The sequence below is a fragment of the Zootoca vivipara genome, chromosome 13 (genome assembly GCF_963506605.1).
Source record: "Zootoca vivipara chromosome 13, rZooViv1.1, whole genome shotgun sequence".
In the NCBI taxonomy this organism is placed as follows: domain Eukaryota; kingdom Metazoa; phylum Chordata; class Lepidosauria; order Squamata; family Lacertidae; genus Zootoca; species Zootoca vivipara.
This window is the reverse complement of record NC_083288.1, coordinates 29,289,251-29,574,523: the sequence shown is the minus strand read 5'-3', so window position 1 is coordinate 29,574,523 and position 285,273 is coordinate 29,289,251. Positions and strand designations below refer to the sequence as shown.

General features: G+C 42.0%; 26 protein-coding genes and 3 pseudogenes across 26 annotated transcripts; 7 read left to right on the top strand and 22 right to left on the bottom strand.

The window, feature by feature from the left end:
- Positions 1-5,005: 5,005 nt before the first annotated feature.
- LOC118078898 (olfactory receptor 14A16-like) lies at positions 5,006-12,506 on the bottom strand. Its single transcript, XM_035102904.1, has 2 exons — positions 12,491-12,506; positions 5,006-5,961 (listed from the first exon to the last, which is right to left on the bottom strand). Exon 2 carries the CDS (start codon positions 5,795-5,797, stop codon positions 5,006-5,008), a length of 792 nt encoding a protein of 263 aa, XP_034958795.1. The 5' UTR covers positions 5,798-5,961; positions 12,491-12,506.
- A 633-nt stretch (positions 12,507-13,139) lies between these two features.
- LOC118078905 (olfactory receptor 14I1-like) lies at positions 13,140-14,057 on the top strand. The gene has a single exon (XM_035102912.2). It carries the CDS (start codon positions 13,140-13,142, stop codon positions 14,055-14,057), a length of 918 nt encoding a protein of 305 aa, XP_034958803.2.
- Positions 14,058-48,885: 34,828 nt separating this feature from the next.
- On the top strand, positions 48,886-49,875 carry LOC118078902 (olfactory receptor 14A16-like). The gene has a single exon (XM_035102909.2). The coding sequence runs from the start codon at positions 48,886-48,888 to the stop codon at positions 49,873-49,875; it is 990 nt and encodes a 329-aa protein (XP_034958800.2).
- A 1,928-nt stretch (positions 49,876-51,803) lies between these two features.
- Positions 51,804-65,504, bottom strand: LOC118078903 (vomeronasal type-2 receptor 26-like). Its single transcript, XM_060281162.1, has 8 exons — positions 65,350-65,504; positions 63,245-63,536; positions 61,672-62,514; positions 59,487-59,714; positions 57,772-57,898; positions 55,927-56,348; positions 55,391-55,427; positions 51,804-52,282 (listed from the first exon to the last, which is right to left on the bottom strand). Exons 1-8 carry the CDS (start codon positions 65,502-65,504, stop codon positions 51,804-51,806), a joined length of 2,583 nt encoding a protein of 860 aa, XP_060137145.1.
- A 4,613-nt stretch (positions 65,505-70,117) lies between these two features.
- LOC118078743 (olfactory receptor 14A16-like) lies at positions 70,118-71,053 on the bottom strand. The gene has a single exon (XM_035102739.2). It carries the CDS (start codon positions 71,051-71,053, stop codon positions 70,118-70,120), a length of 936 nt encoding a protein of 311 aa, XP_034958630.2.
- Positions 71,054-80,090: 9,037 nt separating this feature from the next.
- Positions 80,091-81,026, bottom strand: LOC118078904 (olfactory receptor 14C36-like). Its single transcript, XM_035102911.2, has one exon. It carries the CDS (start codon positions 81,024-81,026, stop codon positions 80,091-80,093), a length of 936 nt encoding a protein of 311 aa, XP_034958802.2.
- Positions 81,027-90,169: 9,143 nt separating this feature from the next.
- On the bottom strand, positions 90,170-91,123 carry LOC132592924 (olfactory receptor 14A16-like). Its single transcript, XM_060281160.1, has one exon. It carries the CDS (start codon positions 91,121-91,123, stop codon positions 90,170-90,172), a length of 954 nt encoding a protein of 317 aa, XP_060137143.1.
- Positions 91,124-101,445: 10,322 nt separating this feature from the next.
- Positions 101,446-102,393, bottom strand: LOC118078907 (olfactory receptor 14A16-like). The gene has a single exon (XM_060281159.1). It carries the CDS (start codon positions 102,379-102,381, stop codon positions 101,446-101,448), a length of 936 nt encoding a protein of 311 aa, XP_060137142.1. The 5' UTR covers positions 102,382-102,393.
- A 3,226-nt stretch (positions 102,394-105,619) lies between these two features.
- LOC118078908 (olfactory receptor 14A16-like) lies at positions 105,620-106,573 on the bottom strand. The gene has a single exon (XM_035102913.2). The coding sequence runs from the start codon at positions 106,571-106,573 to the stop codon at positions 105,620-105,622; it is 954 nt and encodes a 317-aa protein (XP_034958804.2).
- A 12,356-nt stretch (positions 106,574-118,929) lies between these two features.
- LOC118078909 (olfactory receptor 14A16-like) lies at positions 118,930-125,368 on the top strand. The gene is made up of 2 exons (XM_035102914.2): positions 118,930-118,939; positions 124,293-125,368. Exons 1-2 carry the CDS (start codon positions 118,930-118,932, stop codon positions 125,366-125,368), a joined length of 1,086 nt encoding a protein of 361 aa, XP_034958805.2.
- Positions 125,369-138,271: 12,903 nt separating this feature from the next.
- LOC132592923 (olfactory receptor 14A16-like) lies at positions 138,272-139,219 on the bottom strand. Its single transcript, XM_060281158.1, has one exon. It carries the CDS (start codon positions 139,205-139,207, stop codon positions 138,272-138,274), a length of 936 nt encoding a protein of 311 aa, XP_060137141.1. The 5' UTR covers positions 139,208-139,219.
- Positions 139,220-144,809: 5,590 nt separating this feature from the next.
- On the bottom strand, positions 144,810-145,745 carry LOC132592922 (olfactory receptor 14A16-like). The gene has a single exon (XM_060281157.1). The coding sequence runs from the start codon at positions 145,743-145,745 to the stop codon at positions 144,810-144,812; it is 936 nt and encodes a 311-aa protein (XP_060137140.1).
- Positions 145,746-155,100: 9,355 nt separating this feature from the next.
- On the bottom strand, positions 155,101-156,420 carry LOC132592921 (olfactory receptor 6E1-like; annotated as a pseudogene).
- Positions 156,421-157,244: 824 nt separating this feature from the next.
- LOC132592920 (olfactory receptor 14A16-like) lies at positions 157,245-158,195 on the bottom strand. Its single transcript, XM_060281156.1, has one exon. The coding sequence runs from the start codon at positions 158,193-158,195 to the stop codon at positions 157,245-157,247; it is 951 nt and encodes a 316-aa protein (XP_060137139.1).
- A 14,028-nt stretch (positions 158,196-172,223) lies between these two features.
- On the bottom strand, positions 172,224-173,159 carry LOC118078850 (olfactory receptor 14A16-like). The gene has a single exon (XM_060281155.1). The coding sequence runs from the start codon at positions 173,157-173,159 to the stop codon at positions 172,224-172,226; it is 936 nt and encodes a 311-aa protein (XP_060137138.1).
- A 6,708-nt stretch (positions 173,160-179,867) lies between these two features.
- Positions 179,868-180,803, bottom strand: LOC132592919 (olfactory receptor 14A16-like). Its single transcript, XM_060281154.1, has one exon. The coding sequence runs from the start codon at positions 180,801-180,803 to the stop codon at positions 179,868-179,870; it is 936 nt and encodes a 311-aa protein (XP_060137137.1).
- A 48-nt stretch (positions 180,804-180,851) lies between these two features.
- LOC132592918 (olfactory receptor 6E1-like) lies at positions 180,852-186,206 on the bottom strand (annotated as a pseudogene).
- Positions 186,207-187,026: 820 nt separating this feature from the next.
- On the bottom strand, positions 187,027-187,977 carry LOC118077889 (olfactory receptor 14A16-like). The gene has a single exon (XM_060281153.1). The coding sequence runs from the start codon at positions 187,975-187,977 to the stop codon at positions 187,027-187,029; it is 951 nt and encodes a 316-aa protein (XP_060137136.1).
- Positions 187,978-199,500: 11,523 nt separating this feature from the next.
- Positions 199,501-200,436, bottom strand: LOC118077888 (olfactory receptor 14A16-like). Its single transcript, XM_035101612.2, has one exon. The coding sequence runs from the start codon at positions 200,434-200,436 to the stop codon at positions 199,501-199,503; it is 936 nt and encodes a 311-aa protein (XP_034957503.2).
- A 9,014-nt stretch (positions 200,437-209,450) lies between these two features.
- LOC118078910 (olfactory receptor 14A16-like) lies at positions 209,451-210,383 on the bottom strand. The gene has a single exon (XM_035102916.2). The coding sequence runs from the start codon at positions 210,381-210,383 to the stop codon at positions 209,451-209,453; it is 933 nt and encodes a 310-aa protein (XP_034958807.2).
- A 3,360-nt stretch (positions 210,384-213,743) lies between these two features.
- On the bottom strand, positions 213,744-214,736 carry LOC132592917 (olfactory receptor 14I1-like). The gene has a single exon (XM_060281152.1). It carries the CDS (start codon positions 214,734-214,736, stop codon positions 213,744-213,746), a length of 993 nt encoding a protein of 330 aa, XP_060137135.1.
- A 4,033-nt stretch (positions 214,737-218,769) lies between these two features.
- LOC118077886 (olfactory receptor 6M1-like) lies at positions 218,770-219,762 on the bottom strand. Its single transcript, XM_035101610.2, has one exon. It carries the CDS (start codon positions 219,760-219,762, stop codon positions 218,770-218,772), a length of 993 nt encoding a protein of 330 aa, XP_034957501.1.
- Positions 219,763-224,458: 4,696 nt separating this feature from the next.
- LOC118077885 (olfactory receptor 4D9-like) lies at positions 224,459-225,409 on the bottom strand. Its single transcript, XM_035101609.1, has one exon. The coding sequence runs from the start codon at positions 225,407-225,409 to the stop codon at positions 224,459-224,461; it is 951 nt and encodes a 316-aa protein (XP_034957500.1).
- A 3,117-nt stretch (positions 225,410-228,526) lies between these two features.
- LOC118077884 (olfactory receptor 6X1-like) lies at positions 228,527-229,528 on the top strand. The gene has a single exon (XM_060281151.1). The coding sequence runs from the start codon at positions 228,527-228,529 to the stop codon at positions 229,526-229,528; it is 1,002 nt and encodes a 333-aa protein (XP_060137134.1).
- A 4,233-nt stretch (positions 229,529-233,761) lies between these two features.
- Positions 233,762-234,754, top strand: LOC118077883 (olfactory receptor 14I1-like). The gene has a single exon (XM_060281150.1). The coding sequence runs from the start codon at positions 233,762-233,764 to the stop codon at positions 234,752-234,754; it is 993 nt and encodes a 330-aa protein (XP_060137133.1).
- Positions 234,755-239,507: 4,753 nt separating this feature from the next.
- On the top strand, positions 239,508-240,443 carry LOC118077882 (olfactory receptor 14A16-like). Its single transcript, XM_035101607.2, has one exon. The coding sequence runs from the start codon at positions 239,508-239,510 to the stop codon at positions 240,441-240,443; it is 936 nt and encodes a 311-aa protein (XP_034957498.2).
- Positions 240,444-252,745: 12,302 nt separating this feature from the next.
- Positions 252,746-253,693, top strand: LOC118077879 (olfactory receptor 14A16-like). Its single transcript, XM_035101606.2, has one exon. The coding sequence runs from the start codon at positions 252,758-252,760 to the stop codon at positions 253,691-253,693; it is 936 nt and encodes a 311-aa protein (XP_034957497.2). The 5' UTR covers positions 252,746-252,757.
- A 7,949-nt stretch (positions 253,694-261,642) lies between these two features.
- On the bottom strand, positions 261,643-262,566 carry LOC118077880 (olfactory receptor 6E1-like; annotated as a pseudogene).
- Positions 262,567-273,375: 10,809 nt separating this feature from the next.
- LOC118077875 (olfactory receptor 4D1-like) lies at positions 273,376-276,420 on the bottom strand. Its single transcript, XM_060281149.1, has 2 exons — positions 275,997-276,420; positions 273,376-273,917 (listed from the first exon to the last, which is right to left on the bottom strand). The coding sequence occupies exons 1-2, from the start codon at positions 276,418-276,420 to the stop codon at positions 273,376-273,378; spliced, it is 966 nt and encodes a 321-aa protein (XP_060137132.1).
- Between the last annotated feature and the right edge of the window lie 8,853 nt (positions 276,421-285,273).

Sequence of the window (285,273 nt, the reverse complement as noted above, 5' to 3'; positions counted from 1 at the left end):
TGAGCGATTTTGCCCCCGGGACGCTCGACCCGAGGTTCTATGGGGTGCAGCATTGCTCTCGCTGCCCTCCCCCCTCAGAGCGAGACAAAAACCCCGCCGATCGGCGCTGGCGCTGGACCGGAAGCCCTCTCTTTGCCATCTTTTGAGACCATAGTCATTAATTATTGTACAATACCAGGAACAGAGAGAAGTGTAGGTTTTGTTGGATGTTGAAGGTAAAAGAAATAAGTGAACAAAAATAAAGGAGAAACAATAAATCTTTATGCAAATGAGAACTTAGCTTTCAACTCCGTATAGACTATATACTGTATCACTATTTTAAAATAAACTACCACTGTTTCAGAACTAGTAGGTTGTGCTGTTCACAAGCTCTTGAAGTCGAATGCTGCCACTGCTAGAGGAGGAACACGGGAGTCCCACTGCCATCATTGCTGTACAGTACTTGCTTAGTATGTGGAAATATGCAGGGGGCAGATGCACCTTGAGAGAATCCCCATATTGACAAAACATATTTTGATATCGTAATTCAGTATCAAAACTGAAGGAACTCTTAAATGGGGGGGGGGGGGTAACTTGCTGCCTTTATGATGCAAATTCAGAATCAAGTTTCTTCTATTAAATTCCAATGTCCATAACAATTTGGGTCATGGACATGTTAAAAGCTTGATTCCTAATATCCCCGTTCACTCGGTCAACCTTTGGCAGGAGTCACTGATAATAGTTCCATATGACTCTCGCACTTGGCTCATACTCACCTGTAATGGTTTTTAACTCCTTCCTAGTTAAGATCACACAGGTTTCAACTGTTCCTGTCTTTGTTATATGTTAATGTTTTAGCATCTCATCCAAGCCAATGTTAATGTTTTAGCATATCATCTCCACCCCCATCGTTCTGCCCAGACACTGAGGTCCAGCACCGAGGGCCTTCTGGTGGTTCCCTCACTGCGAGAAGCAAAGGTACAGGTAACCGGGCAGAGGGCCTTCTCGGTAGTGGCGCCCACCCTGTGGAACACCCTACCATCAGAGGTCAAAGAGATAAACAACTACCTGACATTTAGGAAACATCTGAAGGCAGCCCTGTTTAGGGAAGTTTTTAATCTGTGACATTTTAATTGTATTTTAATTTTTGTTGGAAGCTGCCCAGAGTGGCTGGGGAGACTCAGCCGGATGGGCAGGGTAAAAATCAAATAATAATAATAATAATAATAATAATAATAATAATAATAATGCATACTGTGTACACACCACATTCTTATGCATGTAAAATGTATAGGCTCACAGCTGCTTTGCTCCTCAGCAGATCTTTTTGCTGCTACATTATGCTAAGCCAAGACAAGGTTCTTCAGCTCCCTCCTCAGGGCCGGCTCTAGGTAGAGTCCTGGTGGCACAGGGTGCCAGGGCGCCGGGCCGGTAGGCAGGGCGTTGTGCGGTGAAGCCGCACGGAAGCCATGCTGCGCCCTGCGAGGGCAGGGCACCGGAGCGATCCCCGCCCCTCGGCGCCAGGGCGTCCGACCTGCTCGAGACTGCCCTGTCCCTCCTCACTCACTTGGAGCTGCAATGAAGGTTTGTTCTTGGTTGAAGTTCATGTTGGTGAGCAGAGAGGCTAACCACTAGTCTTAGCTTGGATGATATGCTAAAACAAAACCTTACTTTTTTTCCTTAATAGAAAGTAGATTTCCAGATGCAATTTCTTCATCACTTTATTTTCATCTGTATTTTTTTTTTTAAATCACCCCATCCTTTTCTTCTGGAACAGTGAACATATCTGCACACTCATGCAGAATGAAGCTTTTACCATGGGGTGGAAAATTATAACACACACACACACTCCTCAGAGTTTGGTCTCAAGAGCCCAATACAAATGATCAGTTGTGTCCCTGGAAGCTTGGACTCAGGAGTCCTACACAAATAAAAGCAGTGTTTCTAAAGACTTGGCCACAGCATTCTAACACAAATAATTAGGGTTTTTATAAATAAATAAATAAATAAATAAATAAATAACTTCCTGTTTCTAAATAGCATACTATATAACATTTAAAATAATAATAATGCCATATAAGTCTCTTTGGAACCTTCTAGAATCAGGTAGGTAACCGTGTTGGTCTGCCGTAGTTGAAATAAATAAATAAAAATCTTGAAAAGATTATTTAAACAACTCTTCCCCCAAAAAAATCATTTAAAAGAATCAAGTCCTTTTAAAAAATCATCCTAAAAAAGTCTTTAAAAGAATCCTCCCAAAAAATTAAAATATTGTCCAGTAGCAGCTTTGAGACCAACTAAGTTGTTCTGGGTATAATCTTTCATGTGCATGCACACTTCTTCAGATACTCTGAAACAGAAGTCACCAGACCCTTATGGATAGTCAGAGGGTGGGGAGGGGTATTTCTCAGAAGGATAGTGGGGATGGGTGATTGGCTAATTGCAGGCATCCCCAAACTTCAGCCCTCCAGATGTTTTGGACTACAATTCCCAGCATCCCTGACCACTGGTCCTGTTAGCTAGGGATCATGGGAGTTGTAGGCCAAAACATCTGGAGGGCCGAAGTTTGGGGATGCCTGGGCTAATGGAACCTTCTGGTTTCAAACTGGACTTTCTCACACTCATTTCTTTCTTTCTATTTTTAATAATGTTTTTATTTAGTTTCATGGTACAGATAGTTGTGTGAAGTATGAATGGCTTGGTGTTCCCTGCTCCATTCCCCCCACTCTGCTGTGTTCCTCCCACTTCTGCCATTCTTTCTTCCCCTTTTTGATCTCCAGAGGAGTTGCTGTCTGTTGCATTGGAATACTTGCCTATCTGAAGTCACCTTTGGTTGTCAAGAGATCAATGGTATTATTTTTGTCTCAATCTCTTATGTAACTGAGACTGAACACCTTATGTTAAGTCAGAGTTAAGGTGTTTTGCACATTGTAGTCTGGTCCTGAGTTTTTTCATGAAACAGAAGCTCATCAGTGGATCTTCCCTTTTCTAGTGATGTGACCCTGTAATTTAGTAATGCCAAATAAGAACCTTTAGTAATGCCAAATAAGAACCTTTTTTCAGCAAATGCTTTGCAATTTTCACTTTGATTTCTGCCAGCCCACTAGACTAAAGCCTCTGTATGTGGGACTAAGTTCTCAAGTGCTATTCTCAAGTGTGACTATTTTTGTTTAATTTTGTTGCAGAAAGAGGTTTGGAAGGGAAATTCTTCAACCTCTCATAGTAGAGTTGATACAATTGTGATTTATCCAAGCACATTAAAACTTGATTGGATTTACATCTGCTGCCATCCATTTTTAAACAAACATTCCCCCTGAAAATACTTCAGCTATAATAAATGATAATAAATGATAGAAACTTAGCTTAGCAAGTAGGTGAAGATCTCTACTCACATAGTTTCAAAAGTTGCAGCAGGCAAGTCTCCATTCATTGGTAAACAAAACAAAACAAAACAAACAAAGAAGTAAAATGTTCTAAATGACTTAAAAGGAAAAGAGCTTGGTTTCCTTACAGAAAGGAAAATGCAATCTTTGAGTTACGGTAGCAAAGATGTGTGCTGTAAAATCATATTTTGGGAAGATTCAGTTCACTTGGGCTCTTTTGTAGCTGGGAGCCATGCAGCAGAGAGGAGGGATAGAGTCTGCTTGGAGTCTGCTAACTCCACCTGCCTAGCAACTTGATCTAGGAAATTGACCCCCCCCCCCAAATTCTCTGTGTGGAATTACTTCCCCAATGTGAACTTCCTGTCTTCTATTTTGTTTTCTAAAAAGACGAGGCTTTTTATTTTTAAGATTTTGAAAGATTGTGCCAGTGATCTCTGTGTCAGAGTCCCTCACCAAAGATCAAAGCTGGACAACATGATTCATTTTCTAGATGTTTAAACAATTCAACTGTCCCTAGTAACAGTTTTAAATATTTGTGGTAGTGTGTGTTTATTTAAACTGCAGCCAGGTGTTCTACTTATGTGAAGGACACCTTGTGTCCACTTATCGCCAACCCAGAGGTTCAAAGTAGCGAGAAGGAAGAAAAATGAAATTTTAATGTACTGTATTTAAACTCAATGTGGGTTTCAGTTTAATGATAACTCTTTTAAGGCACAACACTTCATTTTAGACATGCTTATTTATGTGAGGCACAATATCTAGTTTCAGACAGACACTATTTACAGAGAACTTTAAAACCCCAGTCAGCATTCTTATTGAAACCTTGTCTCAGGTTAGACAGTTTTCAATTATAATTGGCATTTGCCCTAGCAACAATCTCACAGCCCCTTCTAGGATTTTTATTCCCCCCTCAGGGAATCAAATTTGTATCCTCTGCCTAACTAATTCCTAATTCCAATCAGAGCAGGCCCATGTCTCCCTAGGTTCCTATCTAAATGACATACATTCCCTATCCAGCTGAAATGCAATATCTCTATCTGTTTAATGGTCAAATTCTGCATTTTTTACTCACCAGTTACTCCAGATTGGCTTTTGTTCTAAACAACTCTGACTAGTTGCTGACTCAAGGTCTGTCCATCACAACATTGTCCTGTGTTTTCTTCTAATCCTGCCTTAGATGAGAACATACTTTTGCAAAGAGGTTGTATTTTTGCAAGCACTGTGACACTTCCTTATCAGAAGACAGTGTTTGTTTCCATGACTACCTCCAAATTGCATGTACTTCTCTTGTTGAGATGTTAATTCACATTCCAGTAAATCTGTGAATTCCTTCCCCCCACTCCAATATTTTCATCTAGGTGTCATCACTTTTGTGCAGCCTGCTGTAGGACACTTTGAGAATCATGCAACAGATCAATGGGGCATAAACTTAAAAAAAGTAAGTACATAAATGGGTACATCAACAAGGTATGTGATCTGAAAAGCAAAAGTATGAATGTTACAACTGAGCTGCAAAAATGCAAGATGACCATGTGAAACAGGGCAGATGTTGAGTCTGCATACCTAAAGTTATCTGGAAGCTATAACTGGCAATGAGGATGTGTTTCAGGAACTCCCTTTAATTATACTTACACACAGAGAGTTCACCTTTTCAGAACAAGCCTGGAAGATATATCCAGAGAAGATTGCCTCAAACCCAACAGCTTTGATAAAGCATTTTTGATCTCCTTATTTCTCATGCTATAGATTATTGGATTGAACATGGGTGGAACAAGACTATACATCACAGTTAGTGCAAAGTCCAGGTCAGATGGAGTTTTAGAGGGAGGCCTAAGGTAAGCAAAACATCCTGTGAAACAAAATACAGAGAAGACAACAAGGTGGGGTATACAAGTGGAGAAAGCCTTTTTCCTTCCCTGAACAGAAGGGATTTTCAGAACTGCAGTAAAGATGTGCACATAAGTGACAACAATGTAGACAAAACATCCAAACACAAATGTTATACTCACTACTAAAGTTCCAATTTCTGCTAGGTAGAGATTAGAGCAGGCAAGTGTAAGTAACTGTGGGATCTCACAGAAAAACTGATTGACAATGTTTGAACAGAATGGAGTTGCAAAAGTTCCACAAGTGTGCAGAACTGCATAGAGCAGACCAGCAACCCACACACCAGCAACCAATTTTAGACAGGCTGCCCTGTTCATCACCATTTCATATTGTAATGGATTGCAAATGGCAACATATCGGTCATATGCCATGACTGTAAGAAGAGCAAACTCAGATGAGATAAAGAAAACAAAAAAGAGGATTTGACCAACACATCCAGCATAAGATATGTGTCTGGTATTCATGAGAGAATTGGCTATGGATTTGGGGATAATGACTGAAATAGCTCCTTGGTCCTGGATGGCCAAGTTCATCAGAAAGAAGTACATAGGAGTGTGAAGGCGGCGATCAAAGGCTACTGCAGAGACAATGAGAAGATTCCCGAATATAATTGCCAGGTACAATACTAGGAACAGAAGGAAGTATAGAATCTGTATGTATCGTATTGTTGAGAACTCCAGGAGTAGAAACTCAGACACAGCAGATTTGTTATCTATTTTTGCATTCATAACTAAAATGCTTTCTTCCTCTGGAATAAAATAGAGAGATAAATGTTGATTAAATCCTGTTCTGATATCAAATATTTACTGAACTCTATCCTAAAAATCACAGTGGTTTACAAAACTGTAAAAACATAAATGTTCTTCCTTTTTCCTTGCTATACTTTATACATATGTTAAAATGCAGCAGAAACAATATGCAGAGGTAAGATGTCTCTCCCCATAATCTCCATACTCACAAAACACATTTTATACTGTAATTCAATATTAGAATTGAAATAACTAGCTCTTAAGTCTCACACGATAACTCGCTACCCATATGATAACAAATCAAGTTCAAGGTTCTTGTATTAAGTGACTTTGTCAATAACAACTTGAGTCCAGGAGAGCTTAGGTCTCTGATTCCTTATATGCCTGTCTTATCACCAAGGTATTTGACAGAGTCTCATGGTTCACCCAAATGACTTGTATCATTATTCTGGGCCCAATTTTCAGGAACTCCTTCTCAGCTAAGACCAGACAGGATTTAACTGGGTTGTTTTTTTTAAAAAAATGTCCATTTTTAAGCTTAATGCACACTGCACACAGAATATGTTTTTAAGAATATACAAATGAATGGGCTCCCGGAGAGAAGCTCACAACTGTTCTACTCCTCCTCAGATATTTTTGCGGCTACACTGTGTTAAGCTAAGCCAAGGTGATCAAGCTCTCTCCTCACAAATTAGGAGCTGTAATCAAGATTTGCTCTTGGTTACTGCTGGTGGTTCCTGAAGACAGAGCTTAATCACTAGTCCTGGTTTGGATGACATGCTAAGGGAAAGCTTGGTATAAATAAGGGCCAGGGAGGAGCACAGCTACTGTAGGTGTCTTTCCAGAAGGCTGCACATTTGTGAAACCTCACAAATCTAAGTTTTGTCTTTTTCTCTTTTTTTAATTCTATTTATTAAATTTTCCAATACAAATCACATCCAATCACATCCAAATTAATTATACAATCCCCAATTTAAAAAACCATTCCTATATATATATATATATATATATATATATATATATATATATATATGGGCTTCCCGTGCCTCGGACGTCGGAGCTTCCCTGATCACCTCTATCAAAATGCTTTTATAATTCTTTTCAATATTTCCACAGCCTCTGATGTATGCCTGCAAGCAGACTTATAATAAACAATGTCTCTGTGTGGATTGGATAAGATCAATCTTCTTAATTCCAAATGCCACATTCTGACCTTCGCCATCTTCTCTTCCTGTTGTTTCCCAAAATTCTTTGTGCTGCTCTTCTCCCCCGCTAGCTTTGCACATACCCCTTTCCAGGAGGGCCAGCCAACTAATATAAATCAAAACTCAATACACAACCAGAACTGGCTTCTCCCTATGGAGTAGTGCTCCGCATCGCGGGCTCTCCGCATCAATTTAGTTCTTGCAGCGCCATTACTTGCGAAGTCGGGTGTCCTCCCTTACTAATAAATCTTTCAACATCTCGTTTTTAATTCCATACAGTCTCAATCTTAACAGTTCGCTTGCTATTTGCAAGTGAAGGTGGTTTTTTTCTGGGGGGTGGGGGTTCTCCCGTGTTGAGTATAGTATTGAATCAAAATGAACATAAAAGTCCAGGGCTTCCCCTCCTTCGCATACCATCATAAATTCCACTCTTAACATTGCATGCCTGCAAGCAGACTACTTTATAATAAACAATGCCTTTGTGTGTATAAAGTCAATCTTCTTCATTCCAAATGTCACATTCAGACCGTCACCATCTTTTCATCCTGTTGTTTCATTTTTCATTACACACAATTTAAATATAAAAAGTCCACTTGCTATTTCCAAGTGAAAGTGGATTTTTTTGGGGGGGGGGTCACCCGTTGTTAAGTGTTAAGTTTTGTCTTAGCATGTCATGCAAAGCAAGCAATTGCGTATGCTGAGCACAGTATATATAGATTTTAGGAGAGAACAATAAACCAGCACAATAGTACTATTGTCTGCATTCAGATCTCAGGAAAATACCGAGGCAATAACTAAAGTTGTAAAAATGCAAATACCTTACTCTTTTTCTTAATAGATAATATATTTCCAGATGCAGTTGCATCACTGCTTTAGGGTGTTCTGTATTCTTTGAGCCACTCATCAAGCTTTGTTAAGAAATCACACTCTCCATTTCTTTCTGAGGCAGTGAAATTGTTTGTCTACCCTCCCATTTGAAAATGTTTGTATACCCTTGCAAAATGACGCCTTTACCATGGGGAACAGAATTATTACTATTATTACTACAGTATTTATGTTCCTGGGACTTGGTCTCAGGAGCCCAACCCAAATTAGCAACTGTGTCCCAGGAAGCTTGTACTGAGCAGTCCAGAAAAAAATCAGCAATAGTGTTCCTTGTGACTTGGTCCCAGGAGTACAACACAAATAACCAATCAAGGTATGTAAATAAATGTTAACAGTCTCATCTATATTTCTGATAATGGGTCTTTTTAGGTACATGAGACTACATTAATAAACATGAGCACTAAGTTCTTCTCAACCACTGATTTTAATCTAAACCAGTTATCTAAACCAAAAAAAAAGGTTTAAGATTAGAGCATGTCAAGTGTGGCATCATTCAAAGTAATGAATATCATGCTCTTGAGGGTACCATGTTTCCCCTTTTTTAAGACACCGTCTTATAACATTTTTTACTCAAAAAAACACACGGTGTCTTATTTTCAGGGGATGTCTTGTACCTTAAGGCCTCCTCGGAGGGGCCAGGCCACTGGCTCGGGGTGCTGCTGGGCGCTCTGCGCGGCACCGAGGCGGCAGGCTGCTGGCTCGGCGCTCCGCCCAGTGCTGCTCGGCGCTCCGGGCGCTCGGCACTGCAGATCGCCGGTTCCGGCGGCGGGGGGCAGGCCTCGATCAGCTCTCCCCCCAAAAGAAGAGGCCAGGCGCTGCAGGGCGCTCCGAGCGCTCAGCGCTTCGGAGCGCTCCGCTCTGCAGCCGCCAGCCTCGGGCAGCCAAACAAAAAGAGAAGAGGCCAGGTGCTTCCGGCGGCGGGGGGCAGGCCTCGGGCAGCTCTCCCCCCAAAAGAAGAGGTCAGGCACTGCAGGGCGCTCCGAGCGCTCAGCGCTTCGGAGCGCTCCGCTCTGCAGCCGCCGGTTCCGGTGGCGGGGCGGCAGGCCTCGGGCAGCCCAAAAAAAAGAAAAGAAAAGAAGAGGCCAGGCGCTGCAGGGCGCTCCATGTGTTCGCTGCAGCAACAGCAGCCGGTTCCAGGCCCCTCTGGCTGGCTGGGGCGCTCGGCGGTCTCGCATGGAGGTATGTCTTATTTTCGGGGGGGGGGGTGTCTTAGATTTCACTAATGCTAAAAAATGCTGCCATGGCTTACTTTCTGACTACGTCTTAAAAAAGGGGAAACACGGTAGTGATCTGTTCCCAGCTAGTGCACTAAATCTAACTGTATACATAAAATGTAGCACACGAAAGACACACCCATGTCTTTAAAACTATGTATATGTGAGGGATTGGCTAGATGAGGAGGAGTGGCGGAGACCTCCTGGGCAGGAGCCCCCCCCCCCCCGGGACAGCAGGGTAGAGGAACACTTTGACCTCAGGTCCTGGTGGTGGGACAACTGGGGAAAAGGCTGGGGAACAAGCTAGGAGGTGATGGAAGCAGGAGGTTAGAGTGATCAAGGCGGGTCAGAAGAAGGCCCTTCCAGGACAGGGCTGGAGGCTGAGCATCTCAGTGTGAACCCAGACACAAACAGGGAGGAATCAGAGGATACACAGGACAAGCTCAGTGCTGCTGGCTCTCCTCCTCTCAAACCCAGATCTAGGGAGTCCTACTTGTTGCCGAGCAGCGGACCAGACAAGCCCAGAGGAGGGGCTCATCCCCACGTCTCTGTCTGTTGGGGAAGGCTCCAGAGTGAGAGGCTAGAGGGGAAAGGTGGGGTCGGAGCTCAGCGTCCAGCAACATCTCAAGCTGAAGAAGTCAAGCCAGGGGAACTTTACTGTGTTACTTTCTTTGAGTAAAAGCCCATTGCATTTCGAGCGTCTAGTCTTTTCCTGACCTGCAGGGGCCCAGCACTTTCCTGTCAGCCCCCATGACAATATATCCTCATGTACAGCCAGGATTGGGTGAAAACCCTAATGAGTACACGCTTCATTTGCCTGCATATACAGAAGGATATGCAAGTGGCGCTGTGGGTTAAACCACAGAGCCTAGGGCTCGCTAATCAGAAGGTTGGTGGTTCAAATCCCTGCGATGGGGTGAGCTCCCATTGCTTGGCCCCAGCTCCTGCCAACCTTGCAGTTTGAAAGCACCTCAAAGTGCAAGAAGATAAATAGGTACCACTCCAAGTGGGAAGGTAAACGGTGTTTCTGTGTGCTGCTCTGGTTCGCCAGAAGTAGCTTTGTCATGCTGGCCACATGACCTGGAAGCTGTACACCAATAACGCGAGATGAGCGCCGCAACCCCAGAGCCGGTCACGACTGGGACCTAATGGTCAGGGGTCCCTTTACCTTTACAGAAGGAAGACTCAGGAAGCAGTAATTAATGAGCTACAGCCTGGTCAGCATAAGCCTTTGGTGTCAATGAGACAGCCCAAATTGGGTAGCCACATACTGAGGCCAACTCCCTCTTTTTACCTTGCTGCCTCTTACTGGAAAAAGATTTATTTTAGGGTTATGCACTGGATTCAGCCAAGGCCCAAGTCCTGAGCAAAACTGGGCCTATTTGGAGGTAGATTGACATTGGACAAGCTGGATTCACGTACCCTCCAACATGCCTCTGATAAAAATAGGGACATTTCTCACTCCCCCTCAACCGACCCTCCTCAACCCCATTTTCCCCATTTTCATCTCCCACCCAGCAGAAGAAGGGCAAGCGCCACCACCACTATAACAATGGGGCACAGCACACATCATTCTGGGGGGGGGGACACCTCTTAATCCCATTTTTATTTATTTCCTTCTTTGGTAGATTTACAAAAAGAAAAACACACACCAATAAATTAATTTTAGAAGGGAGCAAATTCAGATGCAGACACACAAAGCATTTTTAAATCAATCAATCAATCAAGACTCCTTTGCTCTGCTGCACTCTCAGTCCACCTTTTCTTTTCTTTTTCTTAAGAAGTTATTTGTTCTAAGTTTCCTCCACATCCTTCAGCTTGATTTCAGACTCCTAAAACCAAAAAAATAAATCAAAGTAACCTTCCATTCGAATCTTCTCCTTGGTTGTACACAGAGACAGACAAGCACATTTTATCATTTTTCACTGTTTTAACAAAATGTGATTAGTGGCCATTTGGAGTATGTGAATCAAACAGAAAGGAAAAAAGAAGTTAATGAAAGAGATGGGTTTAGCTCACATGAGTAATCATACTTTCTCCTGCATCATAACTCAGCTCATTTGTTACCAATTAAGTTCTTTTGGAAACACAAAGCAAACTTTTAGACCTCAAGAACACATTTGCCTCTTCTACTTAGTTATGCTGGACTCTTGAGAGCAAGACACCCCAAGCCCCAAAGCAACATAAATCTCCTTCATTTGCCAGTATTTTTAGATGCTCCTTGCAAACCTTGTGGCTGGCTCACAGTTACAGCATTTGCCAACACAATATTCTTGAGTGTAAAGAGAAGAATTTCATGCTAAGGGGAAATAACTCTCTGAATGAAAAAGTAAGTCATTCTTTTAAGCTACTCCATTAGAAGTTTTCATGTTTTGCCTCCTGCTCTGTCATTCATGAATCTATTCTTTCTCCATTTGTCTATGGTGTGTTGTGTTGAGGTTAGGACTTGAAGAGTAAAGCAGATCATCTTCTCAGCCTAAAGCTAACTTGAAGTATGATGTTGCTACGGTATATATAAATCCACATACCATTTCTTAAATAAGAATCTTGTTTTCAATAAGATTCAAAACAAAATTATTGGCTCTAGGTCATATCTGAATCTCTCCCCCCCCCACACACACACATCACACATCACATTACATTACATTAAACATTACTGAAACCACAAGGCAGGTTCTTTCTTAAAACCACAAATACTGACTAAAAAATGCTCAGCCCGAGAGGATGGGGTAAAAAAAAGAGCAAAGACTGAGACTATATTAAATCAAGGTGGTGTTTTTTCTGTTGGTTTGTGGGTTGGTTTTTTGTTTTGTTTGTTTGCAAATTTAATGAGGAAAAGGAGGGAAGCATGCAGTGAATGTTTTTGGAGTTTGTAGAACTCCATACCTGGGTTTAAGAAGAAACCTGTGTCTCTCCAGAAATTGAAGTCTCATCATCCCTGACCATTGCCAATGCTGCCTGGGGCTACTGGGAGTTGGTAAACAACAATATCAGGAGAGTCACTGGTGCCTCATCCTTGGAGTAAATATTAGAGTTTATTCAGATAAAATTTCAGGAGGTTTTGACACCAAACATCACATCATCCTGGCTTCTCTTCTTTGCAGTCACCCAGAAAGACATCCTGGATAGGTGTTTGTAAATAACAACTCCTTAAGGATTGTTAGAAAGTTTTTGCTTATTACAACTACTACCATTCTGGTTTTTGTATCTGTTCCAGGAATGACTAACTTGGAAAGGTGGAACAGTTTCCCAAGAGCTGTTGCTTACTAGGCAGGCAGGACAGTGGGGAAGTCTGTTTTTTTTTGGGGGGGGGCTCACTGGCAGAGTCACTTTTTTGCTGGCAAGTGGCAGCAGGGCACAACTTTGTTATACCAGCCACGCCTCCTCTGTTCTGTGTTCTCATATATATCATTATTGTATAAATATTACATATAAATAAATAAAGTGTTATGTTACAATGATTACATCTTTATGAAAACTTTTTCTCTCAAGTATTTCATATTTAATGTAAGCTTAATGAAAGTACAATATATGTCAAGATGTATAGGAGACACAGTTGTATGTTCTTTATCTCACACATTCTAGTTAACATGAGCAACTTATGGTTTCCTTAGCTATTGTTATGTGAGAGGAGAACTTCATAGTAATAAGAAACCTACTGGAACACATTCTGCTCTCTGTCTTTTTTGAATCTTACCTCACAGACATCACTAAATTCAATTTAAATTAATAGCACTTGAGGTTAACTCTTCTTTAGATAATGCAATAATGTTAACAGCTTTCTTCCTTTTTTCCCCTTCCGTAGAGCATTTTGCAATTTAAATCAGAGCTGAAAATATGTCTAACCAAACAACTGTGAACACGTTTCTGCTCTTGGAGTTTTCTAATGTTCGAGAACTGCAGATAACACAATTCTTTGTGTTCTTGCTTTTTTACTTGGCCACTGTCGCAGGAAATCTCCTCATCATTTCCGCAGTAGCTTTTGATCATCACCTTCACACTCCTATGTATTTCTTCCTGATGAACTTAGCTGTGAGTGATCTTGGCTCAGTCTCAGTCACAATACCCAAATCGATGTCAAATTCCCTTTCAAATACTAGGGTGATTTCTTATGCTGGATGTGTCACTCAGGTTTATTTCTTTCTGCTTTTTGCAGCATCAGATTACACCCTCCTCACTGTCATGGCACATGATCGGTATGTTGCCATCTGCAATCCACTACGGTATGAGGCAATTATGAATCAAGGGGCCTGCGTTCAGATGGCGGGCAGTGCATGGCTCAGTGGTCTTCTCTATGCTGTGTTGCACACTGGCAGCACTTTTGCCATGACATTCTGCTCCAATATTGTTGATCAGTTTTTCTGTGAGGTCCCTCAGCTAGTAAAGATCTCCTGCTCAAAGCTATACATTCTTGAAAATGCACTTCTTTTCTTAAGTGTTGCTATAGCATTTGGCTGCTTTATTTTTATAATTGTGACCTATGTCCAGATCTTCAGTACAGTTCTGAGAATGCCCTCATCACAGGGAAGGCAAAAAGCTTTCTCAACTTGCATTCCCCACCTCATTGTTTTCTCCATGTTCCTTTTTGGTGGAGCACTTGTTTACCTAAGACCCATACAGCATGCCTCCTCACATACAAATATGGTCTTTGCCGTCATATATTCTGTGATTCCACCCATGATGAATCCAGTGATCTATAGCATGAGGAATAAGGAGATTAAGGTTGCTATGTACAAGATTTTAGGACTGAATTAGCTTTCTAAGAATACAATTTGTGGTGTTTTTCTTTATGCAGGGTTTTGTATGTAATGATGTTAAAGTGTATGCATGTTTTGGTATGCAATCAGAGTAGGGGAAATTAATGTGGTTCCCATGTTGTTGGAATTCAACTCCCATCAGTCTCAGCCAGCAAGGCCAATGTGTGCTTTGTCCAGTGGTACCTCTACTTACGAATGTTTCTACTTACGAATGGAGCTCCGTCCGCCATCTTGGATGCTGTTTAGATAGGATTTTTTCTACTTATGAATTCTTAGGTAGGGTTGCTTCTACTTACAATTTTTTTTCGACTTACAAATGTGTGTTCAGAACGCATTAAATTCGTAAGTAAGGGTACCACTGTATCTTCTCTTGTTTGTTACAGAAGAAAAATGTCATCAGTTTTAGAACTATTTCAAAGCATTAATCCTATTGTAGATTTATTTAACTATGCTTAGGGTTTTAAAGAAACAGAGCCATTTTTAATCGACCTATCAACCCATTTTAAATTTGTTAAGCAATCTAGTGCATTTTCATAAATGTGTGTGTGTGTGTGTGTGTGTGTGTGTGTGTGTGTGCCATGTTTTCCCGAAAATAAGACACTGTCTTATATTTATTTTTCCTCAAGAAGACACATTATGGCTTATTTTCAGGAGATGTCTTATTTTTTATTATGCGTCCAGCCTCGCCTCTTCCTTGGCGCCCTCCGGAACTGTGCCTACCACTATGTCTTATTTTCGGGGTGTGGCTTATATTGCACAAATGCTTAGAAATCCTGCTATGGCTTATTTTATGGGTATGTCTTATTTTCGGGGAAACAGGGTATCTCACACTGAAACAATAATACCGGTTCTTTCCTAGATATTGAAAGAAATATGAGATAACTTACAACTGAATATAAAAACCAGTCACTCATTGTTCAAATAAAAATATCATCTTCAAACATTTTATTTTACATTCCATCAACCTGGTTTGAGTAGTTAATGGCACATGTGTTGGGATTCACCTGAAATTGGTGTGATACACCATTCATCTGAATAAGAATGGAACATTCTAACATCTTGATGTAGGTCTGATCTGCACAGATCCCCATTCCCCGCCCCCGCTTCTAATTCCCTTGATGTTGATATGATGTGAGGTTTCTTTCTGTTAAAATGCAAACAGATATAACTCTGTTCTTCTTTTTACAGGTAGGTAGCCATGTTGGTCTGACATAGTCGAAACAAAATAAAAAATTAAATTAAATTTAAAAATTCCTTCCAGTAGCACCTTAGAGACCAACTAAGTTTGTCATTGGTATGAAAAAGTGTGCATGCACACGAAAGCTCATACCAACGACAAACTTAGTTGGTCTCTAAGGTGCTACTGGAAGGAATTTTTTTTCCCTGTTCTTCTGTGTTATACAGGTATAATATGAGCATCTTGTGCTATAGGATTGGAGGCTTTGTTTGGATGATGCTTGTGGTTCTCAAACAAAACAAGGCTGTAATTTTGATATACAGTATGTAATGTTGAAATCTAACAGAGGTATAACATCAGTCTCTTTGTTAAGATAAGAGACCTGGCTAAGACTGTTAAACACCCTGTTTGCATGACTGAAGAGCTGCACATGTTTCCATAGGAACAACTAGCTAATGGTGCTTCCAGAAGTAGGGGGTGAGTCTTCGCCTCTCACCTGAATGGTGACCAGGTCATCTTCTAAGAAGGAGAATAGGCAGCGAACTGAAAACTAGAAAGACAGAGACTGGAAATGCTAACTGTGCTGAAACCAAAGCTATGATTTTGCAGACCCATAGAGACATAATGAGGAAACAAGGTATTGTTATAAGAATTCTAAGGTCTCAAATATATAATAAATATTCCTAAATGCGTACATATCTAAATATATAAACCATGTGTCTGACATAGTATGGGAGAGCAATCCTGAAATCATTTTGACTCTCCCAGTGACCTCAAATATTCCTCTGTAGTAAGGGAGGCAAACAGGGAAAGCCCTCTAATTGTCTTTTTGCTTACACATCCTGTCTTAAGGGCATATTTGTGTATGAATAGGGTGAACCAGTGACCTGGATACAGGAACTAAAATATTAACCATCACAAAAGAATGGCAAGGCTGCCCAGGTAATGCAATCAGCGACAAATCATCAGGTATCCTGGCAGACAGGATTTCTGCTGTAGACCACCTCCTATGATGTATATATGATGATATTGGGCTAAGGGGGTTGGGCAATGTCAAAAGTCTTTAAATGTTGCACACTTTTGTTCAGGGAGGGGAGGGAATTCTGTTGCAACAGAAAAATAAATATCTGCCTTGCTTTCCACTGGATCCAGCCTCTATTCATTTTTCTCTGACTGATCATGGACTTAGGGGACTTAGGGGATTCAGAGTCCCTTGGAGAGTTGGGCAGCAAAAGCCAAACTCCACTTTTTACATCAGTATGCCAGAGTGTTAATGCTGTGAGTCCTCTCATCTTATGCTCAGATTGTATATATTTATAAAAATAAAACCATATTTCCTTAAAAACACACACCACAATTTCCAGGGACTTCATTCTGAGGAAACCAAATATGGGAAAGTTTTGGCACCCCTTGAGTCTCTAACCACTTAGAGACTGGAGTACATGCAGCATTAGCATAGTCATTCCTCTGATTTCATTGATCAGGAATGTTCAGTACACCAGCCCTAGCCATCACTCCTTAAGGCAGTGGGGTCAGAGGTGGAATTTGGGGAGTGAAACTGGTTTGTCCGCACTGGGTGCGAAGCCAAGAAGGCACCACAGCCATGATGAAGAACAGAAGTTGAGGGATTGGGGATGCTGAATTTTGGCATTGCACATGGTGCCACTGAAATTTTAAATCCTAAAGTCTGGCACTGGTGGGATGTAGCTACCCTCTGCCAATGGTCAGAAACTTATTTCCCTGTCTTGGTGTTGGCATTCTTACACAAACATATGCTGCCATCATAGCCTAGTTGCACGAAAAGTTAGGTACTGCATTCTTCCTCTCAGATTTTTAAATGCTATGTGGCTGATGTAAATCTGAATAGCCAAGCAGCAGGAAGTGGTGGGGGTTTAGGGTTTCTAAGGAATTGGAGTCAAAAATTTAAAAAATCAAAACAGATCCAAGAACATTGTCAGATCATAATTCTATAATTATGGAAATACAAGAAAATACTCAGTCCACCTTTCGGTGAAGACTGAATGAAGAAATATTGGATGACAAAGTTTTTCTGAAAAAGACAAAATAGACAAGAGAATATTTTGAACAAAATTTGTCTCCAGCAAGGATGTGAGGCCTATTCATCCAACAAAATTCAATTAAAAAGAAGAGAAGAGAGAAGAAAAAGAAAGAGATCTTAAATAAAATAGTAGAAAAGGAAAATGAATTAATAAGAGCATCAAATAAAGAAACAGCAAAACAGGCGATAAAATTATTACAATCACAATATTTATGGTAATTAATGAGGAAATAGCATGGAAAATTAAGAAAACAAAACAGATTTATTTATTTTTAATGCCAGGGAAACTTTTGGCATGGCAATTGAGAAAAAGTGAACAAAACAACTATATGAATCTGATAAAGCTTAACGGCAGAACAACTGAGAAAGCAAAAGCAGTAAGGAAAGCCTTTGTAAAATATTTTACTGATCTTTATAAAAGAAAAGACCAGAAAATTTGACGATGATAGAAGATTATGTTAAAAATAGTAAGCTACCAAAAATAACAGAGTAGCAAATGAGGATATTAAAATTAGAAATTTCATCCCAAGAAGCAATTGAAGCAATAAATCAAACAAAGGTAGAGAAGTCTCCAGGGCCAGATGGAATAACAGCCAAATATTACAAAAAACTGAGTGAGCAGCTTGTGAACCCTTTGAAAGATACTATGAATGAGGCCTTGAAAACGGGGAAAGTCCCGGAAACATGGAAAGAGGCCTATATAACTTTGATACTAAAACAGGATTCAGATGTGACATTGGTAAAAAATTACAGGCCGATTTCATTATTAAACAATGATTACAAATTGTTTGCATTTGTTTTGGCAAACAGATTGAAAAAAAATCTAAAAGATTTTATTCATCATGATCAATCTGAATTTATTCCAGGCAGACAAATTAAAGATAACATTAGAAATGTACTGAATATTATAGAATTCCTGGAAGTGAGAAATGAGGGGGGAAAGCAGCATTAATGTTTATAGAAGTAGAAAAAGCACTTGATAATGTTTCTTGGAGCTCCATGAGGAAGGTGATGGAGGAGGTAGGGTTTGGAGTAAATGTTAATAGGCGAATGCAAGCTGTTTATTCAGAACAAAATGCAAAAAATAATTGTAAATCAGGTGATAACAGATAAATGCAATATCCAAAAAGGAACAAGACAAGGATGTCCATTGTCACCGATGTTGTTCGTTCTGGTACTGGAAGTTCTGACGAGAAGGATAAGAGGAGATAGAGACCTAGTAGGAATAAAAGTAAAGAAAAATGAGCATAAATTGAAAGCATACGCGGATGATTTGGTAATACCTGTGGAAGATCCAAAAAATTCTCTCCCAAAAGTAATGAATATAATGCAAAAGTTTGGTCAAGTGGCAGAATTTAAATTAAATAAAAGCAAAATAAATTGCTATTAAAAAACCTTAAAGAATTGGAAAGGAAAGAAATAATAGAGATGGTAGGGATAGAAGCATACAAAAAGTAAAGTATCTAGGAGTATGGATAACACTCTCACCTTTTCTAACAAAAAATATGTAGAAGATAAAGAAAGAATTTGGTGTAACTTTTAAGAAACAGCAGTGGCTAATAAGGGAAAAACAAATCAGAAGTGGAAGTTGGGGGAAGCTCAGGAGGGGAGGGGAAATAATAATAATAATAATAATAATAATAATAATAATAATAATAATAATAATATATTTATACCCCGCCCTCCCCAGTCAAAAACCGGGCTCAGGGCGGCTGACACCAACAGAATTACAATAAAACATAAAAACAATTAATTAAAATACAGATTAAAATACAGTATTAAAATTTAAAGTGCAGCCTCATTTCAAGTAGGCCATAAATCCAAGCCATGAGGGAGGAAAACACAGGGGTCAGGCTAAGTCTAACCCAAAGGCCAGGCGGAACAGCTCTGTCTTGCAGGCCCTGCGGAAAGATGACAGATCCCGCAGGGCCCTGGTCTCCTGGGAAAGAGCGTTCCACCAGGTTTGGGCCAGTACTGAAAAGGCCCTGGCTCTAGTAGAGGCCAATCTAGCCATCTTATGACTCGGGATCTCCAGAATATTATTATTTGTGGACCTTAAGGTCCTCCGTGGGGCATACCAGGAGAGGCGGTCCCGTAGGTACGAGGGTTCCAAGTCGCATAGGGCTTTAAAGGTCAAAACCAGCACCTTAAACCTGATCCTGTACTCCACCGGGAGCCAGTGCAGCTGGTAAAGCACTGGATGAATGTGATCCCGCGGCCAGGACCCTGTAAGGAGCCTCGCCGCGGCATTCTGCACCCGCTGGAGTTTCTGGGTCAGCTTTAAGGGCAACCCTGCGTAGAGCGAGTTACAATAGTCAAGCCTGGAGGTGATCGTCGCATGGATCACTGTGGCCAGATCAGGGCGAGAGAGGTAAGGGACCAACTGCTTGATGCGGCGGAGATGGAAAAATGCCACCTTTGCTGTGGATGCAACCTGCGCCTCCATGGAAAGGGAGGCGTCAAAGGTTACACCCAAACTCTTGACAGAAGGCGCTGGTACCAATTGAGCCCCTGCAAAAGATGGGAGTTGGCCCCCCAACCCCATGTCGCCCCGACCTAGCCAGAGGACCTCTGTCTTCGAAGGATTTAGCTTCAGTCGGCTCCCACGTAGCCATCCAGCCACAGCTTACAAGCACCTGGTGAGTGTGTCCGGGGCCGAGGCAGGGCAGCCGTCCATCAACAGATAGATCTGGGTGTCATCAGCATATTGATGACAACCCAGCCCAAAACTCCGGACAATCTGGGCAAGGGGGCGCATAAAGATATTAAAAAGCATTGGGGAAAGGATTGCGCCTTGCGGGACTCCACACACCAAGGGGTGCCGCGGCGACAACTCCCTCCCTAGCACCACCCTCTGTCCCCGACTTGAGATGAAGGAACGCAGCCATTGTTGGACTGTGCCCTGAATCCCCACGTCGGCAAGGCGGTGGTCTAAAAGTTCATGATCAACCATATCGAAGGCTGCTGACAGATCTAAAAGAATCAGCAGTCCCGACCCACCTCGATCCAGCTGTCTACGGAGATCATCTGTTAAGGCGACCAGAGCTGTCTCGGTCCCATGACCAGGGCGAAAGCCGGACTGAAATGGATCTAGAGCCGATGTTTCATCCAGAAACCTATCAAGCTGTTCGGCAACCACTCTCTCAATTATCTTACCCAGGTACGGAAGATTCAAAACCGGGCGATAATTGTATAGATCTAAAGGATCTAGAGATGTTTTCTTTAAGAGTGGACGCACCACTGCCTCCTTCAACTCCTCTGGGAAAGTCCCTGTGCCCAGGGACAAGTTGATGATCTCACCCAGGGGGGCCCGTACCTCATCTGGACACGCTCTAATCAGCCAAGACGGGCACGGGTCCAGGGAGCAAGTGGTGGGCCTTCCAGCTCGGAGGAATCTGTCTACATCGGCAGGGAGTATCTGATCGAATTGGTCCGATACTGAACTCGAAGACAGTCGAGGGGCCTCCAGTTCCGTTATTGTATCCAAATTGGCAGGGAGGTCACGGCGGAGTGTCAAGACTTTCTCCGCAAAAAAGCTCGCAAATGCCTCACAACTATGGGTCAAATTCGTATTTAAATTTGGCTGTTCCTCTAGGGTTGTTAGAGACCTAATTATTCTAAAAAGTTGTGCTGGGCGAGAGCTAGCGGATGCGATGGAAGCTGAGAAGTAGGACTTTTTTGCAACTTTCACCGCCATCTCATAGGCTTTCATAAGTTTCCTGTAAGATGTTCTTGAGGCTCCGTCGTGAGCACGCCGCCATACTTGCTCTAGTCGTCTAAGGTCCCGCTTCATTTTCCGAAGCTCCTCGGTAAACCAAGGGTCCCGGTTTCGGCGGGGTCGCAGAGGGCGCTTAGGTGCGATCTCATCGATGGCTGCCAAGAGCCGGTTATTCCAGTTCTGGACCAGCTCTTCTAATGAGCCGCCAGGGGGAGCAGGGTCCCGCAAGGCCTGACGGAATCCATCAGGATCCATCAGCCTTTGCGGGCGAGCCCAAATAGGCTCGCCACCCAAGCAGGGGAGGGGCGGGAAGTCAATCCTGGCTTTCAGAGCGTAGTGATCAGACCATGGCACTTCCACAGTTGGGGACATGATCACGTCTATACCCGCACCAAAGATCAAATCCAGTGTGTGGCCTGCTTGATGTGTGGGACCCAAAACAAACTGGGAGAGCCCTAGTGTCGCCATGGAAGACACCAGATCCGGAACCCGTGAGGAGGGGGTGGCATCTGCATGGACGTTGAAGTCCCCCAAAACCAGTAGGTTAGGGAACTCCAAGGCCCAGCCCGCCACCACCTCCAGCAGGTCCGACAGGGTGGCTGCTGGTGCGCTAGGTGGTCGGTACACCAGCCAGACAGCCAAGCCCCCCTTGGTGCCCCACACTAGGCCAACACATTCAATGCCGGTGATTGATGGTGATGGCAGAGCCCTGAAAGAGCAATCCTCCCGGATTAACAGCACTACCCCTCCCCCTCCGACCCACAGTCCGCGACTGGTGGAGGACGGAGAAGCCCGGGGGTGTTATCTCATCCAGGGCAACTACTTCGCCTTCACGCACCCAGGTCTCAGTCACGCAAGCCAAGTCGACCTCCAGTGAGATGAAAAAGTCTCTCATAGTGGCGGTTTTATTGCCTATAGACCTGGCATTGCACAGCACCAGTGACGGAGGTGGGTAATCCCTGCTCGCCCTACCCTCGTCCCTCGGGATGGGGCGAAGATTGGAAGGGATTCGAGCATCACCACATCTCAAAACCCTTCGCCTGTAAAATCTACCCCCACCGCCATACCTCCCTCGCCGTTCCACGGTGGTGATCCCAAACCCCATGTTGGCCTCATCTATAAAGGACTGGTATCCCCTCACTAACCAGTCATCCCTGGGCCAGGTCTCTTGGGTCGGAGGGGTATAATGATGGAGTATGGAATCAGCTGGACAAACATCCCCAATAGGTATGGCCCATCCCACAGCACCCCATGTAAGGAGGGCGGCCCCACAATAGCCCACTAGCTGTCAATCCCTTTCTTGCTCATGGGATGACCGAGGGGCTGCTAACTTTTTTGGGGCCTTTGGGAATATTAAAGAAGCGTGTGCTGTAAAATGGGGATCATTCGCCAACAGAGAGCCAGCTTCCTGCTGAGGAACTCCATCTGTCCTATCTTGCCAAAGATGGAATGGGGAGGAACGGTTGTCTTCATGGGTTTTGGGAGTATTAAGCAAAGGACCAGCCTGGGTATTTTGTATCAAGAGTCTATCAGCAACCTGAAGTTCTTTGGGAGTTGTTAACGTGGGGTTATCATGGTCGCCAGGCTCTTCCTCTTCATTGCTATCACTTAGGAAGAGATCCGAGTGTTGGACCGATGTCCTTCCTTGGGATGGAAAGTTGTTGGGCATATTTAAATATTGTGTTCCAGGCTGTAGTGTCCTTATACTTTGAATTGAAATTCTCCGAAAGGGAATGTAATACGCTATAAATGTGACGGATATGAGATGTATGTAATGATAAAAAAGAAAATTGAATAAAAATTGAATACAAAAACAAAGGAACTAAGATAGGGCAGACAAATCTCTGGCCCAGGTTACAGAATTCATCCTGTAGGTGAATCCTAAAGGTAATGTGACGATACTTTGATGGAACATATGAGGGTTGGGAGACCCAAGCAAATGCAAGAGGGTAACTGATGCTGTCCACAAGCACCAGCCTAATGTTATCTGTCTCCAGGAGTCACACCATGTTGAGTCTGTTGTATGTCTACTAAAGCACAAGTATTTTTAAGACCGTTGTAAGAGAAATCCATTGATTCCCATTACCCAGATTGCATTAAAAATCTTGTTAGAATCAGCTTACTCAGACTGTACTAAGAATGTGTCAAGAATATTTGTCAGGATTAACTCAGCCTTGAGCTAGCCTTCTAACAAGTTTCATCCTGTTCTTGCTGAACCAGGTATCCAGCCCCGATAATGCCTGCTTTTCCTCTCTGAATGTCACTTAATTTCTACATACATATGTATAAAGCTAAGGAAATGGCTCTATATAAGCCTGTGGAATTTATACATCTATGCAATTGACCCTGGTGAACTCCGCAATGACTGTTGTTTAGGTCAAAATAAAACTGCATTAAGCTTTCCTTCCAGTGTTCATAAAATAATTCCAACACACTATAATATTGTACCCAGGACCAGAGGTTCAAGAGGGGTTGCCATAATCTTCATTTTCAAGCCCATTTTCATTTCATTTTCAAGCCCATAAGGTGAATGCTGACCCAGTTAACTGTTATGTTTGGATCAGGGACAATCTAAGTTCATCACCTGCACAACTCTAAAAATATACATCTGATTCAGTGCTGCTGAGCTCTATAAAACTCATGAGAATTAAACCTACAGGGTGTGATTAGAAATAAGACATGAATAAACTCAATGCTGTAGCTTACCACTGTTAGAACAGATAGAGAGATGTCGAGAGGTCACTCCAACTCTAACATAGCTACAGCTGAATAAGAAAGAAGTAAAGTTTGATTGAGGATGTAAGTGATAAATATGTAGGGGGAAGGGGATGGGGGTGACATGTTGAAGATTTTGTTTTATTTGCAATGGGATGTAATATTTCTGTTCACAGGTACCAAATAAACATCAGAGAAGCACAATGTTTAACCAGTCAAGAGTGAATGAATTCCTTCTGCTTGGATTCTCTGAAAATCAGGAGATGCAGATATTCCACATCATCATTTTTGTCATAATGTATTTGGTGGCCTTTTTAGAAAACCTTCTCATCATCACAGTCATCATCTATAGCCACCAGCTTCATACACCCATGTACTTCTTTCTGGCCAACCTGTCATTCCAAGACTTTGGCTCCATTTCTGTTACAGTTCCCAAGTCCATTGCAAATTCCTTGATGAAGACCCAAACCATCTCTTACTCTGGATGTGTCTGTCAAGTCTCCTTCCTCGTTTTCTTTACAGTCTCCCATTTCATAATTCTTGGTGTCATGGCATATGATCGTTATGTTGCCATCTGCAATCCGCTGCATTATGAGACTGTAATGAACAAGAACACCTGCATTCAGATGGCAGCCAGTGCTTGGATTGGTGGATTTTTCTATTCAACAATGTACACTGGGACTACATTCAGAGTTGAGTTCTGTTCTAATGTCATCAATCAGTTCTTCTGTGAGATTCCACAGCTTCTTAGGATTTCCTGCTCTGATTCATATTTCACTGAAATATGGGTTTTAACTTTTGGAGGTTCTTTACTTTACATTTACTTCATTCTAATTGTATTTTCTTATGTTCAGATCTTCAGAGCTGTTCTTAGAATCCCATCCAGCCAAGGAAAACAAAAATTCTTCTCAACTTGCTTGCCTCATTTTATTGTTATATCTCTGTTTGTGGTAAGTGGCTCAATTGTCTACTTAAGACCAACTTCCACCTCCCCATCAGCATTTGACCTCTTGGTTTCTATGTTCTACTGCATGGTGCCACCAGTAATGAACCCGGTCATCTATAGCATAAGAAACAAGGAGCTCAAAATGGCATTCTGGAAACTTGTTGGCAACATTTCCCCCCCAATCCTTAGGCAAAAACCGTTATCCAGTGCATATTAGAAAAAAGTTTCTGTTGTCTATATACCTTGCACAAACATTTCCATTCATATGTTTGCTTACTCAGAAGTATGCAATACTGGATTCAATGGGAATTACTCTCAGTGGGCTGGTGAGGAATGACAGTTTGGGGCAATCAGGCTATGTAGATCTTGGCTGTGCAGAAAATAACTGCCTGGTAGGTTCCCTCATTGTGAGAAGCCAAGTTGCAGGGAACCAGGCAGAGGGACTTCTTGGTGGTGGCGCCTGCCCTGTGGAACAGCCTCCCATCAGATGTCAAAGAGAAAAACAGCTACCAGATTTTTAGAAGACATCTGAAGGCAGCCTTGTTTAGGGAGGCTTTTAATGTTTAATAGATTATTTTATTTCATTTTTCTGTTGTAAGCCGCCCAGGGTGGCTGGGGAAACCCAGCCAGATGGGCGGGGTATAAATAAATAAATTATTATTATTATTATTATTATTATTATTATTATAGTTTGGCAAGGGGGATTTTTTTTAGATACCCATCTCTAATGTCTCCCACACCCAAAGCACACACACATGTATCAATAAGGTAAGGAGGCCTTGGATTTGTGACTTTCTGCTTTTTCCTTTCACCCCCAACAGAATGGACAGGGAGAGAGATAGTCAGAACTGCAACTGCATGAGAGGGAGGGATTGTGGTGGCAATTGTTTTGTGGTTGCTTTGGGCAGATGCGTAGCAAGGCCAGGTGGTACCCGGTGCAGAATTTTTTTGTAACCCCCCCCCCACGCGGCTCTGGCGAAAAGTGAAAAACATGAATTGCAAAAAGCAAAACAAAAAACAACTAGAGCTCACAGAACAAAACCGACTTTCAATGAAATCAGCATTGAAAGAACATTTAAGAACAGTTGAAAAATCTCATGCAACAGAAAATTAAAAAAAGTTCCCCAGTGGAGGAGCACCGAGTGTCACCCCCCCCTCCAGAGTGGCACCCAGGGCGACCCGCCCCCAACGCCCCCCTCGCTACGCCACTGGCTTTGAGCCCTGTTCCATGCGCTCAGATCTTCCCAGGGGAGGGTTTCAGGGATTGGATTCTCTCTCACACACACTGATCCCGGGTTCTCCCTCATTTCTGTGCTTTGCATCTATCTATCTATCTATCTATCTATCTATCTATCTATCTATCAGGGAGTCACCCTGAGTTTGCATATTAAATTTGTTGAATAAATAAAGAAATATATTAAATCTATTAATTGTGTATTTAGTCATATATATGCTAGGATTTATGGTCTCCGAACCATAAACATACTAGTTCTGGCACACCCACGTTGCGAGCATGTTCCAGCAGTCACAGAATGGCGAGTGCAGCTTCAGGAGCTCTGACCCAGACAATGGAGTAATGAATCACAGAATCAATTAGGTTCAGACAGGAAAACAGTTTTACTCTCAGGCTTTAAAATCGTAACGGTTACACGTATGTAAAGTGCACCGGTGAAGTTGTTCTTATATTTCCCAGGTCTTGCTCTCTTGCAAGCTGCAAAAGCCTCCTCTCCCCATCTCCCACATATTGTCAGCTCAGGAGGTAAAACACAAATTAAACACAGTTCACACAGTGGCTCGCGTGGCAGCCCGTACAGACTGAGCATGTGTGCCGACCGTACGGGATGCCACACATGTGCAATCCGTACGAGCTGCCACTCTCACGCGGCATCCATACAGACTGTGCATGTGCGGCAGCCCGTACAGTCGCCATGCAAGAGGCAGCCCGTGTGGACGGCGCGCAAGAGCAGCAGCCTGTACAGACGCCGTGCGAGCAGCTCCCATATGCACTGTGCACGCCCTCAGCCGCTCTACAGCTGGGGGGGGGGGAGGCAGGGGACATCTTGTCACCCCTCCCAGAGTGGAACCCGGGGCAGCCCACCGCCCACCCCCTTCCTACGCCCCTGACTTCACAGTCACTGTTAGAACTGTAAATGGTTAAAGAGCAGTTCCCACAGACGTGTCCTTGACTTCACTCAAAAACATCCAGCACTGAGACACCTTCCAGCTGCTTCTGGAATCTTCATGAACTTCTGTTGTTTCTGGAAATGAATGAACACACACTCACTAACCCCAAAAGTATTTTTAATTAAATATACTAATTGAGTATAGTAAATAGTAAGAACTGAATTGTGAACACTTTAATTAATGATAGGGAAATTTAACTCGGTGTGTGGTCTGCGGGTTCTGTATCAAAGTACTTCTGCAGCCTACTTGGTCTGAGAAGCTGGACTGCATTAAATACTCAGTTGTGGGGGCCAAATACAGCCCCTCAGATCCCTCTACGTGGCTCTTGGGACACTCCACAGGCCACAAATCTTCACCAGCCACACACCCTCCCCAAGCCTGCTTCACACCTTCCTGTAGTGTTTTGCCTGACTGTAATGTGTTCTTAATTAATGCCTCATACTTGTCAGCATGGAGGATACAGAGGATAGTGTGAGTGTATAGAATGTAACCTACTATACAAATGTAGAATCCACATTTATTGCTGTATCCAGTTTTATCTCTGGCCCTGTCCAGCAGTGGTACCTAGTCCAGATAAGTTGCCTAGGATGTAATGGTGGTCCTTGGCTGAATAAGGTTTCCAGTCTCCTGGACATCCTCAAGTAGAGTGCAGGGTTTCAATTTATTGCCCCCTAAAAAAGCACGGGTGGCATTGTGATCTAAACCACTGAGCCTCTTGGGCTTGCCGATCAGAAGGTTGGTGGTTCGGATCCCCACAACGGGGTGAGCTCCCGTTGCTCGGTCCCAGCTTCTGCCAACCTAGCAGTTCGAAAGAATGCCCAAAAAAGTGTAAGTAGATAAATAGGTATTGCTCCAACTGGAAGGTAAACAGCGTTTCTGTGCACTGCTCTGGTTTCGGTGTCCTGTTGCGCCAGGCCACATGACCCGGGAAAACTGTCTGCGGACAAATGCCAGCTCCCTCGGCCTGTAAAGCGAGATGAGCGCCGCAACCCCCGAGTCGTCTGCGACTAGACTTAACTTTCAGTGGTCCCTTTACCATTACCTTTAAAAATGCACCATTGTTTTGACGTAGCAGAGTGTCTGCATCTTGTGCTTGTTCAGCTTGTTATTAATCCAATATTTCATCACTTTGTTCCTTATTAAACTATGTACATTCACTTTTGCATCAGACACCACTGCCTTCAAAACAGGGGGGGAAACAGAAAAAGTAAATCAGTGAGAAAATGGATGTGAGCAATTCATAAAAACAATGTAAACTTTAAAAAGCTTAATTTTAGCTGCATATCCCAAGGCAGGCAGTGAGGTAGCCATGCAAGTCTTCCTTGAGAAGGCATTTACAGTCTAGAACAGGCATTCCCAAACTTTGGCCCTCCAGATGTTTTGGACTACAATTCCCATCATCCCTGAACACTGGTCCTCTAAGCTAGGGATCATGGGAGTTGTAGGCCAAAACATCTGGAGGGCCACAGTTTGGGAAGCCTGGTCTAGAACCACATGCAGAAAAAGTACAAATGGTCTCTATCGACACATAGTTGGGAAGGAGAGTGGTACTTAGTAGCCCCAGCATTGGCATCATGTTTGTTACATAGCCCCTCCCTCTGGCATTCATATGTACAGTGTGGAAATTGTAGGGAGGACATCTTCACATCTGCAGCTTTATCCTTACTTATGTTAACCCATGGATACAAAGGGGGAGAAGCCAGTCACTACGTGCACTAATATGTGCATTGGGTGGCACCCCACACCTATTTTGATTGAATGCTTGTGTGTTCTTTATCTCAGGTGTCCAAAATGAAGAGACCTCATCTCATGCAGGTTGTCCCTACCTGATGAACTTCAGAGAGCAAGGGGAGGATAAAAATAAATATCTCAGGTGTGGATTGGAGCAACACACATGCTCATGAAGAAGCAAACACTGGACCCGGAAGGCTTAGGGTTGTAAGGCATTTTATGATGGGATTGCTTATAGTTTCAACTCCTAATGTGGGCAGGGCAGGCGTGCCAGGTTCCACCCAACATTGTGGGGGCCTAGCATGTCCATGTGACATCACATCGTGGTAGGAAGCCGGATGGGGCCTGTCATCCCCTCTGAAAGGCCCTCTTTTGAGATCTGTAATGAAAAGAGTGCTAACACAAGACACACCTAGTCCACCTTTTCCATGTTAGTGGGACACAAATTGTGGATGTCTGAAACATATGGACCGTGACTAAACAAGAAAAAAATAGTTCCCTAACCTTAGAATCACCACCACCACCACCTTATGGAGTGCCTAAAGATTCTAAAACATTGTGCAAATATTAAAAGATAAGACAGTTCCTGTTTGCAGGCTCACAATCCAATAGACATGATACAAAAAGGATTGTGGAAGGAACAGGAAAGGAAAATTCCATAGTGGAAGGAGATGCTTCCATCAGGGGTGGCATGTCCCATTTTGCTGCCTAAGGAGAAATGGGAAGGGGTTGGTCCCTTCCCTGATGGGGTTGTGTGGCAATGGCTTCTGGTAAGATCTCAAGAGTTCTGCAACATTTCATGAGATCTTTCTGGAAGCTACTGCCATTTCTCCAGCAGGCACAGGCGAAGCACCAAAAGTGGCACTATAGGTAGTTGCCTTAATCTGCCTAATAGGCAGGACATTCCTGCCTTCAATTTAGTTCCACAGTCCTGGCACTCAATGTGATGATACAAAACTCATCTCACTCTTTGATATTGACTGTCTGAGGATGTTTCTTCAGGCAAGAAGGAGAGAAACGGAGCTTAGGAAAGCTCACTGGAAATACCTACCTATGATTGCTGGCTGCATCTTTCAGGAAAAGGTAAGCCCAACATCCTTCCAGCCTGTGGCCTCCTCCTCCTCTGTGATCAACCTCTTCACCAAAATTGTGATGAGTGGAAAGGTCAAACCTTGGCAGGGGGCACCACAACTTCTTGGGCGAAAGGAGGGAAGGAGATACAAGTTTGCTTTCCTTCACAATTCTCCTGGGTATATATTTAACCATGGTTTTAAACTCCTAATTAAACATTGGCCCCACCCGGATCTTATTCTGGACCAAATCTGAGGAAGCACAGGGTGATGGATCCCAGGCTGACACAGAATAGGTCATCCTGATGGCTCCAATATTGAAGCTTTGGTTCAGATGGTGTTGGGGGGGACTGTGGAGACCCCAAATACATTTTGACAGTTCCTAGCACAACCGGCTCTGTTGTGGGCCACCTCTTTACAAAGGCAATCCGGAACTTGCAGGGATGACAACTGCAACTGCTGGTGCTGCTTTGTAAATTCCAGGGGGGGGGGTATGGGAATTGAACCCATTGGAACCCCTGGTTCACAGGAGTCAAGCCCTGGAGCGAGAGACCCTGATGCTCTGCCCACCCAAATGTAAGGAAGCAACTAAGATGGCTCTTTTGATTAAAACCAGAGCTTTTTTCAGATGGAACTCAGTGGCACTCAGCTGCCTTAAACTTGGTGTGCTCATTGAAGAATTCCACCACACTATTTTAGTTCTCCCAGGACCAAAAGTTGAAGATGGGTTACCATAATCTTAAAGGATAGATTTCATTTTGAAGTTAGTAAGGTGAAAAGTGAACCAGTTACAAAAGCTCTAGAAGCACTTTTGGATCACAGTCAAACTAAGTTCATCACCTGCACAACTCTAAAAATATACATCTGATTCAGTGCTGCTGAGCTCTATAAAACTCATGAGAATTAAACCTACAGGGTGTGATTAGAAATGAGACATGAATAAACTCATTGCTGGAGCTTACCACTGTTAGAACAGAGAGAGAGATGTCCAGAGAACATCACTCCAACTCTAAGATAGCTACAACTGAATAAGAAAGAAGTAAAGTTTGATTGAGGATGTAAGTGATAAATATGTAGGAAGAAGGGGATGGGGATGGGGGTGACATGTTGAAGATTTTGTTTTATTTGCAATGTGATGTAATATTTCTGTTCACAGGTACCAAACAAACACCAGAGAAGCACAATGTCTAACCAGTCAAGAGTGAATGGATTCCTTCTTCATGGATTCTCTGAAACTCAGCAGCTGCAGATATTCCACATTATCATTTTTGTCATGATGTATTTGGTGGCCTTCATAGAAAACCTTCTCATCATCACAGTCATCATGTATAGCCACCAGCTTCATACACCCATGTACTTCTTTCTGGCTAACCTGTCATTCCAAGACTTTGGATCCATATCTGTTATAGTTCCCAAGTCCATTGCAAACTCCTTGATGAAGACGGAAACCATCTCCTACTCTGGATGTGTCTGTCAAGTTTTCTTCCATGTTTTCTTTTTGATGTCTCATTACCTCCTCCTTGGTGTCATGGCATATGATCGTTATGTTGCCATCTGCAATCCACTGCATTATGAGACTGTTATGAACAAAAAAGCCTGCATTCAGATAGCAGCAAGTGCTTGGATTGGGGGACTTTGCTATTCAACAACGTACACCGGAACTACATTCAGAGTTGAGTTCTGTTCTAATGTAATCAATCAGTTCTTCTGTGAGATTCCACAACTACTGAAAATCTCTTGCTTTGCCTCATATCTCAGCGAATTTTGGGTTCTGATTCTGGGGTCTTGTTTTGGCTTCAGTTACTTTTTTCTCATTGTTTTTTCTTATGTTCAGATCTTCAGAGCTGTTCTTAGAATCCCATCCAGCCAAGGGAAGCAAAAATTCTTTTCAACTTGCTTGCCTCATTTTATTGTTATTTCCCTGTTTGCGGTAAGTGGCACCCTTGTCTATTTCGGACCAAGTTCCAGTTCCCCATCAGCATTTAACCTCTTGGTTTCTATGTTCTACTGCATGGTGCCACCAGTAATGAACCCAATCATATATAGTATGAGAAACAAGGAGCTGAAAGTGGCATTCAGGAAATTGATTACCAATATTTTCCCACCAAACCTTAGACAAATACCATTCTCCAGTGCAGTGCATTTTAGAAAACAGTTTCTAGACGCATGAACATTTCCATTACTGTGTTTGTTTACTCTGAAGTAGGCAACATTGAACTCAATTAGAATTAATCCCAGTTAAAGATTGTAGCCATATACTTTGTATGTACAGTACTTCATCTATATAGGGCTTTATACCCAGGAGGCTAATTTGTGACCTCCAGCTGATGTTGTATTAAAGCATTGATCCTCCCTACCCACTGCCCATGCTAGCTGGTGCTGATAGAAATTGGAGGACCATATATAAGCCAACCCTGCTTTACACTGAATATACTCCCGAACTGGACCAATTTAGCTAGCTCACTGCTCAGTAATTTTAGCATATCTACTCAGAAATAAATCTCATTGAATACAACGAGAGGTTTGGGCAGTTTTGTATGTTGTTGTTTAGTCGTTTAGTCGTGTCCAACTCTTCGTGACGCCATAGACCAGAGCAGGCCAGGCGCTCCTGTCTTCCGCTACCTCCCGCGGTCTGGTCAAACTCATGTTAGTAGCTTCGAGAACACTGTCCAACCAAATCTTTCCCATTCTATTTTTTTTTTAAATAATAATTTTTATTTAAGGTTTTCATAAAGCAGTTAATGTAGATGACAGTGCTGACTGATAAATGCTAACATGTTAAAATTTGTTACATTGTTCTCCTTAGAGGTGCATATTTGTTAAAATTTGTATGAATTACAAATTCTTGCTGTCAAAATGTAAGCCAATAGATAAAATGTAATTTATTTCAAATGAGCTTTCCTATGTGCCCGTTCTTGTGGTAGTGTGAATTTTCACTATTTCTGTTCTTTTTAACTCATTGTTGTGTATTCTATTATAGGTAAGTTTAAATGTGTTTGCTTTGCTTTTATGTCACGACTTGCATATATGGCAAGCACGATGCAGAATGACTCTTGGGTGGCTACAACTCCCCTTTCGTTATGATCTCACATCCCAACAAATAATAAGTTTGCCACAGTCAAAGTATTTCAAGAGACAGAACACTGCAGCCTTCATTAAAAATCCAAATTATGAAAGGAAAAAATTATACTGGGACCAATTACATCAGGGTGCCCTGCATTCTTGGCAGCAAGAGGCAGGACAGGGAACAGAATGTAGCTTCTGGAATGGCGGAGCTATTGGGAAGGAGGAGTGAGGGCTCTAACATCATCCTAGTCTCCTCCCACCTCCTTCCTGAAGGCAGGCCTTGAGGTGGTGCCCCCTTTGCGCAATGCACAGTGTGGGGGAACCAGTGGCACTGCTTTAAATCTGGTGCTCCCCCTGCCCACCAGGGCCAGGAAGGAGGATGTAATGAAGAGCTAGGCAAGAGCTGCCCCAAAGTTCCTGGAGTGCCAGAGACTCTGTGGTGCTACTGCTGCTAGTGGCGAATTGAGGGTGCTCCTCATTGTCTCTGGTTCACATAGGTCAGTGACCATGCTGGGGACTAGAAAAGGGGGGGATTAGTGGGGTGGGGAGGAATGGCTGAGGTTTGGGGTGACTTTGGTAGGTAGATCTTGGCTGTGCAGAAAAGCCTGCCTGGTGGGGAAGAGCAAACTTGGGCTTCTGTTTTTGGATTGGGGTGTGTGTGTGTGTGTGTGTGTGTGTGTGTGTGTTAGATAACCATCTCTAATGTCCCTCACATCCGAAGTGTGCACAAACAAATGTATCAGTTAGGAAAGTGTACCTTGGATCTGTGACTTTCTACCTCTTTCATCCACATCCACCAGGATGAACAGGGAGAGGGATAGCCAGACTGCAACTGCATGGGAGGGATAGAATGTGGTGGCAATTGTTTTAGGGTTGCTTTGAGTCCTGTTCCATGGGCTCAGATTTTCCCAGGACAGGGTTTCAGGGGTTGAATTCTCTCTCACATACACACCAATCCTGGATTCTCCCACATTTTTGTGTTTTGCATCTATCTTATGGTAAGGGAGTCACCCTGAGTTTGTAGATTAAATTTATTTAATAAATGAATCAATAAATACATTAAACCATTAAATTGTGTGTGGCATATATTAAACAGTATCAACTCTATTGCGAACACTTTCATTAATGATATGAAAATTTAATTCAGTGTGTAGTCTGTGGTTTCGGTATCGACTCTTGTGTCCCACTTCGTTTGAAAGGCTGGACTAGCCTGCTTTAGATCCTCAGTTGTGAGAGTCCAATGAAGCCCCTTAGACCCCTCTTTGTGGCTCTTGGGACACTCCACTGGCTACAAATCTTCACCAGTCACACAATCTCCCCATGCCTGCTTTCACACCTTCCTGAAGTGTTTTACCAGGCTGAAATGTGTCCTTGAGCTCTGCTAATGACTCACACTTTTCAGGATGGAGGATACAGAGGGTAGTGTGAGTGTATAGAATATAGCCTACTATGCAAATGTAAAATCCACATTTATCGCTGCATCTAGTTTTATCTCTGGCCCTGTCCAGCAGTGGTACTTGGTCCGGGTCCAGGATGTAATGTGGTCCTTGGCTGGAGAAGGCCCAATCCCCTAGACACATAGCTGCCAAGTTATCCCTTTTTTAAAGGGATTTTCCCTTATGCTGAATAGGCTTCCTCGCGAGAAAAGGGAAAACTTGGCAGCTATGCTTAGACATCCTCATCCTTTCAACACCTTGTTGGGGAGTGGAGTTGCACTCCAGGACTGGCATCACATTTGCTGCATAGCCCCTCCTTCTGGCATCCATATGTAATGTGTGAAAATCAACATCGTCACCAAAATTGTGACTAGTAGAGGGGTTAATCCTGATTGGGATTAGCAACATCATCTTGGGTGAGAGGAGGGAAGGAGATTCAAGTTCACTTTCCTTCACCCATCTCCTGGATATATATTTAACTAGGGTTTTAAACCCCTAATTAAACATTGGCCCCACCCTGAGCTTATTCTGGACTGGCTCCAAGGCAGCACAGGGCAGTGGTTCCCAGGCTGACACAGAGTAGGTCATCTTGATGGCTCCCATATTGAAGCCATTGGGCAGACGGTTTTTGGGGTTGGGGTCTGGAGAGAACCCCAAATACATTTTGACATTTCCTGTCACAACCTGCACTGTGGTGAACCATCTCTTTACAAAGGCATGCCAGAACCTGCAGGGGTCACAACTTCACCTGCTGCTGCTGCACTGTAAATTCCAGAGAAATGTATGGGATTGAACCCACAGGGATCCCTCATTAGCAGCAGTCATGCATTGGAGGAAGAGGCCCTGATGCTCCCCACATCCCAATGTCAGGAAGCATCTTAAATGTCCCTTTTGATTAAAGCCAGAGCTTTTCTTCAGCTGGAACTCAGCTGCCTTAAACTTTCCCTGGTGTATTTATTAAAGAATTCCACCACACTATTATACCACTCCCAGGAGCAAAGGTTCAAGGGGGTTCTCATAATCTTTATGATTTCATTTTCAAGTCTGTAAGGTGAATGGTGACCCAAATAACGATTATGGTCCAACCCCCTTATTTAAATTCTAGCAGCACTTTTGGATCATCCAAGTCCATCACCTACACAGCTCTCAAAATATACATCCAATTCAGCGTTGCTGAGCTGTACAAAACTCATGAGAATTAAACCTTCAGGGTGTAATTAGAAATGAGACACGAATATATTCCTGAGGATAGGAAATATATATTTTTTGTATGCTTGCACAGCAGCCAAGTTACTTATAGCTCAAAACTGGAAAGGGGAGAAAACACCAACAATTCAAGAATGGCAGATCAAGTTAGTAGAGTTTATGAATTTGGCAAAAATGATGGCAGAAATTGAAAATATTCCATAACAAAGAATTAAAGCTGAGTGGAAATATGTTGAAGATTATTTGAAAGAAGAAGGTATAAAAACAAATGTGGTGATATGCTTAGATTGAGATAACACACGGGATTATATATATTAAAGAGTAAATTATCTAGTATTTTTATTTTTTATTTTTTAAATTGGTATGAGATATAGCAAGCTTTGTGTAATTATTGAGGGAAGTGATATATAAACGACTGGAAGTCAATGTTATGTTGTCTTTATTTTTGCAGTTTGCAAGTGCATTCTATGATTTGTTTATATTTTTTATGTTTATTGAGTTTTGTTCATTGTGTTTTTGATTTGTGTATATGTATTTTATTTTATGAATTTAAATAAAGGACTATTTTAATCTTAAAAAAGAAAAAAGAAATGAGACATGAATGAACTCATTGCTGTAGCTTTCCACTGTTAAAACAGATAGAGAGATGACATGAGAGCATCACTCCATCTCTCAGTTGGCTACAGCTGAATAAGAAAGAAGTAATGTGATATATTTCTGTTCACAGGTACCAAACAAACATCAGAGAAGCACAATGTTTAACCAGTCAAGAGTGAATGAATTCCTTCTGCTCGGATTCTCTGAAAGTCAGGAGATGCAGATATTCCACATCATCATTTTTGTCATAATGTATTTGGTGGCCTTTTTAGAAAACCTTCTCATCATCACAGTCATCATCTATAGCCACCAGCTTCATACACCCATGTACTTCTTTCTGGCCAACCTGTCATTCCAAGACTTTGGCTCCATATCTGTTACAGTTCCCAAGTCCATTGCAAATTCCTTGATGAAGACCCAAACCATCTCTTACTCTGAATGTGTCTGTCAAGTCTCCTTCCTCTTTTTCTTTACAGTATCCCATTTCATCATTCTGGGTGTCATGGCATATGATCGTTATGTTGCCATCTGCAATCCGCTGCATTATGAGACTGTAATGAACAAGAACGCCTGCCTTTTGATGGCAGCCAGTGCTTGGATTGTTGGACTTTTCTATTCAACAATGTACACTGGGACTACATTCAGAGTTGAGTTCTGTTCTAATGTCATCTATCAGTTCTTCTGTGAGATTCCACAGCTTCTTAGGATTTCCTGCTCTGATTCATATTTCACTGAAATTACTGTATGGGTTATGACATTTGGAGGTTCTTTACTTTACATTTACTTCATCCTAATTGCATTTTCTTATGTTCAAATCTTCAGAGCTGTTCTTAGAATCCCATCCAGCCAAGGAAAACAAAAATTCTTCTCAACTTGCTTGCCTCATTTTATTGTTATCTCCCTGTTTGTGGTAAGTGGCTCATTTGTCTACTTAAGACCAACTTCCAGCTCCCCATCAGCATTTGACCTCTTGGTTTCTATGTTCTACTGCATTGTGCCACCAGTAATGAACCCACTCATATATAGTATGAGAAACAAGGAGCTGAAAGTAGCATTCTGGAAACTGATTACCAACATTTCCCCCACCAAACCTTAGACAAATACCATTCTCCAGTGCCATTTAGAAAACAGTTTCTAGATGCATGAACATTTCCATTACTGTGTTTGTTTACTCTGAAGGCTACACTGTACTTTTCGTGTGTACTTCATCTATATAGGGCTTTATAACCGGGAGGCTGATCTGTGATCTCCTGCTGATGTTGTATTAAAGCATTGATCCTCCCTACCCACTGCCCATGCTAGCTGGTGCTGACAGGAATTGGAGGACCATATATAAGCCAACCCTGCTTTACACTGAATATACTCCCGAACTGGACCAATTTAGCTAGCTCACTGCTCAGTAATATTACCATATCTACTCAGAAATAAATCTCATTGAATACAACGAGAGGTTTGGGCAGTTTTGTATGTTGTTGTTTAGTTGTTTAGTCGTGTCCAACTCTTCGTGACACCATGGACCAGAGCACGCCAGGTACTCCTGTCTTCCGCTACCTCCCGCAGTCTGGTGAAACTCATGTTAGTAGCTTCGAGAACACTGTCCAACCAAATCTTTCCCATTTTATTTTTATTTTTAAATAGTAATTTTTATTTAAGATTTTCATGAATTAGTTAATGTAGATGACAGGGCTGACAGATAAATGCTAACATGTTAAAAGTTGTTACATTGTTCTCCTTAAAGGTGCATATTTGTTAAAATTTGTATTAATCACAAATTATTGCTGTCAAAATGTAAGCCAATAGATAAAATGTAATTTATTTCAAATGAATGTATCAATTAGGAAAGTGGACCTTGGATGTGTGGCTTTCTACCTCTTTCCTCCACCCCCACCAGGATGGACAGAGAGAGGGATAATCAGACTGCAACTGCATGGGAGGGATGAAATGTGGTGGCAATTATTTTGGGGTTGCTTTGAGTCCTGTTCCATGGGCTCAGATTTTCCCAGGACAGGGTTTCAGGGGTTGAAATCTCTCTCACATACACACCAATCCTGGATTCTCCCACATTTTTGTGTTTTACATCTATCTTATGGTAAAGGAGTCACCCTGAGTTTTCAGATTAATTATTTAATAAATGAATAAATACATTGAACCATTAAATTGTGTGTGGCATATATGAAATACAGTGGTGCCTCGCTAGACAAAATTAATTCGTTCCACGGGTCTTTTCTTTTAGCGAAAAATTCGTCTAGCGAATCCCATAGGAATGCATAGAATTTTTTTGATTTTTTTTGCCCATAGGAATGCATTAATTGAATTTCAATGCATTCCTATGGGAAACCGCGATTCGCTAGACGAATTTTTCGTAAAACGCATTCATCTAGCGAGGCAAGCTCCGCGCAAAAAATCATTTCGTTAAGCGGAAATTTCGTTAAGCAGGGCATTCGTTAAGCGAGGCACCACTGTAGTATTAACTCTAATGTGAACACTTTAATTAATGATATGACAATTTTCTTTAGTGTGTGGTCGGTGGTTTCGGTATCAACTCTTGTGTCCCACTTTGTTTGAAAGTCTGGGCTGCCCTGCTTTAGATCCTCAGTTGTGGGAGTCCAATGAAGCCCCTTAGACCCCTCTTTGTGGCTCTTGGGACACTCCACTGGCTACAAATCTTCACCAGTCACACAATCTCCCCATGCCTGCTTCACACCTTCCTGAATTGTTTTGCCAGACTGAAATGTGTCCTTGAGCTCTGTTAATGACTCACACTTGTCAGGATGGAGGATACAGAGGGTAGTGTGAGTGTATAGAATCTAGCCTACTATGCAAATGTAAAATCCACATTTATCGCTGCATCTAGTTTTATCTCTGGCCCTGTCCAGCAGTGGTACCTGGTCCAGGTCCAGGATGTAATGTGGTCCTTGGCTGAAGAAGGTTCCCAATCCCCTAGACATCCTCATCCTTTCAACACCTTGTTGGGGAGTGGAGTTGCACTCCAGGACTGGCATCACATTTGCTGCATAGCCCCTCCTTCTGGCATCCATATGTACTGTGTGAAAATCAACATTGTCACCAAAATTGTGACTAGTAGAGGGGTTAATCCTGATTGGGGTTAGCAAAATCATCTTGGGTGAGATATCCTGGATATATATTTAACTAGGGTTTTAAACCCCTAATTAAACATTGGCCCCACCCTGAGCTTATTCTGGACTGGCTCCAAGGCAGCACAGGGCAGTGGTTCCCAGGCTGACACAGAGTAGGTCATCTTGATGGCTCCCATATTGAAGCCATTGGGCAGATGGTTTTTGGGGTTGGGGTCTGGAGAGAACCCCAAATACATTTTGACATTTCCTGTCACAAACTGCACCATGGTGAGCCATCTCTTTACAAAGGCATGCCAGAACCTGCAGGGTTCACAACTTCACCTGCTGCTGCTGCACTGTAAATTCCAGAGAAATGTATGGGATTGAACCCACAGGGATCCCTCATTAGCAGCAGTCATGCATTGGAGGAAGAGGCCCTGATGCTCCCCCACATCCCAATGTCAGGAAGCATCTTAAATGTCCCTTTTGATTAAATGTCCCTTTTCTTCAGCTGGAACTCAGCTGCCTTAAACTTTCCCTGGTGTATTTATTAAAGAATTCCACCACACTATTATACCACTTCCAGGAGCAAAGGTTCGAGTGGGTTCTCATAATCTTAAATGCTATTTTCAAGTCTGTAAGCTGAATGGTGACCCAGATAATGATTATGGACCAATCCCCTATTATAAATTCTAGCAGCACATTTGGAACATCTAAGTTAATCACCCGCACTGCTCTAAAAATATACATCCAATTCAGTGTTTCTGAGCTGTACAAAACTCATGAGAATTAAACCTTCCGGGTATGATTAGAAATGAGACATGAATAAACACACTGCTGTAGCTTGCCACCACTAGAACAGATAGAGACATGTCATGAGAGCATCACTCCATCTCTCAGTTGGCTACAGCTGAATAAGAAAAGAAGCAATGTGATATATTTCTGTTCACATGCAGCAAACAAGCACCAGAGAAGCACAATGTTTAACCAGTCAAGAGTGAATGAATTCCTTCTGCTCGGATTCTCTGAAAGTCAGGAGATGCAGATATTCCACATCATCATTTTTGTCATAATGTATTTGGTGGCCTTTTTAGAAAACCTTCTCATCATCACAGTCATCATCTATAGCCACCAGCTTCATACACCCATGTACTTCTTTCTGGCCAACCTGTCATTCCAAGACTTTGGCTCCATTTCTGTTACAGTCCCCAAGTCAATTGCAAATTCCTTGATGAAGACCCAAACCATCTCTTACTCTGAATGTGTCTGTCAAGTCTCCTTCCTCATTTTCTTTGCAGCTTCCCACTTCATCATTCTGGGTGTCATGGCATATGATCGTTATGTTGCCATCTGCAATCCGCTGCATTATGAGACTGTAATGAACAAGAACGCCTGCCTTTGGATGGCAGCCAGTGCTTGGATTGTTGGACTTTTTTATTCCACAATGTACACTGGGACTACATTCAGAGTTGAGTTCTGTTCTAATGTCATCTATCAGTTCTTCTGTGAGATTCCACAGCTTCTTAGGATTTCCTGCTCTGATTCATATTTCACTGAAATATGGGTTTTAACTTTTGGAGGTTCTTTACTTTACATTTACTTCATCCTAATTGCATTTTCTTATGTTCAGATCTTCAGAGCTGTTCTTAGAATCCCATCCAGCCAAGGAAAACAAAAATTCTTCTCAACTTGCTTGCCTCATTTTATTGTTATCTCCCTGTTTGTGGTAAGTGGCTCAATTGTCTACTTAAGACCAACTTCCAGGTCCCCATCAGCATTTGACCTCTTGGTTTCTATGTTCTACTGCATGGTGCCACCAGTAATGAACCCAGTAATCTATAGCATAAGAAACAAGGAGCTCAAAATGGCATTCTGGAAACTTATTGGCAACATTTCCCCCCCAATCCTTTGGCAAAAACCATATTCTAGTGCATTTTAGAATACAGTTTCCATTGTGTTTGTCCCTTTCCAGTCCCGTGTTTGTTTACTCAGATGTATGCAGCACTGAACTCAATGGGAATTACTCCCAGGTAAAGACTGTAGCCATATAGTACATGTGTACTTCATCTATATAGGGTGTGGGGAATCTGTGTTCTCCTGCTGATGTTGTACTAAAACTTTGATCCTCCCTATCCACTTCCTATGCTAGCTGGGGCTGAAAGCCATTAGAGGACCATGTATTAGTCAACCCTGCTTTAGAGTGAATATACTTCCAAACTGGACCAATTTAGCTAGCTCACTGCTCAGTAATATAAGCATATCTACTCCAAAATACATCTCATTGAATACAGTGAGAGTTTCTGTTTATTGTGTATGGGACTGCAATTTTAATCATTTACAATGAAACCAGGAGGACCTAACGCTAATTTTATGTAGATCAGGCATGTCAAACCTGCGGCCCTCCAGATGTTTTGGCCTACAACTCCCATGATCCTTAGCTAGCAGGACCAGTGGTTGGGGAAGATGGGAATTGTAGTCCAAAACATCTGGAGGGCCACAGGTTTGACATGCCTGATGTAGATGATAGTCTTGCCTATAACATTAAAATTCCTAACCTTGTTTTCTTTAAAAGTTTGTATTCCTTAATAATTGTATTAATTATAACTTTTGCTGTGGAAATGTAAGTCAATAGATAAAATATAGTTTCACTCAAGTGAACTTACCTATGTACCCATTTTTGTAGGTGGTATGAATTTTCAGTAATTTACTAGTTTTTAACTAAACATTGTGTATGGCATTATAGGGATGTTACAATGTTTTTAATTTGCTTGGGGGGGGGGGGTTGCCACAGCTTGCATATATGGCAACTTGGATGCAGAATGGCTCTTGGGTGGCCTCTACGTCCCTTTAATTGTGCATTTAATCATATATATTTAATATAATATAAATATCTATTTAATATATTTAATCATATATATGATTGTGGATATTATTCATAATGGTATTCATAAAAAATAATGTAAACCTTAAAAAGCTTAAAAAAACATCTGGAGGGCCACAGTTTGGGATGCCTGGTCTAGAACCACATGCAGAAAAAGTACAAATGGTCTCTATCGACACATAGTTTGGAAGGAGAGTGGTACTTAGTAGCCCCAGCATTGGCATCATGTTTGTTACATAGCCCCTCCCTCTGGCATTCATATGTACAGTGTGGAAATTGTGGGGAGGACATCTTCACATCTGCAGCTTTATCCTTGCTTATGTTAACACATGGATACAAAGGGGGAGAAACCAGTCACTACGTGCACTAATATGTGCATTGGGTGGCACCCCACACCTATTTTGATTGAATGCTTGTGTGTTCTTTAACTCAGGTGTCCAAAATGAAGAGACCTCATCTCATGCAGGTTGTCCCTACCTGATGAACTTCAGAGAGCAATGACTCAGAGAATGACTCTTGGGTGGCCTCTACTTCCCTTTAATTGTGCATTTAATCATATATATTTAATTAAATGCAATGATTGTGGATATTATTCATAATGGTATTCATAAAAATAATGTAAACCTTAAAAAGCTGCTTATGAAAAGGCAGGCAATGAGATAGTCATGCGAGTCTTCCTTGCGAAGGCATTGACAGTCTAGAGCAGGCATCCCCAAACTGCAGCCCTCCAGATATTTTGGCCTACAACTCCCATGATCCCTAGCTAACAGGACCAGTGGTCGGGGAAGATGGGAATTGTAGTCCAAAACATCTGGAGGGCTGCAGTTTGGGGGTGCCTGGTCTAGCGCTCCATACAGAAACAGTGCAAATGGTCTCTTTCAACACACAGTTGGGGCGTGGAGTTGCGCTTAGTAGCCCCAGCACTGGCATCACATTTGCTGCATAGCCCCTCCTTCTGGCATTTTAACAGTGTGAAAGTTGTAGGGAGGACATCTTCACACCTGCAGCTTTATCCTTGCTTATGTTAACACATGAATACAAGGGGGGAAAGCCAGCATGTGCACTAATATGTCCAATGGGTGGGACCCCACATGCATGTTGATAGAAATCTTGTGTGTTCTTTAACTCAGGTGTACAAACTGATGAGACGTCATCTCATGCAGGTTGTCCCTACCTGATGAACTTCAGAGAGCAAGGGGAGGATAAGAATAAATATCTCAGCTGTGGCATGGAGCAACACACATGCTCATGAAGAAGCAAACACTGGACCCGGAAGGCTTAGGGTTGTAAGGCATTTTATGATGGGATTGCCTATAGTTTCAACTCCTAATGAGGGCAGGGCAGGTGTGCCAGGTTCCACCCAACATTGTGGGGGCCTAGCATGTCCATGTGGCATCACATAATAGGAGGAAGCTGGGTGGTGTAGTATTATATCCTGGACAATGTATTCCTATGATTCAGTCTGATCAGTTGTGTCGCTGATCGGTGAAGCTTGACCAAGGTGCACTTGGTGGGAGTTGTAGCTTAGAGAGTTGGCTGGGTCAGACTCAATGATCTTGGGATACCTTTGTCTGTAGAGGAGATGTTTCTCCATTCTGTGAGAGTGAAGGGTCATGTAAAGTGATGCAGAAACTATTTGGTTTCCTTTTTTGTCAACCCCACTGCCAGACTCCTGGCAGTGCCTTTGATGTAGAATTCCAGCCTTAACACAGGAGTGTTAAGAGTTTTATCTCTCACCTTTTGTTCTCTGCAGATCCCAGGGATTACATATCTGCATACCCCTGCCATTTCCCTCTCTTCCTGTTTTCCTGTTTAGAAGATGCTTTGAAATGTAGATAGAGGATGCCAGGACTGGGAAATCTGGTTTTCCTACCTGTAGAGAAGTAGATAAATGAGTTGTTTATTGCTACAAAGTGTCCTATGTGATTGGCTGATTTGAATTGTGGTGGGAAATCTCTGTAAAAGTGAATAAAATACCCTGGGGGAGAGTGAGAGATTCATTTCATTCTATTCTATGCTTCTCTCTGTCTCTGTCTCTGTCTCTGTCTCTGTCTCTGTCTCTGTCTCTGTCTCTCACTCTCTCTCTCTCTCTCTTGGCTTTGCTGGCAAGGCTCCTGTGTCTGTTTTTTTGGTTGTTTTTTTGCACTACAGGATGGGGCCTGTCATGCCCTCTGAAAGGCCCTCTTTTGAGATCTGTAATGAAAAGAGTGTTAACACAAGACACACCTGGTCCAACTTTTCCATGTTAGTGGGACACAAATTGTGGATGTCTGAAACATATGGAGGGTGACTAAACAAGATCAAATAGTTCCTTAACCTTAGAATCATCATCATCACACTATGGAGTGCTTAAAGATTCTATAGCACTGTGCATATATTAAAAGATAAGACAGTTCCTGTTTGCAGGCTCACAATCCAATAGATGTGTTTTGCCAAGGGCAGGATTATTTTGGATCTGGAGCCAATAAGCATGCCAGTGGATGAAGAATAAGTAATGCTTTATTTGCGTAAGGTTAACAGATAGCAGCGGGCATACAGAATACAAATTATAGCATACCAGACAGAAGTCACACACAATCTCCCCTTCAGCTGCCCAGAGCTCCAGGTAGAGTAGCAAGAGACCCCGGCCAACAGTCTCACAGCTGGTACCTCAACTTGTGAAGAAGCTCTCTGAGCCCCTTCAACCTACAGCTTTTATAGCCAACTTTGATTGAATTGATTGACTGCACCTGGTTAGCAGGCATCACTCATGATCAGCCCGGGACACCGGGTGTGACTCAACAGGAATGTGGAGCAGCTGAGAGTCTCCAACCCAGTTCACTGCAACTGGATATCCTCCCCACTAGCCAATCAGCAGTTAGAACACAGGAGAACCAGGAAACTGTTGACACACGTGTGTGGAAAACAAGTTATACCAGCATGAATCGGCAAACTTTAAACCGGGGATTTAAAGGGAAAGTAACATGTCATCTAACTCCTCGAAATTACAATGGTCTTCTGCGTTTCCCCTACAACGTGTCTTGGGTAAGAGGAGGGAAGGAGACACAAGTTCTGTTCCGTTCACCCTTCTCTTGGATATATAGTTGACTAGGGTTTTAAACCCTTAATTAAACAATAGCCACACCCTGAATTTATTCTGGACCAGATCCGAGGCAGCACAGGGCAATGGTTCCCAGGCTGACACGGAGCAGGTCATTCTGATGTCTCCCATATTGAAGTCATGGGGCAGATGGTTTTTTTGGGGGGGGGGGCGCTGTGGGGAGGCCCAATATATTTTGACAGCTTTATGAGGACTTATGAAATGAACTTATTTTTATGATACTGGTCGATTTTCCAGGACGCTCTGAAGAATTCTATATAAAATGGCTTCTCTCAGATTCCAATCCAATTGTCACAGCTGTGGTAGCAAAATTTTGTTCCAACGCTATTAAGATTCGGTCGGCAGAAATTGGTGGCACTCAAATCAATTTTTGATCTGAGCCAGAAATGAACCCGATTTGCCGATGCCTTAATTTATGTAGTGCAATAATTAACCAACCATAAAAGGTAAAGGGACCCCTGACCATTAGGTCCAGTCGTGACCGACTCTGGGGTTGCGCGCTCATCTCGCATTATTGGCCAAGGGAGCCAGCGTACAGCTTCCAGGTCATGTGGCCAGCATGACAAAGCCACTTCTGGCAAACCAGAGCAGCACATGGAAACGCTGTTTACCTTCCCGCTGTAGCGGTTCCTATTTATCTACTTGCATTTTGACGTGCTTTCGAACTGCTAGGTTGGCAGGAGCTGGGACCAAGCAACGGGAGCTCACCCCGTCACAGGGATTCGAACCGCCGACCATCTGATCAGCAAGCCCTAGGCTCAGTGGTTTAACCACAGCACCCCTGCGTTCCCTAACCATACTGTACCTAATGGAATAATGATGGCAAATCTTGTCTAGTTTAAATTTTTAGAATATATTTTAAACTGTATTCTTGATTGATTTTATGTTTTTGATATGCTGTGCTGGTCAATGACTGTAATAAATAAATAATAATAATTTTGACAGTTCCTGCCACAACCTGCACTGTGCTGGGTCACCTCTTTACGAACATATGCTGCTGGGACTGGGTGAGCAGGCATTTCTGATCCCACCCTTTGTTGAAAGATTGCTCAGCAGCAGTCAATGGGGCAGCATGGTAGGATGGGGAAATTAGAGGTCTGCTTAGGAATGCCTGCAAATGCATACAAACCCAGGCAGAAATATTAGCAAACTAAAATTAGCTAATAGGTATGTTTATTTTGGCCTCCATTTTTTCAGAAAAATGTTGAACCAAGTAACAAGTTGAATGCATTTCCTGCATATTGCTAGTCTCTGGTGAACTCCAGGGATCAAATCTCTAGGAACACAAAACAGATATTAGTACAATCTCCTCCCCATCTTGAAGAGGTGATTACTGGCAACACACCCTAATTGATTCTCATATATGTTCATGAATGACTATCCAAATACAGTTAGCTGAAGTCAATATAGGAGAAAGTGCTTTTGAAGGTAAGAGGAATTTTTTTTATATATAGTTAAAATATTACTTAACACCATAGGAGTTACTTAAGTGATCTCACATGTATATTCTCTAAAGTTTCTATTTAGAAAAAAAATATTGCATGGAATCTGTCCACACACACCCTTCTTTCTGGACATTGGAATATTTTTGGTATTTTATTCTTCACAAAAAATATGACATCTTTGACTAAAAAAACCCAATGTATTGTACAATGCAGGACCACAGTGAGTAAAACAAAAGCTGCCTTTGAAATTCCAAACTAGATTTATATTCTCAGTGAATTTGGGGATTCCTCTAGAGAGAGAGAAAATTCTGAGAAACTTGGGGAACAGTGGGGAAGATGAAATTAGTTTCCTTAAGATTTCTAAAATTTCTTAGTAGCATTCCATAGACCACTTGCTTGTTTGTGGATTTTGCAAGCATAGAATTCAAAATAAATGCAAGAATTCTCCTCAGGCAAAATTTATAAGGAATGTAATGGAAAATCAAAATGTTTTACACAGTTAGTGCAATTTTTGTAAATACAGTATGACTGTGTACATTAATTGCTTCTCTAGTGCTTTGATGCTAGGATGCTTATCATATTAAAGCCTGAAAAATCATTAATTTTCAACGTATCTGGTTTCCATGGAACAGACCTTTCCCATTTTGGTTCTGTTGTAGTCTCATGCACAATTAGCTGGAACTTAGAACTTATCCACACTTACCTTTTGCCCCACTCTTTCCAGGCACAAGCCAATACTTTAAAGCTCCATGTCCGAGCACTCTCTCCTTTGCCCCTGGGCTTTGCCCATGAAAATCTCCTCTTTAAAGCTGAAGTGCAACAAATGGCAATTTTGCTTTTCCATGGATTGCTGTTTGCTCCTACTCAGCTTTAAAGGGCAAGCTTCCAAGGGGAATACTCTTGAGCAAAAAAAAAAAAAAAGAGTGCTCAGTGCTTTAAAGTGCAGACTGTGCCTGGAAAGACTAGAGGAAAGTTAAATGTGGATTACCCCTTACATACAAAATGAGCATACGTAGCTTATCACTGTATGTCAGTCAGTTGCAAGAAACAGTTTCATCATGTTCAGAACTTTTAAGCCTTGTTTTCTCACTTTCCTTCGATTGTTTATCTGTCTCCATTCTTTGACTATGAATATAAAGTATTTTTGCCAGTGTAGTTTTGTTTTTCCCAGCTATTTCCCCACCCCCTCAGAAATGACTTGCTGTGGGAGATGGGAACTGCTGATTTTCAACTGGGGGGGGGGGTACAAATCATCCTTTGGTGGGCAAATTTAGGCTGTGTTGGGGTAACAGCATAAATCTAAGGGGTCTTAAAGGTTTTGCCTCTTTGGGTCTTTTGGGGGAGACAAGTTGACTTTGACTGTGTTCAGCTCTTGTTTTAGGCATGTTATGGAGATGATGATGATGTTGTTGTTGGCAATGATAATTATATCCTGCCCGTCTGGCTAGGTGGAGAGAACCAGTGGCAGTCAACCAGCAATTTCTCTACCTGAGCTAATGGAAGTGGTCTCAGATTTGGAGTTGGAGACCTCCAGGATGATTGCACTGGGGTAATTCAATACCCATCAAAAGACTAGCTTTTTGTGCTGGTTCAGGACTTCATGGCTACTATGGCAGCTGTGGGGCTGTTCCAATATGTCATTACTACATCACATGCATCAGGACATATTCTGCATTTGGTCCTGACAGCCATGCAGGAGGGCAATGATCTGAAACATGATCTGGTCTTTTCAGTAGCTCTTTCCCTTGGAAAGCGGGGGAGGCAATTAAAATGTGCAAACCCCCAAAATAAGAGTAGTGGTTTCTGGTGAATTTCTGAAGGCTTATGGGAACGATATTTTCTCCTTCCAAAGCCATAGTTGATCTATGCAACTGAGAAATAACAATGGGCAGAATTCTTGTGGCTCCTTGGTTTACATTTGAGCAGATGTATAGGTAGGTAGTTGCAAGGTAGATCAAATGTAAGTGAAGAAAATCTCATTGTGACCTTATTGGACACAAATGACACTGCTGGGAGCCATAATTAGGAAATTTGGTGCCATTCGTATGTGGATGACACTTGGGTTTATCACTTTGTTCCATCTAAAACAGGAGATTTGGTTCAGGTGCTATACTGGTGCTTGGAGATGGTGATGGGCTGGATGTGGGCCAATAAATTGAAGCTGAATATTGAAAAGACAGATGTGATATGCGCTCTGAGTTCTCAAATCTAGGAGATTGGGGAAATTATGGAAGGAGGAGGTCTATAGCTTGGGTGTGCTCCATTGTCACTGGAGGTTCACTTAGCCTCAGTGATTAGGCACACCTATTTCTAGCTCTGTTTTATTTGTCTCTTATAGCACTTCTTAGACAGCATTACATTATTACAATATTCTGTTGAAATTAAGAGATAGCACTTCTGATTCTTTTTACAGATAGCATGGATGTTAGCAAGGATCAAGCCATAGCTAACCAAACTACTGTTTCAGAGTTTCTGCTTCTGGAATTCTCAAAAGTTCGGAAATTACAAATTCTACATTCCATTATATTCCTGGTATTGTATTTGGCAACTGTAACAGGGAATCTTCTCATCATCTCTGCAGTAGCCTTTGACCATCACCTGCACACCCCTATGTATATCTTCCTGATGAACTTGGCCATGCAGGACCTGGGCCAGGTTTCGGTCATTATCCCCCAATCCATGGCCAATTCCCTCATGAATACTAGACACATTTCTTATTCCGGATGTGTTGCTCAAGCCCTATTTTTCACCTTCTTCTTATCTACTGATTTTTTCCTCCTCATAGTCATGGCCTATGATCGGTATGTTGCTATCTGTAATCCACTGCAATACCAGACGGCCATGAACAGGAGAGCCTGCACTGAAATGATTCTTACTGTTTGGATCACTGGGTTTCTTTATGCAGGTTTGCACACTGTCAGCACTTTTGCAACTCCTTTCTGCTCCAATGTTGTCAATCAGTTTTTCTGTGAAATACCACAGTTAGTAAAGCTTTCCTGTTCTAAGGGAAATCAAATTGAAACTGGAGTTCTGCTCTTGTTTTCTCTCATTGGGTTAGGCTGCTTTATATTTGTTATTGTGACATATGTACATATTTTTAGTGCGGTGTTAAGGATGCCATCTGCACAGGGAAGACAAAAGGCCTTCTCTACCTGCCTTCCACATCTCATGGTATTCTCCACATTTATGGTCACAGGCTTGTTTTCCTATTTGAGTCCCATGACTAATACAGCAACACATTTAGATTTAATTTTTACAGTGATATATTCCATGGTCCCACCTTTGCTAAACCCGCTGATTTACAGCATGAGAAACAAGGAGATCAAGGCTGCTTTGTCTAATTTGTTAAGACTAAGGGCCACTTCCAATAATATATTATTTAATTTTCTTCTCTATACATGGATTTAAGTGGCACCCTGATTTTCCACATTGGTATCAATGGGACCAAAGTAAAACTAACATAATTAATCCAATCAAATTTCTCTAAATAATAATAATCATAATGCATGTCAACACTCTTCACTTCATCATAATTACAGATGGAGATTTTTTTTAAAAATTTTTTTTACTGAGAAACCCAGGCCACACTTTTCAAACCAACATCTGGAATCAAATACAGCTGTTGTTCAAAATGTGCACTTATTTGATTTTTTTCATGCAGTTCTCAAACTCCATTTCTCCCACTAAAAACATTAGCCATGGGGCAAAAGTTGGAGCATCACCACTGACACATATTTTGAAGAACAGAACATGACTCTTAGGGCCAAACTAGTGTGCGTTTTGGGGGCAGGACATGCGTTCTGGGGGCGGGGCATGCATTTTGGGGCGGGGCACCCAGCGTGGGTAGGGGTGGGCAGCCACAATGGCACCCCTGGGATCATGATGCCTGGGGCGGCGCCCCCCCCCACCGCCCCTATCTTCCTACGCTACTGAAGTTAACTCTCTCTTCCCTGTGTGTTGCAGGCCTAATGAAAACCATTCCCTTCCACAATTAACAGCTGCTTGGTTCAGTGCTTAGATAGAAATTTGAAATCATTAACTTTATTCAGCCATGTGTTATTATGATTATTTTAGTATTATGCTGCCTGTCATTATGCTTTTTATTATGTTTTTGTTATTGATACTCCATAAAATGTGTTCTTAATGCTATATGTGGCTGTGGGATCTTTTGATAAAGGGTGGTATAAACAATAATATAATAAAAATGTGTTCAATTCTCCAGCTAGAGTGCACACATTATCTCTGTAGAGACATTAGAGCATGTCTGTAGAAAAATTATATGACCAACCACTTCCAATCAGTTTAAGGGGAAAGTTTTGCTGTCGGTTAAATGTGTTGACAAATGTGATGGACATCTGCAGTCTGGTGAATGTTAACCTTCATTGACAATTCCAGACATTTTAGGGGACAACATAAAATTTCAGAAATTTGTGCAACCTGGAAGGAAGTCACACTTCAAGTAATTAAATAATTTTAGAATATTTTGCTGATTTGTTTCTGGAAAAAGTAATGCATCTTTATAACATCTTGGTAAACAATGTAAACATACTTTGTGACAGGCTCATTTCTTACCTTAAGACTGCACTCTTATGGACTAATAACCATTGAACTGAATGGGACTGACTTCAGAGTAGATGCATATTGGATTGTGACATAATGCATTCCAAGAATCACCACTCCAGCAAAACAACAAAAAATGCATCCTCACTGCAATCATTTATGAGTCAGTGTCAATATATATCATACAAAAAGCAAGATTCAAAGAAAAATTTCATTATATAAACAGCAGATTGAGAAACAATAGGACTACAGAGCTGAATGGTTGCCTATGTTACAAATAAAACAGGAACCAAGAATATATATTAATTAAGAACAGTTACTGATAAAATAATGACAAGTTTCTATCTTCATCCCCCTGGTTTTATCATGTATTATTTGTATTAGCTGTGTGGAACACTTTCGTAAAAATAAAATGGACTGGATTGAAATACAGTGGTACCTCGGGTTACAAATGCTTCAGGTTACAAATGCTTCAGGTTACAAACTCCGCTAACCCAGAAATAGTACCTCAGGTTAAGAACTTTGTTTCAGGATGAGAACAGAAATCGTGCTCTGGTGGTGCGGCGGCAGCAAGAGGCCCCATTAGCTAAAGTGGTGCTTCAGGTTAAGAACAGTTTCAGGTTAAGAACAGACCTCCAGAACAAATTAAGTTCTTAAGCAGAGGTACCACTGTATATGGTAGCACTGCAGTAAACCCACTTTCCCCATTTCAAACCTTAGTGTAGGACCACTGTCCCAACTCAATACATACCATAGCAGGTACATTTTTTTACCCCCTAAGGTTCTTGGTTTATTCCATTATTTCGCTTTCTTAGCTGCTCCCTGTGATTCAGCTCAGGCTTCAGCAAAATAATATAGCATTTGGGAGAAAAGATGCAGCCTAGTAACCCAGCACTGGAAGCTAAAATAGAGAAGATCTCCACAGCTACCATATATTTGCCTTTGGTGCTCAGGTATGCTGGTACAAATGACACCCAAACACTGCAGAACACTAGCATACTAAAAGTGATGAACTTGGCTTCATTAAAACTATCTGGCAACTTCCTGGCTAGGAAGGCCACAGTGAAGCTTATAACAGACAGAAGTCCCATATAGCCCAGGACAATGTAAAACATGTTGACATATCCTTCATTACATTTTATGATGATCTTTCCTGTTAGTGACTGCATGTCAACATCTGGAAAGGGGGGAGAGATTCCTAGCCACACTGCACAAATGACTCCTTGAACAAGGGAGCAGAAAAGAACAATTGAGCCTGTCATTGTTTTCCCCACCCATTTCCTCATGCTGGATCCTGTTAGAATATTGGGGTGTAAATCACCAATATTCTTACTATTGCCACTGGCTTCGGTAAAGAAGACAGCAAACAATCGTAGGTGCTAATCTACGTTTATTCAGAGAGTGTGTGTTCAGCCATCACTCTCCAGTTCAGAAGAAAGTGAAAGTGGTAAGAGAACAAAGAACATCACATGACAGGAGATCAGGTTACAGCTTGAGCTCCTGTGTGGGAAAGTTACAGCAATCATATAAAGTAAACATTCATCCACATGCAGCATCTGTGCCATGCAGAGGATTTATGCTAACATCTCCCCTGAATCCTGAAATGGAAAAAGATGCAAATGTGAGAGCATCATTAAGAGAAGTGAACAGACAGTTGTCATAAACAAAGTAGGACTTTCCTGCTGTGGAACTCTCTGAGACTGGATTGACCAGCTTTGGCTTCCAGGGGACCAGAGCATTTGCTCTGTTGACAGAAACAGTGTTGCGTTTGACAACCTGTTGTTGTGGCTTAGCCTGTGTGACTGCTGCCTGTTTTGGAGTTCTAAGCACAGCTAAATTTGCAATTGCTGTGTTGGCAAACTCCTGAGAATACCTCTTGGGTCCTCTTCTAATCCTCTCAGACCTGCGTGAGAGGTGCAAATCCTGTTTACTGAGATTCTCCCCCTCAGGACTTTTGGGAGAACTCATACCAATGGTAAACAGTGGGTCAAGTGCTTCTAGCACTTTTTCATCATCCGATGAAGGTCTGTTAAAAACAGCATGAGTTCCTTTGTGTATGACTGTCTCCCCTGTGTCAGAGCTACTCGGGGTAGAGCCTTCAGCAAAGGATTCATCTTCACTACCACTTGTGTCAGTGTAGGAAGCATCAAAATCATTGGCACCTATGGGAAATTCATCAAGAACATTTGTTTCTTGTGGCGTAGGAGTGTGTTCTACCTCTTGAGTAAGAATCACCTCATTGGAAGAATGCAACATAACTCTATATTGACCTTCCTCAAAACCCAATAGAATGCCTTGGACTGGCTTGCCCTCAAGCGAAGCCACCCACATTTTGGTTCCAAAAACCTTAGTGTTGCTCACATCAGGCTTTTGTTGGAACAGAATCTCATAAGGAGAACGCTTCTGTCCTTTAGGAACCTGTCTGAGCCACTGGTAAAGGAAAAATGAGATGCTTTCAGCCCACAGTTGTTCAGACAATCCTGAACTCAGCAGTTGCGCTTGCATGCCTGCTTCTAACTCAGTGTTAACCTTAACACATAAGTTTTTGTCCCAAGCTGCCTGGGTCTTGGCAAACTTGTGGTGAATGCCTTTGTCATCAAAAAAGGCTTGAAACTCCTGTGAAGTAAAAAGAGGAATGTCATTGGTCAATAAACATTCAATTTTACAACCATGTTTCAGTTCAACCTTAGCATGAAATTCAGAAAATTTCACAATAGCCTGCTGAGGCTTTTGCAGAGGATAAAACCACGTATACTTAGAGAAGTGGTCAGTTATCAGAAGATAATATTTGGCCTTGCCAAGGGACTTCGGCATAGGACCAAAAACATGAGCAGAAACGATCTGGAAACAACGTGTTAGACCTTTCTTGCTTGGTTGCTTCTTTGCCACCTTAGGCTCCTCTGGACCTGTCAAACAATCATCAACAACATTAAAACATGCATCACTTTTATCATAAGATAATCTGAAAAGGTTATCTTTGTCTCTGTGTCCCGTCAAAAGAACTTCTCCATCTTTAGAAATCACACAGGTGCCCCTGTGAAAACACAGCTCAAACCCCTTCTCATCAATTTGAGAAACACTGAAAAGGTTTTGCTTCAGCTCTGGAACAAGATACACATTACTGATACTCAAATTTAGAGATTTCAGAAAAATAGTTCCTTTTCCAATGGATTTCAAAGAATTGCCATCTGCCTGTGACACGATGGAGTCCAGCTTCTCGAAAGTCTGGAACAGTCTCTTGTCGTTCACCAGATGGTGCGAAGATCCAGAATCTATGATCAGATAAGACCCGTCGTCGTCTTGGTCATCAAGCTGAGTGAGCATTACAAGCATCTTGCGTGCTGTAGGGCCCTTGCTGCTGCCACTGCTGCTGCTGCTGCCGCTACCGCTGCTGCCTCGCCCCTTAGGCCCAGAAGCCTGTTGTTGACTTCCTGAGTCCTTCTGGGGTCGTCTGCATGTCTTGGCTGTGTGCCCAGGAATATTGCATAACTGGCATCTGACCACAGTTTTAAGGGCTTGTGCAGTCTCTGCAGATGCACCAGGTGAGGGTGAGTAGCGCTCCCCGTTGGCCTCCGCCTGTGCGCGGGTCCTGTCCTCCTCATTAAGTAATGAAGCATAAATTCCTGCTGCAGTCATTTGCTGAGGGTCTTGAGCCCCCAGCTGGGCTGCAATAGCATTATAGGACTTGGGAAGGCTATTTAGCACTGTAAAGCAATAAATGTCGTCATCCAAATTGACGTTTCTGTCAACTAGCTCCTGGCGTAGTTGACGCATCTGATGCAAATGGGCTCTCAGGTCTCCTCCCTCCTTCAGACGCAAATTAATTAATCTCTGAAAGTATAACATTGTTGATCCGGCGCGCAACCTCAGGTGCTCGTCCCGAAGATGAGCCCAAACATCATAAGCATAGTCTAAGTTCCGAATATGAACCAGCTGTGATGGGTCCAAATGCAGAACTATTGTTGCCCTTGCCTGTGCGTTGCGATTCAACCACCTTTGGCCTGGCAAAACGGGCGGTGCATTCTGAATCAACTCAATAAGTCCTTGCCGGATAAGAACACATTCCATTTTAACACTCCACGTTGCGTAATTTGAGTCATTTAACAAAGGACACAAACTCTTGGGTGTTTGATCTGAATCCCCGGCTTTAGCCATCTTGCTACTGTAAGCGTGCTGCTAGCTTCTGACTTCAAAGTACAAAGAAGCTGCAAATTAGGCTTTCGGCAGGCATCTGCAATTAAGCTGCAACTTTAGAGGTTTTATTGCCGCTATAAATCAGTCCCGGTCAGTCCCGGTTACTCACTGCTCCCGTTGATAAGGAACGCAGACTATCCGTGCTTTTCCTCCCCTGGAACGCAGGAACCGGTGACTCCCAAGCAGGCGAAATTCCTCAGGATCAGCTGCTGCAGATTGAGGCCTGTTTACGTGCCTGTTTTCACGCTTTTCAGAGGTCCGCGGATCGAAACCCCTGCTCTGCTACCACTGTTAGAATATTGGGGTGTAAATCACCAATATTCTTACTATTGCCACTGGCTTCGGTAAAGAAGACAGCAAACAATCGTAGGTGCTAATCTACGTTTATTCAGAGAGTGTGTGTTCAGCCATCACTCTCCAGTTCAGAAGAAAGTGAAAGTGGTAAGAGAACAAAGAACATCACATGACAGGAGATCAGGTTACAGCTTGAGCTCCTGTGTGGGAAAGTTACAGCAATCATATAAAGTAAACATTCATCCACATGCAGCATCTGTGCCATGCAGAGGATTTATGCTAACACTTTCCTGTTAGTGACTGCATGTCAACATCTGGAAAGGGGGGAGAGATTCCTAGCCACACTGCACAAATGACTCCTTGAACAAGGGAGCAGAAAAGAACAATTGAGCCTGTCATTGTTTTCCCCACCCATTTCCTCATGCTGGATCCTGGCTTGGTGGCCTTGAAAGCCAAAACCACAATGATGGTTTTGGCCAACACAGAAGAAATAGCCACTGTGAAGATGATGCCAAAAGCTGATTGTTGTAGAAGACAGGTCACCATCTTCGGTTTTCCGAGAAATAAGAAAGAACCGAGAAAGCAAAGCAGGAGAGAGATCAGAAGGGTATAGGTGACATCCCGGTTGTTGGCTTTGACTATGGGGGTCTCTTTGTGCTTAATAAAAATTCCTAGCACCAAAACTGTGATCAGAGAAAGCATAGCTGAGAGTGAAGCTAAACTAATCCCTAATGGTTCTTCATATGACAGAAAGCTCACAGCTCTGGGAATGCATCGATCTTGGCCTTTGCTTGGGTACTGATTTTCTGGGCATCTGAAACAATTTTCCATGTCTGGGGGGTAGAAAAATATTTTAGTGCAAACTCATGTAAGACCTTGGAGGAAAATACCACAATTACTTATGAAGTGGATTTGCTGCTCACAGAGAGTTCTAGCTTTTCATTCCATGTGCAGAATTGGTTGTGTGAGAAGAAATTTTAATATTAAACATAGAATCATAGAAATTTAGAGTTGAAAGGTACCCCAAGGGTCATCTAATTCAACCCCCTGTAATGCAAGAATATTTTGCCCAATGTGGGGCGCAAACCCACATTTTGAAGATTGGGGACTCATCTATACAGTTGCAGATAAAACGTTTTAAATATGTTGTAAAGTACAATATACACATGGGACACTAAGTGGTGACAGTGAGCAATGCTAAATTTATTTTTCAAAACGATTTTAAAAAAAAAACATTTTCACAGCATTTTTAATTGTGTGTACATTCTACCTAAGAGTCTTATGCGCTACCAACCTATATTCCAGAAAGCTTATGAATAACAGTATGTAGTGATTATTATTATCATTGTTAGAAGTAATTGAATAATATGATTTTTATGCTAGTTCTTTATACTGATTAATGCACATTTAACCCTTTACTTTGTGTTTTAGCAAATCCTCAAGTATGTTTTTGTCTGTTTCATTTATTGAATGTTGCCTTGAGCAGGAACAGCAACTCTAAAATAAATAAATAAATAAATAAGCCAGCCTGCTGCTAGGTTTTTTTGCTATATTTTTAAAATTTTCTTTACACACTCTTATTTAATTAATTTGGGTTATTTTATTACTGTTATTTTAATTGCTGTAATCCATTCTGAGATGGATTTAGAGCAGGCTAAAAATATTCTGCAATCAATCAATCAATACATAGGGTGACAAAACACACATAATTCTGCATGTATTGATTGTTGCATGACATTCTAAGCAGGGTTTCTAAGGTATTTCTAGAATGCAGATAGAAGCAGGTGCAATGTTTGCCATTTATGGATTCTAAGCTGGAGATACTCATGACAATTTGCCTTGTTTTCATTATGTTGGATTGATTTCTCTTTCTACACACATTGACAGTATAGTCTGTGAAGGCAATACATGATTCATGACTAATTGTCTGTGTCGGTCAATTACAGTTAATAATGGAATTCTAGATTTCCCAGTAGTATTGTCAGATAAAGTCTGATTCACACATCAATGTACCACATGAATTCTCTTATCATTTGATGACCTACATATAAATGTGTGAAATGCTTTCATTGACAAAGACTGCATTTGAAGCAAGGTAAGTACTCAGATTGCTGAACCAGTTTTGAGGTGGAGTAAACGTATTGTAACACCATGGAAAGATGGGACAAACTGAACACTCTCACCAAGTACTTACAACCATTCAATGGTCTGTTAGATAAATTGGTGGTATGTGCAGAAAATGTTGGTACCACTAACCCTTTTGGTTTGAAATCTCTCCATCTGGGCATGGAACACAATCATAGCAACAAAACTTAACCCCTTCTCTTTTCTTCTTCTGATAACCAGGGTGGCAGGAGTCACAACACAAAGAAATAGGCAGCACCTATTAGCAAACAAAGCAAGGAATATGATGGAATCAATGAAAAGAAAACAATCAACTTCTTGTTTTTTACAACAAAATGAATAAGCTGTTGACTCAGAAAAATCAAAATATATTGAACATTATTACATAGTACACTACTGAGCCCAATAGTTATGTTCCCAAGGACAATAAATTACTTGTCTTAGTGCATTATTGTATAGGACAGGCATGACTATAGATGCTAGAAAGACAAGATTTGGCCCTTAAATAGGTTTTATTATACATATCCACGGTCCTGCCAAAGACAAGGCAGTTATTGTGACTAGACTCAGGGATAAAGAATTGAGACAAATGAAACGGGTTAAAATGGGGCTACATTTTATTACAGCCATACCTCGGTTTAAGTACGCTTCGGTTTGTGTACTTTCAGTTTAAGTACTCCACAGACCGTCTAGAACGGATTAATTCACTTTCCATTACTTTCAATGGGAAAGTTCGCTTCAGGTTAAGTACAGACTTCCAGAACCAATTGTGTACTTAAACCAAGGTACCACTGTACTATTATGAGAAGTGCATAACCTAAAACCTCAACCTTTGGTCAAATATCTTGACAATGGCAAAGGGTATGGTATAGAACTGGAGTTTGGTCACTCTCTTCTGGTGACGAGAGAGGCCTTCTTGTTCCAGGGGCCCCATGACTCTGGGCACGTGCATCTTAAGAATGTTACATATCCAGCATATGGGCCCACAACCCAGAGTAGGTGTCTTCTGGAAACATTCTTCACCTTCAAAGGTGCCAAATGGTGTCCATCTGTTCCCTTTTCTCTCATTAACTTCTCCAGCACCTTCCAAACAAATCAACATATTTATCTGCATCTACTGCTAAACTAGGGTTACCAGATGTCCCTCATTCCCAGGGACAGTCCCCGGATTTGCAAATCTGTCCCCCGGACAAATTCCATCCCCAGAATGTCCCCATACTTGCAAATCTGTCCCCGGGAAATGTGGCAGCGGCAGCCTCAGCAGCCCAGAGCCAGCCTGGTAGTGCAGTTGGCTCTGGCTGGCTTCAGGAGCTGCTTGCTGTTCGCTGCCGTGGCGCCCATCATTTTTCCTTGCTGGAAGTCCCCATATGATGTGTCTTTTGCGCAACACATCATATAAGGACCTCCGGCAAGGGAAAATGGCAGGTGCCACGGCAGCGAGCAGCTCCTGAAGCCAGCCAGAGCCAGCCAGCGCCCCCTCCATTTCGGTGCCCTAGGCGACGGCCTAGTTTGCCTACATGGACACTCCGGCCCTGTATAGACCCATGACCATACTCCCAGATGCCACTGTGTGTGCATCTCCCTCATCTGTCTCATCTCTGTATTTGGGCTGGTCACAGCAGAAATGCTTCCAGATGCACCATTTTCTGACTGGAGGGAACAACTATTTCCATGCAGAGATTGATATATTCAGCTTTCTCTATTTACACCTCTCTTTAGTTTATGAATGCAAGACAAGTTATCATCCATTACATGGATCTTGTTATTGAACAAAGGATAGTCTTGAACATTGGCACACCCATATGGAGAATGGAAAGTAGCTCTCAAAAGCACCCCCAAACTCATACCTGGTTAAAGCTTCCATGCCACACAATTATATCTTCATTGATGACAAACTTATATTCCATTGGAGCTTTGTGTTCAAACTTTCCAATTTTCACTCTAAGGAATGAGTTATTTGGGGAAATCACTAGGTTCACTATGTCAAGGTCAGCTTCCATTTCCCTTTTATCATTAAAGGACACAATTTCTTCTGCAGAATTATTAAACGCAATGCTTTGAAGAAATGGGTGAAGCTAGTTGAAATGGGCAAAAATGAAACAAAGGGGTAATAACCTATATGTTTGGTGTGTTTATATTAAAGAAACTTTATACAGAGCCTCTAAGAGGCTGAAAGCAAGAATATTCTAAACAACAAGAAATTCGAATCCTATTCCCAACTATTACCCTAAACTTTATTAAAAGCAGCAGCAACACAAGACCAAAATAAAAAGACACATGTATCTCAACTAGTCTAAAACAGTGGTGGACAACACTCAACTTTTACTGCCATGCTTCAGTTGGGTGTTAGAGTTCAACAGCACTCAGAGGGGCACAGGTTTCCCATCCTTGTTCTACAAAGTGGCTCTAAAATATACATAGCTGCCAAGTACCCCATTTCCCGCAGGTGTCCCGAATGGCAAAATACTCCATATTCCCCCAGATTACGGAGCTCCTGCTGGCAGCCATGTTCTTCTGGTGCCGCACCGGCACCAGAAGTTGCTTCTATGCACTTCCGGACATGCATAGAAGCAACATCTGGTGCCACTGTGCCCACTTCCAAAATGTCCGCGGCACCGGAAGTCGCTTCTACGCATGTCCGGAAGTGCGTAGAAGCGACTTCTGGTGCCATGGCGCTGCTGATCCCAGATTTTTCAATCTGGAACTTGGCACCTATCAAAATATATGAGCAAATTAAAAGGTATTGTAGTACAAGAAGAAAAATAAAGTGGATGGCAGGTGAAGCTTCCCGAATGAGCAATCTTCAGCTACAGAACAACAATGGAAAAGGCCATTTGGAATATTTTTGGAACCTCGATGCTGGGTTTTACAATGTTTTCATTCATTACAGTTGTTTGAAGTTTTATGTAAGTGCAGCCTAAACAACAGTAACAGCTGTTCTGCAATAGTGGAAGATGGGAAATGTATGCACTTATTACTTGAACTTATATATTGCTCTTTCTCCCCAAGTGGTGCCAAGTTTCTAGTAAAGGTCAGTGGGGTGGTGGAGGTTGGGTGGCATGGTTTGCAAGTGCTGCTGCTGCTTACCCAGGTGGAAAAGGGGAGAAGCAAGGTGTGAGGAGCTCAACATGATGCAAGCATGGTGACAGGAGTGTTGGGTGCACACAAAACATTAAGCTCACCATGCTTTGAGCCTCCTCATCTTAGTAAGTAACAGTGGAACTTGCTGTATGGAAGCCAGGTGAGCAACACCTCTCCATCTCCACTGACCACTACAGGTACTTTCCTATGTTTATACTATATAAGCATAGTATTGGAGTATATACTTTATAATGGAATTACAGGAAGAGAAAATTGGAAACTATAACAGTTTATCAATAAATAATGTGCACACCACCATTTCACCAGTTGTTCACAGATCAACAGGATCTTGGATGTTTGATATTATCTCACTTTGTATTGAGCTTTTCATGACAACAAAAGACTGTCCCCAACTAAGCTTTACACAGAGTAGATCCATTGAAATGAATGTACCTAAACTAGTCATAAGCATAGTCATAGGGACACGGGTAGCACTGTGGTCTAAACCACTGAGCCTCTTCGGCTTGCCAATCAGAAGGTCGGCGGTTCAAATCCCCATGACAGGATGAGCTCCTGTTGTTTGGTCCCAGCTCCTGCCAAGCTCACAGTTCGAAAGCATGCAGTGCAAGTAGATTAATAGGTACCACTCTGGTGGGAAGGTAAATGGCATTTCTGTGCACTGCTCTGGTTTCAGTGTTCCGTTCTGAGAAGCAGCTTAGTCATGCTGGCCACATGACCTGGAAAAACTGTCTGTGGACAAATGCCAGCTCCCTCGGCCTGTAAAGCGAGATGAACGCCACAACCCCAGAGTCGTCTGTGACTGGACTTAACTGTCAGGGGTCCCTTTACCTTTACCTTAAAACTAGCCATGTCTATAAATTTTAATGGGTCTACTCTGCATAGGATTATCACTGAATGCAACCACCAGTAAATTCATTGTAGAAATGCTACCTCCCAAGCCCCAAAATCTTGAAGACTTCTCTTATTTCCTTTTATTCTGTTATTGGATCTAGATGAATACATTGCATGGAAAGAATGCACCACAGCATAAACAGCATTATAGATGCTGTAGCTGTGGCCAGTCACAGCTATTTCAAACAGAGATCCAGGAAGACTTTCTAGCCTCTCCTCCCCAGTACATTCACTACCATCCTCCATCAGATCCTGGGAATTTGGAAATGAGCAGCCAAATATTTGCTCACAGAAGTCCTTGAAAAAGCTGTTTTCTTGTGTCCTGCAAAGTTTTATATTTTGAAGATATTCCTTAAAGCTTAGAAGCTCATGTGAGTGCGCTGTGAACAAAATAGCACCTTGGAACACTTGCAAATTTGATTTGGCTTGAATGCTTGTTAATGCAACATCGATCTGGGCTGTCATGATCCACAGCTTTTTCCAAGACATCATATTTTCTTTATATACAAGATCTGTTATAAGAATTAACCATGAAATGATCATAGTTTCTCCATAGACAATCAATGTATTAGCTGTGCTATTTGTCAAATGTTGATTAATATTGAAGGCCATAGTGTTCATTTGGTTTCCTGTATGCCAAGATGCTTGCTTTGGAATTCTTTCTGCAAAGGCTGAACAGATGCCATTCTGAGAAAGCATTGGTTCCAACATCTGCAAGAACTGTTCTCCACTATCATCATCCACAGCAAAGAGCCCAACCCACATCCATCCAAAATGCTGAAGTAATCGGACAATCCCCAGGTACTGATGAGATTCATTTGGAACCATGCGGTAAAAGGAAGTTGTATCACTTTTCCCTGGGGCGAAGGAGCCGTATGTCAGCTATTTTTTAAAAAATGTTATTTCAGTGGTGCCTTTGTGATGGAAAATCTGTCAGTTTCAGTTTCTAATTTTTCCACTTCTAATATCTAATACACATTTTTGTATGCAAGGATGCCTAATATATCCAATTTTTCAAAAGCAAATTCCCTTTATCTAAATCATTTTGTAAGCAACTTTCAGTACTATATGCATTTGTATGTGCACTTTGCTTTAGTTTAGGCATATTTAAACACATTACTTTGCTGAAGAACTGCATTGCAAAACTTTCAGACGTGCAAATTTCAAAAGATGGCTGTGTTTCAGTTTGCATATGGTTTCAGAAAGTGCAGATAAGGGAGGTTTGCTGTTAAATACAAATCAACAAATTTTCTCCCCAATTACTAGCGATGCATTAGTAGAGATCTGCATGGGACTGCTATGAATATAAAAGAATTTCCATGGGGAAAAAAGCACTATCATTGTAAAATAAAGCAACTTGAAATAACAGCAGCTATTCCAATAGCATAAAAGGAGACTGTGGGGTACAATTTATGGGGGGCGGGGGATAAGAAGGAAGCCTTCCAAGTTGCCAGATTATATTCCATGCCACCTGTTTCCCTAGTCTGTCTGAAGACATTCCTCATCAGGATATGTTCTTTAATCATCACACAATATTTTGTTTTTCTGTGAACCATGCCTCTCTTTCTGTATGGTCTTTTAAAGTCCCACAATCTCCATGCACAAATCCTACCTGTGGAATCTTGTAGGGGCCCAGTATGTCTGATATGTGAAAGGAGGTGTCTGAGCCAAGACCACCAATGACAGCCATCAGGTTTTTTGGCAAGTCACACCTGTAGTTGGGGAAAAATCTACGCAAATTGCAAAGCAGATCTAGAGTGGTACAATAGGTCATCATCAGACTGTAGTAGCTGTCATAGATGTGGAAACCAAGCGTGATATTATGCAAGATCTTTGGATTCTCATTGATCTCATTCACAGCAAACGCCAAGGCCAGGATGTGCTGGTATAACTTTGCCACCACTCTGCAAATGGAGATACATTCTCTTTCACAAGAGGATTCTACAATTCATATAAATCATTTTAGCACTGTGATGGCCCACTCTACATTTAATTAAAACAAGTCTATTCACACAAATGTCATAAATTTGTTAGAATTAAATGGGAGGGGAGTAAACTTCAGAGAAAAACTAAAATGGTGATCAGAGGAAGAAAGATAAATGAAGACAAGATGGATGATAGAGCAGTGCAACACTGAGAGAATTGGTGAAGTACAACTTAAAAGCTGCATTAGTTGCAATGAATGCAACTAATATATGGAATCAGAGCTTTAGTTTGCCTTCTCTAACTAGAGGTGATCCTCCAAGGTGTTAGACAATGATTTCTGTGAGCAAATATTTCTGAGGATTGTACCAGAGACCTTTTATATGTAAACAATGTGCATAATCAGTGAGCTATTTCCAATCTACCCACCATGGAAATGCCCTGAGAGAGCTCTCCTCTACTCAGCCAGATATATATGGTGATTATTTGGCTTTCTATTGACTTGCTGCTTTTAACGACTACAATGAATACTGTGCCCTCTATTAGTTTGTGCTCTGTTTAAAAGGAAATGCATTAATATATACTACTCTGCAAAGCTTTTCTGAAGTAAATGATACCATACTGTCATTCCTAGTGAGGGCCATTTAAGGGAGAAGGAAAAACAAACAAAATCTTTCCATCTTTTCCTACTTAAGCTAGTCTCCTGATCCGACACTCATCAGTGTTTTCAAACATCTTTTTCAGGCTTGTCCAAAGTGGAGAAAAATCTGGATTTGCACCAGCCTGTCTACCTAAGGGAATCCACTTGATGACCTCCACTTCTGAGTGCTGTCCCAGACCTTTCCCTCTTTTACTGTGGGCCTTTAAAATTCTTGCAAACTGCAAAAAGTTCGAGATAAACACCATAGCTGCCAAGTTCTCCCTTTTTTTTAAGGGAAATTCCCTTATGCTGAATAGGCTTCCTCGCGAGAAAAGGGAAAACTTGGCAGCTATGATAAACACACAGACATGGGCATTTAATGGGAAGAAATATCCACAATTTTGTACTGGTGTGGACAAGCGCTTAGTTTCTTTCCTTTTGAAATCCAAGTTCACTACTTTCTATATAAGTTACTCCATCATCTTTGCTATCTTCATGTCTGATTTTCCTCATGTCCGCATATCCTTGCAGGCAACATTTTCAAACATGAGGCTTTTTGCTTATTTATTTATTTAGGCTTTAATTTCTGAGATTCTTTTTAGAGTTATTGTACCTTATAAATATTATACCTGACTATATGCAAATGTGGTGTATGTAAAGAAAACATGACCCTCTGATTCCAAGATAGGCAGAATTTTTCATTATGGAAGGAGGAAATGTGGATATACTGTGAAGAAGTGAGGGCAACAAAAGAATTAAAAAGTCAGTGATTGAGAAAGATAGGAGCCCTCTTTGGGCGTTCAGGCTAGACACATAAGCACAACATTATGCTGGTGTGTGAATGAGGTATCCCTTCTCCAAAGGAGTCTGGGTGTGCAACCACTTCAGTACTGACATTTATGTATTTAGCATGATGATCTGAAGGGGGCTTGCAAGTGTGTTTTCCTGAAAAGTAAAAGTGAGGGATCTTGATCCCAAAGAGGCTTTCAAATATATCAGACAAACATGCTACAAGGGCCCACATTGGACCTTTTCACAATATACATGGTGGTCATGAAAGGAGGTTGTGTGCATTCCCTGTCCCTCTAAACTCATTTGCCACAACGCACCCCATACATGCATTGTTTTAGAAGTCTGTTTCTTGCATTACTCACAATTGAACATCAAACTCATCCTGGGAAGGGTGTTTGCTGAAGGAAACATCTGAAGAAATGTATATTATCTGAGAAGCAATTCCACCAATGAGAAGGCTACCTTGTAGATACCACTCATGTGGAATATGGATAGGATCGTTCATATGGCACTGCATGGTATCAACATTGGATATCATGTGAGATAGCAGAAGCAGCAACATCACTGTTCTCACCATTTTGACAGCAAGGCTTGTCTCTAGACACAAACTCCTGTGTCCTTCTATAGCAGCAGCTTGTTACATGGAACAGGATACAGTTTGTGATAGTTTATTCTGTCAACAAGCTTCCTGAAGATAATTTCTCCCCCACATTGGTAACAGAATACTAGTACTTGAATTGTCATGTCTCAACTATAACATAAAAAAGACAGACACTTTGTTCTCAAACAAAAAAACCCAGAGAGAGCCCAGAGCACAACTCCTAGATCTCAATGATATAGGAGTTTTTATAGCCTTACTTATCAATTTTTCTTCTGGAAAGCCACAGGAGATGAGAATAAATGATAGTGATTAGTGACTGCTAATTATAGGGGAAATAACAGACCATCAGGAGTCCAGGTTCCCAGCTTGATAACACAGTCAGCATAGCTAATTAAAAAGGAGGATTTATTGCAAAAAACAACAGATAGCTCCGGATGGCTCTAACAAAGCCTCCGGCATAATTACTCAAGCTGACCCTTCTAAAGTGTCCTTCTGGGATCTACAGACAATATTGAACTTACAACTCTCACATCTCTTGTTTTGCTTCCTGTCTAACAACCCTCCCATTCACCAGCTTTTTGGACTAATTGTCTTAGCTCTTCCTGTTCCGACAAACTATCCCCTTGCCTGTTTGCGCCTAATTGATCTTCCAGAGAGCTCTGGCTGTGTTCTGGCTCACTCTCTGTCATTTTCTTGGCAACTGGCATTCCAATGCCTGTGGGAGTTGCACTGGAAACTGGCTACTGTTCAGCCTGCTGCAGATCTAACTCTCTCTGTTCTGCAGCAGGCTGTGGAGTTTCACTAGAAGCTGGCTCATTCCTGACACAAACTCTGCAAAGGATGGGGTCTGAGTGATGCCACTGCTAGCAAACTCTCCCACCGCTTCCCGCTGCTACCCTTTCAATTACAGTGGTACCTCGGGTTACAGACGCTTCAGGTTACAGATGCTTCAGGTTACAGACTCCACTAACCCAGAAATAGTACCTCAGGTTAAGAACTTTGCTTCAGGATGAGAACAGAAATTGTGTGGTGGCGGCGTGGTGGCAGCGGGAGTTCCCATTAGCTAAAGTGGTACCTCAGGTTAAGAACAGTTTCAGCTTAAGAACGGACCTCCAGAACGAATTAAGTTCTTAATCCGAGGTACCACTGTATATGAGAATTATTAATGTATGTCTCTACTCCCCCCAGACTTTCACTTGTCCTGCTGCTTTTCCCTGGGAAAACCCAAGCTTTACTGCTGAATCAGAGCAAACATCATTTGGGTTTTCCATGGATTGACATTTTATCTGATTTAGTGTCAAGGAGCAGGTTTTCACATGGAAAGTGGCAAGGCAAACAGAAAACTGCACAGATCCATGCTTAGAAAGCATATGACAAGTGGAAGACCACTTGAACTCATGCTTCCTAGGCACAGGACAATATTTGTTGTTTAGTCGTTTAGTCGTGTCCGACTCTTCGTGACCCCATGGACCATAGCACGCCAGGCACTCCTGTCTTCCACTGCCTCCCGCAGACAATATTTACAAAAAACAATTCCAGTAAGTCAGGTTAGCTTTCTTTGTTGGAGTGATTGCCTGGGTGATGGCAAATTAAGATAATTTGGGTAGGGCCCCAATTCATGGTTAGTTAGACAAAGCAGAGTTCAGAGTTGAGAATGAAGTGATGTGACCTAGAGTAAAGCAGCAAGCTGGAGAAAGAGTCAGAGCAATGTTTGAGAGCAATGCTTAATTTCTTTTTAAATCTCAGGTTGTGACTAGGGAGAAACAAGAACCTTTTGGGTGTTAATGCTGGGAACCCCTCCATTGCAGGCTCAGGCTGTATATGTGTGTGAACAAGCCATATATCGTAAAGACACTACAGTATCTACTTTGCCTCTTTCCAAAAGGAAACACAAACCCTGCATTGAGCACCAGGAACCCTTGGAATCTCACATTGCCCAAAGGTTGGGATGTGCCGCGCAACAGTTTGCTACTTATCTAAAGTTAAAAGTTTGATATAGCCATCATGATTAGGATTACTTGATAGATTAGGATCACCCATTAATGTGTTTAACTCTATTTTGAAGCCATCTAAGATAGTGGTCACCATGATACCTTATGTTGGATCATACTTCTGTGTAATAGATGGTAGACTTTTCAGAGAGCTGAGATTGCCTCAAGCTCCCTGTCAAGTGTTCACTGAGTGACAAACCCAGGTTTCTAAAGCAAATCAAAACAAGGGGGAAAAGACCCTGGCTATTCAAACAAAAAAATAAACAAAATAGAAGGGACTTGATAAATAAACTACAAATAATAAATATGTTATCATTCAGCCTATTTATTGATGAAACCTGGTGGTTACATTGTCAATGAATATTTAATATTTGCAATATTTAATACAAACAATTCATAAGAAAAAATGCTGTGCCTTGTCATAAGAGAAAGGAAAAAAACAAGGGTAAAAAAAATCAAGGAACCAGAAAAGTACAAATTTGACACAGTGGTATGAATAAGAAGGGTGAAGTCAACACAGTGCAGGAAATATTCTCAATGTTATTCAGGGGATTTCTATGAACACCTGCAATGTCAGCTGCATTATGCTTCATTGAACGATTAATATCATTTGCGATAATTTGGAAAATCACCTATATTCAAATATGGGACCAATGCTTATAAACGGCTCCTGTTTCCTTCTGTCATGTTGTTTGAGTTGAAGAAAGGTCAACATATACCAAGGATGCATATCATAGTATCCCTGCAGACTTGGGGGGCGGGGGAACAGAGGGGGAAAGCCCACAAATGTATCCAAAATGAATTTCTGCTACTTGAACTAGGATTATAGAAATACCTACTGCCTCCTCCAATTCAGTGGCATACTGCCTTTAAGACTTTTAAAAGAAATGTAAGTTGTTTCCTTCACCATATTTAGTGCACATTCATTCCATAGGTTAATTATATACTGTGTGGTCCAGAAGGAGTTCTGGTATGTATCCTTTTAGGGAGCAATCTTATAGCAACATCCACCTGCGTGAGTCAGGTTAGGATCCCACAGATCTCCAGATGAGCCAGGAGGCTCCTTGTGCATGTATGTTATTGAATCATAATTCCCTATCCTCTGCTGATCCACAGATATGCTGGCTGTGTCCTCCATCCTGGCTAATCCCGGCTAAACCTAATGGCCTGAGCCAAGCCCTGTGTACTTTAAGCTGGTGTAAGTACCCAAAAAGAGTGGCTGGGGAAAGCTAGTCAGATGGGCGGTGTATAAATATATTATTATTATTATTATTATTATTATTATTATTGGCTGCCAGAATTCCAGTAGAGCACCATCTGTGCCCTTGCCCCATGAGAACTAAAGAGGACCTTATACATTACATTCTTCACTGTCCTCTTTACTTGAGCTTTAGAGGTGGGATTCTGCAAACCATACCCAATTCGATAAATAACCCTGAAGATTGCATAAAATTCTTATTAGTAGATGTCAATCCACAGATTTCCCAAGTGCTGGTGGTCTATGTGATGAAGGCCATGAAAACTAGGGAAAGTTTTTTGGCTGACAAGGAAAAGACCCCTTTAATGTTGTCATAATTCACTCTTCTTTTTGTTTTGTGGGATGAGGTCATTGCTGGGGTATGCAATGAATTTTAATATTGTTTTAATATTGTTGTGTAGATATCTGTAGATAATTGTGTAAAGGCTTGGTCCTCACAATAAACTTTATTATATATTATTCTAGGGATGGGGGTTGGAGACTAGAGATGAAGGACTTTGGTTGGAATGTACCGTAAGTACGGTCAGCTCAGTCATGTGACCTGGTAGCCCAACATAAGCTAAAAGGATGCTTTGACTCAAAAACCATTTTAATGGCCTATTTTCCCTCTGCCAGGCTTAAGTCATCTAAACCAGCATTAGCTGTGCCCTGAACAGCATTTGGATCTGATGTTCTCTGTAATTCTATTACTGCTTGGTATGGTACAGCCTCCAAGACAGACAAGAAAAGGCTCCGAGTTGTAAGAATTGTAGAAAGGGTAATTTGTGCTAGCTTGCCTACAATAGAGACAATCTATGCTACCAGAGTTAAGAAGAGAGCAGAGAGAATTGCAGCAGATCCTTTACACCCCTGCCATCATCTGCTAGATTTACTCCCATCTGGACGTCGCTACAGGTCTTTATATACAAAACTGGCCAGGCACAGGAACAGTTTTTTCCCTTGTGTCATTAAATTGTTAAATTTGTAGATGTGTAGCTGAAGGGGAGGTCAATTATGGGTGGGTTTCTTTGCTTTTTTGTATTGTGAGTGGAACAGTGTGTGTATGTTTACATTGCAATGTAGCCGAAACAAATTCCAAGTATGTTGGAAAATGTACTTGGCCTATTATTATTATTATTATTATTATTATTATTATTATGTACTTTATGCTGACTTAGGGTATGTTGGGTTGTTTTATTTCAGATTCTTATGCTTAGGATGTTTCCTTTAAAGTACAAAGTCAGTTTTTCATTTGGCCTTTCCAGATGTAATGTTTACAAAAAAAGCCTTCCTGTGTTCAGTTACGCAATGAGACTTTTAATTCTTTTAGGTATTAGCCACACTGCGTTCTGTATGTCCTTGTTTCTGAAGCTGTAAATGATGGGATTCAGAACCGGTGGCAACACGGTATACAATACAGCAGAAACCAAGTCCACAGCAGGGGAGGAAAGTGATTTAGGTCTCAGGTAGGAAAACACAGCTGTGATCATAAATAAAGAAAAGACTGTCAGGTGGGGAGTGCAGGTAGAGAAAGCTTTATACCTGCCTTGAGCTGATGGAATCCTCAGTACAACTGAGAAGATGAAGCCATAAGAAACAAAGATGAACACAATACAAAAGGAGGACACACTGAGCCCAAAGACAAAGGGCAAAACTTCACTAACTTTAGTATCGCTGCAGGAAATCTTTTGTAACTGAGGCAAATCACAGAAAACCTGCCCAATAATATTGGAGCGGCAGAAGCTTAATCTAAACGTGACTGTGGTTTCCAATATTGCATGAACCGCGTTGCTTATCCAGGAAGCAGCTGCCATTTGAATGCAGGCCTCCCAGTTCATGATTTGGCTATATTGAAGTGGGTAGCTGATTGCTACATAACGGTCATAAGCCATGATAGTGAGCAAGGCAATCTCAGTTCCAGCAAATGTGATCACTAGGAAGACCTGTGTGACACACCCAGCAAAAGAAATCAATTTGTTGTTTGTCAGTGAAATGGCTATGGATTTGGGTACAGTAGTAGAGATATAGCAAACATCTAAAAATGACAAGCTTGTCAAAAAGAAATACATGGGGCTGTGTAGGTGGTGGTCTAGGGCCACAGTAGTCAAGATGAGAAAATTCCCCACCAAGGCTGTTAAGTAAATGAAGACAAACACCACGGAATGCAAAACCTGCGCATCACGATCATCCGAAAATGCCATCAGAAGGAACTCTGTTGCAGTAGTTTGGTTGGTCATTTAATTTCTTTCCAATATTCTGTGGAGTGAACAGTAAGCTTGTTTAAGGTGGTGATTCTGCAAAGGGGAAGCATTTTTTCATGATTATAGAATTATAGCATGCATATTGAAGTTCAAGTAAGTCATTTTTATTGCCCTTAGAAATATCAAGCATAATTTAAGAATTTTGAGTAAAATAGGTGACATAATATTATGGAATGTAAATTATTATTTGAGCTACCAAAAAGAAAAAAGAAAAAGAAAAGAAAAAAGAAAAAAAATCCAACAAACTTTAAGAGGGAGCATAAGTTGTACGATATCATTGCATTTATGTACATTTTGTAGATTTCATTACGTTGAAGAAAGGATGTACCTCACCAGATTGTGAAGGGGTTTACAACCTTAGAAATAAGCATTCAAGATAGATTAAAAAATAGGATTTCAATCAGAAAAATCGAAACTAGAAACAGAGTTAATAGAGACAGACAGCAAGAATTTGTCCAGAATGTATAATTTATTGTTAGAATGGCATCTGAAAGATGAGCAAACAAAATCGGTTATGATTGATTGGGCCAAGGATTTGGGTCATAATGTAATGATGTCGGATTGGGAAAAATTGTGGAAGAAGGGTATGAAATTTACGGCATGCACGGCGCTGAAAGAGAATTTAATGAAAATGATGTATAGATGGTATTTGACTCCGGTAAAATTAGCGAAAATGTATCACAAAGGTGATAATAAATGCTGGAAATGTAAAGAAGAAGTTGGTTCATTCTATCATATGTGGTGGACATGCCCCAAGATAAAAGGCTTCTGGGAAATGATTTATAATGAAATGAAAAAGATATATAAAAATACGTTTTTGAAAAAACCAGAGGCCTTTTTACTTGGAATAGTAGGGGAAGAAATCCCCAAAAAAGATGTCAATCTGTTTATGTATGCCACCACAGCTGCGAGGATTTTAATTGCAAAATATTGGAAAAAAGAGGAATTGCCCTCTTTACAGGAATGGCAAATGAAAATGCTGGACTTTATGGAACTGGCAGAGCTGACAGGAAGACTCCGAGATCAAGCAGGGGAAAGAGTGGAGGGAGACTGGAGAAAGTTTAAAATATATATAGGGAATTACTTTTGAAAGTTGAAAATCTGAACATCTAGGGAAATACAGAAGTTAAGGCAATAGGGAGATAAGAGGAGTTTATAAGGTTGAAAAATTGATATGCAAATATAAAGACGAGATTAAGAGGAACTAAGGAGATTATAGTATGAAGGAAGTAAAAGAGATGAAATAGAAACTGCTACAGTGATATTCAAAATAAAAATCAGATAGTGGGGAGTTGGGGAAGCCAAAAAGACAATGATTTAAAAAGTTGATTAAAGATGATATGTTTATGTTTTTGTTTGTATTGATGTTTTTTTTTGTTGTAATGATGTTCTTTGTATTTTTGGTATTTTATGTATTTTTTGTTTGTTTGTTATAAAATGTTTAATAAAAAAATATTTTTTAAAAAAAGAAATACTTGTGGTATTCCTGGTTATAATCTTATGTTGGTATGTATTTATAATACAATATTGAATAGATCATTTTGTTATATGAATGTATAAGAAGAGATTTTCATCCGCATCTTTTTACATCACTTAGGCCTCAAGCGGCTGTAGAAGCCAAAAGGCGAAACAGGTTGTTTTTATTCCGGAAAACCTTGTTCTGCTTGCATCTACTTATGGACTTCACACTTCATGAGATCACATATATTGGGTCCTTTTTGAACATTTGTTGTAATACATTTGTTGTAATATTTGGATTTACATGACAGAGCGGTCGAGTGCCACTGCTATTTACTACATTGTTTACCCCTATGTGGAGATAAATTAGACACTCTGGATATTGTTGACAGCAGCTCTCATCCACTCCTGTGCTCATCCCCATTATATGAGATTACTGGTATGTGGAAGGCCACAAATTTTGCACTCTGCAGTAAAATATCAGCTACTATGCTAACAATGAAGCCACTAAGTGTTAACAAGTCTGTAATAGTTTATCAGTACTCGCATGTTGTGGCTGAGAAGAAGGAAGGGGAAGACTCAGTAGCTTTGAATGTTACAATTGAATTAAAATTGATACAAATGAAAACATTTTAACCCATGAAAGCATTGGGTTAAAAAATAAAAACCTTATAACAGTTCAGAACATGGTCCTGCAATGATTAGCACCAATGCTCCAGGGATTTAGACAAGAATCTTTCTCATGCTTTGCTGAAAATACCATTTTGCGCTCCATCACTAAATAGCAATCTCATCCCATTGCTGTTGAATGGGCCCAGTTCTTTTCATAAAGAAATCAAGGCACACATATTGAAAACTTCAAAGTTATTGTCGTTTAAAGCTATATTTTGGTTCATCCACACTTTCCTTTCGCCACACACTTTCTTGGCACAGTTCTATGTGTCCGAGTCTGTGTCCAAGCCCCCCCCCCCTTTTGCCCCACTGCTTTCCCCAGGAAAACTTGCTCTCTCATACTGTATCTGAACAAACAGTAATTTGGGTTTTCCATGGATTTTCATTTGCTCTGATTCAGCTTCCAAGAGTGGGTTTTCGTGGGGAAAGTGTTGGAGCTGGAAAGCCCAGGCTTGTGCCTACAAAGGTGGAGCAAAGGTAAGTGTGGATGAGCCCTTTTTTGTGGGAAGGTGTTTTAACTGCAACAACTTTGAAGTTAAAAATTAAGAGGCTTACTGCCATGAACAAACAACTGGAATTCTCTTCCTCTCGAAGTGAAACATGTTTTCATTGTTTATGGGGAATTCTTATTTTGTCCCATAATGGACAAATTAATAAATAAATAATCTGGTGCTTATGGATATACCAGATTTATTTATTTTATTTTACTTTATAATGCATAACCTGCTGTACAATTTTTAAAAAAGTCAGAGTGATGTAAAAATAGACTAGGAAACATAATATGTATCATAAATAACGTTGAAAACATGAAACCAAGAGGAATTAAAAGCTTCAGAAATAAAATGGAGTAATTTCAGAAAGCTTGGGAATTTTAGTTGTCTACCGTATTGATTGCAGTAAACATCTTAACTGCTAACTGTAGCTACATTTTAACTGTAAATGTTATATTCTAGGCTTCTTTTGTTAGGGAAAGAGGTATGATTGTTTAGGGTGCAAGCCACAAACTTTTGTAAAACTCATTTTCCATGGCTTATTCATAGCTGACTTACATGAGGCAAGTAAATACAATTTATTATACCAGGCTTGTTGTAAAAGACATTGATAGTTGAAAGCTGGGAGGATTCATAAATAAACATAGGGTTGATTCTGAGGGTGGTCAGGGTCTTTCCATCTTTAGCAAAGGATAAGAATTTGGGAGTCGTCCAATATTGTATTGCTGTTTCACTTTGAAATAATCAGACCCCTCAGGAAACCTGGTTCAATATCAAATCCTTCAAGGCAGCGCTTTATGCTCAGTGAGTTGCCTTAAGGGACTTGATCATGTACTGAGCATGCTGAGTGATAGCTGGACTATTCTCTTCCTGGCCGCCAATGGGCAGCAACTAGGACAATTGATACTGCTGGCCAAGAAGAAGAAAAGGTTTGCATTTCATTTAAGAGAACATCCATTTACCAGTAAGCAGCATCCATTAAAATGAAAGGGGTTCAGATTAAAAAGATTTCTGGCCACATCAGAATGTTCCTGGCATAGCTGGGCTTTGACAGTTTAGCTCCCACATCCTATGTCAGGGAAGCCATCATCATTCCACCCCAGACATTTTTTGTTATGCAACTCCCATCATTCCTGACCACAGGCCATGTTGACTCGGGCTAATGGTAGTTGTAGTCCAAAATGTCCGGAAGACGCAACATTGTCTACCTCTGTTCAGTCTTTCCCTGTATTTATGGAAGGTAATTATTTGCAGTCTTTTGATTCCTTTTTTAAAGGATGCAACTCTATACTGCCCAAACACCACATAAATAAATATCAATCCCTGTTTCTATTCTCAGTACATTCAGTTATTCTCTTTCCTTCTCATTTCATCCAAATAGAGCTCATTCTAAATTTACTGACAATGTAAACATCAATGTGCTTAGATATAACCCAATCCTTTTGACTTCAGTGGGAGTTATTCCCAAGTAAACATGCATACGTTTGTAGCCCAAGGTGTAATCTTATGCAGATTTACCTGGCAGTAAGCAGAATTAAAGACAGAGAGGCTTGTGAGGAGTTAACCAGCAACGGATTGTGCTCTGTATCAGGAGTAAGTAAACTATGACCCTCCATCATTTTTTGAACTGCAAGTGTGCCATCACCCCTGATCATCAGCCATCCTGGCTGGGGTGATGAGAGGGCCAGAGGTTCTCACTCATAGCATATATCTTTTTAACGTTACAATGGAAATCTCAATTTATGCCTAATGTCAATACATGCTTATACGGAAATTTCTTTAATGCTTCTTCTGCAAAAAATAAATCCTAAATCAGACTTGTGTATGTTAAATGTAAAGCTTGTATATATATTTATGATTTTCCTTTCCTGAAAGTTACAAATACCATTCAGTGCTGTTGTCATTCCTCAATAGGAGTGTGCAAACAAATTTTACATTTTGATAACATTTTGAAATGCATTATCGTGATGAAATATTATCAGATTAATACTAAAGTTTCAGACACGTTATACCATTGTTAGAAGTGAAATATTGAACCAGACTTAGACATGCTTAGTGCAGATCAATTGCAATCAATGTGACAGCCATTAGTCATGGCTAACAAAAAGCATTTCTTTTTAAATGGCTCTTCTCTTAGCATCATTAAATTTTGATCAGACCTTTATTTCATTCTGGACATAATTTATTAAAATGCTCACCTCAATCTGAAGTTGATCCTCTTTGAAGATGGCAATGCATCTGTACCTGAGACTAAATTTGATTTGCAGAAGTGTGTACTGTGAAGAGGAGAGTGTTTCATCTCTGCTCCTAATAATAGTCATAAAGTTGTGAATCACCAAGGTGATGCATAACTTGCATCATGGAGTTGTACCTTGGAGATTTACAATGTCTTAACTTAGAATCCTTTCTCTAATTCATCAAGAGTGGCATAAGTTGTCGTCTTTTCTTTACAATAAATGAACTGTTGTTGGGTTTTGTTTTGTTTTTGTTTTGTTCAATTAGCTTCAGTATTCTTCCAGCAGTATTCTGCTATCTACTATCAACCAACTATTCTTAGTATTATAATATACTCTGGCATTCTCCACTATTTTGTCAGTGGTCTTGTATTAGAATTTAACAGTTGCACAGTCCTACTAAATACATCTGGTGAATTCAAAAGCAAGTCATCAATACATAGCCCTATCCTATTTAGGCTCCCCAACAATGAAAAAGGATATTGCCCCTCTATATCTCTCCTGATTGTGATCCCATGAATTGGCCTCTATTTATCAATGTGTCAAGATCACTTTTGAAGCTTTCTAAAATAGTGTGCATCATAGCTTATATTGTATAGTATTGTGCATTCTGGATGGTAGGGTTTTCAGAGAAGCACGATTGCCTGGAGCTCTCTGTCAACTGACTTGTTTGCTTGTGTTTATATTTACATATTTTATTGCATTTAATAAAATATAATATTTCATTGGGTTTCCTTGATTTCAATACAAAAATAATATTCCTGACTGTTAAAGCAACATAAGACACAAGAATCAAGGTAAACATACTATTAATAATAAATTTGCCATAATTCAACCTCTTTATTGATGAAACCTGATGGCTCTATTGCCAATGAATACATTTGAAACATTTAACACAAACAATTCATAAGAATAAAGAATCATTAGAATAAAGTTGCACCTTTTTTATTTAAGGTACAAAAAACAAGAAACTGGAGTACATATTTTAAACAGTGAATGAGAAACTGGAGAAGTACATATTTTAAACAGTGAATGAGGAAGGAAAAATCAGCACTGTACAGGAAATCTTCTCAGCGTACTTTAGTTCAGTTCTGTGAACACCTGGGATGTCAGAAGCATTTTTCCTTTCTCAGCAGCATATGTTCTTGTTAAGCAGTTCCTTATGGATGAATTCAGTTCTCTAAAAAATATCACTCTTGCTACTACCAAGCTGAATGGTCTACATCTTAAAAATGCACTAATTTGCAGAATCACCAGTATTTAGTTGTGGGATCCAATGATCCTATATGGCTCCTGTTTGTTCTTGCTGTGTTAGGAAAGTGCAAGAACTTAAGGGCCAGTTCATATACTCATTGCACTGTATACCTGAAGTCTGCTAAAATAACAAGGAGGAAAAGCCCATAAATACATCCCAAAGAGACTTCTGCTACTTGGCCTATAATTATAGAAATGCCAACTGTTGCTTCTCCTACTACTGTTGCTTCTCCAAGCAACAAATTCTATTCAGCAGAATAGTGTCTTTAAACATGAATGTAGCATAATGATAACCATTGATGAGTACTGAGCATGACAGTCATTGATAATCTCATTCTCCAGGATTAATTCTTATAATTTCCATTTTAAGGCTTTCTAAATTGGTGGCCATCACCACGTCCAGTGAATTCTACAGGCTACCTAAGTACTGTGTGACTGATCTCCCCACCAGAAATTCCAGATTGTAGCCAGTTTAATTAGCAATCTTACAGCAAGATCCACTGGGATGACTAGGGTTAGAACCTGCAGTTGAGACAAGAGGTTCCTTATGCAGCTAAACCATGCCAGCATGGCTCCCCATCTCCTGCTGTGCCAGAAGAATATTGGCGTATCCCTACCATTCTGGCTGAGCTGGGATCAGGTCATCTGAGCTGAGCATGGTGAATCATAAACCAACATAAATCCTAAAAAGGGGGTGTTTCGGACCATAGCTGGACCGGAGATGTAGGACTTAGGATGGATCCTAACCATGGCCAGCTGGATCATGTTACCTGGAAATTTGACATATGATAAGTAGCAAAAAAAGATCATGTGAGGCAAAAACATTTTTTGCTCTGCTTGTCTTAAGCCAGTGGTTCCCAACAAGTGGTCCGCGGACCCCCAGGGGTCCGCGAGCTATGCCAGAGGGGTCCGCAAGATCACCTCCCCAAGATGCGCGTACTGAGCGGCGCGCGCGCAGCGGGAACACCACGCACTGCTGCCGCGGCGTGGCGCCCCTAGCAATCCGCTCCGCCGACTCGGGAGTCTCCTTGGGTCTCCTCAGAGGAGGAGGCGCCACGCCGAAAGCCCCAGAGCTCGCTTGCCTCCTTCCCGCCCTCTCCCTGCCTGTGGCCAGCAGCTCCAGACACTGTTCTGTGGAGTTTTTGGCGTGGCTCCGCCTCCTCCGAGGAGACCCAATGAGACTCCCGAGTCGGCGGAGGGCGGCGGACTCGCTGCTGGGTGCCCCTGCTCCCTCAATTCAGGACCCGGTGGGAGGCTTTGAAGCGGGTGCGAGGTCACCTCTTCACCTCGGCAGCTGCGCCTTCCCCTCCCCCACCCCATACCACCGCCCTCCCCCACCCCCAGAGAGAGAGGGGGCCACTGTTTTTTGGGGTGGTGGTCTTACCCCCTCTGTCAGTGAGGGAGCAGTGCGGGCGCCTTACAAATCAGCCCCCTTTGCACAGAGGGGTGACTGGGTGGGAGAAGCCCATGGAATGCAGGCGCTCTAGCCCCGAAGAGGCTGTCACCTTGCTTGCAAAAGCAACAGCCTCTCCCGGGCTGAGCCGCCTGCCTGCCTTCTGTTGGCTCTCCTTAAAGCAAGCGAAGTAATTGCTTTAGAGGAGCCCACGGAGCGCAGGCGCTCTAGCCCCGAAGAGGCTGTAGCTCTGCTTGCAAAAGCAACAGCCTCTCCCGGGCTGAGCCGCCTGCCTTCCCTGCCTGCCTTCCGTTGGAACGCAGGCACGGAAGGCAGGAGGAGCACTTTTGGGATGCCCCATCCCCCCCCCCCCCCCGCTGCCAGTTACCAAGCCTGCTCCGCTTGCTTTGCTGCGAGCTGGGAGGGGTGGTGGTGGACGGGAGCTCCTGTCAGTCCGTCCCTTCTCCCAGCTCGCTGTACCAGCAAGAAAAGCAAGAGCCGCTTGGGCGCTGTGCACGGCTCTCCCTCCCTCCCTCTCTTTCTTTCTCTGACTCCTTCCTTCCTTCCTTCCTTCCTCCCTCCCTCCCTCCCTCCCTCCCTCCCTCCCTCTTTCACCCCTTCTTTCCTTAGCATTTGCTAATTTCCACCCGCTGCTTCTTGTCAGCTTCTTTTCTGGGGAACCTTTCCTAAAAATGGTCAACAACTTTGGGGGTCCCCTGCCTAAAAAAGGTTGTCAATTCTTGGGAATTTTTTTTGGGGGGGGAGCTCGCCGGAGGGATCTTCACACCACGGCGCTGGATATGTTTCACTCAGCCAAAATTGTTTAATAAAAAGGTGCTAATGGAGCCAAAAGTTATTTTCTGCTGACTAGTAGGCAGGTAGAGATTTGCAGTCAGATTTCAGAGTGAAAGTTTCAAGTTTGGAACCTAATATTTCAGAAATAATGAACTCAAAGGACAGATTTAACTCATCTCATTAAGAACTGAAAATTAAAACTAACTGTATACTGATGGAGTACTCTGTTGTAACTGTAAAAAACGTATAAAAAGACTATAAATTTGGCTCTCACTTTTTAATTTTAGGATTAGGAATTAATGGGGGTCCTTGTCACAATAGCGGCTCGATGAGGGGTCCTCGAGAAAATTTTGTTGGGAACCCCTGTCTTAAGCCATTAATGCAACAGTAGCACAGATTCTGAATGGAGCATCTAATATGGTTTACACCAGAATAGCTTACACTGGGCTTGCTCAGTATAAGGTTTCCCCCCAAAATATCAAACTCAGTCACTTAGTCAGTCCTTCTAGACATAATGTTTACAAGAATGCTGGTTACAGGTAGGTAGCTGTATCCTTCCAGTAGTACCTTAGAGACCAACTAAGTTTGTCATTGGTATGAGCTTTCGTGTGCATGCACATGAAAGCTCATACCAATGACAAACTTAGTTGGTCTCTAAGGTGCTACTAGAAGGGATTTTTATTATTATTTTGTTTCAAGAATGTTGGTGTATTAAATTATGCAATGAAGCTTTTTAATTTTGAAGGTATTAGCCACACTGCTTTCTGTATGTCCTTGTTCCTGAGGATGTAAATGATGGGATTCAGAACCGGTGGCAACACCGTATACAATATAGCAGAAACCAGGTCCACAGTGGGAGAGGAAAGTGATTTAGGTCTCAGGTAGGAAAACACAGCTGTGATGAGAAATAAAGAAAAAACAGCCAGGTGTGGAGTGCAGGTAGATAAAGCTTTACATCTGCTTTGGGCAGATGGAGTCCTCAGTACAACTGAGAAGATGAAGCCATAAGAAGCAAAGATGAACACAATACAAAAGGAGGACACACTGAGCCCAAGGACAAAGGACAAAACTTCACAAACTTTAGTATCGCTGCAAGAAATCTTTTGTAACTGAGGCATGTCACAGAAAAACTGCCCAATAATATTGGAGCGGCAGAAGCTTAATTTGAAGGTGACAGTTGTTTCCAGAAATGCATGAACCATGCTGCTTATCCAGGAAGCAGCTGCCATTTGAATACAGGCCTCCCAGTTCATGATTAGCCTATACTGGAGTGGGTAGCAGATTGCTACATAACGGTCATAAGTCATGACAGTGAGCAAGGTAATCTCAGCACCAACAAATGTGATCACTAAGAAGACCTGTGTGACACATCCAGCAAAAGAAATCAGTTTGTTGTTTGTCAGTGAAATGGCTATGGATTTGGGCACAGTAGTGGAGATGTAGCAAACATCTAAAAATGACAAGTTAGTCAAAAAGAAATACATGGGCCTGTGTAGGTGGTGGTCTAGGGCCACAGTAGTCATGATGAGAATATTCCCCACTAAGGTTGTTAAGTAAATGAAGAGAAACATCACGGAATGCAAAATCTGTGCATCACGATCATCCGAAAATGCCATCAGAAGGAACTCTGTTGCAGTAGTTTGGTTGGTCATTTAATTTCTTTCCAATATTCTGTGGAGTGAACAGTAAGCTTGTTTAAGGTGGTGATTCTGCAAAGGGGAAGCATTTTTTCATGATTATGTATGTTGAATTCCATTAAGTGATATGTCTTGCTCTTAGAAATATCTATTACAATTTAAGAATTTTAGGGGAAATAGCTGACATTGAAAACTCCAAAAGCAAGTTATCATCAGGGGGGAAATAGCTACTTGAAGAGAAGCCATTCATGAATGCTATCATTCAATAATATATCATAACAGCTGCAGGGAACCTCATACCCTCTATCTGCTTTATAATGTCAGTTCTCAGCAACCCCAGCATTCATGGGCAATGGTCAGAGATTATGGGATTTGGTGTACAGCGTCATGTAGAGGTTCACAGGCTTCCCTCCCTGCAGTAAAATATAAATGCCCCTACAAATAATTAAGTAACTAAATAGTAATTTCATCTGGAATAGTTTTATTCCAACTACAGTGGTACCTCGGTTTATGAACTTTATCCGTTCCGGAAGTCCGTTCTTAAACCAAAGCCATTCTTAAACCGAGGCGCGCTTTCCCTAATGAGGCTTCCCGCTGCCAGTGCCCTTCCACTGTTCGACTTCCGTTCTTAGACCAAGGTAAAGTTCGCAAACCGGGACACTACCTCTGGTTTTGCGGAGTTCTTAAACCAAATAGTTCGTAAACAGGGCTGTTCTTAAACCAAGGAACCATTGTATATGTATTCACGAAAATGAAAAGCAATTAAGCCTGCTGGACAAGGAGAGACAGAATTTTCCCTTTTCTCAAAGGGAGTAATCCTATAGCAAGATCCACTGGGATGAGTCTGGTTCGGTGGCTGAGCCATGCGATTCATGATACAGCCAAAATGCACATGATACAGCCAAAATGCCTCACCCTCAGCTCCTAGAGAATAAATCTGAGAAGGCGGCTCAGTATGGATCATAAACCTGTTCACTTCTTTACATGGCTTGCCAACCCAGTGTGAGTTAAATCAGGAAAAACATCTATTTCAAACACTATTTTAAATACAGTACTGTTTTGAAAGCTTGTTTTCACTCTGCCAGACAGGACATCTCTGACAGCCCTAGCCCTACACCTGAATGGAGTATGGATCTGGTATATTTTATGCAAGCCTAATTTACGTGAGACTTTCATCATGCCACCTTCTTGTGTGTAGGATTGCTCCCTAAGGCTGTGGTCCACATACTATGCTGGCTGTGCAAATAGGGAAGCCCCTGCTACACCAAGAAATTGGAAACATGGTATTTTTTGCAGAGGGAAGGCACATTCCTTCTCTGGCAGTGTACAGCTTTCAATACAGTGGTACCTCGGGTTACAAATGCTTCAGGTTACAAACGCTTCAGGTTACAAACTCCGCTAACCCAGAAATAGTACCTCAGGTTAAGAACTTTGCTTCAGGATGAGAACAGAAATCGTGCTCCTGCGGCGCGGCAGCAGCAGGAGGCCCCATTAGCTAAAGTGGTGTTTCTGGTTAAGAACAGTTTCAGGTTAAGAACGGACCTCCGGAATGAATTAAGTTCTTAACCAGAGGTACCACTGTAGTAGCTAAAGAAGAGACGAATTCCCCTTCTGTACAGTCCTAATTGAACTGTATTGAGGGATGCTGAGAACGGAGTTAAGGCACTTCTCTCACAACCACAGAGAGTCAGAGCTTCCTCAGCCGAGCCTTTGGTACATCATACCTTATTCCATCCTTTCCAAAATCATGTCCTTTCATGTTACATTATTAGATATGTTGTTGTTGTTTAGTCGTTTAGTCGTGTCCAACTCTTCGTGACCCTTCGTGACATTATTAGATAGGTAAATGTAAAGGTACCCCTGACCATTAGGTCCAGTCGCAGATGACTCTGAGGTTGCGGCGCTCATCTCGCTTTACAGGGAGCCGGTGTTTGTCCGCAGGCAGTTTTTCCAGGTCATGTGGCCAGCATGACTAAGCCGCTTCTGGTGAAACCAAAGCAGTGCACGAAAACACCGTTTACCTTCCTGCCGGAGCAGTACCTGTTTATCTACTTGCACTTTTTGGCATACTTTCGAACTGCTAGGTTGGCAGGAGCTGGGACTGAACAACGGGAGCTCACCGCATCGTGGGGATTCAAACCACCGACCTTCTGATCGGCAAGCCCTAGGCTCTGTGGTTTAGACCACAGCACCACATGCGTCCCTCAGTACTTTGCAGCAAAATCAAGTAAATCCAACTTCACTTAGAAAGCAACAAGGATACTTCTATTTAATAGGCAGTCAACATCTTTGGTTTGAGACACTTTGCATCATTTTTAATGAATCCAGCACTATACCACTAAATACCATTCTAACCAATTTTATCTTATGAATAAATTAATTTTCCTTCTTATTTCATCCATAGTGAGTTCATTCAAAATTTACTAACAGTTCAAATATCAAAATGTTTACATATAAACAAGTCCCTCCCAAGTAAGCATTTATAGGGTTGTAGATTTATCTGGTAGTAAGCAGAATTGAAGACACAGGCTTATGAAGGAGTCAACCTGCAAAGGATTGTGCTCTACATCATGGGTGGAAACCTTATCCCACTTATAAGTGTTTAATCATGTATGCAACCACATCTGCTAGACTTCTCATAGCAAAGAGATGGAAAAGTGTACACAAATTCCAACGATAGAGGATTGGCAAATCAAATTAATAAGATATCAAAATATGGCAAGGAAAATAGGAGAAATCAAAAGGATATCTAAACAGAAAGTCGATAAAGATTGGGGGAAATTCAATGATTATAAGAAGAAATTTGTGGAAAACACCAGCCTCTTAACAGACAGGTGAACAGTTCAAGTAATATAAATAATCACGATATAAAATATCCAAAAATGTATACAAAAATTCTTTTGGGAAACCAATGTTGAAATAGAGAATAGGCTGGAAGTCACACGGGGGGGGGGGGGTGTAGGGTGAAGGGTGAGAGGGAACTATTTATCTTGATTTGTTTGGTAGTTTTTTTCTTTGTATTTTGTTGTATTATTATTTGTATATTTATCATCAAATGTTGTTTTGGTAGTATATTTACTTTTATTTCTTTATTTCTTTTTTCTGTTGTATTATGAAAATTCTAAATAAATAAAAAATCTTAAAAAGGGGGGTGGAGACCTGTGCCCCTCTAGAAATTTCTGAACTGCAACTGCCATCGTTTTACTGTTTTACCGTAAATGTCACAGTGGAAATCTCTATTTATGCCTAACGCGGATGCATGATTCAGCAAATTTCTTGGATGTTTATTCTTTTACAAGGAACATAATAAATCTTTATTACAGTCCAAATATCCGTAACATAGATTCAGAATAAAATACAGATTCATACAGACAACCCCCCCTGGAGAGGAAGACCGAGACGATATTTCTTTAGTCTTGAGTATGATTATCTTTAGTAAGTAATAAGTATGACTACCGAAAGAAACTTTGCCACAGCCACTGTGATATCATTAGACTTGTCGTCCAGAAGATATTTAGTATAGCAGGCTTCGGATTCACCCAGCCAATTTGCCAGTAGGGGTTTAATCAATAGATCCCTAGCTTGCTCATATTGTCCGCAATGCAGTAGGATATGCCTCATACAACCAACGTCCTGAGAGCGTAGACAGAGCCTATTCTGATAAGTGATCCCTCTCAGTCTTTCATTAGCACTTCTGATAGAAATACATTTAATTTGGCTTTGGTAAAAAGACACCAATAAGTTGGTACAGACAGATTTCTAAGATATGCAAGTATCTGAAAATAGTACCGTAATGAATTCCTACAGCTTTCGGGCCACAGAAAACATGAGATTGAGATCGGAGATCACTATGTGATATGTCCCAGAGCCTTTGCCTCAGAGATTCAAGGGTGGTATCATATCCCAGATGGTACAAGAGAGAAGGTGGCAGTCCAATTGAAGTGGCTTTTCTGACCATAGTTTTCATTCATGAGCTCGTAAACTCCTCATTGTTTAAGTACAGTAACCCCTTCCCTAGGCCAAAGTATCTCAGGGCAGCCAACCATGCTTTTGTTGAGAGAGGGCATTCACCTGTTTCTAAAAATAAAATTGCATTTGGAACACAATTTGGAACCTGTAAAAGGGATCGGAGGAACTTTGCCTGGAACCCATCAAACATGGGGAATGAGCCATTGAACCAGACGTTTGAGGCATAGAGGAGTTGAGAGACAGATTTTGCGATTTTTTTGGGGGGGAACATAATGGTCTCCCCTTGTATAGAAGAATCAAAGTATAGCCAGTTTGCTTACCTCCACCTTTTGATAGGCAGTCTGCCAATGGTGTTTCCAGGACTCAGAATGATGGAATAGAAGCCCTAGGTACTGGAAGTATTTGGTCTGCTCTAGTTTGTGACCATCCAGTACCCATTTACTCTTACAAGTAACATACATCTTGTATATCATACATTCTCTTTGTAATGTTACTTTGATTAATGGTACAGATACAATTAAGAGCTCCTGCCATTTTTTAAAAAAGGCAGATGCAAACAATTTGTACATTATTACTTTTTATTGAAAAAAGCAAAGTGGCAAAAACTTAAAAATGCATTATCATAATAGTGTTGGATACTATCCTGTCTGGCAAGTCACACCATTGTTAGAAGTAGAATCTTGAGCTCATGTTTTTGTATCCAGACTTAGTCATGCTTGTAATTGATGGGACACCCATTAGTTATGGTGAATAACTTAAGTCCCATTCTTTTAAAGGGCGCTACTCTCAGCATTTTGATTAGATCCATATTTTGTACTGAATATAATTCATGAAAATACTCACCTCAACTTGAAGTTATTCCTCTTAGAATATGAAGGTGGTTGTATGCCTGGACTTCCGGTTGATCACCATGTCAGCTGGACAGGGAGATTTCTCGCGCCGAGAAACTCCAGCGCTTTGATATTACAATTTATGTACAGAAGCAGGTACTGTACTGTGAAAAGGAGAGTGATTAATCTCTGCTCCCCATAGTGTTCATGAAGTTGTGAATCACTAATGTGATCCATAAGTTGCAATGTGGAATTGTACCTTGGAGATTTACAGTTCATTAACTTTCAAACTTTTTTCTGATTCATCAAAAGTGGCAAAAGAGCCCATATTTCCTTTTTTAAAAACCAACTTATTTCTTACTTGTTTGGAAGCTTTGACCCTTACACTTTGCTTTGTAAGATATATTTAGGTTACTCTAATTTGCAGGAAATATCTAGCTAGTGAGAAAATGGGGGAAATGCCTTACAATGACTTTACAGTGACTTTCTGGTAAGTGGAGAGTAGAGCATACAGGTAAGACATAATTCAACCAGGAAGCTGTGTCAAATCACGTTTTGTACAAATTAGTGGTAGCCAGCCAGAAGGGTAGGGAACTTTCAACTAACGTTTGAGGCTGACCACCTAATTTGAACAAAAGAGCAGAACAGTAGCAATTGGTGTGATTGGAACAGTACAATCTAAGTAAGAGGGTTGCCATGGGAGGCTCTCTCTACTCTATCTAAGTAGCTGTGCATAAAAAAAAAAAAATACTGCCTAAGAGGAGGGGGTCCTTTCCACTCAGACCAAGGTTCCTCTGCATGGTGGGGTTGTATGCTCCACTCCTTACTTACCAGAAAGACACCATGGAGTAGTATACAGGCAAGGGATGTACCCATTCAGTGACACCACTCCATTCGTGGGTGACACGCAAACCTAGGACATCATACTTTGAAGGGTCCTCCTGCCAAACATGAAGTTCTGGGGATGTGTATATATCCACCTTGATGTGTTTTATGAAGGTGGATGGCTGTTCTCAGTTCAATCAGTCTTTTTGAAGTCCTCTTGTGAAACCCAAGGAGACATGATCACTTCCTCCCCAGGCCCCCAGTATCTCTGCTTTTTGAATGTTTGATAATTTGCTGTAGAAATCACCATCCAAGTCCTCTGTCTCTCTTGGAGGTCTATAGAAGACACCCACAATAAGGTCACTGCTGTTTCTCTCTCCTACAATTTGTTCTGATATAATCTCAAGCTGCCTTCCCTGCTCCAAATCATGGATCTCTTCACGAGTGTACACATCCTTTACATATAATGTTATTCTTCCTCCCTCTCTGTTTGGTATATTTCTTTTTGAATAGGTTATATCCCTCAATTCGTACATTCCAGTCATGAGTCTCATCCTACCAGATTTCAGTAATGCTTAAACCACAGAGCCTAGGGCTTGCCCATCAGAAGGTTGGTGGTTCGAATCCCCGTGATGGGATGAGCTCCCATTGTTTGGTCCCAGCTCCTGCCAATCTAGCAGTTTGAAAGCACACAGTGCAAGTAGATAAATAGGTACCGCTCTGGCGGGAAGGTAAATAGCATTTCCGTGCACTACTCTGGTTCACCAGAAGCAGCTTAGTCATGCTGGCCACATGACCTGAAAGCTGTACGCTGGCTCCCTTGGCCTGTAACACTTTACAGTGACACAGAGTTGTCTGCGACTGGACCTAATGGTCAGGGGGCCTTTTAACTTATTTATAACTCAAATTTGTCTTGCTTGTTTTCCATACTCTGTGTATTAGCGTAGAGACAAGTGAAACCATGAGTCATTTCCCCAGCTGCTTTCTTTTTGCAGTCTACTGCCTTTTAGCAGGTTTCTGTAGCACTGCCTCAGTTCCCTGTTCATCATTGAAACTATTATCCCTGGTACCAGTTGTTCCCCTGTCATCTGTAATGCTGTCCCCCTACTGTTCAGATTTATTTTAAAGATCTCGTATTCAGGTCCATACAACTCTTAGCAAACACATTCTTGCCAACTGCTGTGAAGTGCAACCCACCTCTTGCCAGATGCCTTTCCTTAAGGAAGGAGAATCCAACCTTTTCCTGATAACACCACCTGCACAGCCAGTTGTTTACTTCCAGTATTTTCCTCTCTCTTTCTGGGCCATGACCTTCATCAAGAAGGAGTGGTGAAAAAACCACCTGTACCCCCAGCCCTTCAATTTCCTACCCAGAGTCTCATAATCCCTTGCTATATATTTAAGGCTGTGTCTGGAATTATAATTTGTACCCACATGATTAAGAAAGAAGGGGCAGTGGTCACTGGCAACTTCTCAATCACATCATGAACCTTTGTACCTAGATGACAGCATACCTGGCACATCCACACAACACTGCCGCTGTCCCCACCCAGTAGGGAATCAATTAAATGCAAAAAATTAATTTTTGAAGCAATTGAATGCACAAATTGTCATCTCATCTGTCCTCCCAGTTGAATGATGTCGTCCAGGGAGAGAGGGGGGAATAGGGGAAGTGAACAACTGGCTTCACAAATGGTGCAAGCAGGAATGGTTTGGATTCCCTGATCACGGTCTGCAGTTTCTTGAAGACGGACTTCTGGCAAGTGATGGGCTGCACCTCACAAGGGTTGGGAGGAATGTTTTTGCCATTAATCTCAAAAACCTCATCAGGAGGGCTTTAAACTGACTTATGTGGGGGAGGCAGACAGTGGTCCTGAAGCTAGGAGTCTATCAAGTGCTGTAGATGATCATCCAAATGTCAAGGACCAAATGGAGCAAACAGCACACAGACCTAGTGGTGGGAGGAAAACATCCTCAAATAAGAGACATGGGGGGATGATCAATGGTCTTCAATGTCTGCATACTAATGCACGGAGCATGGGAAATAAACAAGATGAACTTGAGCTCTTGGTACAGCAAACTAAATACGACATACCAGTAACAGGCATCACTGAAACCTGGTGGGATGAGTCTCATGATTGGAATGTAGTAATAGAGGGATACAATCTATTTCAGATAAATAGACCAAACAGGAAAGGAGGGGGAGTGGCGTTATATGTCAGGGATGTGTATACCTGTGAAGAGATCCAGGGTTTAAAACATCAAAGCCAAAATGAGAGTATCTGGGTCAAAATTAAGGGAGAGAAAAATAACAGTGATCTCATTGTGGGAGTTTACTATAGATCCCCAAGCAAAACTGAGGACACAGATGATGCCTTCCTGGAACAGATGACTAAGCATTCAAAAGGAAGTGAGATAGTAGTAATAGGGGATTTCAACTATCCTGATATTTGTTGGATGTCAAACTCAGCCAAGAGCATAAGGTCGAAAAGATTCCTCACTAGCCTTGCAGACAATTGCATTGTCCAGAAAGTGGGAGAAGCAACAACACAGCCCAGAACAAGTAAGGAGGTAGTACAAGAATACTTGGCTAGCTTAGATGTATTCAAGTCTCCAGGGCCATATGAACTACATCCAAGAGTATTAAAAGAACTGGCAGAGGTGATTTCAGAACCAGTGGCAGTAATCTTTGAGGATTCCTGGAGAACAGGTGAAGTCCCAGCAGACTGGAGGGGGGCAAATGTTGTCCCTATTTTCAAAAAGGGGAAAAGAGAAGACCCAAACAATTACCGCCCAGTCAGCTTGACATCAATACCAGGAAAGATTCTATAGCAGATCATTAAGCAAACGGATTGAAGAACAGTTTATTGGAATAGTTTATTGGAACTCATCTAGTTTAGTACAGCATCCAGACACCGATCCAATACTTCTGAGTCAGATGTTATAGAGAAGTAGAGCTGTGTATAATCAGTGAATGGGTGGCAGCTTTCTTCAAAATTCCTAACAACCGCACTGAACAGCTTGAGTTAAATAGCACTGAGGAAAGACTAGTTCCCTGTGGAATCCCATAGTACAAATGCCAGGGGATAAAAGATTCATATTTCTACGAAACATATGAAATAATCATTAATGTTGTTAAATAAACTCATATTTAGTGGGAATGTGACATCCATATGATTGTTTGGTAATATAAATCACAAATGTCCAGAAGGAGAAGCCACATTAGAGCATCCTTAAGATTTTCAGAAATGTTTTTAACCACAGATGCATGGAATAACAAGATGTTTCCATTTCATCCAAAATACATCCAAAACATTTCTCCAGAAACCTTTCAGAAAAGGGATTCTGAACCACAACGAAATAAATTACAACATTCATGTATTCATTATCACTTAATCCATTAATATGACAAAGAGCCTAGGAGTATGATAAATAAATAAAAATGAGACGGGTCCTATATTAAGCAAAAGGGAATATACCTAATATGAACATTTAGTTTCTCCATTAATTTTCCAAAAATCTGGAAATGATGAATCATGCAAAGAGATGTTTCAGTTTTCTGGGTATTTTCCACACTGCCAGTTGGATGTCCTTGTTCCTGAGACTATAAATAATGGGATTAAGAACCGGTGGTAAAACTGTATATAATACAGCTGCAACCAAGTCCACAGTGGGGGAAGAAAGTGCTTTTGGCCTCATGTATGAAAACACACCTGTGGTGATGAATAAAGAAAAGACAGTCAGGTGAGGAGTGCAGGTAGAAAAAGCTTTATATCTGCCTTGGACAGATGGGATCCTCAGCACAGCAGAAAATATGTAGCCATAGGAAGTAAAGATGAAGGTAAAAAAGAAAGCGTCTGGAATAAACCCAAAGACAAGAATCAGAATTTGATTCACTTTTGTATCACTGCAAGAAATCTTTTGCAATTGAGGAATGTCACAAAAATATTGCCCAATCATATTTGTTCCACAGAAATTTAGTATGAAAGTGAAACTTGTTTCCAGTACTGCATGGATCAGGCTGCCTATCCAGCAAGTAGCTGCCAATTGGATACAAGCATGCCGATTCATGACTAAGGTATATTGTAATGGACGACAGATTGCTACATAACGGTCATAAGCCATAACAGTGAGCAAGGCAAGCTCACCACCAACAAATGTGACGACTAAGAAGACCTGTGTGACACATCCGGCAAAAGAAATCATGTTGTTGTTTGTCAATGAAATGACAATGGATTTGGGTACAGTAGTGGAGATGGAGCAGACATCAAACAATGACAGGTTGCTCAAAAAGAAGTACATTGGGCTGTGAAGGTGGTGGTCTAGGGCCACAGCTGTGATGATGAGAGAATTTCCTACTAAGGCTGTTAAGTAAATGAAGAGAAATATTACAGAATGCAAAATCTGCATATCACGGGTTTCAGCAAAACCCATGAGAAGGAACTCTGTTGGCGTAGATTGGTTAGCCATTTCTCTCATTTCTGTCATTCTGCAGATAGAAGTTAAAGAGTTGTCAGTTAGAGGAGCTTACAATTCTATGTAAAAAACATTCTATGTTTTTTTTTAAAAAAATATCATCTTAGATATTGGTTCTAGTTCACAACTACACATCTATCCACATAAAGAACCATGTATGCACAGTATCAGTTGCTAATGTGTTCTTTCATCTTGATATGACATGAAACCTAATGGGGAGAGTATGTGCACTCACATATTTTGAGCTAATATGATTTATCCACCCTCAAAAACTGAGGGAAAGGCAACAAAGACTGGGTGCCTAAACATACTTTCTAAGCCATATGTCACATGAGGCAAACAGTGCAGTTTTTACAATCTCCCAGTGTGCTATCACATGTACATAGAATCATAGAATCATAGAATCATAGAATCATAGAGTTGGAAGAGACCACAAGGGCCATCCAGTCCAACCCCCTGCCAAGCAGGAAACACCATCAAAGCATTCCTGACAGATGGCTGTCAAGCCTCTGCTTAAAGACCTCCAAAGAAGGAGACTCCACCACACTCCTTGGCAGCAAATTCCACTGCCGAACAGCTCTTACTGTCAGGAAGTTCTTCCTAATGTTTAGGTGGAATTTTCTTTCTTGTAGTTTGAATCCGTTGCTCCGTGTCCGCTTCTCTGGAGCAGCAGAAAACAACCTTTCTCCCTCCTCTATATGACATCCTTTTATATATTTGAACATGGTTATCATATCACCCCTTAACCTTCTCTTCTCCAGGCTAAACATACCCAGCTCTCTAAGCCGTTCCTCATAAGGCATCGTTTCCAGGCCTTTGACCATTTTGGTTGCCCTCTTCTGGACACGTTCCAGCTTATCAGTATCCTTCTTGAACTGTGGTGCCCAGAACTGGACACAGTACTCCAGGTGAGGTCTGACCAGAGCAGAATACAGTGGTACTATTACTTCCCTTGATCTAGATGCTATACTCCTATTGATGCAGCCCAGAATTGCATTGGCTTTTTTAGCTGCTGCATCACACTGCTGACTCATGTCAAGTTTGTGGTCTACCAAGACTCCTAGATCCTTTTCACATGTACTGCTCTCAAGCCAGGTGTCTCCCATCCTGTATTTGTGCCTTTCATTTTTTTTGCCCAAGTGTAGTACTTTACATTTCTCCTTGTTAAAATTCATCTTGTTTGCTTTGGCCCAGTTGTCTAATCTGTTAAGGTCATTCTGAAGTGTGATCCTGTCCTCTGGGGTGTTAGCCACCCCTCCCAATTTGGTGTCATCTGCAAACTTGCTCAGGATGCCCTCAAGCCCATCATCCAAGTCATTGATAAAGATGTTGAACAAGACTGGGCCCAAGACAGAACCCTGTGGCACCCCACTAGTCACTACTCTCCAGGATGAGGAGGAGCCATTGATGAGCACCCTTTGGGTTCGGTCAGTAAGCCAGTTACAAATCCACTGAATGGTAGCATTGTCTAGCCCACATTTTACCAGCTTCTTTACAAGAATATCATGGGGCACCTTGTCAAAGGCCTTGCTGAAATCAAGATAGGCTACATCCACAGCGTTCCCTTCATCTACCAGGCTTGTAATTCTGTCAAAAAATGAGATCAGATTAGTCTGACATGACTTATTTTTCAGGAACCCATGCTGACTTTTAGTGATCACAGAGTTTCTTTCTAGGTGCTCACAGACTGTTTGCTTAATGATCTGCTCTAGAATCTTTCCTGGTATTGATGTCAGGCTGACTGGGCGATAATTGTTTGGGTCCTCTCTTTTCCCCTTTTTGAAAATAGGGACAACATTTGCCCTCCTCCAGTCTGCTGGAACTTCGCCTGTTCTCCAGGAATTTTCAAAGATTATTGCCAGTGGTTCTGAAATCACCTCTGCCAGTTCTTTTAATACTCTTGGATGTAGTTCATCTGGCCCTGGAGACTTGAATACATCTAAACTAGCCAAGTATTCTTGTACTACCTCCTTACTTATTCTGGGCTGTGTTTCCCCTGCTGAATCATCTGCTCCATATTCTTCAGGTCGGGCGTTGTTTTCTTTCTTGGAGAAGACTGAGGCAAAGAAGGCATTGAGGAGTTCTGCCCTTTCTCTGTCCCCTGTTTGCATTTCACCATCTTCTCCTCTGAGTGACCCCACTGTTTCCTTGTTTTTCCTTTTGCTACGGACATACCCATAAAAGCCCTTTTTGTTGCTTTTAACCTCTCTGGCGAGCCTGAGTTCATTCTGTGCTTTAGCTTTTCTGACTTTGTCTCTACACGTGCTGGCTATATGTTTGAATTCCTCTCTGGAGATTTCCCCCCTTTTCCATTTTTTGTACATATCCCTTTTAAATCTTAACTCAGTCAAAAGTTCTTTAGATAGCCAGCCTGGCTTCTTTAGGCACCTTCCATGTTTCCGTCTCATTGGTATTGCCTGAAGTTGTGCTTTTAATATCTCCCTTTTAACAAACTCCCAACCATCATGAACTCCCTTCCCTTTTAGTATTACTGTCCATGGGATTTCACCCAGCGTTTCCCTAAGTTTTCTGAAGTCGGCTTTCTTAAAGTCTAGAATTTGGACCTTAGAATGCTTGGTTGCTCCTTTCCGCTGGATAATAAACTCCAGAAGAGCATGGTCACTCCCACCTAATGATCCTGCCACTTCTACCCCACTAACCAAGTCATCACTATTGGTTAGGACCAGATCTAAAATGGCTGATCCTCTTGTTGCTTCTCCCACTTTCTGGACAATGAAGTTGTCTGCAAGGCCAGTGAGGAATCTGTTCGACCTTATGCTCTTGGCTGAGTTTGACATCCAACAAATATCAGGATAGTTGAAATCCCCCATTACTACTATCTCACTTCCTTTGGAATGCTTGGCCATCTGTTCCAGGAAGGCATCATCTGTGTCCTCAGTTTGGCTTGGGGATCTATAGTAAACTCCCACAATGAGATCACTGTTGTTTTTCTCTCCCTTAATTTTGACCCAGATACTCTCAATTTGGCTTTGAAGTTTTAAATCCTGGATCTCTTCACAGGTATACATATCCCTAACATATAAAGCTACTCCTCCTCCTTTCCTGTTTGGTCTATTTCTCTTAAATAGATTGTATATCTTCGGGTTGTGAATGCAGCAAACCTGGGAGTAGGTTTGCCACTCACGCATGTGCAGAAGCGCTCTGCGGCGACGTGTGTGTGTGTGCAGAAGCAGTCTTCTGGTTGCGAAATCTTTGGGATATGGATGGGCCTCCAGAGCGCATCCCGTTTGTAACCAGAGGTACCACTTTATTTCTAGAAACATGGCCCATGGAAACACGAAAAAAATGGCTATGCTTCTTAATGTACAGGAATCATATTAAGTTCTACCCTATTTTTTAAAAAAATGACAAGAGAAGGGATGGACTTACTTTAATTTAATTTAGATAAGTAAGTTCTATTCTAGGGATTGTATTACTAAATTTTATAATTTTTCTCATTTTTTTTTAAAAAAGGAAAAGATAACCCTGATGAATACAGCTCCCAATTAATTTGTGTAAAATGCAATAGGTAATTTGGTTAACCAGCGAATCTAATGAGCTGACAAGATAAAGACTGCACACTGAATCTATAAATGCTTCCCATTGTCGGAAATGCAAGTTAATGAAGAATTCCAGAGTATCTGCCTACCATCATTGTTGCTAAGAACAAGAGAGAGTCATGGGAACACTTGACCTCATTCCACTATCACATTTCTTAGGAAGGAAATATGAGCTGTCCATATTTCAGCGTGAAATATTTCTTTGTGCAGTTTTCCCTAGGTTTCTATTGCCTTCTCCTATACCTAAAAAAAGATATATTTTTTAAAAAACAAGAAGCCCACTTTATGATATTATGCTAATTTCAGCATTAGACCAACTTCTGGATGAGTCATTTCGCAATCTTTTCAGAATTGAAATCTTGAGCATCCTTGAATCCCTTCTCTTTCTTTAAGATAATCAAGAATGATTATACTCACCACTGTTTCTCTCAGAAGATTAGAGTTCCAATGTGCTTGACGGTGATATTTATTTGAAGGTACATGGGTTGCCAGGAGGAGGTGGAGGAGGTGATGTCATCCTCCTTTCCTCTGCTATCTCAGGGTTTCTCTTGGGAGAACATACCAGTCCCATGATGCTGTGCAAAACAAATGCTGTCCATTTCCCTACCAGAGCCTGCTGGGTCAATCCAGAAAGTGAAGGACACAAAGGGAGCTGAGGAGCAGATAGATTCAACCTAGCCAGCCCAGTTCTGCCCCAGTTGCTCCTCAATATATGTGAAAAGCAAGGCGACCAGGAGAAATTGCATCAGAGTATTTCCACCCATTTCTTGTATGCTAAGATTGTCTCATTCATCCATTTCTACCAGTGAAATGTACACAATGTGTAAAGGAAAAGAAGCGGCAATGTTTCATGGACAACAGAAATCCAAAACATGCACAGTGATATAATATCAGCATGTTACATTCCCCAATTCAGGGATTTAATTGTCTTCAGATATGCAAACAAAGATCTCGTTGCAAAATCTCTTGAGAATCCTTGCTCTAGAGAAGTTTGTGCTTTTCCCATGTTGGTGCAATTTGAATTAATTCATGTCTGCTGAAGGATGCCCGGTGAGGCACAATATTTTACACCAATAATTTATTTAGCCCTTTTGTTTTTCTATGGATTCTGAACTATAGCAAAGAAAACAGCAGGAGATAAAAGAAAGATGAAAAAAGGCTCAAAAAATGACTTCTATTATCCAGAGATTATAGTGCATACCTAAATTCGGTATAACATCACAACTATTTCAATTGCACTCCCACCCTATTTGTTTGCATCACAGGCAAATTCTTTCTGATAATGAACTTCTACTTCTACTTTCTGATCACGAACTTCTATTTTGAGCTTCCATAAGTGTTCAGCTGAAGAAGCTTAGGTCCCCCTTCATATGAAGTGTGCTCTTCCATCATGTGCATTAGGGTTTACGTGTGTGTGTGTGTGTGTGTGTTTCTCCAAAAATATTCAAAAACATTTACAGTCATACCTCGACAACCAAACGCTTCGACTTCCGAAGGTTTCAACTTCTGAAGTCGACAACCTCTGGAAGTCGGAAATGCAAGTTAATGAAGAATTCCAGAGTATCTGCCTACCATCATTGTTGCTAAGAACAAGAGAGAGTCATGGGAACACTTGACCTCATTCCACTATCACATTTCTTAGGAAGGAAATATGAGCTGTCCATATTTCAGCGTGAAATATTTCTTTGTGCAGTTTTCCCTAGGTTTCTATTGCCTTCTCCTATACCTAAAAAAAGATATATTTTTTAAAAAACAAGAAGCCCACTTTATGATATTATGCTAATTTCAGCATTAGACCAACTTCTGGATGAGTCATTTCGCAATCTTTTCAGAATTGAAATCTTGAGCATCCTTGAATCCCTTCTCTTTCTTTAAGATAATCAAGAATGATTATACTCACCACTGTTTCTCTCAGAAGATTAGAGTTCCAATGTGCTTGACGGTGATATTTATTTGAAGGTACATGGGTTGCCAGGAGGAGGTGGAGGAGGTGATGTCATCCTCCTTTCCTCTGCTATCTCAGGGTTTCTCTTGGGAGAACATACCAGTCCCATGATGCTGTGCAAAACAAATGCTGTCCATTTCCCTACCAGAGCCTGCTGGGTCAATCCAGAAAGTGAAGGACACAAAGGGAGCTGAGGAGCAGATAGATTCAACCTAGCCAGCCCAGTTCTGCCCCAGTTGCTCCTCAATATATGTGAAAAGCAAGGCGACCAGGAGAAATTGCATCAGAGTATTTCCACCCATTTCTTGTATGCTAAGATTGTCTCATTCATCCATTTCTACCAGTGAAATGTACACAATGTGTAAAGGAAAAGAAGCGGCAATGTTTCATGGACAACAGAAATCCAAAACATGCACAGTGATATAATATCAGCATGTTACATTCCCCAATTCAGGGATTTAATTGTCTTCAGATATGCAAACAAAGATCTCGTTGCAAAATCTCTTGAGAATCCTTGCTCTAGAGAAGTTTGTGCTTTTCCCATGTTGGTGCAATTTGAATTAATTCATGTCTGCTGAAGGATGCCCGGTGAGGCACAATATTTTACACCAATAATTTATTTAGCCCTTTTGTTTTTCTATGGATTCTGAACTATAGCAAAGAAAACAGCAGGAGATAAAAGAAAGATGAAAAAAGGCTCAAAAAATGACTTCTATTATCCAGAGATTATAGTGCATACCTAAATTCGGTATAACATCACAACTATTTCAATTGCACTCCCACCCTATTTGTTTGCATCACAGGCAAATTCTTTCTGATAATGAACTTCTACTTCTACTTTCTGATCACGAACTTCTATTTTGAGCTTCCATAAGTGTTCAGCTGAAGAAGCTTAGGTCCCCCTTCATATGAAGTGTGCTCTTCCATCATGTGCATTAGGGTTTACGTGTGTGTGTGTGTGTGTGTGTTTCTCCAAAAATATTCAAAAACATTTACAGTCATACCTCGACAACCAAACGCTTCGACTTCCGAAGGTTTCAACTTCTGAAGTCGACAACCTCTGGAAGTCTATTCTTCGCGCGCGCCCAGCGCACGTGGTCGGCGCATGCGCAGAAGCATGAAATCATGCTTTGTGCATGCACCGAAGCAGCGCTTCGACATCCAAAAACCTCGACTTACAAAGACGGCCGTGGAACCTGAAGCGTCTGTAACCCGAGGTATGACTGTAAGTGACTATTGATAAATTTGTGTGTTCTGACATCTTAGGAAATCACTGACATTGGCTAACATTTAAAGCTCTTTACATCATTTACAATACATATCACAAAACATACAGCAGCTCAATGTTGTCCATACTTGCCCGCAGTGGATCTCCACGGATTTAGACAGAAGTATTTGTTCAACTTACTTGTACATTACAGAGACTGAACTTGGGACATTTTCCATGCAATGTATGTGCTTTACCAGAGCTGAACAAAGCTATTATTAGCCATTGAGTCCCCCTAAGCCCAGTGACAGTGCTGAATGAGGAAACAACCCAAATTACATTCCCCCATTTTCTCCCGATAAATACCATCAACTAGGGTGACCAAGACTGTTTCAGTACCATGACCAAACCTGAACCACACTCAAATGGATACAATTCAAGTAGATTAAAGCAGCGTTTCTCAACCGCTGTTCCGCGGCGACGAGAAGGACGATTTGCATTGTCACGTGCCTGGCAGCCGCCAATACTCAGCGCTGGCCCGCCGGAAAGCAATATTTCTCCTCCTCTTTCCCAAAGCTCAGTGCAAACGAGCCTGGCGGCCGCCAATACACAGCACTAACCCGCCGGAAAGCAATATTTGGCAAGTGTTTCTTACAGTCATAATTATAATATAGGGCGGCACAGAGTTAAATTTTTTAACTTTAACTTTTTTAATGGTGGTGTGCCTCGTGATTTTTTTCACGGAACAAGTGTGCCGTGGCCCAAAAAAGGTTGAGAAACACTGGATTAAAGCACTTTGTTGCCCAGGTGCCCAACTGTGTATGTACATATAAATAAATACAGTGGTACCTTGGTTTAAGAACAGTTTAGTTTATGAACAACTTGGATTAAGAACGCTGCAAACCCGGAAGTAGGTGTTTGGGTTTGTGAACTTTGCCTTGGAAGCAGAACATGTTCTGCTTCCTTTTGAGTGTGTTCCATTTGTAAATTGAGTCCTCCGCAACTATTGGAAAGCACGCCTTGGTTTAAGAACACTTTGGTTCAAGAACGGACTTCCGGAGCGGATTAAGTTTTTAAACCAAGGTACCACTGTACAACTTATATACTACACCTTCAAACACCCCCATTCCTGTCTCCAAGGTTAATCCAGTAACAGTCAGTTCTGCTAGGAACTCAAAATGAACCAATCTTCAGGCTTCAATTTCATCCCAATTATCTAGCAATAAACGAAAACCGTTCAGCCCAGACTCAGATCCAGTGCCAAGGGCCTTCTGGCAGTTCCCTCATTGCGAGAAGTGAGGTTGCAGGGAACCAGACAGAGGGCCTTCTCGGTAGCAGCACCCACTCTGTGGAATGCCCTTCCATCAGATGTCAAGGAAAAAAGCAGTTATCCTAATTTTAAAAGACATCTGAAGGCAGCCCTGTTTAGGGAAGCTTTTAATATTTAATGCTGTATTGTTTTAATATTCAGTTGGAAGCCGCCCAGAGTGGCTGGGGAGACTCAGCCAGATGGGTGAGGTATAAATAAATTATTATTATTATTATTATTATTATTATTATTATTATTATTATTATATTAATTCAGTAGTTTACTTTAGAGCCAACAGGTTTTAATTGCAGAAAACAGTGTTCAGATAAATTTTATTTCTTTCAATTTATGAGACCATCATAAAGAAGGCAACATATCCATTTTTGTGTATGTACATATAAATAAATACAACTTGCATAGATACAAAAAAATACATAAAGAAACTTTAAATAGAAGTCTTTTTAGGATGGACACAGCATTTTATTTTATTTTTAAAGAACTAAGATTGCACCACTCACAGTTATATACATAATTCATTTAATGTGATGGTAAAATAGCATGTTTGCAAAACAATGATGGAGGAAGGGGCACATTTTATGTGAGAAATTGAGGAAAGCGGACTGAATCTAATTGTTGTTCAGAAAGAAGTGCACTTGTGGAAATATTTACTTTACCAGTATTGCCCTCTAACACTACCCACCCAAAAGAAACCCAACTGAGTAGTTTGGGAGTTGGAATGGGTGAAACTGTCAATTTCATTTTCTCTCAGTTTCACATTTTTGCAATTGTAAATTCAGTTCTCCATATTTCCATGTTGGTTTGCGCGCGCGCGCACGCACACACACACACACACACACACACACATTTGTGAAGTCAGATTCCCAGTGCAAATTTCTAATACATATGTTGCATGGGATTTTGTGTAATATACATACAGTATTCTGCTAAATCCCAATTCCCCAATGTAATTGATTTCTGCATCCTAGTTTAACTAATATATGCAGTGCTCTTTTTTTTCTGGGGGTATGCAGTGGTATGCATACCCCTATACATTTTGTGAATCTAAGTTTGGCCTCATCGAGGAGCAGTATTTCAATATGAGTAGGAAAGTGAGAGGACCCCTAAACATTTGGGGGGTGGGAAGCATTTATTATATACATTTTATGCACATTTTAACAAAATGTAAGCTTTGAAATAGGACATAGGTCAGGATTAAGGGACATCACACAAAAGTGGGCAAGCAAACAAGACTGGAGACCTTAAACCTTTTTCAATATTTACAACACTGCCTCTTGGGTGTCCTTGTTTCTGAAGCTATAGATAATGGGATTCAGTAATGGTGGCAAAACATTATGCAATACAGCAGAGAGCAAATCCATTGTTGTAGAAGAATGTGCTTTAGGTCGCATGTATGAAAACATAGCTCTGCTCATAAAGAAAGAAAAGACAGTCAGGTGGGGGGTGCAGGTAGATAAAGCTTTATATCTGCCTTGAAAAGAATTGTTTCCCAGGACAGCAGATAAGATGTAGTCACAGGAAGCAAAGGTGAACACTCCACAAATGAACCTAAACAGGAATCCTGCACCAAGAATTTTAGGTGAACCCATCACAATTTGCACCTAAAACTCAAGCCAACATTAAACAACAAAAGAGAACGTGTGTGTGTGTGTGTGTGTGTGTGTGTGTGTGTGTGTGTTTGGTTGTTATACAGACCAAAAACAACAATTAATACTACTAATAATCAACACATTGAGTATTCTGAGTCTCATTGAACTGAACTGAAATATCTCTTTTAAAAAAGGAATACCAAAAAAATGCAACATGCACCCCTACATGCATGAGCTAGTCAGTATGGTGCTAGAATAACACGCCTGTAAAACAGTGAGGGGGGAGGGGCCACAGTTATGCGAGAAACTGAGAACAGAGAATCAGATGCTAATGTGGTTCAGAGACCTCATTACTTGTGCAAAGACTTATTCTACCCTTCCTCCAACCTAACACCTCCACTCAAAAAGAAACCCAATTTAGCAGGTTGGAAGCAGCAAGGTTGTGTCAATTTCATTTTCTTTCACTTTCTGAGCATTAGATCGAGTTTCTCACATTTACATATTGGCATACTTTTTATCTTTTTAAAGTCCTAATGAAAAACCATCAGTTGTTTTGTGTGAAACTTTCCTAATATGCAAATTTGTTGAATACCTATCTTTTTGCAATGCACTGTTATGCAATATAATGCATTTTTTTTGCAATTTTCACTGGCATTTGCATTGTTATGCAATGCACAGTAATTGTGATGAGACACAATGTAAGCAGTCATGCTAGGAGACTTCTAATTCTTTTTGGTATTTTCAACACAGCCTCTTGGATATCTCTGTTCCTAAAGCTATAAATAACGGGATTCAGTAATGGTGGGAAAACAGTATACAATACAGCAGAGAGCAAATCCATTGTTGTAGAAGAAAATGCTTTAGGACTCATATATGAAAACAAATCTGTGCTAATAAATAAAGAAAAGACAGTCAGGTGGGGGATGCAGGTAGAGAAAGCTTTATATCTGCCTTGAACAGAAGGGATTCTCAGCACAGCAGAGAAGATGTAGCCATAGGAAACAAAGATGAACCCTCCACAAAATGAAGCTACTGTAATCCCTATGGCAAAAATCAAAATTTGATTAACCTTTGTGTCAGTACAAGAAATCTTTAGCAGCTGAGGGATATCACAGAAATACTGCCCAATAATATTGGACCCACAGAAATGAAGCCTGAAAGTGATAATGGTATGTAATGACGAATGAATTAGGTTGCTTATCCAGGAAGCAGCTGCCATTTGGATGCAGGCATCCCAGGTCATGATTAGCTCATACTGCAGAGGATGGCAGATTGCAACATAGCGATCATAAGCCATGATTGTGAGCAAGGCAAGCTCAGAACCTCCAAAAGTGAAAACTAAGAAAACCTGTGCGACACAGCCAGCAAAAGAAATCCTTTTGTCATCTGACAAAGAAGCAGCTATGGATTTGGGGATTGTGGTTGAGATGTAGCAGATGTCTGATAATGATAGGTTGACCAGAAAGAAGTACATAGGAGTGTGCAGTTTGTGGTTCAGGGCAACAGCAACGGTGATGAGGAAATTCCCCACTAAGGCTATGAAATAAATGGAGAGAAATATCACAAAGTACAAAAATTGTTCTTCTGGGTCACTGGAAAACCCCATCAGAATAAATTCTGTCACAGTAGACTGGTTGGTCATCTTAATTCTTTGAAATATTTCTTTAAAAAAAGTTCTAGAAGAGTAGCTCTCTTATTGTGTTTTAGCAACGGCAGCAGAGCAGTTGTGGCACCTAAAATTAGAAAGGAGTTAATGAAAGTCTGTTGGTTGAGGGTAATATGCAGGCAATTGTATGTTGGGTTTGCCCCCTATCTCAATATGATGTAATGGGTGATGCCAGACATTCAGCTGACACCATTGATTCTCCCCAGTAGTCATAGAATTTTAGAGTTGGCAGAAAGCATGTGGAGCATCTCAGCAAAGACCCATCTTGGTTTCATGTTGAATCAAGAATGAGAAAGTAGAATCAACTCCTAACTGTAGCTTATAAGAGCAACCAATGAAAGATCATGTTGCTTTGATGAGAGCTCAGGGTTTAAACCCAATCTCCAGAATTTTGAAACACCACATTATTATCTATTTTCATCATAGAATATTCATGTCTGCATTAATGTTACTGCTGTATTAAACATTTTGAGGTCTTGGCAGAACTGAAATATGAGCATATTTCAAGCTCTAGTCTGCACCGAGGATGAACAAATGGGATTCCACTCACCTCTATTTTTGTCTGGAAGAAGAAGAGCCAAAATTCTGGAGTGCGGTCTTTAGTAGAAGATACAGATTTTATGACAAGGAGGAATCAATTGAGCCTCCCTGCTGTCTGTGGTGTTTCAGAGAGTCACTCCTTGGAGAATTTCACCATAATGATTTGCAGGCCCTGATTTACACAACAAGGAGTGCAATTGTCTTTATAATAATAAAATATTATATATATTGTGGTGGTTAGAATGTTGAACTTGATTAACTTATGTATCACTGCAAAAAATATTTTGTAACTGGGGAAGGTCACAAAAATATTGTCCTATGACTTTGATCCCGCAAAAAATTAGCATGAAACTAAAACTGGATTGCATATCCAGGACACAGTTACCATTAGAATCCAGACACTCCGTTTAATTAATTTTCCGTCGGGGGGGGGGCATCCATAGCTTCTTCACTACTGCCTAAAATATGTCATACTTTTGTATATTTACACTGTGGAATGTTAGCAGCACTGTTTGATACTGAGGGATAGTTATCCTATTACTAGAGCAATGCTACAAAACGTGGCAATCATGCTCTAGATTGATTCAGTGATGTGCCATCATTAGGAAAGTCCAGGAAGAAAAGGATGATAAGTGTGTTAGTATTGTAAAGTCTCATTCTCACATTGCATAATGTTGCGGGTTGCCTTTAATTACTTAATTAAAGTATGAGTATGAGAAAGCCACTTCCTCCCTGAAGAGGAGGTGGGGTTGTGGGCATGGCACGACCCAGCAGGAAATGATATTTGGCTGTTAGATATAATAAAGGGTATTAGGGATTGGTTGCAGGTGTGAGGGTATTGGTGGCGAGCCCTTTAGGCTCGAGTGGCGGTTAGGCATTGGAATATTAATGTTGAAGTCAGGAGGAGGGGAGGTAGAGCCATTACCTGCCCTGAAAATGGAGGGGTATTCTGTTAAAGGATTCCGGGGGCGTGGCCCTGCTTGAAGCCTAGGGAGGCTAGGGCCTAAGGCACACCCCTATCAGTGACCCCAGAGGGAGTTCCATGTCGATGTGCATCCCTGGGCTCCTTGGCTGTTGGTTAACCCTTCCCGACTACCAACACACGATGTGGGGTTGGATATAGCCAATTAGGGCCCAATGCCCAGGCCAACGCCGCTCAACATCCGTAACCAAGAAAGTTGTGGCCTTTTCTGCCCATTAACCTTAATTGATGTCTCATGTGTCCTTTATTTCCACCGGGGGGGGGCATTGCCACGCAATTATTTAAATGTCTCCTCCCTCCCTCTTCTCTGCTTCTCTGCTGAGGAAGATGGATGTGAGAGTCGTCTTGTTGTTTGTTATTTGCTTTATAAATAAAGCCTTTGATGTTATTTGCTTTATAAATAAAGCCTTGGACGTTACTATTGCAACCACAGTTGCTTCTGCTGCATTCTGCTGTAAAGGACTGAGTTCTCTATCTGTGAACGGGCGTTTAATGCTCACAAAGTGAGCCTCAACATAGCCTGCCCAGTTCTGTCCCAATTGCTATGACAGAAAAGCATGATTTCTCATAATAAATTTTATATTTAATCCTCATGGGGGAGTGGGGGATGAGGCCAGCTATGAGCTTGTGGGTGGTGAAAATACAACTGATACTATTTTTTCTGGACTCTTAATAAGTCAAGGTCCTTTCACTTATTCATTTCTACAACCAAAATTTACACAATGTTTCAAGTGAAAAGTCGAATTTGGATATAAAATTACAAACAAAATGTAGCCATTTGAATTTAATTTATTTTAGGTAGCGGATGCCCAGTGAGATACAATGAAATGCGGCGTATTTATTTGGTCCTTTTGTATTTATTTTGCTTGTACTTTGTTGCAAAGAAAGCAGCTGAATGTGAAAGAACTGATAAGGGATGCAAAATTGTATTCCATTGTCTGGTATGTGGGGGTGTTGCTTTTTTATAAGAATTTTTTATGCAAATTCTTTTTTGTCACATCTTTTTTAAATTCATTCTACCACCATGCTGAGGGATTTTTATTTTTATTCATCCTAAACCGTGTTCAAGGATTCATTCCACACACATACACATATATAGCAGATGGAGAATCAGAGATTCTTCTGTTCCTTCCACTCCCACCTCTGCATTCCCAATGTGCTTTAACATTCAACCTTCTCCTCAGGAAATCTGAGTATTGTAGCTTTGTAAGGGGAACAGGTTACACCTAACAACTATTCATTATCTGCATTGTTAAAATACAGCACCCTCCATTATACATCCACTACATTTAACAAGAAAGTAGAAATGCCTTCAATTTTAAGAGAGTCAGATTCATAAGTAGCAGCACAAAAACATCTTTCAAAAATGTCTACATGTTATCTAAGATACAATTAAGATATTTTCTGCAACACTGTAGCAGCAGCAATCTAAGCCCGTAACTGAAGAAACAACAAGATCAACATATGCTCAGCCACTAAATCTGTGAAAATGGCAAGGAGCCTTGTAATATGATGAATAGTTATTATTATGAAATCTTCTATTTCAAAGGTGCAAAAAAGAAATACAGCTAATTTCGTATGTTTAACCTCAGGTATACATTTAGTGTTTCTATGTTATGTACCTAATCATTATGTACCTAATATGAACATTTAGTTTCTCCATGAATTTTCCAAAAATCTGGAAATGATGAATCATGCAAAGAGATGTTTCAGTTTTCTGGGTATTTTCCACACTGCCAGTTGGATGTCCTTGTTCCTGAGACTATAAATAATGGGATTAAGAACCGGTGGTAAAACTGTATATAATACAGCAGAAACCAAGTCCACAGTGGGGGAAGAAAGTGTTTTTGGTCTCATGTATGAAAACACAGCTGTGATGATGAATAAAGAAAAGACAGTCAGGTGAGGAGTGCAGGTAGAGAAAGCTTTATATCTGCCTTGGACAGATGGGATCCTCAGCACAGCAGAAAATATGTAGCCATAGGAAGTAAAGATGAAGGTAAAAAAGAAAGAGTCCAGAAAAAAACCAAGTACAAGAATTAGAATTTGATTCACTTTTGTATCACTGCAAGAAATCTTTTGCAATTGAGGAATGTCACAAAAATATTGCCCAATGATATTGGTCCCACAGAAATTTAGTATGAAAGTAAAACTGGTTTCCAGTACCGCATGGATCAGGGTGCCTATCCAGCAAGTAGCTGCCAATTGGATACAAGCATCCCAATTCATGATTAAGGTATATTGTAGTGGACGACAGATGGCTACAAAACGGTCATAAGCCATAACAGTGAGCAAGGCAAGCTCACCACCAACAAATGTGATCACTAAGAAGACCTGTGTCACACATCCAGCAAAAGAAATCATGTTGTTGTTTGTCAATGAAATGGCGATGGATTTGGGTACAGTAGTGGAGATGGAACAGACATCAAACAATGACAGGTTGATTAAAAAGAAGTACATTGGGCTGTGAAGGTGGTGATCTAGGGCCACAGCTGTGATGATGAGAGAATTTCCCACTAAAGCTGTTAAGTAAATAAAGAGAAACATTGCAGAATGCAAAATCTGCAAATCACGGGTTTCAGCAAAACCCATGAGAAGGAACTCTGTTGGCGTAGATTGGTTAGCCATTTCTCTCATTTCTGTCATTCTGGAAATAGAAGTTAAATAGTTTTGAGTTAGTGGAGCTTACAAATTTTTGAACAAATTTGAGCAAAATTTTTAATAAATGGGAAATTATCAAACAAAATAAACATCACGATAGGCACCAGACAAGGGTGCCCCTTGTCCCCAATCCTTTTTATAATTATCTTGGAAATCCTATTTAAAAATATCAGAGAAGAAGAAAAAATTAAAGGAATAATTATTGGTAAGAAAAAATTCAAAACAAAAGCTTTTGCAGATAATATTATCACCACGGAAGACCCTATCGAGGGCAATCCCAAAGCACTGGAAAAGATAAAAGAATATGGAAACTTAGCTGGTCTGAAAATTAATTATGAGAAATCGCATATGCTGGTAAAGAACCTGGATGAAGCAGAAAAACAATATTGCAGGAAAAAACGGGATTGAAAATAGTGAAAAAAATAAAGTATTTGGGCATTCAAACCACCATTAAGGGGGTTGACTTAATTCAAGAGAATTACAAGGCAATTTGGAAAAAAAATAAGGCAAACCTTGTAGTTTGGGACAAATTGAAACTATCCTTATTGGGAAGGATATCATTAGTGAAGATGTGTGTAGTCCCAAGGATGATCCACCTATTCCAAAATTTGCCAATACTGGGTAAAAAAAACATATTTAAAGAGTGGAAGAGAGACTTAACCAAATTCATTTGGAATGGAAAAAGACCAAGAGTCAAATACAATATTATGATAGACAGTATACACAGAGGAGGATATGGAATGCGTGACCTCGAAGCATACCATGATGCGGCGGTATTATGGTGGCTCAAAGACTGGATAGCATCAAAAGACACTGATCTTTTTTTTAAATAAATCTTTATTGTACAAAAAAATAAAATACAAAAATGGTACATTTACATACAAACCTATTAAACCATATATCACTCATAGAATGGACAAAGATTTATACACACACGAACATACCTTACCCACATACAATACATGCACATACATACCATACCCACATCCCACGTATCTAAAAAGCTTATATTTTATAATGTATTCAGTTTTTTCCTTCTTAGTTCAAAATCCATAGAAACATATCTAATCTTCGAGATGGGAAAATAAAAGTTTAGAGAGGAAAGAATAAAGAAAGAAAATAGGTTATAGAACAGATTAAAAAGAAAAAAAAGTAGGAGAAGAGAAGAAAAATAAAAAGGAAAGAAAAAAAGAAAGAAAAGGAAGACAAGGAAGAAAACAGAAGACAAGGTTTTGTTGACTGACTCAACAGTCATCTATTAGATCTAGAAGGACTAGGATTGGCCTCTGGGTGGCATCAATATTTGCTGAGGGAGAAAATTGGAAAAAGGAGTAGTTTCCAGCTTAACGTTATTAGGAAATCATTATATCTCATATGGCAAAAATACAAAAGATACTTTGAGCCAAAAATACCCTGGTGGCTCTCTCCCCTCGAGATAGTGGCGGTAAGGAGGAAAAACATGGAAACAAAATTGGCCCACATATAGACAATTAATAGAAAATAAAGAGGGAAATTGGCAGCTAAAGGATTACGCAGAAGTAAAAGGACATTTTACCACCTGGCTACAATATTTTCAAGTGAACCAAAGATTACAAATTGATAAACAAATTGGCTTTGATAAAGAAACATCCAAATTAGAAGAGATCTTATTGATAAACAAAGACAAATTTATAAAAAAAATTATATCAAATTATATTGAAGTGGAAAACGGAGGAGGAGTTAACAAAAGACTATATGATTAAATGGTCTCAAGACTTGGGGAAACCCATAACAATGAAAGAATGGGAAAGGCTATGGAAGAGAGACCTAAAATTCACACCATGTTATGATATAAAGGAAAACTTAATGAAGATGCAAAATAGGTGGTATCTAACACCAAGGAAAATGGCTAAGATCTACCCAGGACTAAGTAACATCTGTTGGAGATGCAATCAGGAAGTAGGAACCCACATACATATGTGGTGGCACTGTAAACAAATTAAAAGGTTCTGGGAAACAATTTATAATGAAATAAAGAAAATGTTGAGATATCCAATTAAGAAATGTCCCAAACTACTTCTTTTAGGAATGATGCTGGAAGAGGTCAATCCTAGAGATAGATGCTGTCTAAGCTACGCGGTAACTGCCGCAAGAACATTAATAGCAAAAAATTGGAAGGCTATTCACGTCCCGACAAAAGAAGAATGGCAAGATAAATTATTTAATTATTACAATTTGGCCAAAAAAACATGAGGAAATTAAAGGTATTAAGAAGGAAGAAATAGAAAACAATTGGAAAGTATTTACAGATTATATAAAAACTAAAGTAGTGAACTCCAACCTTATCTCCAATAATTAAGGTTCAGTTTTATATATGGTGAAGTATTAAGTGCGGAGTGAAAGGATTGGAAGGAATAGATGACAGCAGAAAACACAATGTATGTTACAAATAATATGAAATAATGATATATGTTAGAGTAAGGTATGTAGAATATAACCACCATAGAACAACAAAAGGAAAAGTTCAGATTAGGTTGAGAAGTCAAGGGGAAAGGGGAAGCAGAGGGGGAGGGGGAGGAAGGGTAATATTTGGTGAAATGAAATAAGACAACTGTAATATTAGCTTTTATTGTGATGAAAGAACCATGTAAGCACAATATCAATTGCTAAAATGGGTTCTCCAATCATGGAGAGCACGAGTTGCGGAAGGGTTAACAAGACATCCCCTGTGGTTGTTGGGCAGATTAATCTAGAAGGTCTGGTGATTGGGGCATTTTTGTTGCTGGGGTAAAAAGTATGTTGCAAGTTTTGATTGATAGCCTTAGCCAATAAAACCCCTGTGTGCAGCTTACGGTTTCACTTTTGCCAAGTGCAATGGATCTCCCGCCCACCCACCTCTTTTTTAAGGGTCTTTTGCTATTCACATTGCTATGCCTGTCATGGGGTCATCTGCTTTGGGGTAGGGGCCCGGTAGGAATTTTGTCCATTTGGCTGATTGGCTGTGGCCATTTGGTTTTTACCTACTGTGTAGCAAATCGTCACAAATTGTAAGGTTGGCGGTTAGGCATTGGTTTAAAAATTGGTTGGTGGAGGGGTATGGAAAGGCTGGGCCTACCCCTCAAAAAATTGCTGCTGCTTATAGAGGTATTCCGTTAAAGGAATCCTGTGGCTCAACGGGCTCTCGTCTGTACCCCGCAAGGGGCTAGGGCCTTACAAGAGCAAGAGCCTCAGGGAGCATTTCGGGGAGGGGAGAGTGCCTGACTCCCAGCTACATAATCTCGCTTGGGGTGTTTACCTACTGACTTACCTAGATGGCTAGCGGAAGTCTGTGTGAATCTGTCCCTAGGGCGGGGGACAGATGGATTAACCAATGCCTAAGCAACCACTCACTTTTGGTTGGATTTAAATAAAGTTGTGGTCGAAAACCTTAAACTTAAATTGCTGTGTGTTGTGTGAGTTATTGGGGAGGGGGGATGTCTTGTGACCTCAACACGCAATGTGTTTTTTCATCCTGATACGACATTAAGCCTAATGGGGATAGTATGTGCATTCACATGTTTTCAGCTAATATGATTTCTCCACCCTCAAAGACTGAGGGAAAGGCAACAGAGACTGGGTGCATAAACATACTTTCTAAGCCATATGTCACATGAGGCAAATGGTGCAGTTTTTACAGCAATCTCCCAGTGTGCTATCACATGTACATAAATCATTTTATGAAACATGTAACATTTGGAAGAGAGAGAGAGGGAGAGAGAGAGGGAGAGAGAGAGAGAGGGAGGGAGAGGGGGAGAGAGGGGGAGAGAGAGAGGGGGGGTGGAGAGAGGGAGAGAGAGAGAGATCACACTGATTTAACTAGGTGGGGTAAAGGAAGCACCATTCTAGAAAGTTGCTCTGAAATTTCATATAAAACAAAGAAACCAAAAGTGTTGAAATTTGGAAAGATTGCATTATGTGTATTCTCAGTGAGGCTTTTCTATTTCTTGCTAAATACTTTAGTAATGTAAAACATGGAAATGGAAGCTTTCTTTAGTATATTGGAATAAAAAAAGTGCCAGATCTCAAATATTTGGAGGTTTTCCATCAGAAATAAATAACAAAAAGCTATCATGCAAGTGTATGTGCTTTGAAAGGTGCTCTCCATTTTTTTAAAATTGAACAACAGCATAGCAATTCACATATTACCTAACAATGAAGAATCAGCCTGAATGATTTAAGTTCCAGGGATGAAGACTGATTGCCAGAATACTGAAACAGCAAAGATTTCAACAACCTACAAGGAGAATTGAAAAAAACACCCCAAAACATTATTTTATTTATTTCTAGAAACATGGCCCATGGAAACACCAAAAGATGGCTATACTTCTCAATGTGCAGGCAGAATCATATTAAGTTCTACCCTATTAAAAAAAGATAAGAAGAGAAGGGGTGGACTTCCTTTAATTCCATTTGGATAAGTAATTTCTATTCTAGTGACTGTATTACCATATATTATAAATCATTTCATTTTTTTTTAAAAAAATGGAAAAGATAACCCAGGTGAAAGCATCTCCCAATTAATTTGTGTCATATGCAAATCTAATGAGCTGAGAAGATGAAGACTGCACACTGAATCATTAAAAACTTCCTATTGTCAAAAAAGCCAAAGAATCCCAGAGTATCTGCCTACCATCATGGTTGCTGTGAACAAGAGAGAATCATGGGAGCACTTAACTCAATCCACTATCACATTTTTTGGGAAGCAAATGTTGTCCATATTCCAGTTGAAACATTTCTCTGTGTTTTCCAAGATTAGTGTTGCCTTCTCCTATAGATAAAAGAAATGATTTTTTTTTTATTAAAGAAAAAACAAAAACAAAAAGTCCACTTTCTGATATTATGCTAATCTCAGCATTAAACCAAGTACTGGATGAGTCATTTTGCAATCTTTTCAAAATTGAAATCTTGAGCATCCTCTTTAAGATGATCAATAAGGATTATACTCACCGCTGTTTCTCTCAGATGATTAGACTGCCAAAGTGCTTGATGGTGATATTTATTTGAAGGTACATGGGTTGCCAGGAGGAGGTGAAGGAGGTGATGTCATCCTCTGCTATTTCAGGGTCTCTCTTGGGAGAACATACCAGTCCCATGATGCTGTGCAAAACAAATGTTGTCCATTTCCCTACTAGAGCCTGCTGGATCAATCCAGAAAGTGTTGAACATAAAGGGAGCTGAGGAGGAGATAGATTCAACCTAGCCAGCCCAGTTCTGCCCCAATTGCTCCTCAATATCTGTGAAAGGGAAGATGACCAGGAGAAGAGTGATATCGCATCAGAGTATTTCCACCCAATCCTGGTATGCAAAGGTTGTCTCATTCATTCATTTCTGCCACTGAAATGTACACAATGTGTAAATGAAAAGAAGCGGCAATGTTTCATGGACAACAGAAATCCAAAACACGCACACCAATATCATATCAGCATGTTACATTCCCCATTTTAGGAATTTCATTGTTCTCAAATATACAAACGAAGATGTCGTTGCAAAATCTCTTGAGAATCTTTGCTCCAGGGAAATTTATGCTTCCCCATGTTGGTACCCTTTGAATTAATTACTGTTTGCTGAAGGATGCACGATGAGGCACAGTATTTTACACCAATAATTTATTTGGCCCTAAGGATCTGGTAACTTCTTTTTCAGTGTATCTGAAGAAGTGTGCATGCACATGAAAGCTCATACCAATGACAAACTTAGTTGGTCTCTAAGGTGCCGCTGCAAGGAATATTATTATTATTATTATTATTATTATTATCATCATCATCATCATCATTTGTGATAGACTCCTGTGACAAAGTATTTTAAAAAGGCTATTGTTGTTTTGTGCAGGGGACGCCTGAGTCCAAGCATCCAGGAACAAAATTGCTAATTAGTTTGGGGCTCTTGAGACCAAAACCCCAAGAACATAAATAGAATAACAGTAATATTTTTTCACCCCATAGTAAAATCATCATTCTGCAAGTGTATACAAAGAGTTTGTTTTTTTAAAAAAAAATTAAAGTGATGAAGAAATTGCATCTGGAAATCTATTTTTTTATTAAGGAAAAGAGTAAGATATTTATATTTTTATAACATTAGTGATACTGAGATAGCTTTTGGAAAGCAAAATGCAGACAATACTACCGGTACTTTAGTCTATTGTGTAGAATGGGAAATTATGCTTGTTTTAGGTTTCTCCTGAAACCTAATATAGACTGCACATAAAAAAACCACTGACCTGGTTTCCATCACAAGCTAAGCCAAATTTTAGCCCAGTGGGACTGCATAAATGTGCAACGTCCTGGAGAAAGGATTACAATTGCTTTGCCACTCCATGTTCCGTTGTACAGCCATCAGAAGCTACACCAGGTTTTGACTTAGCACATAATCCAAACCAGGACTAGTGGTTAGCCCCTCTCCTAACCAACCATGAGCTGCAAACAAGAACAAACCTTCAGTACAGCTCCTAGTGAGTGAGGAAAAGGCTTTAGCACTTCGCTTGTCTTGTCTTGTCTTGTCTTGTCTTACCATAGTGTGACAGCAAATAGATCTGGGGAGCAGCAAAGCAGCTGTAAGCTTCTCTCCAACACCCTATACATTTATACATTCATAAGACAGTGTACATTAAGGTTAAAAAAATACAACAAAGATTAAATCAGTTGAAACCTCTGTGATCTCAAGTAGGAAGTACCGCGTTTCTCATATTATAAGACATGTCTTATATTTATTTTTTCCTCAAAAAAACACACTATGGCTTATTTTCAAGGGATGTCTTATTTTTTTCCTTCTCCTCCTGCCGCGGCTGGCATTGCTGCTGCGCCTATCACTATGTCTTATTTTCGGGGTATGTCTTATATTCCTTGAATGCTTAGAAATCCTGCTATGGCTTATTTTATGGGTATGTCTTAAAATATGAGAAACAGGGTAGTTGTAAAGCATTGGTCCCAGATTATTGTATACATGCTTCCTGGGAAGTATGAGCTATGTGTCTGAGCCATGTGGAGCCACTACCAGTGACTAAGTCAAAGACCTCACTGATGAAACAGGGATATCAGGAATCAAGCTGTTAAGGTATCCTGGACCCAAGGTGTGATGGGCATTGCACTGGAAATTAACACACACACACACAAAAATGAATTTGAGTCTGCATTATATGGGCATTGTATAAGCCTGCAGTGCTTTAAAGGAAAATATAATGAAAATGATGTACAGATGGTATATAACACCAGTGAAATTAGCTAAAATGTACAAAACAAATAACAAATACTGGAAATGTAAGGAAATTTAAGGAAAAAGAAGGTACTTTTTACCATATGTGGTGGGAATGTAAGAAAGTAATGACTGCTCCCCACATCAAATGGGGGGCGACTTTTGAGTGGTCGTACACAGGAGTCCCAGTGCGGCTCCTGGTAGTTCAGGACTGGCTTCACCCTCCCCAGGCAGGATACCTGGGGTCTCCGCCTACCTCAGTCAATCGCCCAATCCTTCCTGGGGAGACGTTGCCAGGGGACTGGCCAGGTAAGGGGAGGGACTGCCCTGACCACACAACAGAAGGTGTAGCTTACCTGGGAAGCGTCAGTCAGCTCCAGAGCTTCTCCCACCCTCCACTCCCTCAATTAAGTCTTCTTTTGCAGATTAACCTCTTCTCCACAGGTACACAGGCGCTGTTATGTCAAGGCCGCTGTTGAAGGGCCAGAAAGGAATTTTCCTTAATTGGCAGGTTTCGCCTTTCCTGTAGCAAAACGTCACAACTTTGGCGGTTTCAGGCCTTGGGCAGAATCCTTAGTCTACCTTCCTAAATGGGGGGGGGGCGTGAAGCGGTGACCCACACACCCCCTTTGCGGCAGTGATAACAGGGTTCCCCATTAAAGGGGTCTTGAGGGGAGGCAGGCCATACGCCGAGAGGTTGTCATTGCTCTCCCCTCCAGCGGCGGCGAATGGGGAGTGGGCTCTCTGCTTGAGCCAGCCCAATATGTTCTCCACAGCCAGCCCAATCCCCACACATTCTGGATAACCCTGAAGTCTCCCAGATCCCCGGCTGGGGACTGGGAAGGATAAATGCCCAATGCCTGAACCAAGGTCTTCCTACATCTGAATCTGAATAAAGTTGTGGCCAATTTTAATCCCATAGCAAGTTGTATTGAGTCATTATTCCACTCAGGGGTTGCCAAGTTGGCAAAATTAACTGGGAAAATTCTGAAGCAGCAAGACCAGACTTTCCTGAAAGATTGGAACAAATTTATGATATATTTGAAAGACAATTGCAATCAATTGACATCGCTTGTAGGGTTGCAAGAAGTTTTGTAAGGAGAATTACATTAATTATTGAAAAAAGGGACTAAGAAATAGTTTGTTTAGGATTTGGATTTCATAGCAAGAACTATTAAAATAAAATGCAGAATCAGAAAGAAAGTTAGAAAACCATTTGTCGAGGCTGACGGAATTCGTAGGCTGTGATAGCCAAAGGCTTGTTATATTGTATAAAATGGGATGTTATATTTCGAAAACATGTGCAAAAACCAATACAAATTAGAGAGAGAGAAATAGTTGATGCCCACACCTAGATATACAGGCAGGGGTCATGGAATTGAAGGCCATGTAGGAGGAGGCGTGCTGACAGACAGTTGAGAGATTGTCTGTGAGATGGCATATGTCAAGTCAAATGACTATTTAAAAACTTACCAGTGTATGGACTGAACTGAGAGAGGGTAAAGATGACACCCTTCAGGTGATCATACAGGCAACCTCTTGACACATCTTAGCACACAGAACGTCAAATTCATACAATCATTATACAGTAGAGTTCATGGTAGTTAATGGAATTGTGTTAAAGGAGACACTCTTTGCAGTACCCAAAACACAGTAGGCACAGATACTTACAAAGTACAGAGCATACTGAGATAGAGAAATGCAAGAAAAAAGTCAGATAAATTTTACACTGGCCTCAAGTGAATGGGGGTATAGATTAAAAGGTTAGAGGCTACCCTATAAGTCAAATATATCACGCTGGATGACATAAAGTATCAATGGGTATTTAGAAAGCAACAGTAGAATTTTGGTCCAAACTAGGAACAGATTTGTTTACATGCTGGGGATGTGACTACTTCCTAGTCAATAGGTCGGCAACGTCCGGCCTATGGGCTGGATGCGGCCCACAGAGGCCGTTTATCTGAGCAATGAGCCGCTCGGTCACCGAGCCACCTGCTCAGTAAGTCCCTCGCGCGCTGTGCTAAACCGGCGCAGCACAGTGCAGGGACTCGCTGAGTGGTGCCGGAAATCGCTTCTGCACATGCCCAGACACAATTTTCGGCTTCTGGACATGCACAGAAGCAATCAATAAACTTTATTTGCATAGCCAACAGCCATAGCAACAGAATACACCCAAAACAGAATTAAAAACAACATGAATAAAAGAATATATGACTATGATTATCGTTTAAAAGGTAGCCCTTAGTCTCAGTGCACCCTCGATGAATCTGGCAACTTTTGTTGTTCTCAGGTCATTTTGATCTGATAAGTTGGGCAGCCTGGGATAGTTAGAAGTAGGGGTGTAATGAGATCAAGCCACAAGTCTTTGTAGAGGGGACATGACAGAAGGATGTGAGCCACTGTTTCTGTGTTGCCGATTCACAGGGACAGAGTCGTTTTTTCGCTGGAATCTTTTGAAATCTGCCATCGAGTACGGCGGAGGGCAGCACATCCAATCTGGCTAGTGTAAAAGCACGTTTGAATTTTGAGATGGTTAATTTATACAGATAGCGTGACAGGGGCTCCAGCTGGGAGGGGGAAAAGAAGGCAAACCAAGGGCAGGATTTCTTTATGATGGCCAGGTTGTTCTGTTGCTCCAGGTCTTTAGGTGCTGTCCATTTAGCCTTTTTGCATTGGTATGGCCCATCATAAGGAGCTGTTGTGGATGGAGTCTGCAGGACTAGTTTGGACCACGCACTTTAATGAGAGTCCTGTAGCATTAGAGGCAGTAGGCCAGGCGGATTTAAATTTAAGCGGAGCCAGTAATTCAGTGTTCTTTGCCAGGATTGGGTTTCTACAGAGGGCAGGCTTGCTTCCAGGCATAAGGCAGCATTTGGAACACATGGTGGAACTGCAAAAATCTGTCTTAAGAGTTTCGAGAATTCTGCAGTGATTGCCCATCCAAATTTGGGCCCTATAGAGTATCTGGGCCAGCGGTTTGGCTTGAAAGACTTTGAGGGCTGCTGGAATGTATTTGCGGCCCTTCATGTAAAAAAAGCGGGATAACATCTTTACGCTTTGGGCTTTTTCTTTGACCCATTTTTGGTGTACATCTCAGAGTCCTGATGCCTGAAAGACTATGCCCAGATATTTAAAAGCTTTAACTTGCTCAATTAGGTGATTGTCCATGCTCCATCTATGTAATCTGTGTTTCCTTGTGAAGACCAAAACTTTGGTTTTCTGATGGTTTACCACCAACTGCTCTCTCTTGCAATATCCTGAGAATTCTCCTAGCAGCCTTTTGAGGCCTATTTTTGTTCTGGACAGGAGGACTGCATCGTCAGCATACAAGGGCGTACCCACCATGCGGCAAGTTAGGGCAGCTGCCCTACTCTAGAAGCAGAGCTGGTGGGCAGAGGCGGAGCACAGCCCGGCGGAGCGCGAGTTCGCCATTCCCGCCGCACCGCGCCGCACCCTCCCTCCAGCTCCCCGGCGCGCCCTCAGGCAAGGCCAAGCGCGGCGGGGAACCAGAGAGCGCGGCGCGGCGGGCGGGAACGCTGAACTCGCGCTCCGCTGGGCTGGGCTCCGCCTCCGCCCACCAGCCCTGCTGCTAGGGAGGGGCACAGCCCGGCGGAGCGCGAGTTCGCCGTTCTCGCCCGCCGCGCTGCGCCCTCCCTCCAGCTCCCCGTCGCGCCCTCTGGCAAGGCCAAGCGCGGCGGGGAACCAGAGAGCGTGGCGCGGCGGGCAGGAACGCTGAACTCGCGCTCCGCTGGGCTGGGCTCCGCCTCCGCCCACCAGCCCGGCTGCTAGGGAGGGGCACAGCCCGGCGGAGCGCGAGTTCGCTGTTCCCGCCCACTTTGTGGCCCCTCCCCTTCCGTGCCTTGGCCCCTCCCCTTGCCCCCCCTAGTTTTGATCCTGGGTACGCCCATGTCAGCATATAGAAGAACTGAAATTGGTTTGGTAGCCAACCTGGGGGCATGGAATTCCGGCGCTGTTAAGATTTTGACCATATCGTTGATGTATAGATTGAATAAGGCTGGGGCCAGAATACATCCTTGCTTAACTCCTCTAGCGGCGCATATAGGCCCTGTGAGATGGCCATTTGTGGAAGATCTAACATACAACGTGGTTTCTTTATATAGGCCATTGATCAAGAAAAGTAGTCTTTTATCTATAGTGGAAGTGTTCAATTTGGCCCAGAGTCTGACTCGGGAAATAGAGTCGAAAGCAGCCTTGAGATCTATAAAGGCTGCATATAAACCCCGTGAGGTGGGCCAGGACAAAGCAGTGGTCTATAGTAGTTCTGCCCTGCCTGAAGCCCGCTTGCTCCTTGGCCAAATTAGCCTCCTCTTCCATCCAGCTGCTTAGTTTGAAGGAAATATGTTTTGTGTATAGTTTGCTGGGAATAGGGAGAAGGCTGATTGGTCTATAACTTGCTAGGTTCGATGTGGGACCGTTTTTGTATATTGGGATGATTATCGCCTCTGCCCATCCTTTGGGGAAAAGACCTGTAGAGTCAATGAGAAAGAAGAGTTTCGCCAGCAGTGGAGCCCACCACCTGGCATTGGTCTTCAAGAATTCTGCTGGGATATAGTCAATGCCAGGGGCCTTGTTATTCCTTAGCTGAGCGATCAGGTTCTCAATCTCCTCTTTAGATACTGGTGGCCATTGCGGTAGAGCCTCAAGTTGAACACTTAGCATGTTAGTCTTGGCTTCCTCGTCATGGAATAGTGATTGGAAATATCGGGCCCACGCGTGAGGTTCTACAGTGCAGATGGGACCATTACACTCCTGATTCATTAAGCAGGAAATTGTGCATCAAAAGCATGATGGGTCTTTCTCATGAGAGGCCTTAACTAGGCTTTGCCATGCAATTCAATCTGCATTTAGTTTTTCTCATCTTTAATAGCTGTTTGTAGTTCCGTCTGACGGATATGAATGCGGAAAAATAGGAGGAAGCCCCCGTATTCCTATATTTACGGTAAGTCATTCTCACAAGCTTCCTCGTTTGTTTACACTCTGCATCAAACCAGCTTGCTCGGTCTGTGTCCCTTCTAGTGGCTGAGTTCTGTGTCTCAGATGATAGATGTATTTTCAGCTTGTCTGAGAGTATTTTAAAAAGCTCTAGGGCCTTTGGCGCTGAGTTGGCCGAGACAATGGCGGAGTGTATGTTCCTCAGGTCCACTGAGTGAAGAAGAAGGCTTAAATCTGTGTTCAGCTTAGGGGACCATTTAATTCTTTTGGGGGCCGGAGTACCCAAATTCACTGTGGGGATATATTGTAGTTTGGGAGTATGATTCCCAAAAGGCTGGCCATCAAGCACTAAGATTAAAGGAAGATGGTCACTCTCGATGTTGTGACCCACTTGGAACGTCATCTGGTCCCATTCGAGCATTGAAGTCTCCTCCAATTACAATAGGCACAGTTGGATGAGAGGACTCAAGGGGTTCTAAAAAAGCCTCTAAGTCGGCCCATGCCGTTTTGATAACCGATTTTTTTTGGCAAAGGGGTTGCTGGAAATCGCTTCTGCACATGCCCAGACACAATTTTCGGCTTCTGGACATGCACAGAAGCAACTTCCGGAGCCCCGGACATGGGCAGCATGGCACTGGAAATTGCTTCTTCGTATGTCCAGCCCATGGACAATCGTCCATGGGAATGATCCGGCCCATGGCCGGAAAACGTTGCCGACGCCTGTGTTAGTCAGCTATGCTTACTCAAATTTACTATGATATACAGCTACTGATTTACACTTGTGTGCATGAAAGGTTTAACCTGAGCCCTGAGATCAAGTTGCAAGTATGGTTGGAGTTAGCAGGCTCCTAGCTGCTATTGCCCCTTCCCTCTTGTTTCTCTCTAGGTGCTGCTTCCCGGAACAGGCTAAAGCTGCAGTATGGCTCTCAGCTGTAAAAGACCTGAATCTTTACAGTATACGTCTTTGCTAACAAAAATATTGCATGTTCCTTTTTCCAAGGAAATGAAGTTCTATTCTTTTCGAGTCAATTTTTGAGAACACTTTTACTTCTTTATTTTTTGTACTGCCGATGGATCGAGACTTGCTTGCTGTAAGGTTTGAAACACTGTGAATAAATAGTTTCACATATTTGCCAATGTAAGTGTCTATGATTTGTTCTAGCTTAAATTTTTTTACAGGGAATCCAGTTATAATGTGCTTGGAGAAATAACCATTGTGCTATCTCAATCAAAAGTATCCTGAAATAGTCACACTTGAGAGCTATCCCCCCCCCCTGCATCAAAGATACTTGAGAATTTTTTTTCATGTTACTTCTAGTTTCAAAAAGTCCCACTAGTGGACTGGCAGAAAGTGAAGTGAAAATTATTGTATAAAATATTTGCTGAGGAGACTCAAAACAGATCCTTATTTGGCATTACAAAGTTACAGGGCCACATCCATAGAGCAGGGAAGCTCGCCTGACCTCAGATGAACAATGCAATAACAGCATCACCTCCAGATATCCTAAATGGGAGAACACAGTGGGTAGGGGGAAATTATGTGGGGAACACTGAGCTAGTTATACCCCACACAACTATCAGAAATGAGTCTGAGAAGGTCCAGTTGAAACAAGAAGGTTCCAGAAAGACTTATATGGCATGAACACCATCACTATTAATAGTATTAAATAACTAGCTGACCCGGCCACGCGTTGCTGTGGTTCTTTCCTGTGATCCCCCACCCCACCCTGTCCCGATCCATGACATATCCTGCCCCTCCCCCTCCACCCCGGCTCATGCCTGTGTTTCCGTAGGATACCCTTCCCTCTGTTGTCCCTGGGGAGTGTTGGCCCCTCCCCGCTGTATCTCCATACCTTGGCCCCCACCCTTAGAAAAGGAACTGTTGGGTTCTGGGTTCTATTTCCTAGCATGCACTTTTGTCTGAACCCTCTGTTGTCCCTGGAGAGTGTTGGCCCCTACCCCCGGTATCTTCCTACGTTGGCCCCCAGCCTTGGAGAAGGAGCTGTCAGTTTCTGGGTTCCATTTCCAAGTACAGTATTTACTTTTGTCTGAGCCCTCTGTTGTCCCCTCCCCCCTGTATCTCCATACATTGGCCCCTGCGCACGCATCATGAACATTTCTATCGGGGGTGATGATGCGCCCTGGGACCCAGAGAACTACTTAAAGAATCCCAACCAGGGGTGGGTCAAATAGTGAAGCCCCATAGCCCCGTAGCAACAGACAGGCCCAGACAGAAGGAGGGGGGTCATATGGGCCACTTGGCGTGGGCCTCCAAATCTAAAGGGGGCCTCGGTCAGCATATTCACAATCTTTAAAATGAAAAAGTAACAAAAGGGTTAAAAACAGGGCCACATTATCTACCTGGCCTGGGCCCTGTAAGGGCCTGGCAACAGAAGGCGCGTTCTGAAGCACTTGAGTTGTTCAGTTCCATAAAAAACCCAGGAAGTGGCAATGGGAAGGTAGGGAATTGTAAATGGGGTGGGGGGTGGCCACTGCAAATATCTGGGTAGAGAAAGTGCATGGTTGTTGTTGTTGTTTTTAAAAAAAGACACAGAGGATTTCAATCAGTTGTTTCTCCTAAAATAAGACATACCCATAAAATAAGCCATAGCAGGATTTCTAAGCATTTGCGCAATATAAGCCGTACCCCGAAACTAAGACATAGTGAGAGGCGGAGTTCTGGAGGGCCCCAAGGAAGAGGCAAGGCTGGACGCATAATAAAAAATAAGACATCCCCTGAAAATAAGCCAATGTGGGGTTATTTTAGGAATAATAAATATAAGACAGTGTCTTATTTTTGGAGAAGCACGGTAAAGCCTAGGTTAAAAGGGGCACGACTGCCCTTACTTAAAATGGCCGCCGGAGCCTCGCATGTGACAACGCCCACTAAATTATAAAACGAAAAACCCTCGCTGTGTCCTCAAGTGCGTGTTAGGAGAAATGATGAACGACTGCCTAATGCTGCCAGGCGTTTATTAATGCAGCCGCCGGGAGAGGCTTTGGGCTTGGGGTGGAATAGCTGTTTTGGTGGTTGCAAGGCCTCCTGTTTTACAGGATCTCGTGGTGGAGGCGGGGTTTGTGGGTGTGGCACGTTTTTGTGGCTAATCCCTGTGACTGCCCCCACGTGTCCCGATCCATGATCTTTTCAGTTTGCCCCCCCCTCCATGACCGGCATATCTCATGACGTTTTGAAGGATGGTATTCATTTTTGTCTTGTGGATTTGGGGGGTGTAGTGATGCTAAATAGTAAAGTATAAACCCCTTGCCGTGCAGGGGCCTACATAAATCAAAGGCCGTGCTGCGCTCTGTGCCAGCCCCCCCCCCCCGGCAGGCCCCGACCTCCACTTGGCAATGTTGGTTTTTTGGTAGGTTTTTTTTGGGGCGGGGTAGTGGTGCTAAATGGTAAAGTAAAGTGCGTTGCTGTGGGTTATTCCCCCCCCCAGGCCTGTCAGGAGCCTACATAAAACAGAGGCCGTGCTGCGGCCTGTGATGATGGCTGACTTGGTGGTTTCAGTTGCTTGGTTGATGATGACATTTGGTTTGTCGGTGTGGCTTAGATTTCACAGGAAGGGAGGGGTGGAGGAGGGTATAACGCTGTTTGACTTGGTGGAAATCCAGGTCTGTACCTGCCCAGGTGTGTGATTTGAGGGATTTTTGCCCCCAACAATGCTCGGGGAGTGGCCTGGATCGTTGTGTCAAAATTTCAGGACGATCGGTCAAGCGGTTGCGGAGAAAAGTGTAGAACGCAGTTTCATTATATATATATATATATATATATATATATATATATATATATATATATATATATATGTGGTTTTTTAAGAAACAGGAATATAAAGAGATCTAAGTGTTGGTGGTTTATTCTAGCTTAAATATTTTCATGAGCAATGTTTTTTTAAAGGTGGAAGTTTACATACTTTGATTGATTTGTGTTGGACTCCTGGGACCAAGGCTTAACAAACACTGCTGCTGTTTTTTTGTGGGACTCCTGAGTCCAAGCAACAAAGGAACACAATTGCTGATTTGTTTGAGGCTCTTGAGACCAAACTCCCAGGAACATAACTATAACAATTATAATAAATTTCCACCCCATGGTAAAATCTTCATTCTGCAAGAGTAGAGAAACTTGTTAACTTTCACAGAAGACAATGCAGGTGATTGATTTACTTATTATTATTATTATATTATTTATATTTATTATAATTATTATATTTTTTAAAAAGGTCCATGAGTGGCTAGAAGAATACAGAACATCTTAAAGTGATAAAGAAATTGCATCTGGAAGTTTATTTAAAGGAAAAGAGTAAGATGTTTTATAACATTAGTGATAACTGTGTAGTTTTTGGAGGGTTAAATACAAACAATACTACTATTGTGTATTGTGTAGAATGTGAAATCCTGCTTGTTATGTGGTCTCTCCTGAAACCTATGCACATAGAAATGACCTGGTTTCCATGACAAGCTAAGCCAAAGCTTAACTCAGTGAGACTGCACAAATGTTCAACCGACTGGAAAGAAGATTACAGTAGCTTTGCTCCATCATGCACCTTTTTACTGTCATCTTAAACTATACCCGGATTTGACTGAGCACATCATCCAAACCAGGACTACTGGTTAGCCTCTGTCCTCACCAGCCATGAGCTGCAACCAAGAACAAACATTCATTGAAGCTCCTAGTGAGTGAGGAGAGAGCTTTAGCACTTTGCTAGGTTTAGCATTCTGTGACAGCAAAAAGATCTGGGAAGAAGTGAAGCAGCTGTAAGCTTCTCTCCAAGAGCCTATACATTTGTACATTCATAAGACTGTGGTCTGTGCACAGTGTACATTAAGGTTAAAAACTTACAGCAAAGATTAAAAACCTATGTGAGGAGTTGCAAAGCATCGGACCCAGAATACTGAATGCATGCCTCCTGGGAAGTAGGAATTATGTTTCTGAGTCATGTGGAACCACTACCAGTGACTCATTCAAAGACCTCACTGATGAAACAGGGATATTAGGAATCAAGCTGTTAAGGTCTCCTGGACCTAAGTTGTGATGGCCATTGCAATATAAATTAACACAAAAAATTGATCTACATTGATCTACTTTAATTATATACAATTGAAACTGCAATTTATGACAATAATCCTGTTTACAATTTGTTCATAAATATTCAATAAAGCATTTCCATTTTTTAAAATAAAATGTTTGTTATCTTGATTTCTCTCCCCCACTCCCAGTAAGTTTTGCAATTTCTGCATAGTCGATAAGTTTTTGTATCCATTCTTCCTTCACCGATTCTTCTTCTTCTTTCCATTTTTGGGCAAATAACTTTCTTGCCACTGTAGTAGCATGCATGAATAAATTTCTATACTGTTTGGGTAGAGTTCTATAATTCCCAGAAGAAAAAAATAATACTTAGCAGTAACTTATTTTAAGATAATGGTGTGTTATCTATATGGAGTTTAAAGCTAAGTTCTCCTTTAGATGAAGATTTATTATTACACTATTTTGTTCACTTCTTTCTTTTAAATCTACATCCCACAAAAACCACACCCAAATCAGTATTAGATAACAAATATTTGTTATCAGAAGAGGACTTAAATCTGTGTGTGTCTTCCTGTTTTCTTTTAGAAGCAGCAATCATTTTAATGATGAATGCAAAGATAGGCAATGAATCCTCTGTCCCTGAATTTCTACTCCTGGAGTTTTCAGCTGTACGGGAACTGCAGATTCTACACTTCTCTCTCTTCCTGGTATTGTACCTGGCAATTGTATTTGGGAATCTTCTCATCATCTCTGCCATAGCTTTTGACCACCACCTTCACACCCCCATGTACTTCTTTCTGATGAACTTGGCCATACTGGACCTAGGGGCTGTTTCAGTCACCATCCCCAAATCCATGGCCAATTCTCTCATGAATATCAGACACATATCTTATGCTGGATGTGTTGCTCAAGTGCTTTTATTATTTTTCTTTTTATCATCCGATACTGCCCTTCTTACAGTCATGGCATATGATCGCTATGTTGCCGTTTGCAATCCATTACAATATGAAATGGTGATGAACAGGGCAGCCTGCAAACAAATGGTTGCTGGTGTGTGGGTTGCTGGAATTTTCAATGCAGTCATGCACACTAGTACAACTTTTGCAACCCCTTTCTGCTCAAACATTGTCAATCAGTTTTTCTGTGAGATCCCACAGTTACTTACACTTGCCTGCTCTAATTTATACCTTACAGAAATTGGAGTCTTGTTGGTGAGCATAACATTTGTGTTTGGATGTTTTGTCTTCATCGTTGTCACTTATGTGCACATCTTTACTGTTGTTCTGAATGTTCCATCTGTTCAGGGAAGGAAAAAGGCTTTCTCCACTTGCATACCTCACCTTGTTGTCTTCTTCTTATTTAGTTTCACAGGATGTTTTGCTTACCTTAGGCCTCCTTCAAAAACTCCATCTGATGGTGACTTCGCAATAACTGTGATATATACCATTGTACCACCCATGTTCAATCCAATAATTTACAGCATGAGAAATAAAGAGATTAAAAATGCTGTATCAAAACTCTTGGGTGTGAAGCACTCTTCTATGAGTATCTTTTCCAGGCTTTTCCTGAAAAGGTTCCATTTCTCTCTGTAGGTATAAGCATAGCGAACTACAGAGATATCACAACCAGTTACAGCTTCCAGATAAATTTTGATATGCAGACTCAAAATCTTCCGGGTGTCAGAAGGACATCTTGTGTTCTTCCTGCTTAAATGTATCATTAATAATTTTTGCATCTCTGATCACAAGACATGTTAATCATACATTTAGAGAGGGACTGTCCATCATTTAGTGCATGTCTAACCCTTTCTCTTGTGCCACTGCTTTCATCAGGCTTTTCTGTTGATTGTCATTTCTTTCTATTTGAAGCTAAAAAGTAGGTTTTCTTGGGAAATGGAGCAGTGAAAGAAGAAGAAAACCTCTCACATCTTGGATGAGCCCATGTTTAGGAACCTGGGGTGAGAAGGGCCTGTTCTGATTATATTTAGGGATTAGCTGTAGAGGGCAACTCAATTTGCTTCCCTGAAGCTAAGGGGAAAACTCTAGAAGGGGCTGTGAGATTCTTGCTAGGCAGTGACACAAATATCCAATTTAGTTGGAAATAGTCTATCCTGAGACTAGTTTTAAACAAGAATGCTAACTGGGGCTTAAATGTTCTCTGTAAAGAATTTTTGCCTGAAACTATTGCGACCCACATACGTAACCTTTCTAAAATGAAGTGTTGTGCCTTAAGAGAGTGACTATTAAGTTTGAATCCTCAATGAATGTAAATATATAAAATTCTATCTTTTTAGCAGAAGTGCATCCTCATTACTTTGAGCCTTTGGTGGGAGATAGGTGGACCCAGGGCATCCTTCTAATAAGTAGAACACCTGGCTGTTTTTTACTGACAAAGAGTTAAAACACATGTCTCCAGTGTTGTTACTAGGAGGTGTTGTATCTTTTAGAAACCCAGGAAATTGGTCATGTAACTCACCTCCCACCTTTAGTGGTGAGTCTGACACAGCGGCCACTGATATAATTTCACAAAATCTTAATAAAAGATAACCACATCCCAAGGGCGTAGCCAGGATCAAAACTAGGGGGGGGGCAAGCCATGATCATTCAGGGGCGGGGCCACAAAGTGGGAACGTGGGCGGGGCTACAGGGCCAGCTGGCCTGACGACATCGTGGTGGCGGCAGCGGCCACCTTGTGCTTCTGGGGCTGGCAACGGCGGCGGCTACCCTGCTTGGCTGGAGAGGACGGGAGGGTCGGGCAGGCAAGAGGGGGTGACAGGGTGGGCGAGGGCAAGGCAAGGCACGGCCGCAGTCACGACGGCTCCGAGGCGTTGCTGCATATCAGCATAATATTTCAACCATGTTGTGGGTTCAAGCCCTGTTGTGACGTGGGGTTTGTGATTTCAGCTCTCTTGACATAACATGCTGGAGACAGTTCTCTAGTAACAGCTCTTTATTAAAGTGAACAAGACTGACTGTGAGGGCAGGAAGGCTACATTTATAGGGACAGGGAACTAGCTAGAAGGGGATACATTTTGGAGGGAACAATATCAGGCAATCACAGTGCTGCCTTTTGGAGGGAACCAATAAGACAGAGGATCCAAATACAGCAGCTTAGATGAACCAATAGTAGCTGTACCCTCTGGAACCAAAAGGCAGTTACTTTATCCTAATGCAAATACAGACAATAATAATACAGAGATAAAATCCTTTGACTCAATACACAACACCCCTCCCCCCCTAGTGAGCACAGCAGACGTAATCCCTCAGGTACTGTGGGGTCCTACAACTTCTACTTGATCTCCTGACAACAGGTGTTGCAGGTTCTGGATTGGGTGTTACCTGTGGTGGAGGGGCTGCTATAGGGGTTTCGTCAGGAACAGATGGAGTCCCAGACATCTCAGGGTCCCCTACCTGTACCTCGTCATCCTGAGGACTAGCAGGCCCTGGTTCATTTGCGGAAGCCCCTGGTGACTGCACCTCTGGGCCATCTTCACTCTGGTCTCGCAGCTGTGCGTCATTAGCCAGGGATGAATTATCTGACTCCTCCCTGCTGAGCGCCCGGCGCCTCAGCTGATCTATATGTCTCTTCCAAACTTGCCCATTTTCCAAGGTCACATAATAGGACACAGGTCCACTAGTCCGGGTGATCACACCGGCCACCCACCGCGGACCTCGTGAATAGTTCCTCACCCAGACCAGATCTTCAGGGGCGAGATACCTTGTTGTGTCAGTCTCAGCCTGGGGGGTTGCTCTTGAATTACGGTTTGACATTTTATCTGGGTGGACATAATCCAGCACCGTTACCAGTCTTCTACCTAAGAGCAGCTCAGCTGGCGACTTGCCCGTCGCAGTACACGGCGTCGCATGCTGCAAAAATAACATTCGCGCAATGCGAGCTGACCAGTTACCCTCCATTAAGCGCGCAATGGATTCTTTGGCTGTTCTTACCATGCGCTCAGCCTGCCCATTGGAGGATGGGTGAAAGGGCGCGGATGTGACCCCTCTTATGAAGTTATCAGCCAAGAATGCCCTGAATTCTTGGGATACAAAAGCTGCCCCATTATCTGATACAATGGTCTCAGGTAACCCATGGGTTGCAAACAGCTGCCTCAACACCTTGATTACGGCAGCTGATGCCATGCTAGGGACCATCGCCACTTCTAACCATTTGGAATATGCATCAACGATAACCAAAAAGACCTTCCCTTGGAATGGCCCAGCAAAATCTATGTGCAGCCGGCTCCAGGGAGTCCTGGACTGCTCCCACCAGTGGACTGGTGCTCTGGCCACTTCTGGCCGCACCTCTTGGCATGCCTTGCATGTTCGTACCCATTGTTCTATGTTCTGGTCCATTCCAGGCCACCACACATAACATCGGGCTAGCGACTTCATCCTGACCATTCCCGGGTGTCCCATGTGAAGCGTCTCAAGAACCCTGTTTCTCAGTGGTGCTGGGATGATCACCCTATCTCCCCATAGGAGACAACCCTTATGCATGGACAATTCGTGCTGCCTTGTCGCATAAGGCCTGAATTTTTCTTCATACGGACCACCTGGCCACCCCCTCCCCACCCAAGTGAGCACACGGGAGAGAACAGCATCTTTCCTCGTTTTCTCAGCTATATCAGTAGCTGTTACAGGAGCCCCCGGAAATGTTTCTAGCATCATAATGTGCTCCGCCGGAGCAGGATCCTCATTGCTCCCGCCAGGAAGGGGCAATCGACTCAGTGCATCAGCGTGGCACAACTGTTTCCCCGGCACATGGGTCAAGGTGTACTGGAACCCATTCAGGAATATTGACCAACGCAACATTCTGGGGGAGAGAATTTGTGGTGTTTGTTTGTTTGGGTTGAACAACCCTAACAGTGGTTTGTGGTCCGTTTCAATGGAGAAATGGCGACCGTACAAATAATCATAGAACCTTTTGATTCCTGACACAATTGCTAGTGCCTCTTTATCAATTTGAGCATAGTTGCGCTCCGTGGGTGACAACGTACGGGAATAGAAAGAGATGGGCTTTTCCGACCCATCCGGTTCCCTATGACTCAGCACAGCCCCCAGGCCGTATTGAGAGGCATCACATGCCAAGACCAGCGGCTTCGACTCATCATAATGAGCAAGGACGCTCCTGCTACTCAGCATTTCTCGCAAGGAGTCAAAAGCCTTCTGCTGCTCCCGCCCCCATCGCCACACATTCTTTTTCTGCAAAAGTCTATGTAATGGTTCAGCTACCGAAGCTTTCTGGGGTAAGAATAAATGATAAAAGTTAATAAGTCCCAGGAATGACTGCAACTCCGTCTTGTTCTGTGGTCGTGGTGCCTCGATGATGGCCTTAATCTTAGCATCTGTGGGGTGGATGCCTGATGCATCAATTTTAAACCCCAAGAAATCCACAGTTGGCACCCCAAAACTGCATTTTTCTTTTTTCAGTTGCAACCCCACCTCCTTGAACTTGAGCAACACTGCACGGACACGCGCAACCCGTTCCTGTGGGTCTTTTCCAGCAATCAAAACGTCATCAAAAAATGGCAAGACCCCCGGCAGACCCCTTAACAAGCGTTCCATGAGCCCTTGAAAAATCCCTGGGGCCACACAAACTCCGAACTGTAATCTGTTAACTCTGAACGCCCCTTTATGTGTGACAATAGTCTGTGCTTCCGCTGATTGTGGGGTTACTGGCAGCTGTTGGTAAGCTTGTGCCAGGTCAATTTTGGCGAACACCTTGCCCCCAGCCAGTTTAGCCAACAGATGTGATACGACTGGAATGGGGTATGAGTTTCCCCTGAGTGCCTTATTGATAGTACATTTGTAATCTGCACATATCCTGACTTCCCCATTTGCTTTAAGGGGCGTGACGATTGGAGTCTCCCACTTAGCAGAGTCCACGGGTGAGAGAACTCCCTGCTTGACCAATTTATCCAGCTCTGCCTCGATCTTGGGTTGCAGTGCAAATGGCACTCGCCTTGGTTTGAGTCGGATTGGGGCCACCCCGGGGTCCAACTCGAAGTCAACTGGGGGCCCTTTATAACAACCCAGTTTTCCATTAAAGAGACCAGCAAATTCCTTGCATAATGCCTCGCTCATCTCAGGGCAGGTTTGGATTGAATTAAGCCCTGAGATACTCAGTCCCAGGGCGGGGAACCAGTCAGTGCCCAGGAGACTGGGGCGACTGCCCTTCGCAATCACCAGTTTGAGTACAGCCTGTTTGTCCCGGAACTGTACTCTCACAGCACACATTCCCATAACATGGATGCGGCCTGCTGAGTACGACTGCAAGGTTGCCGGGAAGGGCTCCAGAGGGGGCAACCTACCCCTGGGGAAGAATGTCTTCGCGGTCTGGTCCGACACGATGGTGAATGCAGATCCAGAGTCCACCTCCATGTCGCACTGCTGACCCTCAATCTTCACCTTGACGTGTGCCTTGCCTTGCGCTGGAAACTGCACGGCCCTCCCGTTGATCTCCGTTATGTAGTGGCAGTCCTTTCGAAAATGAGTTGCTGTGGGCGGTCTGCGATGCTCCAGTCTAGGTGCTCCTGTTGCTCCTGACGCCGCCGATCTACAGACCCTGGCGATATGACCTGTCTTCCCGCACATCCGGCACATAGCATCCCTGAAACGACAACTCTTCCGCCCATGGTTTCCGCCACAACCTGGGCAACTGCCTCGGTGATCTTTGTGCACTGTGCAGGCCTGACGCACCAACTCGACCCCACGGACTGGGCTCTGGCTCGGAGTAGCCTCTAGCTCGTCCATGGCATGCGCAACTTCTATCTGTGGCTTAGTGGCCTTGCGACTGGCATCAAGCTCCTCTCTTTCATAATTCTCCGTGGCGGTGGCCTCCTTCAAGGCTGAAGCAAGGGTAACCTCTTCTTTAGCCACGATGCGTCTTCTGGCTTTCTTGCTGCTCAGACCACCAATAAACCGATCCAGGAGAGTCTCTTCCAGATTTTGGAAGCCGCAGTGCTGAGCGAGCTTCCGGAGTTCAGCCAGAAATGCGGATACAGACTCCCCAGCATGCTGCTGCCTCTTATGGAACTCCATCCGCCGGGCCATCTTGGTCTCAGTAGGCGCCAAGTGGCTTGTTAGGCAGGCAAGAATATCTTGGAGAGATGTCTCACTCAGCTTCGCTGGAGCAAGTAATGCCTTGGCTAGCTTGAAGGTCTCGGGCCCACAGTAGCTCAGGAATGTGGCCCTTCTTTTGCTGGCATCGGTGATCCCTTGAGCCACTGTGAAGAACTCGAAGCGTTCGACGTAGTCTTCCCAGGTGTGGGGCTCTGATGGCTGGAAGGGCTCCAATACCCTTGGACTCTCCATTGTCCTAGCGGGCAGGGTCGTCTTCTCAGCTGGCCAGTGAGTCTTGTTCTCAGCTGCAATCCGGACTCTGAGGCAGGGTTGTGTTTAACCGCTCCTCAGCATTCCGGATCCCACCTTCGTCGCCAGTTGTTGTGACGTGGGGTTTGTGATTTCAGCTCTCTTGACATAACATGCTGGAGACAGTTCTCTAGTAACAGCTCTTTATTAAAGTGAACAAGACTGACTGTGAGGGCAGGAAGGCTACATTTATAGGGACAGGGAACTAGCTAGAAGGGGATACATTTTGGAGGGAACAATATCAGGCAATCACAGTGCTGCCTTTTGGAGGGAACCAATAAGACAGAGGATCCAAATACAGCAGCTTAAATGAACCAATAGTAGCTGTACCCTCTGGAACCAAAAGGCAGTTACTTTATCCTAATGCAAATACAGACAATAATAATACAGAGATAAAATCCTTTGACTTTTCTGTTGATTGTCATTTCTTTCTATTTGAAGCTAAAAAGTAGGTTTTCTTGGGAAATGGAGCAGTGAAAGAAGAAGAAAACCTCTCACATCTTGGATGAGCCCATGTTTAGGAACCTGGGGTGAGAAGGGCCTGTTCTGATTATATTTAGGGATTAGCTGTAGAGGGCAACTCAATTTGCTTCCCTGAAGCTAAGGGGAAAACTCTAGAAGGGGCTGTGAGATTCTTGCTAGGCAGTGACACAAATATCCAATTTAGTTGGAAATAGTCTATCCTGAGACTAGTTTTAAACAAGAATGCTAACTGGGGCTTAAATGTTCTCTGTAAAGAATTTTTGCCTGAAACTATTGCGACCCACATACGTAACCTTTCTAAAATGAAGTGTTGTGCCTTAAGAGAGTGACTATTAAGTTTGAATCCTCAATGAATGTAAATATATAAAATTCTATCTTTTTAGCATCCCAAGGGCGTAGCCAGGATCAAAACTAGGGGGGGGGGGGAGCCATGATCATTCAGGGGCGGGGCCACAAAGTGGGAACATGGGCGGGGCTACAGGGCCAGCTGGCCTGACGACATCGTGGTGGCGGCAGCGGCCACCTTGTGCTTCTGGGGCTGGCAACGGCGGCGGCTACCCTGCTTGGCTGGAGAGGACGGGAGGGTCGGGCAGGCAAGAGGGGGTGACAGGGTGGGCGAGGGCAAGGCAAGGCACGGCCGCAGTCACGACGGCTCCGAGGCGTTGCTGCATATCAGCATAATATTTCAACCATGTTGTGGGTTCAAGCCCCACCTTAGGAAAAAATTCCTGCATTGCAGGGGGTTGGACTAGATGACCCTTGTGGTCCCTTCCGACTACAATTCTATGATTCTATTGATATATTGCCATAGCATATGCATCATTCTGCTTTCTTGAATTGTCCTACTCCTAGGCATAGCAGCCAACTCCTAGAGGCCTAGGTGCCTTCCCCCCCCCAAAAAAAATACTAGTAAATACCGTATGTGAAAGAGTCATCCCCCCCATGTTGATGGGCTTTCTATGTGGGGCTTATCTGCCCCCCCCATATTTTATTAAGAATGGAAGAGGGAGGGAAGGAAGGAAGAAATAGAGAGAGGGATAACTCATATTTGTGGGTGCCTCTGGGTGACGCTGTGATGCTGGAACTCTGCAGCAAGAGGACGGGAGGGTCGGGCAGGCGAGAGGGGGTGGCAGGGCGGGTGAGGGTGAGGGAAGGCACGGCCGCAGTCACGACAGCTCCGAGGCGTTGCTGCATATCAGCATAATATTTCAACCATGTTGTGGGTTCAAGCCCCACCTTGGGGGGAAAATCCTGCATTGCAGGGGGTTGGACTAGATGACCCTTGTGGTCCCTTCCGACTACAATTCTATGATTCCATTGATATATTACCATAGCATATGCATCATTCTGCTTTCTTGAATTGTCCTACTCCTAGGCATAGCAGCCAAATCCTAGAGGCCTAGGTGCCTCTCCCCCCCCCCCAATTACTGGTGAATACCGTATTTGAAAGAGTCACCCCCCCCCATTTTGATGGGCTTTCTATGTGGGGCTTATCTGCCCCCCCCCAGTATTTTATTAAGGATGGAAGAGGGAGGGAAGGAAGGAATAATAGAGAGAGGGATACCTCATATTTGTGGGTGCCTCTGGGTGATGCTGTGAAGCTGGAACTCTGCAGCAAGAGGATGGGAGGGTCGGGCAGGGGAGAGGGGGTGGCAGGGCAGGCGAGGGCGAGGCAAGACAGGGTCGCAGTCTCGATGGCTCCGAGGCGTTGCTGCATATCAGCATAATATTTCAACCATGTTGTGGGTTCAAGCCCCACATTGGGGAAAAATTCCTGCATTGCAGGGGGTTGGACTAGATGACCCTTGTGGTCCCTTCCGACTACAATTCCATGATTCTATTGATATATTACCATAGTATATGCATGATTCTGCTTTCTTGAATTGTCCTAGGCATAGCAGCCAACTCCTAGAGGCCTAGGTGCCTCCCCCCCCAAAAAAAGAAATTACTGGTAAATACTGTATTTTAAAGAGTCCCCCCCCCATGTTGATGGGCTTTCTATGTGGGGCTTATCTGCCCCCCCCCCCAGTATTTTATTGAGGATGGAAGAGGGAGGAAAGGAAGGAAGAAATAGAGAGAGGGATAACTCACATTTGTGGGTGCCTCTGGGTGACGCTGTAATGCTAGAACTCTGCAACAAGAGGAAGATACCGGTACACCTGTACAGGAGCCTTGTAAGCAGCTTTCTCTCTGCTTGATTTACAGCAGGCACGTCCAACAGGTAGATTGTGATCTACCAGTAGATCACTGGATGTCTGTGGTAGATCACTGCTAGATCACTGGCACCCCTAAAAAAAGCTCACCCAAATTTTTCCTCCTCCCTAAAAAAAGCTGAACTATGACCTGAAGCCCTAAACAAAAATGGGCCTCCCTCCCTCCTAAAAGAAGCTCAACAAGTTTGACCTAAACCCCCCAAAACAGGGCTTCCCTTCCTTAAAAAAACTCAACAGCTTTGACCTGAACCCCCCAAAAGGGGGTAGATCACTCCCAGTTTTTAACTCTGTGAGTAGATCAGAGTCTCTTGGGAGGTGGCCACCCCTGATTTACAGTATACAGATGCAGGAGGAGGGGCAGACTGGAACACCAATGCTTTTTATAAACATCACTGTGTCTATCAAAGCTACAGCCCCCCCCTTCTTATTCACTTCCTTTTAGCCTTGCAGGGCCACCTTAGTCAAACTGAATCCTCTGCACCCTCATTAAATCGCCAATAGAACTGTTAATGCGATCCCTGAATGCCCATTAACAACTCCCACTGAATAACGATAGGGTGAATAGGGTGGACCTTGCCTGAAGGGATATTCTGCTCCATTGTCTTAACTGCTTAAGTACTGGTAGCCACTTTGCTTTATTTATTTGATGTGTTTTTGTTACAGCTGTGTTCCCGCCCCCAGCAAGTGGAGAGCTGCTCTTGCTAAAGCAAAGCCCTTTCCACTTCAGTTTTTGGAGGGGCAAAGTATTGGTTATGGTCTGTAAAATACAATAATTTTTTGCTTCTAGGGGGGGCAGCTGCCCCCTCCTGCCCCCCCCCTGTCTACACCCATGCCACATCCTTTTGGAAAATATAAGACTGGAGTTTCACACAGGGGAAGTAATTCCACAAAGGGGAACGGAGGTCAACTTCCAAGAACTGATAGAGTTCACCCTATTTGTGAAAGTGTATGCGAATATAGAACCGTTGCTTAGAGCAAAAACTTGCTATACTGTGGAATTCATTTAAAGATGACACGCAATATGCCAAACAAAAGACCTTCACATTGAAGCCAGTGTGGTGTAGTGGTTAAGAGCAGTGAACTCGTAATCTGGGGAACCGGGTTTGCGTCTCCACTCCTCCACATGCAGCTGCTGGGTCACCTTTGGCTAGTCACAATTCTCTGAAGTCTCTCAGCCCCACCCACCTCACAGGGTGTCTATTGTGGGGGAGGAAGGGAAAGGAGATTGTTAGCCGCTTTGAGACTCCTTCAGGTAGTTCTCGAAGCTACGAACATGAGTTTGACGAAACTGCGGGAGGCAGTGCAAGACAGGAGTGCCTGGCGTGCTATGGTCCATGGGGTCATGAAGAGTCGGACACAACTAAACGACTAAACAACAACAACAATCAAATCCAAACTCTTCTTCTTCTTCTTCTTCTTCTTCTTCTTCTTCTTCTTCTTCTTCTTCTTCTTCTTCTTCTTCTTCTTGAACAGAGGTACCCTTATGTATTTTGAGGAATGGGCAAAGTGAGCAATGTATATAAAATCTAAATAATATAGCCAAAAAGACCAGTGGCACATGTTCCTTGCAATGTTCCTAGAAGTACTCAAATGTATGGAATCTTTATGAATCTTTATGAATAAATGAAAAAACCTCATGCTCTGTAGACATGGTAACATAGTCTAAAGATTTGAACACAATAGTCTGATTATGAACTGCCCCATAGTTTCTTCAGAGAAGGCATAAGAACTGCTTTGATGAAGGGATATTTTTTTTAAAAAAATATTTTTAATTTGTTAATTTATTTATTAGATTGTCAGTCACTATATTTTGCCCAGGGCCAAGTCAGCATTGATACACATTAAATCCCACAAAAATATGGACACTCTGGAGACAAGTAGTATGTGCTACAAGGCCTCTCACCGACCCCAAAAGCAACCATGCACAAATTGAAAAAGAGGTGCTGGCCTTTGTATTTGAATGTCAAAAAAGTCCACACATTTATATATGGGAGATCGGTATTAGCAGAAGCAGATCACAAATCCCTTGTCTACATTGCAAATGGTGGCTTCAAGTATATCCTTCCAACTTTTCTCTCTCTATTTGTTGGATTTCTCTCTAAAATGAGCAGTTTATCTAGCTATAGCTTTAAATATAATGGAATATAATTCGTTTTGTGTTTGTGGAAGCAATGAAGAACAACAATCCTTCAACGTACTCTACAATAAGTGACTATTGCTAAATTTGTGTGTTCTGACATCTTAGAAAATCACTGGCATTGGCTAAGTTTTAAAGCTCTTTACTTCCTCTACAATACATATCACAAAACATAGAAAAGCAGATCAATGTTGGCTAAACTTGCGCACAGTGGATCTCCATGGATTTAGACAGAAGGATTTGTCCAACTTACCTGTACGTTACAGAGACTGAACTTGGGACTTTTCCCATGCATGGTATGTGCTTTACTAGAGCTGAATAAAGGTATTCTTGGCCATAATTAGGGAAAAAATCCCAAATTACATGCCCGTATTTCTCTCTAGATAAATACCATCAACTAGGGTGACCAAGACAGTTTCAGTGCCATGACCAAACCTGAACCAAACTCAAATGGCACACGAAAGCTCATACTTATGACAAACTTAGTTGGTCTCTAAGGTGCTACTGGAAGGATTTTTTTATTTTGTTTTGACTGCATCAGACCAACACAGCTACCTACCTGTAACAAACTCAAATGGATACAACTCAAGTGTATTAAAGCACTTTGTTGCCCAGGTGCCCTAACTGTGTATGTACAATAAAAAAATTCCTTCAGTAGCACCTTAAAGACCAACTAAGTTTTTATTTTGGTATGAGCTTTCGTGTGCATGCACACTTCTTCTGAAGTGTATCTGAAGAAGTGTGCATGCACACGAAAGCTCATACCAAAATAAAAACTTAGTTGGTCTTTAAGGTGCTACTGAAGGAATTTTTTTATTTTACTTCGATCCAGACCAACACGGCTACCTACCTGTAACCTGTGTATGTACATACAACTTACATACAACACCTTCAAACACCCCCATTCCTGTCCCCAAGGTTAATTCAATAACTTGTGCAAAGATTTAGTTTACCCGTCCTGCCCTCTAACACTCTCCACCCCCAAAAAACCAACTGCGTAGTTTGGGAGTTGGAATGGGTGAAACCATCAATTTAATTTTCTCTCAGTTTCTCATTTTTGCAATTTCCATTTCAGTTCTCCATACTTCCATGTTGCTTTACACACACACACACACACACACAGAGAGAGAGAGAGAGAGAGAGAGAGAGAGAGAGAGAGAGAGAGAGAGAGAGAGACTTGTGAAGTCAGATTGACAGTGCAAATTTCTAATACATATGTTGCATGGCATTTTGTGTAATATACGTAATCTGCTAAATTCAAAAAACCCAATGTAATTAATTTCTGCATGCAGTGACTTTTTTTTCTTGCGGGGACGCAGGGGTACGCATACCCCTAAACATTTTGTGAATCTAAGTTTGGCCTCATTGAGGGGCAGTATTTTAATATTAGTAGGAAAATGAGAGTACCCCTAAACATTTTTTTAAAAAAGCACTGATTATATGCATCTTATGCACATTTTAACAAAGTGTAAGCTGTAAAACAGGACAAAGGCCAGAATTAAGGGACATCACACAAAAGTGGGCACTAGAAACCTGTGTAATAGCCTGGAATAAGTGTGGGACACAGCTTACGCAAACATAATTGAAGACCTTTTACCTTTTTCAGTATTTACAGCACTGCCTTTTGGATGTTCTTGTTTCTGAAGCTATAGCTAATGGGATTCAGTAGTGGTGCCAAAACAGTATACAATACAGCAGAGAGCAAATCCATCGTTGTAGAAGAAAATGGTTTAGAAGTCATATATGAAAACAAATATGTGCTAATAAATAAAGAAAAGACAGTCAGATGGGGTATGCAGGTAGAGAATGCTTTATATCTACCTTGAAAAGATGGGATTCTCAGCACAGCAGAAAAGATGTAGCCATAGCAAACAAATATGAACCCTCCACAAAATGAATGTACTCAGGAATACTGTTTGTGTGTGTGTGTGTGTATCCTAATGAAAACTAATCAGACATTGTGTGTGAAACTTTCCTAATATACACATTTTATATGCAATTTTGGCCAATACACATTCATTTGCAAAGCACTATTACATAGTATAATACATTATTATGCTATTTTCAATGACATTTGCATTGTTATGAAATGCACAGGAAATGTGATGAAAACTCATCATTGTGTGTGAAACTTTCCTAATATACACATTTTATGTGGAAATTTTCCCAATACACATCTATTTGCAAATCACTATTACATAGTATAATACATTATTATGCTATATTCAATGACATTTGAATTGTTATGAAATGCACAGGAAATGTGATATGTATGAGACACTATGCAAGCAATCATGCCAGAAGACTTCTAATTATTTTCGGTATTTTCAACACAGCCTCCTGGAGGTCTTTGTTCCTAAAGCTATAAATAACGGGATTCAGTAATGGTGGCAAAACATTATACAATACAGCAGAGAGCAAATCCATTGTTATAGAAGAAAGCGCTTTAGGTCTCATGTATGAAAACACAACTGTGCTCATAAATAAAGAAAATACAGTCAGGTGGGGGGTGCAGGTAGAGAAAGCTTTATATCTGCCTTGAACAGATGGGATTCTCAGCACAGCAGAGAAGATGTAGCCATAGGAAAGAAAGATGAACCCTCCACAAAATGAATTTAGTATAACCCCAATGGCAAAAATCAAAATTTGGTTAAGCTTTGGGTCAGTACAAGAAATCTTTAGCAACTGAGGGACATCACAGAAATACTGCCCAATAATATTGGACCCACAGAAATCTAGCCTGAAAGTGATAATGGTTTGTAACAATGAATGGATTGGGCTGATTATCCAGGAAGCAGCTGTCATTTGGATGCAGGCATCCCAGTTCATGATTAGCTCATACTGCAGAGGATGGCAGATTGCAACATAGCGATCATAAGCCATGATTGTGAGCAAGGCAAGCTCAGAACCTACAAAATTCACAACTAAGAAAACCTGTGCAACACAGCCAGCAAAAGAAATCCTTTTGTCATCTGACAAGGAAGCAGCAATGGATTTGGGGATAGTGGCTGAGATGTAGCAGATGTCTGATAATGATAGGTTGCCTAGAAAGAAGTACATAGGAGTATGCAGTCTGTAGTTCAGGGCAACAGCAATGATGATGAGGATATTCCCCACTAAGGCTATTAAATAAATGGAGAGAAATATCACAAAGTACAAAAATTGTTCACTTGGGTCACTGGAAAACCCCAACAGAAGAAATTCTGTCACTGTAGACTGGTTGGCCATCTTGATTCTTTGAAATATTTCTTTAAAAAAATTTCTAGAAGAGTAGCTCTCTTATTGGGTTTTAGCAACAGCAGCAAAGCAGTTGTTACACCTAAAATTAGAAAGGAGTTAATGAAAGTCTGTTGGTTGAGGCGAATATGCAGGCAATTGTATGTGGGGTTTGCCCCCTACTGTATCTCAGTATGATGTAATGGGTGATGCCAGCAGTAAACATTCAACTGGCACCATTGATTCTCCCCAGTACTCATAGAATTTTAGAGTTGGAAGGGAACACTGAGAGCATCTCAGGAAAGAGTCATCTTGGTTACATGTCGAATCAAGAATGAAAAAGTAGAATCAACTCCTAACTGTAGCTTATGATAGCAACCAATGAAAGATCATGATGCTTTGATGAGAGCTCAGGGTTTAAACCCAATCTCCAGAATTTTGAAACACCACATTTTTATCTTCTCTTCCCTATAAATGTAATCTATTTTTATCATAGAATAGTCATGTCTGCATTAATCTTACTGCTGTATTAAACATTTTGAGGTCTTTGCAGAACTGAAATATGAGTACCTTCCAAGTCCTAGTCTCCTCTGAGGATGGACAAATTGTGTTCCACTCACCTCTATTTTTGACTGGAAGAAGAAGGTCAAAATTCTGGAGTGCAGTCTTTAGTAGAAGATATAGATTTTATGACAAGGAGGAATCAGTTCAGCCTCCCTGCTGTCTGTAGTGTTTCAGAGAGTCACTCCTTGGAGAATTTCATTAAATTTCTGTAGTGTTTCAGAGAATCACTCCTTGGAGAACCTCACCATAATGATTTGCAGGTCCTGATTTACACAACAAGGAGTGCAATTTTCTTAATAATAATAAAGTATTGTATATATTGTGGCAGTCAGAGTGTTGAACTTGATTAACTTATGTATCACTGCAAAAAATCTTTTGTAACTGAGGTAGGTCACAAAATATTGTCCTATGATATTGGTCTCACAGAAATATAGCATGAAACTGAAACTGGATTGTGTGTGGAGGTCCCCAAAAACCACCCCTCAAATAACTCACACCATAGACAGAATTTTTGTTTAATGGTTTTTGGCATGAATTTGGCCACAACTTTTATTGAAATACAAATATAAAATAAGTGAGTGGTTGCATAGGCATTGATTCTCCAACTGTCACCTAAGGACAGAAATAAACTTGCCTTGTCAACAAGGGGAAACCCTACAGGGAGAGACAGGGAGTCGGGTCCAATAGGCTCTCCCCTCTCCCCTCAGGCTCCCAGGGGCTCATGTGTGTTGCTGGCCCCCGACCGGGGTTATGGACACTGCATAGAGCCCCTGTATTCCTGACCAGAATCTCTCCTAACTCAGGCATTAATTATCCAGCTGTCACCTAAGGACAGAACTACAGTAAACTAGCCTTGTCAACAGGGGAAACCGTACAGGGAGAGACAGGGAGCTGGGTGCATAAGCCCACCCCTCTCCCCTCAGGCTCCCAAGGGCTCTCGCGCGGCCCTGGCCCCCGACCGAGAGAGTTACGGACTTGCATCGAGCCCCTGACTTCCTGACCGGAATTTCCCCAACTCAGGCATTAACTTTTGGGGCCAACACAGTCAACAAGACCCCTACCGTGTTTCTCCGAAAATAATTCACCGTCTTATATTTATTTTTCCTCAAAAAAACACACTATGGCTTATTTTCAGGGGATGTCTTATTTTTTTCCTCCTCCTCCTCCTCCTGCCGCGGCCAGTATTGCTGCTGCGCCTATCACTATGTCTTATTTTCGGGGTATGGCTTATATTCCTTGAATGCTTAAAAATCCTGCTATGACTTATTTTATGACTACGTCTTAAAATAGGAGGAACAGGGGACGTATGGGGAGCAAATAATTTGGAACAGGTCTTTGATTTTAATCGGAAGCAACTGATTTGGTTAAAAAAACTTGGGAAGGATCCAAAGCAAAATGATATGCTATGCAATAGGATGTGGGTGTGTTAGGTGTTCACACCTTGGCTAGAGATGAATTAGGAATGGCTGAAGGACTCTAGCTGGAGTTCAGGTGCTTTGAGAAACAATACTGTTATGGGTTTGGAGAGGGGACTGTATGCCTGGGCCCCCTTCTAAACCCTGGATCCAGGAAGTGTTAAAATCTAAGCAATCTAATTCACATTGCGTGGACAGGCGGAGTCCCCCAAACCCCCAGGCGACCCCCTGAGCAGAATAAAGACACAGGGCAAAATGCTATAGGATTCAAATTGGCCACAACTTTATTAAGATTCAGATGTAAGGAGACCTTGGCTCAGGCATTGGGCGTTATCCTTCCCACTCCCCATCCGGGGTTCTGGGAGGCTTCGGGGTCCTCCACATGTATGGGGGTTGGGGCTGGCTCTGGAGAACTTATGTTCAAGCAGAGAGAGCCCATCCCCTGTTCACCGCCACTTGAAGGGGGAAGTGATGACCCCTATTGGCATGGTCAAGGCTTCCTCCAATACCCCGATCATTTTGCTGCAAAGGGAGTGAGGTCTCCGCCTCACGCCCCTCCCTCTAGGAAAATCGCCAAAGAATTCCGCCCAAGGCCTGACACTACCAAAGTTGTGACGTATTGCTACAGGAAAGGCGAAACCTGCCAATGCAGGAAAATTCCTTTCCGACTCTTCAACAGCGGCCTTGACATAGCAGCGCCTGTGAACCTGTAGAGAAAAGGTTAACCTGCAAAAGAACTTGAATGAGGGTATGGAGGGTGGGAGAAGCTCTGGAACCAACTGGTGCTTGGAGGTAAGATTCAAATTCTATTGTGTGAGCCGGACAGTCCCTCCCCTTACCTGGCCATCCCCTGGCAACACCTCCCCAGGCAGGATTGGATGATAGGCTTGGGTTGGCCGAGACCCATGACATCCTACCTGGGAAGGCGGTGCCAGCCCCGAACTACCAGGGAGTCGCCCTCTGGGATCAGGGGGCTGTGTGTGACCATGCAAAAGTCCCCCCCCAATTGATGTGTGGAGCAGTCATTCCTAGAATAGCCCGGCTAGCTCCCTGGTTCGGGAATTGGCCATTAAGGTAACAAAAAAGGAGAGGCTCTCTGCCAGGTAGCAAATGGGTGGGGCCCCTTCTTCAACTTCCTGATAGTTAGAAATACAATGGCAAGAGTTGAGGGTGGGATAATGGGAGCTAGAAACTGGAAGAAGCAGGCTGGGAAGCTGGAAATACAGAAAGATGCTTGATTTCTGTTTATATTCAAATCTGCAGCTATGAGAGAAGCAAGACCCTCTTGGGGTGATAATGCTGTGAACCCTGCAATGTAGACTCAGGTTGTATATATGTTTAAATAAACCATATAGCCTATAGACCACACAGTCTCTACTTCACCTCATTCCAAGGAGAACACAAACCCTGGAACCTTTGAGATCTTGCACGGCTCAGAGATTTGGGGTGGCACGAAGCAATACATTAAACAGCCATATGTTATTTCAAAGGTACAGATATGCGTTTTGGATAGCATTATAAGAACCTGAATTAAAAAAACCAACAAAGGAAACACAGTGAGTGCACAGTAAATGGGAGTCACAACACATTTAAAGGATTTAAAGGCATAGCGGCCAATCATCTGATTTTCACCAGGTTTTGCACTACAGTATTTTGCTTCTGAAAAGGAATGCAAACTAAAATTGAATATCTACTTTCCCACTCTTCAAAAACAACTTAGCTGATTTTCTAAATTGTATTAGTTCTTGTTTTTGTATTTGTGGAGAGGCATCGTGTTTTCTGCGGCCTGTAACTTAAGTGTTTTCCACCCAATTGGCAAATTCAGGACTATTCTCTCTCAGGGCAGCATAGTTGCCAAATTCTAGATAGATTGCGTAAAATGGAGGTGAAAAATGAAAGCAAATATGAAACTTGTGAAAAATCTCTACCTTTGGATGAGTATTATTACTTTACCTTTAAAGAGTGAGGGTGCAATCCTTTCATTTTTCTTTATTTGAAATAAATGCACATAATCAGTGATAGGTCAAGTCCATCCTCTTTTTGTGCTGATTCCCCCCCCCCCCTTTTTTAAATGAACAAAATCTCTGCATTTAAATTGCATCCATTTTGTATACTTTCTGTACACACTGCTCTGGTAAAATACACATTTTTCAGTTCTTTGTCATGACTCCCCCCCCCCCTATTAGTTTTGTACATAAAAATGTTTTGTGAGCACTTCTTCCATTTGGGAACTTCATTTCCGAAGCCACGGGAGGTACATAATATGAGCAAAAGCTTCATTCTAATCTATCTATCTATATATTTTAAGATGAATTTTTAGCCCACACTATAGCATGTTCCGGGACGCAGGTGGCGCTGTGAGTTAAACCACTGTGCCTAGGGCTTGCCCATCAGAAGGTCGGTGGTTCGAATCCCTGCAACGGGGTGAGCTCCTGTTGCTTGGTCCCAGCTTCTGCCAACCTAGCAGTTTGAAAGCACATCAAAGTGCAAGTAGATAAATACCTCCGGCGGGAAGGTAAACGGCGTTTCGGTGCGCTGCTCTGGTTCGCCAGAAACGGCTTAGTCATGCTGGCCACATTACCTGGAAGCTGTATGCCGGCTCCCTCGGCCAATAACGCGAGATGAGTGCCGCAACCCCAGAGTTGTTCATGACTGGACCTAATGGTCAGGGGTCCCTTTACCTATGCACATTTTAAGTGTAAGCTGTAAAAGAGGACAAAGTCCAGAATTTAGGGACATCACACAAAAGTGGGCGCTAGAAACCTGTGTAATAACCTGGAATTAGTGTGGGACACAGCTTATGCAAACATAATTGAATACCTTTTACCTTTTTCGGTATTTACAGCACTGCCTCTTGGATGTTCTTGTTTCTGAAGCTATAGATAATTATGGGATTCAGTAATGGTGGCAAAACAGTATACAGTACAGAAGGGAGCAAATCAGTAGAGAAAAACACCTTAGTTTTTGTGTATGAAAACACAGCTCTGCTAATAAATAAAGAAAATAGTCAGCTACTACTAATAAACACATTAAGTATTCCGATACTCATTGAACTGAACTGATATAGCTCTTTTAAAAAAGAAATGCCTATAAAATTAACCATGCACAACGACATGCATGACCTAGTAAGTATGGTGGTAGAATAACGCACCTCTAAAACAGTGAAGGAGGAGGGGCCACAGTTATGTGAGAAACTCAGGACAGAATATTGGATTCAAATGTGGTCCAGAGACCTCATCACTTGTGCAAAGACTTATTCTACCCTTCCTCCCACCTAACACCCCCACTCAAAAAGAAACCCAATTTAGCAGGCTGGGAGTAGCAAGGTTGAATGTGTCAATTTCATTTTCTTTCCATTTCTTAGCATTCGATCCAGTTCCTCACGTTTCCACATCGTCATACTGTGTGTTTGTGTTTGTGTGTGTGTGTGTGTGTGTAATGTCCTAATGAAAACTCATCAAGCTTTTTGTGTGAAACGTTCCTAATATAAACATTTTAAATGCAAATCTGCCCAATACACTTCTATTTGCAACATACAATTATATTAAAAATGCATTTTAAGGTATTTTAACTGACATTTGCATTTTTATGCAATGCACAGGACTTGTGATGTGTATGAGACACCCTGCAAGAAATCATGCTAGGAGATTTCGAATTCTTTCCGGTATTTTCAACACGGCCTCTTGGATGTCTTTGTTCCGAAAGCTATAAATAATGGGATTCAGTAGTGGTGGCAAAACAGTATACAATACAGCAGAGAGCAAATCCATCATTGTAGAAGAAAGCTCTTTAGGTCTCATGTATGAAAACACAGCTGTGCTCATAAATAAAGAAAAGACAGTCAGGTGAGGAATGCAGGTAGAGAAAGCTTTATATCTGCCTTGAACAGATGGGATTCTCAGCACAGCAGAGAAGATGTAGCCATAGGAAACAAAGATGAACCCTCCACAAAATGAATTTCCTATAATCCCAAAGGCAAAAATCAAAATTTGGTTAAGCTTTGTGTCAGTACAAGAAATCTTTAGCAGCTGAGGAATATCACAGAAATACTGCCCAATAATATTGGACCCACAGAAATGTAGCCTGAAAGTGATAATGGTCTGTAATGATGGATGAATTAGGTTGCTTATCCAGGAAGCAGCTGCCATTTGGTTGCAGGCATGCCAGTCCATGATTAGCTCATACTGCAGAGGATGGCAGATTGCAACATAGCGATCATAAGCCATGATTGTGAGCAAGGCAAGCTCAGAACCTGCAAAAGTGAAAACTAAGAAAACCTGTGCGACACAGCCAGCAAAAGAAATCCTTTTGTCATCTGAAAAAGAAGCAGCTATGGATTTGGGGATTGTGGTTGAGATGTAGCAAATGTCTGATAATGATAGGTTGACCAGAAAGAAGTACATAGGAGTGTGCAATTTGTGGTTCAGAGCAAAAGCAATGATGATGAGGAAATTTCCCACTAAGGCTATTAAATAAATGGAGAGAAATATCACAAGGTAGAACAGTTCTTCTTCTCGGTCACTGGAAAACCCCATCAGAAGAAATTCTGTCACTGTAGACTGGTTGGTCATCTTAATTCTTTAATATTTCATCGAACAATTTCTTGAAGAGTAGCTCTGTTATTGTGTTTTGGCAGCACCAGCAGAGGTGTTTGTAACAGCTAAAATTAGAAAGGAGTTAATGAAAGTCGATTGGTTGAGGGAATATGCAGGCAATTGTATGTGGGGTTTGCCCCCTTTCTCAATATGAGGTAATGAGTGATGCCAGCAGTAGACATTCAACTGATATCATTCATTCTCCCCAGTACAGTACCAATAGAATTTTAGAGTTGGCAGGGAGCATGGGGAGCATCTCAGCAAAGACACATCTTGGTTTCATGTTGAATCAAGAATGAGAAAGCAGAATCAAATCCTAGATCCATAGATCATAAGGGCAACCTTGCTATTAGATGTAAATAGCAACAAACAGACAACACGGTAATGTTAGCAAAACAATGAAAAGGTAAACCACTGTGAAGTGCAAATATTTAAAAATATATGCACCAGCAACCTTCACATATACAAGGAGTTTCAAAAATGTGTACAAAATCTCATGCTCGAAGTCTTAAAAGTCCAGTATAATGTGCAATAATCAAGTCCGATAGTAAAGTGCTATGATGTTCTAAACACATGCATGATACATCATAGCACTTTACTATTGTATTAAACCTTTTATTCAGTTTTTTCGGAACTGAAATATGTGCCCTAGTCTGCACTAAGGATGAGCTAATAGGATTCTACTCACCTCTGTCTTTGTCTGGAAGACGAAAGTGTCAAAATGTTGAAGTGCGGTCTTTAGTAGATGATTTATAGTTTGTGACACAGAGGGGTCAATTGAGCCTCCCTGCTTTCTGTAGTGTTTCAGAGAGTCCCTTCTTGGAGAACATCACCATGAGGATTTGCAAATCCTGATTTACAAAACAAGTGATGCAATTGTCTATATTTCCTACCATTATTTCCCCTCTATCTTTTAACCCTGACCCTTAACTTCAGTCTTATGTAAGGGATGCTTAAGAGTGAAGTGTTGATGAATGGGAAACTGATTTCAAAACCTACATGGTTGTTATATCTTTTTTATTGTCCAAGATGTCAAGCTGCAACTCAAATTAAGTACTGAATCTGATTAACATAAATAAATTATTCTGACTATTCTGAGCAACTACAATGTAGCACTTAGAGTGTTGGACTAGGACTAGGGAACCCAGGTTCAAATCTCTGCTCAGCCATTAAGATAACTGGGTGACTTTTCACCAATTTTCTCAGGCTAAGCTATCTTAGAGAGCTATCTGGAGGTTAGACTTTGGAAGGATGCCCTTCAGCTCCGTGGAGGAAAGGTGGAATATAACGACAATAAGTAAATATTGGGAGCACACCATCTGAAACAGGTCCATGATTATAAACTGGAGCAATAGTTTTGGTAAAAGAAACTTGGGAAGGATCCAAAGCAAAATTTTATGCTATGAAATAGGATATGGGTGTGTTAGGTGTTCACACCTTGGTTGGGGATGAATTAGGAAAGGCTGAAGGACTCTAGCTGAAGTGTAGCTGGTTTGAGAAACAATACTGCTATGGGTTTCATCTTTATTCCTAGATCCATGGATCTGTCAAGTCCTTACTACTTTGCCAATTGCTTCCCTGATCTTTTGATGTGAACTACCAATACAGCAATTTTATTCGACATTAAGTGAGCAGAAATTTCACATATGATAGTTTTCTGAGAAGCGTGTTGGATAATTTCAGCCCCTTCTCTCCCTCCCATCACAGGTTATTTATGTTACCAATAAGCACCCACAAACAGCATAAGAGGTTTTCTGCTCTGGTCCAGTAAAACGCTTGCGCTGCGCAGACCAGAAACAGTTCTCTTTGCAGAGCATTAAGCACAGCATCTGTATTCTTGTTGTGGTAAAAACCTTGTAGCTTGGCAGCAGAAACGACCCACCGAAGCCCAACTTTCTACAGACAGATTGATTGCATAACAGAAACACCTCCAGAGCTTTCAGACATGACTTCTCCACACCGCACAGGCAAACAAAACAAACGCTCTATATATACTTAGCATCTTAACAACTTAACAACTTAAATCACATGACCATGCTAATTTGCCAGCGTCTCAGGTTTAAAGCCCTAACACCCCCTCTCGCTGGCAAAAAATAAACAGTCCTACAAAGTTATTTCAGACCCATTTCTTCACAAAATTCTTCATGACGCTGAAACACAAGCGGTTTTGTAAATCCATCAGCTAAATTTTCATGACTGGGACAGTAACTTAATTTAAGAATTCCAGCTCTCACTATTTTTAAAAAGCAAATCACACACCACCTAGCATCAATGAAAAATCATTTGGCTTTGGTGAGAGCTCAGAATTTTTGATGAGATTCCCAGAATTTTGAAACACCACTTTACTATCTCTTACCTATAAATACTACCTATTTTTTTTCATAGAATAACCATGTCTTCATTAATCCCACTGCTGTATTAAACCTTTTTTCAGTCTTTTCAGAACTGAAATATGTGCCCTAGTCTGCACTGAGGATGAGCTAATAGGATTCTACTCACCTCTCTCTTTGTCTGGAAGACGAAAGTGTCAAAATGTTGAAGTGCGATCTTTAGTAGATGATTTATAGTTTGTGACAAAGAGGGATTAATTGAGCCTCCCTGCTTTCTGGAGTGTTTCAGAGAGTCCCTCCTTGGAGAACATCACCATGAGGATTTGCAAATCCTGATTTACAAAACAAGTGATGCAATTGTCTATATTTCCTACCATTATTTCCCCTCTATCTTTAAACCCCTGACCCTTAACTTCAGTCTTATGTAAGGGATGCTTAAGAGTGAAGTGTTGGTGAATGGGAAACTGATTTCAAAACCTACATGGTTGTTATATCTTTTTTATTGTCCAAGATGTCAAGCTGCAACTCCAATTAAGTACTGAATCTGATTAACATAAATAAATTATTCTGACTATTCTGAGCCAGTACAGTGTAGCGCTTAGAGTGTTGGACTAGGACTAGTAAATATGGACTAGTAAATATGGACTAGGACTAAGTAAATATTGGGAGCACACCAATTAAAATATAATCTAATCAAATAAATAAATAAATAAATATAAATAATATAAAATCTAATAAAATCAAATTTAAATCTTGAAATTGATGTCTCTCAGAAATGCAGCTGCATAATTGCCATTAAGCAAGTAAAACATTTTATCTTGAGGTTTCATTTTCTTCATCTGAGACTCACACAATAGAGTTTTCATGTCATTCTCAGCCTCATCATTAAGCCACTTCCGCATCTCACGGAGGTGGGGTTGTGGGCGTGGCCTGAGCGAACTCTCGCGATGGGGGCTGAGCGCTCAGCCCCCTCGCGAGATGGGAGTTCCCGCCTCCGTCATACCCGGGCCAACCAGTAGGGTTGGCTGGGAGGTGGGGCTACCCCTCTTCTAAACGAGCCAGAGACGGGAGCTCGGTCTCTTTCGCCCTGCTCTCAGCCCGCTCAGATCCCCACAGCAATTGGATTTATTGTTGGAATTAAGTAAGTGTGCAATGGGGGGGGAATACGTGCTCACCTGACACAGAAGCTTATAGGGTCAACAAAGCACAGCCTATATTCCCCTTAATTAATTTATGGTCTCATTTAGTTGAACCTCTACGAGGGTTATATTGTTGTTGCCTTGAGCAGTATGTTGCTACATTGTTTTATTGGTGTTACTGTTGCTTGATTATTTTACCCTCATAGCTGCATTGGCATCCTTCGTATTTTTAAATTTTATATTACAGCAATTAACATTTTAATTTTGTAGCTGTTAATTTATGCTTGCCTTGCATTAATGGTAAATTTTACTCAATAAAAATCATAGCTGCATTGGTGTCCTCTGTATTTTCCATATGTTATATTACTGCATCTAACATTTTAATTTTCTAATTGTTAGTTCATGCTTACCTGGTATAAACAGAAAATTTTTACTCGATAATAATCATAGCTGCATTGGCATCGGCCAGTAATCCTGCTCAGTTGGTATAGCATGAGGCTATTAATCTCAGTGTTGTGGGTTCGAGCCCCACGTTGGGCAAAGATTCCTGCATTGCAGGGAGTTGGCCTAGAGAAAACAGTATTTTTTAAATTTATATTACTGCATTTAACATTTTAATTTCATTGCTGTTAGTTTAGCCTAGGGGTCAGCAAACTTTTTCAGCAGGAGGCCGGTCCACTGTCCCTCAGACCTGGTGGGGGGCCGGACTATATATATGAAGAATTCCTATGCCCCACAAATAATCCAGAGTTGAATTTAAATTAAAGGACACATTCTACTCATGTAAAAACATGCTGATTCTCGGACTGTCCACGGGCCGGATTTAGAAGGCGATTGGGCCGCATCTGGCCCCCGGGCCTTAGTTTAGGAACCCCTGGTTTATGCTTACCTTGCATAAACAGTAGTTTACTTGATAATAATCAGGAGTAGTAAGAATTTTAATAAATAAATAATAAAATACTTAATATAGAAATAAATAAATAAAAGGGAAACCAATCAATAATAATTAATAATTATATTATTCCAATCTCCGGTGAATCGTCGAGATTGCTAAATGACCTTTGGCCTAATTACTTAACCAAATCTTAGAGCTGTACCACAGTGCACGATAATCTGCTTTGCATGCAGAGGGTCCCTGACACTTCTAGGTGGGATTTGGAATCTTCTTCATGAAACTTGTAAGATCAGAAGTGGTGCAGAATTAAAGCAGCTAGCACAGTTGCAGAGACCAAGTGTGCTGCAGGGGGTTGTACTAGATGACTTTCAGGATCCTTTCCAACTCTACAGTTTAATAATGCCAAGGTTCCAGATTCTATCCCCATATGGGAAGGCTGCATATCCTTGCATTACAGGGGGTTGGACTAGATGATCACCAAGGAACACTCTGTGATACTATTCCTGGGTTTACAGGATAATCAGTGCTGACAACCCCAAGGTTACTGGTTTAATCCCCATATGGAGAGCTGCATATTCTTGCATTACATACTCTGAGGTACCGTTTCTGGATTGGCAGGATAGTAGTGCTGGCAGAGCCAAGTTGTTCTTTTTCTTTTTACAGGCTGTGGCGTTTCACCTCTAGAGGGCCTAGAAGGGGTTAAGTTGCCAGGGAGGGAAACGACCAATGGGAGCTCTCCAGCCAGAAGCAGGGTGTATATAGAGTGAAGCAGGCAGGCAGATGAGAGAGTTGGGAGAGTTAGATGTGAGGAGAGTGAGATAGTTGAGAGGAGCTGGTGCTGGTTATTATTGTGGTGGCTGTTAAATAGTGAGATAGACAGGATACAGTGTTATGAGTTTAGTGATAATTATTATTAGTTATTTTTAGAGGTAATAGGCCGGTAATTCTTATTTAGAGGTATTAGGCCGGTATAGGAATCATCTGTGATTTTGAAACCGTTTTAAGCTTTGTACAGTAACCAATACGCATAAGAACATTCACTAAACCAACTTGTTTTATTTTACTATATCCTGGTCTGAGGTGTGTGAGTGATTGAGAGTATTTGTTTGTCGTTGGCACATCACCAATAGACCGTCAAACGTCCGGGGGTGATGTGCAGGTCTGTGTGACCGCGACACAGGCCCTATCCCCACATGGGATAGGTAAAGGTAAAGGGACCCCTGACCATTAGGTCCAGTCGTGACCGACTCTGGGGTTGCGCACTCATCTCGCATTATTGGCCGAGGGTGCCGGCGTATAGCTTCCAGGTCATGTGGCCAGCATGACAAAGCCGCTTCTGGCAAACCAGAGCAGCACATGGAAACGCCGTTTACCTTCCCGCTGTAGCGGTTCCTATTTATCTACTTGCAATTTGAGGTGCTTTCGAACTGCTAGGTTGGCAGGAGCTAGGACCAAGCAACGGGAGCTCACCCCGTCACAGGGATTCGAACCGCCGACCTTCTGATCAGCAAGCCCTAGGCTCAGTGGTTTAACCACAGTGCCACCTGGGTCCCAGGTGGGATAGGTGCATATTATTCATTATGGGATAGGTGCATATTATTCATTACAAGGGTTGGGAATAGGCGACCACCAAGGTCTCATCCTAGTGTTGATAACGCCTAAGTGGCAGGTTCCATAGATGACCAACCCGGGAACTTTGAGGTATTATTTCTGGGTTGATAGGATATTAGTGCTGATAACCCCAAGGTTGCAGGTTCAATTTCCATGTGGGAAAGCAAGTCTGCTTTAACTTGTGCAACTTGTGCAAATGGTGACAGTACTCTATATGCTTTACTAAACCGCACATGTGCTGATTGTTCCAATTATAAGATAAATAAATAAATACATAAACAAATACATAGAAAAATACAAAAATAAATAAATAAAATAAAATAAAAGTCTGGCATTTACTCCTTTTACCTCTTCAGCTTATCAGTATGAGATCTCTGGTTAGGTTAGCATCGTAGGCTGTTATATGCATTCTTCTTATGGCACCCAGTTGATGGTTAGAATGGAAGCAAGTCTGCTTTAACCTGTGCAAATAGTGGCAGTACTGTATATGCATTACTGAACCACACATCTGCTGGTTGTTTCAGTTATAAGATAAATAAATAAATACATATACAACAAATACAACAACAACAACAACAACAACAACAATAACCAACAAATAAATAAAACAAAGTCAGGCATTTGCTTCTGTTATATGACCTCCTTTTACCTCCTCAGCTTATCAGTATGAGATCTCCGGTTAGGTTTGCATCGTAGGCTACTATATGCACCTTTTTTATGGCACCCAGTTGATGGTTAGAATGCCCATATGCCATTCAGACACATGCATACCAGATCAATAGGGAAACATTTGAGTCCAAATAATTAGATCCTGGCTGATACTACCATTTGATATCCCGAGCAACGAAGTGTTGATGGCTGCAATGACTTCCTAGAGCAGGTGCCGACCTTGCCCTTCACATTGCACATACTTTCTTACCCTGAACATAATAAGTTAGGGATTTACATTTGACGCTAGAGCCTGCTCCTGTGGGTGTACATCAGCTGGGCTTCTATCCTCTTATTACTTTACCCGGAACATGATAAATCGACATTTACTTTGGCTCTAGAGCCTGTTCCTGTGGGTGTACATCAGCTGGGCTTCAGTCCTCTTCTTAAGTTATGCTCTTGAGGTATCTCCCAGGCAAGACAATTTGACATAGTTCCCACATTATATGGCTCAATCAGGGCTCCTTCACAGACACCTGTGTGTGCGTGATGCTAGCCTGGTTACTATTGCACACTATTTAACCTTTGGAAGTTTCTTTCAAAATACCGTAGTTCCAGTCCACCCCAGATGAAGGACTTTGGGGATCACCATGTTTACCCTGGAATTGATAATTGAGCTGTCATCAATGACCTTGCAAAGCAGTCGAAGATGATGTCACTCCCGCTACACGCAATTGTTCTGCTTCACCTTAAGTTTATCTTTACCTTCACAGCACATTTATTCCTGGAGTTACGAATGGCATCGTGTTGGCTAGCCTTGATGGCTTCTTGGCTCTGTCCACTCTCCTGGCTGATTTCATTGACTTTCTATTCAAACCTTTGTTTACAGATTTTATGGCCTATGGGGAAATCTGTGGGTATCAGGCGCAGTCAGTCCTCCCACCACAGAGCAGGTGCTTCAATACCTTGCTGACTGTGCAATCTGGGCGTGTGGTCAAGACTTTTAATAGTCTGACAGCTGCTATTCCTCTCTTAGCCTATAAATTGAATCAGAATCGGTGACGGACACCAGGCGATTCCTTCAGTTAAGGCCACCCACCCCTGGCCCCTTCCTTATCTATCAGGATGGGTTTGCGGAGCCCCCCCCCCTTCAACAAGTCCGCTAAGGGCACTTTGTGTTCTGACCTAACACTATCTGATACATAATTAGTGCTTCATATTCGTCAATTAAAACGGATCGGAGAGGGTAGGGTGCCTTCACGCGCTTACCAGCCTCAGGGCTTAGCAGCCCTTGCCCTGTGAAGGAAACCAGGTGATTCCTTCATTCGAGGCCTCCCACTCCTGTGCCATTCCTGATCCTCCAGGTTGGCTCTCGCCTAGCCCATCATCAGTTTACGCGTGTCAGCCGCAGGGCCATCGCGTCATGTGGGCTTCCTCTCTCCAGATTTACTGTACATTCCTTCTGAATTAGGGCAGCTACAACTGCAGTACACATAAGCCTCTCATTGGAGAGAGTAAATGAATTGGGTCGTTGAAAGTACGAAGCTTAAAAAGGTTACATCTGCCGCACAATGTGACTAATTATTTGACTTTGGCAAATCACTTACGTTCTTTTACTTTGTTCCCAGGAGATAATACGGTTAATAACTGGATGGATGATCACAGTATCATGCACTGGGCTTCGGAATGCACCTTTGATTGGGGACTGGGTCCCAATTTGGGGCGACCCCCACGGATCAGCGTTTCCCGGTTTACAAGGAGATGGATGTGCTGGGGCGAGCTCCTGCCAGCTGTAAAGGCCAGGGCCGCCTTGCAATATCCTTTGGTCTTCTCGGCTAGATAGACACATTTTGGTGCTACTTTCACACCCCCACTGCTATCGATAAATCAATGAAGTTTTTGGATCTGGCAGTGGCCAGAAAGGTTTTAGCCTTGAATGGACAAACTCTGCGAGGCCCTGGTAGTGTGCATCGAGGAAGTTCTTGGAGCAAATTTGCATAAAAGAAAAAGGGGGGCAGATCACGTCATCGTCGGCCCAGAGTTTGGAAATTTGATCCCGTTAAAGGGGTTCCGGGGGGGGGGTAGCTTTGTCCTGAGCCTGCGGAGGTCTGGGCCTTATGGCACCCCCCAACGGTGGCCATAGGAGGTGTCTCAGTAGATGTACATCATTGGGCTCCTTTCTGGTGGTTAATTTCTCCCAGACTGTAACACACGGGTTACAGTTGGATATAGCCTGTTAGGTTCCAATGCCTAAGCCAATACCGCTCAACAACCAAAACCAATAAAGTTGTGGCCTTTTCGCCCTCTTAAAATTCATTTCACAGTGTCTTATTTTCCTTTGGAGCAAGGGACATCGCCACACAATCACAATTACTAAGAACAGCTATACACCACTTTTCACAGGAACTCAAAAAGTCAAAAAAGTGGATTATAGTGTTACTGTTTTCAAACCAAGTCTCTGAAGTAGCTGAGGCTGTAAGACAGCTATGCAAAGACTGTCCTGTGAGATTCATCACTGAGTAAATTTTTAAATGAATATCGCCCCACTGAAAGCCAGAAGCTCCACCACGCCACATGTGTTAGAGATTTCGAACAGTAACAAAGATTACATGTTCCCCAGGAAAATGATCTCACATCTAGAATATTCAGCTGAACCATTGTTCCAGTGTTGATGTGTGTACACCTTCTCATCAACCTCCCCACCTTTATCAACTTCCATTATTCAATACTACACAGTGCATAGGCCCCTTTTCCTGATTCAGAAATCTGAGCTTAATTAAAGGGGAAGTCTTTCTCCTGGCAAGATGTTTCAGGGCCTCCTTGACTTTCTTGTTTCTCAGACTATAAATGAAAGGGTTCAGCAATGGAGTTATTACTGTGTTCAGTATGCTGACTACCTTGTTCAGGTCCAAAGAGTGATTTTTTTGTGGCTGAACATACATGAAAATGCAACTCCCATAGTAGAGTGTCACCACAATTAGGTGAGAGGCACACGTAGAGAATGTTTTCTGTCGTCCTTTGGCTGCAGGGATCCTCAGCACTGTTCCAATGATGAAGATACAGTGGAACCTCGGTTTATGAACACCTCGGTTTATGAATTTTCAGTTTATGAACACCGTGGACCCATCTGGAACGGATTAATTCATTTCCCATTACTTTCAATGGGAAAGTTCGCTTCAGTTTATGAACGCTTCAGTTTATGAACAGACTTCCGGAACCAATTACACCCATGCTTCAGTTTATGAACGCTTCAGTTTAAGTACTCCGCGGACCCGTCTGGAACGGATTAATCCACTTTCCATTACTTTCAATGGGAAAGTTCGCTTCAGTTTATGAACGCTTCAGTTTAAGTACTCTGCGGACCGTCTGGAACGGATTAATCCACTTTCCATTACTTTCAATGGAAAAGTTCGCTTCAGTTTATGAACGCTTCAGTTTATGAACAGACTTCCGGAACCAATTGTGTTCATAAACCGAGGTACCACTGTATAGGACAAACCTGTCACCAGTAATGAACCCAGAAGGAGCAAGGCTGCACTTACAAAATTAATCATTTCAATTTTCCTTACATCAAAGCAGGCCAGCTTGAGTAAGGGGTCAACATCACAAAAGAAATGTTTAATAACATTGGGTCCACAAAATGGCAGCTGGCCTACCAGGATTGTAGGTGGTAGGACTGCAAAGAAGACCTACATCCAGGAAGCAGCAATAAGCTGGAGGCAAAGGCGCATGGTCATGATGGCTGCATATCTCAGTGGGTTACAAATGGCAAGATAGCGGTCAAACGACATGACAGCCAAAAGGAAGAACTCACTGGAACCTGCTGAGAAGAAAATGTAGGCTTGCAAGATACAACTATGGAAGGAGATGGATTTTCTCTGACTCATGAAGTTGACTAGCATTTTGGGGATAACTGTGGTGGTGTAGAGAGCCTCCAAAATGGACAAGTTGGCAATAAACATGTACATTGGGGAGTGAAGGCTGTTTTCACAGCACACCAAGGTAATAATGATAAAGTTGCCTACCATACCTTACTTGAAATTCATCTTCCTCCTGGCCCGAGTTCTTGCAATTTACTGTTTATTTCTGGGTTTAAGAACGGACTTCTGGAATGGATTAAGTTCATAAACCAAGGTACTGCAGGTAGGTGGAGACCATAGGTATCCTGCCTAGGGAGGATGAAGCCAGTCCTTAACTACCAGGAGCCGCACAGGGATCTAGGGAACTGCACACGACCATGCAAAAGCCGTCCCCCATTTGATGTGGGGAGTGGTCATTCCCCACACCCCCACATGCATATATAGCAGATGGAGAATCACAGATCCTTCTGTTCCTTCCACTCCCACCTTGGCATTCCCAAAGTGCTTTAACATTCAACCTCCTCCCCAAGAATTCTGGATATTGCAGCTTTGTAAGGGGAACAGGTTTCACCCAACAACTATTTATTGTTTGTATTGTTAATATACAGCACCCTCTGCCATACATTCACTATGTCTAACGAGAAACTAGACTAACATATCTTAAAGCAAATACAAGGCCTTCAATTTTAAGAGTCAGATTTGTAAGTAACAGAACAAAAACAATTCTTTCAGAAATGTCTACATAAGATACAATCAAGATAGTTCTCTGCAACAGTGTTGCAGCAGCAATTATGGCCCATAACTGAAGAAATAACAAGATCAACATATTCTCTGTCACTAAATCTGTGAAAATGGCAAGGAGCCTTTTAATATGATAAATAGTTAATATTATGAAATCCTCTATTTCAAAGGTGAAAAAAGAAATTTCCTAAGTTCAACCTCAGATATACATTAAGTGTTTCTATGTTTTCCAAAAATCTGGAAGTGATGAATCATGTAATGAGATGTTTCAGTTTTCTGGGTATTTTCCAGACTGCCAGTTGGATGTCCTTGTTCCTGAGGCTATAAATAATGGGATTAAGAACCGGTGGTAAAACTGTATATAATACAGCAGAAACCAAGTCCACGGTGGGGGAAGAAAGTGCTTTTGGTCTCATGTATGAAAACACAGCTGTGATGATGAATAAAGAAAAGACAGTCAGGTGAGGAGTGCAGGTAGAAAAAGCTTTATATCTGCCTTGGACTGATGGGATCCTCAGCACAGCAGAAAATATGTAGCCATAAGACGCAAAGATAAATGCAAAACAAAAAGAGTCAATAAAAAACCCAATGACAAAAATCAGAACTTGATTCATGTTTGTATCACTGCAAGAAATCTTTTGCAATTGAGGAATGTCACAAAAATATTGTCCAATGATATTGGTCCCACAAAAATTTAGCACGAATGTAAAACTGGTTTCCAATACTGCATGAATCAGGTTGCTTATCCAGGAAGCAGCTACCATTTGCATGCAGGCATTCCAATTCATGATTAAGGTATATTGTAGTGGACGACAGATGGCTACAAAACGGTCATAAGCCATAACAGTGAGCAAAGCAAGCTCACCACCAACAAATGTCACCACTAAGAAGACCTGTGTGACACATCCGGCAAAAGAAATCATGTTGTTGTTTGTCAATGAAATGGCAATGGATTTGGGCACAGTAGTGGAGATGGAGCAGACATCAAACAATGACAGGTTAATCAAAAAGAAGTACATTGGGCTGTGAAGGTGGTGGTCTAGGGCCACAGCTGTGATGATGAGAGAATTTCCTACTAAGGCTGTTAAGTAAATGAAGAGAAATATTGCAGAATGCAAAATCTGCAAATCACGGGCTTCAGAAAACCCCATGAGAAGGAACTCTGTTGGAGTAGATTGGTTAGCCATTTCTCTCATTTCCATCGTTCTGCAGATAGAATTTAAATAGTTTTGAGTTAGTGTAGCTTATAAATTTTTGAACATTCTATTTTTTTAAAAAGATCATCTTAGATATTGCGCTAGTTCACAACTACACAACTATCCAAATCAAGAACCAAGTATGCACACTATCAATTTTTGATGTGTGCTTTCATCCTGGTATGATATAAAGCGGGCACCCCCAAACTTCAGCCCTCCAGATGTTTTGGACTACAATTCCCATCATCCCTGACCACTGGTCCTGTTAGCTAGGGATCATGGGAGTTGTAGGCCAAAACATCTGGAGGGCCGAAGTTTGGGGGTGCCTGATATATTATGTAAATGGTAAAGTTATTACAGAAATCTCTGATTGAGCCATCACATGTACATGAATCATTTTAAGAAACATGTAACATTTGGATGCCTGTTGTCTTTGTCCATCGAGTTTTCTTGACAGGGATACTGGAGTGGCTTGCCGGTTCCTTCTCCAGGTGGATCACATTTGGTCAAAACATAACTTCTCTGAATTACTTAAGCCCCTTCGCCACGAGGCCTTACAAATAGCGGGGGAGAGGAGGCAAGCAAAATGCGAGGGAGATAGTGAAAGATACAGGAAACTGAATTGCAGATTTTGAAAAAATAGCAAGGAGAGACAAGAGGGTCTTCTTAAATGAGCAATGCAAAGAAATAGAGGAAAACAATAGAATGGGGGAAAACCTGAGATATGTTCAAGAAAAATAAGATAGAGATATGAAAGGAACATTTTGTACAAAGATTACCATAATAAAGGACAAAAGTGATAAGGACCTAACAGAAGCAGAAGACATCAAGAAGATGATGCTGTTAAGGTGCTACACTCAATATGCCAGCAGGTTTGGAAAATGCAGCAATGACCAGAGGATTGGAGAAGATCAGTCTACATCCCAATCCCAAAGAAGGGCAGTGCCAAAGAATGCTCCAACTACCGCACAATTGCGCTCATTTCACATGCTAGCAAGGTTATGCTTAAAATTCTACAAGGCAGGCTTAGGCAGTATGTGGACCGAGAACTCCCAGAAGTGCAAGCTGGATTTCGAAGGGGCAGAGGAAACAGAGACCAAATAGCAAACATGCGCTGGATTATGGAGAAAGCTAGAGAGTTCCAGAAAAACGTCTACTTCTGCTTCATTGACTATGCAAAATCCTTTGACTGTGTCGACCACAGCAAACTATGGCAAGTTCTTAAAGAAATGGGAGTGCCTGATCACCTCATCTGTCTCCTGAGAAATCTCTATGTGGGACAAGAAGCTACAGTTAGAACTGGATATGGAACAACTGACTGGTTCAAAATTGGGAAAGGAGTACGACAAGGTTGTATATTGTCTCCCTGCTTAATTAACTTATATGCAGAATTCATCATGCGAAAGGCTGGATTAGATGAATCCCAAACCGGAATTAAGATTGCCGGAAGAAATATCAACAACCTCAGATATGCAGATGACACAACCTTGACAGCAGAAAGTGAGGAGGAATTAAAGAACCTTTTAATGAGGGTGAAAGAGGAGAGCGCAAAATATGGTGTGAAGCTCAACATCAAAAAAACCAAGATCATGGCCACTGGTCCCATCACCTCCTGGCAAATAGAAGGGGAGGAAATGGAGGCAGTGAGAGATTTTACTTTCCTGGGCTCCTTGATCACTGCAGATGGTGACAGCAGTCACGAAATTAAAAGACACCTGCTTCTTGGGAGAAAAGCAATGACAAACCTAGACAATATCTTAAAAAGCAGAGACATCACCTTGCCAACAAAGGTCCGTATAGTTAAAGCTATGGTTTTCCCAGCAGTGATGTATGGAAGTGAGAGCTGGACCATAAAGAAGGCTGATTGCCGAAGAATTAATGCTTTTGAATTTTGGTGCTGGAGGAGACTCTTCAGAGTCGCATGGACTGCAAGAAGATCAAACCTATCCATTCTTAAGGAAATCAGCCCCGAGTGCTCACTGGAAGGACAGATCCTGAAGCTGAGGCTCCAATACTTTGGCCACCTCATGAGAAGAGAAGAATCCTTGGAAAAGACCCTGATGTTGGGAAAGATGGAGGGCACTAGGAGAAGGGGATGGCAGAGGACGAGATGGTTGGACAGTGTTCTCGAAGCTACGAACATGAGTTTGACCAAACTGCGGGAGGCAGTGCAAGACAGGAGTGCCTGGCGTGCTATGGTCCATGGGGTCACGAAGAGTCGGACACGCCTAAACGACAACAAAACATTTGGATGAGAGGGAGAGACCACACTGAATTAACTAAAGAGGGTAAAGGAACCACCATTCTAGAAAGTCGATCTGAAATTTCATATCTAATAAGCAGATGAAGACTGCACACTGAATCATTAAAATCATTTCAGATGATCAAGAATAATTATACTCACCCCTCTTTCTCTCAGAAGATTAGACTGCCAATGTGCTTGACGGGGATATTTATTTGAAGGCACATGGGTTGCCAGGCGGAGGTGAAGGAGGTGATGTCATTCTCCTTTCTGGTGCTATTTCAGGGTCTCTCTTGGGAGAACATACCAGTCCCATGATGCTGTGCAAAACAAATGTTGTCCATTTCCCTACTAGTTCTTTTAATATGCATAAAAATATAAGAGCCTGCTTGATCAATCCAGAAAGTGAAAGGCACAAAGGGAGCTGAGGAGGAGAAAGACTCAAGGTAGCCAGCCCAGTTCTGCCCCAGTTGCTCCTCAATATATGTGAAAAGCAAGACGACCAGGAGAAGAGTAATATCACATGAGAGTATTTCCACCCAATCCTGGTATGCAAAGGTTGTCTCATTCATCCATTTCTGCCACTGAAATGTACACAATGTGTAAATGAAAAGAAGCAACAATGTTTCAAGGACAACAAAACTCCAAAATACACACACCAATATAATATCAGCAAATTGCATTCCCCATATTTACTTGTTCTCAGATATGCAAACAAAGATGCCATTGCAAAATCTCTTGAGAATCTTTGCTCCAGGGAAATTTGTGCTCTCCCCATGTTGTTGCCATTGGAATTAATTCATATTTGCTGAAGAATGCCCATTGAGGCACACTATTGTACAAAGAAGATGAAAAAGGTTCCAAACATTAATTGACTTCTAGTATGCAAGGATACTTTTTCATTTTGTTTTCTTGTAAAGCATACCTAAATTTCATATAACATCACAACTATTTTTATTGTCCTCTCCCCCCACCTCATCTGTTTGCAACACTGGCAAATTCTTTCTGATCATGAACTTCTACTTTGAGCTTCCATAAGTGTTTAGCTGAAGGAGCTTAGGTTCCCCTTCATATGAAGTATGCTTTTCCATCATGTGCATTAGAGCTTACGTACAAAGGTTGGGGAACTGGGTGCACCCAATGGCAGTAGCAGACATTATGGTAGTGTAGTGGCTCTCAATTGACCTAAACTCACTTGCATCACTGCTGCTTAGCAGGAGTTAAGAAGCCTGCACTTGAAAAGCGTTCTTTAGTTGTATTTGTCCTGGAAACTCTCACAGCCAAACTGATAATAATTTAAATTAAAAGATCAGGTGATTGACAGGTAACATGGCCTGCTCAAACTTAGACACCAGCCAGTAGCGGACAGCATAATGGGGTGCTGGCATACACCTGAGCTCTGCTCGCTCACACTGCTGTTTACGAAGGATAATCCAATTATGGCCAGTTCTGCTCGGAACTCAAAAGGAAGTTATCTTCAGGCTTCCATTTAATCCCAATTGTATGTCAAGACCCTGGCGCACACCCAAGGATGAATAAATACACACGGACACAGAATTTAAGTTTAAGGTTAATGGGCAAAAATGTAGGCCAAAACTTTATTGATTACAGCAAGGTGAGTGGTATTGGCTTAGTCATTGGCAATAACTATATCGGACTCCTGCCCACCTTGGAGGAAGTCTGGAAGGGTAAACAACCAAACAAAGGAGCTCCGTCGATGACAACCAACTGAAGCTCACCCAAATGTCAAGGACCAAATGGAGCAAGCAGCATGCAGACCTAGTGGTGGGACGAAAATATCCTTAAATAAGAGACATGGGGGAATGATCAACGGTCTTCAATGTCTGTATACTAATGCACAGAGCATGGGAAATAAACAAGATGAACTTGAGCTCTTGGTACAGCAAACTAAATATGACATAATAGGCATCACTGAAACCTGGTGGGATGAGTCTCATGACTGGAATGTAGTAATAGAGGGATACAATCTATTTAAGAGAAATAGACCAAACAGGAAAGGAGGAGGAGTAGCTTTATATGTTAGGGATATGTATACCTGTGAAGAGATCCAGGATTTAAAACTTCAAAGCCAAATTGAGAGTATCTGGGTCAAAATTAAGGGAGAGAAAAACAACAGTGATCTCATTGTGGGAGTTTACTATAGATCCCCAAGCCAAACTGAGGACACAGATGATGCCTTCCTGGAACAGATGGCCAAGCATTCCAAAGGAAGTGAGATAGTAGTAATGGGGGATTTCAACTATCCTGATATTTGTTGGATGTCAAACTCAGCCAAGAGCATAAGGTCGAACAGATTCCTCACTGGCCTTGCAGACAACTTCATTGTCCAGAAAGTGGGAGAAGCAACAAGAGGATCAGCCATTTTAGATCTGGTCCTAACCAATAGTGATGACTTGGTTAGTGGGGTAGAAGTGGCAGGATCATTAGGTGGGAGTGACCATGCTCTTCTGGAGTTTATTATCCAGCGGAAAGGAGCAACCAAGCATACTAAGGTCCAAATTCTAGACTTTAAGAAAGCCGACTTCAGAAAACTTAGGGAAACGCTGGGTGAAATCCCATGGACAGTAATACTAAAAGGGAAGGGAGTTCATGATGGTTGGGAGTTTGTTAAAAGGGAGATATTAAAAGCACAACTTCAGGCAATACCAATGAGACGGAAACATGGAAGGTGCCTAAAGAAGCCAGGCTGGCTATCTAAAGAACTTTTGACTGAGTTAAGATTTAAAAGGGATATGTACAAAAAATGGAAAAGGGGGGAAATCTCCAGAGAGGAATTCAAACATATAGCCAGCACGTGTAGAGACAAAGTCAGAAAAGCTAAAGCACAGAATGAACTCAGGCTCGCCAGAGAGGTTAAAAGCAACAAAAAGGGCTTTTATGGGTATGTCCGTAGCAAAAGGAAAAACAAGGAAACAGTGGGGTCACTCAGAGGAGAAGATGGTGAAATGCAAACAGGGGACAGAGAAAGGGCAGAACTCCTCAATGCCTTCTTTGCCTCTGTCTTCTCCAAGAAAGAAAACAACGCCCGACCTGAAGAATATGGAGCAGATGATTCAGCAGGGGAAACACAGCCCAGAATAAGTAAGGAGGTAGTACAAGAATACTTGGCTAGTTTAGATGTATTCAAGTCTCCAGGGCCAGATGAACTACATCCAAGAGTATTAAAAGAACTGGCAGAGGTGATTTCAGAACCACTGGCAATAATCTTTGAAAATTCCTGGAGAACAGGCGAAGTTCCAGCAGACTGGAGGAGGGCAAATGTTGTCCCTATTTTCAAAAAGGGGAAAAGAGAGGACCCAAACAATTACCGCCCAGTCAGCCTGACATCAATACCAGGAAAGATTCTAGAGCAGATCATTAAGCAAACAGTCTGTGAGCACCTAGAAAGAAACTCTGTGATCACTAAAAGTCAGCATGGGTTCCTGAAAAATAAGTCATGTCAGACTAATCTGATCTCATTTTTTGACAGAATTACAAGCCTGGTAGATGAAGGGAACGCTGTGGATGTAGCCTATCTTGATTTCAGCAAGGCCTTTGACAAGGTGCCCCATGATATTCTTGTAAAGAAGCTGGTAAAATGTGGGCTAGACAATGCTACCATTCAGTGGATTTGTAGCTGGATTACTGACCGAACCCAAAGGGTGCTCATCAATGGCTCCTCCTCATCCTGGAGAGTAGTGACTAGTGGGGTGCCACAGGGTTCTGTCTTGGGCCCAGTCTTGTTCAACATCTTTATCAATGACTTGGATGATGGGCTTGAGGGAATCCTGAGCAAGTTTGCAGATGACACCAAGTTGGGAGGGGTGGCTAACACCCCAGAGGACAGGATCACACTTCAGAATGACCTTAACAGATTAGACAACTGGGCCAAAGCAAACAAGATGAATTTTAACAAGGAGAAATGTAAAGTACTACATTTGGGCAAAAAAAATGAAAGGCACAAATACAGGATGGGAGACACCTGGCTTGAGAGCAGTACATGTGAAAAGGATCTAGGAGTTTTGGTTGACCACAAACTTGACATGAGTCAGCAGTGTGATGCAGCAGCTAAAAAAGCCAATGCAATTCTGGGCTGCATCAATAGGAGTATAGCATCTAGATCAAGGGAAGTAATAGTACCACTGTATTCTGCTCTGGTCAGACCTCACCTGGAGTATTGTGTCCAGTTCTGGGCACCACAGTTCAAGAAGGATACTGATAAGCTGGAACGTGTCCAGAAGAGGGCAACCAAAATGGTCAAAGGCCTGGAAACGATGCCTTATGAGGAACGGCTTAGGGAGCTGGGTATGTTTAGCCTGGAGAAGAGAAGGTTAAGGGGTGATATGATAACCATGTTCAAATATATAAAAGGATGTCATATAAAGGAGGGAGAAAGGTTGTTTTCTGCTGCTCCAGAGAAGCGGACACGGAGCAACGGATTCAAACTACAAGAAAGAAGATTCCACCTAAACATTAGGAAGAACTTCCTGACAGTAAGAGCTGTTCGGCAGTGGAATTTGCTGCCAAGGAGTGTGGTGGAGTCTCCTTCTTTGGAGGTCTTTAAGCAGAAGCTTGACAGCCATCTGTCAGGAATGCTTTGATGGTGTTTCCTGCTTGGCAGGGGGTTGGACTGGATGGCCCTTGTGGTCTCTTCCAACTCTATGATTCTATGATTCTATGATTCTATAAGGGTTCCTGCTGGGTCATGGCAGCAAGCAGACTTTGGATGAGATCCAGACCTGCAGATTCCTCTAACGGAATACCTTTGTACCTGGAGGGGAAGCTGAGGTCTCTTCCACGACATCACAATAAGCCCATGCCCAACCACCACACGAGCCCCATGCTCGCTGCCAATACCCTCACACTTCCAATCATAGCTGCCAAGTATCCCGTATCCACCAGGAAAACCCCTTTTTTCTTACCCTTTCCCGGCGGTCTCCCGTTTGGCAGAAAATCCCGGGATTGTCCCTTTAATTTGCTTCTTCCCGGCGGCCATTTTTCTGGTGCCGCTTTGCCCTTCTATGGGCATCAGAAAATGGCGGCGCCGGCGTCGGAAGTCGCTTTTACGTGTTTCCGGTCATGCGCGGAAGCGACTTCCGGCGCTGGCGCCACCATTTTCTGGTGCCCATAGAAGGGCGAAGCGCCACCGGAAGTTGCGTCACGCGCTGCCGATACCGGATCTTTACGATCCGAACTTGGCAGCTATGCTTCCAATCTTCCAATCTTTCAAACCTCTAACGATCTTGTCCATCCACACATCATTTCCGCCATCGGAAAGATGCAAACCATCAGCCCGAAACAGGGCTCCATCACTGAAGGGAATACCAGGGTGGTGTTTTACTCTGCCACCCAGTGCCAACACCTTGTTTGACACTTCAGGGTCAACATGCTTCCTGGTTCTGTTGGCAGCAGCTGGGCATGAACTATTGCGCCACATCTGATGCACCAGGAACTGCGACCAAAACACACACCGGGCCAATTCATGATGCTGTGACCCACAAACCACATGTGCAACTCCGGCAGCACTGAAACAAAGGAAAAGACAAAACATGTTAGGAGGTGGATTACATGCTACCGGTACTTGCTTTTCCGAATGTTTTCTTAATAGGTATTAGACCTCACCGGCCCAAGTTTTTTTTCCTGTCCACTGAAAGGCCCCAATGAACTGCTGTCGTAGCGATGCCAATCCTGAAAGAATCCTGGGCAGTAAATTCCAGTGCTGGCAAGCCACAGGCCGTGATAGCCTTCCACACAACCCTGGTGAATAGATGCCTTGCTAAAGGGTTTCCGTCCTCATGAATCAAGAACGGGTGAACTCCAGGAGGCCTGATCTGTAAATACCTCCGGCTGTCTTTTACAGGGCAGGGACCTCCATACGCCGTTGCAGACAAATTAAGCAGGGCCCCCTTATCCCCTTTGGTCTGAGTTTTACCAACTAATCCGGACCACCAATTCTGCCTCTCCCAAATATATGTCCTCTAAGTGCAGACCCCTAGGAACTCCTCCACGGACCTCCTCAAAAACAACCTCACCCACTCTGAGCTCCAAAAATTGCCATAGAATAAGCGGCAGAGAACAACCATGCCTCTTACTGGGACCAGCAAACAGATCTTAGTTTTTTGTAAATTTTACATAAAAGGTCAAAGGTAGCAGGCCTGTGGCTAACACCAGAAGATGGTTGAAGTCTATGCCAGCCCTCCAGAGCCTTCCGGAGCACAAAAGCTGCACACAGATCATGGGCAAACAGGGATTGAGCCTAAGTGAGCGCGCCGGCCCTGGACAGAGAATCCTGGTGAATCCCCAGAAACGCAAAACCACCTTTTATATGCCCCCGCAATCACACCACCGATCTCTGATTGGCCAATAGGCCATAGTGTGATCATGGGAGCATCACGTGGGCTGGGCTCAGTCTCCCACCCCTCAAGGATAGTGTGTGTGGGGGGGTGCCTTGGGCCCACATGCAAGGCGGACCCTCAGTTAGGAGGATCCCATTATCCCATTTATCTAGCAATAAGCGTAAATGAATTCACTTGAGCTTATTTTGCGCAAACATTATTTGGATTGCAGGAAAAGGGCAAACAGATCAGATTAATTTTATTTGTATCAACTCATCAGATTACCACACATCATTTTATCCGAAAATATTCCAAAACATTTATTGGCATTGACAAATGTATTTTCAAAACAACAACAACAAAAAACAACAACACAAAAACACAAAAAAGACACAACCCCTTCTTCTTGACTTCCCACCCCTCCTTTTCATGATTTTTTTAATTAACTTTTTTTTTACAATACATATGTCTTTATTCTCTGAACTTCACTATCATTAGATCTTTCAGTAATCCAATCCTGTCTGCAACTTCATGTATGGGTGATACTTTGAAAGATAATCTATGATTGGCCTCAATTCCTCCTTATGCACTTCCTCATTATGTCCTCTTAGTCTGGTGGTAAATTTTTGCCATTTCATCATAGTCTATTAGTTTCATAAGCCAATTCTCCTTCCTTGGTAATCCTTCTTTTTTCCACTTCTGTGCATATAAAGTTGTAGCTCCTGTTGTTGCATATAAAAATAAATTGGTCAGTTTTGGGGGGGACTTCCATTCCTGTTATCCTAGGAAAAATGCTTCGGTTGATGTTGTTGTTGTGGTTTTTTTTTTAAGGCATTAACAGTTTGAACATCCTTTTCAAATCATTATATATCATTTCCCAAAAACCCTTTGGCTTTTTCCCAGGACCACCACCATGTGATAAGATGACCCTTCCTCCTGTTGGTATTTCCGGCACATATTTGGAGCATTTTAATACATTTTTGCTAACTTATTACAGTTCTAAGCACCATCTATACATTATTTTCATATAACATGAACTAAATTTCAGATATACTTTCCAAAGTCTCTCCCATGTGGTCATTGCTTACCAGGTTTTGATTTTATACCACAGCAAGAAAACATGTCTATAAACTCCCCATTGAGGATGCGCTCACATATCTTTGTGTGCAAGCGGATCCCAGGGGGCTGACGCATATGTTTAAAATTAGACACTAATGTGCCTCCCTGGAGTCTAAGCCCTCCTCACCGCAAGGGGCTATGACACCATTGTCACGCCTGTGCCTCTTTTTTCTACTTTTCCAGACCCATTTTGGGAGACCAGGCAATTTAGCCATTGTGATCCAGTACCCTTGATCTGGTCCTCACACTCCATGTTCAAGTAGTCAGACCTACGTGAGGAATCCGATGAGTCCTGTCTAGACTTACGTCCTCTTCTCTTGGTTCTGTGGGGTCTTTCTCTCTTGCTCTGAGGCCTATGCAGTTCAGGGCTCAAAGAATTGTCAGATAGGTTAGAGGTGGAAGGAGACCTACAACTGCGCCGAGCCATCCGTGAACGGCAGTAGGGAGACCATGATCTCACTGTGCGTTTCTCGACCCACTCTTGACTCTTTCTCAGGCGGGCAATAGTTCTTTCCCTACTGTCCCTAGAGACTGAGCAGGTAGAATATTCACTTGAATCAGAGTTATGTTTGAAGCCATGTGGAGGCCTGCTGTGATGCCATGCACCACTCTGGGGAAGAAATGCAGCAGGAGTATATAGCCACTTGGTGAAGCCCAGAAAAGGCCCATTGGCTTGTTTTGGAATTAATAGTACATTAATTAAACATTCACCATCTAACTAATTAACGATGCTCTTTAAATAATTTATTAATGAGCCATATACCCATAGCCACATTGGTTCAACTCAGTACTAAACCAATAGGCACAAATGACTTTTTAAATACAGTGCCATAATCAACTCATCCGATGTCAGCCCACCTTCCTCCTCGAGTGGGACCTTTCCCTCCCCACCCTTGCAGCACTTTTTCTTTTTTGCTCGATTCTAAGGTACCCACATTCCGCGTGGAGGGTGCCTCTGACCATACGCAAAGTGCCTTCTCCGCAGAGTGCCTTCTCTTTAACACACTATTGCCCGCCTGAGAAAGGCATGTGTGTTAAAACCAAAACCACACCCTACATTCAAAACACCTACTCCAAAATTAGAAAATCCAGATAACCAAAAAACCACCACAAAACACACAGCAACGCCCAAGTCATACAATACCCACCAAAATAAATGACAACCCAAAAAATGAAATTAAACAATAATAACTTCTGCTTATATAAAAAATGTTCATGATGCACGCGCAGGGTCCAATGTATGGAGATACAGGAAGGAGGGGACAACACTCCCCAGGGACAACAGAGGGCTCAGACAAAAGAGCATGCTGGGAAATAGAACCCAGAAGCTGACAGTTCCTTCTCCAAGGGTGGGGGCCAAGGAATGGAGATACATGGGGGAAGGGCCAACACTCCCCAGGGACAACAGATTGGATGCTAGGCTTGGGCAGGCCGAGACCCCTGGCATCCTACCTGGGAAGGCGGTGCCAGCCCCGAACTACCAGGGAGTCGCCCTCTGGGATCTGGGGGCCCCATTGATGTGTGGAGCAGTCATTCCTAGAATAGCCCGGCTAGCTTCCTGTTATGGGAATTGGCCATTAAGGTAACAAAAAAGGAGAGGCTCTCTGCCAGGTAGCAAATGGGTGGGGCCCCTCCTTCAACTTCCTGATAGTTAGAAATACAATGGCAAGAGTTGAGGGTGGGATAATGGGAGCTGGAAACTGGATGAAGCAGGCTGGGAAGCTGGAAAAGAGAAAGATGCTTGATTTCTGTTTATATTCAAAGCTGCAGCTATGAGAGAAGCAAGACCCTCTTGGGGTGATAATGCTGAGAACCCTGCAATGTAGACTCAGGTTGTATATATGTTTAAATAAACCATATAGCCTATAGACCACACAGTCTCTACTACACCTCATTCCAAGGGAAAAACAAACCCTGGAACCTTTGAGATCTTGCACGGCTCAGAGATTTGGGTTGGCATGAAGCAATACATTAAACAGCCACATGTTATTTCAAAGGTACAGAGATATGCGTTTTGGATAGCATTATAAGAACCTGAATTAAAAAAAACCAACAAAGGAAACACAGTCAGTGCACAGTAAATGGGAGTCTCAACACATTTAAAGGATTTAAAGGCCTAGTGGCCAATCATCTGATTTTCACTAGTTTTTGCACTATTTTGCTTCTGAAAAGGAATTCAAGATGCAAACTAAAATTGAATATCTACTTTCCCACTCTTCAAAAACAGCTTAGCTGATTTTATGAATTGTATTAGCTCTTGTTTTTGTATTTGTGGAGAGGCATCGTGTTTTCTACTACCTGTAACTTAAGTGTTTTCCACCCTATTGGCAAATTCAGGAGTATTCTCTCTCAGGGCAGCATAGATGCCAAATTATAGATAGATTGCATAAAAATGGAGGTGAAAAAAGGGATAACTTGGCAGCTATGCCAAATATGAAACTTACTGAAAAATCTCTACATTTGGTTGAGTATTATTACTTTACCTTTAAATGAGTGAGTGTGCAGTCCTTTCATTTTTATTCGTTTGAAATAAATGAACATAATCAGTGATAGGTCAAGTCCATCCTCTTTTGTGCTGATCTTTTTTTCCTTTTTTAAAGGAACAAAATCTCTGCATTTAAATTGCAACCATTTTGTACACTTTCCGTACACACTGCTCTGGTAAAATACACATTTTTCAGTTCTTTGTCATGACTCCCCCCCCCCATATTTGTTTTGTACATAAAAATGTGAGCACTTCTTGCATTTGGGAACTTCGTTTCCAAAGCCACGGGAGGTACATAATATGAGCAAGAGCTTCATTCTAACCTATCTATCTATATATTTTAAGATGAATTTTTAGTCCACACTATAGCATGTTCCGGGACGCAGGGGGCGCTGTGAGTTAAACCACTGTGCCTAGGGCTTCCCCATCAGAAGGTCGTGGTTCGAATCCTTGTGACTGGGTGAGCTCCTGTTGCTTGGTCCCAGCTCCTGCCAACCTAGCAGTTTGAAAGCACATCAAAGTGCAAGCAGATAAATAACTCCGGTGGGAAGGTTAACGACCTTCCAGGTCATGCTGGCTACATGACCTGGAAGCTGTACGCCGGCTCCGTCGGCCAATAACGCGAGATGAGTGCCCCAACCCCAGAGTCGGTCATGACTGGACCTAATGGTCAGGGGTCCCTTTACATATGGGCATTTTAACAAAGTGTAAGCTGTAAAACAGGACAAAGGCCAGAATTAAGGGACATCACACAAAAGTGGGCGCTAGAAACCTGTGTAATAACCTGGAATAAGTGTGAGACACAGCTTACGCAAACATAATTGAAGACCTTTTACCTTTTTCGGTATTTACAGCACTGCCTCTTGGATGTTCTTGTTTCTGAAGCTATAGATAATTATGGGATTCAGTAATGGTGGCAAAACAGTATACAGTACAGAAGGGAGCAATTCTGTAGAGGAAAACAGTTTAGAAAATAGTCAGGTGGGGATACAGGTAGAGAATGCTTTATATCTACCTTGAACAGATGGGATTCCCAGCACAGCAGAGAACATGTAGCCATAGGAAACAAAGATGGACCCCCCACAAAATGAATCTATTCAGGAATACTGCACCAAGAATCCTAGGTAAAATAACCCATCAAAATTTGCACCTAATCCTCAAGCCAACATAAAGCAACCAAAGTGAACTTGTGTGTGTGTGTTTGTGTATTATACGGACTCAAAACAGCTACTACTAATAAACACATTAAGTATTCCGATACTCATTGAACTGAAGTGATATAGCTCTTTTAAAAAAGAAATGCCAATAAAATTAACCATGCACACCGAAATGCATGACCTAGTAAGTATGGTGCTAGAATAACGCACCTCTAAAGCAGTGAAGGAGGAGGGGCCACAGTTATGTGAGAAACTCAGGACAGAGTATTGGATTCAAATGTGGTCCAGTGACCTCATCACTTGTGCAAAGACTTATTCTACCCTTCCTCCCACCTAACACCCCCACTCAAAAAGAAACCCAATTTAGCAAGCTGGGAGTAGCCAGGTTGAATGTGTCAATTACATTTTCTTTCCATTTCTTAGCATTCAATCCAGTTTCTCACGTTTCCACATCGTCATACTGTGTGTATGTGTGTGTGTGTCTGTGTGTGTGTGTAAGGTCCTAATGAAAACTCATCAGGCTTTTTGTGTGAAGTGTTCCTAATATAAACATTTTAAATGCAAATCTGCCCAATACACTTCTATTTGCAACACACAGTAACATAAAAAAAATGCATTTTAAGGTATTTTCACTGACATTTGCATTTTTATGCAATGCACAGGACTTGTGATGTGTATGAGACACCCTGCAAGAAATCATGCTAGGAGATTTCTAATTCTTTTCGGTATTTTCAACACAGCCTCTTGGATGTCTTTGTTCCGCAAGCTATAAATAATGGGATTCAGTAGTGGTGGCAAAACATTATACAATACAGCAGAGAGCAAATCCATCATTGTAGAAGAAAGCTCTTTAGGTCTCATGTATGAAAACACAGCTGTGATGATGAATATAGAAAAGACAGTCAGGTGGGGGGTGCAGGTAGAGAAAGCTTTATATCTGCCTTGAACAGATGGGATTCTCAGCACAGCAGAGAAGATGTAGCCATAGGAAACAAAGATGAACCCTCCACAAAATGAATCTACTGTAATCCCGATGGCAAAAATCAAAATTAGGTTAAACTTTGTGTCAGTACAAGAAATCTTTAGCAGCTGAGGGATATCACAGAAATACTGCCCAATAATATTGGACCCACAGAAATGAAGCCTGAAAGTGATAATGGTATGTAATGACGAATGAATTAGGTTGCTTATCCAGGAAGTAGCTGCCATTTGGATGCAGGCATCCCAGTTCATGATTAGCTCATACTGCAGAGGATGGCAGATTGCAACGTAGCGATCATAAGCCATGATTGTGAGCAAGGCAAGCTCAGAACCTACAAAATTCACAACTAAGAAAACCTGTGCAACACAGCCAGCAAAAGAAATCCTTTTGTCATCTGACAAAGAAGCAGCTATGGATTTGGGGATTGTGGTTGAGATGTAGCAAATGTCTGATAATGATAGGTTGACCAGAAAGAAGTACATAGGAGTGTGCAGTTTGTGGTTCAGAGCAACAGCAATGATGATGAGGAAATTTCCCACTAAGGCTATTAAATAAATGGAAAGAAATATCACAGGGTAAAACAGTTCTCCTTCTCGGTCACTGGAAAACCCCATCAGAAGAAATTCTGTCAGTGTAGTCTGGTTGGCCATCTTAATTCTTTAATATTTCATCGAACAATTTCTTGAAGAGTAGCTCTGTTATTGCATTTTATCAGCACCAGCAGAAGTGTTTGTAACACCTAAAATTAGAAAGGAGTTAATGAAAGTCTGGTGGTTGAGGGAATATGTAGGCAATTGTATGTGGGGTTTGCCCCCTTTCTCAATATGAGGTAATGAGTGATGCCAGCAGTAGACATTCAACTGACATCATTCATTCTTCCCAGTACAGTACAAATAGAATTTTAGAGTTGGCAGGGAGCATGGGGAGCATCTCAGCAAAGACACATCTTGGTTTCATGTTGAATCAAGAATGAGAAAGCAGAATCAAATCCTAGATCCATAGATCATAAGGGCAACCTTGCTATTAGATGTAAATAGCAACAAACAGACAACATGGTGATGTTAGCAAAACAATGAAAAGGTAAACCACCATAAAGTGCAAATATTTAAAAATATATGCACCAACAACCTTCACCTAGACAAGGAGTTTCATAAATGTGTACAAAATCTCATGCTCAAAGTCTTAAAAGTCCAGTATAAAGTGCAATAATCAAGTCCGATAGTAAAGTGCTATGATGTTCTAAACGCATGGGAAGAGATAAGAATGCATGATACATCATAGTATTACATTATATCGTATTCAACCTTTTTTCAGTTTTTTTTGGAACTGAAATATGTGCCCTAGTCTGCACTGAGGATGAGCTAATAGGATTCTACTCACCTCTGTCTTTGTCTGGAAGATGAAAGTGTAAAAATGTTGAAGTGCGGTCTTTAGTAGATGATTTATAGTTTGTGACAAAGAAGGACCAATTGCGCCTCAGTGCTTTCTGTAGTGTTTCAGAGAGTCCCTCCTTGGAGAACATCACCATGAGGATTTGCAAATCCTGATTTACAAAACAAGTGATGCAATTGTCTATATTTCCTACCATTATTTCCCTTCTATCTTTAAACCCTGACCCTTAACTTCAGTCGTATGTAAGGGATTCTTAAGAGTGAAGTGTTGATGAATGGAAAACTGATTTCAAAACCTACATGGTTGTTATATCTTTTTTATTGTCCAAGATGTCAAGCTGCAACTCCAATTAAGTACTGAATCTGATTAACATAAATAAATTATTCTGACTATTCTGAGCCAGTACAGTGTAGCACTTAGAGTGTTGGACTAGGACTAGGGAACCCAGGTTCAAATCTCTGCTCAGCCATTAAGATAATTGGGTGACTTTTCATCAATTTTCTCAGGCTAAGCTATCTTACAGAGCTATCTGGAGGTTAGACTTGGGAAGGATGCCCTTCAGCTCTGTGGAGGAAAGGTGCAATACAACGACAATAAGTAAATATTGGGAGCACACCATCTGAAATAGGTCCATGATTATAAACTGGAGCAATAGTTTTGGTAAAAGAAACTTGGGAAGGATCCAAAGCAAAATTTTATGCTATGAAATAGGATATGGGTGTGTTAGGTGTTCACACCTTGGTTGGGGGTAAATTAGGAAAGGCTGAAGGACTCTAGCTGAAGTGTAGCTGGTTTGAGAAACAATACTGTTATGGGTTTCATCTTTATTCCTAGATCCATGGATCTGTAAAGTCCTCACTACTTTGCCAATTGCTTCCATGATCTTTTGATGTGAACTACCAATGCAGCAATTTTATTCGACATTAAGTGAGCAGAAATTTCACATATGATAGTTTTCTGAGAAGCGTGTTGAATAATTTCAGCCCCTTCTCTCCCTCCCATCACAGGTTATTTATGTTACCAATAAGCACCCACAAACAGCATAAGAGGTTTTCTGCTCTGGTCCAGTAAAACGCTTGCGCTGCACAGACCAGAAACAGTTCTCTTTGCAGAGCATTAAGCACAGCATCTGTATTCTTTTTGTGGTAAAAACCTTGTAGCTTGGCAGCAGAAACGACCCACTGAAGCCCAATTTTCTACAGACAGATTGATTGCATAACTGAAACACCTCCAGAGCTTTCAGACATGACTGCTCCACACCACACAGGCAAACAAAACAAACGCTCTATATATACTGAGCATCTTAACAACTTAACAACTTAAATCACATGACCTTGCTAATTTGCCAGCGTCTCAGGTTTAAAGCCCTAACACCCCCTCTCGCTGGCAAAAAATAAACAGTCCTACTACTAATAAACACATTAAGTATTCCGATACTCATTGAACTGAACTGATATAGCTCTTTTAAAAAAGAAATGCCAATAAAATTAACCATGCACACCGAAATGCATGACCTAGTAAGTATGGTGCTAGAATAACGCACCTCTAAAGCAGTGAAGGAGGAGGGGCCACAGTTATGTGAGAAACTCAGGACAGAGTATTGGATTCAAATGTGGTCCAGAGACCTCATCACTTGTGCAAAGACTTATTCTACCCTGCCTCCCACCTAACACCCCCACTCAAAAAGAAACCCAATTTAGCAAGCTGGGAGTAGCCAGGTTGAATGTGTCAATTTCAATTTCTTTCCATTTCTTAGCATACAATCCAGTTCCTCACGTTTCCACATCGTCATACTGTGTGTGTGTGTGTGTGTGTGTGTGTGTGTGTGTGTGTGTGTCTGTGTGTGTGTGTAAGGTCAATGAAAACTCATCAGGCTTTTTGTGTGAAGTGTTCCTAATATAAACATTTTAAATGCAAATCTGCCCAATACACTTCTATTTGCAACACACAGTAACATAAAAAAAATGCATTTTAAGGTATTTTCACTGACATTTGCATTTTTATGCAATGCACAGGACTTGTGATGTGTATGAGACACCCTGCAAGAAATCATGCTAGGAGATTTCTAATTCTTTTCGGTATTTTCAACACAGCCTCTTGGATGTCTTTGTTCCGCAAGCTATAAATAATGGGATCTTAACAACTTAACAACTTAAATCACATGACCTTGCTAATTTGCCAGCGTCTCAGGTTTAAAGCCCTAACACCCCCTCTCGCTGGCAAAAAATAAACAGTCCTACAAAGTTATTTCAGACCCATTTCTTCACAAAATTCTTCATGATGCTGAAACCCAAGCGGTTTTGTAAATCCATCAGCTAAATTTTCATGACTGGGACAGTAACTTAATTTAACAATTCCAGCTCTCACTATTTTTAAAAAGCAAATCACACACCACCTAGCATCAATGAAAAATCATTTGGCTTTGGTGAGAGCTCAGAATTTTTGATAAGAATCTCAGAATTTTGAAACACAACTTTATTATCTCTTATCTATAAATACTACCTATTTTTTCACAGAATAACCATGTCTTCATTAATCCCAACGGTGTATTAAACCTTTTTTCAGTCTTTTCAGAACTGAAATATGTGCCCTAGTCTGCACAGAGGATGAGCTAATAGGATTCTACTTACCTCTCTCTTTGTGACAAAGTAAAGTGCTATGATGTTCTAAACACATGGGAAGATATAAGAATGCATGATACATCATAGCACTTTACTATTGTATTAAACCTTTTATTCAGTTTTTTCGGAACTGAAATATGTGCCCTAGTCTGCACTGAGGATGAGCTAATAGGATTCTACTCACCTCTGTCTTTGTCTGGAAGACGAAAGTGTCAAAATGTTGGAGTGCGGTCTTTAGTAGATGATTTATAGTTTGTGACAAAGAGGGATCAATTGAGCCTCCCTGCTTTCTGTAGGGATCAAAAGATCAAAATCCTTTGGTCTTCTCGGCTAGAGAGACGCATTTTGGTGCTACTTTCACACCCCCACTGCTATCGATAAATCAATGAAGTTTTTGGATCTGGCAGTGGCCAGAAAGGTATTAGCCTTGAATGGACAAACTCTGCGAGGCCCTGGTGGCGTGCATCGAGGAAGTTCTTGGAGCAAATTTGCATAAAAGAAAAAGGGGGGCAGATCACGTCATCGTCTGCCCAGAGTTTGGAAATTTGATCCCGTTAAAGGGATTCCGGGGGGGTAGCTTTGTCCTGAGCCTGCGGAGGTCTGGGCCTTATGGCACCCCCCAACGGTGGCCATAGGAGGTGTCTCAGTAGATGTACATCATTGGGCTCCTTTCTGGTGGTTAATTTCTCCCAGACTGTAACACACGGGTTACAGTTGGATATAGCCTGTTAGGTTCCAATGCCTAAGCCAATACCGCTCAACAACCAAAACCAATAAAGTTGTGGCCTTTTCGCCCTCTTAAAATTCATTTCACAGTGTCTTATTTTCCTTTGGAGCAAGGGACATCGCCACACAATCACAATTACTAAGAACAGCTATACACCACTTTTCACAGGAACTCAAAAAGTCAAAAAAGTGGATTATAGTGTTACTGTTTTCAAACCAAGTCTCTGAAGTAGCTGAGGCTGTAAGACAGCTATGCAAAGACTGTCCTGTCAGATTCATCACTGAGTAAATTTTTAAATGAATATCGCCTCACTGAAAGCCAGAAGCTCCACCACGCCACATGTGTTAGAGATTTTGAACAGTAACAAAGATTACATGTTCCCCAGGACAATGATCTCACATCTAGAATATTCAGCTGAACCATTGTTCCAGTGTTGATGTGTGTACACCTTCTCATCAACCTCCCCACCTTTATCAACTTCCATTATTCAATACTACACAGTGCATAGGCCCCTTTTCCTGATTCAGAAATCTGAGCTTAATTAAAGGGGAAGTCTTTCTCCTGGCAAGGTGTTTCAGGGCCTCCTTGACTTTCTTGTTTCTCAGACTATAAATGAAAGGGTTCAGCAATGGAGTTATGACTGTGTTCAGTATGCTGACTACCTTGTTCAGGTCCAAAGAGTGATTTTTTGTGCCTTCCGGAGCACAAAAGCCGCACACAGATCATGGGCAAACAGGGATTTGCTGAAAAAAGAAATGGCAGCAGAGTGGATTTTAAGAGTCTTAAAATATATAATCAGCCCAGGCTTTCTTGTAAGATCTAAATGCGCTTCCAAGGCTCCATAGGTCATAGCTGCCAAGTTATCCCTTTTTTAAAGGATTTTCCCTTATGCTGAATAGGCTTCCTCACAAGAAAAGGGAAAACTTGGCAGCTATGCCATAGGTACACTGGAAAAGGCTCCAGCAACTGCTGTGCATCCGGTGCCAAAGATCTAAAGTGGTCCATCTGAAAGCGAGACAGAGAATCCAGGTGAATCCCCAGAAACGCACCACCACCTTTTATATGCCCCCACAATCACACCACTGATCTCTGATTGGCCAATAGGCCATGGTGTGATCATGGGAGCATCATGTGGGCTGGGCTCAGTCTCCCACCCCCTCAAGGATAGTGGGGGGGGGGTGCCTTGGGCCCACATGCAAGGCGGACGCTCAGTTAAGATGATCCCATTTATCTAGCAATAAGCGTAAATGAATTCAGTTGAGCTTATTTTGCGTGAACATTATTTAGATTGCAGGAAAAAAGTGAACAGATCAGATTAATTTTATTTGTATTAACTCATCAGATTACCACACAACATTTTATCCGAAAATATTCCAAAACATTTATTGGCATTGACAAATGTATTTTCAAAACAAAAACAAAAAAACAAAAAACAAAAACACACAACCCCTTCTTCTCAATTCCTCCTTATGCACTTCCTCATTATGTCCTCTTAGTCTAGTGGTTAATTTTTGCCATTTCATTGTGATCCAGTACCCTTGATCTGGTCCTCATACTCCTTTTTCGGTATTTACAGCACGGTCTCTTGGATGTTCTTGTTTCTGAAGCTATAGATAATTATGGGATTCAGTAATGGTGGCAAAACAGTATACAGTACAGAAGGGAGCAAATCTGTAGAGGAAAACACTTTAGTTTTTGTGTATGAAAACACAGCTCTGCTAATAAATAAAGAATATAGTCAGGTGGGGGTACAGGTAGAGAATGCTTTATATCTACCTTGAACAGATGGGATCCCCAGCACAGCAGAGAACATGTCGCCATAGGAAACAAAGATGGACCCTCCACAAAATGAATCTATTTAGGAATACTACACCAAGAATCCTAGGTAAAATAACCCATCAAAATTTGCACCTAATCCTCAAGCCAACATAAAGCAACCAAAGTGAACTTGTATGTGTGTGTTTGTGTATTATACGGACTCAAAACAGCTACTACTAATAAACACATTAAGTATTCCGATACTCATTGAACTGAAGTGATATAGCTCTTTTAAAAAAGAAATGCCAATAAAATTAACCATGCACCCTGACATGCATGACCCAGTAAGAATGGTGCTAGAATAACACACCTCTAAAACAGTGAAAGAGGAGGGGCCACAGTTATGTGAGAAACTCAGGACAGAGTATTGGATTCAAATGTGGTCCAGTGACCTCATCACTTGTGCAAAGACTTATTCTACCCTTCCTCCCACCTAACACCCCCACTCAAAAAGAAACCCAATTTAGCAGGCTGGGAGTAGCAAGGTTGAATGTGTCAATTTCATTTTCTTTCAGTTTCTTAGCATTCGATCCAGTTCCTCACATTTCCACATTGTCATACTGTGTGTGTGTGTGTGTGTGTGTGTGTGTGTGTGTGTGTGTAATGTCCTAATGAAAACTCATCAGGCTTTTTGTGTGAAACGTTCCTAATATAAACATTTTAAATGCAAATCTGCCCAATGCGCTTCTATTTGAAACACACAATTACATAAAAAATGATTTTTATGGTATTTCGACTGACACTTGCATTTTTATGCAATGCACAGGACTTGTGATGTGTATGAGACAACGTGCAAGAAATCATGCTAGGAGATTTCTAATTCTTTCCGGTATTTTCAACACGGCCTCTTGGATGTCTTTGTTCCGCAAGCTATAAATAATGGGATTCAGTAGTGGTGGCAAAACATTATACAATACAGCAGAGAGCAAATCCATCATTGTAGAAGAAAGCTCTTTAGGTCTCATGTATGAAAACACAGCTGTGATGATGAATATAGAAAAGACAGTCAGGTGGGGGATGCAGGTAGAGAAAGCTTTATATCTGCCTTGAACAGATGGGATTCTCAGCACAGCAGAGAAGATGTAGCCATAGGAAACAAAGATGAACCCTCCACAAAATGAATCTACTATAATCCCAATGGCAAAAATCAAAATTTGGTTAAGCTTTGTGTCAGTACAAGAAATCTTTAGCAGCTGAGGAATATCACAGAAATACTGCCCAATAATATTGGACCCACAGAAATGTAGCCTGAAAGTGATAATGGTATGTAACGATGAATGGATTGGGGTGCTTATCCAGGAAGCAGCTGCCATTTGGATGCAGGCATCCCAGTTCATGATTAGCTCATACTGCAGAGGATGGCAGATTGCAACATAGCGATCATAAGCCATGATCGTGAGCAAGGCAAGCTCAGAACCTGCAAAAGTGAAAACTAAGAAAACCTGTGCGACACAGCCAGCAAAAGAAATCCTTTTGTCATCTGACAAAGAAGCAGCTATGGATTTGGGGATTGTGGTTGAGATGTAGCAAATGTCTGATAATGATAGGTTGACCAGAAAGAAGTACATAGGAGTGTGCAGTTTGTGGTTCAGAGCAACAGCAATGATGATGAGGAAATTTCCCACTAAGGCTATTAAATAAATGGAGAGAAATATCACAAGATAAAACAGTTCTTCTTCTCGGTCACTGGAAAACCCCATCAGAAGAAATTCTGTCACTGTAGAATGGTTGGTCATCTTAATTCTTTAATATTTCATCGAACAAATTCTTGAAGAGTAGCTCTGTTATTGTGTTTTGGCAACACCAGCAGAGGTGTTTGTAACAGCTAAAATTAGAAAGGAGTTAATGAAAGTCGATTGGTTGAGGGAATATGCAGGCAATTGTATGTGGTGTTTGCCCCCTTTCTCAATATGTGGGAATTAGTGATGCCAGCAGTAGACATTCAACTGACATCATTCATACTCCCTAGTACAGTACTAATAGAATTTTAGTGTTGGCAGGGAGCATGGGGAGCATCTCAGCAAAGACACATATTGGTTTCATGTTGAATTAAGAATGAGAAAGCAGAATCAAATCCTAGATCCATAGATCATAAGGGCAACCTTGCTATTAGATGTAAATAGCAACAAACAGACAACACGGTAATGTTAGCAAAACAATGAAAAGGTAAACCACCGTGAAGTGCAAATATTTAAAAATATATGCACCAGCAACCTTCACCTAGACAAGGAGTTTCAAAAATGTGTACAAAATCTCATGCTCGAAGTCTTAAAAGTCCAGTATAAAGTGCAATAATCAAGTCCGATAGTAAAGTGCTATGATGTTCTAAACACATGGGAAGATATAAGAATGCATGATACATCATAGCACTTTACTATTGTATTAAACCTTTTTTTCAGTTTTTTCGGAACTGAAATATGTGCCCTAGTCTGCACTGAGGATGAGCTAATAGGATTCTACTCACCTCTGTCTTTGTCTGGAAGACGAAAGTGTCAAAATGTTGGAGTGCGGTCTTTAGTAGATGATTTATAGTTTGTGACAAAGAGGGATCAATTGAGCCTCCCTGCTTTCTGGAGTGTTTCAGAGAGTCCCTCCTTGGAGAACATCACCATGAGGATTTGCAAATCCTGATTTACAAAACAAGTGATGCAATTGTCTATATTTCCTGCCATTATTTCCCCTCTATCTTTAAACCCTGACCCTTAACTTCAGTCTTATGTAAGGGATGCTTAAGAGTGAAGGGTTGATGAATGGAAAACTGATTTCATAACCTACATGGTTGTTATATCTTTTTTATTGTCCAAGATAACAAGCTGCAACTCCAATTAAGTACTGAATCTGATTAACATAAATAAATTATTCTGACTATTCTGAGCCAGTACAGTGTAGCGCTTAGAGTGTTGGACTAGGACTAGTAAATATGGACTAGGACTAAGTAAATATTGGGAGCACACCAATTAAAATCTAATCAAATCAAATAAATAAATAAATATAAATAATATAAAATCTAATAAAATCAAATTTAAATCTTGAAATTGATGTCTCTCAGAAATGCAGCTGCATAATTGTCATTAAGCAAGTAAAACATTTTATCTTGAGGTTTCATTTTCTTCATCTGAGACTCACACAATAGAGTTTTCATGTCATTCTCAGCCTCATCATTAAGCCACTTCCGCATCTCACGGAGGTGGGGTTGTGGGCGTGGCCTGAGCGAACTCTCGCGATGGGGGCTGAGCGCTCAGCCCCCTCGCGAGATGGGAGTTCCCGCCTCCGTCATACCCGGGCCAACCAGTAGGGTTGGCTGGGAGGTGGGGCTACCCCTCTTCTAAACGAGCCAGAGACGGGAGCTCAGTCTCCTTCGCCCCGGCTCTCAGCCCGCTCAGATCCCCACAGCAATTGGATTTATTGTTGGAATTAAGTAAGTGTGTAACGGGCGGGAATACGTGCTCACCTGACACAGAAGCTTATAGGGTCAACAAAGCACAGCCTATATTCCCCTTAATTAATTTATGGTCTCATTTAGTTGAACCTCTACGAGGGTTATATTGTTGTTGCCTTGAGCAGTATGTTGCTACATTGTTTTACTGGTGTTACTGTTGCTTGATTATTTTACCCTAATAGCTGCATTGGCATCCTTCGTATTTTTAAATTTTATATTACAGCAATTAACATTTTAATTTTGTAGCTGTTAATTTATGCTTGCCTTGCATTAATGGTAAATTTTACTCGATAAAAATCATAGCTGCATTGGCGTCCTCTGTATTTTCCATATGTTATATTACTGCATCTAACATTTTAATTTCATTGCTGTTGGTTTAGCCTAGGGGTCAGCAAACTTTTTCAGCAGGAGGCCGGTCCACTGTCCCTCAGACCTGGTGGGGGGGCCGGACTATATATATGAAGAATTCCTATGCCCCACAAAGAATCCAGAGTTGCATTTAAATTAAAGGACACATTCTACTCATATAAAAACATGCTGATTCTCGGACCGTCCACGGGCCGGATTTAGAAGGCGATTGGGCCGCATCTGGCCCCCGGGCCTTAGTTTAGGAACCCCTGGTTTATGCTTACCTTGCATAAACAGTAGTTTACTTGATAATAATCAGGAGTAGTAAGAATTTTAATAAATAAATAAATAATAAAATACTTAATATAGAAAGAAATAAATAAAAGGGAAACCAATCAATAATAATTAATAATTATATTATTCCAATCTCCGGTGAATCGTCGAGATTGCTAAATGACCTTTGGCCTAATTACTTAACCAAATCTTAGAGCTGTACCACAGTGCACGATAATCTGCTTTGCATGCAGAGGGTCCCTGACACTTCTAGGTGGGATTTGGAATCTTCTTCATGAAACTTGTAAGATCAGAAGTGGTGCAGAATTAAAGCAGCTAGCACAGTTGCAGAGACCAAGTGTGCTGCAGGGGGTTGTACTAGATGACTTTCAGGATCCTTTCCAACTCTACAGTTTAATAATGCCAAGGTTCCAGATTCTATCCCCATATGGGAAGGCTGCATATCCTTGCATTACAGGGGGTTGGACTAGATGATCACCAAGGAACACTCTGTGATACTATTCCTGGGTTTACAGGATAATCAGTGCTGACAACCCCAAGGTTACTGGTTTAATCCCCATATGGAGAGCTGCATATTCTTGCATTACATACTCTGAGGTACCGTTTCTGGATTGGCAGGATAGTAGTGCTGGCAGAGCCAAGTTGTTCTTTTTCTTTTTACAGGCTGTGGCGTTTCACCTCTAGAGGGCCTAGAAGGGGTTAAGTTGCCAGGGAGGGAAACGACCAATGGGAGCTCTCCAGCCAGAAGCAGGGTGTATATAGAGTGAAGCAGGCAGGCAGATGAGAGAGTTGGGAGAGTTAGATGTGAGGAGAGTGAGATAGTTGAGAGGAGCTGGTGCTGGTTATTATTGTGGTGGCTGTTAAATAGTGAGATAGACAGGATACAGTGTTATGAGTTTAGTGATAATTATTATTAGTTATTTTTAGAGGTAATAGGCCGGTAATTCTTATTTAGAGGTATTAGGCCGGTATAGGAATCATCTGTGATTTTGAAACCGTTTTAAGCTTTGTACAGTAACCAATACGCATAAGAACATTCACTAAACCAACTTGTTTTATTTTACTATATCCTGGTCTGAGGTGTGTGAGTGATTGAGAGTATTTGTTTGTCGTTGGCACATCACCAATAGACCGTCAAACGTCCGGGGGTGATGTGCAGGTCTGTGTGACCGCGACACAGGCCCTATCCCCACATGGGATAGGTAAAGGTAAAGGGACCCCTGACCATTAGGTCCAGTCGTGACCGACTCTGGGGTTGCGCACTCATCTCGCATTATTGGCCGAGGGTGCCGGCGTATAGCTTCCAGGTCATGTGGCCAGCATGACAAAGCCGCTTCTGGCAAACCAGAGCAGCACATGGAAACGCCGTTTACCTTCCCGCTGTAGCGGTTCCTATTTATCTACTTGCAATTTGAGGTGCTTTCGAACTGCTAGGTTGGCAGGAGCTAGGACCAAGCAACGGGAGCTCACCCCGTCACAGGGATTCGAACCGCCGACCTTCTGATCAGCAAGCCCTAGGCTCAGTGGTTTAACCACAGTGCCACCTGGGTCCCAGGTGGGATAGGTGCATATTATTCATTATGGGATAGGTGCATATTATTCATTACAAGGGTTGGGAATAGGCGACCACCAAGGTCTCATCCTAGTGTTGATAACGCCTAAGTGGCAGGTTCCATAGATGACCAACCCGGGAACTTTGAGGTATTATTTCTGGGTTGATAGGATATTAGTGCTGATAACCCCAAGGTTGCAGGTTCAATTTCCATGTGGGAAAGCAAGTCTGCTTTAACTTGTGCAACTTGTGCAAATGGTGACAGTACTGTATATGCTTTACTAAACCACACATGTGCTGATTGTTCCAATTATAAGATGAATAAATAAATACATAAACAAATACAAATAAATACATAAACAAAAACAAATTTGGGGCGACCCCCACGGATCAGAGTTTCCCGGTTTACAAGGAGATGGATGTGCTGGGGCGAGCTCCTCCCAGCTGTAAAGGCCCAGGGCCGCCTTGCAAAATCCTTTGGTCTTCTCGGCTAGAGAGACGCATTTTGGTGCTACTTTAACACCCCCACTGCTATCAATAAATCAATGAAGTTTTTGGATCTGGCAGTGGCCAGAAAGGTTTTAGCCTTGAATGGATAAAATCTGCGAGGCCCTGGTAGCGTGCATCGAGGAAGTTCTTGGAGCAAATTTGAATAAAAGAAAAAGGGGGGCAGATCACGTCATTGTCTGCCCAGAATTTGGAGATTTAATCCCGTTAAAGGGGTTCCGGGGGGGGGGGGGTAGCTTTGTCTCAGACTATAAATGAAAGGGTTCAGCAATGGAGTTATGACTGTGTTCAGTATGCTGACTACCTTGTTCAGGTCCAAAGAGTGATTTTTTTGTGGCTGTACATACATGAAAATGCAACTCCCATAGTAGAGTGTCACCACAATTAGGTGAGAGGCACACGTAGAGAATGCTTTCTGTCGTCCTTTGGCTGCAGGGATCCTCAGCACTGTTCCAATGATGAAGATATAGGACACACTTGTCACCAGTAATGAACCCAGAAGGAGCAAGGCTGCACTTACAAAATTAATCATTTCAATTTTCCTTACATCAAAGCAGGCCAGCTTGAGTAAGGGGTCAACATCACAAAAGAAATGTTTAATGACATTGGGTCCACAAAATGGCAGCTGGCCTACCAGGACTGTAGGTGGTAGGACTGCAAAGAAGCCCCACATCCAGGAAGCAGCAATAAGCTGGAGGCAATGGTCATGATGGCTGCATATCTCAGTGGGTTACAAATGGCAAGATAGCGGTCAAACGACATGACAGCCAAAAGGAAGAACTCACTGGAACCTGCTGAGAAGAAAATGTAGGCTTGCAAGATACAACTATGGAAGGAGATGGATTTTCTCTGACTCATGAAGTTGACTAGCATTTTGGGGATAACTGTGGTGGTGTAGAGAGCCTCCAAAATAGACAAGTTGGCAATAAACATGTACATTGGGGAGTGAAGGCTGTTTTCACAGCACACCAAGGTAATAATGATAAAGTTGCCTACCATACCTTACTTGAAATTCATCTTCCTCCTGGCCCGAGTTCTTGCAATTTACTGTTTATTTCTGGGTTTAAGAACGGACTTCTGGAATGGATTAAGTTCATAAACCAAGGTACCGCAGGTATGTGGAGACCATAGGTATCCTGTCTAGGGAGGATGAAGCCAGTCCTTAACTACCAGGAGCCGCACAGGGATCCAGGGAGCTGCACACAACCATGCAAAAGCCGTCCCCCATTTGATGTGGGGAGTGGTCATTCCCAACACCCCCACATGCATATATAGCAGATGGAGAATCACAGATCCTTCTGTTCCTTCCACTCCCACCTTGGCATTCCCAAAGTGCTATAACATTCAACCTCCTCCCCAAGAAATCTGGATGTTGCAGCTTTGTAAGGGGAACAGGTTTCACCCAACAACTATTTATTATTTGTATTGTTAATATACAGCACCCTCTGTCATACATTCACTATGTTTAACGAGAAACTAGACTAACATATCTTAAAGCAAATACAAGGCCTTCAATTTTAAGAGTCAGATTTGTAAGTAACAACACAAAAACAATTCTTTCGGAAATGTCTACATAAGATACAATCAAGATAGTTCTCTGCAACAGTGTCTGCAACAATTATGGCCCATAACAGAAGAAATAACAGGATCAACATATTCTCTGTCACTAAATCTGTGAAAATGGCAAGGAGCCTTTTAATATGATATAGTTAATATTATGAAATCCTCTATTTCAAAGGTGAAAAAAGAAATTTCCTAAGTTCAACCTCAGATATACATTAAGTGTTTCCATGTTTTCCAAAAATCTGGAACTGATGAATCATCTAATGAGTTGTTTCAGTTTTCTGGGTATTTTCCAGACTGCCAGTTGGATGTCCTTGTTCCTGAGACTATAAATAATGGGATTAAGAACCGGTGGTAAAACTGTATATAATACAGCAGAAACCAAGTCCACGGTGGGGGAAGAAAGTGCTTTTGGCCTCATGTATGAAAACACAGTTGTGATGATGAATAAAGAAAAGACAGTCAGGTGAGGAATGCAGGTAGAGAAAGCTTTATATCTGCTTTGGACTGATGGGATCCTCAGCACAGCAGAAAATATGTAGCCATAAGACGCAAAGATAAATGCAAAACAAAAAGAGTCAATAAAAAACCCAAGGACAAAAATCAGAATTTGATTCATGTTTGTATCACTGCAAGAAATCTTTTGCAATTGAGGAATGTCACAAAAATATTGTCCAATGATATTGGTCCCACAGAAATTTAGCATGAAAGTAAAACTGGTTTCCAATACTGCATGGATCAGGTTGCTTATCCAGGAAGCAGCTACCATTTGCATGCAGGCATTCCAATTCATGATGAAGGCATATTGTAGTGGGTGACAGATGGCTACAAAACGGTCATAAGCCATAACAGTGAGCAAAGCAAGCTCACCACCAACAAATGTCACCACTAAGAAGACCTGTGTGACACATCCAGCAAAAGAAATCATGGTGTTGTTTGTCAATGAAATGGCAATGGATTTGGGCACAGTAGTGGAGATGGAGCAGACATCAAACAATGACAGGTTAATCAAAAAGAAGTACATCGGGCTGTGAAGGTGGTGGTCTAGGGCCACAGCTGTGGTGATGAGAGAATTTCCCACTAAAGCTGTTAAGTAAATGAAGAGAAACATTGCAGAATGCAAAATCTGCAAATCACGGGCTTCAGAAAACCCCATGAGAAGGTACCCTGTTGGAGTAGATTGGTTAGCCATTTCTCTCATTTCCATTGTTCTGCAGATAGAAGTTAAATAGTTTTGAGTTAGTGGAGCTTATAAATTTTGAACATTCTGTTTTTTAAAAAAGATCATCTTATATATTGCGCTAGTTCACAACTACACATCTATCCGAATCAAGAACCAAGTATGCACACTATCAATTTTTGATGTGTGCTTTCATCCTGGTATGATATAAAGCAGGCACCCCCAAACTTCAGCCCTCCAGATGTTTTGGACTACAATTCCCATCATCGCTGACCACTGGTCCTGTTAGCTAGGGATCATGGGAGTTGTAGGCCAAAACATCTGGAGGGCCGAAGTTTGGGGATGCCTGGGCTAATGGAACCTCCTGGGGTGCCTGATATAAAGTCTGTATTTGCACTCACATATTTTCAGCTAATATTATTTATCCTGGCTCAAAGACAACACAGACTGGGTGCATACACATACTTTCTAAGCCATGTGCCACATTATGTAAATGGTAAAGTTTTTACAGAAATCTCCGATTGAGCCATAACACGTACATAAAGCATTTTAAGAAACATGTAACATTTGGATACCTGTCGTCTTTGTCCATGGAGTTTTCTTGGCAGGGATACTGGAGTGGCTTGCCTGTTCCTTCTCCAGGTGGATCACATTTGGTCAAAACATAACTTCTCTAAGTTAATTAAGCCCCTTCGCCACGAAGCCTTACAAACAGCGGGGGAGAGGAGTCAAGCAAAATGCGAGGGAGATAGGGAAAGATACAGGAAACTGAATGCAGATTTTCAAAAAATAGCAAGGAGAGACAAGAGGGCCTTCTTAAACGAGCAATGCAAAGAAATAGAGGAAAACAATAGAATGGGGAAAACCAGAGATCTGTTCAAGAAAATTGGAGATATGAAAGGAACATTTTGTACAAAGATTATCATAATAAAGGACAGAAGTGGTAAGGACCTACAGAAGCAGAAGACATCAAGAAGAGGTGGCAAGAATACACAGAGGAATCATACCAGAAATATATGGAGGTCTCGTACACCCCAGGTAGTGTGGTTGCTGACCTTGAGCCAGACATCTTGGAGAGTGAAGTCAAATGGGCCTTAGAAAGCACTGCTAATAACAAGGCCAGTGGAAGTGATGATATTCCAGCTGAACTATTTAAAATTTTAAAAGATGATGCTGTTAAGGTGCTACACTCAATATGCCTGCAAGTTTGGAAAACTCAGCAATGGCCAGAGGGTTGGGGAAGATCAGTCTACATCCCAATCCCAAAGAAGGGCAGTGCCAAAGAATACTCCAACTACCGCACAATTGCACTCATTTCACACGCTAGCAAGGTTATGCTTAAAATTCTACAAGGCAAGCTTCAGCAGTATATGGACTGAAACCTTCCAGAAGTGCAAGGTGGATTTCGAAGGGGCAGAGGAACTAGAGACCAAATAGCAAACATGCACTGGAGAAAGCTACAGAGTTCCAGAAAGACATATACTTCTGCTTCATCGACTATGCAAAAGCCTTTGACTGTGTCGACCACAGCAAACTATGGCAAGTTCTTAAAGAAATGGGAGTGCCTGATCACCTCATCTATCTCCTGAGAAATCTCTATGTGGGACAAGAAGCTACAGTTAGAACTGGATATGGAACAACTGACTGGTTCAAAATTGGGAAAGGAGTACGACAAGGTTGTATATTGTCTCCCTGCTTATTTAACTTATACGCAGAATTCATCATGCGAAAGGGTGGACTAGATGAATCCCAAACCGGAATTAAGATTGCCGGAAGAAATATCAACAACCTCAGATATGCAGATGACACAACCTTGATGGCAGAAAGTGAGGAAGAATTAAAGAACCTTCTAATGAGGGTGAAAGGGGAGAGCACAAAATATGGTGTGAAGCTCAACATCAAAAAAACCAAGATCATAGCCACTGGTCCCATCGCCTCCAGGCAAATAGAAGGGGAGGAAATGGAGGCAGTGAGAGATTTTACTTTCCTGGGCTCCTTGATCACTGCAGATGGTGACAGCAGTCACGAAATTAAAAGACGCCTGCTTCTTGGGAGAAAAGCAATGACAAACCTAGACAATATCTTAAAAAGCAGAGACATCACCTTGCCAACAAAGGTCCGTATAGTTAAAGCTATGGTTTTCCCAGCAGTGATGTATGGAAGTGAGAGCTGGACCATAAAGAAGGCTGATTGCCGAAGAATTAATGCTTTTGAATTTTGGTGCTGGAGGAGACTCTTCAGAGTCGCATGGACTGCAAGAAGATCAAACCTATCCATTCTTAAGGAAATCAGCCCCGAGTGCTCACTGGAAGGACAGATCCTGAAGCTGAGGCTCCAATACTTTGGCCACCTCATGAGAAGAGAAGAATCCTTGGAAAAGACCCTGCTGTTGGGAAAGATGGAGGGCACTAGGAGAAGGGGATGGCAGAGGACGAGATGGTTGGACAGTGTTCTCGAAGCTACGAACATGAGTTTGACCAAACTGCGGGAGGCAGTGCAAGACAGGAGTGCCTGGCGTGCTATGGTCCATGGGGTCACGAAGAGTCGGACACGCCTAAACGACAACAAAACATTTGGATGAGAGGGAGAGACCACACTGAATTAACTAAAGAGGGTAAAGGAACCACCATTCTAGAAAGTCGATCTGAAATTTCATATCTAATAAGCAGATGAAGACTGCACACTGAATCATTAAAATCATTTCAGATGATCAAGAATAATTATACTCACCCCTCTTTCTCTCAGAAGATTAGACTGCCAATGTGCTTGACGGGGATATTTATTTGAAGGCACATGGGTTGCCAGGCGGAGGTGAAGGAGGTGATGTCATTCTCCTTTCTGGTGCTATTTCAGGGTCTCTCTTGGGAGAACATACCAGTCCCATGATGCTGTGCAAAACAAATGTTGTCCATTTCCCTACTAGTTCTTTTAATATGCATAAAAATATAAGAGCCTGCTTGATCAATCCAGAAAGTGAAAGACACAAAGGGAGCTGAAGAGGAGAAAGACTCAAGGTAGCCAGCCCAGTTCTGCCCCAGTTGCTCCTCAATATATGTGAAAAGCAAGACGACCAGGAGAAGAGTAATATCACATGAGAGTATTTCCACCCAATCCTGGTATGCAAAGGTTGTCTCATTCATCCATTTCTGCCACTGAAATGTACACAATGTGTAAATGAAAAGAAGCAACAATGTTTCATGGACAACAAAAATCCAAAATACACACACCAATATAATATCAGCAAATTGCATTCCCCATATTTACTTGTTCTCAGATATGCAAACAAAGATGCCATTGCAAAATCTCTTGAGAATCTTTGCTCCAGGGAAATTTGTGCTCTCCCCATGTTGTTGCCATTGGAATTAATTCATATTTGCTGAAGAATGCCCATTGAGACACACTATTGTACAAAGAAGATGAAAAAGGTTCCAAACATTAATTGACTTCTAGTATGCAAGGATACTTTTTCATTTTGTTTTCTTGTAAAGCATACCTAAATTTCATATAACATCACAACTATTTTTATTGTCCTCTCCCCCCACCTCATCTGTTTGCAACACTGGCACATTCTTTCTGATCATGAACTTCTACTTTGAGCTTCCATAAGTGTTTAGCTGAAGGAGCTTAGGTTCCCCTTCATATGAAGTATGCTTTTCCATCATGTGCATTAGAGCTTACGTACAAAGGTTGGGGAACTGGGTGCACCCAATGGCAGTAGCAGACATTATGGTAGTGTAGTGGCTCTCAATTGACCTAAACTCACTTGCATCACTGCTGCTTAGCAGGAGTTAAGAAGCCTGCACTTGAAAAGCGTTCTTTAGTTGTATTTGTCCTGGAAACTCTCACAGACAAACTGATAATAATTTAAATTAAAAGATCAGGTGATTGACAGGTAACATGGCCTGCTCAAACTTAGACACCAGCCAGTAGCGGACAGCATAATGGGGTGCTGGCATACACCTGAGCTCTGCTCGCTCACACTGCTGTTTACGAAGGATAATCCAATAATGGCCAGTTCTGCTAGGAACTCAAAAGGAAGTTATCTTCAGGCTTCCATTTAATCCCAATTGTATGTCAAGACCCTGGCGCACACCCAAGGATAAATAAATACACACGGACACAGAATTTTAGTTTAAGGTTAATGGGCAAAAATGTAGGCCAAAACTTTATTGATTACAGCACTGTGAGTGGTATTGGCTTAGTCATTGGCAATAACTATATCGGACTCCTGCCCACCTTGCAGGAAGTCTGGAAGGGTAAACAACCAAACGAAGGAGCTCCGTCGATGACAACCAACTGAAGTTCACCCCAGGGTTCCTGCTGGGTTATGGCAGCAAGCAGACTTTGGATGAGATCCAGACCTGCAGATTCCTCTAATGGAATACCTTTGTACCTGGAGGGGAAGCTGAGGTCTCTTCCACGACATCACAATAAGCCCATGCCCAACCACCACACGAGCCCCATGCTCGCTGCCAATACCCTCACACTTCCAATCATAGCTGCCAAGTATCCCGTATCCGCCGGGAAAACCCCTTTTTTCTTACCCTTTCCCGGCGGTCTCCCGTTTGGCAGAAAATCCCGGCATTGTCCCTTTAATTTGCTTCTTCCCGGCGGCCATTTTTCTGGTGCCGCTTTGCCCTTCTATGGGCATCAGAAAATGGCGGCGCCGGCGCCGGAAGTCGCTTCCGCGCATGACCGGAAGTTGCGTGACGCGACTTCCGGTTGCGGTTTGCCCTTCTATGGGCATCAGAAAATGGCGGCGCCGGCGTTGGAAGTCGCTTTTACGTGTTTCCGGTCATGCGCGGAAGCGACTTCCGGCGCTGGCGCCACCATTTTCTGGTGCCCATAGAAGGGCGAAGCGCCACCGGAAGTTGCGTCACGCGCTGCCGATCCCGGATCTTTACGATCCGAACTTGGCAGCTATGCTTCCAATCTTCCAATCTTTCAAACCTCTAACGATCTTGTCCATCCACACATCATTTCCGCCATCGGAAAGATGCAAACCATCAGCCCGAAACAGGGCTCCATCACTGAAGGGAATACCAGGGTGGTGTTTTACTCTGCCACCCAGTGCCAACACCTTGTTTGACACTTCAGGGTCAACATGCTTCCTGGTTCTGTTGGCAGCAGCTGGGCATGAACTATTGCGCCACATCTGATGCACCAGGAACTGCGACCAAAACACACACCGGGCCAATTCATGATGCTGTGACCCACAAACCACATGTGCAACTCCGGCAGCACTGAAACAAAGGAAAAGACAAAACATGTTAGGAGGTGGATTACATGCTACCGGCACTTGCTTTTCCGGATGTTTTCTTTATAGGCATTGGATCTCACCGGCCCAAGTTTTTTTTCCTGCCCACTGAAAGGCCCCAATGAACTGCTGTCGTAGCGGCGCCAATCCTGAAAGAATGGGCAGTAAATTCCAGTGCTGGCAAGCCACAGGCCGTGATAGCCTTCCACACAACCCTGGTGAATAGATGCCTTGCTAAAGGGTTTCCGTCCTCATGAATCAAGAACGGGTGAACTCCAGGAGGCCTGATCTGTAAATACCTCCGGCTGTCTTTTACAGGGCAGGGACCTCCATACGCCGTTGCAGACAAATTAAGCAGGGCCCCCTTATCCCCTTTGGTCTGAGTTTTACCAACTAATCCGGACCACCAATTCTGCCTCTCCCAAATATATGTCCTCTAAGTGCAGACCCCTAGGAACTCCTCCACGGACCTCCTCAAAAACAACCTCACCCACTCTGAGCTCCAAAAATTGCCATAGAATAAGCGGCAGAGAACAACCGTGCCTCATACTGGGACCAGCAAACAGATCTTAGTTTTTTGTAAATTTTACATAAAAGGTCAAAGGTAGCAGGCCTGTGGCCAACACCAGAAGATGGTTGAAGTCTATGCCAGCCCTCCAGAGCCTTCCGGAGCACAAAAGCTGCACACAGATCATGGGCAAACAGGGATTGAGCCTAAGTGAGCGCGCCGGCCCTAGACAGAGAATCCAGGTGAATCCCCAGAAACGCACCACCACCTTTTATATGCCCCCGCAATCACACCACCGATCCCTGATTGGCCAATAGGCCATGGCGTGATCATGGGAGCATCACGTGGGCTGGGCTCAGTCTCCCACCCCCTCAAGGATAGTGTGGGGGGGTGCCTTGGGCCCACATGCAAGGCGGACCCTCAGTTAGGAGGATCCCATTATCCCATTTATCTAGCAATAAGCGTAAATGAATTCACTTGAGCTTATTTTGTGCAAACATTATTTGGATTGCAGGAAAAAAGCGAACAGATCAGATTAATTTTATTTGTATCAACTCATCAGATTACCACACATCATTTTATCCGAAAATATTCCAAAACATTTATTGGCATTGACAAATGTATTTTCAAAACAACAACAACAAAAAACAACAAAAACACAAAAAAGACACAACCCCTTCTTCTTGACTTCCCACCCCTCCTTTTCATGATTTTTTAATTAACTTTTTTTTACAGTACATATGTCTTTATTGTCTGAACTTCACTATCATTAGATCTTTCAGTAATCCAATCCTGTCTGCAACTTCATGTATGGGTGATACTTTGAAAGATAATCTATGATTTGCCTCAATTCCTCCTTATGCACTTCCTCATTATGTCCTCTTAGTCTGGTGGTAAATTTTTGCCATTTCATCATAGTCTATTAGTTTCATAAGCCAATTCTCCTTCCTTGGTAATCCTTCTTTTTTCCACTTCTGTGCATATAAAGTTGTAGCTGCTGTTGTTGCATATGGAAATAAATTTGTCAGTTTTTGGGGGGACTTCCATTCCTGTTATCGTAGCAAAAATGCTTCGATTGTTGTTGTTGTGGTTTTTTTTTTTTAAAGGCATTAACAGTTTAAACATCCTTTTCAATTCATTATATATCATTTCCCAAAAACCCTTTGGCTTTTTCCCAGGACCACCAACATGTGATAAGATGACCCTTCCTCCTGTTGGTATTTCCGGCACATATTTGGAGCCTTTTAATACATTTTTGCTAACTTATTACAGTTTTAAGCACCATCTATACATTATTTTCATATAACATGAACTAAATTTCAGATATACTTTCCAAAGTCTCTCCCATGTGGTCATTGCTTACCAGGTTTTGATTTTATACCACAGCAAGAAAACATGTCTATAAACTCCCCATTGAGGATGCGCTCACATATCTTTGTGTGCAAGCGGATCCCAGGGGGCTGACACATATGTTTAAAATTAGACACTAATGTGCCTCCCTGGAGTCTAAGCCCTCCTCACCGCAAGGGGCTATGAAAACCATTGTCACGCCTGTGCCTCTTTTTTCTACTTTTCCCGTCCCATTTTGGGAGACCAGACAATTTAGCCATTGTGATCCAGTACCCTTGATCTGGTCCTCACACTCCATGTTCAAGTAGTCAGACCTACGTGAGGAATCCGATGAGTCCTGTCTAGACTTACGTCCTCTTCTCTTGGTTCTGTGGGGTCTTTCTCTCTTGCTCTGAGGCCTATGCAGTTCAGGGCTCAAAGAATTGTCAGATAGGTTAGAGGTGGAAGGAGACCTACAACTGCGCCGAGCCATCCGTGAACAGCAGTAGGGAGACCATGATCTCACTGTGCGTTTCTCGACCCGCTCTTGACTCTTTCTCAGGCAGGCAATAGTTCTTTCCCTACTGTTCCTAGAGACTGAGCAGGTAGAATATTCACTTGAATCAGAGTTATGTTTGAAGCCATGTGGAGGCCTGCTGTGATGCCATGCACCACTCTGGGGAAGAAATGCAACAGGAGTATATAGCCACCTGGCAAAGCCCAGAAAAGGCCCATTGGCTTGGCTTGGAATTAATAGTACACTAATTAAACATTCACCATCTAACTAATTAACGATGCTCTTTAAATAATTTATTAATGAGCCATATACCCATAGCCACATTGGTTCAACTCAGTACTAAACCAATAGGCACAAATGACTTTTTAAATACAGTACCATAATCAACTCATCCGATGTCAGCCCACCTTCCTCCTCGATTGGGACCTTTCCCTCCCCACCCTTGCAGCACTTTTTCTTTTTTGCTCGATTCTAAGGTACCCACATTCCGCGTGGAGGGTGCCTCTGACCATACGCAAAGTGCCTTCTCCGCAGAGTGCCTTCTCTTTAACACACTATTGCCCGTCTGAGAAAGGCATGTGTGTTAAAACCAAAACCACACCCTACATTCAAAACACCTACTCCAAAATTAGAAAATCCAGATAACCAAAAAACCACCACAAAACACACATCAACGCCCAAGTCATACAATACCCACCAAAATAAATGACAACCCAAAAAATGAAATTAAACAATAATAACTTCTGCTTATATAAAAAATGTTCATGATGCACGCGCAGGGTCCAATGTATGGAGATACAGGAAGGAGGGGACAACACTCCCCAGGGACAACAGAGGGCTCAGACAAAAGAGCATGCTGGGAAATAGAACCCAGAAGCTGACAGTTCCTTCTCCAAGGGTGGGGGCCAAGGAATGGAGATACATGGGGGAAGGGCCAACACTCCCCAGGGACAACAGATTGGATGCTAGGCTTGGGCAGGCCGAGACCCCTGGCATCCTACCTGGGAAGGCGGTGCCAGCACCGAACTACCACGGAGTCGCCCTCTGGGGTCAGGGGGCTGTGTGTGACCATGCAAAATTCCCCCCCCATTGATGTGTGGAGCATTCCTAGAATAGCCCGGCTAGCTCCCTGGTATGGGAATTGGCCATTAAGGTAACAAAAAAGGAGAGGCTCTCTGCCGGGTAGCAAATGGGTGGGGCCCCTCCTTCAACTTCCTGATAGTTAGAAATACAATGGCAAGAGTTGAGGGTGGGATAATTGGAGCTGGAAACTGGATGAAGCAGGCTGGGAAGCTGGAAATACAGAAAGATGCTTGATTTCTGTTTATATTCAAAGCTGCAGCTATGAGAGAAGCAAGACCCTCTTGGGGTGATAATGCTGTGAACCCTGCAATGTAGACTCAGGTTGTATATATGTTTAAATAAACCATATAGCCTATAGACCACACAGTCTCTACTACACCTCATTCCAAGAGAAAAACAAACCCTGGAACCTTTGAGATCTTGCACGGCTCAGAGCTTTTGGGTGGCATGAAGCAATACATAAAACAGCCATATGTTATTTCAAAGGTACAGATATGTGTTTTGGATAGCATTATAAGAACCTGAATTAAAAAAACCAACAAAGGAAACACAGTGAGTGCACAGTAAATGGGAGTCTCAACACATTTATAGGATTTAAAGACATAGCGGCCAATCATCTGATTTTCACCAGTTTTTGCACTATTTTGCTTGTGAAAAGGAATTCAAGATGCAAACGAAAATTGAATATCTACTTTCCCACTCTTCAAAAACAGCTTAGCTGATTTTCTAAATTGTATTAGCTCTTGTTTTTGTATTTGTGGAGAGCCATCGTGTTTTCTGCTGCCTGTAACTTAAGTGTTTTCCACCCAATTGGCAAATTCAGGAGTATTCTCTCACAGGGCAGCATAGTTGCCAAATTCTAGATAGATTGCGTAAAAATGAAGGTGAAAAATGAAAGCAAATATGAAACTTGTGAAAAATCTCTACATTTGGTTGAGTATTATTACTTTACCTTTAAATGAGTGAGGGTGCAGTCCTTTCATTTTTCTTTATTTGAAATAAATGCACATAATCAGTGATAGGTCAAGTCCATCCTCTTTTTTTCCTATTTTAAATGAACAAAATCTCTGCATTTAAATTGCATCCATTTTGTATACTTTCTGTACACACTGCTCTGGTAAAATACACATTTTTCAGTTCTTTGTCATGACTCACCCCCTATTAGTTTTGTACATAAAAATGTTTTGTGAGCACTTCTTTCATTTCCGAAGCCACAGGAGGTACATAATATGAGCAAGAGCTTCATTCTAATCTATCTATATATTTTAAGATGAATTTTTAGCCCACACTATAGCATGTTCCGGGACGCAGGTGGCTCCGTGAGTTAAACCACTGTGCCTAGGGCTTGCCCATCAAAAGGTCGGTGGTTCGAATTCCTGCGACGGGGTGAGCTCCTGTTGCTTGGTCCCAGCTCCTGCCAACCTAGCAGTTTGAAAGCACATCGAAGTGCAAGTAGATAAATACCTCCGGCGGGAAGGTAAACAGCGTTTCCGTGCGCTGCCCTGGTTCGCCAGAAACAGCTTGTCATGCTGGCCACATGACCTGGAAGCTGTATGCCGGCTCCCTCGGCCAATAACGCGAGATAAGTGCCGCAACCCCAGAGTCGGTCATGACTGGACCTAATGGTCAGGGGTCCCTTTACCTATGCACATTTTAACAAAGTGTAAGCTGTAAAACAGGACAAAGGCCAGAATTAAGGGACATCACACAAAAGTGGGCGCTAGAAACCTGTGTAATAACCTGGAATAAGTGTGAGACACAGCTTACGCAAACATAATTGAAGACCTTTTACCTTTTTCGGAATTTACAGCACTGCCTCTTGGATGTTCTTGTTTCTGAAGCTATAGATAATTATGGGATTCAGTAATGGTGGCAAAACAGTATACAATACAGAAGGGAGCAAATTTGTAGAGAAAATCACTTTAGTTTTTGTGTATGAAAACACAGCTCTGCTAATAAATAAAGAATATAGTCAGGTGGGGGTACAGGTAGAGAATGCTTTATATCTACCTTGAACAGATGGGATTCCCAGCACAGCAGAGAACATGTAGCCATAGGAAACAAAGATGGACCCCCCACAAAATGAATCTATTTAGGAATACTGCACCAAGAATCCTAGGTAAAATAACCCACCAAAATTTGCACCTAATGCTCAAGCCAACATAAAGCAACGAAAGTAAACTTCTATGTGTGTGTTTGTGTATTATACAGACTCAAAACAGCTACTACTAATAAACACATTAAGTATTCCGATACTCATTGAACTGAAGTGATATAGCTCTTTTAAAAAAGAAATGCCAATAAAATTAACCATGCACACCGACATGCATGACCTAGTAAGTATGGTGCTAGAATAACGCACCTCTAAAACAGTGAAGGAGGAGGGCCACAGTTATGTGAGAAACTCAGGACAGAGTATTGGATTCAAATGTGGTCCAGAGACCTCATCACTTGTGCAAAGACTTATTCTACCCTTCCTCCCACCTAACACCCCCACTCAAAAAGAAACCCAATTTAGCAGGCTGGGAGTAGCAAGGTTGAATGTGTCAATTTCATTTTCTTTCAGTTTCTTAGCATTCGATCCAGTTCCTCACATTTTCACATTGTCATACTGTGTGTGTGTGTGTGTGTGTGTGTGTGTGTGTGTGTGTGTGTGTGATGTCCTAATGAAAACTCATCAGGCTTTTTGTGTGAAACGTTCCTAATATAAAAATTTTAAATGTAAATCTGACCATTACACTTCTATTTGCAACACACAATTACATTAAAAAATGCATTTTAAGGTATTTTCACTGACATTTGCATTTTTATGCAATGCACAGGACTTGTGATGTGTATGAGACAACGTGCAAGAAATCATGCTAGGAGATTTCTAATTCTTTTTGGTATTTTCAACACGGCCTCTTGGATGTCTTTGTTCCGAAAGCTATAAATAATGGGATTCAGTAGTGGTGGCAAAACATTATACAATACAGCAGAGAGCAAATCCATCATTGTAGAAGAAAGCTCTTCAGGTCTGATGTATGAAAACACAGCTGTGCTCATAAATAAAGAAAAGACAGTCAGGTGAGGAATACAGGTAGAGAAAGCTTTATATCTGCCATGAACAGAAGGGATTCTCAGCACAGCAGAGAAGATGTAGCCATAGGAAACAAAGATGAACCCTACACAAAATGAATCTACTATAATCCCAATGGCAAAAATCAAAATTTGGTTAAGCTTTGTGTCAGTACAAGAAATCTTTAGCAGCTGAGGGACATCACAGAAATACTGCCCAATAATATTGGACCCACAGAAATGTAGCCTGAAAGTGATAATGGCCTGTAATGACGAATGAATTAGGTTGCTTATCCAGGAAGCAGCTGCCATTTGGATGCAGGCATCCCAGGTCATGATTAACTTATACTGCAGAGGATGGCAGATTGCAACATAGCGATCATAAGCCATGATTGTGAGCAAGGCAAGCTCAGAACCTGCAAAAGTGAAAACTAAGAAAACCTGTGCGACACAGCCAGCAAAAGAAATCCTTTTGTCATCTGACAAAGAAGCAGCTATGGATTTGGGGATTGTGGTTGAGATGTAGCAAATGTCTGATAATGATAGGTTGACCAGAAAGAAGTACATAGGAGTGTGCAGTTTGTGGTTCAGGGCAACAGCAATGATGATGAGGAAATTTCCCACTAAGGCTATTAAATAAATAGAGAGAAATATCACAAGGTAAAACAGTTCTTCTTCTCGGTCACTGGAAAACCCCATCAGAAGAAATTCTGTCACTGTAGACTGGTTGGCCATCTTAATTCTTTAATATTTCCATCAAACAATTTCTTGAAGAGTAGTTCTGTTATTGTGTTTTAGCCGCTCCAGCAGAGGTGTTTGTAACACCTAAAATTAGAAAGGAGTTAATGAAAGTCTGGTGGCTGAGGGAATATGCAGGCAATTGTATGTGGGGTTTGCCCCCTTTCTCAATATGAGGCAATGAGTGATGCCAGCAGTAGACATTCAACTGACATCATTCATTCTCCCCAGTACAGTACTCATACAATTTTATACTTGGAAAGGGAGCATGAGGTGCAACTCAGCAAAGACCCATCTTGCTTTCATGTTGAATCAAGAATGAGAAAGCAGAATCAACTCCTAACTACAGTATAGCTCTTAAGAGCAACCTTGTTATTAGATGTACAATAAAATAATATCCTCCCTGGGGTATGGTTACGTAAAGGAACTTAACTAGGTTGTTGTTTTGTGAACCATAATGCTTTTACTTTATTTTTTAAAATGCAGATCTCACACCACCTAGCATTTTTGAAATATCATGTGGCTTTTATGAGAGCTCATGGTTTACCGGTAAGTCCAAATACAAGAATTTTGAAACATCACGTTATTATCCTCTGTTACCTATAAATGTTATCTATTTTTATCACAGAATAATAATGTCTACATTAATCTTACTACTGTATTAAACATTTTGAGGTCTTTTCAGAACTGAAATATAAGTACCTTCCAAGTTCTAGTATGCTCTGAGGATGAACAAATGGGTTTCCACTCACCTCTATTTTAGTCTGGAAGAAGAAGGGCCAGAATTCTGGAGTGCAGTCTTTATTTGAATATATATACTTTATGACAAGAAGGGAAAAAAATGAGCTTCTCTGCTGTCTGTAGTGTTTCAGAGAGTCACCCCTTGGAGAATATCATTAAATTTCTGTAGTGTTTCAGAGAGTCACTCCTTAGGAGAACCTCACTTTAATGATTTGCAAGTCCTAATTTAAACCACAAGTGATGCAATTGTCTATATAATAATAAACTATTGTATTTATTGTAGTGGTTAGAGTGTTGGACTAGGACTAGGCAATACAGGTTGAAATCCCTACTCAATGGTCAAGCACCAGTTCTATCAGGCTAAGCTACTTTACAGGACTGTCATGAGGTTAAAATTGGGAAAGATGAACTGTGAATGCCACCCTCTGTTCCTTGGAGGAAATGTGTTAAAATCTAAGCAAGGATGCAAATCCCTAGAATAGCCTGGATAGCTTCCTGGTAAGGTAATTGGCCATTAAGGTAACAAAAAATGAGTGGCTCTCTGCCAGGCAGCAAATGGAGGGGGCCCCTTTTTCAATTTCCTGATAGTTAGAAATACAATGGCAAGGATTCCCAGTACAGCAGAGAACATGTAGCCATAGGAAACAAAGATGGACCCTCCACAAAATGAATCTATTTAGGAATACTGCACCAAGTATCCTAGGTAAAAAAATCCATCAAAATTTGCACCTAATCCTCAAGCCAACATAAAGCAACCAAAGTGAACTTGTATGTGTGTGTTTGTGTATTATAGAATGAGTGATTGTATATGAGGTAATGAGTGATGCCAGCAGTAGACATTCAACTGACATTCAACTGACATCATTCATTCTCCCCAGTACAGTACTAATAGAATTTTAGAGTTGGCAGGGAGCATGGGGAGCATCTCAGCAAAGACCTATCTTGGTTTCATGTTGAATCAAGAATGAGAAAGCAGAATCAAATCCTAGATCCATAGATCATAAGGGCAACCTTGCTATTAGATGTAAATAGCAACAAACAGACAACATGGTAATGTTAGCAAAACAATGAAAAGGTAAACCACCATGAAGTGCAAATATTGGTTTCATGTTGAATCAAGAATGAGAAAGCAGAATCAAATCCTAACTATAGCTCATAAGGGCAACCTTGCTATTAGATGTAAATAAGCAAATTCTCGTTGGTGTGGTTGCATAAAGGACCTTATCTATGATGTTTTGTTTTTGCGAACCATAATGCTTCTACTTTATTTTTAAAAAGCAAATCACACACTACCTAGCATCAATGAAAAATCATTTGGCTTTGGTGAGAGCTCAGAATTATTGATTAGATTCCCAGAATTATGAAACACCACTTTATTATCTCTTACCTATAAATACTACCTATTTGTTTCATAGAATAACCATGTCTTCATTAATCCCACCGCTGTATTAAACCTTTTTTCAGTCTTTTAAGGACTGAAATATATGCCCTAGTCTGCACTTAGGATGAGCTAATAGGATTCTACTCACCTCTGTCTTTGTCTGGAAGACGAAAGTGTCAAAATGTTGAAGTGCAGTCTTTAGTAGATGATTTATAGTTTGTGACAAAGAGGGATCAATTGAGCCTTCCTGCTTTCTGTAGTGTTTCAGAGAGTCCCTCCTTGGAGAACATCACCATGAGGATTTGCAAATCCTGATTTACAAAACAAGTGATGCAATTGTCTATATATTACCATTATTTCCCTACTCCGCCCCCTCCGGCCAGGCATCCTTTGTCCTACCTGGCCAGGTGGTGGGTCATAGGCCAAGGCGCTCAGGTGGGTGGCCCCAGCCAGGTAAGCCCCGCACGGTGTCACAAACCTCACCCACCTGAGGGGAGGGCGGATATTTCGTACACACACACTAAGTCCTGTCTGTGGTGCCTACCCCCTTCCCCAATAAAGAGTCAAGAGTCAGGAATTCAGGAAGTGGGAAACCTGGCCCAGGCCTTGGCAGGTAACCCTCTCAGTCCCTCTGTCTGAGGATATGCAGGTTGATGAGGCCAGTGAGAGGGGACTGTAAAGCGCAAACTTACAGACCATGCCCTTCCACTAACCCCATCCGTGAGTTTGACCTACAAGCCGCCGCTCCAGGGCCAGGGACTCCCGATTTTGCCCTTTTAAATGGGCCCCTGCAACGCCGCCGCATAGGAAGGGAGCCTGATTGCATCCCACCCAACTTGAAGATAGACCAAAGGAAACCTTCCCAAGGTCTAAAACTGCCACCCGAGGCCCTTAAGGGCCTCGCCGCCAAGCCCCACGACCAAGTGACCATGATCCGTACTCTGACATCAGAACATGATGGGCCTGCCACACATCATTTAGCCAGAGGTCATTCCCAAGTGGTGTCAGATGCACCCCATCAGCTCTGAACATGCCCGCCGCATCCGCCCTAATGGTGGGGTGTGGGATAAAGAATCCCCCAATTTTCCTCATGGTGTTGTGCATAGCCCTGTTGATTTTTTGCATCGCGTAGTTAATGCGAGAAGGATTGGAAACCCCCCTTCAACACAGGCGGGGGATTAGATTGGACCAGCCTATTGCCATTGTTGGGTATAAGGTGTGCAGCTTCTCTATATCTGCCCTAGCCGCAGGGGTAAGGGCAATGCCTTTTTGCTCAACCAATCATTATTCCCAGGTGTACCACCAGTACTCCCGGGGGGGCAGGCATCGCTGCGGCCTTACTAAACGAGGGCATCATGCCTGACCACCGCATGCCCCGGTGGCCCATCCGATAAATGCGTATATTGGGGTGAATGTTGAGGTGAAGACCCCCTTTTTGTGGCGGGGCATGTTCCGCCACCCAATGAACGAAGCTGTGCCCAACCACCCAGATCTTCATGAAGGGCAAACCTGCAAAAAAGTTAAATTGTAAGCGTTAAGGAAGAGGAGCCAGGGCGAATGTAGCTCTTGTACGCAGCTGAGCGCCAATGCCCTAATGTCTTGATGCGGGCTGGGTACCAACCCTGGACTGCTGCTGAAGTGGCAGCCCCGATTCGGAAGGAATGTCCAGAGTATCCTTGGGGATCTGCTCCACAGGCTGCTAGGACTTTGCGTAAGACTGCTGTAAATTGAAACCGCGATAAAGGCCACATGTTAGCATGAATGAAGAAAGGCCCCCTGCATTCTGGCCGGACCCTGTAAAAACTGCGAGAGTCCCTATAGGGGCAGGGACCCTCTTGTCCTGTTGGAGTGAGCATCAACTTTTTCACAGCTGATCTGTTTTGGAGGACCGAATTTTGATATTGACAGTGTCCCCGGAGAACTTGACATCTGAATCACTCAACCCTGCTTGACGTGCCCCGGTTGCCAAACACTCTCCGATACGCATAGGCCCAAAGAAGGCCAGGCAGAATGCTGCTCGAAAGAGACATGTCCCCAAATTTGACCATCAAATCTCTGGTAATTTTTTTACCAAATTAAATTCAGGATGTCGATGGTAATGGGCTTTCTGCCATCCTGGCGCGGAGGGATGATGTGACGCCAGCCCGCCAGCAACTTCTTGACGTGAAATGTGTTGCATGGATCCGGCCAACAAAGGAATTTGCAAAAGAAGGATATAGCTGCCCTATAAAGCATTAGAGTTTTTATGGCCAGGCCCCTGTGCTTCAGGAGAACTAGGAATTGAAGTACTTCCCTGTGGAAGCAGGGAAAGAGCAACCAGAAGACCGCTCCCGCCGACCCCGGAATTGCACAAGAAGCGCCGGGGGCGGAGATTCAATGTTCCCAGGCTACTTTGTTGGAGGAAAACACGGGAATCTCCATTCAGAGGTTCTGACCAAGACTGACAACATGTACATAGTACTGACTCTGCACTGTAAATAGCTTGCAGTGAATAAAAGCATGAAAAGGCAATGTCATGAGGAGTCTTTACTCTAGAGTAGCCGCTACCGCGCCTGTGACATTCCCGCTCGGTTGCGCGCCGTGTTTTGGAGCCACGAAAACGCCCAAAGGCGTCCCAGGCCCTGGAATAGGAACGTCTACTGGATGGGGCTAAGGCTGACAATACTCCCTGGTTCCCTTCTCGCTTCCAATCTCCCACAGCTCATCTGGAAAGGCGTCCGGGGTCTGGGCTGCATCTGGTGCCAGCTTGTGGAAATGCTCCATCTTGAAACGAGATAATGCGTCAGCAATGTTGTTATTGAGACAAGGTATGAAGCGGGCTGTGAAGGAAATATTGTGCCTCAGGCACTCAAGCACAAATAGGCGCAGCAGCCTGATAGCCCGGGCAGACTTAGGGGACTGCCGGGATATGATTCTTACCACCGCTTGATTGTCAGACCAGAAACATACCCTGGAATTTGCGAAACGGGTTCCCCAGAGGCGTATGGCAACTAGAATAGGGAAGAACTCAAGAAACGTTTGATCGCGAGTGATGCCCGCTGTATGCCAGGCAGGCGGCCACGGGTGCGCACACCAGCGGCCCCTGAAGAACACACCGAAGCCATGGCGGCCAGAGGCATCCGAATGGACCTGGAGTTCCACCCCTGGGTCAACAACTTCTTGCCAGAATGAGACCCCATTATACTCCTGCAGGAATGTGATCCAAATCTTTATATCCTCCTTTTTCTGCTTTGTCACCCTTATGTGATGATGGGGGGCTACCCCCCGGCTGTCAGGCGTGCCAGGCGAGCCAATGAGGAGTTGCTGTCTGAAAGCGACTCAACTGGGGAAATGGGTCATTTTCCCTTAGGGGAGGCCCTGTAGGGCCTAGCCTCAGAAGTGGAGGGGCCTACCAATTGATCCTCCCTCACCTTTTTCTTGCTGAGTACCAGTTTCATGGGAGGAACCTTCCTCCCCGAAGATAAAGCCCTTTTTTGTTATTCGCTTGGCTGCCTTAACCGCATTACTCAGGGTGCCCCTTGCTGTGGCTTTGGGTGCACCCCCAACCACACGGGGAGGGGAGCTTTCTTTTTGACCGGTGGCCATGACTTGTGATCTAAAGCGACTACCACTTGTGATCCAAGGACGACTACCACTGCTACAGTCACTCTTGAATTTCAGGCTGATTAAATTTATTACCCCTATTGAATTAGCTGTTTGTTGGTTTATTTGTTTGTTTGTTTTGCCTGCTAAAGAACATAAACTCAGGACAGAACCAACCAACCTCACTGCGCACACACACGCTAAACTGTGTGAAGAAAATGAAGATTAATACATGCCGACTGAAATCAAGGAACACACCACATGAGCCCATCGGGCCTGGAGTCGGAAGGGACCCCGGAGGTCATCTAGTCCAACCCTCACAATGCAATGCAAAGCACGACACACGCAGCCCAGCTGGGCTACTGTAAGCTGAGGCTGTCCATTGACAGCAGCAATAGCAAAGAGCAGGTGCAAAAGCGGCTTGACAATTTTTATTTTTATTTTATTTTTAAATTATTTATTTATTTATTGCAAAAGAGGATGGATATTTATTTATTTATTTTTAAAGCCTTATTTGTTAGGCCTTCTCTTGTTGGAGCGGCCGCCGCCGAAATGGGCCCTATCAAAGCCTGTTTTTTTAAAAAAAATATGACACTGCGGCCGGGGGAGGCCCTGCCGCCCCCCCACAGGCCACCGCTGCCGCAGGCCGCATCGCGGCCTTCTCCTGGACGCCCGCTGACCAGCTGGGCTTCGCGGAGCACCTGCCATTGAAGAATGCGGCCGTGGGAACCCTGCAATGTAGACTCAGGTTGTATATATGTTTAAATAAACCATTTAACCTATAGAAAACACAGTCTCTACTACACCTCATTCCAAGGGAAACACAAACCCTGGAACCTTTGAGATCTTGCACGGCTCAGATATTTGGGGTGGCATGAAGCAATACATTAAACAGCCATATGTTATTTCAAAGGTACAGAGATATGTGTTTTGGATAGCATTATAAGAACCTGAATTTTAAAAAAACCAACAAAGGAAACACAATGAGTGCACAGTAAATGGGAGTCTCAACACATTTAAAGGATTTAAAGGCATAGCGGCCAATCATCTGATTTTCACCAGTTTTTGCACTATTTTGCTTCTGAAAAGGAATTCAAGATGCAAACTAAAATTGAATATCTACTTTCCCACTCTTCAAAAACAGCTTAGCTGATTTTCTAAATTGTATTAGCTCTTGTTTTTGTATTTGTGGAGAGCCATCGTGTTTTCTGCTGCCTGTAACTTAAGTGTTTTCCACCCAATTGGCAAATTCAGGAGTATTCTCTCTCTGGGCAGCATAGTTGCCAAATTCTAGATAGATTGCGTAAAAATGGAGGTGAAAAATGAAAGCAAATATGAAACTTGTGAAGAATCTCTACATTTGGTTGAGTATTATTACTCTACCTTTAAATGAGTGAGGGTGCAGTCCTTTCATTTTTCTTTATTTGAAATAAATGCACATAATCAGTGATAGGTCAAGTCCATCCTCTTTTTGTGCTGATCTTCCCCCCTTTTTTAAATGAACAAAATCTCTGCATTTAAATTGCATCCATTTTGTACACTTTCTGTACACACTGCTCTGGTAAAATACACATTTTTCAGTTCTTTGTCATGACTCACCCCCTCCCATATTAGTTTTGTACATAAAAATGTTTTGTGAGCACTTCTTGCATTTGGGAACTTCATTTCTGAAGCCAAGGGAGGTACATAATATGAGCAAGAGCTTCATTCTAATCTATCTATCTATCTATATATTTTAAGATGAATTTTTAGCCCACACTATAGCATGTTCCGGGACGCAGGTGGCTCCGTGAGTTAAACCACTGTGCCTAGGGCTTGCCCATCAGTAGGTCGGTGGTTCGAATCCCTGCGATGGGGTGAGCTTCTGTTGCTTGGTCCCAGCTCCTGCCAACCTAGCAGTTTGAAAGCACATCAAAGTGCAAGCAGATAAATACCTCCGGCGGGAAGGTAAACGGCGTTTCTGTGCGCTGCTCTGGTTTGCCAGAAACGGCTTAGTCATGCTGGCCACATGACCTGGAAGCTGTACGCTGGCTCCCTCGGCCAATAACGCGAGATAAGTGCCGCAACCCCAGAGTCGGTCATGACTGGACCTAATGGTCAGGGGTCCCTTTACCTATGCACATTTTAAAAAAAGTGTAAGCTGTAAAACAGGACAAAGGCCAGAATTAAGGGACATCACACAAAAGTGGGCGCTAGAAACCTGTGTAATAACCTGGAATAAGTGTGAGACACAGCTTACACAAACATAATTGAAGACCTTTTACCTTTTCTGGTATTTACAGCACTGCCTCTTGGATGTTCTTGTTTCTGAAGCTATAGATAATTATGGGATTCAGTAATGGTGGCAAAAGAGTATACAGTACAGAAGGGAGCAAATCTGCAGAGGGAATCACTTTAGTTTTTATGTATGAAAACACAGCTCTGCTAATAAATAAAGAAAATAGTCAGGTGGGGGTACAGGAAGAGAATGCTTTATATCTACCTTGAACAGATGGGATTCCCAGCACAGCAGAGAACATGTAGCCATAGGAAACAAAGATGGACCCTCCACAAAATGAATCTATTCAGGAATAATGCACCAAGAATCTTAGGTAAAAAACCCATCAAAATTTGCACCTAATCCTCAAGCCAACATAAAGCAACCAAAGTGAACTTGTATGTGTGTGTTTGTGTATGATACGGACTCAAAACAGCTACTACTAATAAACACATTAAGTATTCCGATACTCATTGAACTGAACTGATATAGCTCTTTTAAGAAAGAAATGCCAATAAAATTAACCATTCACACCGACATGCATGACCTAGTAAGTATGGTGCTAGAATAACACACCTCTAAAACAGTGAAGGAGGAGGGGCCACAGTTATGTGAGAAACTCAGGACAGAGTATTGGATTCAAATGTGGTCCAGAGACATCATCACTTGTGCAAAGACTTATTCTACCCTTCCTCCCACCTAACACCCCCACTCAAAAAGAAACCCAATTTAGCAGGCTGGGAGTAGCAAGGTTGAATGTGTCAATTTCATTTTCTTTTAGTTTCTTAACATTCGATCCAGTTCCTCACATTTCCACATTGTCATACTGTGTGTGTGTGTGTGTGTGTAATGTCCTAATGAAAACTCATCAGGCTTTTTGTGTATTGAAACGTTCCTAATATAAAAATTTTAAATGCAAATCTTACCATTACACTTCTATTTGCAACACACAATTACACAAAAAAATGCATTTTAAGGTATTTTCACTGACATTTGCATTTTTATGCAATGCACAGGACTGATGATGTGTATGAGACACCCTGCAAGAAATCATGCTAGGAGAGATCTAATTCTTTTTGGTATTTTCAACACGGCCTCTTGGATGTCTTTGTTCCGAAAGCTATAAATAATGGGATTCAGTAGTGGTGGCAAAACATTATACAATACGGCAGAGAGCAAATCCATCATTGTAGAAGAAAGTTCTTCAGGTCTCATGTATGAAAACACAGCTGTGATGACGAATAAAGAAAAGACAGTCAGGTGAGGAATGCAGGTAGAGAAAGCTTTATATCTGCCTTGAACAGATGGGATTCTCAGCACAGCAGAGAAGATGTAGCCATAGGAAACAAAGATGAACCCTCCACAAAATGAATCTACTATAATCCCAATGGCAAAAATCAAAATTTGGTTAAGCTTTGTGTCAGTACAAGAAATCTTTAGCAGCTGAGGAATATCACAGAAATACTGCCCAATAATATTGGACCCACAGAAATGTAGCCTGAAAGTGATAATGGTATGTAACGATGAATGGATTGGGGTGCTTATCCAGGAAGCAGCTGCCATTTGGATGCAGGCATCCCAGTTCATGATTAGCTCATACTGCAGAGGATGGCAGATTGCAACATAGCGATCATAAGCCATGATCGTGAGCAAGGCAAGCTCAGAACCTGTAAAAGTCAAAACTAAGAAAACCTGTGCGACACAGCCAGCAAAAGAAATCATTTTGTCATCTGACAAAGAAGCAGCTATGGATTTGGGGATTGTGGTTGAGATGCAGCAAATGTCTGATAATGATAGGTTGACCAGAAAGAAGTACATAGGAGTGTGCAGTTTGTGGTTCAGAGCAACAGCAATGATGATGAGGAAATTTCCCACTAAGGCTATTAAATAAATGGAAAGAAATATCACAGGGTAAAACAGTTCTTCTCGGTCACTGGAAAACCCCATCAGAAGAAATTCTGTCACTGTAGACTGGTTGGCCATATTAATTCTTTAATATTTCCACAAACAGTTTCTTGAAGAGTAGCTTTTTTATTGTGTTTTAGCAGCACCAGAAGAGGTGTTTGTAACACCTAAAATTAGAAATGAGAATGAAATCTGTTGGTTGAGGGAATATGCAGGCAACTGTATGTGGGGTTTGCCCCCTTTCTCAATATGAGGAAATGAGTGATGCCAGCAGTAGACATTCAACTGACATCATTCATTCTCCCCAGTACAGTACTCATAGAATTTTAGAGTTGGCAGGGAGCATGGGGAGCATCTCAGCAAAGACACATCTTGGTTTCATGTTGAATCAATAATGAGAAAGCAGAATCAAATCCTAACTATAGCTCATAAGGGCAACCTTGCTATTAGATATAAATAAGCAAATTCTTAGATATAAATATTAGATATAAATAAGCAAATATTAGATATAAATAAGCAAATATTAGATATAGATAAGCAAATTACTGGCGTGATATGGTCCATGGGGTCACGAAGAGTCGTACACGACTAAACGACTAAACAAACAACAACAACAAGCAAATTCTCATTGGTGTGGTTGCATAAAGAACCTTATCTATGATGTTTTCTTTTTGTGAACCATAATGCTTCTACTTTATTTATGAAAAGCAAAATACACACCATCTAGCATCAATGAAAAATCATTTGGCTTTGGTGAGAGCTCAGATTTTTTATGAGATTCCCAGAATTTTGAAACACAACTTTACTATCTCTTACCTATGAATGCTACCTATTTTTTCATAGAATAACCATGTCTTCATTAATCCCACCGCTGTATTAAACCTTTTTTCAGTCTTTTAAGGACTGAAATATATGCCCTAGTCTGCACTGAGGATGAGCTAATAGGATTCTACTCACCTCTGTCTTTGTCTGGAAGACGAAAGTGTCAAAATGTTGAAGTGCGGTCTTTAGTAGATGATTTATAGTTTGTGACAAAGAAGGATCAATTGCACCTCAGTGCTTTCTGTAGTGTTTCAGAGAGTCCCTCCTTGGAGAACATGACCATGAGGATTTGCAAATCCTGATTTACAAAACAAGTGATGCAATTGTCTATATTTCCTACCATTATTTTCCCTCTATCTTTAAACCCCTGACCCTTAACTTCAGTCGTATGTAAGGGATGCTCAAGAGTGAAGTGTTGATGAATGGGAAACTGATTTCAAAACCTACATAGTTGTTATATCTTTTTTATTGTCCAAGATGTCAAGCTGCAACTCAAATTAAGTATTGAATCTGATTAACTGAATAAATTATTCTGACTATTCTGAGCCACTACAGTGTAGCGCTTAGAGTGCTGGACTAGGACTAGGGAACCCAGGTTCAAATCTCTGCTCAGCCATTAAGATAACTGGGTGACTTTTCACCAATTTTCTCAGGCTAAACTATCTTACAGAGCTATCTGGAGGTTAGACTTGGGAAGGATGCCTTTCAGCTCTGTGGAGTAAAGGTGGAATATAACGACAATAAGTAAATATTGGGAGCACACCATCTGAAACAGGTCCATGATTATAAACTGGAGCAATAGATTTGGTAAAAGAAACTTGGGAAGCAAAATTTTATGCTATGAAATAGGATATGGGTGTGTTAGGTGTTCACACCTTGGCTGGAGATGAATTAGGAAAGGCTGAAGGACTCTAGTTGAAGTGTAGCTGGTTTGAGAAACAATACTGCTATGGGTTTCATCTTTATTCCTAGATCCATTTCTAATCCCTGGATCTGGCAAGTGTTAAAATCTAAGCAATGATTTCCATACCTGGAATAGCCTCTGCTGTACCTCATTCCAAAGGAAACACAAGCCCTGTTCATTTTGAAACAATGAGCAATCTCTGCATTTAAACTGCACCCACTTTTTACAGTTTCTGAACACACTTCTGTAAAATACACATTTTTCAATTCTTTTCAATTCTTTACATTTTCTATTATTTACAATTAATTTCCCTATTAAATGTCCATTTTATACATAAATGCGTTTTGTGAGCACTTCTTGCCTTTGGAAACCTTATTGCAAATGCCAGTGTTGGACACAACCGTGGATTGGTGTTAAATATTGAGTCACGTTGTTGAAGTTATCAATGGGCTTGCCGCTACTTTTTCCAGTCCTCACTACTTTGCCAATTGTTTCCATGATCTTTTGATGTGAACTACCAATACAGCAATTTTATTCGACATTAAGTGAGCAGAAATTTCACATATGATAGTTTTCTGAGAAGTGTGTTGGATAATTTCAGCCCCTTCTCACCCTCCCATCACAGGTTATTTATGATACCAATAAGCACCCACAAACAGCATAGGAGGTTTTGGAAGAGCATTTCACATCAGCTTTTATTTCATTCACCAACAGCTAAGGAGTTTCTTTTCTGTTTGAAGCATTAATGGATTCTGTTTGAATCTGGCATGGAAAACTATACTTTGACTTTCGTTGCTGGAATGGGAAGTGCAACCCATTCATATTTTTAAAGCAAAACGTGCTGTTACTAACCCAACATAGTAATGGTCAATGAATTCAAGTAACAATGACTCTGATGAATGAATCAGAATAGTTATCAAAAATTAGTTGCCAAAGGCTTTTATTTGCACTATAGGTTTTTTTATGAAATAAGGATAATTCTGACTTTCTATCCACAGTCATAACCTTCAAGACAACTGAATTTATAGTAAATATAATGAAATAAAGGTTTAAAAAAACTGTACTAGGAAGAAGTCAATAGAAATTGTATCTCTTTATCTCTTTTCATACACCACACACAGCCTCAGCAGCAATAGCCAGGAAAAAAACATAAAAAAGAGCCCAGAGCATCCCTGCGGTATCAATTTCATATGCATGCTGAAATGGCATTACAGTATCTTAGCCTTACATCTAAAGTCAAGCAGAGATGAAGCCAAAAGAACCTACCAGTAACACCATTATCTAGTCTAGTTTAGTCACCAGTACACAATCTTATGTCTGAACACTTTATATATATATAAAAGTAGCAATGGGACACAGAACAGGGGTAGGTAGGCTTCAAATCAGGGGCGCCGACTTCCCCCCCCCCCACACACACATGGAGGGAGCCCGCTCACATGATTCATCACATGATGGTGCTAGGTGGAGGCAGGATGTATGTAGGGTGATCTCTGCCCTTTGTTCATCCCAGCACCCACCTGTCTCCCAGGTGATGATGGGAGCACACAGAGGGCACCCATGGTGGAGGATGGTCACCCCCTCAATATTGCGGGGCTCAGCCCCCTGCCTACCAATATTGAGGGGGGCAAAGCCCCCTCTGGTCCCTATAGTTGGCGCCCCTGCTTCAAAACATATTGTATATTATGTGCCAGACAAAGACATCCATATCTGACTCAGGGAGTAGACGTTTCTGTTTGCATGTTATCCCACAGACCTACACAGCCACATTTTCTTTTGGTATGCTTTTTCCAGGATCTGCCATAGATTTTCCACAACACTGCTTTGATCTCCTTGTTTCTCATGCTATAAATTATTGGATTCATCAGTGGGGGAAGAACACAGTAAGCCATGGCAACTGAACTGTCCAGACCCGCCAGGGAGTTGGAAGTTGGTTTTAGGTTGGCAAAGATGCCAGTGAAAAGAAATAAGGGGACAACGCTGAGATGAGGAATGCAAGTAGAGAAGGCTTTGTCTCTACTCTGTGCACAAGGAATTCTGAAGACTGTTTTGAAGATCTCCACATAAGACACAACTATGAAACTGAAGCAGCTGAGTCCTAGACACGCACTGAAGCCCAGAGCCACAGCTTCAATAAGGTACAAGTCAGAACAGGAGAGCTTGAGCAGTTGAGGTATCTCACAGAAGAACTGATTGATGATGTTGGAACAGAAAGGAACAGCAAAGGTGGCCCCAGTGTGTAATGTTGCGTAAAGGAGACCACTGATCCATGTACTAGTCACCATTTGGATGCAGGCTTCCTTATTCACTACTGTCTCGTAATGCAATGGGTCACAAATGGCAACATACCGGTCATATGCCATGACTGTGAGGAGGAAAAAGTCTGATGCCATGAAGAAAAAGAGAAAGAAGACTTGAGCGACACACTCAGAATAAGATATCAACCTGGTGTTCATGAGACAGTTAGCCATGGCTTTTAGTATTGTGACTGAGATGTATCCAAGGTCCATAACAGACAAATTTGCCAGGAAGAAGTACATGGGATTGTGAAGATGGGGATCTGTGACCACAGCCACAAGGATGAGGATGTTCCCCAGCAATGCTGTCATATAGATCAGTAGAAAGATCACAAAATATAGAAGCTGTATCTCTCGAATTTCAGAGAATCCCAAGAGGAGGAATTCCGTAATGGTGCTTTCATTGGACATTTTGTCCTTAATACATTTCGTCCTACAAAAAACACAGGCAGCATAACCAAAGTTAGTAAGGCAGAATTCTCTTTTTCTTACTCATATGCCCCCCCCTAAAAAGGCTACTTTTGATCTGGGGAAAAGAAAATGTCATAATTTTGGCATGGGTGATGCCCCCTGCGACGAAAGTCCTTTACTTTCCGTCTTATAACTCTGACCTCTCAATTATTAAAAGCACTAACAGGGATTTCTGAGGTAAATCAAACCTCCCACTTATCCCTCTAGCCTTTCTTTAAACCCTCTAGCACTTGTGGGTTTTAAAAAATAAAAGAGAGTCCTCTTCCAGCCTAAACGTGACCAGGTACCTATATAGACTTGGGGCTATAAATAAGACTGTTCCTATGTGCACTCAGATAAGGGTTTCCCTTCACTAGAAACTCCCTTACTGTAAAGCTAGCCTCCTTCCTGAGGTAACTTTATTATCGCTCAGAACCTGTCTCCTCCTTTAGCCCCCCCCTTTCTTGGTGCACTCTCAGCCACAAACTAACCTTTCTCCTCTAAAGGGCAGTTTTGACAGTTTAAAAGAGTTCCCCACCACCTGGGTTCCTGGGTACCTTAGCTGGAAAATGAAATAGACGATTACTAATGTGACACTTTAAAGATGGATATTTATTGGCTTGAATCTTAATGGTTGCTTTCTGGTAACATTGGTACGAACTTAATTTCACAGGTAACGTTTCTTAGTAAACAAATAACAGAATACCTATCAACTAAACTATTATTATTATTACTTCATCTACTCTAAGTTCTACCTTCTCCACAACCACCCAAGCTCCCACACAAAAAAAACCCCAACCGCCAACTCACATAACTGTTCCCCTTTCCGTTTTACCCCATGCAGGCCACGCCTCCCATGGAATGTTGCTGTCAGTTAACCAGGAGTCTGGGTTAACCCTTCAATAGGTCGGTTGCGAAACAAAAACATAACATAACAGTTTCAAATTCGCCACACACACCCTTCCCTATTTCCTCCCCATTAACATTAACTGAATGGATTTAAAGTTTTAAGGGGTGGGGGAGAGAAAAGTTTCATCATATCTTAACACCAGAGAACAGCATAGAGCTGCCCCTCTCTCCCCATACCAAGCTTATCCAATATGCTCTTCTCTCAAATCATTAGAACTAGAATAGAATTTAAATTATTTGAATCTCATGGCACATACATAGTGCTCAGTGAAGAGCAGTTTATCATGCTGTGGTAGTATGGATTGGGGATGGACACATTAGATTAGAAGGTCCTACTTCTCCTTCCCCAGACACAGATAATTGCTATCAATTCTGATCACATATTTGGAGTAGGAGTTTAGGAACTATGTGAATCAAATGGCAACATTCATCCTATACTAAATTTTCAGTGCCCCACCCCCCTCTATTTTAATAGAAATGTCAAGAAATGTCAAGAAAAATACATGAACTATTTTGACTGTGAGAGCGAAAGGCACTGATTGGTTAAGTGCAGACAGGAACAAGGAAGGCAAGAATTATGAACTGCTTAATTTTTACCTTTCAGTTGGATGACATGAGGTTGCAAAATATGAATAGGTACTGAACAGGTTGAGGGAACATTCAGGTTAACCCTAATGAAATGTCACGTGATCAATTTGCCCTGCTGAAATCCTCAGAAGCTCACTTCTCCCTCAACAGAGCCTTTTAATAAATGCATTGCAGTCTAGAGATGACATCATACATTGTATCTGTGGTCCCAAGAGTGCACAAGATATTGGGAAAGAGACGACCGAACTTATTCTCAGTAGAACTGGAGGCTCTTGGGTAGTCTTTAAAGCTCATCAGGAGGGAATACATGAGGATCAAAAGGATCAGAAACTTGAAAGTAATAGTTAATGCAGATTCAGGTTGTGAAGTCAAAATTTCAGAAATTAATTCGTCTCATTTACTTGGCTGTATATTTATTTCTATTAACACATGTGCATACTGCACAAAATACTAGAACATCACCACCCCATGCATCAGGATGTCAGCATGCCCTCTCTATATGACCCCAGTTCAACTTCAAGAAAAGGGGCGATGAAACAGCCATATCATAATGATACAGTGGTACCTCGGGTTAAGAACTTAATTCATTCTGGAAGTCTGTTCTTAACCTGAAATTGTTCTTAACCTGAGGTACCACTTTAGCTAATGGGGCCTCCTGCTGCCGCCGTGGCGTTGGAGCACAATTTCTGTTCTCATCCTGAAGCGTCTGTAACCCAAAGTACTACTGTACGTGACATTCTCTAGTTGTGTGAAAACTTACATATCCCAAATAGTACCAACCAGGAACAGTAGGAAGATATAGTACTTTATATTATAAAATATAGAGCGCGTCGTGGAAGGGCTGGGAAGAAATCCTTTGTGGTTTGGGCTGGGGCCTAGGCCTTGTCAGGAGCTGAGTAATGGGGGGGGCGTGGTTATTTAGATGGGCTTAATTTGATTGGCAGAAGGGACACTTCTTAAGCTAAGTTTCTTTCGCCTTTGGGCCACTCTTGCCTTGGCGTTTGAATCTCCCTCCCACCCGCTGCTTTTTCTTACAGGTTTTAGCCTGACCTTGCTTTGCCTGTCATGGGGTCGCCTGTTGAAGGGGCCCAGTAGGATTTTTGCCATTTAGCTGATTGGCTTTGCCACTTGGTTTTTGCCTACTGCTTAGCAAATCGTCACAACTTGTTAGGTTGGCGGTTAGGCTTTTGGTTATGGAATTTGGTTGAAGGAAGGTTTGGTATCCAGATGCCTACCCCCCTTCTTAATGTTGCTCCACATAGAAGTATTTTGTTAAAGGAATCCTGGGGCTTTCGCTCTAGTCCTTACATCCCCGCCATAGGCACATGTGAAGCCCACACACACACCACCAAGGTTTGCTCACTCTGCATAACAGCTGTAATCTTGCAGGATCCAGATGACACTCTGAAATTGGCTTTCCTCACTCACCCACCCCCGGATCAACAGCTGTGGAGGGGAAAGGGCAATCTTTCAGGTTCTGGGTGAGGTCTTGGCAATGACTTTCCTAAAATAAGGCTTATTGTGGAGCATGGCACATCCACACCAGATTGACTGCTCAATTGCTGGGTCAATTTTGGGGTGGGAGTTGAGGTTGGAAACCACAAAACTAGAAGGGATGTAATGGAGTACCCTGGAATGGGATCTGGCTGGCTGGCTGGCTGGCTGGCACCTTAAACAGGAACATTCCACACCAAAATATATTGCTGCAGATTACATTTAATAGAGACAAATGGCTGTCTCTCTACAACAGAGTACTAGTTGACTATACAAAAGGAAATTGTTGCTTTATTCTTCAAAATTTGCATTTAGAAATCATCATAAATAACTTCAAGTATTTCACAACTGGCTTCAGCATGACAAAAAAAAAAAACAACAACCAGAAAATATTTGTGGAATATATTGCTGCTGGAGAACTATAAATTCAAATATAAAGTACCAGTCAATACACTAAGCAAAACGCAGAAATGCAACTACATTGTAATTAGGCAAGTGAAACAGTGTCTTTGAGGATTTTTTTTCCACATCTGACACTCACAGAATAATTTTCAGTTACTGGTAGGTAGCCGTGTTGGTCTGAGTCGAAGCAAAATAAAAAAAATTCCTTCAGTAGCACCTTTAACACCAACTAAGTTCTTATTTTGGTATGAGCTTTCGTGTGCATGCACACTTCTTCAGATGAAGAAGTGTGCATGTACACGAAAGCTCATACCAAAATAAAAACTTAGTTGGTCTTTAAGGTGCTACTGAAAGAATAATTTTCAGTTTGTTTTCAGGTTTGTCGAGATATATTCTATTAATAACAATGATATTGGTTTTCTGCTGCTTTCCAAAGGAGCTCAGGAAACCACAAAATTGTGAGAATGTGTGACCCTGGGTGTGAATATTAACTCTGGTCTTCGCAGTAAAAACTACAAACTCAACCCCACCCACTACTAAGAGTCTTAAAGCTGTAATAAAGATTTATTTTTTTACCAATAGTCCCAATTTACTTTGATTGTTATTTAATACTACACAGTGTGGGGAAACTTTTCCCTGTTTCCAGGACTCTGAAGTTAATAAAAGGGAAAATCTTTCTTCTGGTTAAATGTTGCAGGGCCTCTTTCACTTTCTTGTTTCTCAGACTATAAATGAAAGGATTCAGCAATGGAGTTATCACTGTGTTCAGTATGCTGGCTACCTTGTTGAGGTCCAATGAGTGGTTTTTTTCTGGTTGAACATAAATGAAAATAGAACTCCCATAGAACAGTGTCACCACAATTAGGTGAGAGGCACATGTAGAGAACGCTTTCTGTCGTCCTTTGGCTGAGGGGATCCTAAGCACTGTTGCAATAATGCATATATAGGACACACTTGTCAACAGCAATGAGCCTAGGAGGAGCAAAGCTGAATTGATAAAATTAATCATTTCAATTTTCCTTACATCAGAGCAGGCCAGCTTGAGAATTGGGTCAACATCACAAAAGAAATGGTTGATAGAATTGGGTCCACAAAATGGCAGCTGGCTTACCAGGATTGTAGGTGGTAGGACTGCAAAGAAGCCCCACATCCAGGAGGCAGCAATAAGCAGGAGGCAAAGTCTCAAGGTCATGATGGCTGTATATCTCAGTGGGTTGCAAATGGCAAGATAGCGGTCAAATGACATGACAGCCAGAAGGAAGAACTCACTGGAACCTGCTGAGAAATAGATGTAGACCTGCAAGATGCAACTATGGAAGGCAATAGATTTTCTCTGACTCATGAAGTTGAATAGCATTTTGGGGATAACCGCGGTGGTGTACAGAGTCTCTAAAAATGACAGGTTAGCAATAAACATGTACATTGGACTGTGAAGAGTCCTCTCACACCACACCAGAGCAATAATGATAAAGTTGCCTACCAAAGCAAAAGCATAGCTGATGAAGAATAAAGTGAAGAGTACAAGTTCAACCCTTTTAGTTCCAATGAATCCTAATAGGATGAATTCAGTCACATTCCTTGTCTGGTTCCTCATTGTAATGTGCAGCTGATAATGGGATAATGGAGATACAGGTATTGGTCAGACCAATTCTTCTTCTGCTCTGATAATTCTGGACGATGTAAGAAAGGTATAGAAACCATAAGCCAGAGAAGGACAAAACATCCCACATGCCTGTTTCTGTGAGATAATGCATGGAGTTATGAATGAGAAACATCAGCTGTTTTTGTTTAAATCAAGGGAAGAAATGGACCACGAGAAACTGAAAAAAAATTACAAGATATTAGGACTGATGTACTATTTTTCATGGGGACGCGGGTGGTGCTGTGGTCTAAACCACAGAGCCTAGGGCTTGCCGATCAGAAGGTCAGCAGTTTGAATCCACGCGACGGGTTGAGCTCCCGTTGTTCGGTCCCTGCTCCTGCCAACCTAGCAGTTCGAAAGCACATCAAGTGCAAGTAGATAAATAGGTACTGCTCTGGTGGGAAGGTAAACGGCATTTCCGTGCCGCCCTGGTTTGCCAGAAGCGGCTTACTCATGCTGGCCACATCACCCGGAAGCTGTCTGCGGACAAACACCGGCTCCCTCGGCCTATAGAGCGAGATGAGTGTGCAACCCCAGAGTCGTCTGTGACTGGACCTAATGGTCAGGGGTACCTTTACCTTTTTTCTACTTTTCATAGCCCTTTCTCATACTAAACTAAATAAATGAGGCAATAAAGAAAAGTTTCATTTAAAAACTTTTTAAAAAACCTTTTAGACAATAAAAAAATGTTTATCTCCTACAAATTTCAAAAGGGCGTAGCATAAGCAACCTCCTAAATAAGTTTGAAACAAGTAGTACACCTTCAAGTAGTACAACTTGAAACAAGTTATTACCTTCAAGCTTAATGTTTAATTTAACTGTTTGAAATTGTTACTGTTTGAAATATTTTAATAAATAATGAACCATATCTGATCCTGATGCTTTGGCAGCACTGAGACTTCCACTAAAGCTATAGAACCTTCTCCTCCTCTCCTCTGTAGTCTCTCCTGCATCCTCAATATCTGCTCCAGAGAGGAGGAAGACCCGTTGGAGCAGATTTTAAGAGTACACAGATAAGACAGGAATGAAAGTTCAGTTGTTCAAATGCAACTCCCTACATGAAGCATTACTCAAAACCCTATATTTATATATATTGTTATGGAACAGGCTCCCCTCCCCAGTTTGAGATTTTTTCCCCCCTTCTTTTGGCAGCAGTGGTATTGCTGCAATACCTTTTAAGCAAAACAGAAAAATAAAATGTGCAGCAGAAAGTGGATGGCACATTAGTAGAAAGAGCAAGAGAATTAGGAGAGAAAAGAGAACCATTCTGCTACCCTCTCTCTTTGCAAATAGTCTCCTGGAACCCTAAATTTCCCATCCTTATCCTTTGCTCCCTCTTATCCTCCTTGATTTGTTTGTTAAAGTAAGAATTAAATCAAATTAACATGGATGGTCTCATGGAGATACATTATTTTTATCTGTCTTGCCTCATTCAGAAAGCTATAGAGATTCATACTGGAGTCACACCCCTCACAGTCATATTTCCAGTTTGACAGCAATAAGTAATTTGTTCATTCAGGAGCATATTGCTGTTTCCAAGTTTCTTTTCTAACTTCATACCGTCATTGTAATATTTGAAGCAGTTGGAGGAGGATAATACTTAATATCCTTTTAATTTTCAAAAAGTTGCAGATTAAATATTATAAGAATTAAGCAGCCACCAACCTGTGCCATGCCCCACTCTTCTTTTCTTAATGACAGAGACTGAACCAGCACAACTCTGTTCAGAATATATGGAAAAATTGTTCATCATTCAGCAGATATGCATCCCAAAGGATCCAACTATGGCAACACTTTCCTGAGTTAATTCCAAAGCACATATATGCAGAACTTTGAAACTCAGAGTTCTCTGACTTCATATTCAGTTTCCTAACATAAAGTATAATGTTCCTCCCATTGCTTAAAATCGGGCTGATCTCATATTACATTCAATGTGTGTGGAACATAAATTTGAGTTGTTCACTTGTTCTGTTATTCTCATGTAAGGCTTATTGAGTGTAGAGCCTGTCCTGACAATTGTTGAGCCATATAAATCAACAATGGCACAATGTGGTATACTGTAGAGACAACCTGTCCACAAGCCTATTGTCATGTGGCATGCATTACTGGGCTAGTATTGGGTGCTGCCCATTTGCTGGGTAACCTCCAACATGACACCTTTTGTGGAATTCGGATGTCTCTCCTCAGGTGAAACATCTGAGGAACTTTGAGGGAAGTTCCAGGTATTTCATTACGACTAACAGATGTGCCAACTCTAGGGGGCCAGTGTGTCTCCAGCTCATACCCTCCAACTCCCAGTAAGAAAAATCTGGGATCTGCAGTGGCGCGGCACCGGAAGTCACTTCTACGCATGTCTGGACATGCGTAGAAGCAACTTCCAGTGCCGGCGCTGCCCGATTTCCAGTGCCCAGACATGGGCAGAGAGGCACCCAAAATCAGTACTGTGCATGTTCAGACATGCGCAGAAGGAGACTCCCTGGCAGGTAGGAAATCCAGGGGATTTATGGGATTTTTCTCTATTCGGGATAACAGCGGGAAATGGGTTTAAATATGGGGGTTTCCCACGAAAAATGGGAGACTTGGCAGCTATGCTCCAGGCTGGAGGCTAGTCTTGGGAGTCACGAACTGCCTCCATTGTGAGATAATTGCCTAATTGGCTAATTATCAATAACGCAGCTTTCTGAGACAGTAGATAGTAAAGAAACCTATCTGCCTACGAACAATCCTAGCTGCGTAGCAGACGTTGCATAACACTCGCCCGGTACGCTCTGTCACAATTTCAAGCCTCTGCTTTAAAAAATCCATAAACTTTTCCTTTCAAGTTCAGATCACATTCCGTAGCAGTGAAAGCTTTATCCAACTTTTCTGTGCCTGTGAAATAACTCATGTCGACTTCTTGGTTCGTTAAAACAAAGAAGATTTATTGCTTAAGGCAGCTTAGCCTGGAGAGTTCAACTCCGTCTTGGCTGAAAGCTGCATCATGACAGACAGAAGAAAAACATACAGCATCTCAAGTAACAGATACAAAAGCACACAGGTACTTCCTGTTTACATGGCCACGTCACAGGGCCCCGTGATACAGGACGATTGCTGAGCTATTAACCCTCTCAGCTCACACCCATCACACCCCATTGCGACGCCCCTGTGTACGCCGGCTCCCTCGACCAATAAAGCGAGATGAGTGCTGCGACCCCAGAGTCCGTGACAGGAGAGGTAAAGGGGTCCCTTTACCATTACCTTTTACCCCTCCACACCACTACAAGTGCAAATAGGACTTTTCTAAAGGTCAAAGAGCAATACCTTTACTATAGCCCTATTAGATCATGCAATCCTTTGAGGCTTATGACTTGAGTAGCCTTTTGAAGAAGGCCCACATGACCCAGTGGCACCCTGCCTCTTTCATGGGGACAAATTCATGCACCACTTGGTTGTAAAAAGCAGTTTATGAAGAGAATAAAACAATAAAATCAACAGTAAAAAGAATTTAAAAGACCTATTGAAAACATTTTTTAAAATGAAATCAGCAAAAAACGAAAAAACAGAATAAAACATCAAAACTAACACTGCTATAGTGACAAGGGGCCGATCAGTACTTTAGATGAGTACCCATGCATTAATTCTTATATAGAACACAGTGAGACTTTCTTGTTTTATTGTTCTACACCCTGAAGCTGCACCTTCAGGCGTTGCTAATTTCAATTTTGTTATAAGAACTACTCATTCAACTATTTTTAACTTCCTGAAATGGCCTACCTGGTACATTATGTTTTAATGTATTATATACTCCGATGTTAGCCGCCCTGAGCCTGGACCTGGCCAGGGAGGGCGGGATATAAATTATTATTATTATTATTATTATTATTATTATTATTATTATTATTATTATTATTAAAGTCCAACTCATCATGTCCTTAACTGTAAATAGAGTTTAAGGCCTGACTATACACTGGCAGCCCATTTGTTTTCATGCCAAATTTGAGGTGTTTAGATATTAAAAGCCTTCAGTGGCCCAGGACCCCAAGGACTGACTTTCCCTATGAAAAACTACTGGGAATGTGACATCATCATGATAAACCCTTCTCTTTGTGCCATCATTGAGGGAGGTCCAGAAGGTGGTGACAAGAGATCAGGCCATTTTTTGTAGTCATATTTCATTATTATTATTATTATTATTATTATTATTATTATTATTATTTTAAAAAATGCATTCCCCAGAAAATCCCACTTCTCATCATTTCAATGCCAGGTCAATGCAGTTCTTTTTTTCCTGGGCATTTAGGCAGAAACTAATAATATAATATAATATAATAATCTATTTTCTATTGTTTTGTAATTTCATCACTAAATAGGTTTAAAGCAATATACAAGGACGTTTAAATAAGAATCAATATGCATATAAATAACATTTACAGTTCTGACTGCTGCTTCGCAGGTAATCTTCACCTTCAGTTGTGTGGGCTGGGCAGTCCCTCACCTTACCTGGCCAATCCCCTGGCAATGCCTCTTCCAGGCAGGATTGGGTGGATGACTGAGGTATCCAGCCTGGGGAGGATGAAGCCAGCCCGAACTACCAGGAGCCGCACTGGGGTCCAGGCGGCTGCGCACGACCATGCAAAAGTCACCCCCCATTTGATGTGGGGAGCGGTCATTACAGTTTTGAATCATTCTGATAAAACCTCAGCACTTTCCCCACTAGCCTCCTTATAGCATTTTTCATCTCTGTATTTCTTAATGTGTAAATGATTGGATTCAGCACTGGGCTGATAACTGTATAGAGGATGGAGACCACCTTATCTGCTGAAAATTCCTTGAAGGGCCGGTCATAAATGTAGAGAGATGGGATGAAGTGTAAACTCACTACTGTGATCTGGGCTGCACATGTTGAAAGAGCTTTGTGCTTCCCTTCTGAGACATGATTTCTTATCTTGAACAAGATGATGCTGTATGAAATGAGCAAAGCAATGAAGGTTCCTGTTGCAATAAGTCCATTGTTGGAGATCATAAGCAGTTCAACAGTATAGATGTCTGTGCAGGCCAATTTGACCACCTGTGGAACATCACAGTAGAAATTATCCAATATGTTGGGACCGCAGAATGGTAACTGCAGGATCAGTGCTACGTGGACTATGGAGTGAATGGAGCCACTTAGCCATGCACACAAAATGATCACAAAGCAGGTTTTCTTGTTCATGATGATCATGTATTGCAATGGCTTGTGAATAGCTAGATATCGATCAACTGCCATCATTATAAGAGAGAAAACGACAGCACCCCCAAGGAAGTGAAAAAAGAAAATCTGTGTCAAACATCCATGGAAGGAGATGGTTTTGTTCTGGGAAAAGAGCACTTGCAGCAATTTAGGTGCAGTTACTGTAGATTCACTAACATCCAGAAAAGCCAAGTTGGCCAGTAAAAAATATAAGGGCATGTGAAGATGGTGGTCTGATATTACAGTGATTATAATGGTGACATTCCCTAACCAAGTAGCTATATAAACTATCAGGAACAGAAAAAATAAAAACTGTTCAAATTCTGAATTTTGTGACATTCCTACAAATACAAATTCTGTAACTCTGCTTGTGAAGTTATCCACTGCCATTCTGTAGACTTGTGACAAATATCTGGAGGGAGGAAATAAAAAAAAATATATTTCATTTTCTCCACATTTTCGTTTGGTTATCAGTTTATTTCTTTGCAATGTTCAAAGCACAAGGGTGATTCTATTTTTGATCATTTTACTTCGTGAAAAAATCAGGAATTTAAATTTGGTCTTAAAAAATCTTATCTATGTCCTGCTTTTGGACTTCCTATAGGCACCTGCTTGGCTGCTGTGACTGGAAAGCAGAATACTGGGCTTGATAGGCCATGAGCCTGATTCGGCAGTGCCTTCCTATGCCCTCCTATGATCTTATGTTTATCCATCTAGTTTAATATAGTCTACTCTGAATGCCAGAAACTCTGCAGAAAGAATTTACCATCTTTTACCATCACAGTTACTCGCCCTGCATGTATTGCTCTGGGGAAAAAATAACATAAGAGTTTTTAAACTTGTTAAAGTTGTTAAATGCTTTTTCAGAGGCATTTAGAAACTCTAGAATATTGTCACTTCTACGTACACTATCCCCAGTAAGGGGTGTAGCCTATTAAATTCTACTGAGAGTAGACCTATTGGAATTAATGAACATATGTTAGTCATGTCCGTTGATTTTAATGGGTCATTAATTTTAAAATTCTATGAATAACATTAGATCTGAAAGCTGCATTTAGCGCATAATGCTGCAGTAGGATTACTGGCAGAAGTGGGGACCATGTGCTCAGAGATCTGCACTGGTGGACAATTTTCTATTGATCCATGTTCAAGCTGTTACTTTTAGTATATAAAGCCATTAATAACTTGGGACCAGTTTGCCCATGAGATTGGTTTACCCCACATGCACCCACTGAACCACTTTGATTGGCAAAATCGACAATACTACAAGTGCCATAAAAAACTTGATCATTTAATGTAGCAGTGCCTACAGTTTGGAACTCCCTGCCTATTGAGGAGCAGGTGCAGGGCCGGCCCTACAGCAAGGTTGGGTGGCGCAGGGCACCAGGACGCTGGACTGCCAAGGGATCTTCGCACCACGGCGCCAGATATGCTTAAGACGGCCCTGAGCAGGTGCATTCACTGTACTATTTTTTGTGCCAGCTAAAAACATTTTAGTTCAGAAAAGTCTACCCAGATGCTTAGGAAGCTGAGGCAATTTTGAACTATTTTAGTATTTTAACCTTTGCATGTTTCAAAGCATGGCTCTAGTTTTTTTCCATGATCCTATTGTTTTATCTTTTTGCTAACTGCTATGAATAAGTCTGGGAAAGTGTCCTTAAACTGCCATATTCTACCACAAAGTGTAGTTTATGTAATCTACCCGAAGAAATCTTCTTATCTGTAATGAAATACTTTTTCTGCTTTCCTCAAAATTCCTCAAATGTTTCACCTGAGGAGAGACATTCAAATTCACACAAATATGAATCTAGAAGACATTTTGTTGATAACTCCACAAAGGTTCAACACCCAACACAAATCCAATGAAACATACCATATGACAATAGGCTTGTTCGCACATTACACTGAACCAAGGCACAAGTTGTCTCCCTACAGTGTTTTTTGTAAATATGTATATAGACTCAACACTCATTAAACATTACATGTGAATAATTGTACAGGTGTATAGCTCACCTGTTATATACACATATTCTAAACTCCTTGAATTCAGTGTGTAAATACACCTATTGTAGCAGTGAAAAAATCAGTGATCAGAGAAACAAAATATTTCATTATTCATTCTGTATTTTAAATTTCTGCAAATATGTGCTTTGGAACTGGTTCAGGGATATATTGGTAGGCCTGATATAATTTGTTCCTTGGGGATACATACCTATCCTTTGATGAATAACTTTTTCCACATAACCTGTAGTAAACAACATTGTTCATTTAGTTTCTATCATGAAGAAAAGGATAATGGACCATAATGTTCTAGGCCGTTGCCTTCTTCATTCACCTAATATTAACACTGAAACTTTTAAAACAGTATTAAGTGCGCTCTCTCTCTCTCTCTCTCTCTCTCTCTCTCTCTCTCTCTCTCTCTCTCCTACATTCAACCAGTTCTCTCCTGTGAAGATGGGAAGAATCTAAGACAATGAAAACATGAAAGAAGCTTGAAAAAGCATTAATATGGCCAAAGATTGCTTACGTCTGACAATTTTGAAATATATGTTTGTTTTGGGTTTTATCCCTGCAGCTCTCTGAAAGAGGCAAGGCAGAAAAAATGTAGCTTGATTGGACTATCCTTGATGAATTACCTTTTATTTTGACAAACAGATCAATGAAAATAAGAAGGGAAAACAGATAATGAACATTGGGGTTTCATTGGCACTCTATGGGTGCAAGATACATCTGTAGAGAAAAAGAGATGAAGGCTTATTGCTGAAGACCTGAGAGAGGTGAGAATGGTTCTATTTTCTCTTCTGCTTCTCTTGCCATCACTGCTCATGTGGCATCCACATTTTTTCTATGTTTGCTTATTCTCCTTGTTCTGTCCTAAAATTCACTCCAGCAGTGTCACTACTGGTAGAAGAAGTAAAACATACGGAGATAACAATATGTATATTTATTTTATTAAAATATTCAAACAGCAAGAGTTTAAAACAGAAGCAGGGGAGCATGTTGGATGAATTATATAATAAGAGTCAGGTTATCAATGAGTGCTTTTCAGTGCCATTGATTTTAAACTGGAACATTTAGGCTATCACTCACATGTCTTGCATTTGAAATGAATGGGTGATAAACATGCTTAACACTCTCTAAACTGTTTTATTTTATTTATTTATGTTTAAAAATTAAATGTTGGCCTTATTGCACAATTCTCTTGTGGAATTTAATAAAGGGCAAATGTTTTGTATTCATGAAAAATGCTGTAGTATTCCAGTCTTGGTTCTTTCAATACTTCCTCTTCCCTTCTTTCCCTTGGTTTAAGCAAGCATAACTGATGTTTCTCCATTCATGGTCTGACAGGGAATGCCATATGGAATCTTCCATGCTTCTCTAACTTCTCTAACATTTTTCATTCCTGTCTTCACTTATCTAAAAATTTCAGAGTGGAAAAAGAATTAGTCTGCCCAGCTGCTACCCATCTCTCCATTTCCGCAAGTGACTGTTTCAGCACACACCACAATGAGGAACCAGACAAGGGTTGTAACAGAATTCATCCTCTTAGGTTTCTCTGAGACTAAGGGGGATGAACCAGTGCTCTTCACTTTATTCTTCATCACCTACACTGTTGCTATGGTAGGCAACTTTATCATTATTACCTTGGTGTGCTGTGAAAACAGCCTTCACAGCCCAATGTACATGTTTATTGCCAACTTGTCTATTTTGGAGGCTCTCTACACCACCACTGTTATCCCCAAAATGCTAGTCAACTTCATGAGTCAGAGAAAATCCATCTCCTTCCATAGCTGTATCTTGCAAGCCTACATTTTCTTCTCAGCAGGTTCCAGTGAGTTCTTCCTTTTGGCTGTCATGTCGTTTGACCGCTATCTTGCCATTTGTAACCCACTGAGATATGCAGCCATCATGACCATGCGCCTTTGCCTCCAGCTTATTGCTGCCTCCTGGATGTGGGGCTTCTTTGCAGTCCTACCACCTACAGTCCTGGTAGGCCAGCTGCCATTTTGTGGACCCAATGTCATTAAACATTTCTTTTGTGATGTTGACCCCTTACTCAAGCTGGCCTGCTTTGATGTAAGGAAAATTGAAATGATTAATTTTGTAAGTGCAGCCTTGCTCCTTCTGGGTTCATTACTGCTGACAAGTGTGTCCTATATCTTCATCATTGGAACAGTGCTGAGGATCCCTGCAGCCAAAGGACGACAGAAAGCATTCTCTACGTGTGCCTCTCACCTAATTGTGGTGACACTCTACTATGGGAGTTGCATTTTCATGTATGTACAGCCACAAAAAAATCACTCTTTGGACCTGAACAAGGTAGTCAGCATACTGAACACAGTGATAACTCCATTGCTGAACCCTTTCATTTATAGTCTGAGAAACAAGCAAGTCAAGGAGGCCCTGAAACATCTTGCCAGGAGAAAGACTTCCCCCTTCATTAAGCTCAGATTTCTGAAACAGGAAAAGGGGCCTATGCACTGTGTAGTATTGAATAATGGAAGTTGATGAAGGTGGGGAGGTTGGTGGGAAGGTGTACACACATCAAGACTGGAACAATGGTTCAGCTGAATATTCTAGATGTGAGATCATTTTCCTGGGGAACATGTAATCTTTGTTACTGTTCGAAATCTCTAACACATGTGGCGTGGTGGAGCTTCTGGCTTTCAGTGAGGAGATATTCATATAAAAATTTACTCAGTGATGAATCTCACAGGACAGTCTTTGAACAGCTACTGTCTTACAGCCTCAGCTACCTCAGAGAGTTGGTTTGAAAACCGTAACATTATAATCCACTTTTTTGACTTTTTGAGTTCCTGTGAAAAGGGGCGTATAGCTGTTCTTACTAATTGTGATAATGATGAGGCTGCGAATGACCTGAAAACTCTATTGCGTGAGTCTCAGATGAAGAAAATGAAACCTCAAGATAAAATGTTTTACTTGGTTAATGACAATTATTCAGTTGCATTTCTGAGCGACATCAATTTCAAGATTTAAATTTGTTCGTCAACTATAATTTCCGAACAAACATTTTTAGCACACTGTATCCAGCTGTGAATTTCCTGAAGCTATTTGTGATCAACTTTAATTGTTACGTTTGAAAACTTAAGCAACAATTCAGTTTTTGGTGGTTACACAATTCTCTGTTGTAGAGAGATTACCATCAGTAACAAATAAATGGGATACCCACACACACAGTGTGTGTGTGCCTGTGTGTCTCTCTCTGTGTGTGTCTGTGTGTAATGCTTCTATTTAGGGTTCCAGCAAGTCATGCCTTTGCCCTGTTCCAGAATATCCATTCCATCCCTTCCAGTGTTCTGGTTTTCCACTCTTCTTCCAACAGTCAGGCAGCATTTGGTACCAATTTCTCTCCCTCCCTGTATCTTTTACAAAACTCACTCTCTCTCACACACACTACAAACCCAAGGATGCAGTTGTGTGATGATGCTGATAGAAATCCCCCCTAATAACTTACAACAGACACAATATTTTAGGTTTGGGTTTTTGGCATTATTTTGGCCACAACTTTATTTAAATACATTATAGTTTGAGTGTTGGCTTAGGCTTTTGATTAACCATTTGTCCTTCTCTAGGAAGGACCATATCCATCTGCCCCGCATGGGACAGGACTCACAGTATCTGTCGCCTTGGGACAGGACTCAAATCATCTGCCCGCTTGGGACAGGACTCAGATCATCTGTCCATTTTGTGACAGGACTCACAATCTGTCCACTTGGGACAGTACCAGCTCCGACTTCCCCAAGGGTATAGGGAAGTAAAGTAAACACACATGGAGAGAGGAGGTAGCTGTGCCCAAATATTCACCCCTCTCGACCAAGAACGTTCCCCAAGGCTTGTACTCTGTAATTGCCCCCCCATCCCCGCCTATGGCGGGGATGTAAGGACTAGAGCGAAAGCCCCAGGATTCCTTTAACGAAATACTTCTATGTGGAGCAACATTAAGAAGGGGGGTAGGCATCTGGATACCACACCCCTCCTTCAACCAAATTCCATAACCAAAAGCCTAACCGCCAACCTAACAAGTTGTGACGATTTGCTAAGCAGTAGGCAAAAACCAAGTGGCAAAGCCAATCAGCTAAATGGCAAAATTCCTACTGGGCCCCTTCAACAGGCGACCCCATGACAGGCAAAGCAAGGTCAGGCTAAAACCTGTAAGAAAAAGCAGCGGGTGGGAGGGAGATTCAAACGCCAAGGCAAGAGTGGCCCAAAGGCGAAAGAAACTTAGCTTAAGAAGTGTCCCTTCTGCCAATCAAATTAAGCCCATCTAAATAACCACGCTCCCCATTACTCAGCTCCTGACAAGGCCTAGGCCCCAGCCCAAACCACAAAGGATTTCTTCCCAGCCCTTCCACAACATGCTCTATAATTTATAATATAAAGTACTATATCTTCCTACTGTGCCTGGTTGGTACTATTTGGGATATGTAAGTTTTCACACAACTAGAGAATGTCACGTACAGTGGTACTTTGGGTTGCAGACGCTTCAGGATGAGAACAGAAATTGTGCTCCAGCGCCAGGGCGGCAGCAGGAGGCCCCATTAGCTAAAGTGGTACCTCAGGTTAAGAACAGTTTCAGGTTAAGAACAGACTTCCAGAATGAATTAAGTTCTTAACCCGAGGTACCACTGTATCATTATGATATGGCTGTTTCATCACACCTTTTCTTGAAGTTGAACTGGGGTCATATAGAGAGGGCATGCTGACATCCTGATGCAGGGGGTGGTGATGTTCTAGTATTTTGTGCAGTATGCACATGTGTTAATAGAAATAAATATACAGCCAAGTAAATGAGACGAATTAATTTCTGAAATTTTGACTTCACAACCTGAATCTGCATTAACTATTACTTTCAAGTTTCTGATCCTTTTGATCCTCATGTATTCCCTCCTGATGAGCTTTAAAGACTACCCAAGAGCCTCCAGTTCTACTGAGAATAAGTTCGGTCGTCTCTTTCCCAATATCTTGTGCACTCTTGGGACCACAGATACAATGTATGATGTCATCTCTAGACTGCAATGCATTTATTAAAAGGCTGTATTGAGGGAGAAGTGAGCTTCTGAGGATTTCAGCAGGGCAAATTGAACACGTGACATTTCATTAGGGTTAACCTGAATGTTCCCTCAACCTGTTCAGTACCTATTCATATATTGCAACCTCATGTCATCCAACTGAAAGGTAAAAATTAAGCAGTTCATAATTCTTGCCTTCCTTGTTCCTGTCTGCACTTAACCAATCAGTGCCTTTCGCTCTGACAGTCAAAATAGTTCATGTATTTTTCTTGACATTTCTTTCCATTTCTATTAAAATAGAGGGGGGGTGGGGCACTGAAAATTTAGTACAGGATGAATGTTGCCATTTGATTCACATAGTTCCTAAACTCCTACTCCAAATATGTGATCAGAATTGATAGCAATTATCTGTGTCTGGGGAAGGAGAAGTAGGACCTTCTAATCTAATGTGTCCATCCCCAATCCATACTACCACAGCATGATAAACTGCTCTTCACTGAGCACTATGTATGTGCCATGAGATTCAAATAATTTAAATTCTATTCTAGTTCTAATGATTTGAGAGAAGAGCATATTGGATAAGCTTGGTATGGGGAGAGAGGGGCAGCTCTACGCTGTTCTCTGGTGTTAAGAGATGATGAAACTTTTCTCTCCCCCACCCCTTAAAACTTTAAATCCATTCAGTTAATGTTAATGGGGAGGAAATAGGGAAGGGTGTGTGTGGCAAATTTGAAACTGTTATGTTATGTTTTTGTTTCGCAACCGACCTATTGAAGGGTTAACCCAGACTCCTGGTTAACTGACAGCAACATTCCATGGGAGGCGTGGCCTGCATGGGGTAAAACGGAAAGGGGAACAGTTATGTGAGTTGGCGGTTGGGGGTTTTTTGTGTGGGAGCTTGGGTGGTTGTGGAGAAGGTAGAACTTAGAGTAGATGAAGTAATAATAATAATAGTTTAGTTGATAGGTATTCTGTTATTTGATTACTAAGAAACGTTACCTGTGAAATTAAGTTCGTACCAATGTTACCAGAAAGCAACCATTAAGATTCAAGCCAATAAATATCCATCTTTAAAGTGTCACATTAGTAATCGTCTATTTCATTTTCCAGCTAAGGTACCCAGGAACCCAGGTGGTGGGGAACTCTTTTAAACTGTCAAAACTGCCTTTTAGAGGAGAAAGGTTAGTTTGTGGCTGAGAGTGCACCAAGAAAGGGGGGGGGTAAAGGAGGAGACAGGTTCTGAGCGATAATAAAGTTACCTCAGGAAGGAGGCTAGCTTTACAGTAAGGGAGTTTCTAGTGAAGGGAAACCCTTATCTGAGTGCACATAGGAACAGTCTTATTTATAGCCCCAAGTCTATATAGGTACCTGGTCACGTTTAGGCTGGAAGAGGACTCTCTTTTATTTTTTAAAACCCACAAGTGCTAGAGGGTTTAAAGAAAGGCTAGAGGGATAAGTGGGAGGTTTGATTTACCTCAGAAATCCCTGTTAGTGCTTTTAATAATTGAGAGGTCAGAGTTATAAGACGGAAAGTAAAGGACTTTCGTCGCAGGGGGCATCACCCATGCCAAAATTATGACATTTTCTTTTCCCCAGATCAAAAGTAGCCTTTTTAGGGGGGGGCATATGAGTAAGAAAAAGAGAATTCTGCCTTACTAACTTTGGTTATGCTGCCTGTGTTTTTTGTAGGACGAAATGTATTAAGGACAAAATGTCCAATGAAAGCACCATTACGGAATTCCTCCTCTTGGGATTCTCTGAAATTCGAGAGATACAGCTTCTATATTTTGTGATCTTTCTACTGATCTATATGGCAGCATTGCTGGGGAACATCCTCATCCTTGTGGCTGTGGTCACAGATCCCCATCTTCACAATCCCATGTACTTCTTCCTGGCAAATTTGTCTGTTATGGACCTTGGATACATCTCAGTCACAATACTAAAAGCCATGGCTAACTGTCTCATGAACACCAGGTTGATATCTTATTCTGAGTGTGTCGCTCAAGTCTTCTTTCTCTTTTTCTTCATGGCATCAGACTTTTTCCTCCTCACAGTCATGGCATATGACCGGTATGTTGCCATTTGTGACCCATTGCATTACGAGACAGTAGTGAATAAGGAAGCCTGCATCCAAATGGTGACTAGTACATGGATCAGTGGTCTCCTTTACGCAACATTACACACTGGGGCCACCTTTGCTGTTCCTTTCTGTTCCAACATCATCAATCAGTTCTTCTGTGAGATACCTCAACTGCTCAAGCTCTCCTGTTCTGACTTGTACCTTATTGAAGCTGTGGCTCTGGGCTTCAGTGCATGTCTAGGACTCGGCTGCTTCAGTTTCATAGTTGTGTCTTATGCGGAGATCTTCAAAACAGTCTTCAGAATTCCCTCTGCACAGAGTAGAGACAAAGCCTTCTCTACTTGCATTCCTCATCTCAGCGTTGTCTCCTTATTTCTTTTCACTGGCATCTTTGCCAACCTAAAACCAACTTCCAACTCCCTGGCGGGTCTGGACAGTTCAGTTGCCATGGCTTACTGTGTTCTTCCCCCACTGATGAATCCAATAATTTATAGCATGAGAAACAAGGAGATCAAAGCAGTGTTGTGGAAAATCTATGGCAGATCCTGGAAAAAGCATACCAAAAGAAAATGTGGCTGTGTAGGTCTGTGGGATAACATGCAAACAGAAACGTCTACTCCCTGAGTCAGTTATGGATGTCTTTGTCTGGCACATAATATACAATATGTTTTGAAGCAGGGGCGCCAACTATAGGGACCAGAGGGGGCTTTGCCCCCCTCAATATTGGTAGGCAGGGGGCTGAGCCCCGCAATATTGAGGGGGTGACCATCCTCCACCATGGGTGCCCTCTGTGTGCTCCCGCCATCACCTGGGAGACAGGTGGGTGCTGGGATGAACAAAGGGCAGAGATCACCCTACATACATCCTGCCTCCACCTAGCACCATCATGTGATGAATCATGTGAGCGGGCTCCCTCCATGTGTGTGTGGGGGGGGGGGGCAAGTCGGCGCCCCTGATTTGAAGTCTACCTACCCCTGTTCTGTGTCCCATTGCTACTTTTATATATATATAAAGTGTTCAGACATAAGATTGTGTACTGGTGACTAAACTAGACTAGATAATGGTGTTACTGGTAGGTTCTTTTGGCTTCATCTCTGCTTGACTTTAGATGTAAGGCTAAGATACTGTAATGCCATTTCAGCATGCATATGAAATTGATACCACAGGGATGCTCTGGGCTCTTTTTTATGTTTTTTTCCTGGCTATTGCTGCTGAGGCTGTGTGTGGTGTATGAAATGAGATAAAGAGATACAATTTCTATTGACTTCTTCCTAGTACAGTTTTTTAAACCTTTATTTCATTATATTTACTATAAATTCAGTTGTCTTAAAGGTTATGACTGTGGATAGAAAGTCAGAATTATTCTTATTTTATTAAAAAAAACTATAGTGCAAATAAAAGCCTTTGGCAACTAATTTTTGATAACTATTCTGTTTCATTCATCAGAGTCATTGTTACTTGAATTCATTGACCATTACTATGTTGGGTTAGTAACAGCAGGTTTTGCTTTAAAAATATGAATGGGTTGCACTTCCCATTCCAGCAACGAAAGTCAAAGTACAGTTTTCCATGCCAGATTCAAACAGAATCCATTAATGCTTCAAACAGAAAAGAGACTCCTTAGCTGTTGGTGAATGAAATAAAAGCTGATGTGAAATGCTCTTCCAAAACCTCCTATGCTGTTTGTGGGTGCTTATTGGAAACATAAATAACCTGTGATGGGAGGGAGAGAAGGGGCTGAAATTATCGAACACGCTTCTCAGAAAACTTTCATATGTGATATTTCTGCTCACTTAATGTCGAATAAAATTGCTGTATCGGTAGTTCACATCAAAAGATCATGGAAGCAATTGGCAAAGTAGTGAGGAATGGAAAAAGTAGCGACAAGCCCATCGATAACTTCAACAACACGACTCAATATTTAACACCAATCCACGGTTGTGTCCAACACTGGCATTTGCAATGAGGTTTCCAAAGGCAAGAAGTGCTCACAAAATGTATTTATGTACAAAATGGACATTGAATAGGGAAATTAATTGTAAAGAATTGAAAAGAATTGAAAAATGTGTATTTTACAGAAGTGTGTTCAGAAACTGTAAAAAGTGAGTGCAGTTTAAATGCAGAGATTGCTCATTGTTTCAAAATGAACAGGGCTTGTGTTTCCTTTGGAATGAGGTACAGCAGAGGCTATTCCAGGTATGAAAATCATTGCCTAGATTTTAACACTTGCCAGATCCAGGGATTAGAAATGGATCTAGGAATAAAGATGAAACCCATAGCAGTATTGTTTCTCAAACCAGCTAGAGTCCTTCAGCCTTTCCTAATTCATCTCCAGCCAAGGTGTGAACACCTAACACACCCATATCCTATTTCATAGCATAAAATTTTGCTTTGGATCCTTCCCAAGTTTCTTTTACCAAAACTATTGCTCCAGTTTATAATCATGGACCTGTTTCAGATGGTGTGCTCCCAATATTTACTTATTGTTGTTATATCCCACCTTTCCTCCACGGAGCTGAAGGGCATCCTTCCCAAGTCTAACCTCCAGATAGCTCTGTAAGATAGCTTAGCCTGAGAAAATTGGTGAAAAGTCTACCCAGTTATCTTAATGGCTGAGCAGAAATTTGAACCTGGGTTCCCTAGTCCTAGTCCAACACTCTAAGCGCTACACTGTAGTGGCTCAGAATAGTCAGAATAATTTATTTATGTTAATCAGATTCAGTACTTAATTGGAGTTGCAGCTTGACATCTTGGACAATAAAAAAAGATATAACAACCATGTAGGTTTTGAAATCAGTTTCCCATTCATCAACACTTCACTCTTAAGCATCCCTTACATAAGACTGAAGTTAAGGGTCAGAGGTTTAAAGATAGAGGGGAAATAATGGTAGGAAATATAGACAATTGCATCACTTGTTTTGTAAATCAGGATTTGCAAATCCTCATGGTGATGTTCTCCAAGGAGGGACTCTCTGAAACACTACAGAAAGCAGGGAGGCTCAATTGATCCCTCTTTGTCACAAACTATAAATCATCTACTAAAGACCGCACTTCAACATTTTGACACTTTCGTCTTCCAGACAAAGACAGAGGTGAGTAGAATCCTATTAGCTCATCCTCAGTGCAGACTAGGGCACATATTTCAGTTCTGAAAAGACTGAAAAAAGGTTTAATACAGCAGTGAGATTAATGAAGACATGGTTATTCTATGAAAAAAATAGGTAGTATTTATAGGTAAGAGATAGTAAAGTAGTGTTTCAAAATTCTGGGAATCTCATCAAAAATTCTGAGCTCTCACCAAAGCCAAATGATTTTTCATTGATGCTAGTTGGTGTGTGATTTGCTTTTTAAAAATAGTGATAGCTGGAATTGTTAAATTAAGTTACTGTCCCAGTCATGAAAATTTAGCTGATGGATTTACAAAACCGCTTGGGTTTCAGCGTCATGAAGAATTTTGTGAAGAAATGGGTCTGAAATAACTTTGTAGGACTATTTATTTTTTGCCAGCGAGAGGGGGTGTTAGGGCTTTAAACCTGAGACGCTGGCAAATTAGCAAGGTCATGTGATTTAAGTTGTTAAGTTGTTAAGATGCTCAGTATATAGAGAGCGTTTGTTTTGTTTGCCTGTGGGGTGTGGAGCAGTCATCTCTGAAAGCTCTGGAGGTGTTTATGTTATGCAATAAAGCTGTCTTCGAAAGTTGGGATTCCGTGGGTCGTTTCTGCTGCAAAGCTACAAGGTTTTTACCACAACAAGAATCCAGCCGCTGTGCTCAATGCCCTGCAAAGAGAACTGTTTCTGGTCTGCGCAGCGCAAGCGTTTTACTGGACCAGAGCAGAAAACCTCTTATGCCGTTTGTGGGTGCTTATTGGTAACATAAATAACCTGTGATGGGAGGGAGAGAAGGGGCTGAAATTATCGAACACGCTTCTCAGAAAACTATCATATGTGAAATTTCTGCTCACTTAATGTCGAATAAAATTGCTGTATTGGTAGTTCACATCAAAAGATCATGGAAGCAATTGGCAAAGTAGTGAGGACTTGCCAGATCCAGGGATTAGAAATGGATCTAGGAATAAAGATGAAACCCATAGCAGTATTGTTTCTCAAACCAGCTACACTTCAGCTAGAGTCCTTCAGCCTTTCCTAATTCATCTCCAGCCAAGGTGTGAACACCTAACACACCCATATCCTATTTCATAGCATAACATTTTGCTTTGGATCCTTCCCAAGTTTCTTTTACCAAATATATTGCTCCAGTTTTTAACCATGGACCTTTTTCAGAACTTGTGCTCCCAATATTTACTTATTGTCGTTATATTCCACCTTTCCTCCACGGAGCTGAAGGGCATCCTTCCCAAGTCTAACCTACAGATAGCTCTGTAAGATAGCTTAGTCTGAGAAAATTGGTGAAAAGTCACCCAGTTATCTTAATGGCTGAGCAGAGGTTTGAACCTGGGTTTCCTAGTCCTAGTCCAACACTCTAAGCGCTACACTGTACTGGCTCAGAATAGTCAGAATAATTTATTTATGTTAATCAGATTCAGTACTTAATTGGAGTTGCAGCTTGACATCTTGGACAATAAAAAGATATAACAACCATATAGGTTTTGAAATCAGTTTCCCATTCATCAACACTTCACTCTTAAGCATCCCTTACATAAGACTGAAGTTAAGGGTCAGGGGTTTAAAGATAGAGTGGAAAAAATGGTAGGAAATATAGATAATTGCATCACTTGTTTGTAAATCAGGATTTGCAAGTCCTCATGGTGATGTTCTCCAAGGAGGGACTCTCTGAAACTCTCTGAAGCACTACAGAAAGCAGTCTTTCATTGATGCTAGGTGGTGTGTGATTTGCTTTTTAACAATAAAGTAGAAGCATTATGGTTCGCAAAAACAAAACATCATAGATGAGGTCCTTTATGCAACCACACCAACGAGAATTTGCTTATTTACATCTAACTATGAGCTATAGTTAGGATTTGATTCTGCTTTCTCATTCTTGATTCAACTTGAAACAAGATGGGTCTTTGCTGAGATGCTCCTCATGCTCCCTGCCAACTCTAAAATTCTATTAGTACTGTACTGGGGAGAAGGAACTATGTCAGTTGAATGTCTACTGCTGGCATCACTCATTACCTCATATACAATCACTCATTGTATCATACACAAACACACACATACAAGTTCATCACTGTTGTCATCACTTATTACCTCATATTGAGAAATGGGGCAAACCGCACATACAATTGCTTGCATATTCCCTCAACCAAGAGACTTTCATTAATTCCTTTCTAATTTTAGGTGTTGCAAACACCTATGCTGGTGCTGCTAAAACACAATAACAGAGCGACTCTTCAAGAAATATTACAAAGTTAAGATGGCCAACCAGTCTACAGTGACAGAATTTCTTCTGATGGGGTTTTCCAGTGACCGAGAAGAAGAACTGTTTTACCTTGTGATATTTCTTTCCATTTATTTAATAGCCTTAGTGGGAAATTTCCTCATCATCATTGCTGTTGCCCTGAACCACAAACTGCACACTCCTATGTACTTCTTTCTGGTCAACCTATCATTATCAGACATTTGCTACATCTCAACCACAATCCCCAAATCCATAGCTGCTTCTTTGTCAGATGACAAAAGGATTTCCTTTGCTGGCTGTGTCGCACAGGTTTTCTTAGTTTTCACTTTGGGAGGTTCTGAGCTTGCCTTGCTCACAATCATGGCTTATGATCGCTATGTTGCAATCTGCCATCCTCTGCAGTATGATCTAATCATGAACTGGGATGCCTGCATCCAAATGGCAGCTGCTTCCTGGATAAGCACCCCAATCCATTCATCGTTACATACCATTATCACTTTCAGGCTAGATTTCTGTGGGTCCAATATTATTGGGCAGTATTTCTGTGATGTCCCTCAGTTGCTAAAGATTTCTTGTACTGACACAAAGCTTAACCAAATTTTGATTTTTGCCATTGGGATTATAGTAGATTCATTTTGTGGAGGGTTCATCTTTGTTTCCTATGGCTACATCTTCTCTGCTGTGCTGAGAATCCCATCTGTTCAAGGCAGATATAAAGCTTTCTCTACCTGCATCCCCCACCTGACTGTCTTTTCTTTATTCATCATCACAGCTGTGTTTTCATACATGAGACCTAAAGAGCTTTCCTCTACAACAATGGATTTGCTCTCTGCTGTATTGTATAATGTTTTGCCACCATTACTGAATCCCGTTATTTATAGCTTTAGGAACAAAGACATCCAAGAGGCTGTGTTGAATGTACCGGAAATAATTAGAAATCTCCTAGCATGATTTCTTGCAGGGTGTCTCATACACATCACAAGTCCTGTGCATTGCATAAGAATGCAAATGTCAGTGAAAATACGATAAAAATGAATTTTCTTATGTAATTGTGTGTTGCAAATAGAAGTGTATTGGGCAGATTTGCATTTAAAATGTTTATATTAGGAACATTTCAAATTTTGCAAATTTTGATGGGTTTTTTTTACCTAAGATTCTTGGTGCAGTATTCCTGAATAGATTCATTTTCTGGAGGGTCCATCTTTGTTTCCTATGGCTACATGTTCTCTGCTGTGCTGGGAATCCCATCTGTTCAAGGTAGATATAAAGCATTCTCTACCTGTACCCCATAGCTGCCAAGTTATCCCTTATTTTAAGGGATTTTCCCTTATGCTGAATAGGCTTCCTCGCGAGAAAAGGGAAAACTTGGCAGCTATGCTGTACCCCCACCTGACTATTTTCTTTATTTATTAGCAGAGCTGTGTTTTCATACACAAAAACTAAAGTGTTTTCCTCTAAAGATTTGCTCCCTTCTGTACTGTATACTGTTTTGCCACCATTACTGAATCCCATAATTATCTATAGCTTCAGAAACAAGAACATCCAAGAGGCAGTGCTGTAAATACTGAAAAATGTAAAAGGTCTTCAATTATGTTTGCGTAAGCTGTGTTTCACACTTATTCCAGGTTATTACACAGGTTTCTAGTGCCCACTTTTGTGTGATGTCCCTTAATGCTGGCCTTTGTCCTGTTTTACAGCTTACACTTTGTTAAAATGTGCATAGGTAAAGGGACCCCTGACCATTAGGTCCAGTCATGACCGACTCTGGGGTTGCGGCACTCATCTTGCGTTATTGGCCGAGGGAGCCGGCGTACAGCTGCCAGGTCATGTGGCGAGCATGACTAAGCCGATTCTGGCAAACCAGAGCAGCGCACGGAAACGCCGTTTACCTTCCCGCCGGAGGTATTTATCTACTTGCACTTTGACGTGCTTTCAAACTGCTAGGTTGGCAGAAGCTGGGACGAAGCAACAGGAGCTCACCCCGTTGCAGGGATTCGAACCACCGACCTTCTGATGGGCAAACCCTAGGCACAGTGGTTTAACTCACAGCGCCACCTGCGTCCCGGAACATGCTATAGTGTGGACTAAAAATTCATCTTAAAATATATAGATAGATAGATTAGAATGAAGCTCTTGCTCATATTATGTACCTCCCGTGGCTTCGGAAATGAAGTTCCCAAATGCAAGAAGTGCTCACAAAACATTTTTATGTAGAAAATTAATATGGGGAGGGGGGTGTCATGACAAAGAACTGAAAAATGTGTATTTTACCAGAGCAGTGTGTACAGAAAGTGTACAAAATGGATGCAGTTTAAATGCAGAGATTTTGTTCATTTAAAATAGGGAAAAAAGATCAGCACAAAAAGAGGATGGACTTGACCTATCACTGATTATGTGCATTTATTTCAAATAAAGAAAAATGAAAGGACTGCACCCTCACTCATTTAAAGGTAAAGTAATAATACTCAACCAAATGTAGAGATTTTTCACAAGTTTCATATTTGCTTTCATTTTTCACCTCCATTTTTACGCAATCTATCTAGAATTTGGCAACTATGCTGCCCTGAGAGAGAATACTCCTGAATTTGCCAATTGGGTGGAAAACACTTAAGTTACAGGCAGCAGAAAATACGATGCCTCTCCACAAATACAAAAACAAGAACTAATACAATTTAGAAAATCAGCTAAGCTGTTTTTGAAGAGTGGGAAAGTAGATATTCAATTATAGTTTGCATCTTGAATTCCTTTTCAGAAGCAAAATAGTGCAAAACCTGAAAATCGAGGTGAAAATCAGATGATTGGCCGCTATGCCTTTAATCCTTTAAATGTGTTGAGACTCCCATTTACTGTGCTCTCACTGTGTTTCCTTTGTTGGTTTTTTTCATTCAGGTTCTTATAATGCTATCCAAAACGCATATCTGTACCTTTGAAATAACATATGGCTGTTTAATGTATTGCTTCATGCCACACCAAATCTCTGAGCCGTGCAAGATCTCAAAGGTTCCAGGGTTTGTGTTCCCCTTGGAATGAGGTGTAGTAGAGACTGTGTGGTCTATAGGTTAAATGGTTTATTTAAACATATATACAACCTGAGTCTACATTACAGGGTTAACAGCATTAACACCCCAAGAGGGTCTTGCTTCTCTCATAGCTGCAGCTTTGAATATAAACAGAAATCAAGCATCTTTCTGTATTTCCAGCTTCCCAGCCTGCTTCTTCCAGTTTCTAGCTCCCATTATCCCACCCTCAACTCTTGACATTGTATTTCTAACTATCAGGAAGTTGAAGGAGGGGCCCCACCCATTTGCTACCTGGCAGAGAGCCTCTCCTTTTTTGTTACCTTAATGGCCAATTCCCGTACCAGGAAGCTAGCCGGGCTATTCTAGGAATGACTGCTCCACACATCAATGGGGGGGGGGCTTTGCATGGTCACACACAGCCCCCTGATCCCAGAGGGCGACTCCCTGGTAGTTCGGGGCTTGCACGGCCTTTCCAGGTAGGATGCCAGGGGTCTCGGCCTACCCAAGCCTAGCATCCAATCTGTTGTCCCCGGGGAGTGTTGGCCCCTCCCCCTGTATCTCCATACCTTGGCCCCCACCCTTGGAGAAGGAACTGTCGGCTTCTGGGTTCTATTTCCCAGCATGCACTTTTGTCTGAGCCCTCTGTTGTCCCTGGGGAGTGTTGTCCCCTCCTTCCTGTATCTCCATACATTGGACCCTGCACACGCATCATGAACATTTTTTATATAAGCAGAAGTTATTATTGTTTAATTTTATTTTTTGGGTTGTCATTTATTTTGGGGGGTATTTTATGATTTGGGCGTTGCTGTGTGTTTTGTGGTGAGTTTTTTTGGTTATCTGGATTTTCTTATTTTGGAGTAGGTCTTTTGAATGTAGGGTGTGGTTTTGGTTTTAATACACATGCCTTGTGTGTCAAAGACAAGGCACTCTGCGGAGAAAGCACTATGCGTATGGTCAGAGGCACCCTCCACGCGGAATGTGGGTACCTTAGAATCGAGCAAAAAAGCGCTGCAAGGGTGGGGAGGGAAAGGGCCCACTCGAGGAGGAAGGTGGGCTGACATCGGATGAGTTGATTATGGTACTGTATTTAAAAAGTCATTTGTGCCTATTGGTTTAGTACTGAGTTGAACCAATGTGGCTATGGGTATGTGGCTCATTAATGAATTATTTAAAGAGTGACATTAATTAGTTAGATGGTGAATGTTTAATTAGTGTACTATTAATTCCAGGTGGCGCTGTGGTTAAACCACTGAGCCTAGGGCTTGCTGATCAGAAGGTCGGCGGTTCGAATCCCTGTGACGGGGTGAGCTCCCGTTGCTTGGTCCCAGTTCCTGCCAACCTAGCAGTTCGAAAACACGTCAAAATGCAAGTAGATAAATAGGAACCGCTACAGCGGGAAGGTAAACGGCGTTTCCATGTGCTGCTCTGGTTTGCCAGAAGCGGCTTTGTCATGCTGGCCACATGACCTGGAAGCTATACGCCGGCTCCCTCGGCCAATAATGCAAGATGAGCGCGCAATCCCAGAGTCAGTCACGACTGGACCTAATGGTCAGGGGTCCCTTTACCTTTATCAATTCCAAGCCAAGCCAATGGGCCTTTTCTGGGCTTCACCAGGTGGCTATATACTCCTGTTGCATTTCTTCCCCAGAGTGGTGCATGGCATCACAGCAGGCCTTCACATGGCTTCAAACATAACTCTGATTCAAGTGAATATTCTACCTGCTCAGTCTCTAGGGACAGTAAACGCACAGTGAGATCATGGTCTCCCTACTGCCGTTCACGGATGGCTCGGCGCAGTTGTAAGTCTCCTTCCACCTCTAACCTATCTGACAATTCTTTGAGCCCTGAACTGCATAGGCCTCAGAGCAAGAGAGAAAGACCCCACAGAACCAAGAGAAGAGGACGTAAGTCCAGACAGGACTCATCGGATTCCTCACGTAGGTATGACTACTTGAACATGGAGTATGAGGACCAGATCAAGGGTACTGGATCACAATGGCTAAATTGCCTGGTCTCCCAAAATCGGTCTGGAAGAGTAGAAAAAAGAGGCACAGGCGTGACAATGGTGTCATAGCCCCTTGCGGTGAGTAGGGCTTAGACTCCAGGGAGGCACATTAGTGTCTAATTTTAAACATATGCGTCAGCCCCCTGGGATCCGCTTGCACACAAAGATATGTGAACGCATCCTCAATGGGGAGTTTATAGACATGTTTTCTTGCTGTGGTATAAAATCAAAACCTGGTGAGCAATGGCCACATGGGAGAGACTTTGGAAAGTATATCTGAAATTTAGTTCATGTAATATGAAAATAATGTATAGATGGTGCTTAGAACTGTGATAAGTTAGAAAAAATGTATTAAAATGCTCCAAATATGTGCCGGAAATACCAACAGGAGGAAGGGTCATCTTATCAGTTGGTGGTGGTCCTGGGAAAAAGCCAAAGGGTTTTTGGGAAATGATATATAATGAATTGAAAAGGATGTTTAAACTGTTAATTCCTTCTTTTAAAACAACCACAACAACAACAACCGAAGCATTTTTGCTAGGATAACAGGAATGGAAGTCCCCCCCAAAACTGACCAATTTAATTTTTATATGCAACAACAGCAGCTACTACTTTATATGCACAGAAGTGGAAAGAAGAAGGATTACCAAGGAAGGAGAATTGGCTTATGAAACTAATAGACTATGATGAAATGGCAAAAATTAACCACCAGACTAAGAGGACATAATGAGGAAGTGCATAAGGAGGAATTGAGGCCAATCATAGATTATCTTTCAAAGTATCACCCATACATGAAGTTGCAGTCAGGATTGTATTACTGAAAGATCTAATGATAGTGAAGTTCAGAGAATAAAGACATATGTACAGTATTGTAAAAAAAAGTTAATTAAAAAAATGATGAAAAGGAGGGGTGGGAAGTCAAGAAGAAGGGGTTGTGTGTTTTTGTTTTTGTTTTTTGTTTTTGTTTTGAAAATACATTTGTCAATGCCAATAAATGTTTTGGAATATTTTTTGGATAAAATGATGTGTGGTAATCTGATGAGTTGATACAAATAAAATTAATCTGATCTGTTCACTTTTTTCCTGCAATCCAAATAATGTTTGCGCAAAATAAGCTCAACTGAATTCATTTACGCTTATTGCTAGATGAATGGGATCCTCCTAACTGAGGGTCCGCCTTGCATGTGGGCCCAAGACACACACACCCCACTATCCTTGAGGGGGTGGGAGACTGAGCCCAGCCCACGTGATGCTCCCATGATCACACCATGGCCTATTTGCCAATCAGAGATTGGTGGTGTGATTGCGGGGGCATATAAAAGGTGGTGGTGCGTTCCTGGGGATTCACCTGGATTCTCTGTCTTGCTTTCAGATGGACCGCTTTAGATCTTTGGCACCGGATGCACAGCAGTTGCCATAGCCTTTTCCAGTGTACCTATGGAGCCTTGGAAGCACATAGTTATGCAGGGAGTAGTCGCTTCCTTGGCCCCCTCCACATTTAGAGCTTACAAGAAAGCCTGGGCTGATTATATAGCATTCCACGTGCAAAAATTATCTATCGCTGCAGATCACCCCCCTTCTACAGATCAGGTTTTGCAATACATGGCACACTTATATCAGCTTCAGCGTGTGGCTAAGACTCTTAAAATTCACTCTGCTGCCATTTCTTTTTTTCAGCAAATCCCTGTTTGCTCATGATCTGTGTGCAGCTTTTGTGCTCCGGAAGGCTCTGGAGGGCTGGCATAGACTTCAACCATCTTCTGGTGTTGGTCACAGGCCTGCCACCTTTGACCTATTATGTAAAATTTACAAAAAACTAAGATCTGTTCGCTGGTCCCAGTATGAGGCACGGTTGTTCTCTGCCGCTTATACTTTGGCAATTTTTGGAGCGCTCAGAGTGGGTGAGGTTGTTTTTGAGGAGGTCCGTGGGGGAGTTCCTAGGGGTCTGCACTTAGAGGACATATATTTGGGAGAGGCAGAATTGGTGGTCCGGATTAGTTGGTAAAACTCAGACCAAAGGGGATAAGGGGGCCCTGCTTAATTTGCCTGCAACGGCATATGGAGGTCCCTGCCCTGTAAAAGACAGCCGGAGGTATTTACAGATCAGGCCTCCTGGAGTTCACCCGTTCTTGATTCATGAGGATGGAATCCCTTTAGCAAGGCATCTATTCACCAGGGTTGTGTGGAAGGCTATCACGGCCTGTGGCTTGCCAGCACTGGAATTTACTGCCCATTCTTTCAGGATTGGCATCGCTACGACAGCAGTTCATTGGGGCCTTTCAGTGGGCAGGAAAAAAAGCTTGGACCGGTGAGGTCTAATGCCTATAAAGAAAACATCCGGAAAAGCAAGTACCGGTAGCATGTAATCCACCTCCTAACATGTTTTGTCTTTTCCTTTGTTTCAGTGATGCCGGAGTTGCACATGTGGTTCGTGGGTCACAGCATCATGCATTGGCCCAGTGTGTGAGCAGTGGAATCTGGCTTGGGGCGCCAGCTCGGCATACCTGCTCAAGTCAACATTTCATCGGTGTCCAAACGTGGGATGCGCTGGAAAGAATTTTTACTGCTGGCGAAGGCTCGGGTGGCCACTTGGGGCCCGCCTTCTGCGTTGGTTGTGCAGGTGGGCGAAAATGACTTGCCACTGCTGAAGGGCATGAACTTGAGGACTTGCATTAAGAAGGACTAGGATGAGCTGGCGGCAGCGCTCCTAGATACCACAATATTTTGGTCGCAGTTCCTGGTGCATCAGGTTTGGCGCAATAGTTCATGCCCAGCTGCCGCCAACAGAACCAGAAAGCATGTTGACCCTGAAGTGTCAAACAAGGTGTTGGCGCTGGGTGGCAGAGTGATACACCACCCTGGTATTCCCTTCAGTGAGGGAGCCCTGTTTCGGGCTGATGGTTTGCTTCTTTCCGATGGTGGAAATGATGTGTGGATGGACAAGATCGTTAGAGGTTTGAAAGATTGGAAGATTGAAAGTGTGAAGGTATTGGCAGCGAGCATGGGGCTCGTGTGGCCTTTGGGCATGGGCTTATTGTGATGTCGTGGAAGAGAGGTACAGCCATCAGTTTCCCCTCCAGGTACAAGGGTATTCCGTTAGAGGAATCTGCAGGTCTGGATCTCATCCAAAGTCTGCTTGCTGCCATGACCCAGCAGGAACCCTGGGGTGAGCTTCAGTTGGTTGTCATCGATGGAGCTCCTTCGTTTGGTTGTTTACCCTTCCAGACTTCCTGCAAATGGTAGCTGCTTCCTGGATAAGCAACCTGATTCATGCAGTATTGGAAACCAGTTTTACATTCGTGCTAAATTTCTGTGGGACCAATATCATTGGACAATATTTTTGTGACATTTCTCAATTGCAAAAGATTTCTTGCAGTGATACAAACATGAATCAAGTTCTGATTTTTGTCATTGGGTTTTTTATTGACTCTTTTTGTTTTGCATTTATCTTTGCGTCTTATGGCTACATATTTTCTGCTGTGCTGAGGATCCTATCAGTCCAAGGCAGATATAAAACTTTCTCTACCTGCATTCCTCACCTGACTGTATTTTCTTTATTCATCATCACAGCTGTGTTTTCATACATGAGGCCAAAAGCACTTTCTTCATCAGCAATTTTTTAATGGTCAGAGTGTACCAAGTATGTTTGCTGATTAAAACATTAAAACATTGCTGATGAAGAATTGTCGAAACAGGGCCTTGTCCTGGGATTTTTTCACTGGAATTCATTTTTATTTGCCTATCATACTGGAATTGATTCCTATTTGAATTCATCATTACATAAATAAAACCTTTTGAAGATTTTCTTGAAATTCATCTTCCTCCTGGCCCAAGTTCTTGCAATTTACTGTTTATTTCCGTTCTTAAACTCAAGCATACTTAAACCAAGTCTTGCTTTCCCATAGAAAGTTATGGAAAATGGATTAATCCGTTTCAGACGATGAAAAACAACCACTAAAACAGCAATTTAACAGGAATTTCACTATCTAATGAGACCATTGATCCATAAAAAGAAACAATGGACCAGGCTGCAATCTGCTACCCAGTATAAAAGGCCTTACCCTGCCCAAGCCGCCCTGGGCCCTGTGAGGGAATGCTGTGGCAGCCACTACTGGGCCAAGCTGCAGCAGTAGCGGTGGCAGAGGGACCCTGCGCTGGCGGCAGCAGTGTCACCCAGAAGCAGAGAAGGGGGTGTGACCAAATAAACCCGTATTGCTCGAGTGTTAATAGGTGTTGGGCTGCAAGTGTGAAAATGCATCTGGTTTTTTGGGAAATTCTCTGTGTGGGGGGAGAGAGAGAGAGAGACTCTTATTGTTAATCAAATCCTGCTAGTGAGTTGATTTCTTTAAAATTACAGTATTTTTTGTAAATACATCACAAATGGTCCCCACTCCTTTTTAAAGTATCTATTCCCTTTGTCTCTTAATCTCTCAGTCAATTTGGCCATTTCAGTAATCCATGAGTTTATCTTTAGTTGGCATCTCGTCACTTTTCCACTTTTGGGCTAGGAGTATCCTAGCCACCATTGTAGCATACATGAATATTATCTTCTCTTTTGGCAGATTTTGACCTATAATGCAGATTTTGACCTATTATAAATTCTAATGCATATGTAACACCCCCACATACCAGACAACAGAATACAATTCAGTTTTGCATCCCTTATCAGTTGTTCTTTCACATTCAACTGCTTTCTTTGCAACAATGTACAAGCAAAATAAATACAAAAGGACCAAATAAATCCCCAGTGTATTTCATTGTACAGTATCTCACTGGGCATCCTTTACCTAAAATAAATTAAATTTAAATGGCAACCCTTTTCTTTGTAATTTTAAATCCAAACTCGACTTTTCTCTTGAAACATTGTGAATATTTTGGTTGTAGAAATGAATAAGTGAAAGGACCTTGACTTATTATTATTCCAGAAATACTATCAATAGTATTTTCACCATCCACAGGCACATAGCTGGCCTCATCCCCCGCTCCCCCATGGGGTTTAAATGGAAAACGTATTATGAGAAAGCCTCCTCTCTTCCTGGAAGGGAGCGGTTGTGAGCAGGAATCACTTCCCGTGCTCGCAGGGGGGCGTGGCAGGGCCCCCTACATCACTGGAGTCCTGGGCCCGCGTCATGCACCCCAGCCAGCCAATCTGGGGGCCTGGTTTAGCGGTTTTAAAATGGTTGCGGGCCCACGAGCTCTTCCTTGTTGTTCTGGCTTCCTCAGATCTCCCTCCCTCCCTCCCTTCCTCCCTCCCTCTAGGTTTCGCTTCAGCACCTAACCTTGCTATGGACCTCAGCTGGTCACCTTGGTTGTCCAAGGGGCCTGGTAGGAATTTTTTTTCCACTTGGCAGATTGGCACCAGCCACTTGGTTTTTCGCCTACCTCGTAGCAAATCAGCACAACTTTGTAAGGTTCGGCTGTTAGGCATTGGAACATGCATTGTGTGTTGGAGGGGAGGTTGTGGCCATCACCTACCCCTCCCCTTGAAGGGTATTCCGTTAAAGAAATTTGGCGGTTGTGGTTTCTGTCCGATGCCCAGGTGGTGGCTAGGGCCATGGCACGACCCTCCGGTGACTCTAGGGGAAAGCTTCCAGTTGATTTGCACCAACAAGCTCCCACTGCAGGTTGTTAACCCTTGTGTGACTCCCTTGTGTGACTATACAGGAGTCAAGTATAGTCTATTTCGGATCTAATGCCTAAGCCAATACCACTCACATTCTGTAACCAATAACCTTGTGGCTTTTTTTAGCCCATTCAACCTAAAATACTTGTCTCCATGAGTCTTATTTCATCTCAAAGCAGGGAGCAGGGCCTCGACTCACAAATCATGCTTTTTTGGATAGAGCAATTGGGACAGAACTGGGCGGGCTATGTTAAGGCTCACTCATCATCCTTTTCTTCCTGGACTTGGCCCATGATGGCATATCACTGAATCAGTCTAGAGCATGACTGCCACTTTTTCCAGCATTGCTCTATTAATAAGATTGCTATCCCTCAGTCTCAAACAGTGCTGATAATTTGCACCCTTGTGTTCTTTGATCATTTGATCTGAGCAAGATTGATTATTCCTCCTTGTCAGCTGGCTTGTTTGAGAATCAACCTTCCACAGTGTAAATATACAAAGTATGACTTATTTCAGGCAGTAGTGAAGAAGCTATGGATGCCCTCCCAGAGGGAAAATTAATTGGAGTGTCTGGATTCAAATGGTAGATGTGTCCTGGATATGCAACCTTATCCATGAAGCATTGCAATGCGGGTTCACCATCATGGTGAGCACGATTTGCGGTGGGGGCTTAACAAACCACTCCTGGGTTACAAAGGTGGGGGCATGAGTGGTCACTGTGGGATAGGTCCCTGGCTGTTGTTGGGCAAATCTGTATGTAGCAATGTTGATGGGTCAGCCCCTTGGGTATAAAAGCCAGAGAGAGAGGTTTCTCTTTCTATTTGGCTGCATTTTCGGATCCACACCCTCCCTCTGCTGTTTTTAGGCATCTGTGTTGACATTGCTGTGCCTCTCATGGGGTCGCCTGTATTCAGGGGCCTGGTAGGAATTTTTCCATTTGGCTGATTAGCTGGTGCCATCTGGGTTTTGCCTACTGCACAGCAAATAGTCACAACTTATAAGGTTGGCGGTTAGGCATTGGTTATTGTGGTTGTATTAGGGGTCTTGTTGACTGTGTTGGCCCCAAAAGTTAATGCCTGAGATGGGGAAATTCCGGTCAGGTAGTCAGGGGCTCGATGCAAGTCTGTAACCCCCTCGGTTGAGGGCCAGGGCCGCGTGAGAGCCTCTGGGAGCCTGAGGGGAGAGGGGAGCTCCCTGACTCTCCCTGTAGGGTTTCCCCTTTTGACAAGGCTAGTTTAGTTCTGTCCTTAGGGAACGGCTGGAGAATCAATGCCTGAGTTAGGGGAGATTCTGGTCAGGAATACAGGGGCTCTATGCAGTGTCCATAACCCCGGTCGGGGGCCAGCAACGCGCATGAGCCCCTGGGAGCCTGAGGGGAGAGCCTATTGGACCCGACTCCCTGTCTCTCCCTGTAGGGTTTCCTCTTGTTGACAAGGCAAGTTTATTTCTGTCCTTAGGTGACAGTTGGAGAACCAATGCCTACGCAACCACTCACTTATTTTATATTTGTATTTCAATAAATGTGGCCAAACTCATGCCAAAAACCATTAAACAAAAATTCTGTCTATGGTGTGAGTTATTTGAGGGGTGGTTTTGGGGACCTCCACACACAATCCAGTTTCAGTTTCATGCTAAATTTCTGTGAGACCAAACTCATAGGACAATATTTTGTGACCTACCTCAGTTACAAAAGATTTTTTGCAGTGAACATAAGTTAATCAAGTTCAACACTCTGACTGCCACAATATATACAATACTTTATTATTATAAAGACAATTGCAAACCTTGTTGTGTAAATCAGGACCTGCAAATCATTATGGTGAGGTTCTCCAAGCAGTGATTATCCGAAACACTACAGAAATTTAATGAAATTCTCCAAGGAGTGACTCTCTGAAACACGACAGACAGCAGGGAGGCTCAATTGATTCCTCCTTGTCATAAAATCTATATCTTCTACTAAAGACCGCACTCCAGAATTTTGGCCCTTCTTCTTCCAGTCAAAAATAGAGGTGAGTGGAACACCATTTATCCATCCTCAGAGGAGACTAGGACTTGGAAGGTACTCATATTTCAGTTCTGCAAAGACCTCAAAATGTTTAATACAGCAGTAAGATTAATGCAGACATGACTATTCTATGATAAAAATAGATTACATTTATAGGGAAGAGAAGATAAAAATGTGGTGTTTCAAAATTCTGGAGATTGGGTTTAAACCCTGAGCTCTCATCAGAGCAACATGATCTTTCATTGGTTGCTCTTATAAGCTACAGTTAGGAGTTGATTCTACTTTCTCATTCTTGATTCAACATGAAACCAAGATGGGTCTTTCCTGAGATGCTCCCCTCGCTCCCTGCCAGCTCTAAAATTCTATGAGTATTGGGGAGAATCAATGGTGTCAGTTGAATGTCTACTGCTGGCATCACCCATTACATCATATTGAGATACAGTAGGGGGCAAACCCCACATACAATTGTCTGCATATTCCCCTCAACCAACAGACTTTCATTAACTCCTTTCTAATTTTAGGTCCCACAACTGCTCTGCTGCCATTGCTAAAACACAATAAGAGAGCTACTCTTCTATAACTTTTTTTAAAGAAATATTTCAAAGAATTAAGATGGCCAACCAGTCTACTGTGACAGAATTTATTCTGATGGGGTTTTCCAGTGACCCAGAAGAACAATTTTTGTACTTTGTGATATTTCTCTCCATTTATTTAATAGCCTTAGTGGGGAATTTCCTCATCACCGTTGCTGTTGCCCTGAACCACAAACTGCACACTCCTATGTACTTCTTTCTGGTCAACCTATCATTATCAGACATCTGCTACATCTCAACCACAATCCCCAAATCCATAGCTGCTTCTTTGTCAGATGACAAACGGATTTCTTTTGCTGGCTGTGTTGCACAGGTTTTCTTAGTTGTCACTTTTGGAGGTTCTGAGCTTGCCTTGCTCACAATCATGGCTTATGATCGCTATGTTGCAATCTGCCATCCTCTGCAGTATGAGCTGATCATGAACTGGGATGCCTGCATCCAAATGGCAGCTGCTTCCTGGATTAGCAACCTAATTCATTCGTCATTTCATACCATTACCACTTTCAGGCTTCATTTCTGTGGGTCCAATATTATTGGGCAGTATTTCTGTGATATCCCTCAGCTGCTAAAGATTTCTTGTACTGACACAAAGCTTAACCAAATTTTGATTTTTGCCTTTGGGATTACACTAGCTTCATTTGGTGGAGGGTTCATCTTTGTTTCCTATGGCTACATCTTCTCTGCTGTGCTGAGAATCCCTTCTGTTCAAGGTAGATATAAAGCTTTCTCTACCTGCATCCCCCACCTGACTGTCTTTTCTTTATTTATTAGCACAGATTTGTTTTCATATATGAGTCCTAAAGCATTTTCTTCTACAACGATGGATTTGCTCTCTGCTGTATTGTATACTGTTTTGCCACCATTACTGAATCCCATTATTTATAGCTTTAGGAACAAAGATATCCAAGAGGCCGTGTTGAAAATACCAAAAAGAATTAGAAGTCTCCTAGCATGACTGCTTACATTGTGTCTCATCACAATTCCTGTGCATTGCATAACAATGCAAATGCCAGTGAAAATTGCATAAAAGTGCATTATATTGCATAACAGTGCATTGCAAAAAGATGGGTATTGGGCAAATTTGCATATTAGGAAAATTTCACACAAAACAACTGATGGTTTTTCATTAGGACTTTAAATAATAATAATAATATGCCAATATGTAAATGTGAGGAACTCGATCTAATGCTCAGAAAATGAAAGAAAATGAAATTGACACACCCTTGCTGCTTCCAACCTGCTAAATTTGGTTTCTTTTTGAGTGGAGGTGTTAGGTTGGAGGAAGGGTAGAATAAGTCTTTGCACAAGTAATGAGGTCTCTGAACCACATTTGCATCTGATACTCTGTTCTCAGTTTCTCGCATAACTGTGGCCCCTCCTCCTTCACTGTTTTAGAGGCGTGTTATTCTAGCACCATACTGACTAGCTCATGCATTTAGGGGTGCATGTTGCATTTTTTGGGTATTTCCTTTTTTAAAGAGATATTTCAGTTCAATGAGACTCAGAACACTCAATGTGTTGATTATTAGTAGTATTAATTGTTGTTTTTGGTCTGTATAACAACCAAACACACACACACACCAGACACACACACACACACACACACACACACACACACACACACACACACACACCAGACACCAGACACACACACACACACACACACACACACAGAGAGAGAGAGAGAGAGAGAGAGAGAGAGAGAGAGAGAGAGAGAGAGAGAGAGAGAGAGAGAAGTTCTCTTTTGTTGTTTAATGTTGGCTTGAGTTTTAGGTGCAAATTGTGATGGGTTCACCTAAAATTCTTGGTGCAGGATTCCTGTTTAGGTTCATTTGTGGAGTGTTCACCTTTGCTTCCTGTGACTACATCTTCTCTGCTGTCCTGGAAAACCCTTCTGTTCAAGGCAGATATAAAGCTTTCTCTACCTGCACTCCCCACCTGACTGTCTTTTCTTTTTTTATGAGCACAGCTGTGTTTTCATACATGCAACCTAAAGCACAATCTTCTACAACAATGGATTTGCTCTCCACTTTATTGCATAATGTTTCACCACTATTACTGAATCCCATTATCTATAGCTTCAGAAACAAGGACATCCAAGAGGCAGTGTTGTAAATACTGAAAAAGGTTAAAGGTCTCCAGTCTTGTTTGCTTGCCCACTTTTGTGTGATGTCCCTTAATCCTGACCTATGTCCTATTTCACAGCTTACATTTTGTTAAAATGTGCATAAAATGCATATAATAAATGCTTCCCCCCCAAAAGAAAATGTTTAGGGGTCCTCTCACTTTCCTACTCATATTGAAATACTGCTCCTTGGTGAGGCCAAACTTAGATTCACAAAATGTTTAGTGGTATGCATACCCCTGCATACCCCCAGAAAAAAAGCACTGCATATATTAGTTAAACTAGGATGCAGAAATCAATTACATTGGGGAATTGGGATCTAGCAGAATAGCGGGACCCAGGTGGCGCTGTGGTTAAACCACTGAGCCTAGGGCTTGCTGATCAGAAGGTTGGCGGTTCGAATCCCTGTGACGGGGTGAGCTCCCGTTGCTTGGTCCCAGCTCCTGCCAACCTAGCAGTTCGAAAGCACGTCAAAATGCAAGTAGATAAATAGGTACAGTGGGAAGGTAAACAATGTTTCCGTGTGCTGCTCTGGTTCACCAGAAGTGGCTTTGTCATGCTGGCCACATGACCTGGAAGCTATATGCCGGCTCCCTCAGCCAATAATGCGAGATGAGCGCGCAACCCCAGAGTCGGTCACGACTGGACCTAATGGTCAGGGGTCCCTTTACCTTTACATTTTAGAATACTGTATGTATATTACACAAAATCCCATGCAACATATGTATTAGAAATTTGCACTGGGAATCTGACTTCACAAATGTGTGTGTGTGTGTGTGTGTGTGTGTGTGTGTGTGTGCGCGCGCGCAAACCAACATGGAAATATGGAGAACTGAATTTACAATTGCAAAAATGTGAAACTGAGAGAAAATGAAATTGACAGTTTCACCCATTCCAACTCCCAAACTACTCAGTTGGGTTTCTTTCGGGTGGGTAGTGTTAGAGGGCAATACTGGTAAACTAAATCTTTGCACAAGTGCCCTTCTTTCTGAACAACAATTAGATTCAGTCCGCTTTCCTCAATTTCTCACATAAAATGTGCCCCTTCCTCCATCACTGTTTTGCAAACATGCTATTTTACCATCACATTAAATGAATTATGTATATAACTGTGAGTGGTGCAATCTTAGTTCTTTTTTAAAAAATAAAATGCTGTGTCCATCCTAAAAAGACTTCTAATATAAGTTTCTTTATGTATTTTTTTGTATCTATGCAAGTTGTATTTATTTATAAGTACATACACAAAAATGGATATGTTGCCTTCTTTGTGATGGTCTCATAAATCAATAGAAATAAAATTTATCTGGACACTTTTTTTGTTGTGACGTGGGGTTTGTGATTTCAGCTCTCTTGACAAAACATGCTGGAGACAGTTCTCTAGTAACAGCTCTTTATTAAAGTGAACAAGACTGACTCTGAGGGCAGGAAGGCTACATTTATAGGGACAGGGAACTAGCTAGAAAGGGATACATTTTGGAGGGAACAATATCAGGCAATCACAGTGCTGCCTTTTGGAGGGAACCAATAAGACAGAGGATCCAAATACAGCAGCTTAAATGAACCAATAGTAGCTGTACCCTCTGGAACCAAAAGGCAGTTACTTTATCCTAATGCAAATACAGACAATAATAATACAGAGATAAAATCCTTTGACTCAATACACAACACCCCTCCCCCCCTAGTGAGCACAGCAGACGTAATCCCTCAGGTACTGTGGGGTCCTACAACTTCTACTTGATCTCCTGACAACAGGTGTTGCAGGTTCTGGATTGGGTGTTACCTGTGGTGGAGGGGCTGCTATAGGGGTTTCGTCAGGAACAGATGGAGTCCCAGACATCTCAGGGTCCCCTACCTGTACCTCGTCATCCTGAGGACTAGCAGACCCTGGTTCATTTGCTGAAGCCCCTGGTGACTGCACCTCTGGGCCATCTTCACTCTGGTCTCGCAGCTGTGCGTCATTAGCCAGGGATGAATTATCTGACTCCTCCCTGCTGAGCGCCCGGCGCCTCAGCTGATCTATATGTCTCTTCCAAACTTGCCCATTTTCCAAGGTCACATAATAGGACACAGGTCCACTAGCCCGGGTGATCACACCGGCCACCCACCGCGGACCTCGTGAATAGTTCCTCACCCAGACCAGATCTTCAGGGGCGAGATACCTTGTTGTGTCAGTCTCAGCCTGGGGGGTTGCTCTTGAATTACGGTTTGGCATTTTATCTGGGTGGACATAATCCAGCACCGTTACCAGTCTTCTACCTAAGAGCAGCTCAGCTGGCGATTTGCCCGTCGCAGTACACGGCGTCGCATGCTGCAAAAATAACATTCGTGCAATGCGAGCCGACCAGTTACCCTCCATTAAGCGCGCAATGGATTCTTTGGCTGTTCTTACCATGCGCTCAGCCTGCCCATTTGAGGATGGGTGAAAGGGCGCGGATGTGACCCCTCTTATGAAGTTATCAGCCAAGAATGCCCTGAATTCTTGGGATACAAAAGCTGCCCCATTATCTGATACAATGGTCTCAGGTAACCCGTGGGTTGCAAACAGCTGCCTCAACACCTTGATTACGGCAGCTGATGCCATGCTAGGGACCATCGCCACTTCTAACCATTTGGAATATGCATCAACGATAACCAAAAAGACCTTCCCTTGGAATGGCCCAGCAAAATCTATGTGCAGCCGGCTCCAGGGAGTCCTGGACTGCTCCCACCAGTGGACTGGTGCTCTGGCCACTTCTGGCCGCACCTCTTGGCATGCCTTGCATGTTCGTACCCATTGTTCTATGTTCTGGTCCATTCCAGGCCACCACACATAACATCGGGCTAGCGACTTCATCCTGACCATTCCCGGGTGTCCCATGTGAAGCGTCTCAAGAACCCTGTTTCTCAGTGGTGCTGGGATGATCACCCTATCTCCCCATAGGAGACAACCCTTATGCATGGACAATTCGTGCTGCCTTGTCGCATAAGGCCTGAATTTTTCTTCATGCGGACCACCTGGCCACCCCCTCCCCACCCAAGTGAGCACACGGGAGAGAACAGCATCTTTCCTCGTTTTCTCAGCTATATCAGTAGCTGTTACAGGAGCCCCCGGAAGTGTTTCTAGCATCATAATGTGCTCCGCCGGAGCAGGATCCTCATTGCTCCCGCCAGGAAGGGGCAATCGACTCAGCGCATCAGCGTGGCACAACTGTTTCCCCGGCACATGGGTCAAGGTGTACTGGAACCCATTCAGGAATATTGACCAACGCAACATTCTGGGGGAGAGAATTTGTGGCGTTTGTTTGTTTGGGTTGAACAACCCTAACAGTGGTTTGTGGTCCGTTTCAATGGAGAAATGGCGACCGGACAAATAATCATAGAACCTTTTGATTCCTGACACAATTGCTAGTGCCTCTTTATCAATTTGAGCATAGTTGCGCTCCGTGGGTGACAACGTACGGGAATAGAAAGAGATGGGCTTTTCCGACCCATCCGGTTCCCTATGACTCAGCACAGCCCCCAGGCCGTATTGAGAGGCATCACATGCCAGGACCAGCGGCTTCGACTCATCATAATGAGCAAGGACGCTCCTGCTACTCAGCATTTCTCGCAAGGAGTCAAAAGCCTTCTGCTGCTCCCGCCCCCATCGCCACACCTTCTTTTTCTGCAAAAGTCTATGTAATGGTTCAGCTACCGAAGCTTTCTGGGGTAAGAATGAATGATAAAAGTTAATAAGTCCCAGGAATGACTGCAACTCCGTCTTGTTCTGTGGTCGTGGTGCCTCGATGATGGCCTTAATCTTAGCTCAATACACAACATTTTTCTGCAATTAAAACCTGTTGGCTCTAAAGTAAACTACTGAATTCAAATAATAATAATAATAATAATTTATTATTTATACCCCGTCCATCTGGCTGAGTCTCCCCAGCCACTCTGGGCGGCTCCCAACTGAATATTAAAACAATACAGCATTAAATATTAAACGCTTCCCTAAACAGGGCTGCCTTCAGATGTCTTTTAAAATTAGGATAACTGCTTTTTTCCTTGACATCTGATGGAAGGGCATTCCACAGGGCAGGTGCTGCTACCGAGAAGGCCCTCTGTCTGGTTCCCTGTAACCTCACTTCTTGCAATGAGGGAACTGCCAGAAGGCCCTCAGCGCTGGATCTCAGTGTCCGGGCTGAACGGTTTTGGTTTATTGCAAGATAATTGGGATGAAATTGAAGCCTGAAGATTGGTTCATTTTGAGTACCTAGTCAGTCCTTGGGGTCCTGGGCCACTGAAGGCTTTTAATATCTAAACACCTCAAATTTGGCATGGAAACAAATGGGCTGCCAGTGTATAGTCAAGCCGTAAACAAAATTTATGGTTAAGGACATGATGAGTTGGACTTTAATAATAATAATAATAATAATAATAATAATAATAATAATAATAATAATAATTTTTATTTATATCCCACCCGCCCTGGCCAGGACCAGGCTCAGCGTGGCTAACATCAGAGTATATAATACATTAAAACATAATGTAGGCCATTTCAGGAAGTTAAAAGTAGTTGAATGAGTAGTTCTAGGTAATAACAAAAATGAAATTAGCAATGCCTGAAGGTGCAGCTTCAGGGTGCAGAACAATAAAACAAGAAAGTCTCACTGTGTTCTATATAAGAATTAATGCATGGGTACTCATCTAAAGTACTGATCGGCCCCCTGTCACTATAGCAGTGTTAGTGTTGATATTTTATTCTGTTTTTAGTTTTTTGCTGATTTCATTTAAAAAAAATGTTTTCAATAGTTCTTTTAAATTCTTTTTACTGTTGATTTTATTGTTTTATTCTCTTCATAAACTGCTTTTTACAACCAAGTGGTGCATAAATTTGTCCCCATGAAAGAGGCAGGGTGCCACTGGGTCATGTGGGCCTTCTTCAAAAGGCTACTTAGTTGTAAGCCTCAAAGAATTGCATGATCTAATAGGGCTATAGTAAAGGTATTGCTCTTTGGCCTTTAGAAAAGCCCTATTTGCACTTGCAGTGGTGTGGAGGGGTAAAAGGCAAAGGTAAAGGGACCCCTGACCATTAGGTCCAGTCGCGGACTCTGGAGTTGCAGTGCTCATCTCGCTTTATTGGCCGAGGGAGCCGGCGTACAGCTTCCGGGTCATGTGGCCAGCATGACAAAGCCGCTTCTGGTGAACCAGAGCAGTGCATGGAAACGCCGTTTACCTTCCCGCTGGAGCAATACCTATTTATCTACTTGCACTTTGAGGTGCTTTTGAACTGCTAGGTTGGCAGGAGCTGTGACCGAACAACGGGAGCTCACCCTGTTGCGGGGATTCGAACCGCCGTCCTTCTGATGGGCAAGCCCTAGTCTATATGTTTTAACCCACAGCACCACCTGCGTCCCTGTTGTGGAGGGGTCTTTGTGCTTATTGTTTAGCAGCACTTTCTGAAATCAGAAAATCACAGGAGTTTTGTATTATAATCTCAGGGCTCATCCACAATTCTATTTGTCTGGGAACCCCTTGATGAGGAATCCACATGGAAAAGGGTGACATGTGGATAGCATAATCACATATGCAAGGCCAATGACAACCCAGCTGTCATAAATCCTGGGATTGAATTGACAGACTATGGTGAGGAAGCGGGGAGGAATGTGGGGGTGGGGTATGTGTGTGTGTGGGGTGTGAATACTTGAAACCTCCACTGGAGGAAGCGGGAGCATAGCTTCCAAATCTCCCGTTTTTCGCGAGAAACCCCCATATTTTAAACCGTTTCCCGCTGGCAGCCCGGATTGGAAAAAAATCCCGTAAATCCCCCAGATTTCAGTACCTTCCAGGGAGGCTCCTTCAGTGCATGTCTGGACATGCACAGAACCAATTTCGGGTGCCGCTCTGCCTATGTCTGGGCACTGGAAATGGGGCAGAGCGGCACAGGAAGTCACTTCTGAGCATGTCTGGACATGCATAGAATTGACTTCCGATGCCGCTCTGCCCATGTCTGGGCACCGGAAGTTGCTTCTACGCATGTCTGGAAGCGACTTCCGGTGTCGGTGCTGCTGATCCTGGAATTTTTCTAACCGGGAGTTGGAAGGTGTGAGCGGGAATCCCCTTTCCATATCAGCTTCAGCTGCTTTGGAAGTGAAGAATAGATGCCTGCTCTCCCTCCTGTCGAGCAGAAAGCCCCATTGAAGAGTGGCCGTGAACTAATCAGGCAAAGGAAGAAGGGTAAGTATAAGGCAGGGGAGCGGAGCAGAGCAGAGCAGAGAGACTTAGTGAGATAGACCACACAGTAGGGCTGTTGTCCATAGTTTTTGGTGTTTTGGGGAAGAAGAAAAAGGCTCAACAACTTTGGGGTGTCCTGGTTTTTACTTTTTGAAATAAAACCTATTTTGGAAAGAGAAAAAACAAGCACCGAACCACTGATATATCACAAGTGGACTCTTTATTTACTGCATTCACAATTATTTAAGATAAAATCTATTTTGGAAAGAAACTACTTTTGCCATTTTATGGGTGTTTATTGTTTGTTTAGCAGTACGCTGTGGGTTAAACCACTTGCTGATCAGAAGGCCGGCGGTTCGAATCCCCGCGACGGGGTGAGCTCCCGTTGCTCAGTCCCAGCTCCTGCCAACCTAGCAGTTCGAAAGCACGTCAATATGGTATATTTCCAGAACTTTCAGCTGAACCATATTTCTTTCCCATTCCAATGCATGCATGTAAACCCCTACATAATCTTCATTTACTTCCATTGTCATTTATTACTACACAGTGTTGGGGCCCTTCTTCCTTTTTCAGGACTCTGAGGTTAATTAAGGGGAAAAAATTTCTTCGGCTAAATGGTCCAGGGCCTCCTTGACTTTTTTGTTTCTTAGGCTATAAATGAAGGGATTCATTAATGGAGTTATCACTGTGTTCAGTATGCTGGCTACCTTGTTGAGGTCCAGTGAGTGGTTTTTTTGTGGCTGAACATAAATGAAAATAGAACTCCCATAGTAGAGTGTCACCACAATGAGGCACACGTAGAGAACGCTTTCTGTCGTCCTTTGGCTGAGGGTATCCTAAGCACTGTTGCAATAATGAATATATAGGATACACTTGTCACCAGTAATGAGCCTAGGAGGAGCAAGGCTGAATTGACAAAATTAATGATCTCAATCTTCTTTACATCAAAGCAGGCCAGCTTGAGAACTGGGTCAACATCACAAAAGAAATGGTTGATGGAATTGGGTCCACAAAATGGCAGCTGGCCTACCAGGATTGTAGGTGGTAGGACTGCAAAGAAGCCCCACATCCAGGAGGCAGCTATAAGTTGAAAACATACATGTGTGCTCATGATGGCTGCATATCTCAGAGGGTTGCAAATAGCCAGATAGCGGTTGAATGACATGATAGCCAGAAGGAAGAACTCTGTGGAACCTGTCGAGAAATATATGTAAGCCTGCAGGATGCAACTATGGAAGGCGATAGATTTTCTTTGACTCATGAAATTGAATAGCATCTTGGGGATATCTGTGGTGGTGAATAATATCTAAAAAAGACATGTTAGCAATGAACATGTACATTGGGCTGTGAAGGCTGTTCTCACACTACACCAAGGTAATAACGATAAAGTTGCCTACCATAGCAACAGTGTAGGTGATGAAGAATAAAGTGAAGAGTAGAGGTTCAACCCTCTTAGTCCCAATGAATCCTAGGAGAATAAATTCATTCACAGTCCTTGTCTGGTTCCTCATTATGCTGTACAACTAATACAGTCACTTGAATAAATGGAGAGCAGCAAGATGAACAATTCTGCTATGTTGAAATCTCTACATGATACAATGGTAGGGGCGCCATAATATATTAAAGCACAAAAGATACTGGATGGTGATTCCTGTGGGATAATGCATGGAAATATGCATGAGAAACATCAGCTATGCTTGTTTAAACCCAGAAACGAAGTGAAAAGGGGTGTAAAGAGGGCTGCTAATTTGAACCTTTTTGATAGTTTATTACTATAGATCAGGCACGTCCAACAGGTAGATTGTGATCTACCAGTAGATCACTGGACGTCTGTGGTAGATCACTGACTCCCCTAACCCTCAAAGAAGCTCAACAACTTTCTCTCCCTTTAAAAAAGCTCAAAATTTTTGCCCTGCACCCCCCAAAATGTGGCTTTCCTCCCTAAAAAAAGCTCAACAACTTTTTCCTGAACCCCCCAAAAGGGGTTAGATCACTGCCAGTTTTTAACTCTGTGAGTAGATCATAGTCTCTTGGGAGTTGCCCACCCCTGCTATAGATCATGGAAGTTTTGCAGTTGGCATAATTCAATATAAAAACTGATTCCCATTATGCAATGTCTTGAACCTGGTCTTTATTCTTATCTTAAACATTTTAAATAATTTTTTAAAAAATATATCCCATTAATTTCCAAATGAAAAAAAAATGTTTTCAATTTCTTAAATGTTCCATTTTGTAATCGAAAGCACACACCAAAGTGCTCAAATTTGACTCAGTTCTGATTATCATTTAATTTATCCCAAGTGATTCATCTTCCATTTGAAACTGTATGTACAGTGTATTGTTGAAATATTTTTATAATGCTGCTGTTCTGCTAACATTACAGACTTCAGTTTGCACCCCTCCTTTCCTCTGTAGTCCCTCCTTCAGCTTCTGCTCCAGAGCACTGAAGGCTTCATCAGAGCAGATTTTGTGACCGCATCGTGATAAGAAAGGAATGGGAAGTCCAGTTCTGGCCAGTGCAGCTCCCTGCATGCACGATACAGCCCAAAGTATACATAGTTTTTAAAAATTGTTTTGTTTTGTTTTAGAAGGAAATTCCCTCTCAGAATGAATTTTAGGCCAACACAAAGGAAAAAAGAAAGTGGATGGCACATGAGTAGAGATAACAAGGGAAGTAGGAAAGAAAAGAGAATCACGTGTACCTCTCTCAGGTCTTTCCTCTGTAACCTGTTCCCGCAGTGTCTCATGGAAACCCTTATCTCCCATCCTTATCCCTTTCTTTCTCTTATGCTCCTTGATGTGTTTGTAAAAATAATTTTTTTTCTCAGCATATCAAAGACATTAACACCAACGACAACAATGTGGATGGTCACATCGACCTACGTGTTCTCTGTCTTGCCTCGTTTAGATAGCTGCAGAGATGAAAACAAAGCACATATTTCCAATTTGACAGCACTAAGTAATTTGTCAATTTTGTGTTCTCCGGTTCTGTGGGCCATGGAATAGTTTTACCATTTGAAGCAGATTGGGCATGGGTCTGAGAGGAAAATAATACTCCATACTCCTTAAATTTTCAAAAGTTTCAATTTAAGTATTAGAGAAATTAAGAAGCCACTTACCTATGTCATACTCTTATGTTCTTTCCTTCCTGGTAGAGATTGAATCAGTACACCTCTATTTCCTACAGAATATATGGGAAAGGTTGTTCATCATACAATAGGTATATATCCCTAAGGGTCAAATTATGACAAAACATCCCTGAGTCAATTCCAAAGCATTTATATGCAGAATTTTATAACATGGAGTGAATAATGAAATATTTTTTGTATTAGGGATTTACAGATCAGTCCAGTGCTTAATCCTATATGCAGTAACCCATCATACAGTTATTTCCCAACATTTGAAATGTTGCCCATTACATAGCTATTAATAAGATTCAATTAATAAGATTATACTGTATTAATAAGATTCAAAAATGGCATTTATTCTCATCACTACTCTTCTCTCCATTTTTCCCATGGCAAAGAATTTCATTCTACCCTAAAGGTGTAACTGATATTCAATTAGCAGTTTAATTGAATCACTGTGGTCCTTGAAGGTATTATATATCAATTATTTCAACCACAAGAGGCAAAGAGGAAATGCAAACACAAGGATTATTATTATTATTATTATTATTATTATTATTATTATTTTAATAGTATCATTATTATTGCTGCAAATTACCATTAGAACTGAAAATGCTGACAAAATATTGATTCAATGTAATAAAAATCATTATTATGAAAACCAAATGAACAGCATGTTGTCTGCTGAACATTGCCTATGTATTGAAGCCTCCAGACAGGAACTGATAAATAGCATGTTCATTTATTGCCAGGAGCCAGTTTGGGGTAGTGATTTAGAGTGTTGTACGAAGGCATGGGAGACCGGGGTTCCAATTCCCACTTAGCCATGAAGCTTCCTGGGTGTCTCTCTGCCTAACCTACCGCACAGGGTTTTGGGGAGGTTTTGGGGGGAAGGGAAAGAATCATGTATACCACCTTGAGCTCATTGGAAGCAGTGATGAACGGTGCCGCTTGGCTGCCCGGGACAGCATCCTCTGGGGGCGGGACATTGCTCCGCAGTGCGCATGCATCCCGATGCATGCGTCATGACATCACGATGTACATGCGAAGTCTGTCCGGGTTGGCGCTGCTGCTCTACTCGGCCAGCGTGCTCTGAAGCAGAGCGTGCTACGAAGCGGGTGGCGGCGGTGCCGGCAAACAGCGAGCAAGCCGCAGAGAGGCTTGCTCATGGTTTGCCGCCACCGCCACTGCCCGGCAACCTGCTCCGTAGCGCGCTCTGCTTCTTCCTGCTCGGGCGGAGGAGGCGAGGGGCGGGCCAGGGGCCGGGGGCGCTGCCCCCCTGAGTGGTGGAGCTAGGGGCAGACCGACCCCTTCGCCCCTCCCGTGCTACGTGCCTGATTGGAAAAAAGGTGGGATAAAAACATAATAATAAGTAAGTTGTTGTTTAGTCATTTAGTCGTGTCCGACTCTTCGTGACCCCATGGACCATAGCACGCCAGGCACTCCTGTCTTGCACTGCCTCCCGCAGTTTGGTCAAACTCATGTTCGTAGCTTCGAGAACACTGTCCAACCATCTTGTCCTCTGTCGTCCCCTTCTCCTAGTGCCCTCAATCTTTCCCAACATCAGGGTCTTTTCCAAGGATTCTTCTCTTCTCATGAGGTGGCCAAAGTATTGGAGCCTCAGCTTCACGATCTGTCCTTCCAGGGAGCACTCAGGGCTGATTTCCTTAAGAATGGATAGGTTTGATCTTCTTGCAGTTCATGGGACTCTCAAGAGTCTCCTCCAGCACCACAATTCAAAAGCATCAATTCTTCGGCGATCAGCCTTCTTTATGGTCCAGCTCTCACTTCCATACATCACTACTGGGAAAACCATAGCTTTAACTATACGGACCTTTGTCGGCAAGGTGATGTCTCTGCTTTTTAAGATGCTGTCTAGGTTTGTCATTGCTTTTCTCCCAAGAAGCAGGAGTCTTTTAATTTCGTGACTGCTGTCACCATCTGCAGTGATCAAGGAGCCCAAGAAGGTGAAATCTCTCACTGCCTCCATTTCTTCCCCTTCTATTTGCCAGGAGGTGATGGGACCAGTGGCCATGATCTTGGTTTTTTTGATGTTGAGCTTCAGACCATATTTTGCGCTCTCCTCTTTCACCCTCATTAAAAGGTTCTTTAATTCCTCCTCGCTTTCTGCCATCAAGGTTGTGTCATCTGCATATCTGAGGTTGTTGATATTTCTTCCGGCAATCTTAATTCCGGCTTGGGATTCATCTAGTCCAGCCTTTCGCATGATGAATTCTGCATATAAGTTAAATAAGCAGGGAGACAATATACAACCTTGTCGTACTCCTTTCCCAATTTTGAACCACTCAGTTGTTCCATATCCAGTTCTAACTGTAGCTTCTTGTCCCACATAGAGATTTCTCAGGAGACAGATGAGGTGATCAGGCACTCCCATTTCTTTAAGAACTTGCCATAGTTTGCTGTGGTCGACACAGTCAAAGGCTTTTGCATAGTCAATGAAGCAGAAGTAGACGTTTTTCTGGAACTCTCTAGCTTTCTCCATAATCCAGCGCATGTTTGCTATTTGGTCTCTGGTTCCTCTGCCCTTTCGAAATCCAGCTTGCACTTCTGGGAGTTCTCGGTCCACATACTGCTTAAGCCTGCCTTGTAGAATTTTAAGCATAACCTTGCTAGCGTGTGAAATGAGCGCAATTGTGCGGTAGTTGGAGCATTCTTTGGCACTGCCCTTCTTTGGAATTGGGATGTAGACTGATCTTCTCCAATCCTCTGGCCATTGCTGAGTTTTCCAAACTTGCTGGCATATTGGGTGTAGCACCTTAACAGCATCATCTTTTAAAATTTTAAATAGTTCAGCTGGAATATCATCACTTCCACTGGCCTTGTTATTAGCAGTGCTTTCTAAGGCCCATTTGACTTCACTCTCCAAGATGTCTGGCTCAAGGTCAGCAACCACACTACCTGGGGTGTACGAGACCTCCATATCTTTCTGGTATAATTCCTCTGTGTATTCTTGCCACCTCTTCTTGATGTCTTCTGCTTCTGTTAGGTCCTTACCACTTTTGTCCTTGATTATGGTAATCTTTGTACGAAATGTTCCTTTCATGTCTCCAATTTTCTTGAACAGATCTCTGGTTTTCCCCATTCTATTGTTTTCCTCTATTTCTTTGCATTGCTCATTTAAGAAGACCCTCTTGTCTCTCCTTGCTGTTTTTTTGGAAATCTGCATTCAGTTTCCTGTATCTTTCCCTTTCTCCCTTGCATTTTGCTTGCCTCTTCTCCTCCGCTATTTGTAAGGCCTTGTTGGACAGCCATTTTGCTTTCTTGCATTTCCTTTTCCTTGGGATGGTTTTCATTGCTGCCTCCTGTATAATGTTACGAGCCTCCATCCATAGTTCTTCAGGCACTCTGTCCACCAAATCTAAATCCTTAAACCTGTTCCTCACTTCCACTGTGTATTCATAAGGTATTTGATTCAGATTGTATCTTACTGGCCCAGTGGTTTTTCCTACTTCCTTCAGTTTAAGCTGGAATTTTGCTATAAGAAGCTGATGATCTGAGTTACAGTCAGCTCCAGGTCTTGTTTTTGCTGACTGTATAGAGCTTCTCCATCTTTGGCTGCAGAGAATATAATCAATCTGATTTCGATGCTGCCCATTTGGTGATATCCATGTGTAGAGTCGTCTCTTGTGTTGTTGGAAGAGAGTGTTTGTGATGACCAGCTTGTTCTCTTGACAGAACTCTATTAGCCTTTGCCCTGCTTCATTTTGAACTCCCAGGCCAAACTTGCCAGTTGTTCCTTTTATCTCTTGATTCCCTACTTTAGCATTCCAATCCCCTGTAATGAGAAGAACATCCTTCTTTGGTGTCATTTCTAGAAGGTGTTGTAGGTCTTCATAGAATTGGTCAATTTCACTTTCTTCAGCTCCGGTAGTTGGTGCATAAGCTTGGATTACCGTGATGTTAAAAGGTCTGCCTTGGATTCGTATCGAGATCATTCTGTCATTTTTGAGATTGCATCCCATTACAGCTTTTGCCACTCTTTTGTTGACTATGAGGGCCACTCCATTTCTACTACAGGATTCTTGCCCATAGTAGTAGATAGGATCGTCACCCGAACTGAATTCGCCCATTCCCTTCCATTTTAGTTCACTGATGCCCAGGATGTCGATATTTATTCTTGTCATCTCATTTTTGACCACATCCAGCTTACCTCCATTCATGGTTCTTACATTCCAGGTTCCTATGCAATATTTTTCTTTACAGCATCGGACTTTCCTTTCGCTCCCAGGCATATCCGCAACTGAGTGTCCTTTCGGCTTTGGCCCAGCCACTTCATCAGCTCTGAATCTACCTGTACTTGTCCTCCGCTCTTCCTCAGTAGCATGTTGGACGCCTTCCGACCTGAGGGGCTCATCTTCCAGCGTCATAACTTTTATATGCCTGTTGTCTTTGTCCATGGAGTTTTCTTGGCAGGGATACTGGAGTGGCTTGCCAGTTCCTTCTCCAGGTGGATCACGTTTAGTCAAAACTCTCCACTATGACCTGTCCATCTTGGGTGGCCCTGCATGGCATAGCTCATAGCTTCTCTGAGTTATTCAAGCCCCTTCGCCACGACAAGGCATTGATCCATGAAGGGGAATAAGTAAGTAAGGTAAGGTAATAGTGCTATGGTCCATGGGGTCACGAAGAGTCGGACACGACTAAACGACTAAACAACAAAAGGTAATAGTGGGGAATCTCTGAGCCAAATGCACCTGTGTAAGCATCTCTGTCTGGTTCTCAACACCAAATCCGTGAGGCAGGGTGAAACACCCACCACAGGTGGCAGAAGTACAAGAGGCAACACCCACCTCATCACTTCCACCACCACCAGAACACCTCCCCTCCTGCCAAGTTCAGCAAAATGGGAGGGCTTTGCTGCTCATCTTCCCTGCCCCTTGGCTGGAGAAGATAAGCATAAACATCTTGCAGACTGCGACCCCTCTTGCTAAGTTTGGCATGCAGCAGAAGTGGGGGTGGGAAGCAGCAGCTTATTCCCAGGAGGTGAAATGGGGTGGGCCACCCTTGCTCAAGACTGCCCAGTCCACAATATCCACACCCTCAGGCCACATGGACACTCCAGAAGTGCATTGGCCTAGCTCACGTATCCCTGAACTATTATGATGCTCATTGTTTACCTGGATGCTGTGTGTGTGTGTGTGTGTGTGTGTGTGTGTGTGTGCGCGCACACACAGAGATATGCTTGTATGGCTTAAGAAATCTCTGGTGCATTAGGCTTGCCATATGCCCAGAAAATTCCAGACATGCCAGGAAATCAGAGATCTAAAATAGAATCCTGGGGGGAATTTTGAATTTTAAGAGGTGTCTGGAATTTCCTGCCATATGACAACCAATTTATTTCTTTAAGGTTTTCTGTTGTTGTTTTTTCCACTGAGCAGCAGAATGAATACCCCCCCCCTTACGTGAGAGACCCAAAGTTCGCTCATGCCTCCCTTCTCTCCACGTGCAGCAGCTCCAACGGAAGAGTAGGGAAGTGTGGAGGAAAGAGGGCAAGAGCAGCCCTGAGCACCCAGCAGCTGTCCAGGGAGGAAAATAAAGACGACTCAGTTATCCTGCCCTGCCTTCTTCCCCCCTCAAGAGCTGCTACATTATCTTCTCAGATCTGCCACAACTGCTGCCTCGAGGAGGACAATAGCTCCTCTTTCCAGGACACAGAGCATGAGGCGAGGAGCTCATCTAAAATGGCCAGTGGTATTTGCTCAGGAGCAGGTCCAAAGGAACCTACCTCCTCAGTTCCACCTTCCCAATGCAAGGGGGGGGGGCTCAACAAGGAATCTCCCATTCTTTCCGTGCTAGAAGAATAATCGGCTCTAGTAGACGTTGGGTGTGTGTGATGCTTTTTTGTATGTTTGAGGGTGTCAGGAATCATACTTTTTGAAATATGGCAAGCCTATGATGCATGTGATTAGAATGTCTGCTTGCACAGTGGTCCCCAAATTCTGCCTCTCTAACCACTTGAAAATTTCTGAAGGTGTTGGTGGGTCAATTATGGTAAAAGAAAATTGGACAATATTCTAAATGTTGAAAAAAAATATGTTTATGGTTGCACTCAGCTCTTCTCCCCTTGAGTTGTTATTTAATATTTAATTTTGGTCATTCATTTGATGAGAACAAGGTGTTCAGAGATACTTGGCTTATCATATACCCACTTCACTTTATTTATAAAAATAAATAAATACTCCTGATGCCAACATAACTGTTCTTCACCCACACATGCAGGGACTTGGGACCCTAAAAATAAATAAAACAAAATGAATGTGATTTTGTAAAAATATAATGTTAATAAGATGTGCAAACCGATTTGATAAAGTCAAAGTAGAAACCTATGCAAAATAATTTCCAGAAGCAACAGGAGTGTTTTTGATTTAGACATACAGTGGTTTGGAACTCTACAAATAATAATAATGATTGGAGAAACTATATTAGTAACACGACAGTGCAGCTTGCAGAGCTCTCTATTGACCTCTCTGATGAACACATAATAATTTAATAATATTTTGTTATTTATAACCCGCCCATCTGGCTGGTTTTCCCAGTAATAGCGATGGTGTCATCCTTTTGGAAATTAGTGTTGTGTGGCGATACCCCAATCCCTCCCAGAATAAATAAAGACACAGGACACATTGCATAACGTTAATGGGCGTAAAAGGCCACAACTTTATTGATTACGGGTGTTCAGAGGTATTGGCTTAGGCATTGGATCTAACCGTCTATACCCAACTCCAGCCCGCTCTGCTGGCAGTCTGTGAAGGGTTAACCACCGTTGGGTGAGCCCTGCGATGCAGATCAACTAGGAACTCACGCTGGAGCCACCACTAGGGGGTGTGCCTTAGACCCTCACCTACCACAGCTTCAGACATGGCCAGGCCCCCAGACTCCCTTAAGGAGTTCCCTTCCACATTTTTGGGGAGGTGATGGCAGCAACCTCCCCCCCCCCCAATCTGTAACCTTTCAGAGATAATCCAATGCCTTTGGCCAAAAAACCAAAGTTGTGACAAGTAGCTACGAGGTAGGCGAAAACCACCAGGCCAGAGCCAATTTGCCAAGTGGGAAAATTCCTACCAGGCCCCTCAACAGCGACCAAACGAGGTCCATAGTAATGTCAAAAGCCTAAAGAGAGGGTGGGCGGGAAAACGAAGTGGCTGGGGGGTCCAGAAAAGAGAGGCAGACTCCCGGCCGCGCATGCTTAAATCAGTGAGCCACGCTCCCCTTGGAACGTCCGGATTGGACGCGCCAAGGGAGCACCCATCCGGGAGCTAGCCAATGGGCTGGGGGGGGGATGGCAACCATTCCCCAGAACGTGAGGGCCTTGTGGCGCCCAAAACCCCAACTCCTTTTACGGCAGAAGGGGTTTTATCATCATGTATATACAATATGCAATATTGATTCAGATCCACTAAATCTGACATAAAAACATCACATGGTTAGTTCGATTTTCAGAAAGATGATATTTTAAGTTTATTTAGCCATTCATGCATGAAGTCCAGGGGACGTTTTCCAATCCAATCAAATAAATGTCAATAATTATTAAGCACATTAACGTTTCTTGCTGCTTGGAAGATATCACAGAAATAGTAAACAACACATAAATACATACATACATACATATAAGTCGAACTAGAGTCACTTTATTTATTTATACCATAAAAATTGCTGCAGAGGAAACATTATTGGTTCGGGAGCAAACCAGAACCTGGGAAAAAAAAAACTTTAGCTAGCTTAGGGCAACAAAACCCCTAATGCAAGAACTGGAGGTGTCACTATCCAGCCTTATTATTTTTTACCACTTATATGGCGAGTGTGTTGGTTCCCCACCCCCATAAATGTTATGTTAGATGATATATTGATGTTTTGTATGATCTCCCATTCGTTTTCCTCCTTCTCTTATGGTATTTTTGTCTCTGTGTGTCATAGGACCCAACGGCTAGTGACCATGGGGGTTTCACCCCCCACAATAAAATATTTGATGGGCTAGACGCCCACAAAGTTAATGGACATTCCCATTCAAATAGTGTGTGTGAACTGTATCATGTGATCGATTATGCATGGCAGGGCTTGCCTGGGCCGCCACAATATTTTATCCAAGTTGGAACCCTATATATAAGAGGGTCCCCAGGTAGTGCCACATTAAGACCATTAGAGGCCCTAAGCACTTTAAAAAATGTTGATGCCCCCGGTATATCTAAGTCAACATATAAACAATAATAAACCACACAATAAAGTTTTATTTTTTGAAATGAAGCAACACCTACCGTATGATGGAAAATGATGTTTGGTTTTGTATAGTCTTCTGCTTTTTATAATTGCAAAGTTTTTGATCTGATCCCCAGAACTAATCTTACATCATTTCTATTATCTTGGTGGTAATTTTGCTTAATAGTTAATCCAGCTTTGTCCACAGGCTATAACACAACTACTCCCCTCCCACACCTGAACTTCCCAAAGTGACCAAATTAAAGACCTGGTTCGTCTAATCAATATAGGGCTGCTGTAGGTTCAGAATTTCCTGGATATAGCTGGGATTCAAAGATCGGAAATATCGTCGGGCAGAATTTTGGAAAAGCAGCTAAAACATCTGGGAAGTCTTAGGCAGCCCATATTGGAAGTGGTTTTTTGTTTTTGATTATGATGATGATAATTTTCCTTTAAAAGCCAAGATTTTGCAATAGCAACCCTAAACTAATAGCACCCCAGACCATCTAATGCCCAGCACCCAATTAATCAGTATGGAGTAGGCGGGAAAAAACAACAACCCACAAACAAGGTGGATCAACAAAAAATTCCTACTCGGACCCAAAACAACCAGCAAGTCACATTGATAGCTCAGACAGGCAGCTGCTTCTGCAATGAGAAGAGGGCGAGGTGTGGATGCCCAGCTCTGAAACACGGATGTCTGCCCCAGCCCCATGCATAAAACATATGAGTGATGCAGGAACATCACATAGGCTGTAGCAGCCTGGACAGGCTGCCAATTTGGCTCACAGCCCATTACTTAGGTGGAATAGGCAGTAGAACAGGCCTTTAAGGGCATGGACACAGAGAGAGAGAGAGAGAGAGAGCTCCTGGGGGTGATTGAAGTCAACATCATATGAATGGGAATAGAACGCAAAATAAATTTTAAAAATGCAGTATATACTTTTAGGAAAACATTTTAAGAAAGGTGCTTAAGTTCTATGTCTCTCTTTCATGAACACAAAGTGATGGTTTTGTCCTTCCAGAAAGCAGAAAATTTCTTGTGAGCTTTCTAATTGTGTTTTTCATCTCAGTATTACGCAGCGTAAAGATCATTGGGTTCAGCATTGGTGTAAAAAGACTGAAGAGCACTGAGGCAACCTTGTCTCCTGGAAATACCTTGAAAGGCTGCTCATAAATAAACATTGCTGGAACAAAGTTTAAGCTCATGACCATGATTTGTGCCGCACAGGTGGAAAGAGCTTTGTGCTTCCCTTCTGTGATATGGGCTCTAATCTTCACCAAGATGATAGTGTATGACACAAGCAAGATGAAGAAGAACAAGGTGAGGAGCAGTCCACTGTTGCAAACCATCAGCAACTCTGGGATATAAGTATCAGCACATGCCAGTTTGATGAGCTGTGGAATGTCACAGAAGAAATTATCCAGGATGTTGGATTGGCAGAAAGGCAGCTGAATGAGAATTCCAATCTGGACGATGGAGTGAGCAAAGCCACCGATCCATGACCCAGCTACCAAACCTATACAAACTCCTCTGTTCATGATAACTAAATATCTCAGTGGTTCGTAGATGGCTATGTACCGGCCGACAGCCATCGCCACAAGTAAGAAGTCCACAGCACCCCCAGTTAAATGGAAGAAGAAGATCTGTGCAATTCACCAATTGTAGGAGATGGTATGAGTATGGGAGAAGAGGTCCCATAATATTTTCAGTGATGTGACAGTGATATTAACCTTTCTTGCTGCTAGTGGTTTTCAGCCCGTTTAATAACGGGCGCTAGAACATCCTGGGGTTCGGAGAAGCGCTTGTGCAGCGCTTCTTCAAACCCTGGGACCTGTCCTTGCTGTCGGCGGCAGGGGGACAGGAACGGAGGAGGAGAAAGCGCTGCTTTCTCCTCCTCCGTTCCTCTCCCGCAGCCGCCGACAGGAAGCAGACATCCCAGGGTTAGGAGAAGCGCTTGCGCAGCGCTTCTCCGAACCCTGGGACTCGTCCTTGCTGTCAGCGGCAGGGGGACAGGAACGGAGGAGGAGAAAGTGCTGCTTTCTCCTTCTCCGTTCCTCTCTCGCAGCCGCTGACAGGAAGCAGACATCCCAGGGTTCGGAGAAGCGCTTGCGCAGCGCTTCTCCGAACCCTGGTACCCGTCCTTGCTGTCAGCGGCAGGGGGACAGGTACGGAGGAGGAGAAAGCGCTGCTTTCTCCTCCTTCCTTCCTCTCCCCCAGCCGCCGACAGGAAGGACGCGTGCACTCTTCCCCCCCCCCCTGCCTCCTCCAACCGCTGCTCCTCTCACGGGCCAGGGAGGGTTGTGAGGAGGCTTTCGCCGGCCTCCACCCTCGCTTCCCTGACGTGCCCTGCAGTGAGGCGGTGTCCGGCGGGAGCGGCGGTTGGAGGAGGCAGAGGGGGGGAGAGTGCGCGCGCGCAGTCTCTGCTGTCCAATCCCTGTATCCCTAGCGCACATGCGCAGTGACCCAGGGACACACGGGACAGCTTGGACGCAGGGAAAACTTGGACATTATTATATAGGATAGGATATTAACCTTTCTTGCTGCTTTGAAGATATCACAGAAATAGTAAATAACACAAAAATAAATAAATAAAGGTCAAACTAGGGTCACTTTTTTTATTTATACCATAAACACTGCTGCAGAGGAAACATTGTTGATTCGGGAGCAAACCAGATCCTGGGGGAAAAAAACTTTAGCTAGCTTAGGGCAACAAAACCCCTGATGTAAGAACTGGAGGTGTCACTATCCAGCCTTCATCCCACCCCTAGGCCACACCAAGAAGGTGAGGACGTTAATGTTGTTTGTTATTTTTTACCACTTATATGGCGGGTGTGTTAGTTCTCCCCCCCATAAATGTTATGTTAGATGATATATTGATGTTTTGTATGATCTCCCATTCATTTTCTTCCTTTTCTTACAGTATTTTTGTGTCTGTGTGTCATAGGACCCAACTGCTAGTGGCCACAGGGGCTTCACCCCCCACAATAAAATATTTGAGGGGGCTTGACCCCCACAAAATTAAAGGGGCATTCCCATTAAAATAGTGTCTGCACTGTATCATGTGATTGATTATGCATGGCAGGGCTTGCCTGGGGCCCCACAATATTTTATTCAAGTTGGAACCCCATATATAAGAGGGTCCCCAGGTAGTGCCACATTAAGACCATTAGAGGCCCTAAGCACTTTAAAAAATGTTGGTGCCCCGGTATATCTAAGTCAACATATAAACAATAATAAACCACACAATTATATATATATATATATATATATATATATATATATATATATATATAATGAGACGACACCTACCGTATGATGGAAAATGATGTTTGGTTTTGTATAGTCTTCTGCTTTTTATAATTGCATAGTTTTTGATCATATCTTCAGAATTAATCTTACATGATTTCTGTGGGGACCCACCCCCCATCTCTTTGGTGCTAATTTTTTTAAATAGTTAATCCAGTCTTGTTCACAGGCTAAAACACAACTACTCCCATTCCCACATCTGAACTTCCCAAAGTAACAAAATTAAGGACCTGGTGCATCTAATGAATGGAGTGAGCAAAGCCCCCCAACCACGACCCAGCTACCAAACCTATACAAACTCCCCTGTTCATGATAACTAAATATCTCAGTGGTTCGTAGATGGCTATGTACCGGTCGACAGCCATCGCCACAAGTAAGAAGTCCACAGCACCCCCAGTTAAATGGAAGAAGAAGATCTGTGCAATACACCAATTGTAGGAGATGGTATGAGTATGGGAGAAGAGGTCCCATAATATTTTCAGTGATGTGACTGTTGATTCACTGATGTCTACGACAGCCAAGTTAGCTAGCAAAAAGTACATGGGCGTATGCAGGCTGGGGGTGGTGATCACAGTGACTATAATGGTGAGATTCCCCAACCAAGTTGTGCTGTAGACGGTGAGGAAAAGGAAGAAGAGAAGGGACTGTATTCTGGGATTCTGAGAAAAGCCCAGGAGGACAAATTCTGTTACTGCTGTGCTGTTCTTCTCCATTTGAGCATCCTACTGAGGCTCACTAAGGACCATTAAAAGTATTGTCAACTTATTACTTCCTCAAACAACTCTTGACACACCCATTGCAGGTCCCCCACCACAATCAAATCATAATTTGGGTTGTAGATAGACAATTAGACTTCATCAAGTATCACTTCATCTGTCCAGCATTACTAAAAAAATTAAACATTTCCCACAGTTCAAAAGTTTGCAAATCCCAATCTTGTCTATGGAAGGTAAATCATATTGAAGTAAATGGGTCTTACTCCCCAGTAAAGGGATAAGGATTGCTTTCCCCTTTTTGGAACGGACATGTGCCATATTGACATAATATTATGGCAGTTTATTGTAGCTTTGTATGAATTCTAATTTGTTTCAGCCTATTATATGGTGGTTTTTTAAATTTCTGTATGTTTTAAATCATGATGCACCTATTTTAGTGATAATTTTAGTGTGCTATCATTTTGGAAAGAACTTTCAGGGTCTTTTTCTACAATCAAGCAGTATCTAAATGTTATGAAATAGAAGAAATAAATAAATTTCCACATTTTATACCCAGCAGTCCAATTAGCTGGGAACTTTCCATTTCTAATTACAAAACAAGTTGAATAGCTGTCATCCTAGAGAAGCACAGTTATTTCTCCTTGGTAAGCATCTGTTCAGACGAATAATGTAATTCAGTGCAAATAAGTCTATTAAACCATCACCAACATACAGAATTCAACTCATCATTATCTTTTTAAATCATCAGTAATCCACGAGAAGATGAGCATTAGAAATCATGAAGGCAGAAGATTGAAAAAGGGATCAAGCCTCGTTTTTCTTTCTTTCAAAATTCTGTTGTTCCATTTTCTAGAGTCTATAGCATATTACTCCAAGAATTTCTTCTTATCTTCTATATTGAAGAAATTAACCATCAGTGATTCTGCTTTTAATACCAGAAATGAACACAGAGACAAGAATGAGAAAAGAGCTATAATGAAAGGGTGACTTCAGAAACCTGCACCAAAAGTATTACCTTTGATGGAGAATAACCCTACAGTCTCCCGAATAGAGAATCAGTGCTTATTGTCTCCTAGTAATAATATGAGATGACAAAGGATTTGTATCCAAAAGGGGGCTCTGGTGTTGATATTGGTGTTGATATGTTCATATGTCTGCAAATAATAGAGATGCAATGAATTTGCTTATGAGTTTCAGCATTATGTGAAACTTGGATAGACTGGGGAATCAAAACACAGGGGAGATCATTAAGGTCCAATATGCTATTTAGTCAACAGAGGCTCAGCTAATGTCATGAGATAAGCCAAATCAGGGGCACAGTCCACAAGATTTGGTTTATAAAATCTAAATGAACAAGTGTCAATGAAAATAAAAATAAATAAATACTCCTGATGCCAACATAATTGTTCTTCACCCACACATGCAGGGACTTGGGACCCTAAAAATAAATAAAACAAAATAAATGTGATTTTTAAAAAATATAATGTTAATAAGATGTGCAAACCGATTTGATAAAGTCAAAGTAGAAACCTATGTAAAATAATTTCAAGAAGCAACAGGAGTGTTTTTGATTCAGACATACAGTGGTTTGGAACTCTACAAACAATAATGATTGGAAAAAACTATATTAGTAACACTAAAGTGCAACTTGCAGAGCTCTCTATTGACCTCTCTGATGAACACATAATAATTTAATAATAATATGTTATTTATAACCCGCCCATCTGGCTGGGTCTCCCAGTAACAGTGATGGTGCCAGACCTTTGGAAATTACTGTCATCATCATATTTATACAATATGCAATATTGATTCAGATCCACTAAATCTGACATAAAAACATCACATGGTTAGTTTGATTTTCAGAAAGATGATATTTTAAGGTTATTTAGCCATACATGCAAAAAGTCCAGAGGACGTTTTCCAATCCAATCCAATAAATGTCAATAATTATTAAGCACATTCAGGTTTCTTGCTGCTTTGAAGATATCACAGAAATAGTAAAAAACAAATAAATGAATAAATACATACATACATACATACATACATACATACATACATACAGGTCGAACTAGGGTCACTTTATTTATTTATTCCATAAAAACTGCTGCAGAGGAAACATTATTAGTTTGGGAGCAAACCAGAACCTGGAAAAAAATAACTTTAGCTAGCTTAGGGCAACAAACCCCCTAATGCAAGAACTGGAGGTGTCACTATCCAGCCTTCATCCCACCCCTAGGCCACACCAAGAAGGTGAGGACATTAATGTTGTTTGTTATTTTTTACCACTTATATTGTGAGTGTGTTGGTTCCCACCCCCCAATAAATGTTATGTTAGATAATGTATTGATGTATGATCTCCCATTCCTTTTCCTCCTTCTCTTACGGTATTTTTGTGTCTGTGTGTCATAGGACCCAACTGCTAGTGGCCACGGGGGCTTCACCCCCCCAATAAAAAATTGAGGGGGCTAGACCCCCACAAAGTTAATGGGCATTCCCATTTAAATAGTGTGTGTGCACTGTATGATGTGATCAATTATGCATGGCAGGGCTTGCCTGGGCCCCCACAATATTTTATTCAAGTTGGAACCCTATATATAAGAGGGTCCCCAGGTAGTGCCACATTAAGACCTTTAGAGGCTTTAAGCACTTAAAAGATGCTAGTGCCCCCTGTATATCTAAGTCAACATATAAAAAATAATAAACCACACAATATTTTTTTATTTTTATTTTTTGAAATGCAACGACACCTACCGTATGATGGAAAATGTTGTTTGGTTTTGTATAGTCTTCTGCTTTTTATAATTGCAAAGTTTTTGATAAGATCGTCAGAACTAATCTTACATCATTTCTATGCCCCCCCCCATCTCCTTGGTGGTAATTTTGCTTAATAGTTAATCCAGCCTTGTCCCCAGGCTAAAACACAACTACTCCCCTTCCCACACCTGAACTTCCCAAAGTGACCAAATTAAAGACCTGGTTTGTCTGATCAATGTAGGGCTGCCGTACGTTCAGAATATCCTGGACATAGCTGGGATTCAAACATCAGAAATATCATCGGGCAGAATTTTGGAAAAGCAGCTAAAACGTCTGGGAAGACTCACACAGCCAATATTGGAAGTGGGTTTTTTTGTTTTTGTTTTTGACGATGATGATAATGATGATGATGATTTTCCTTTAAAAGCCAGGATTTTGCAATGGCAACCCTAAATTAATAGCACACCAGACCATCTAATGCCCAGCACCCAATTAATCAGTATGGAGTAGGCGAAAAACAACAAAACCCACAAACAAGGATTAATAGTTAATCCAGCCTTGTCCCCAGGCTAAAACACAACTACTCCCCTTCCCACACCTGAACTTCCCAAAGTGACCAAATTACAGACCTGGTTTGTCTGATCAATATAGGGCTGCCGTACGTTCAGAATATCCTGGACATAGCTGGGATTCAAACATCAGAAATATCGTCGGGCAGAATTTTGGAAAAGCAGCTAAAACATCCAGGAAGACTCAGGCAGCCCATATTGGAAGTGTTGTGTTTTTGTTTTTGTTTTTGTTTTGTTTTGATTATGTTTCTTTGAAAGCCAAGATTTTGCAATAGCAACCCTAAATTAATAGCACACCAGACCACCTAATGCCCAGCACCCAATTATTCAGTATTCAGTAGGCGAAAAACAACAAAACCCACAAACAACGTGGATCAGCAAAAAAATTCCTACTCAACCCCAAAGCAACCAGCAAGTCACATTGATAGCTGAGACAGGCAGCTGCTTCTGCAATGAGAAGAGGGCGAGGTATGGATGCCCAGCTCTGAAACACGGATGTCTGCCCCAGCCCCATGCATAAAACATATGAGTGATGCAGAAACATCACATTGGCTCACTGCCCATTACTTAGGTGGAATAGGCAGTAGAACAAGCCTTTAAGGGCAGGGACATAGAGAGAGAGAGAGCTCCTGGGGGTGATTGAAGTCAACATCATATGCATGGGAATAGAACGCAAAATAAATTTTAAAAATGCAGTATATACTTTTAGGAAAACATTTTAACAAAGGTGCTTAAGTTCTATGTCTCTCTTTCATGAACACACAGTGAAGCCCATAATCAAAAACAAAAAACCACTTCCAATATGGGCTGCCTAAGACTTCCCAGATGTTTTAGCTGCTTTTCCAAAATTCTGCCCGACGATATTTCCGATCTTTGAATCCCAGCTATATCCAGGAAATTCTGAACCTACAGCAGCCCTATATTGATTAGACGAACCAGGTCTTTAATTTGGTCACTTTGGGAAGTTCAGGTGTGGGAGGGGAGTAGTTGTGTTATAGCCTGTGGACAAAGCTGGATTAACTATTAAGCAAAATTACCACCAAGATAATAGAAATGATGTAAGATTAGTTCTGGGGATCAGATCAAAAACTTTGCAATTATAAAAAGCAGAAGACTATACAAAACCAAACATCATTTTCCATCATACGGTAGGTGTTGCTTCATTTCAAAAAATAAAACTTTATTGTGTGGTTTATTATTGTTTATATGTTGACTTAGATATACCGGGGGCATCAACATTTTTTAAAGTGCTTAGGGCCTCTAATGGTCTTAATGTGGCACTACCTGGGGACCCTCTTATATATAGGGTTCCAACTTGGATAAAATATTGTGGCGGCCCAGGCAAGCCCTGCCATGCATAATCGATCACATGATACAGTTCACACACACTATTTGAATGGGAATGTCCATTAACTTTGTGGGCGTCTAGCCCATCAAATATTTTATTGTGGGGGGTGAAACCCCCATGGTCACTAGCCGTTGGGTCCTATGACACACAGAGACAAAAATACCATAAGAGAAGGAGGAAAACGAATGGGAGATCATACAAAACATCAATATATCATCTAACATAACATTTATGGGGGTGGGGAACCAACACACTCGCCATATAAGTGGTAAAAAATAATAAGGCTGGATAGTGACACCTCCAGTTCTTGCATTAGGGGTTTTGTTGCCCTAAGCTAGCTAAAGTTTTTTTTTTCCCAGGTTCTGGTTTGCTCCCGAACCAATAATGTTTCCTCTGCAGCAATTTTTATGGTATAAATAAATAAAGTGACTCTAGTTCGACTTATATGTATGTATGTATGTATTTATGTGTTGTTTACTATTTCTGTGATATCTTCCAAGCAGCAAGAAACGTTAATGTGCTTAATAATTATTGACATTTATTTGATCCAACATACTGGATAATTTCTTCTGTGACATTCCACAGCTCATCAAACTGGCATGTGCTGATACCTATATCCCAGAGTTGTCTGTAAAAAATGTCTATAGATGTAAGGGAGCTGTACGTTGTATCAGTCCTATCTCTGATAGAACACTTGGTTAGTTGGCCCACACATATTCCATTATGTAACCATTATATTGTTTACATTTTGGAGAATTGTAAAGATAATGGAAACATGAGTGTAAACTACATTCCCTATGTTGGTCTTCCTCATCTCCATCAAATATTTTAAATATGCTGCCTAATATGCTAAAATGATAATATCCTGCATAGTATATTCATATGAATGTGCTAACCTATATTTGTATATAGCAAGTTTAATCTTTAAATTATAAACAAAAATATTGTTGAAATATTTTTTCTCAGGGGCACAGTTTCAGACCAGAATCTTTAATTTTCTACAACTATATTTCTGAACCAACCATAATTTCAATATGCTGTTGATGCCATAACATTCCCATTAGCAGAGCCTTTTCTGATTACAATTTGAAAAGACCAAGCTGATACAGGAATAGTTCCATATTTTTTTTCTAGAAGCACCTCTTCAAAGCACATAATTCAATGCAGATCGCCAGTCAAACCATTCACTAGCACCTTTTAAGATAATCAGGATCAGGCATCCAGAAACTGAAAAGTCCTATTTATTTTGTTCTTCTTTCCAGAAGCAGATGGGTCCCAGTTGCTAGAGTGCAAAACATATCACTCTCTGAGTTATTGTCTTTGGTGACCAGGTGGAGAATAGCTCTACAAGCTCCTGAACAGGGAACTAGGGCTCATTGTGTCTGAATAACAAAAGAGAAAATGGATTTTCTGCACCTTGCTGGTGTTGGCTATGCCTTTCCCTCCTTGGAAAGGAGGCTTGCTGCAAATTGAGAATGTAATTAAATGGAAGGGGACTTCATCCTAAATATATGTCCTATAAATCATCTTTATCTTCAACATACCTTTAAATGTCATTAGACAACCTATGAAGTAGTAAATGCCAGGAAATACAGACTAGTTCTTTAGAAGTGGGAACTTCCAAAAAGAGCCTTGTGTCCCTTTTCAGCCAAGCACCTCATGATTCTTTCAGAAGTACACTAGGATCAGAAGTTACAAAAAAGTGTTCTGTTCCTGATTCTCTATAATTTCATAGTCCCAGCTTTAATAAATGAAACTTTCAGTATATCAGAGGGAGTAAAGTTAAGTAGGCTTCTCCCTATACAGAAATCACTAACACCTCCAGACATCCTGTGATACCTAAAACAAAAAACCACCACCACCATCATTATGAACAACAATACTATTGATTGAACTATGTGCCTAAAGCAACTTAGTACATCCAAGGTAATAATAATGCAAAATAATTCCCCAAAAGGCTTGTCTGTGAATCCAGCTGTGAATCCAGCTGGATTCCGATTAATCAAATAAACAATGGAAGACTCTAGCCACTGCACTCAAGCTTTATCAGACTTTGGAGAATAACTGTATCTGCACTGTGAATCAGGAACAAAACCACAAAGGGGATCATTAAAGATTTTCAAAGCTACAATCAGCTAAATATTGGCACAGACATTACAATAGACATTGTTTCTTTCCTCTTTTTTTGTGAGCAAGACATACAGATACAATTGAACTTACAAGTTATACATAGCTGCAGTATTTCTGTGTTCTGCACTTACCTTGGTCCACGTTTATTAGTTGTTTCTGTTTAAGAAGGTATATTTTCGATTTGTTACCTGTTCTGTTCTAAAATGTGGAAATTTTAATGGGGGGTTTAAATTTGACTTTTCTTTATATTATTTTAGGGTATTTTGAACCACTTAGAGATTTTAATAGAAATACAAAGTGGCATATGCAACGAAAGACCCTTGCTTCCATCTTATTTATTCTACCTCTCACTTAATGCAAGAACTAACAGGGAGGATCTGGGGTAAACCGAGCCTCCCCCTATTGTTCCCTTTAGCCTATCCTGTATTCCCTCATGCACTCGAGGGTTTTATTCTTTTTCTTCTCCTTTTATACAAAAGAGAGTCTTCTTCCAGCGCAAACGTGGCCAGGTACTTTTTAAAGTTCAGGGCTATATCTGAGACTATCCCTTGTGTCCACAGTTTAGGAAGTTCTGCCTCTAGAAATCCCTTTCTGTAAAAGCTTGACTCTCCCCTGAGGTAACTTTATGACACCCTGGGTCTGTCTGCCTGGCTCGCCCTCTTGGTGCACCCCAAAGATACAAACTAACCATTCCCCTCTCGAAGGAAGTGTTCTCTTTTTAATGGATGTCCTCCTGAATGAGTTTTCATGTACCTTGGCTGGAAAAACAACAACAACAACAACAACAACAACAACAACAACAACAGGCACTTTAACACTGGAAATTTTATTGCTCAAGAATGTAATGGTTGCTTTAAGGTTTCCTTTGTACAAACTTAGTTTCAACAGTCATAACTTTGTTACTCGTGTACTAGATAACCTATCGACTACCTAGCCTAAACCTACTCTCCTAGATCTTCTTCACAACCACCCTCACACTCCCGCTCCCCAGCACCCTCTCAACTGACAAAACGGCTGTCCCTTCTCTTTAAACATTCAACCATTCCCCTCCCCTCCTGGACTGTTCAGTCAGTCGACACGGAGTCTGAGTTAACCCTTGATGGGTCGGGTTGATAAGGCTATACCAAACAGCATAAAAACACCACAGCATATAATTTACCTAAATAAATAATTTTTAAAAATACAGCAAAGCCATTGTGAAAAAGAAGTTTAACAGTTAGAGAACCAGTCAGAAGGTTTGGACTATGACCTGGAAGATGCATATTTATATCTATACTCATATATGGGGAAACCCAGCCAGATGGGCAGGGTATAAATAAATTGTTGTTGTTGTTGTTGTTGTTGTTGTTGTTGTTGTTGTTGTTGTTAGTGGATAACTGGAGGACCGTGGTTCAATCAGTATCAGCCTAAACCATGTTACAGGGGCAATTTGAACAGCATATATTTAAAGCACATTATTTCCATGAAATAATCTTGTGAACTGTTGTTTACTCCTCACAGTTCCAAAACCCTTATCAAACTACACTTCACAGGATTATTTCAAGGGAATAATATGCTTTAAATATTCTTGTGAAAATAGGTGCAAGGAGGAGAACCATGTTTACACTTTTTAGAGGGAAAGAGTAAGCAGTACACAAAAACTACATAGCTTTGTTGAAAGCCATTTTGTCTTTGTTCAAAATTCTTTAGATCCCTGTTCCATGCTAACAGGAGGTCCTACACTTGATTCAAAAAAATTGCTTTAGGTAAAACTCAGTGGCAATTTAGGAATGCATGAACTCAGCACATTCAGTCATTTCATACATATTGTGTCACTGCTGCATGATTGCTAGTGAGTCGGACAAAGAGATAAAGGCCAAGGCTGGGGTAAAACATGGCAACAACTTTATTGGTTGAAAAAAAAAATGTCCAGTAGTACCTTAGAGACCAACTAAGTTTGTTCTGGGTATAAGCTTTCATGTGCATGCACACTTCTTCAGATACACTGACACAGAAGTCACCAGACTCTTATATATACCGGTAGTGGGAGGGTGGGGTGGGTTCCCCCCC

Excerpts from the sequence above, each read along its gene's own strand:
- LOC118078898 (XM_035102904.1), bottom strand. The coding sequence starts at position 5,797 with ATGTACTTCTTTCTGATGAACTTGGCCATCCAGGACCAAGGAGCTATT.
- LOC118078905 (XM_035102912.2), top strand. The coding sequence starts at position 13,140 with ATGTCTAACCAAACAACTGTGAACACGTTTCTGCTCTTGGAGTTTTCT.
- LOC118078902 (XM_035102909.2), top strand. The coding sequence starts at position 48,886 with ATGGATGTTAGCAAGGATCAAGCCATAGCTAACCAAACTACTGTTTCA.
- LOC118078903 (XM_060281162.1), bottom strand. The coding sequence starts at position 65,504 with ATGCAGTGCCATATGAACGATCCTATCCATATTCCACATGAGTGGTAT. Across the intron at positions 57,899-59,486 it reads GGCATGGAAGCTTTAACCAG|GTGCTGCCTATTTCTTTGTG; the intron begins GTATGAGTTTGG and ends GTTTGCTAATAG. Across the intron at positions 55,428-55,926 it reads GATCCAGCATGAGGAAATGG|CTGATCCTGAGGAATTTCGC; the intron begins GTGGGGAAAACA and ends AATCTGCAGCAG.
- LOC118078743 (XM_035102739.2), bottom strand. The coding sequence starts at position 71,053 with ATGACCAACCAAACTACTGCAACAGAGTTCCTTCTGATGGCATTTTCG.
- LOC118078904 (XM_035102911.2), bottom strand. The coding sequence starts at position 81,026 with ATGACCAACCAAACTACTGCAACAGAGTTCCTTCTGATGGCATTTTCG.
- LOC132592924 (XM_060281160.1), bottom strand. The coding sequence starts at position 91,123 with ATGACAGAAATGAGAGAAATGGCTAACCAATCTACGCCAACAGAGTTC.
- LOC118078907 (XM_060281159.1), bottom strand. The coding sequence starts at position 102,381 with ATGACCAACCAGTCTACTGTGACAGAATTTATTCTGATGGGGTTTTCC.
- LOC118078908 (XM_035102913.2), bottom strand. The coding sequence starts at position 106,573 with ATGACAGAAATGAGAGAAATGGCTAACCAATCTACGCCAACAGAGTTC.
- LOC132592923 (XM_060281158.1), bottom strand. The coding sequence starts at position 139,207 with ATGGCCAACCAGTCTACAGTGACAGAATTTCTTCTGTTGGGGTTTTCC.
- LOC132592922 (XM_060281157.1), bottom strand. The coding sequence starts at position 145,745 with ATGACCAACCAGTCTACAGTGACAGAATTTCTTCTGATGGGGTTTTCC.
- LOC132592920 (XM_060281156.1), bottom strand. The coding sequence starts at position 158,195 with ATGGAAATGAGAGAAATGGCTAACCAATCTACTCCAACAGAGTTCCTT.
- LOC118078850 (XM_060281155.1), bottom strand. The coding sequence starts at position 173,159 with ATGGCCAACCAGACTACACTGACAGAATTTCTTCTGATGGGGTTTTCC.
- LOC132592919 (XM_060281154.1), bottom strand. The coding sequence starts at position 180,803 with ATGACCAACCATTCTACAGTGACAGAATTTCTTCTGATGGGGTTTTCC.
- LOC118077889 (XM_060281153.1), bottom strand. The coding sequence starts at position 187,977 with ATGGAAATGAGAGAAATGGCTAACCAATCTACTCCAACAGGGTACCTT.
- LOC118077888 (XM_035101612.2), bottom strand. The coding sequence starts at position 200,436 with ATGGCCAACCAGTCTACAGTGACAGAATTTCTTCTGATGGGGTTTTCC.
- LOC118078910 (XM_035102916.2), bottom strand. The coding sequence starts at position 210,383 with ATGGCCAACCAGTCTACAGTGACAGAATTTCTTCTGATGGGGTTTTCC.
- LOC132592917 (XM_060281152.1), bottom strand. The coding sequence starts at position 214,736 with ATGTCCAATGAAAGCACCATTACGGAATTCCTCCTCTTGGGATTCTCT.
- LOC118077886 (XM_035101610.2), bottom strand. The coding sequence starts at position 219,762 with ATGAGGAACCAGACAAGGAATGTGACTGAATTCATCCTATTAGGATTC.
- LOC118077885 (XM_035101609.1), bottom strand. The coding sequence starts at position 225,409 with ATGGCAGTGGATAACTTCACAAGCAGAGTTACAGAATTTGTATTTGTA.
- LOC118077884 (XM_060281151.1), top strand. The coding sequence starts at position 228,527 with ATGAGGAACCAGACAAGGGTTGTAACAGAATTCATCCTCTTAGGTTTC.
- LOC118077883 (XM_060281150.1), top strand. The coding sequence starts at position 233,762 with ATGTCCAATGAAAGCACCATTACGGAATTCCTCCTCTTGGGATTCTCT.
- LOC118077882 (XM_035101607.2), top strand. The coding sequence starts at position 239,508 with ATGGCCAACCAGTCTACAGTGACAGAATTTCTTCTGATGGGGTTTTCC.
- LOC118077879 (XM_035101606.2), top strand. The coding sequence starts at position 252,758 with ATGGCCAACCAGTCTACTGTGACAGAATTTATTCTGATGGGGTTTTCC.
- LOC118077875 (XM_060281149.1), bottom strand. The coding sequence starts at position 276,420 with ATGGAGAAGAACAGCACAGCAGTAACAGAATTTGTCCTCCTGGGCTTT. Across the intron at positions 273,918-275,996 it reads GAACAGGGGAGTTTGTATAG|GTTTGGTAGCTGGGTCATGG; the intron begins GTTTGGTAGCTG and ends GAGTTTGTATAG.